A 283,701-nucleotide genomic window follows, 5' to 3' on the forward strand; every position below is an offset into this window, starting at 1 on the left:
TTGGGTGGTAATGACATGTCAATGGAGGTTCATCAACTGCAACATATGTTCCACTCCGGTGGGGGATGCTGATAAGGGAAAGGCAGTGCTTATGTGTGTGCATACGGGGTGGGTGGGAAACCGGGGGGCTTATGGGAAATCTCTGTACTTCCAACTTAATGTTGCTGTGAACTTCAACTGCTCTAAAAAAATAAAATCTATTAAAAAAGGTTTAGCTGTGGCTATTTGTATCAATGACCCTTTCTAACTTCAGATTCTGATGGTATATGTAGCCAATACGTATTTGTTGAATGAAGCAAATGTTTACCCAGCATTTGTGTTATCCTGGCCTCTGGTGGTGAATTTGCAGAGATGTCATAACTCTCACTATTGCATTTAACATTTCCATAGCACTTTTCCCAGATTTTGGTTTTCCCTGAGCTGTTACAATTATTACGCCTTTCCCATCCCCCACCCCCCACAATTGCTTTGTGTGCAGCTGATTACTATTATTATCCTGAATTTCCAAAGAAGGAAACAGGCACAATGAGTCCTTATCTAGGAGGTGTTATTTGGGCATAAATAACACTTCGGTGAAACAGGTGAGGCACAATTTGCATCTTGGCATTAAATTAGAAATAGACCCCAGGAATATTTTGTTCCTGAAATAACAACCACCAAGTGGAAAAGCCAGGGTGATTAAATAATGTTCCTTGGATTTTATAATAACTTGGTAATACATCCAGAGTTCAGGGCACCTGCTCATAGATTGGACAGCTCTGGACCCGCTAGGATCCCGAGCCTCTTTTGCTGGGTGAACGGAATGTCAAGGCAGCTCAGGGGACTGAGCATCAGGACTAGATGCTCTAACTCTTTACTGTTGTAGCCATTTAAAGCAAGTCTTTGAGCCTTCATCAGGGTTTTTTTTTCCCCCCAGGGGGGATGAGGTTGTTTTTTTAATTTGAGGAGTAGTCTGATTTTTCTACCTCCCAGGGATAAGGAGAAAAAAAGATACATGTGGCACATGTAGATAAAAAAGACAACTCTTAAGATGGTGACTGGATCAGCTCTTCTTTCTTTGTCATGCATAGAGTTTATAAATGGATAATCCTTCAGCCTTAATGTTAGAGCCTAGGCAAAGTGGGGTCAGGGGTTGACTCACCGATAGCTACAAACAGCCACAGTGCTACCAGAGACGCATTTAGACCTGTATACATCAAGGTGATCGCAACTCATAGGACAAGAAAATTAAAAATGCAAGCCCTATCAAGGATTTGGGGCATTGAATTCTTGCTCAGGGCACATATATACCGCTCAACTACACCTACTAAATTGTTAACGGAAGGCTAGCTAGGTTCCTTTGCCAACTCGGGCCCTGGTCACAAAAAATGGAAGAAGTTATATGTCATTGACTTAGCAGACCTCACTTGAATTAAGGTCACCCTCACTGGTAATGGGACAGATTAATATCCTGTGTTTCGTAATGCTCTGAGGAGGGTACATCATCTCTGCAGTATTCTTTCCGAAAATCTATAGCTCCGATCTGTCAAAACATCAGACAAAACCAAAATGAGAGACACCTGACGAGGTGCCTAACAGGTACTCTCCAAAAGTGCCAAGGTCATGAAAGACAAGGAAAAACTGAGGAAAGGTCACAGACTGGAGGAAGCTAAGGAGACAGTGTGACCAAATTCAACTAGGAGTCCTAGTTCAGACCCAGGACAGAAAAAGGCTGGCAGAGGGAAGACAGAGGGAAGACTGGCAAATTCCAAAAAAGGTACATAGTTTTAGTGTTCTCATACCAAGGTTGACTTCTTAAAAGTTGTACTGTGGTTTCATGAGATATTAACATTAGAGGAAGGAGATGAGAGCATGTGGGGGAGGTCTCTATCTTCCCAATTGCTCCGTAAGTTTAAATTTATTTCCAATGGAAACTTTTTTTTTTTAAAGCATGGTACTTGATTGTCCAGCCCCCATGCATAATTCCTGGGAGGTGCCCAAGCCAGGACTGAATGTAGTGAGGGAGAGAAATGACAGTTAAACTGTTTAAATTGATGCAAGGGGTCAAGACGAACATGGCTGTTATTTCTAAAAAAAGTATGCCCGTAATTGATTTATACTAGACTGTGAATGAATAACAGAATTAGTTTGATGAGATCCTACTAGCAACTCTCTGATCCCTAACCCACCACTCGTCCTCCAACCTTCAAAGCGTCCCGTGTTCCAATTTGGGTGTCAACCACTGCAAAGGCACCAGCCTTTCTTACATTGTTCTCGCGAAGTACGCTGTTAGGGGCTCAGAATAATAAAGACCGCTGTCATAATTAAGCTCTGGGATGTATTTCAAAGACTCACAGACATTCAAAAGGAGAAGGACCCAGCAGGTCATCCAAGCCCATCTTCCTGCCAGTGCAGGATGGCTGTGTGCAATTTGGCAGATCTATTATCAGGCTATACAAATTCTAAACTATTCAAAAAATTCCCACGTTGTATAAATTATGATAAAAAGTTTACCTTATTCCTGGGTGATTCTTGAGGGTAGGAGGAAAAAAAGTAAGTCATGAATAGCTTCCTAAAAACAATTACTGTTCTATTTAGAAAATACTTTCCAAGGTGAAAATGTGGTTATTTTCTGTTCAATGTGACAGTCTATGCTTATTGTTATGCAAGAGTAGCCTCTCTGCATCTGATAATTCAGAATTAAGCACTGACCCCAGCTGTCCCTCAAATGATGATATAAATGTGGTTTGCAATAGTTCCAACTTCTTCGGGCTTATATTTAAGTGCTGGACTTGAACACAGTTGTATACAATCCTGTCTTTAGTTCTGACCTCCTTGTCCCAGTGCCTACATTCCTTGAGAATGAATTATAGAAAGAAACCCTCTAAAGACCTTCTACACCTCATCAAGTTGGGGGAGGCCTTTTCCAATCAGAGTCATGAATTGACTGTGATAGATATTCTGACTTATAAATCCAGTAGAAAAAAGGTAACAACAACAATAAAAGAGGGAAGTATTTTCAATGCGGAGACTTGTAAGATTGAAGAGAATCAATGAGATGGAAGTGTTAATTCATAGCTCATTAATACAGCCTCAAAATATGTTTTGATTATGTACAAAGTGGAAACCTGGCAAAATAAAGGGTGTAGGTAGATACAGTCTGGTGAGAAATGTGACCACTGTGTCCATCAAGAATACATGTTTGTCTGCCATTCTTCCATGCTGAGCATAGGGAAGTTGGTGCATACCAACATGAAGTGTGCCAATATTTTCCATTTTTCTCAAGCTTTCTCTACTTAGTATATACAATTTACTTTTGTATATTTTAAGAAAATGTAGGTCTGTGTTCTATGAAATAAAAGGAGCATTGTATCAAAAACTATTCCTAGTCCTTCTTTACAAGCGCCATTTTGGCTGGGCACATCATGTCTATAAGTCATGGCAGAAATGCATGTTTAGAAGCATATCCAAAAAACCAGAAGTTCTACATTTGAAACCCTTCTTCACTCTTCTTTTAACATGACTGCATGGAAAATGTATACAGATAGGATAAGTGGTTTGTGTTGATAAGAGGTTTGTGTTCCAAAAATTCATCTGTTGATTGGTTAAAACTTAGAATGTACTTTCCCAAAGATCCAGTGTTATAAACAATAGCTTACTTCCCAGGGAAGCTCACAAAAGATCTTGATCTCATTATTAGAACTAGTATCCTGGCCTTGACCACCTGTATATCCAGAAATGCTCAAAACCTAAGTGCTGAACACGCCATTATTTCACACACCATTGGGGCTTAATGGCAGCACTCCAGGGCTTTTGAATCTGGAGTTCCTAGGCTATAGGGCATGATTGGTCATTTGTATGAGATGGTGTTAAAAAATTGATTGTTCATTAAGTCTGAGGATTGTGATGTTGAAACTAATGGGTAGAGCATCCGACACATGAAATTAGCAAGAGCTGTAAGACACCTACATCATAATACAACGAAGGGGGGGTGCAGATTAGAAATCAAATATTCTGTGAGATATAAACGCTTATATGGAACTGGGTGACTAGCAAATCCTCAGCTGCTATAGCTTTCTTGAGTCCCTCAATGGTAGACCAGCAATATGAACTCACCTTCTATGACCCGTCAGCTGTTACTCATGCAAGTAAAATGGACATTGACCTACTAGACAAGAAAACTGCCTCTAAGTTTTCCTTTCCTATTCTAGTTGGCTCTCTGGGTCACCAGAATAGGGACACTCTCAGTCTAGCTTAAGTGGAGAAGGGGTGTGTTCAAGCAAAATGCATGGTGCAAGGAGGGAAAGTCTTACCAAAAAAGCCAAGAACAGGACACGTAACAAGCTAGGCTGCCTGGAGTCTGGAGCCTGGAGCAGGATGGCAGGAGGCTCAGAGGGTCACAGCAGTAAAAGCCTCTGGAACTCATGGAAACCAACTGGTAATTTTTTTTTTTAAGATTTTATTTAATCATTTGAGAGAGAGACTGAGCATATGCAGAGGGAAGGGAGAAGCAGACACCCCACTGAGCAAGGAGCCAGAGATCATGACCAGAGCCGAAGGCAGACGCTTAACCATCGGAGCCACCCAGGCACCCCAGAAACCCTCTGGTATTAATGAAACTCCTCTATGCTCTCCAGGTGGATGGCTTTCTGACCTGCTGGCAAAAATCTTCATGTGCTTTCTGATGGTCTCTGTCCCCCTAAGCCTTCTGACTAAGCATGGCCCATCACTGTCTCTACTGTTCCCATTAACAACTGTTCAGTGGAGCCTAGGTGGCTCAGTCAGTTAAGTGTCTGCCTTTGGCTCAGGTCGTGATCCCAGGGTCTTGGGATTGAGTCCTGCATCGGGCTCCCTGCTCAGTGGGGGGTCTGCTTCTCCCACTACCCTTCCTGCCTGCTTGTGATCTCTTTCTCTCTCAAATTAAAAATAAAAAATCTCAAACAAAACAACTGTTCATGTATCCTCCAGGCCACTCCCTCGACTTCTTCCAGACACTTTTTCATATGTCCCAGTATAAATTACTGGGAAGGCAGCAGCTGCAACATTAGAGAAAAAGAAAGAGGGAGGGGAGAGAAAGAAGAACCCAACTGGTGGACTTTTCTGAGGAGGGCGACAAGTCATGCATCCTGAGCAGCTGGAGAGGCTCTGGACTGGCTGTCCTAGGACCAGGAGCCCCTCCTTGGCACAATTAGCTGTTCTGGTCCTGCGGCATAAACCAGGGACCTGCTTCCTAGAAAGTATAAGAGGAGCCAGGTCTGTGACATTATTAGCACCTTTTTTATGAAGTGTATTTCAACAAAGTACTCCAAGTAAATAAGAAATTCTCAATCCAGTGATGCTCGGTGTAGGTGAAGGAACTAGCACGACCTGGTGAGAAACTTCAGCTACCCCACAACCTCAGCCCTGCCCTTCAACTTCTCCTGCTGGGAACTGAAGGAATAACCTGCTAATTAGTATACATTAAAAGAGAAGGAATCCAGTGTATCTGTTCAATTCTGCTCTGTCTTAACTCTTTAAAGGAATGACTTTTATTTTTCTAAATGACCATAAATGGGCCACAAAATATTTATTTAATTTAAGTAGTTACATGCTGCCTTAGTTTCTCCTAAGTGATCAGTAAAAGTGACCTTGTTCTAGGCCAATATTTCACAACAGCTTTATCCATTCACTCATTCAGCCATTCAGCCGTTGTTTATTGTTTATTGAGTACTGTGGACACTGTGTCAGGGAGGAGTTAGCAACACTCCCCACCTTGGTGATCACTCGCAGAATTAACAACCATGACCAACAGGTCACCTTGAGCCAGAACCAGGAGGGATGTCAAAATCATGACATTTTCCTAATGGTTTTTTATTGCAAAGATAACATGTGACAATCTGAGAAATGAGTCTACTGCCTTGTTTTTCCAGCTCTCTCAATGACTGTGTATATTTCACAGGTAGAAAAAAGAAGTAACGCCATTCCTAATATGTCAGCCATGAGTAGAAACAGCGTCCTCATCCCCAAATTCCCATAAAAACTAGCAATCCTATGGGTCTGCTCCACCAAGGATAACTCTATTCCATGTGACCTTAGGCTAATGTGACCCTCTCTGATCATTCTTAGGGTAGGCATTTTGATTTCTCTGGTTAACAGCTGCGTAAAGCCTTATCTCTTAACCAAGTCACATCCAAAACATACTTTTTCTCTAATCCTAAAACCACAAGTCACTGTTATCCAGTGTACGTACTAGTCAAGTCTTTTTGGAAGTTGCTTGTTTGTCTTTCTTGAATATTATGTGAAATATAAATGTTGTATAATAACGAAGGTGAGGCTTGAATCTGCTCTTCTAATACTGAACACTCAGCCGCACTTCCAAATCTTATCTGACGCTGCTTAGGCAGGGGCAAAATGGTTTCTTTTCAAGAAACAATCTTCCAGGATCAATGATGCACAAAGTACTCCGGTTCGAAAAGAAGACACGAGAGGAAAGCGAAGAAAAAAGCAGCTCAGGCTGGCGGGCCTTGAAGCTGGGGAATTTTTTGAAGTTGTTCACAAATGCGGTATCTACCCTTGACAGGTCATTTCATTCCATTTAGCACTTTTTATTCTCCATGTTTAGAAGCTCTTAGGCAAATGTAGAAGGGAGGAAAAGCTCACCTATCTGATAATACTGTGTATCAGACTGACAACCTAACTGAATTTCCCCCGTGGTGCAAGCAAGACAGTGTTCCAAGAAGAGGTAACACAAAAGAAAGAAAAAAGGATCGTGGAGATCACGCCTTCACTTTTAATTTCAGAGAAGAAGACCTGAAGTTGATTTCTGTTTAGATCAGTTGTGTACCAGTTGGAACTCGGGTGCCTAGCCCTGCAGTGCGGTAATATGATCTGTGCTTTAAATAGCTGCCAGAGAGCCATGTGGTGGCTGGCAGCATGCTACGTACGTGTTGCAAGGACAGCGATCTGTTTCAAAGTGAAGCCACATAACAAGGCGACGAGTAAACCCGATGTGCAGGAGGGCCGTTTTTCATTATCTTGCTGTGTTTTCCTTTTATAGATACTTAAATGTATTCTCCATTTTAAAAGGGCACTAATTCAATTTGGACTTTTTTGGAGGGGTGGGGGTGGGGAGGGGTTGGCCAGCCACATATAGAAACCCACCCGAGTGATTTCTGAGCTCACTTCTCTTCTTTGGTGGTCTGTTTTCTCTGAAGGGAACATAATATTACAACGGTCCCCCCTTCCCCCACGTTTTTCTGGCTCTCATCACACTCCCGGGAAATCTTATACAAGGAGAGGCAGTGACACGGAAGATGCTCATAAGGAGAATATATAGGAAAAAGAGGAGGAAGGGGTCCTGGAAAAATTGCATCCACTGACCTTTGAAAAGTGAAGTTAAGAAATCCGGGATCAAAAATCAGAGTAATTCAAAACGATAATAACAACAATAACAAGAGTAGATAATATTCATGCATTCATTCATTCATTTATAGATAACATTTATTAAGCACCCACTCTGTGTCAGGTATTGTTCTAAACACCTTGCATAAACATTTTGCTGTCCTTACGTTGTGGGTAAGGAGATTGAGGCATAGAGAAATCTATAATGCTCAAGATTGTGCTGCTCGTAGTAGAACTTGGATTCCAACCCCGGCCATCTTTCTCGGTCTCTCTTACTTATCTGGAAGGTCTCCGTCCCTACTACCCCAATTGGCCTTAAGTGGGAACTGTGCCATAAGTCCAGCTACAGACTGTACATTGCACTGGGGGCTTTGCCCAGTTACACTGTTTAGAGAAAAGTAAAGAGGCTCAGTGATTTGCCTGAGGATACACAGATAGGTTTTAGACTCAGATTTCCACTGTCTATCCTCTGTCACATACCTAGGTGTTTTTTCCAACACTGCGAGTGACAGCTTTCAATAATAAAACCAGGAAGTCATTTCTTCAAGGCAATATCTGCTTTCCACGTAGCAGGATTTCTATTTTGCCCCCGCAGTGGCATAAGCCATTAAAGTGGTTTCAGACCCCTATTGCCTCACACCGGATCCTAGGTCACTTAGATAGGTCACTGAGCATGTCACAGGGACCCCGACGTACAGTAACCATCCCATTAATGCTTGAAGCCCAAAGACAACATCAAAGGGAGTGGTCAGTGCAGAATTTTAAAATAGCTCACTGTGTGTGATTTGGTTTTTCATTCATGCAACTAATCCAACACATACCCATTCACAGAAATCTTTCTGTTTTTATTCAAATATGTTCAAAACCACTTTCCAACTGTTATTAGGGGGAAGCCAATTGGTATTACAGAAAGAACATGGAGATTCAAAGACCTTCAAAACAAATTTTCAACCCTCGCTAGCTAAGGAGCATTGGGCAACTTACATGCCCCTTCTCTCGCACTTCCTGCAACTCCCCAGGGGAATGACACCACAGACAACGTATGAAAAGCTACAGGCATACAGGAAGTGCTCAAAAATCATTGCTACTCTTGTCTTGATTTTCGTTCAGTGGAAATTTAGAGAGCACCCTTTATTTTCCTAATGTGATCTTCAATTGCCCACAATTACTTAACTCTTGATAACCCAGGTGGACGGTCCTTACTATTCCTCCTTTTTAAACTATGCCCACATAGACAGCAGCAAAGTGACTCCCAAAACACAGACTGGGTTGGCATGCTTTTGAGCTGTGCCGGCTTGGCTGTAATTGAAAGAGTGGAGTAATCTTTGAAATATTTAAAGACACAATGTTCAAGCTATAATATTAAATTAAGTAAAAGACAAAACTTTATTCTGTAGGACCCTCTTCTGGCTACCTATTATAACTATATATACCACTTGACTCTAGTAGTGGAATTATGGGTGAAATTTGTGTTTTTCTTTCAGCTTATTTATACTTTCTGAATTATCTAATGAATATGTATTACTTTTGTAAAGGAAAACAGCTTGGAGAATTAAAAGATTTCTTTAATGACTTTTTTTTGTCCTATTGTGTCTGTGAATAGGCAGTAACAGACCTTGGAAACTATTTTTCTGAAAGCTTGATAAGTAGTGAAACTGTGGGCTTTGGGGTTCACCATTTTATGATTAAGACAACATTATAGAACAACCAGGTTAATTTAGAAAATCCTGCTATCTATAAAAAGTAATGTGCACAGATAAAAGTATTGGAAATCATGAACCAGAATGATAATACTGTTGGTCAATCAAAAACAACAGTATCTTCTAGTGTAAGATGTAGTCCCTCTTCCTGGGCACTTGAGATGTTTTACTTCTTGTGCTAGTGGTGGGTCGGGCCAATTACAAAAGAGTAGAAACTCTTCTATACTCCCCTTAAAAAATAAACTCCTCTAATTTTACTACTGATAAATTAAGAAACAGAAGAATTTCTTAGAATCCAAACAGAGTCAATTTTAAAGATCTTCTGATCATTTTTATCAACATTCCTTCATATAGTATACTTTTCCTTTTTATCGTAGGGTATTTTCCCAGATCAGAAATGGACAACCTAAAGCAAATAATGTGTAATCTAGATCCAGGTTTCCAATGCAATATCCAGGATGTGTGTTGATTATTCTTAAAATAGGAAGCCAGAGGATTCCCATCATGCCGGTGGACGGTTTTCTGACAGTCAGAGGGATTCTTCTGGATTGGAATAAAACTAAGGCCATCATATATAAACAAGAAATCTCCTTCTCTTGGGGCGCCTGGGTGGCTCAGTGGGTGAAGCCTCTGCCTTTGGCTTAGGTCATGATCCCAGGGTCCTGGGATCAAGCCCCGCATCAGGCTCTCTGCCTCCTTCCCTCCACCTCCTCTGCCTGCCTCTCTGCCTATTTGTGATCTCTCTCTCTCTCTGTCAAATAAATAAATAAAATATTTAAAAAAAAAAAAAAGAAAAGAAAAATCTCCTTCTCAAATACTTATCTAGAGAAGCAAGTCAGGGAGCATCTAACTTCACTAGCGTGATAGAAACTTCCAGATAGGCAGCAACATCCTGACATACTGATTCTGCTGTCATTTTCTATTCCTACTTAAAATATTAACGGATTATCTTTCAACTGTGTTGACTCCCTGGGGTCTTATTCATATGCTTCACTGATAAGCAATAAAGAGTATTACATTTGACCTATACAAGGTGATTTGTTCAACTTTCCGTAACCCTGACACCTAACGTTGGAACTAGTATGTGGTAAATGTACAATAGGATTTTTGTTTGTGTTTGTGGTGTTTGTTTTTGTTGTTGTTGTTGTTTGCCAAGTGTAATATAGTGAGTGTTTTCTCCATCCTGGGTGTCTTTAAGTACATCACCTCCTTTAAGGGATGGCAGGTACACTGTCCGTCCACACATAAATCAGCATGCCTCATGACCCCGCTCTCGTCATGGTCCTTTCCCACATCATAACCCTCTCCTCTGGACAGAATGACCTGCAAAATAAGCAAACGGACTCTCTTTTTCCCAGATCTTAAGAATGCTTCTCTCAGGCCTCACATTCCCTTCTTCTCAAGTCCATGACCCTTCGCTCTCCTTGAAGACAGTCTTCTAGAAGCTACCCAACTTGTGTTCTTCACATTCTCGCCTCTCATCAGCTCCTCACAACAATGACATCCAACTTCTGTCCCCAACACTATGCCAAGACTTCTGTCAGTATATCACAAACAACCTCCAAGCTTCCACAGCCAGAGGTCCCTTTCTTTCCTTGTCTCAGCCATCTTCTCAGCAGCGTTGGTAACTATCCTGTCTCAGAACATCCCCTCAACCCCAGCCTTTCCCCTCCACATTTCCTATCAATGCTTCTATGTGTCTTTCTGGTCTCTCTTCAGGCTCTACTTCGCTTCACTCTAGAAATGTTGTGTTCTCCAGTGCAGGGAGTTCTTTCTCTTGCTAGCCATCCTCCCTCATCGTCTCATCTTTCCCATGACTTTAAATGTGGTGACTCCCAAATGTGAGTCTCTAGCTCAGACTGTTCCTCTGAGCTTCTGACTCTCACCCACGAGTCTTTCAGCTTGGATATTTCACAGACACCAATCATTACGTCATCAAAATGGACCACAGATTCCATATCTTTCTCACTCACACCTGTTCCCCCCCGACTCTTCTGTTCTAGACTTCTGCATCTACCCATTTGCTTAGGTTAGAAATCTGAGAGTGAGTTCTGACTTGTCCCTCTCCTTATCCCTTATCCAATCCACCAGCAAGTTCTTTCAATTTTCTGCTTCAAAATATGCTCTAACATCCACAAGGGGTCTAAAAGGTTGGGCCTTTCTTCTCCAACTTCATCATGGAACCCTGCCCTTCAATGCCCAGCCACACAAACCACCTTGCTGTTCTTAGAACATGTCAAGCTCTTGCCACACTCAGACCCTCTGTCACTAGTCCCCTGCCCTGAGCACCATTCACCCTTCCTAACTTTTATGCACCTGAATACTTGGTGTCCTAATTCAGAATTCTCTTTGTAAGGAGAACCTCTATGACTACAATTGTGGTTTTATGTCATTATGTCTTAAGTATTTTTCCTTAGAAGACTTACCACAATTTCTAAATCGTTGTGTTTTTTTTTTTAACTCATTTGCTTGTTGTCTATATTATTTCTCCAAGTCCTAGCTTAAAGAATGAAAATACCATGTCTATCTACTTTAGTGATATCACCCAACATGCTGCACCATTTGTGACATGTAGTATGTACACAATTACTATTTGCTGAGTAAACTAGAAAGGAATTCTTTTATCTGGCAAAATTTATTACTATTGAATAAATATTAATTAACGGTTAGATATCAGTTGTTATAAGATGTTCAAGGGCAGGGTCATTGCCATTAGGCATGCATAGGGTCAGACATAACCCATCCACATGCATCATCACATGAGTCCTGGATCTAAAGAAGAGAGGTGCTGATAGCATTCACTGAGTCTCCCCTGTATTCCTCACTCATCGCTGGGCTAGGCTTGCAATAGCATAAAGATAAAACACACCCTCCCCTTCAGCAAGCCTTAAGAGCTCAGAAACGCCCAAGACAAACAGATATTTGCAATATGCACATACGATATACATTTAGGCATTTATTATATACAAACATATATACCTTATATGTACAAAATATTTTCATAAACACACATGGATTATGTATATATGTGCATATATATTCAGAGCTGTCTATTGAAAAATATATATGTATTGTTATCCAAAACCATATATATACATGCATAAATTGCAACACATACATAACTATAAGCACATATAGGTATGTGGGTATATGTTCACAACACACAAACACACACACACATACACAGAGGTTAATCCAAATTTCTGTTTTTACATTTCTCTAGGCATTTACATATACCCATAAAATTCTTGAGAAAAACAAAGGTCTTGCATTTGGGGGGAGTGAAGACAATATATCAATACTACGTATAGTGTCTATATAAGCCACACCAAAATATGAGTCAACAAGCATTCTTCTTTATATAATACTCTTTTTAAAGCTGTATTAATCAAATACCTATTTGTTTAACTTGTTTTCAATGACAATCCAATCTGTAAGCACTGGTAAATTTTTTAACAGTGGCAGTCTCTGTCTAGAATAAATGGAAAAAGAAATGCTAAGAAAAATAAAAACAACTGCCATGTAAAGGGGGGGCTATTTACGTTTTTACTGAATTACGTCACCATAACTCCTGGACTCCCAAAAGAATGGGAATATTAAAATTTTTGCGGCCTGTGTACTTATTTTATCCCAGTTGAGCCTCCACTCCCCTAGACTATCCACACAATACTCAGAGTCAGTACAGGATGCCAATTACTCCAACCACACTTATTTCATAAAGCCAATTTTGACTATCACTCTCATTTGTATAAACCAGAAAAATCCTTCCTTGAATTCAAAATCATTCTAATTTATTTGCTTATAGATGCCTTACAAATAGAACAGAATGGTTAGACATGCCATATGATTCTCTACATCCAAAGACATATCATTTTATAAAGATCTATCAGCCAATTGCCTCTACAATTGTTCCCCATTACAGTGACGCACTAGTGGGAAACATGACCCTTCGGAAGCCAAAGTAGGACTCTTCTTAGTACTCCACTGTCATTTCAGACTTGTTGTCTCCAATACTTCCCACGCCTGCAAACAGGTCCAGGCTGATCTTAATCTTCATGGAGACAGAGGTCCTAGCACTTGCCTTGGTTAGCTAGCTCAGAAACCCTAACCCCAAGTTGGCGGTTTGTTCGTTTTTTCCTCCGACCCTGCTAACCAGGTTAAATGTTCCTGTACATGCTTTATGTTCATTATAATATACATGGTGTTTAATATTTACCCACCGTCCTTGGCTTTTAACATCAAATATACTGTCTTCTTAAGTTTTTGTTGCAATTTCTGTACCTACACTCGGTCATCATGGAGGAAATGTCTCTATGTATTTAATGTTCTCAGACAATCAACAAAAATCTAGTTTCTATTTCTTCTCTGCTGTATGAGCCCCCTCATTCCTGGTGGCATCCCACCAAAATCAAACTGGGGACTCATCCTCTTAATATATTTCTTTCCATATAACCCCAGCACTATGGGTCTTTCCCCATAATGCTACCCGCCAGAAGATGTATGTACAGCTTACTTTTACTAGCATCCCCTATCTGTCTAATCTTTAATGACATTCTAAGCCTCTTCACAAGCCTAATTTGGTTTCTTTCATGAAAATGTAAGTCGAATTATGTGTTTACCTGAACTGACCATCATCAGATGAGGAAAACCAGTAAAGTAGTACTCAGGGACATAAACTCTATGACTGTCCCCCAACACTGATTTTTAAATTTTTGCTTATCTCAATTATATTTATTTCTATCATTCACTTTATCTCTTTTATCCAAGTCTATAATTCTGGGTAGACACATACACACCCACACACGCATGTGCTGATGATAAACAGATTAAGAATCAAATACTATCCAAATACTATCACCCCACCCATCATATGACTTTATAAGTGGATTTAATATTCAAATTCAATAAATACATTTCATACATTAGTCATAAAAGTGACTGGCCAGTAATAGCATACTAGTGGTATTTTTTTTTTTTTTAAGTCCTGCCGGCAGCCCCTATATTGAACATCATCATTTAGCTTCTCTCTATGGTTTTTCCAGTTAGTCCCAGTGCATAGGCTAAACCCTAACAAATACAATATGGGAAGATCACAGCTTTCCCCAAAATGTAAGGGCATAACTCACTGCCCTCTTACTTCATTCTTTCCAGAATGTCACCAGAAAGATAATCTTATTTGTTACACTGAAATTTCATGATGCAAAATCAACTCTCTTAAAAAAGGTTTTAACACAGGATTTGGAAGCTTCTGAGAATTAGTCAATACACCAAACAGAGACACACATACTATCCTACATCAGACATAAGGCTGTTACAAGAATCTACTGCATATTTCTGCTATTTTCAAGTATATTTACTTATTGACACAGCACGCACAACTCACCTTCCCTCCTTCCACGGATTGCTGGTAAGTGGATCAGGAAATGCATCTGAATTAAGGTGACTGATGCATTACAACTATGAAATACTTCCAAAGTATGTATCTGTGTAAAAGTGTCACACACATGAGATTGTCAGCCAATTGCCTTATGGTAAATATATGGTAGCCGCATAAGTGTATTAGAAAATGAGGATAACCATCTGAAATTTATAAATATTCAAACCTTTACTGAAAGCAGCTTGTATGTGAAATTTAAATGACATATAATACACCAGAAAAAAGGCTCCATTCCAAAGTTCTACAAAAAGGAATTGTATTTACAGATGACATGAACTAATCAAATACATCTAGCATCGTCTGGAAAACTCAATGGCATGCCATAACTTAATATCACAGTAAATATGCATAACAGAACCCATAATTATTTTTCTAATAATCAAGCCAAAAGCAAAGAAGTAAGTGGAGCAATATAAAAATGAAAACAGAAAAAGACAAAGGAGAGTACCACAAAAAACGTTTATAACTCAGATGGCTTGAGAAACCAGTGAAACCCCTGAAGCTTTTGTTTTTTGTCTTATATTTTTGTGTTTTGTTTTTATCACATGCTCATCCTCTCTGTCCCTAAACACTAAAATGCCCTCAAGATTCTGCAGATAGCTCAGAGCGTGGCTATTCGAAATCCCTCCCGCGGAAACAGGTTAATGGAAGGTACAGATGTGTCCAGAAGACAGGCAATCTCTCCATCAGGGGAACGGCTGGAAGGAAAGCAATAGCCCCTCTTCCCCTAGCGTCTTCTAGGTGGTCACTGTTAATTTTCCTCTGAGTCCTGCCTTAGGTATTCACGACAGCTGCAAAGTAAAATGCTGTGCCCAGAACAAAGCTCGCATACCATGCAGGTTCTCTGTTCCCTCATCAACACCAAACTGCTCCTCCGGGGAGGTTTCCAAAATGCAAATGCAGTGTGGGCTTCTCAGATGGATTTGATTTCAATCAAAATTAGTGCCAAACAAACATCTTTGATATGCAAAATGTCTGCATGTCTACACTAGCAAATAAGAAAGAATTATCCACCAACCAGCACCAAGTTTTCTTCCAAGAGATTAAAGGAAGAAACTAGTGTATCTGTAAATGTTAAAATACCTGTTGTAAAGATGAAGAAACTGAGAGACAATAATAAAGGGAATCAAATTATCAAAAGAACTACCATAAAATCTTGGGAAAAGTTAATATTTCATAGTCTTTAATAAAGCAAGGCTATTATCATTTCATATGGAAATATTTTGAAAGTTTATAGCTAGTGCATATTAAAAGCACATTTCATCAATAAATTTTCACATGCTGAACATATTAGCATATAATTTTAAGGGGGGATTTTAAAATATGAAACAGAATGAAGTACTAAGCTAAGGTGCCTTATTTTTACGTATTTTCAATTAATCCACTGAGCTCCTAACAATCCATTCTACATTAAATGTAATTTGGTGTACAGATGAGTCACTTTTAAACACAGTTTAAGGTTTATATAAGGACGCACAATTAAGGGAGTACGATTAGGTGACCAAAGTCCTGTTGGCTGGAGAGTGGAATAAGGTACGCGTCCTCAGTCTGGTTGTGGCCCACTTGAACCGATGGGTCTGCCTGGTTCTTGCCACAAGCACACTGCTATCTATTTTTAAGTTAGAAATAATTGGTTTACAGGACTCAGTAATGCATATGTGGAGATGCATGTGTGTGGAGAGGAAATGGAGGAAGTTCTCTGACAACACTTGTTTTCCATTTTAATTATTCTCCAACGTTTTTTGTTTTTTTGTTTGTTTTGTTTTGTTTTGTTTTTGTTTTTGTTTTGTTTTTATCAGCGGAAGTGAGTGCCAAGAAGGAAGTTTTAAGTCAAAGCTTCACTGGCCCAGGGGGTGATATTATGCTATTATCAGGCCTTTGTAACCTGCATGAGCTCTAACAGGTGCAGTGAGAGGGAGGCCCATCTTACCTGCTCCTAAGAGAACTAGGTTCTTGATAGCACCTACAGAGGATAGAAACATGTGGATGTCCAGAAATATTCTAGGACCTTCCTATCAGAGGAAATCACAAGCAAAATGTAAAAGCAAAATTCAAATACCAGCTCAACTAGTCTAATTCTATGCTGGGGTCACCAAAACGAAATGAAAAAGAAATTCTCGGTTTTAAAATCTCTCAAGAAAAGGCTGGTGGCAACGATTTGATTAGTGATGTATCTGTATATGCCGCCCAATAACTAGAAACAGTAATCCAGCTAGCAAAGAAAAAAATATCCCTGCCGGGGCCAGGAAAAATGACCAGCCATAGACAACAGAAGGGGCGAACTCCAAGCAGTCTCTCATTTTCATGTTTTTGTAGTCTTCCATGTCAGCCACTGCCTGGATCCAGATGACATACAGCATCACCACCAGGGAAAACAGGATGCCTGAGAAGGACAAAACAAAAGACCTTTAGTCTTTCTGAAGATGTTTGCCCAAGAACGCTAACCAACCATCTGATGATATGTCTCTAAAAATACCATTCTAGCCAAATCACCTACTTTGTACCATATCCTTTAGTATGTGCTTTATATGCACCCTGCTTATCTTTAATTTTCAAAGCATTAAGATGAGAGTTATGACAATATAAGTAAAACGGCAACAGCTGACATGCATTTATTAAGTACTTACTGTATGCCAGGCACTGTATTAGGTGCTTATGACCATAAGAGTCAAAGATCCTGCCTAGTGGAATTTCTCCTAACATTTCCCTTTGTACTATATGTCTGATTTGGGGTGAGCACTGTAATACATTATTTATTTCGAGATGTACAATGAGTTGATAAAATAGGTACTATTGACCCTCGGTTTTAAGTATGTGCCAACACAACTAGTAGTTTTCAGAGCTGATTTTCAGCTCAGGTCTTTCCAACTATTATTATATGATTATACCATAGCTAACTAGTGCTGCAGGTAATTGTGCCAATGAAAACAGAAGCCAAAGTAAGTATCAGACAAGAACAGAGATGAGAGCACTGAACTCCTATAAAAGAATAGATGTGATTCTTTTTAATTGAAATATAGATGCTGAAGACTGTATAGCATAAAGGCAACATTGCCTGGAAAGAGTGAGGAAAAAAAAATTAATGAAAGAATTCTGTGGAATGTAAAACCATAGGTTTAAGAGCAAAAGCCTTATTGGGCAAGAGAAAGGAACGGAAGAAGAAGGGAGGCATTCAGGGAGGGAGCAAGATGACAGAAGTGTTGGGGCGCCTGGGTGGCTCAGTGGGTTAAAGTCTCTGCCTTCAGCTCGGGTCATGATCTCAGGGTCCTGGGATCGAGCCCGGCCAGGGAGCCTGCTTCCCTTCCTCTCTCTCTGCCTGCCTCTCTGCCTACTTGTGATCTCTGTCTGTCAAATAAATAAATAAAAATCTTTATTAAAAAAAAAAAAGGTGACAGAAGAGCTTCACGAATGCTAACATTTGAGAATACTGCAAAGCATACACTTTTCCACATGGCTGTCCCTGAAATAACAGAAGGGAGGAGCACCACTGTCTGAGCTGCAAACCCCGGACAGTCGGCTCAGCTGATGCACTGGTGAGTGAGTGACAGGTCCCACACACAAACCACGCAGCCTGAGGGATTCAAATTTGTTGCTGAGCAAAATATACTTGAGGTCATTTGCTAGCTGTCCGAAAGTTCAATCCAAATAAGTCAAGGACCTACTATAGTCTTTGAATTAATGAACAAAACCATCAGTCATAAAATCTCCATATTCTAATTGCGAGTCAGTCTGAAAGGTAAACATAACCCTATGACTGGGAGCAGAGATGAAGGCATATTGGCAGGACAGAGTAGCTTTTAAGAGCCTAGCTATTAATCGGCCTTCTCCGGTTAATTGTGATCCTCCAGTATTTAGGATGTCCTCTCTCTCTTGGGCCATCCATTGTGTAAAGAATCCTGAGAAGTACACAGAAAAGAAGAAGGGCTCATAAACATGCCAAGGTGAGTCTTAAACTTTCTCGTAATCGGGATACAAACCACAAAGCAATGGGGAATCAACATAGATGCTTTGCTAATAAGAAACATCCTTCACACTGTGGTCTGTAATGTAAATGCAAATACTGGAGCACAGAAGAGTGCAATTTTGCCACTGAACAACAGCTATGTCAGAGAGAAATAGTAAAGTCATAGCCGGCGAGCAAACTCCCTGCAAAGCCGTACCTCAGATGCTGACAACAATATGGCAAGGCCATGTGTTGTCGAGCAACTCTGTGCATTCCAATACATTTTTCTGCAAATATATAGACACTACTCTCCCCTAATGTAAAGGTTTGGCTTAGTTATTTGCATACTATTTGCCTTATGCAAACAGACTGCAAACCTTTGTTATTATTTGTTGATATGTTTCTTAACTCTCTCGCATCATGTGAGTCTCCTGTGCTTTCAGATAGTTTTACAAAAACAGAAAATTGCCTTTGTGAAGAACCAGTAGCCTTATGCATATTTTCTTCCAAAAGTTGCAAAACCCCTTACTGAGATTAGAGTATTAAAAAAAAAAAAATGTATTCCAAGTAACCATGTAGATGATTCTTAATAAGGAAGAATTAACTTACACTTTATTTATTTTTTATTTTTTTAAAGATTTTATTTATTTATTTGACAGACAGAGATCACAAGTAGGCAGAGAAGCAGGCAGAGAGAGAGAGAGAGAGGAGGAAGCAGGCTCCCCGTTGAGCAGAGAGCCCGATGCAGGGTTCGATCCCAGGACCCTGGGACCTGAGTCGAAAGCAGAGGCTTTTACCCACTGAGCCACCCAGGTGCCCCTTAACTTACATTTTAAAACTGATGTTATTTGAAGAGCATTTACATCCTGAAATCAATGAAAATAGGTGTTTCTATCACTACATCTTTAACTTGTTCACTAATTGAAGATACTGTCATTTAATTCATATTATATCCATTTATAATTACATCTTCCCATGGGGTAAAAGAGTGTTTCCCTACCTATTAAATTGTCAGTGTTTTATGCCTATTAAATTGCCAGTGTTTCCCTACCTATTAAATTACCGGTGTGTATGTGTGCATGTGCACACTCAAATGCAGAGGGACAAACAGAAAGTGAATGGACTAACAGATAATGGAAAGTATTTACACCAAAGCCAATGGTTTATTTAGCTGACACGGTAGCAAGAATTTATGATGAGGGGTTTATGCAATGCATCCGGCCAACAGAAGAGTCAGGAGACTATTACATAGGGGTAGACTGATCAAACCAATAAATATATTGAGGTTAATTGGAATCATGTTCTTCTTCACTGCCTGAAAAGAGAGTTACAAATTTGAAAAGGGGGAAAGCTAGAATAAAGTCTATGATGTTGTTTAGAATTAAATGTATCAAGGTGAATTTATGGTTCTAGACAGATAGATAAACAGATATAGAAGTAAAAGTATGTGTGTGTTAAGATACATCCATGTGTATACACCTACATATATTTCCTGGCTCTATGTCCTGGGAGGATCTGACCACCATAACACCCCTGTAGCATGGAGCACACCAAGAGTCTAGATCTTGGCTTCTAAATATCAGGGACCAGGCATCTCAAAGAAATAGGTGAATCCAGGTTGGACAGAAAGTACAAGATAAGTCTGGAATGTCAGGTGTGGTCTCAGAATGGTGGGAGAAAAGCTAAAGCTAGCTCTAAAGCTAGCTCTAAAGCTAAAGCTCTAAAGCTAGCTTTAGAGGCTCCCAGGCCAGTTCTGATGCAATCAGACTATCCAACCAATAATGATAATGGCACATGATACCTCACTGAATAAAAGAGAAATCCATGAGCCCACAGTGATAGAAATACATGAATACATTAGATAGGGAGAAGGGAAAGCTTTTCCTCAGAGAATGCTAACTTATAAATGTAGAAGGAATAGCTCAATTAGAAATCACCATTTGACAATCATTTAAGTAATAATGCAGGCAAGAAACAAAAAAGGATGCTAAAACTAGTAAAATGAAATTTAGATGAGAAATAAATATTTACAGAGGCTCAAAGTCACTTCCTACAAAATACTTATCAATTATAAAGAGGAAAACAGTAATTTCATGCTGAAGAAACCTGACAAATATCACCTTACTCAAATGATCAGCATGAACATCACCGGTGGCATGGCATATTGATGTCACTAACCACCTTGTAAGATACAATGAGAATAAAATAGCATCACTGCTCCGATACAGCCAAAAATGGAAAGCCTAAATCCAATCAGAAGGAAACATCAGACACACCAATTCAGGAACATTCTAGAAAATCATGGGCCTGTACTCTTGTAGAGTCAAGGTCATGAAGGTCTAAGTAGGACTTATTCTGGTCTGATGGAGATGACATGACTGCTAAATGCAAAGCACGTTCCAGGACTGGAGCCTTTTGCTATAAAACACATTGAGAGTGAAACATGAATGGAGTCTCTGGGTGAAGGGATTTTCAACTCCTATGTAAATCTGAAAATATTTCAAAACAAAAGACAAAATGAATGAATTAAAAAAAAAAAAAAAAAGCATGGTGGGAACCTGTGGTTGTGTGTTAGAAAGGGCATATGATGGTGGGAATGGGAGAGAGTACATGTGTTTGCGCACCCAGAAAGACACATCTTCTTTTGGTGGGCTATTGTGATGATTAATGAACATTGCTGCTGATGTGGTTCACCTACCAAGTGGAGAGTCTTATCTGGGGGAACACTAATGGAAAAATACTATGTTAAAATCTTATTTATTATCCTTTGATATCTTAAAGGACTCTCCTTCATGAAACACAAGTAATAATTGTCCTTGAGTAACAAGTGGGTTACATGTCAAACCCACTTGATTCTGTGATTTTAGCAGGAATAGAAATATTGTTAATATTTAGGTAATTATTTATTTATTTATTTTTAGAAGTTGTTTTTTGTTTTGTTTTGTTTTTTTTGGTTTTTTTTTTTGACAGACAGAGTTCACAAGTAGGCAGAGAGGCAGGCAGAGACAGAGAGAGAGGAAGGGAAGCAGGCTCCCTGCTGAGCAGAGAACCCGATGCGGGGCTCGATCCCAGGACCCTGGGATCATGACCTGAGCTGAAGGCAGAAGCTTTAACCCACTGAGCCACCCAGGTGCCCCAATAATTTGTTTTTAATTTGTTATATTTAAATCTGGTTCTATTTTGAAAGCATAGCTTATTTCCAATTAAATTTAAAAATACCTAATTGTTTGAAGACCAAAAAAATGCCTTAAACAGCTCACTGGAGGCATAATAAAAGTAAGGTCCCAAATCCCAAGAAGATTTGTGATAAAAAAAAAACATGGACAAATACTTAAGTTACAAGAAGAATGTGTTGGTTCTCTTACTAACATGCAGTGTGGGGAAGAGCCACTCAGGGTTTTACAACTCTCACAAAGTTGAAAATTTTTCCCTCAAAATATCATGAATTCAATCTGGAAAGCCTTTTCTCTGAAACAAAGGTCACAAAGTCAGAATGGGCCATTAGGAATACAATTGTTGATGACAAACAATATGGAAATGTTCACAATGTAGGAAAAAATACAAAAGAATTTCACCAACACCAAGTCACAGACTGAAAATAAAACTGCACGTCCTCAATATTTCATGGAAACAAGGATGGAAAAATAAAGATTTTGTATACAACATTATAAAAACCAGATTTAAAAGTTAGCCACAGAAATGGAAACTCTTCAAAAAGACAGGCAAATGTCAAACCCCTATATTCTTGCCTAGAAATACATATACCTGTATTAAAAAACAAAAGCCTTTTGGAGTTGCTGAAAAAAAAACCAATAAACTTGATCTTTAACTGCTTAGATATAAGAGCCTTTGAAATATGTCTTAGTAACTTCAATCATGAGCTGCTATTGGGTACTTGGGAAAGAATCATGAATTCAAGATGATTCCACTGGCCTCTTTTAGTCACGCTTGCACATAAATTCAGTGGCAACTCATTTCAGCTTTCTATGGGCACAGGAAAGGCCAAAGAATTCCACAGTCAAAAAAAAATGCATTATGAAGAAAATTAAAGTGAACAGTAAATTAGAATCAGAAAAATAGTGCGTTTTTTTCTAACAGGAGGGCTGCATGTACTTTAAAGACAGGACAGTATTCAGCAAGAGCATCTAGAAAAACATAAGTAGAAAGTCAGCTTCATAAAATTTTAGGGATGACAGCATCGGCTCACTCCTTATCTATTTTCAGAGGATGAAATGAGGTCTATAGTCACAAGGTCAAAGTAGCCTGTGGCATAACTCAAACAGACACCCTAATAGCAGGTATAATACAGTAGGATGAAGACACTCACAGACACCCTACAGTGGGGGAAATTTCCAAGGAGGTGGTGAGCAATGAGGGTACTTTTCCACGTGGGGCTCCCGGGAAGGTACAGAGTGGGTTCCTGCTAACTACAGAAATGAAGAAAAAATCTGGGGTGTGGGTAAGCGTACAAAAGATAGCAGTGTTAATGGAATGGTGAACCTGGGTCTGCTATGCCCAGGAGAAAGAACAAAAAGGAAACTTGATAAGCTATGTATTTACTATCATTCTCCAAAAGGAAACATAGCAATGTATCAAGAAATACATAATGAATGCCTTCTCAGATCTGCAGAGGAGCACCAAGCAGCATAAAGGACCATGTCCCCACAAGAGGCTTTTGCAGAAGATCCATAAATGGTCTTCCTATCAACATTTCTGAAATTGGTCCATACTAATCATTGAAGGTATTATATTAAACCCCTATAGTTCAAAGGTTGTTTTAACAGGTGAAAAGAATCCCAGTTTCATTGTTTCTCTTTCTCATTTATTTTTAAACTGAGGTGTAATTTACATAGAGCAAAATGTACAAGTTTTAAGTGTATGACTTGATGAACTTTGATAAATGGAAACATCAGTGTACCCACAATCCATTAAAAATAGAACACATCACTGTCACTCCAGGGAGGTTTTTCAGGCCTCCTCACCCCCGTTCCCCAAAACACCTACCACTATAGCAGAGCTTTGCTCTTAGAACCTTGTAGAAATGAAATCATGACAGTGTGTGGTCTTTCGTCTCCGGCTGTTCATATTCAACATGATGACAGAGAATCCACCCAGGCTGTGCATGTCTTAGTAGTTCCCTCCTTTTTACAGCTGAGCACTATTCCCATTGTATGAATAGACCATGGTTTGTTTATCCATTTATCTCCTGATGATCATTTGGATTCTTTCTAGATTTGGGCTATAATAAATTAAACCACTATGAGTATTTTGGTCCATGATGTTCTAACTCAAACACAGAGTCCTGAAATGACATATACAATTCCTTAGACAAATGGTTTTAAAAAAAGAAATGGGCAACAGTATCTGTTTATGAAACAGGATCTTGTGCCATATACAATGACGCTGGGCTTACAGATGCTATGGCAGTGACCTGCAGTGCACCTGCTTTGACTTTCCCCCACGCCCGTTAAGAATACAGTCTTCTCTTCCTCAAGCATCAGTTTTGTCAACAAAAATTTGACAGCTGTTCAATAGTGCTCACTGGGCAATTAAACTCTCCAAGGGCTTGGAGCACAGGGATGACTTTTTTAAGTTACAGTTTTTTGTTTTTGTTTTTGCTTTTTTTTTTTTAGTGCATTTATGTATAATGCAATAAAAATGTAATATTTTGAAATATACAAAATATGACATATAAATGAATGTTATGAAATTTCATTATCAAATGAACCCCTGCAAATGGGTCCCCAAATTAGGAACCAGAAGGCTACCCTACATCTTTGTTTTCTGGGACTTCTTTGGAAAGACAGTTGCCCCTCAGATATGTAGAGATCATCTCTAGCCTTTAATTTAGAGGATATAGAAGCACAACCAAGGAGAAAGAGCTAGACCCTTTCTGAGAATGGGCAAGGGTTTAACCTCTTGGGATGGAATAATAGTGCTCCTTCATGATACAGACGAGACTGGAGTCCATAAGTGATATGTGTTTGGGACCCAAATTCATAAAAGATTTTGGATAATGTCTGCAAATGACCTTATATTAGGGTCACTATATTTATGTATGTGTTTTAAAAACATAGAGTATTAACTTTTGAAATGTAAACACTAAGTGCCACAGTATTTTCAAACCTTTTTAACATGTGTTAACTTTTAATACAGTAGAAATCTCAAAAATCGCAATGTTTGAGACCTTTCTCAACTTTTTAGAAATCCTATGTGTCAGGCTCAAGGAGTAAACATGGCCATTAGTGCAGGCTATTCTCACAGATCCATTCCATAATCTAAAATGCATAATTATATTTCTAAACATTACATGATGGGGAAAGGAAAATTTTCCAATTCTGTATTTTCTCAAGAGTAACATACTTTCAAAGTAGTTATGTATCTGTTAGTTCATTCACTAAAAAGTTCACTTTTCCAGAAAATGCACTAGAAGTTCTTAAAAAATAATTTAAATTGTACTTTTGTAATAGTATTCTTTACATTAACATGCTATTCCTTTCTCTTTTAATTAAATTATGCTCATTTTTACATATCAGACTTCAGAAATTTTAAAACTACTAATGCATAATAGTCAACCATAAACAATTTTCACTCTTCATTTTCTCAGACTCACTTTCCACTGATTTTTCTCCAATTTCCTGAGATAGCTTGAATACCTTATATAATTTCATGCCTGTATATTTTCATTACATCTATCTGATTTCCAAGTATTCATAACTACTTACACTTCACCACACTACTGTCCGAATATATTAACTGCCCCTTCCCTTTCATTTTCTGGCCTCATGGTTTTATTTAGTCCACCAAACTTATATAATGTCTATTGGATTTCTCAGATATGTATTACTTTCTTAGATTGGCGTATTCATTGTAGGCATTAAACATCCTGTCTATCCAATATTCTGTACTCTCTTGAAAAACAGTTATTGATAAAGAATGATCATGAGGGTTTATCTAATCTGTACAAGTCATTAGGGACTGCATCTGGAAAGCAGATTTTCATTTAACCCCAAAGAAGTGTTTACCCACAAGAGATGAGTTTCATGAAGCAGGAGGTAGTTGAAGGGCACAAGCCTGGCTTCTGACTGCCCTGGTTTAAATCTTACCTCACAGTGTACAAGCTGGGAAGATTTACACTTGACTAGCTGAGTAACCTTGAACAAGTTCTGTACTTCTCTGTCTCAGCGTCTTTGTTGGTAAAATAGAGATCACGCAGGTGCCTACTGCAGAGAATAGTCATAAGGAATTAATGGACATAACACACTTAGCAGGGTGCCTGGAACAGGGCAAGCATGTAATAAACATTGGCTAGTTATGTTATTATCATTATTTCTATTGAGCTTCGGCATGAACTCATGCTAATGGCTAGCAAATATTATTCTCTGAAATATTTTAAAGCATCAGAGCTTCTCATATGACTGGGCTATTTCAGGACTAGTCAAGAGGCAAGGGGATAAACTGCCCCAGTGCCTTCCAGTTCTGAGATTTCATGAGAAGTGAGGGAGGTTGTCTGCCCATGTCTTACTAGAATCTTCCACCAGGTGGCACCAGTCACCCCACAGGCCCATCACTGAACATTTCAGAAAGGGTAACAGGTGAATCCAAACTTGTGCTCACATATGTGTTAAGGACCATTTTCTGTCTTAAGGGTCCAGTGAGAAAACTTCCTGTACTTCCCCAACAACCTTTTAGTTACAGGAAGTAAAAATTATTTCTAGGACAGACTTAGTATATGTCAATCTGGTCATTCAGGGAGTCTATTACTAATGTATTTCTCTTTTGTACAAGTAAGTATAATGGGTTGGGGGAAAGGCCTCAGAAATTTTTCAGTTAAAAAATCGATATGCCTTATTCATTTGCTACTAGTTATTTCTGAGCAAAGTGACTCTTTGGGGGGAGGGTATGGAATAAAACAGAATATTTGCAAAGAAATTAAATCTTTCCCAGAACTAAATGAATGGTAGATGTTAGTGATACACATACTTTAAAAAAGGAGAGTGAAGCAGACGGAAATTAATTCTGCCTTTCCACCATACCAACACCTAACCCCAAACTAAACATGCTATTTATAAAGTGGAAAGAATCTCATGACCCTACACATCTGAAAACTCCCTTTCAGTGAGGAGGTTAATTACATCCCATAATAAAATGTCATGTGAGTAAAAGCATCCATTTGCCAAGCCTACAGCTCTAGTCCTCAGAAGACCCACACAGATACATTTTTAAAAGAGGGTGGGGGCCATTTATTCACACTTGCGGTTCAAGGTTTTCCAGAAAGTCCCACTAAAGCCACTACTGATGGCTTTCAAACCCTAGATTCATCTGGGCAGGGGCTGGACCATCACCCAGAATGTTTCCAGTGAGGACACATATGCACACCAAGCCCGGGTAGGGATAGAGATTCGGGAGCACAACAGAAACCACTCTGTCTCTCTACTTCATATTCCTCATCCCTTCCCCAGGCTTCACCTGGCTGGGGTGTTGGATGCTCACAGGACTGGGTCTCGCTCACCCCTTCTGAATCCTTCCTCTGGGGACCTGCCTCTTCACTGGAGCATCATGCATCTATCATACTGGTGCCCCATTCAAAGCTGAGTGGGGACAAGTCTGATCCTAACAGCCTGTTATGCACATTCCAACTAATAGGCAATGTGGGGGGAAATACTTCAAAGAAATGAGAAAGAATAATTGTAGGCTTTAAAACATTTTTGTAAATAAAAATTCTTCAGAGCTCTTTCCTCTTTAATATTGACCAATGTTGACTCATTCTAGCATTTGACATTTCTGTGAAATGACATATTGAAGACATTAAAATTCCATATCAAAATTTGAAGAGAGGCCTTCCCATGTTATTATAGTATCAATATACAAAATAATAACTTTGACTGATCCAGTTCCCAAATATGACAACTGAAGGCACAAAGCCAGGGTACAAAGCAAGTGTTTTTAGAAACATAAGGGTGACTGGCTCTTCTGGAACTACTCAGAAAGCAGATCTAGTATGGGAGCTTTGGACTGACCAAAAGAGAAATCCAAACTGCTGTTTCGTGTTTCATAAAAATTGAAGACAAGAATTCTACTACAATGAGCACATCTGCTAAGGTATCAGTAACCTACAGTTCTCATGAGTCACCCTTTTGTCTCCATGCATACGTCTGACAGAACAGACTTATGAATAAAATGTGAAGTCTTAGACTTTGGTCAAATAGTCTGTTCCCCACTAGGAGATCATGCTTGTCATTTTGTCCTTCTGGTACACTAAGAAAGACAGAGAAAGACAGAATTTCCACTAAGAAATTCTGGCAAGCATTCACTGCCCTTCCACGCCTGTTCTGCTAACACAGAGGCCCCTTTGCTTTCCAGGGTAAGCGGCTGTTTATAGCCTGGATCTCTCATGATATAGACATGGAGACAGCAGGTGCAAGCAGGGAGATGCGTGTGCCGGTAAGTTTAGAAGCCTGCATCTGGGCTGTCAGCAATTCCTCCCTAATCCCTTCCTGCTCATGGTCTTCTGTTTCCTCCACATATTCTTCTCCTGCTCTGCTTTATCTGGAGGAAGACGTGAGCAGCAAGGTATGACACGGAGCGCTTCCCGGAAGCCAACTGATCATTCTCAGCCCCCCAAAAAGGAACATCTGAAATATGTCCGTTGGCTTCTGTGACCTATTTTTTTTTCTAGAATTAAGGCGAAACAACACTTTGTAGTTTGCATCCATCCCATCTATCTTATTTCCTATAGAAGTAAATGTGGTTTACTGATGAGCCACTACAAATTCTATTGATCTTTGAGAGAAAAAAGAAAACAAACCACAAGTCCAGTTTAATTTTGATTCAGTAGTTTATAAATTTTGTACTCAGAATTTTATATTCTGTTTTTGTCCACTCACCTTTCCTGTGCTACTTTTCTAAGAGGGTTCACATCACTACACTTTTAGAAAGCACTGTCCTCCAGATCCAAAGGAAACAGATATGAGCTGTGGAAGGATGTGTGCCCAGCAATTTGTTCCACATGGCAGAGGATTTATAAAAATTCATCCCAACTCACTCAGCTGGTATCCCTTGGTGACCAGTAATGGCTTGAGCAGCAGCTGTCTGGGCCAGGAGCACCTTCTGTGGTCACAGAATGGGGCAGGAGTCAAACCACTACTTTGCCTCTAAAGGACTAATTGTTCCAAAGAACCAGTTACGTGCAGAGGTACCCTTTGCTTCCATTAATACCTCCTGGGTCTAGAATGAAGGCTTCTGTATTCCCCTAGCTTACAAAAGGTCCATGTAGTCTCACCAACATGAGGTCCCACAAGGGATTTAGACATGATCCAGAAGCTTTTCAGGTACCTTTACCCTGGAGGGACTCTGTCTGGCTCTACATTCAGCAGAAAAATGCAGTCACACTTTGTCACTCAGGAAAAGGTGATTCCAATTACAAAAGAAAAATCTTTGTACCCTCATATGTTGGTAAAATACTGATTTCAAGTTTTTATGGCCCATTACCCAGTGATGTCAGTACCCCAGAACTTCCAGATCACATCTTAAAAGTTTTATAATGCTATGCCTACTCATTCTAAGCTCTTCTGCATCTTTCCTATCACCTACAGTATCACAAGGTTAGGAGAAGACAGGTGTGAACCCCTTTGGGTCTGACAGTTCTCTGGGACACCACATGAAAACAAATTTCAGCACTTGTTTAGGCTTTGTAGAGTGCAGAATGAGACTCACTGAAACAGGCTCAGCATTATAACGTTCTGACAATTACCGTGCACTTGTTCCAGAACTGAACCTCCTTGGGGACCCATGGCCTAGCCTGCCTGAAGAGGAATTTGTCCAGCTGCAAGGAGCGGCAACATATGCCCTCCAAGGTTTGCTCTGAGCCTTTTGACAGAGCAAAGAACAACATGGACCCCGCCCCTTACTCACACAGACAACTGTGACATCAGGATGACTCAGCCACACATGGAATGCCCAAAACCAATCTTCCTGCTAATGCCAAAGAGTCTTTATGCATGCACACACCCAGCACTGGCTATTTGGAATTTGGCTATTCTCCCTTCTAAAGCCATCTGCCCAAATAAAGAGAGAGTGTGTAGTCTTATTTGTGGCACTGATAAAGCTGCCACAGCAACCCAAGGCCCAAACTGCAGCTGTTGCCAACTGCCCAGCAGAGCACAGAGCAATGGCACAGGGCAGCACCGGAGACTGGGGCAGGGAATGACGAGGTAAGCCGTAAAGAACAAAGAGACTCTAGAATAGCAGGCACATAGAATAAGACCACTTCATTTTGAATATGTAAAATCTAGCCAAAGAAAGCATTATAAATTTAATTCAGTTTAACTCAGTAGATATGCATGATTCTGTATTAAAAGTGGCATATAAAAATTTGGCTGGCCGAAAAACCTAGTGTTTGTTACATATCTGCCAAGAGTTCATATAGCACATGTAAGTTTCCACCTTTGACTTTGAAAGACTAAATTACCTGAAAAAATGTTCATCATCACTAGCCATCAGGGAGATTCAAATTAAAACCACAATGAGATATCAACTTATGTCAGTTAGAATGCACAAAATTAGCAAGACAGGAAACAATGTGTGTTGGAAGGATGTGGAGAAAGGGGAACCCTCTTACACTGTTGGTGGGAATGCAAGTTGGTGCAGCCAATTTGGAGAACAGTGTGGAGATTCCTTAAGAAATTAAAAATAGAGCTTCCCTATGACCCCGCAATTGCACTACTGGGTATTTAACCCAAAGATACAGATGGGCCATGTGTACCCCAATGTTCATAGCAGCAATGGCCACAGTCACCAAACTGTGGAAAGAACCAAGATGCCCTTCAACGGACAAATGGATAAGGAAGATGTGGTCTATATACACTATGGAGTATTATGTCTCCATCAGAAAGGACGAATACCCAACTTTTGTAGCAACATGGATGGGATTGGAAAAGATTATGCTGAGTGAAATAAGTCAAGCAGAGAGAGTCAGTTATCATATGGTTTCACTTATTTGTGGAGCATAACACATATCATGGAGGACAAGGGGAGATGGAGAGGAGAAGGGAGTTGAGGGAAATTGGAAGGGGAGGTGAACCATGAGAGACTATGGACTCTGAAAAACAATCTGAGGGTTTTGAAGGGGCCGGGGGGTGGGAGGTTGGGGGAGCCTGGTGGTGGGTATTATGGAGGGCACGTATTGCATGGAGCACGGGGTGTGGTGCATAAACAATGAATTATGTTACACTGAAAAGAAATTAAATTTAAAAAATTACTTGAGAATGTTAAAAATAAAAATGAAAATATTTTTAAAATTTTTCTACCAAGAAGTATGGAAGCTCAAGGATGACTTATTGGCCCCATAAGTGCCTTACAGAACTGTGTTTCACAGTGGAAATTGACACTAGACTGCAAACTTCAGTTATTCCTGAGAACATCACTTTTTTCTGCCCAAGATAATTTTGTCTCATCCAACAGAATCTGTCTCTGTGTTCTGCGGAAACAAATCGTCCTACACAAACAATAAAGAATTCCGCCATGAAGGAAGTTAAAAGTCAAGTTTGAAAGGAATTATTCAGTTTGGTTGTTTGCAGAATGGGTCCCAGAATACCATGGGCACCTCTCAGTTCCCAGGGTACTCCATAAGAAGATCTGAGGAAAGGGAACCGCAGCCCCGTTCCCACACACAGCAAAGATTCCTCACAAAAAGAAAACACACTGGTCAATGGCATATGAATACATACCAAATGATTTTCCTTCCTACAGAGTTTTCAGCCAAACGAAATTCTTTGGATATACTACCTTCTTGCACAATTTAAAAATGACCAACACTTTTTTTTTTTTCCAAAAGCACTAAACACACACACAGACATACAATTCTTTGATGAGACTAAACCAAGGATCAGAGAATTCCTGAGTTTAAAACAACATGCTTACATAATGTGTACTAAACTCATGCTTTTACACTTGATCCTTGAATATTTTGGGGTTAGGAGCACCAACCCTTGTGCAGTTGAAAAACTGCCCATACAGCAATGTCCATAATAGTCAAACCACAGAAAGAGTCAAGATGCCCTTCAACTGATGAATGGATAAAGAAGATATGGTCCATATACACAATGGACTATTACTCAGCCATCAGAAAGGATGAATACCCAACTTTTGTATCAACATGGACGGGACTGGAAGAGATTATGCTGAGTGAAATAAGTCAAGCAGAGAGAGTCAATTATCATATGGTTTCACTCATTTGTGGAACATAAGGAATAGCATGGAGGACATTAGGAGAAAGAAGGGAAAAATGAAGGGGGGGAATCAGCAGGGGATACTTTGGACTCCAGGAAACAAACTGAGGGTTTTAGAGGGGAAAGGGGTAGGGGAAAGGGTGAGCCTGGTGATGGGTACTAAGGAGGACATGTATTGCATGGAGCACTGGATGTTCCATGCAAACAATGAATCATGGAACACTACATCAAAAACTCATGATATACTGTACAGTGATTAACATAACATAATTAAAAAAAGAAAAGAACATTTCAACTTCCTCAAATCTTAACCGCAGTTAAAAATTTGCCTATAACTTTTTTTTTTTTTTTTGCCTATAACTTTTGGCACCACGAAAACTTAACTGTAGTTAAAAATCTTCCTGTAACTTTTGACTTCCCTAAGATTTCATGACTAATAGCCTACTGTTGACCAGAGAAGTCTTACTGATAACATAATCAACTAACACATACTTTGTGTACGTATTATATACTGTATTCTTATAATAAATTAAGCCAAGAAAAGAAACATAAGAAAAATATAAAGAAAAAAGATGTACAGGACTGTACTATAAATTTACTGGACTGAACTGTAAAAACATAAGAAAGAAAAAACAGATTTACAGGACTGTACTATATATATATATGTACTTATATACATATACATATATATACATATATATGTACTTATATACATATATATGTACTTATATATATATATATAGTACAGTCCTGTAAATCTGTTTTTGTATATGTATACACACACACACACACATAAAATCCATGTATAAGTGGACCCAGAGTTTCAAACCCAAACTGTTCAAGGGTCAACTATACATACTTCATTTATTGGAAAAGATTTAAAAAGAAGTGTAAGGAGTGAGAAGAAACAAATATTTACACATTCTAGCAGACAGCTGTTATTTCTGGGAAGATCATGGAAAAATATGCATCTTCACAAGACCTTGGAACGAACCAAAGTTAGAAAGTGGTTTGGAGAAGGAAAAAATATTTGGCTCAGAAAATGCTCAGTTTTATGGCTTATGAGGGATTTGGTTTTAGGGAATTATGAATTAAAGAAGAGAGATTATAAATTGAGTTTATTCTTCCTAGTCCCTCCACAGAATTAAGCACAATGTTACGTAATAAGAGTGCTTGAACTGTTGACTGGTCATCGATTAAATGGTGATGGACATCAGGAGCTGTCTCTGCAATGATTTAGAGATGACAATGTTATCCATTCTGTTTCTTTACTATTACTACCATTTCATACAGAAACTCTGTGTCCCGATTTGGTGTTACAATATAGCAATAGCCATGTATGATTTGGTTTTGGCAATAGTGATGTTTGTCTCATTTTCTAGAACTCTTATCTTTACAAATCATCTATGCTTATATGTTTTCAGATTAACATTCTTGTTTTTATTTCCCAATTAAATGAAAAACACTTGATATTTGCAAGACACATCTAGTCAATTATTTTCCTATCTTACTAAGATCTCTGTAACAGGCATTAAAAAGACTAGTTGGAAAGCTGACTAAAAAAAATGCAGGTTTTTCCAAGGAAAGAATGTATTTCTATAACACACATGAACCACAATTAAGAAAAGTGAGTGGTGACACCGTAGAAAGAGATGTTTTTTGCCTGTGATAAGTAAATCATGCCAGTTTGTAATATCATCATGCAGCTATCTCTTTAAGAGTACATGGAAAACTTCACCCATATCCTGATGTTACAGAGAGACATGCTCTGGACCCATTTTACAGATAGAAAATAAACAGGTTAAGTGAGGCTAAAGAACAGAGCATTTCCTTCTAGTGGCTTCTTTATACCATGTGGATACAGTAAGCAAATGCTGTGAAGAACATGGAAAACACAAGTCTCTAGAGAAGGGACTGCAAGTTGTGGGCACTCAAGCAAAACTGTGTACGAATTCATTGTATTATTAAAGCCATGGCTGGAAACCACACCCTTTGCCTCGCACATACCTGCAGCAAGGTAACCACCTCCACCGGCTTTATAGAGAACGTGGCTTGCAAAGGGAGCTGCACAGATGATCAGAAAGCTTGCAGTCACCACGGTGACGACTCCCAGAAGCATCAGGACTGCCCAGAAACCACGGTAAACTGGAGACCCCAGAGGGGAAAGGAGAAAAGAAAACTCATTTAGATTGTGAATCCCACTTGGATTGTACCACGCAGTCAGTTTCTTTCCTCTTTATTGTTCTGATTTCGGTACCAGCAGAGTGAGGCGGAATCCCAAGCCATGACGATCCAAAGGAAATCGTACTAGAGAACTTTGTACTCAGTGATGTCAACCTTAACTAGCTCGTGTTTGGTATTTGCACCACACCATGCTCAGTACACTCTCAGAGCTCATTTTCTTGACCTTGCTTTCCACTTTAGAAGTGGGAATGTCCTAAAGTTCTGGAACAAGCTCTCTTAAGTAAATACCTAGTGTTAGGGTGTTTCATACCAAATGTACAAAGACATGAAAAGTCATTCACATTTACAGACCTCCTTTCTTACTACCATTGTCACCCCCTAGAAGCTAATAATCACCCCCAATCCCCTAACAAAAAAGTATACTTCTATTTAGACTGTGACTCAACTGGAAAATAGTCTTCAGTAAGAAAAATGGCAAACAAAACCAAAATTAAAAGTTTGTACAGACTGAGATTTTAAATCAAATATATTTAAGGCATACTACTTTCTAGCAATATTTTTCTCAGAAAGGCTCAAAATGAAAAGTTAGAGTAGTCTCTTATACATGGACCAGCAAAGCTGGATTAATGGATGCAGCTGGTGATAAATGGATTGTGGGTTTGGTGATACATAGTAATCAAATTAAGAGGAATTCTAATGATCATTTTTGAGTGGGATAATTACTGATCTATTAAACAAATTCATCATTTCCCAAGGCTTAAAACACTAACATAAGTTCTTTTTGGTATAAATGAGGGAAAGCTCCATAAAACACATTAGTCAAATTACATTTTTTAATGAAAACATAGAACTTTGTATAAGAAAGCGAAATAAATGATTTTCTTCCACAAGCCCACCTGGTAAAGGGAAATCTGTGCCCATCAGCTAGAATCTTAGAGTAAAGAGTATAGGAAGATGGAAATTTTGGGGAGAAGTCCCTGCATTTAAATTGGAAACAAAAGCTGAAAATTGTGTGTGGACACGTGTGAAAAACAGGAGTGAAAGACCAGCTTGTACCCCACATCCCATGCTTTTCAGTTGCCAGTGGTTTCCGGGTTTGGGGTGCTAGGAATATTCTTTGGCTGCATTCAGGCTCTGCAGGGTGCCAAGCAAAGGAGAAGTACTGAACATCTTTGAGCGTGGGAAGAGTGGTAGACAGTGAGCCAAACACGTTCTGTCCGGGTCATACCAGAATTTACTGGAGAATTGGCAAGCTTCACTTTTTATATTTTCATTCACATACACACACAAAGATTTCCTTCACATTGGTGAGCCTCACGTTTTATGCTTGTATTACCTTCAATTACTTAATTGTCTATCATGTGGTAGGTTCTGTGGCAAGTATTAGGGGTGAAAACATGATTAAGAGGCAGTCCCCAGAATAAGGAGCCTATTCTGTGGCTCCCCTGGCCACAACTTAAATGTGGACACATTTGGCAAACAGCTATCTGAGGAGTCAGGAAAGGAAACAGCAAGTGGCTTAAGGAGAGAAGTCAAAACTTAAGAAAAGATAAAATTGGCTACAAAGAGTTTTCTGAGTTTATCCTTTTTTTTCTCCTTCTGGATTTGTCCTGAAAGCAAGCCAAATTGGGAACTTTATAAAAGGTGCAAACATCAAAGGCGCCTGGGTGGCTGAGTGGGTTAAGCCTCTGACTTCGGCTTGGGTCATGGTCTCAGGGTCCCGGGATCCAGCCTTGCATGGGGCTCCCTGTTCAGCTGGGAGCCTGCTTCCTCCTCTCTCTCTGCCAACTTGTGATCTCTGTCTGTCAAATAAATAAATAAAATCTTTAAAAAAAAAAAAGATGCAAACAGCAAAAAAATAAACAAAAACAAAAACAATACAGAGTTAAGATCATTCTGGCTACATCAGCAGGAAAAGCTTCCTGTAAACCAGAGTACAGGGAAAGTCTCCGTGTTGAATTTTCTCTTTTTATTCAACCAGTCCTGCCTCAAGACCTCAAAAGTAAATCTGTACTGCTACCCCCAGGGGAGACATGGACACCTAAGATCCCAAATGATGATTCAACCTTTTGGCTACAAGAAGCAGAAAAATGGTGTGCCTGGGAGGTTTAGTGGATTGAGTGACCAACTCCTGGTTTTGGCTCAGGTCATATCTCATTGGTCCTGGGATAAAGCCCCATATCCAGCTGCCCCCTGCATTAGGCTCTGTGCTTAGCAGGGAATCTGCTTGAAGATTCTCTTCCTCTACCTCTCCCACCCACTCACATTCTCTATCTTTTTCAAATTAAAAAAAAAAAAAAAAGAAGAAGCAGCAGCAGAAAAAAGGACACCCAGTTTGCAAAGAGCAAAGGAACCACTGCTATGGGTTTTCCTCTTCTTTCACTGCTTTGCACTATGGTACAACTGCATGAAAGTAGGCCATGGCCCAGGAGGCCAACTCTGAGAAACATCTTTCCAGCGAGAAAAACTGGAAAAGTGGATCCTGGGAGCCTGAGAATATGGAAGAAACCCCACAGATGAGAGAGAACCAGAGAAGAAAATCTCTAATCCTGTGTTTGAACCCACACAAGTGCTGAGCTCACCTTCAAGTTGTACATGTACCAAAAATGTCCAAAGAAGTACAAGGAAGACTTTGAGAAGTGAATTACAGCACAACATCACCCAAGAACCAGAGCAAGCCCTGAGGGATATTTATGCCCCAGCAGACCCAAACAGCATCTCAAAGGCTTTGAAAACTTAACCAACCTTGACATGACCACCACAAAAGCAAAGAACATATCATGCAAGTAGATTGCTTGTTCAAACAACAAACAAATATTCTCCAGAGAAGTTTCACAGTGTACAAGGTCTAACGATATAATATTCAAAATGTCCAGGCTATAATCCAAATACTAACAACCAAATCCGACCAATTCTCAAAGGAGTGAGCGATCAGCAGATGCCAACCCAAAGACGGTTCAAATGTGTTAATTATCACACAGACTTTAAAGCAGCTGCTAGAACCATTTTCTATGAACTAAGGTGACACTCTTGAAATGAGAGAGAGGAATTCTTAAAAGAAATAGAGTCTATAAAAAAAGAACTAAATCGCAGTGAAAAATATAATATCTGAAGCTTAGAATCCATGAAATGAGCTCAATAGAAGAATGGAGATGAGAAAGAACAAGTGAACTTGAGGAGTGAGCAGTAGAAATTACGTAGTTTAGGGGCGCCTGGGTGGCTCAGTGGGTTAAAGCCTCTGCCTTCGGCTCAGGTAATGATCCCAGGGTCCTGGGATCAAGCTCCACATTGGGTTCTCTGCTCAGCAGGGATCCTGCTTCCTCCTCTCTCTCTCTCTGCCTGCCTCTCTGCCTACTTGTGATCTCTCTCTGTCAAATTAATAATTTAAAAAAATATATTAAAAAATTTTAAAAAAAGAAATTATCTAGTCTGAACAGAAAGAAAAGAAATTGAAATAAAAAATCACTAGAGTCAGGGGTGTGTGGGTGGCTCAGTCAGTTAAGCATCTGCCTTTGGCTCAGGTCATGATCCCAGGGTCCTGGGATCAAGTCCCACATTGGGCTCTCTGCTCAGGGGGAGTCTGTTTCTCCCTCTGCCTCTCCCCTTGCTCATGCACTCTCTCATTCTCTATCTCCCAAATAAATTAAAACAAAAAAACAACTTTTTAAAAATGGTTAGAGAGTCTCAGTGACTTGAGAGAGAAAATCAAAAGATGTCACATTTGTGCCACTGGAGTCCCTAAGGCAGAGGCAGACCATATTGGTGCAGAACGAACCTTCATAGAAATAATGCCTGAAAAATTCCCAGATTTGGTGAAAGATAAATTTATAGATACAAGAAACTCAACAAACTCCAAAGAACAAACACTGAAGAAAAAAAAAAAAAATAAGCCCAGACACATAGCAATAAAATTACTGAAAACCATAGATAAAGAAAAAATTTTAAAAGTCATCACAGGTAGGTAGGGGGGAAGACAGATTGAATACAGGGGACAACAATCCAAGGACCACATTTTCTGATCATATATGTTGGAGGCCAGGAAAGAGTAGAACAACATCTTTAAGGCAAAAAAAGAAAAGAATTATCAACCTCAAACTCTCCTTCTAATGAAAATATCTTCCAGGGATGAAGATGAAAAAAAGTCATTTCTCAAGGAAGAAGACAGAATTTATCTAAGCAGACCTGTCCTCTAAGGACATAGGAGAAGGAATTTCTTTAGGTTGAAAGAAAGGACACCAGGGTTCACTTGAAACTTGAGGAATAAAGGAAGAAAAACAGCAAAGGTGAGTATCTGCATAAATGTGACATAGTATTTTTCTCATCTTCATTTCTTCTGTTGAAATACAAAAATACATTGTCTGGGACACCTGGGTGGCTCAGTTGGTTAAGCAGCTGCCTTCAGCTCAGGTCATCATACCAGTGTCATGGGATCCAGTCCCACATCGGGCTCCTTGCCTGCCACTCTGTCTGCCTGTGCCCGCTCTCGCTCGCTCTCTCTCTGACAAATAAATAAATAAATAAAATCTTTAAATATATATATATATATATATATATATATATATATATATATATTGTCAGCACAATACAGTAAAGACATGAAGGTTTTACAATCAGGGTGACCTCAGTATTTACCACTTACATGTGATGTTATCTTGGACTAGTCACTTAAGCTTCCCAAACATCTATCTCTTCTGTAAAATGCAGATGTTTCCATCCATCCTTTAGAGTTTTGGAAGAATTATTAATAATGTATGTGAAGTGTGTGACATAAAATAAGGAATCAATGAATAACATTTATTTTGTGGTTGCTTTTATTTACACTATTATTTAAATTGCATGAACACTACACAGCAGGTGGTACTGTGTTCCGTAATAGGAAAGTGAATTACTTTCCTCAGAGAGCTTGCGTGCTGCTTTTATGTACCATCGACGTTTGGAAATCCCTTTAGATTCCAGCCCACTGTGTAGAAGAGAAGCTGTGTTTGACATACTGTCTTCCATGGGATGTTTCCTTGTCCACTAACCTCTAAGAAGGCCCGGTCCTTCTATAGAACATGGGACTCTACTCCTAAATACCCAAAATACAAACAAATGAGGTCAGACACCTAACACAAAGACAGCTCAAACACAGTGACCTCTGACCCGTGTCTTATGACCTATGTTTTGTAAAGATGAATTGGGCTAATCCTTGTGATCCCTGGAGAATGAGAAAACTGGAAAGATGAGGTGATCTACTAATCAAGGCTGATGTTAAAAGGAAGCACTGATCGCTGCTGGGTCTAGAAGAGCCATATGCAAGCAAGAGGGCAGGCATTATGAAGCGGACCACAGAGAGGACAGAAGTAGCAGGACATACCTCTCCAGGAGAAAAGCAGCGGGACTAAAGGAGAGAAGCACCTGTGGAGGGAGAGAGGGAAAGAGAGCAAACCAGGGCTATGGATGGATGCTGTTCCTGACAGGGGCCAGTTCCCGTCCTGTCCTTTGCTCTAACAAAATAGCCTGATTTGATTTTGATTCTGAGTCGTTAGAGAAGGCGGAGCAATAGGTCTGCATTTAAGGCAAGGGGGAACCTCGTGCCTGAGTCGTGACCACACAGAAATGGCTTCCAAGAGAGACTCCTTACTGCAGTCACAGTGGGCTTTATTTTTCTCCTTGTACTTCAGCATTCAAAAGTGCGTAACTTCAAGCTTATTTCAGAATTTTTTGGAACTTCCTGTTCCCTAGCTAATTATATTACCTAGTTTGCATATGTGGCACACGTTGATTCCAGATCTAAAATGTTCACTCGTAACTCAGAATTGTCTTGTGGAATAGTTAGAGCTTTTTCACTGTCTGAAGTAAAACTGAGGCAATCAGAGAATCTTTAACATAAAATGAAGAAAGTCTATGTGTTTTCGGAGTCAAACGTGACCCTGGGGTCTTTCCACTAATTGTGTGACTCTCACAGACCATAGTTTTCTAAGAAAACAATATCCTTCACAGAAGCTTACAGAAAGAACTGAGAAAATACGAGGAAAGGAGCTACATGCAGTGAGTATTCACATACATTTGCTATTACTGTTATTAATTTTTACCCACTTTGTAATAAAATGTCCTTGTCAACGATGTAATTGACACATAAAAGATATCTACTAACTTCATGGATCTAGGATGGGGACAAGCTTTCAGTTCTAATATATCCACACCTTCGGAACTTTGGCAGGGAGAATGCTTGTATTTGCTAAGTGGTTTGTATTATTTAGGACCCCTAGATCATGACTGTATCTCAGAGAATACTTCATTCATTTTCTTACTCCTTATAGGAGCTATAAAAACTGAAGTTTTGTCTTTGCAACCTTTGGACTGCGCCAAGTAAAAACAACTCTAAAAATCCATTTGTACCACTAAGTACAATTCAATTAACTTAAACAATATTGGATTTCTATTAATTCCTACCAGAACATGAAGCAAGATTTATAATGTAAATAGATTTACATGTAATCTATATAATCACAATTCGGATTAATTAAAAGAAAGCATCATCTGAATCTGCAGAAGGCCAGAATTAACGACTCCTTTCAAAGCAATGAAGTTCTGTTGATTCTAAATAAATTGGTGAATTGACCTAACAAAGGGCTCGTTGCTCGGGTGTTGTAATGAGGATGAGTAGTAATTACTCTAACAACAGATGTTGTAGAAATGCTTCTTTTAGAGTATCCAGTTTATATTCCTAAATAGATTAAGCTTTTACCCTTACAGTATTAACTTTCACTACCAATTTACTTAGTAACTTCATCCTTGTAGATCTAGATTAAAAATCATCAGCCCTGGGGCATCTGGGTGGCTCAGTGGGTTAAAGCCTCTGCCTTCAGCTCAGGTCATGATCCCAGGGTCCTGGGAGCGAGCCCCACATCGGACTCTCTGCTCAACAGGGAGCCTGCTTCCTCCTCTCTCTCTGTCTGCCTCTCTGCCTACTTGTGATTTCTGTCTGTCAAATAAATAAATAAAATCTTTAAAAAAAAAAATCATCAGCCCTGAGTATCCTGAAATGTCCTCTCAGTATATCCTGTGTACGTCCCTTCATATTTTCATACTTTCACTAACATACAGTATTTTTCTGATTTTCATTTGAGGACTATCCTTTTGCTTTTTCATGAAGAAAAGACATATCAAGTCATTACAGATTGTCTAGTTTGTTAAATAAGAGCATATATGGAATGCAAAACTCTGTTCCCAATGTGTTTTACTCATAGAAAGTACCTAACATAAAGAATATTAACTGCACTGCAAATTCAAATTTCAGACTGAAACATACACCAAAAAGAGTTCATACCTTGGATATACCTAAAAGATCAAATTCCAAAGTGACATAATTAGGAAGTGTAGGGAGATATGTATTAAGCATCCTTCAGGGAAGAAACATAAAAATCACCCCAAACACAGGACAATGAAGGTCATGAATAAAGTAGACTATTAATTGTGTACATCAATATTGTGCATAGGTATGAGTGTGTGTGTGTGTGTGTGCGCGCATGCACGCACATGTTTGCATATGTGCAGATTACCGCAGATCTCAGATGGGAAACTAATGGCAGAACTGTCATCTGCTTTGAATTCCATCTCCAAGGTTAGAAGAGTAAAACCCTACAGTATCTTTTTCCACAAAGAATGTAATAAACGTGCCCTAAAACTCATTAATTTTGATGATGCTTAGAAGCACCCTGAAGTTTTAACTCTGGATTATTTTATAAAACGCTCCATTCCCAGCCATTCACACCCATCCCGCTGGATGTAATTCAAGCCAGTGTCTCCCAAGGGATCGCAAAGAGAGACCCTGCCAGGCTTGCTTGGTGAATCAGTGTGTGGTTGACAACCATACGCTACTTAACTTAGCAAACATACTTCCATGGCTGTCTGGGCACCAAAGACCACTAGAGTAAGACATAATCCTTGTCCTCACAAGTTCAGTCTAGGGAGGGAAAAACAAGTCAGTTTAAGACTGGGTGATAGGCGCCCCAGCAAAGGTATGCACAGCATAGCCCGGAGCCGGATGGACAACTGCCCTGAGAAGCCACTATTTCAGGGTTGGAGGGTCATGAGTAACGCCCTGCAATTCTGATTATAGTTGAAATGGCAGAAGGCAGGAGGAAGGTCATTCTAATTGGAGTTTCCCATGCATTGGGAAATAAAACCAGCTCTCTGCAGCTGCCTCCCCTGTGGACAAAGGCGCCAAGACACGAGGGACAGCCTCATGTGCCACTCAGAAAGTGTTGGTCCTTATCATACTGGTCCGAGGGAGCCCCCGAAGGTCAGTTATCAGCAATTATAGCCACATTTGTATCCGAATACCACTCCTGTCACTGTCCAGAGAATAAACTGGTAAGAAAAAGAATAGAACATGGGAAACTGGTGAGGTGGTTATTCCAACTGGGGCCCAAAGCTGGGAAGTCAAGATAGAAATGAAATCAGCTTTAGTGATAAGCTGTTGTTACAGGAGGTGAGAAACCAGCAAGAAATAAAGCCTGTTTTCATGTGTATGCCAGAACAGTTTGTTCTCTTAAGATATTAACAAATCTCCTCTTGATTTTGTAATATTATAATGTATACAACCAACCTTCCGTATGGAGTATAGAGGGAAAAAGTCAACCCAAATGATCATAATTCCAAATTCGTAGTGTTTTGATAAATTATTTTATTGTGTATATAAAAATGTAAATATTGTATTTGCAGTTTAAAGATAAACTTAAGTGTTATTCATTTTTCAAAACTTGCTATCTTGCCTCAGACACCTCACAAAGCTAGTTCATAAAGCTAATCCTATGTTTCGACACATCCTCAAGCACACAGTGTGAAGTGCTATAAAATGTTTTATGAGAAGCCAAAACAAAACACGCTACCCCCTCCACCATCCTCAGCAGCAAATGAGAACCTCCAGCATATGTTGCCGTAGCTTTAGGCAAGACGCTTCTGTTACACAGGCCAGCAAGCCTGTCCTGCATCTCCATACACTACTTGTCTTGGCAGCGTTGGGCAGGTCTAAAAATACAGTCATGCCTTCACCAAAGCAGAAGGACAGGCTGTACAGCGTGTCCGCGTCTGAGCTCCGCAACTGTGGACGTGCCAAGCCAAGTCACGTGCTCTCCATGGTCCATTGATTTTTTTTTTTTTCAGAACAAAAAGAACATTGAAAGGCCTGATGGAATTTATTTACCTCCCTACTGCAAACAGAGGCAGCGAAGGGGAAGAAGGAGTGTCTTAGGTAGGTGGGGCAGAGAGGCCTCACCTCCTGTGCTGGCTGTGACCTTGGCAACGTCCCGACAGCAGGAGAAACATGGGTTTCTTTACATAGTTTCAAGAGCTTTCCAGGCTTGAGAGTGCATCCATGGTCACTATCTTGTTTCTCCTCCTAACGATCTCTGGGGGTAGGTGGGGGTCTTCTGGATTTTGCAGTACTAGAAGCAGAAGGGGTGGTGGTCGTGGGCAACAGGGGTACTAGTACAGTGCAGCTTGATTGCAGGAGCAGCCGGGAATGCTCAAGGTCACAGGAGCAAGAAGCTAAAGGGGATCGGAATGTGTCACCTCAAAATATGTCACTTTGGGTAAGATTATTTTGAGCTGGAAGCCAATGAGAATCAGTGAATGTGGAAAGAAATCTGCGGGGAATCTTCCTTTTCTGACTAAAAGCAGAAACTTTTGAGAAATGGGGACTGCCACAAGTCCACTCTTACCGGGGGAGTCTGATGGCCCCGAAGCAGACAGCAAGTCAGCACTACGGTGGGTCTGTGAACAAATCTACCCAAGTACTCTTATTGCCCCCTACTCCCTCTACATATTTCCTAGTCACTTTCTCAGTTTGCCGCCACGAGCCCAAAACCCTTTCTCCTCTGTCTTGTCACATCACCACATCCATTGTCCTTTGTTAAAAAGGCATATAAGCTCTAGGCCTATCTGCTCCTTTGGCTCCTCATTTTCCTATGAAGGTCTCTGTATACATTCATACCAATAAACCTTTTCTCATCTTCCTCTCTTTTTATAGTCTAATTTGCAGGGTTACAGTCACTAAACCTAAGGGGGTAGAATAAAGTGTTTTCCTTCCGTACAGAGGTATTGTGTACAAAGACACTGAGATCCTAATACAGGGGGCCAGATTAACCTCCAGCTCCGAGGTCTGCCTCAGAGAGCCTAGACGGGCAGCCTGCGTCCCTGCCTGAGCAGCAGAGCCGCCTGAAGGATTTTAATGTCATACCACGCCAGGATTCCATCCCAGTCCATTTAGGTGAGAATCTCTCAGGGTGGGCACACAGGATTGCATTTTTTTTAAAGCCCCCTGGGAGGAAGGAATGTGCAGCCAGGTTGGGGACCACAGGACTCTCAGGTCTCTCGGGAGCTGCCAACTTGACTGCACAGGTGCTGTGTGCCAGTGGCCAAGCCTTTCCACGGTTTCATCCCTACTCTGTAGTTTACCCATAAGGCTGGAGAGGCTAAAGACAGTTCCAAAAATTAAACAGCCAGTAAATGACAAGGTCAAGATTGGAACACAGGGCTGTCTGAGTTCAGTCTCAGATACCAGTACTTTCTGTGTTCATTGTGGCTGTGTGTGTGTGTGTGTGTGTGTGTGTGTGTGTTTCTCAAATAAACTGCTACGGCTGCATCACAGTCTTCCAGGTTCAAATCCCTCCCAGTCTGGCTCCTCTTACCTGATCCTCCAGAAATGCTGGAATTTTACCGAAGTATCCTGGTGGGAAATGCTGTTATGCTTCTAGGCTTTTGCAGTACTCTTTCCCCTCACTAGAATGAATTAGGCTTCCTACATGTACTTGAGATCTAGTCAAACTCCTTCCCTCCTTGAAGGGACATCGTGGAGTTACCTCCTCATCTCCACCAAAAGACGGGAGAGCGTAGAACCACGAGGAGTATAGCTAGACTCAAGAGATGTAATACCCCATCCCAGCTGTGTGACCTTGAGCAAGTTATTTAGCCTCTCTGTGCCTTCATTTCCTTCCCCAGCATGTGATAATAATGATACCTACCTTACGGTATTATAAGAGGACTCAAAGAATTAACACAGAGAAACAATGAGCAGAGTACCTGGCCTGCTCCTCAGTCTGTGTTCCTGACACATGCCAGTCTCGAGATTCAGTGCCCTCTGGGCTGTCCTGCTCCCTTTACATAACCACCTCCACTTCTTGACTGTGAGTTCCTTCGGGGCAACTGAAATCTCAAGTTGTGCAGCCAAGGCTGGTGGAATATTTGGCCATGGGACAGAATGAAGCAAACTAATTCAAAACAGAAAGGAGTCCATGGTCTCAGCCCTATTACCACAATGACTAGGGAGACTTTATTACCTAAAACCCTACTTTAGGTACTTGGAAGAGAAGATCTGAAGGTCCAAGCAATGAGACATTAACACCTGGGAGCTAAGGGTACTGAGGTAACTGCCCTTTCCATGCTCCTGAATACCCAGAACACAGAAAGGAATCAAGAATATCATGGAGTTATGCCAGTCTTCCCACCCAACTCTAAAATTGCCAGAAAAGAGATGCATTTCCTCATTGACTAAGTCCCTTAAAAAAAAAATCTGATCTTTACCTGGGAAGCCTTATTATACTTTATATTAAGGCATAAAAAGAACATTTTAAGGGCTACTTTATTCATGTAATTTTTGTAACATTAAATTTGAAACTGCTTGCCCAAAGTTTTTGTATAGACAATAGAAAATAATTATTGCCAAGACTTGCTTACTTAGTTTCAAGTGTTCTAGGATTCCCAAGTCAGATGATTTGCATCTATGAATTGCTAACACCCTAGAAAACACATTTCTCCAGGGGATTGTATGATCTTTTATCATACTGCAATTATATGTCCAAAACCTTTCCTAAGAGATGTAACTCAAGAGAAGTTTCTACTATTTCTGCATCAAAAAGTTACTTTAGGAATCTCATAGAAATGAAATTATTTGATATGTTCCCTCTATTTTTATCATAAAACACCCAACAATAGAAGTGATTAACAACTAAATTAATTCCAGTCTTTCATCTATCTACACTTAGATACTGATTGGAAAAATCTCCCTTGGATCAGGCACTGTGCTAGGTAAGCACTTACTGGTGATATGACATGAATAAAAGTAAAATATATGTTATCTAGCAGTCTAATAAGAGAAAGTTACACAATCAGATGGCTATGTAAAGTATGTCAAGTAAAGAGAGAACTCAATGGCATATTACATAAGAATATACCAAGGTATTCAAGTAAGGGTACTTAACCCGATCTTGGCATATGACAGAAGGCTTCCTGGAGGAGGTGACTCTTAGAAGGGAGAGTAGGAATGCAGGAAATGGAGGCAGAGAGCAGAAAGCACAAAGGATCCCAAGGAAGAAAGCAGGGTGCAAGGAACTTAATGCCAAGGCACAGAGGGAAGCTTCGGTGGCAGGCGAAATGTTAGAGGAAGAAAATAAGAGGCAGATCACAATGGTCCATGTAAGATAGAATCATTTTCCAGTGGAAGATTTTTGGCCCATGTTATATGAAACTTTCCCTACAAATGATAAGAAAAATCACCAATTAACTTAAATCAAAATAGGCTGTTTGCACACATGAAGCTTCTATCTATCAATAAGCCAACCACTGGCAGGAGATTTGCAGTCTGGTTTGTGGGGGGAAGTGTTTTCAGTGAGAAAGACAGACAAAGATAAAAAGAGAAAAACACTCTCTTTTCTTTCTTATAGAAATTTGTATTTTCCTGTTTTGTTTCATTCTGTTTTGTTTTCCCTGAAGGAATAAAATACTATGATAAAGCCACCAAAAAAATCTCATAATACTTCATGGAAACCACCCTGCCCTGTGGAGAAAATGAAATGGATAAGGAAACCTCATGGAAGAAATAGAATAAAAAAGAAATGAAGCAACAAAGTTTCTAGGAAGAAAATAAAGGTATTGAGATGAGGGTAATCACAAGCTGCTGGGGTGAAAGAGATTTGCTGGCAAGTAGTGGCCTGTCCCTGCCAGCAAATGCCTTGGAAAAATACATAGCCAGCTGAGGAGAAGGACCTGCGTAGTCTGGGCTGGGAACCACGCATGCAGGGAGTGCTAGTACAGCCAGTGAAGATGGGAGTCGCGTGGGGACAGACGAGATAGCTGGCACACAGCTGGCATCTCCAGCAGGGCAATGCCTCAGTTTACTCCAGAACAAACGTTCACACTTAGCTTGTTCATGAACAGACTGACCGTCGTGTTTTGTCCACTTAGCAGGAAACGTGACCTTTGGTGTTCAAAGTCACTATTTAACAACTACCGTACATAAACCCTTCCTGGGCATCTTTCACTGACTTGGCCTCTTTGAGCAGCCAGTCTGAAGGAATGTGGCAGAAATGCCTACTGGCAGCTTTGGGTTCTCACTAACCTACCAACTATTTGCTGTGTGTTCCTTAGATGAGAGTCACTTAACAAGCCTCCCTAATTTTCTGTTTGATTCTTGATAAAAAAGACAGCAGTCTCAGAAGTCACTTCCAGCTCTTCTGGTTAGAGTCCCAGCAAGTGGATGGTCAGTATTTCCCTTTGATAATGAACTGCACGGACTGAACTTCCAAATCTCTGCTTGAAAGGACCAGTTTCCCAAAACTGCTCATTTTAAGCAGAAAATCATTGAAAAGATCAAATATAGCATCGCCATAGCTACTCTATACATGATGTAGTGGGGGATTTGGTTTTATTTATTTATTTGCAGTGACAGGATCCATCTTTGGAAAACTTCCCTCTCTAGCTACTCAACATAGCAAACTGTTACAGCAAACACCCTCCATATTGCATAACAACAGCTGTTGCTCTGGAAACAAGTTAACACTTTGCTTTCCATAAAACGTATCACTTCCCTTAAGGATACTAACTAAGACAATGCTCTCTGGATGTGAAGAATAGCCTTGGCCACTCACAGACCTGACATAATCAATTTGTGTACTAGGGGAGGCACTCCAAAGATCAATCTATTTTTTTTAAATAATCACATTTAAAAGTCACTTTAATTTTACTTCCATACTCCTAAGCTTGTTTGTAAAATAAATAGTAAAAGAACACCTGACATTGACCATACCAAAACTCTAAAGGGAAATGATAGGACTTACAAATTCTTCTCTAATTAACCAATGGATTTTGCTTTAAAGTGTATATTGAAACATAATTTGCCCTACAATGTTATCAAGAAGGTGATTATGCAAATAAAGGCAGCTCACTGCAGAGCATATCTTTGGGTTGAGAATTCTAAACACTCTCCGTTTCCTTGGCTTTGAAATTACAGCAATAAAACCTATCTCCTAATGCTGTCACCAGATCTAAGAGAATAGATATGTATGACATATGTAATGTCAAGTATGTGGGCACAAAGATGGCACATAGTAGGGGTTCCACATATGCTCCCCTCAATCTATTTAACTTGTAATAAGAAATGAAGAAAGCCATTCTGTTGTGGTATCAGTGATTTCTAATAAGATAAATAAAATGGGGCACCTGTTTGGCTCAGTCAGTTAAGAATCTGACTCTTGATTTCTGCTCAGGTCATGATCTCAGGATTCTGAGATCCAGCCTGGCACTGGGATCTACCCAGCATGGTTCCAGCTTAAGAATCTCTCTCTCCCTCTCCCTGTGCTCCTCCCACTTTTCTCTCCCTCTCCAAAATAAATAAAATAAAATAAAATAAAATATTTTTTTTTAGACATCTGTTAATAGATTAGTAGGTTTAAATAAGCAGAAAAAAGAAATAAGGATAGAAACAAGTAACGCTGAAGAAATTGTTAGGGTATCCCTGAGAAATTTATGGCTCCAGCTACTAAAAAACTCACTCGTTCTTATTCCTTATGCCAGAAGTGAAATTTATCAAACTATATTTGTGTTTATCATTTATTTATTATTATTTACAGAAAGAAGAAGAAGAAGAAAAAAAAGAAGAGTGCAAAAAATGTTAAAAGGGAAATAAGAGTCGTGAGTCTTCGAAAAAGAAAACCCAGCTTGGGAAATGGGAAATAAAGTTGCTGCTGGCAGAATGTTCAGCCCAAGGGTCAGACAATGTGCCATACCTTACCGTACCTCTTGGTATCACTTGACCAAATTTATCACTCTCTCCTCTGAGAAGAATTTAACCATGAAGCATCCTTGGCCTCAGTCCTTGGGCTGACCTCCTCACTCCCCAAATGGTCCCATCTTGTCCCATGGCTTTAAATATATCTCCACACGATGACTCTCAAAGATGTAATGCCTGCCCAGACCTCCACGTTTAACACTAGATTCTGTGATCCAGGAGCCTACAAAACATCTCCACTGTGCAGCCTCAACTTGACTCTTCTAAAACCCACCAAAGCTTCCACTTAACAACCAGCTAGCCCTACCTCAGCTTTCTGCTTCTCTAATAATAGCAGCAACATCCCTCCAGTTGGTAAAGACAAGAAAAAGGTCACCACTGACTCTGCTCTTTCTCTCATACCCCACACCAAATCCATTAGCAAATCTGGTCAGCTGTTCCTTCCATATATAGTCAGATACAGTGAACTTCTGCTTTCTTCAATCACAACTGAAATCCCTGGAGATTATCCATGAAACAAACAGAGGAAGCTTCTGAAAGATAAATAGAAGAGGCAGACCAGCTAGGGAGCTTGGAGCCCAAGCAATGGCACAGAGGTGAGTTCCCTGAGTTTTCTTTTTGCTTCATTCTTCTTATACTTAGCACTACAGATTAATAACCAGAAAATGGTAACAAACAGAGGTCAACCTAGACAAAGTGCCAGCAAAGGGACAATCCATCATGACAGAAAACATTCAGACAAACACCACAGAAGATTTCAACAAAGTCTGAGTGAGGAGCCTAGATTCCCCTTCACTAGACTCCATGGACCACTCCAACACCCATGCTGGGTGGTGTCAGGGAAGAAAGGGAGATGAGACTTTCATCACCACTAGGTGGTACCATTTAACCCCTATCCTGTGGTGTCCATGGAGAGGGAAAAGCCAGTAACCTGGAAATAACAACAATCACAGAAAGAAGAGCCCCCAACAACAACAGTTTATCTGAAGGACAAGGTGAGGGGCTGTCTAGTAAGGCAAGGAACTTTTAGGAGATATGCACTACTATGCTAATAAAACACCACAGAGTAAAACTTTGGCTCCCAACTCTACTCTCATCAGCAAGGACCAAGAATGGAGCCTAGACTTTGATCCTTGACAGGCTATAACAAGGTGCCCCAAACACTCCCCCTTAAACACACACACATACAAGGATAAAGGATGTGTTGGAAAAGGCTAAATAAGCAATCAGAACCTTCATCTTTGCAAGGATAATGAGGTGACCAATCACAGTGACAGGAGAGATCGTGTGTGGAGCCTGGACTTCCACCCCTTTTAGGTGAAAATTAGACATTCCTTCCAGCTAGGTGCTATCAGAGGAGGCCTCGCAGAGAGCAAGACCTAAACGAACACCCAGTAGTAAAGAGAACACACCTTGTATACTCCCCAGGTCAATGGAAGCAATGAAAGAAGCTATAATTATTCAATCCTACCACTTCTGGCCAGGATGATATCAATGGAAGCATAGTGGAAAGTCAGAACTCTCACTGCTGCCCAGAAAGACCATAGCCTCTCCTCACGTTAACACATACTAAGTGGGGAACATGGAATTCCACACCCACTTGATTTTTATTGAGGCAGTACCCACCTCTTCTCCAACAGAAGCAGTATCAAAAAGCCAACCAAAAGAGAATATCCAAAGTTTCATAATACAATACACCCAAATTCCAGGTTTTAATTAGAAAAAAAAAGATTAACCAGGAATATCTCAACTTCGGTAAAGATCACTCAGTAGACCCAGCAATGGCACCATTAGATATTTATCCAAAGGTTAAAACAGTGATTTGAAAGGGCACCGGTACCCCAGTGTTTATAGCAGCAATGTCCACAACAGCCAAAATATGGAAAGAGCCCAGAGTTCCACCGACAGATGAATAGAGAATATGTGGTATATATATACAATGAAATATTACTCAGCCATCAAAAAAATGAAATCTTACCATTTGCACTGATGTGGATGGAGCTAGAGGGTATTATGCTAAGTGAAATAAGTCAATGAGAAAAAGACAATTATCATATGATTTCACTTACATATGGAATTAAAGAAACAGAACAGATGAACATAGGGAAAGGGAGGAAAAAAGTATAAGATGAAATCAGAGAGCGAGACAAACCATAAGAGACTCTTACCTATAGGGAACAAACTGAGGATTGCTGGAGGGGTGGTGGGTAGGGGGATGGGGTAACTGGGTGACAGGCATTAAGGAGGGCATTTGATGTAACGAGCTCTGGTGATATATGCAACTGATGAATCAAACTCTACCTCTGAAACTAACAATACACTATATGTTAATTAATTGATTTTATATAAAATAAAAATTTTTAAAAAGATCACTCAGTAGATACTAACAGACAGAGTTAGTATTAGCTAATAAAGCTTTTGAATGAGCCATGATAAAATGTCCCAAAAAGAAATATGGATGTGCTTGAATTAAATTGAAGAGAAAAAAAAAATCTTGGCAAAGAAATAGAAGGTATAAAGAGCTAAAAGAAAATTTTAAGAATGAATAAAATATAATAGCCAAAAAAAAAAAAAACCTCAATGGATGGTCTGGAAAGTGGAATGAAGTAGAAAAATGAGATATAGTAAAAAAACACTAAAGACAGATCAAAATGCATGGAATTCTAAGAAAACTCAAGTGGTCCATAGTAAGGCAAGAAAAAGAAAACAGAGAAATAAAAAACAGAACAAAGAGAAAATAAACATTTAAATGGCAGGGTTAAACCCTAACATATCAAAAATGGCATTAAATATAAATAATATAAATACACTAACTAAAGGACAGCTTTGCCTTAGTGTATATGTACCTAACAAGAGAGTGTCAAACTACTTGAGGCAGAAACTGATAGAAGCAAAAAAAGAAAAGAATCCACTATTATAGTTGAAGACTTCAACTCCTCCCTGTAAGAAATGGACAGGTCCAGCAGGGAGAAAATCAGCAAGGTCCTATCTGGGCTCAGCAACACCATCAATTAACTGGATATAATTGATATCTATCTATAGACCACTTCAACAAACAATGGCAGAATAACATGGTTTTCCAACTCATATGGAACACTCACTAAGACCACATTCAGGACCATAAAGCATAACTTTATAAATTTAAAGTAGAGCTCAAACAATGTCTGCTTTCAGACCACAGCAGAGTTAAATTAGAAATTAATAACAAAAAGATAACTGGAAAAATCCCAAAATATGTGGAGATTTAAAAACACACTTCCAAATAACACAGAGGTCAAAGAAGAAATTTCAGAAATTTAAAATATTTTCAACTAAATGAAATGAAAATACAACCTATCAAAATATGTGGAATTCAGGAAAAGCAGTGCCTAATGGGAAATTTACAGTACTAAATGCATATATTAGAAAAGAAGAAATATCTACTATCAATTACCTGAGTTTAAACCTTAAGAAACTAAAAAAAAGTTGAGTGAATTAAATCCAAAGTAAGCAGAAGCAAAGAAATAATATGAATTAGAAAAATATCAGTGAATTTGAAAAGAGAAAATCAACAAAACCAAAAGATTGTCTTTGCAATGATCAACAAAATTGATAAGCCTCTAGCCAAGCTACTTAATGGGGAGGGTGGGGAAAAAGAGGACACAAATTACTAATGTCAGAAATGAAAGAAGGAACATCACTGCATTTTTTGCATGGATTTTAAAGATTTATTTATTTATTTATTTGACGGTGGGGAGAGAGAGAGAGCACACATAGGCAGAGTGTCAGGCAGAGGGAGAGAGAGAAGCAGGCTCTCTGCTGAGCAGAGAGCCCGATTGTGGGGCTCGATCCCAGGACACTGGGATCATGACTTAAACCAAAGGCAGCTACTTAATCGACTGAGCCACCCAAGTGCTCCTTTTGCATGGATTTTTAAAGGGCAATAAAAGATAGCTATATTTATCATGGTGAACACTTCATAATGTTGAATCACTAAGTTGTACACCTGAAATTAATATAATACTGTATGTCAAGTATATTGCAATAAAAAATTAATAAGCAGCCAATAAATGGGATAATAAAGAAATACTATGAAATATTCTATGCCTACGAATTTGATAATGTTGATGAAATGGACCAATTACTTTAAAGATGCAATCAGCCAAAACTCAAGTAATAAATCCCAATATCTATTAAAGAATTAACAATTAATAATCTTCTTAAGCAGAAACCAGGCCCAGATGGATTAATTGGTGAATTCTACCAAATATTTAAAGAAAAATTCTATCAGTTCTCTACGATATCTCAGATGATAGAACAGAGATAATACCTCCAAAATCATTCTAGGAGGCCAACATTATTCTAACACCAAAATCAGACATTATAAGAAAACTAAAGACCAACAGTTCTCATGAACACAGATGTAAAAATCATCAACAAAATCTTAGCTAATTGAATACAAAAATGTGTATAAAGAATTATGCACCATGATCCAGCAGGATTTATCCTAGATATGTAAGCCTGATTCAACATTTCAAAAATCAATTAATAAAATCTATCATATTAACAAACTAATAAAGGAAAAAAATCACATGATCATATCAATAGATGTAGAAAAAGCATCTGACAAAATCCAATACCAATTCATAATTAAAAAAAAAAAAGACACTCTCAAGCAACTAGGAATAGGGCACCTGGGTGGCTCAATCAGTTAAACATCTGCCTTCGGCTCAAGTCATGATCCCTGTGTCCTGGGATTGAGTCCCACATCTGGCTCCCTGCTCAGCAAGGATTCTGCTTCTCTCTCTGGCCCTCCCCCTGCTTGTGCTCTCTCTCTTTTTCTCTCTCAAAAATAAATAAAATCTTAAAAAAAAAAACAAGAATAGAGGGGACATTCCTCAAATTGATAATGCATATGTACAAAAATCCTACAGCTAATATTATGCATAGTAGTGAGAAACTTGAAACTATTCCACTAATTCTCAAGGATGTCCCCTCTCACCACTCCTTTCCAACATCACACTGGAAGTCCTTGCTAATGTAATGAGATGAGAAAATAAAATGAAAGGTATATAGATTGGGAAGGAAGAAAGAAAACTGTCTTTGTTAATTGATGACATGATCATCTATATAGAAAATCTAAAATAATCTTAAAAAATACCTGTAGTACTAATAATAGCAAGGCTGTAGTAACACTGGTACACAAAATCAATTGATTTCTTATATACCAGCAATTAACAAATAAAATTTGAAATTAAAACCAAAATACCACTTATGTTAACACCCCTAAAATTAGTTAGGTATAAATTGAACAAAATATGTACAAGATCTATATGAGGAAAACCAAAAAATCCTGATGAACCAAAATCAAAGTTCTAAACAAATGGAGAGATGCTCCATGTTCATTGGTAAGAAGACTCAGTATATCCTAAATTTGATTATAGATTCTATGTAATCCCAATAAAAATCCTAGAAGATTATTCAGTAGATACCAACAAACTGATTCTAAAGTTTATATACAGAGGTAAAAGACCCAGAATAGCCAGAACAATATTGAAGCAGAGGAACAAGCCTGGAGAACTGACACTATTTGACTTCAAGATTTACTATGAATCTGTCATAACCAAGACAGTGTGGTACTGACAAAAGAAATGACATCTATAGATCAATGGAACATAATATATAGCCCAGAAACAAATGCATATAAACATAGTCAACTGACCTTTGACAAAGGAGCAAAGACTGTAAAACGGAGCAAGGAAAATGATACTGGAACAACTGGACATCTGCATGCAATAAATTGAATATAGATACAGAACCTACACTCTTCAAGAAAATTAACTCAAAATGGATCATAAACCTAAAAGTAAAACACTCAACCTATAAAACCCTCATAAGATAATATAGGAGAAAACCTAGATGTCCTTGATGACTTTTTAGATACAACAAAAAGGCACAAACCAAATAATTGAGTTTGAAGTTGAGTTTTCAACTTCATTAAATTTAAAAATTCTTTCACAAAAGACAATGTTAAAATAATGAGAAGACAAGTCACAGAGTGGGAGGAAATATTTGCAAAAGACACATCCAATAAAAGACTGTAATTCAAAATATACAAAGAACTCTTAAAAATAAGAGGACAAAAAATCCAATTAAAAAGTAGACAAATAGCCAAACTATGGAAAGAACCTAGATGTCCATTAACAGATGAATGGATAAAGAAGATGTGGTATATATACACAATGGAATACTATGCAGCCATCAAAAGAAATGAAATCTTGCTATTTGCGATGACGTGGATGGAACTAGAGGGTATCATGCTTAATGAAATAAGTCAAGCAGAGAAAGACAACTATCATATGATCTCCCTGATATGAGGAAGTGGAGATGCAACGTGGGGGGTTTAAGGGGGTAGGAGAAGAATAAATGAAACAAGGTGGGATTGGGAGGGAGACAAACCATAAGTGACCCTTAATCTCACAAAACAAACTGAGGGTTGCTGGGGAGAGGGGGGTTGCGAGAAGGGGGGTGGGGTTATGGGCACTGGGGAGGGTATGTGAGTGAGTGCTGGGAAGTGTGTAAACCTGGCGATTCACAGACCTGTACCCCTGGGGATAAAAATATATTATATATTTATAAAAAATTTAAAAATGGTCAAAAAAAAGTAGACAAAGACTGTAACAGAAACAAAGATATAAAGAGGGCAAATAAACTTATGAAAAGATGCAACACATTATATGGGCTCAGGAAAATGCAAACTGAAGCAATGAGATACCACTACACGCCTATTAAAATGGCCAAAGTCCAGAGCATTGACAAGATTAAATTCTAGAGGATTACAGCAATAAGAAATCTCAACTCTAGTGAGAATGCAAAATGGTTCAGCTACTGCGCAGAAGGGTTTAGCAGTATTTTATAAAATGAAAGAAACCCTTGCCATTCTATCCAGCAATCATCCTCCTTGTATTCACCCAAAAGATTTGAAAAGTTGTGTCCACATAAAAACTTGCATGTGGATGACTATAGCAGCTTTATTCACAATGACCCAAACTTGGAAGCAACTCAATTGTCCCTCAATAGGTACATGGATAAATAAAATGTGACACAACCACCCAATGGAATATTATTCAGGGATGACAAGAAATGAGCTACCAGGCCATGAAAAGAAATGGAAAAAAATTAAACACCTATCACTAAGTGAAGAAAAAACAATCTGAAAAGGCAGCATGCTGTATGATTAAACACAATATGACATTCTAGAAAACGTAAAAATATGAAGACCGTAAAAAGATCGGTGGTTGCTGGATGTCGGGGTGGAGCGGAGGTGAGCAGGCAGAGCACTAAGGATTTTTAAAAAGATTTTATTTATTTATTTGAGACAGAGAACAAGGATGTGGGGGGCAAGAGACAGAGGGAGAAGCAGGCTCCCTGCTGAGCAGGGAGGTCGATGTGGGGCCTGTTCCAAGGACCCTGAGATCATGACCTGAACCAAAGACAGATATTTAACTGACTGAGCCACCCAGGTACCTCAGAACAGAGGATTTTTAGGGCAGTGAAATGATGTCATATGATAACGTAATAATGGACACAATATGTATCATTATACATTTGTCTAAACCCATAGAATATACAACATCAGTTACAGACTTTGGTAATTATGAGGTCTCAATGTAGTTTCATCAGTTGCAACAAATGTACCACTCTGGCAGGGGATGTTGATAATAGGAACGGCCTGCATGTGTTGGAACAGTGGGTATATGAAAAGTCTCTATATCTTCTCTCAATTTTGCTGTGAATCTAAAATTGCTCTAAAAATTGTCTTCAAATAGAAAAGAGATAGCTTAGCAGACTTGATTAAAAAAAATCTTCTAACCAAATGTTGTCTGTAACACACTTCAAATATAATAATTTAGAAATATTGAAAATAAAAAAGTGAAAAAATATATACCACATAAATATCAATTCAAAGAATGAAGGAGTGGGTTATTCTTAGATAAAATAGATTTTAGAATAAAGAAAATTACTGGCAACATTAAATAATGATAAAAGGATGATTCTACCAAAAAGACATAGGAACACTAAATGTGCACGCATCTGACAAAAAGCAGAAAAATATGTGAAGCAAAAACTGATAGAAATGAAAAGAGAAGCTGATAAACCCACAATTATAGCTGGGGACTTCTGTATCGCCTCTCACCAATTACCATAATAGCTAGACAGGAAACCAGCCAGAATACAGAAGAACTCAACAACGCCATCAACAGATAGCCTCTAACTGACATTCAGAGCACATTCCATCCAACCGTACCTTTTTTCAAATGTCAGAAAAATAGACCATATCCTAGGTCACAAAACAAACCTTATTAAATTTAAAAGAATTTAAATTGTATGCAGTATGGTCTTTGGTCACAAGGGAATCAAACTAAATATTAATAACAGAAAGATTGAAAGAAAATCTTCAAACTCTCAGAAACTAAACAATACACTTCTAAATAATCTATGAGTCAAACAATCAGTCACAAGGGAAATTAAACAACACACTGAGTTGAATGAAAATAAAAATAAATAGTATCAAAAGTGTGGGAAGCCGGGGGGCCTGGGTGGTACAGTCTGTTGAGCATCCAGCTCGTGGTTTCTGCTCAGATCACGGTTTCAGAATGGTGAGATCCAGCCCCACATGAGGTTCCATGCTCAGTACAGACTGTGCCTGTTTCTCTCTCCTTCTCCCTCTGTCCCACCCCACTCTCTAAAATGAATAGATAAATCTTAAACAAAAACTGTGTGGAACAGCAAAAGCAGTGCTGAGAGTGAAATCTCTACCTGTAAATGCTTATATTAGAAAAGAGGATAAAATATCAATAATCCAATCTTTCACCTCAAGAAAGTATAAAAAGGAGAGCTAGACAAATCTAAAGCAATCAGAAAGAAGGAAATAAGAAAAGGCATAGGTCAATGAAATTTAAAACAGAAAACCAATAGAAAAAAAGGAAAAAAAAGCAGCATCTTTGAAAAGTTCAACAAAATTAACAATCTTCTAATAATACTGACAAAATAAAAATAAGACACAAACTGCCAATATCTGGAATGAAAACATGGGATATCACCATAGATACTGCATTCATAAAAAATAATAAGGGAATATTTTGAACTCTATACATACAAATTTTACCACTGAGATGAAATGAACCAATTCCTAGAAAAACACAAACTGTCACAAATCACATGTTAAATACATAATCTGAATAGCCGTGTAATTATTGAGGAAACTAGATTTATAATTTTAAATTCCCCGAAAGTCAAATCTCCTGACCCAGATGATTTCACTAGTAAATTATATCAGATATATACATTTAAAGAGAATTAGTACCAATTCTCCACAATCTCTTCCTGAATACGGAAGAAGAGAAGACACTTCCCAGTTTACTTAATGAAATCATTACTACAGATACTTAAACTAGATGAGCAGTAAAAAAAAAAAGAAAACTACAGATCAATATCCTTCATAAATACAGATGCAAAAATCCTTAATAAAATACTAACATAGAATTAAGCAATGTGTAAAAAGAAATATTTATCATGAACATATGTGGTTTATTCCTATTAAAGAGGCTGGCTCAGTATCTGAAAATCAAGAAATGTAATACACAATATTAATATGATAAAGAACAATAGTATTGTGACCATATCAACTGATGCAGAAAAAAATTTAACAAAATTCAACATCCATTTGTGACAAAAATGCTCAGGAAATAAGGAGTAGAGGACAACATCCTAGAGTTAATAAAGAGCATCTCAAATAAATAAATAAATAAATAAATAAATAAATAAATAAAATCTATAGCAACATCATACTTAAGGAAGTCTTCTCCTGAAGACTAGAAATGAGGCAAGACTGTCTGCTCTCACTGTTGTTATTCACCATAATACTGGAAGCTATAGTGCATGCAATAACGCAAGAATAGGAAATAAAAAGCATATGTTTATATGCAAGCAAGGAAGAAATAAAACTGTCCCTATATGCCAATGACATGACTCTTTCTACAGAAAATCCCAAATAATGTACAAAAAATTAAAAAATAAAACAAACAAAACCTCCTAAAGCTACTAAGTAAATTTAGCAAGGTCTTAGAATACAATGTAAACATTAAAAAATCAATTATAATTCTATTATCAATAAACACATAGAAACCACAATTTAAAATATATTAACAGTTGTAATTTCTCAAAAGTTGAAATACTTAGATGTAAATCTAGTAGTGCACATTCAGGATTTGTAAGCTGAAAACTATAAAATGCTGATGTAAGAAATTTAAAAGGATCTTAATAAATGGAAAAATATATTGCATTCACAGATTGGAAGACAACATAATAAAGACTCAACAAAATAAAATTAATTCTTCCCAAATTGATAGAGGCAATTCTATCATCCAAGAAAGATTTTTTTTATAGATATAGGAAAGAGTATCCTAAATTTCATATTGAAATGCAAACAATCTAGAATAGCTAAAATAATTTTGAAAAAGAACCTAATAGGAGGAATCATTCACTCCAACTTCAAGATATAGCTAAACTCATGAGAATGATGTGGCACTGGCAGACAGACCAACATATAGATCAGCACAACAGGATACATAATCCAGAAATAGTCCCACACAAGTATAACTAATTATATTTTAACAGGTGTACAAAGGCAATTCAATGGGGGAAAAGACAGCCTTTCCAACAAATGGTGCTAAAGCAATGGAACACACATTTGAAAAATTGTAAATCATACACTTTACACAAAAGTAACTCAAACTGGATCATAAATTTAAATGTAAAACATAAAACTTAAAAACTTCTGGGAGAAAATCTTCAGAACCCGAGGCTTCGTAGACAGTTCTCAGACATGACACCAGAAGTATGATCCATAAAAGAAAAACGCCATAAATTAAACTTCATCAAAATTTGCAACTCTTACTCTGTGAAAGATCTTGTTAAGTTTATGAAAAGACAAGCTACAGATTGGGAAGAAGTGTTTGGAAAACACATACTCAATAAAAGACTCATATCTAGAAAATATTAAAAAATCTCAAAATTCACAATAATAATCATTTGATTAGAAAATATGTTGATAATTATTGTGTCCACTTTGGCAGTACATATACTAGAAAATACGCTGATAACTATTGTAAAGGTTTGGAAATTTCTGTAATGAAAATTTTTTAAAACTACAAAAAGGGAAAACTGGTATTTAAGGTACATAGCAATCTGGACATAAGGGTTGTATTTTATTGTTCTGTGTTACAGGTATTGTCTACTCGATAGATTTCCTTACTGGTTGTTAAGTAATTTTAAAAGGACCGTGCTAGATTCAGACAAATTTTTACTTCCTAATGTCTTTGTGTTAGCCATCTGGAATATAGCAAACTTCCTCATTTGTCGGCCTGAATCCACATTTGACTTTCCACAGTCTGTTAACAATGCAATAACTGGAGAAATTCTTTTACAACACAAATTAGCTCAAAACCGCCCATTAACCCCCTTCTCCTCTCATTCAGAGAACATGAGCCAAGGTCCTTACACTGGCCCAACCTCCCCCATACCATCCACTTCCCTCACCATCTCCTCTACTCTCTACTCACTCTATCCCTTCCTGCGGTCCTGGCTACTTTTGTGTTCTTTGCACCCATCAGGCATGTTCTACCCTCTACAGCTCATGTTCCCTCTACCTGGAACACTCTTCTGGACATCATATGGTTCACTTCCTCACTTTCTACAAGTGTCCACTCTATCATTTTCTCAGAGCCAAACTCCCCTCTAACCACAGTACAGAGTTCTTATCACCCTCACATCTGTCAGTCCCTTGTCTCCAGCCTCTTTCCATGTTTTGTTTTTTTCAAGGCACTGTCATCTTCCAACATGCTCTAAATTGACTTATTTTATCTTGCCTTATGTGTCTCCCCTCTCCAGAATGTCAGCCCAATGGGGACAGAGATTTCCTTCTGTTTTGTGCCCTGTTGCTCCCCAGAACCTAGAACAGTGCCTAGCACATAGTACAGGTTCAATAAATATTTGTTGAATGAATTTTAATCAAAATTACTAGATAAAAAGTGGCAAAGCTTGGCCAATACAGATGGTAGTATTAACTATCTTGTACCAGGATTATGGTGATCTGCTAAGGATAATGATAATGAGCACTAGCTTTGAAATCCTTATTCTTTGCCAGAAACTCTACCAAGTGCTTGATGTGACTGCACACACACACACTTCAAAGAGCAGGAAGCATTTCACTGGGGAAGTTGTGATGAATTTACCTGCCCTCATGAGAACTTATTTCCAGTGCTCTAAATTGGTATATTGCCATAAAAGTAGTTGACATTTATTGAATACCAACGACATGGCAACTACTCTGCTAAGCACTTGTATTATTATCTCTTCTCATTTTAACAACTGTGTGGATTAAGACTATACTAATCTTCCCTTTATCAACAAGTACAGTGAGCTTTGTGGAGATAAAAAAGCCAGAGGCAGGAAACACTGGCTTCAGGTAGTGAACACAGACACACCGGCTGGAAGTTCAGCTTGTAACTCCCACAGAACTCTTACCACAAATGCCAGCCCCTATGCTAAGTACTCTCTGTATAGCATCCACCTAGTCTTCAAAAGAGGGGTCAAGGAACCACGACAGGTTAGCTAGATGACAGAGCCCCGTTCCATCAGGGCTGGCCAACTCAAAACAGACATCACCTCTCTGGTCACCTTATTTAATACTGAGATTGCCTCCACACATACACTATCACCTTTTATTCCCCTCCAAGTACCTAACTTACTGATTTTGTCTACCATCTGCCTCCCCCCTATAATGAAAGCTTCACAAGGGCAAGAATTTAGGACTGACAATAAAGCACCCAGAACAGTGCCCAGGATACAGTAATTCTTTGACATTTTTTTCCATTGGATTAAGTAAATCTCTTTCCTAAGAAAAGATCCACAGCTTGAAGCAGAAGCAGTAAAATTTAAAGGTAAGAGAGACCCACAGAAGCTCGTTGCTCCCTTTTTTGTCTGCATATTCTGCATGGAAGAAGGAAACTAACCATCATTTATGTGCTTTTGAGCCATGGAGCCTTGAAGGTGGGCACAGGAATTACACAGTGTGAGTATAATCTGAAGAAGAGCTTGGGTCCTCAGAAGTGTTAGCAATGAATATCTACAGGGCCCCAGTAGTTTTAGTCAGAGGTGATTTTGTGCCCATCCACTCTAGAAGACTTGGCTACGTTAAGAGACATTTTTGACTGGCACAACTGAGAGGTACTACTGGCATTGAGTGGGTAGAGGCTAGGGGTGTCACTAAACATCCTCCAATGCACGGGATAGTTCCATAGCAAAAAATTATCTGGCCCAAAATCTCAATACTTCTAAGGCTGAGATAGCCTGGCACCAAGAGCTTCTCTATGACTGGAGGAGATTTCTACTTCCGAGTATGGCTGACATTTTAATAGATATCACCAGAAGCCTCCATAGAGGCTGGAGCCTGTCCTCCATGAGGGGAAGCCAAGCCATATACACAGTCTTGTTTACAGAAGGTAATCTTCCCATGAGTGCAGGGATGTTATATAAGCTGTCAATCAATCCTTAGATGCACATGAATCAATTGCAGGGAACACAAAATAACACCCTCTGAAAGAGTGATTTTTAATTTCAGCCTTGATATTGGGCCCTGGAACTGGAAAGCCAATTAACTGTATCTTCATGAGCTGCAGCTGTGGAAGGCTTAGTGAGCTGCCCTGTGGGTGCCTCCAACTTGAATGCAGGGGAGCCTTCCCTGGGTCACAGATTAAAAAGTCCGCCAGAAATCGGGAACTGCAGGCACCCTGTAATATCGCACTGTTTCTGTGGCCATGGCTGTGTAATCCCCAATGACTGAATGAACAGTAGGACATGGAGTGGATGTTAACGTATCTCTCAATATTTAGGTACTTGACATTTATGATTTTAAAAAAAGGACCTGTAATTTCCATCATATTTTGCAGTGTAGTTTTTTTTCCTATATAACTAAAGCAGAAAAGAAGGAAGTTTGGTAAATTTAAGAGAATGTCCAGATTTACCATATTTGAACATGAGAAAATTAGGAAATAAGACCCAGCTACACCAGCATTATTGATCAGGAAGCTGGAAGTCATCCCAATGAAATTAGGTACCTAGGACATGCTGATATATCTTCTTAGTTATGTAGTTTTCATTAACTTTAGACTCAAATCTTAATTCATTTCTGTGCTGTTTAAAATTGTCAAATATAAGGGTATTTATGTTTGATTTTACCTTGCACAAGGCAAAATGTGTGTGATTTTTTAAAAATTTTGTTTATTTATTTGACAAAGAGAGAGAGAGATCACAAGTAGGCAGAGAGGGAGGCAGAGAGAGAGGGAGAAGCAGGCTCCCTGCTGAGCAGAGAGTCTGATGTGGGACTTGATCCCAGGGTCCTGGGATCATGACCTGAGCTGAAGGCAGAGGCTTAACCCACTGAGCTACCCAGGTGCCCTGTGTAAATCCTGTGCGCTTGTGGACTCCAAGTCCAAGTCCAAGCTGCCGGCTAATCACAAAGGTCTCAACTTCCTTGCTGCCCATTCCTTAAACATCCTGTATGAGGGTTCGCGCCCCCATCATTCTGATGCTCTGCCCCCTTTATGAGCATCTCTGCTTTCTGACCTCTCCTCTTGGAAAAGGAGAAGGAAACCTGAGGTAGGGCTACTGTCCGGCGACAGAGCAAGTGCAGGAAAATGGAACGGTTCCCTGGGGGAGGAAGGGCACTACCAGGAAGGAAGGCAGGGCCGTAAGGTCCGATCCAAGGGAACCGGAAGTAAGCAGGAGTGAGATACAGAGCAGCAGGCCTATAAGTCTCAGGCCAAACCAGCAGAGCAGGCGGGATTCGGTTTAGAAAGAGATGCCTCCGTAGCTGAGTCTTCAGTGTAGACAGCTATCAGTGGTCATGAAAACTCTTGCATTATCCCATCTTATCCAATTCCTTCATGCCCCTCTCATTCCCAGTCACTCTGCATTTGTCACTGAGGGCTACCAACTCCTTCCCAAGAATCTCACCACCACCAAACCCTCTGGCAGGGCTGACAGCCTCCTCATCAGCCGGCTTCTCAAGGCTTCTTTTTCTTTCTCCTTTGTGGGTGGTTCTAGGCTGCTTTCTTTCTCCCCCTAAGTATAATGGAAATTTTACCATCTCTTTTTCTATGACTTTTTTCTTAAAGATTATACCTTATATCAAAAACTACCTCTGTGGGTATTATGCTTAGTGAAATTAGTCAATCGGAGAAAGAAAACTATCATATGATCTCCCTAATATGAAGAAGTTGTAAGGTAAAGAGTGGGGTTTGGGGGGTAGGAAAAGAATAAATGAAACAAGATGGGATCAGGAGGGAGACAAACTATAGGAGACTCTTAATGTCACAAAACAAACTGAGGGTTGAGGGGGAGGGGGGGTTATGGCGTTGGGGAGGGTATTGCTATGGTGAGTGCTGTGAAGTGTGTAAACCTGGAGATTCACAGACCTGTACTCCTGGGGCTAATAATACATTATGTGTTTATAAAAAAATTAAAAAATTTTTAAAAACCACCTCTGTAATTCCTCATCAGTATCTGCTGTTCTAATTAAGGTCTTTCGAGGAAGTCAGTTCTACACAGCAAGCTTTGGGCTGAATTATTTTGCAATGGCGTTTTACCATCAAACCAACTTTAAAATGTTGAAATCCAAACTAAATCCCCATCCTCCGCTTTCAGATGTGACTCCCTCCTCCTACTGCTCATATTTCTGCCCTCCTTACCAAATGTTCTTAGCTGAAGTCATGCACAGTTCAGGGCTTGCTGGCAAGCAATGACGTACCGTGGCCTGACACAACAACAAAGAAAACCTATCCCTACCTTCTGATTCACCATTCACACTTCTGTAAATATAATCCAAAGAATTAACACAAATTATGACATGGTACAGGCATAAAATTATTTTTATTTGAAATGTTTTTCCCTGTTTTTTTTTTATTACATTAGTTTTAATGTGGACGTAGTAACTAACATATTTAAAATTTTAAAAATCATTGGGTAAAAATGTGGACAAGTGCTTGCTAATTTAGAAAGGATACGTGTTTATAATAATTAAAACTATGTAAAATATGCATATAAAAGGATTGGCAAGAAATACTCTAAAATAGTATTTATCAATGGGACAGAGGTGACTATCTTACCCTTTATTGCACATTGTTTAAATTGTTTAAGTGTTTATGCCTTCTTCAAAAGGGAATTTCTTCATCATCCTAGATTCCTCCAGCTTTGTTTTGTTTAGCTACCTAATTTTACACATTAAATCTTTTTTTTAAATTAAGAAAAATTTTTTTAAAATATTTTATTTATTTATTTGACAAGGAGAAAGAGTACAAGCAGAAAGAGCAGCAGGCAGGGAAAGAAGGAGAAGCTGAGCAGAGAGTCCCCAGTGGGGCTCCATCCTAGGACCCGAGATCATAATCTGAGCCGAAGGATGACACTTAACCCAGGCATCCCTACACATTAACTATTTAAATAAATCTATAACCATTATTCCCTTTTTATCCTTGCTGCCCTGCCCTCATTGGCCTTGAGGACATGTTGACCCTTTAAGGGATCAGCACTTGCTCCTAGCCCTTCTCCCTTCTCCTCCTCTGACTAGAGAGCTGGCAACTCTAGGTCCCAGCCCACCGAAGCCACATGACACTGCTCTGATGACTACAGCATTGGCAGAAGTCTAGTGGAGAATTCTAGGGACAGCCTGCTCTTCTGAAGATGGAAGAGCATAGCTTCAACTGTGCATTTTTTAGCTTGTTAGTTTCCTGTCACTTGCAACCTAACACATGGCTGACTAATATCTTGCCTACCTGCCTCCTTGCTGTTCTAGTCTTCTATAATCTGCTTTGCCTTACAATTTTGTGTAAGGGTGAAGAAAGAGAAGACCAGAAAAGAATACAAAATAAATAAACATTGACAATAAATGCAAAGGACAGCTGACATGTGAAAGCAGTGTTGAAGACTGAAAAATTATTTTAAAAAGTATGAAAAACAATTTAAGAGTAATCTAAGTCCACTTAGTAAAGGCTTGAAAAATTCCTACACACACCAACAGTTCCTTAGGGCACCAGGATGAATACCACAGTATAGGGTAGCAACAAGGCTCTCCCAAAGTTTTCATTTAGCATTCAGTCTCTGGTAGGTACACCAGTGAGCCAAACACACAAGATGTCACTGCCAAGGAGCTTAGAGTTGAACTGGGAAGCAAATACATGAACAAAATAATTACACAAGCAAGCAAAATCTGTGCTATGGATAGTCAAATTCAAGTATGGCTCAGTCAGTAGAGCATGCAACTCTTCATCTCAGATTTGTGAGTTCAAGACCCACATTGAGCATAGAGCCTCCCCCCTGCAAAAAAAAAGAATGGTCTTGATAAAGGAGAACCTGGTCTATTCACTAACGGAGCAGAGGGCTGGCAAGGAAAACTTCCTTAAGGAAACTGACCTATGAGCTAGCTTGGAGGATGAGCCTGCTTGTTAGAGAAACAAAGGGAGGAGGGGCTGGGAAGAAAGGAAGAGCTTTTGGAGAGGAGGGACACTAAATCCAAAGCTCCCACAGAATGAGGGCTAACACTGATTCTGAGAAACACAAGGAAGGTCATGGCGTGTGTGTGTTTCCAAGAAAAGGAAAAATTACTTTCATATATTCTGCTTAAGAAGAAAACCAAGGAGCTTTTGCACTAAGTCATTCCATAGAGATACAGAAGCATTTACTAAGTACCATGCACTATACTAGGTTCTGGGATATAAATATGAGTAGGATATATTCTGTGCCTTTAGGGAGTTCCAACAAATAATAAACTAAAGTAAACAATTGTAGTTGTTTATAATGAGCACTTTGATGTAGGTGTGGCCAAAGGCTGTGGGGACAACAACAAAATGATTAATTCATTCAGAGGCTCAATTACCTAGAAAATTAATCTATGTTCTGTACATCATTACCAAATGATACCGAATAAAAGAAATATGACTGAGTCTAATCATGAAACAAACCACAAAATCTAAATTCTGACAGATATCAAAAGGTAATAGAATTGTTTAAAAGACTTTGAAGTACACAACCCTACTTTAACAACCTCTCTAGGCTTGGGCAACCATTCAAATAACCAGAATTGCGCATAAAGAAATTTTAGGATACATGTCTGAGGCAAAGAAAAATAAAGGAAACACTGAATTAGACCTTATCAGGATCAGATACAGAAGTAGAAAAGGCCAACATAACATTAAAATTCTTCTTTTGTTGAGATCCAGTGAAAAGACTTGTACTTAAGAAGAGTTAATGGCAAACATTAAAATCTGTCTTTTCATTCACTTAGTTTATATGATTATCCATAAACAAAATCCAGAGACTTGGGCCTTTGCAATAGTTCTGCCAATAATCAGCTGTGTGAAAACAGACTCACGTGGTTTCTCTGAATCTCAGTCTCCGTATTATGAAATAGAATAATTTCATCATTTGCATCTGATGGTTACAAAACAGTCTTCCAGAAAAATTAGATACTACTCTTTTATTTTCACTGATTTCAATACTGGCTAACTACAAGTACAAGAGCTCAGGAGAATACAGAGCCATTTTACCAATTATTTGCCAGGCTGGAAAGCACAGATTTTACAAATAATACTTTGAATTTAGCCAAGATAAATTAGCAAATATATAATGCCTGATCATCATAAGGCTACATGAAGCCAAAGAGTGGCTATGGAGTCTAGTAAAGGCTAGATGGCCTCACTAACTAGGAAACATGCACATTCAATCAGGTAAAACCCTTCTAATGATATCTATGGCGTTTCTCTTGGATAAAGGAAATCATAAGAAAAAAAATCACCCAAATGTAATGTCAGATATCATTGTACATTATTATGAAGGTAAATGAAATATGTGTATGCTATTTCTATTGTAGGACATACTTTTTCCCATCTCAGTCATTTTTGCTAAAGTGTTTGATAAAGTTGCTTAAAGTGAATAGGGAGTTACAATAAGTGAGCCAAAGAGGAATCTGCTAATTTAAAACAAAACAAAACAAAAAATTGGAATATGGTTTTGTCATCAGATCCAAAAAATGACACAGTAATTATATGCAGTGCTACACAATAATTCTAAGCATAATTGCAGTATAATTTTTGTGACATGCACTTTCTATCCATCTCTATCATAATTATTATGTTTAGATCATGTCACCTTGTTTTTAAAGTTCTCTTCTATTTCCTTAAGGTGAAGGCTTTTCAAATATGTAGAGTCATTTAAAATATATGTACCCCACAATACCTATCTCATCACAGGACCTGAACATATGAGTATCAACAAAAATCCTAATATTTATGCAAATACCTAATGTTGTGGAAAGTCAACCCTGTACAGCTTCTTAGTCCATTTTAGAAAAATAAGAATGTCAGGGGAATACTTCTTTTGCAACTTTTTATAATACAAAATTGTTTCTCCACTCTTTGCTATGCCATCTTTCTCTTATCAATGAGAAGGTCCATGTCACACAGGATGCAAAGGGCTTTGAGAAATGGGAACTGCCTTGTGCAGTTTTCAATGGGAAAGAGCATCCACACTGCAAGTTCTCAAGGCCAAAAGCCACAGGCATTTTAAGCACAAGCAACTTTGATGGATAAGCATGGCTGTGTGTCAGTGCACCTCTTTTCCTATCCAGACCCCACATCCACTACATAAAATGTCATGTCAATCATGTGATCTAAGCAGATGGTATATACTTTGAAGAACTTAAAATTATAAGGTATAAAAATACATATTTTTATAGATAATTTTAAAAAATGATGTATGCTGTAAAGATTTGTTAAGATTTATGATGGTTAATCTTATGTGTTAATTTGGTTAAACTACTCATAATGGGGGTGGGCCTTGTCCAATCAGCTGAAGGCATTAAGAATAAAGATTGAAGTTTCCTTTAAGACATTCTACCAGAGTTTCCACCCTTTAGAGTCAAGACTGTAATGGCAACTCCTATCTAGACTACAGGCTTGCCTTACAGATTGTAGACTTGCCAGCCTCCACAATGGCATAAGACAATTCCTTAAAATCTCTCCATCAATCCCTTAATCCATGTCCATCAATCAATCAATCATCCTCACTCCCCAACCTTCACCCCCACCTGTTTACCTGCTACTGGTTCTCTGGAGAGTACTGACTAAACAAGTCAATCCAGCATATTCAATATATTACTTATTATCTTTTATAAAACAAATCTATTTTTTTAAGGTTTTATTTATTTATTTGACAGACAGAGATCACAAGTAGGCAGAGAGGCAGTCAGAGAGAGAGGAAGGGAAGCAGGCCTCCTGCTGAGCAGAGAGCCTGATGCGGGGCTCAATCCCAGGACTTTGAGATCATGACCCGAGCCAAAGACAGAGGCTTTAACCCACTGAGCCACCCAGGCGCCCCTATAAAACAAATATTTTTGTTCCTGTTTATGACACTGGTAAATTCTGAACCAACTCTTAGTTTTAAGATTATGATAAACACCTTTTATTAAAATCTTCATGAAACCAGCTAAGAATAAAGCTGACATATTGAGCTTAAGTACTTTCTCTAAAACTAGATTTAAGTATATATCATGTGTTTTCTGTACAAACTAAGTTTGTGTACTTTCTATAGAACAAATAGTATGATAAGACAAAAGAAACTAGGTAATTATGACTCTCAGTTAATGATATTTGACTGTTCTTCTCTGAGTTATCACATATAACAAAGTTCAGTCATTTTATAGGAAAATAGTAACATAATCATATTTGTATGTGCAACAGCTGCAAAAACAATGTTGTAAAAGTAGGGTATATATTATGATTACTTGTTGTTGTAAAACTAGTTTCAGGTCAGTTCTTCCTAGTATCATTATTTCCACATCATAAAACACACTTAAAAATATCTTTATAAGTAGCAAGTAAATTACAATGGCTTTACTTCTATTTATATATTTTTAAAGATTTTTATTCATTTATTTGGCAGAGAAAGAGAGAGAGCATAAGCAGCAGAAGTGGCCAGCAGAATGAGAGGGAGAAGCAGGCTCCCCATTAAGCAAAGAGTCTGTTGGGGGGTTTGATTCCAGGACCCTGGGGTCATGACCTGAGTTGAATGCAGATGCTTAACCGACTGAGCCACCCAGGTGCTCTACAATGGTTTTACTTTAAAACCTAAATTATATTCAATTAGAGTTATAAATGGTATATTATAAAGGCCTCCTATTATTTTATATATAACAGATTGATACCAGAGAAAATATTGAAATGATACATGTTAATTTTTTTTTTTTTTTCAAAAAAACAAGTCCATCTCAGAGGCATTCAGTGGACCGAGGTACTTACTAATAGCAGAATCATAGGAGGTTGAGTTGTGCTCTCCCCTCATAAAGGGATATGGTGACAGGTAAGCATGTGCACAGTTCTTGGATGCTGGCTGATTGGCTAGAAAGGAGACCAAACAGAGGTCGTTGTTATTGAGAAAATGAGAGAAGACCTGTTCCTAACAGAAGAGAAATGTGGGATCTGGGGCACACAAGCTAAACAAACTTCAGGTTAGATCAACAAGTTCAGAGAACAGTTGAATGAGGGGGGAAAAACTCCCATCAAGCAGCTGAGGGGACCTGGAAAGTGGATTCATCTAAAACATCTAACTCATGACATAGTTCAGTGCAGAGAATGCCCCTAATATCACCTTAAAATTAAAGGCACTACACTTCATTTATTTTCACAAACATATTCTCTAGTTCCTAATTTGATGTTCAGTGCATAGTAAGTATTCAAAAAGTAATTTTTTAAAAAATCTAATAAACTTAGATTTGATCAGTTCTGAATAACATAAAAAGTATTCTATATTCTATTTTTAGGGAAAAGATGGAAATGATAGGTCATACAAGTTAATAATCCAAATGCATTTTTAGTATTTGAAAAAAATACAAGAAAAAACTTTTATGTTGTTTGAAAACTTGAAGATTTCAGTGCGTACTCTTTAAGAAGGAGTGAAATTCTTCCTTCTTCTAAGTCCTTGGAAGAGTCTTCCTCTTGCATAGTCTGATTTACTCTATCAGTCTAAATAGTTTTCATTGGAAGACACTTTTTCTCCTCCCCAAAATGTCTGTAAGAAAGCCTGTCAACTATTTCTTGCAAAATTTTATCTCATTATTACTTGTTTCCTTTTATGCATGCCTACTTGCTGTCAGCTTACTTGTCTTCCAAGATCTCATATTTTTATTATGTATCCTTTATTATATATATAAATGCCATATTTTGATAAATCACAAGAGTATATACCATATTTTGATATATCACAGAAGTATATGGTAAGGAGACTAATAATTTCAGCCTACAATAACCTTTGGGGTAAGATAAAAGCTAGTTATTTTCAAAGAATAATAAAATATAGGAAATACAGTGAAAAGAATGTATCATATTTTTAAGAGGCTTTTCTACTTCAAAAGAGAACTTTCAAGTTTCTATGAGAGAATGCAAACATCAAAAGCCAGGCATTTCTTCATATTGCCCACAAACTTGGTTAAAGCCCAAACAGAGTGAGCTTTCATCCACTGCGGCTGGCAATTAAGTTTTATTATTTAAAAAGATTTTTTTAACTTTAAAGTCATGAATATAAAATAACATCTCTATTTTTAAATTTTTAAATTTGAGGTTTCGAGGGATAACCTATATATATTTGCAACATAGCAATAATAGACATTTGAAAAAAATAATATAGGTAATATCAATGGTTTTTGTTTTTTGTTGTTTTTATTAAAGTTAGGGTATTTTAAATCAGAACAACAAAACAGCATATAATTCAGTTTTGCCATAAATATTCAGACTCTTACTTTAGGTTAGAAAATAAAATAATTATTCATATAGCCATTTCTACCTACTGAAAAAGAACCGCTTCGTGAGTCTTTTGAAGATATTCTATCAAGATTCTATAGTTAAGAATCCAATCCTGTCTTGTAAATTATCTGTACTAAATAAGAAGCTGTTCATTCTTATTTTAATGACAAGGGGGAAAATAAAGCTAAATTGCACTTACTGTACCAGAACTTCCAGATACTGGAATCATTCTCTTCCACAATCCCATTAAACCAACATCTCCAGAAGAATCCTTCATGGTGGAAAGTGATGTTCTCTATCTACACAGAAGACAAATGAAGTAACTTGCCATCAACACAAAGTACATAACTTAAGTTACCATATCCAGGAAAATGTTAAAGAAATGTATTTTATGCCAAATAGTAATGGTAATAGCTTTCTACCTATCTCTTCTGTGAAGAAATAGGCACTCCACTACTAATCTCTGATTTCAAGAGGAAGGCTATCCTCATTTCTACCAAGTACATCAGTATTTGGAAGAAGAAACGCACATTCTGTTCACCTGAACACTTCCCCACTTCAGTTGCAAGAAGCCAATAATCCGATCCAAAGGCCACCAAAAAGAGTAAAACCCCCAAAGCACCAAAGAGAGCCCCAAAGAAGATGGCAATATTTAGTCTCATTTTCAAGGCAAGTGGTTTCCCTTTAAACAAAATAAGAAATTTAAAAATGGCAAACACTTAGCTTCTCAATTAAAAAAAGAAAACAAAAGAAAAGAAGAAGAAAGATTTTTTGAGTAAGCAGGATCTTCTTGAGAAGCCTCTCCTAGCTCATGTTGTGATGGCTTCTCACTTACACCCTGTGGGTGGATTTGTGTTCCCTTTGCTCTCCCCTGGAGGGACTCCAGCCCAGCAGCTGAGAATGGCCAGCTATTTTAGGATACTGATTGAGGAGCTGTCTCTCTCCCATGGGGATCAAAAAATAGCTGACCTTCCCTTGACTGTAGAGAGGAGCATCAGGAGCTGGTTAGAATGACCATTATTGCTGTTGGGTAATCCATAGAAGTGGAAAGACGATGCAGTGGTATGAAGTCATTGGCAGTACTGGCCCACCATCTTAAGTATCTGAACAAGCCTCTCAGTCTAGAATGACCATTACAACTCCAAAGCCAAAGACACTTAAGGCTCTCTTTGAAGATAGATAAGTAACAGCTATAAGAAACCACAAAGAGTTCTCTTGAGTACAAGTGAAGTTGTAATTACTTTCTTAATTCCTTTTCGATACTTTTGGGATACAAAATAATCTGTGTAGTCTAATTGAATATGTAACACAAAGTAGAGTCTAGATTTATAAACTAGACAGATGTATACTTAGAAGATCAATAATAAAGTAACAAACTATTTAAAGTATAAAAAAGTACTTTCATGCTACATATGTTTTTACGTAAAAACAGCATTTTCTACCACAGCTCCCAGATCTTGTACAAGTTGCTTAAATAACCATCCCCAACGTGGACAAATAAAAAAAAAAAGTCTCAAAGTACATTGTTTTGTGGATTAAGATGAAAGAAGCTAGTCTACCCTTTCTTTTGTTCCCTTCGTTTTAAACAGCTGATTTCCTCATGTGTCATACTTGATTCTTATACAAACCACCTAATGAATCGATACTTTCTTCATGCTTTGTCTTCTACAGTTGTTCTCTTTTTATTTCTGAATATGTCAGACAGTATGTTTAAGTATTGGTGTAGCATTTTAAAATTTGTACTATCTCTATGGGTACTGGGTTTTTTTTTTAAATATATATTCTTAACAATAATTTGAGTTTCTGCATCTTCTGAAGAGGCATCAGCTCTACCAACTTCCTTCACCAATTCTTCTGCTGGTCTGGGACAAATCCTTAAATATGGATTTGGCGAAGGCAAGAAATGACTCTTCAGTAAGGATATAAGGCCTTGGCCAGTTCCAACTAAACACAGTGGAGGGGCCCAAAGGTCACGAATGGAATTCTAAGTCACAGAATTGGTGGCTATGAGGGTTAAATGGAATTTAACAGTCGACCTGAGCTGTCCTAATGTTCAAATCTCTTTTGTAAGACACCCATGACATCAAGTCATGACATTTCTAGTTTTCTGTATTGAAGGACATCATTAATGTTCATACAACCAAAATCTTTTTCCCTAAAGTTTCCAAGATTAACCCTATTCAGTCCTCTGAGATTTCACAGCACAAGTGTACAATCCTGTCATGACACAGAATTTTCTGATATTTTGAAGAAGTGGTCATTTCATGCCTCTGCAAACCACAACTGCCACTGGACCCCTACATGTAGATCTTGTCTTTTCTAAGCTAAACTTCCTATTCCTTTAGAATAGAAATTTATTTAGAATTTATTCCTATTCCTTAGACTGGCACAACTCCAAATCTCCTTACTGTTCTGGTCCTTTGTTACAATTTTCAAGTATTCAGTTTAAGTGAGGCATAGTAAAATATTCTGCATAGAGTTTAACACCTTATCACTATCACCTTTCTGATTTGGAGGCTATGATAAGCAGAGTAATGGTCTCCCCATTACTCTGGCCACACCCTAGTCCTAACTGTAATCACATAATCTGTGAATAGGTTACTCTTTATGGCCGTATCTTGGATGATACAGGTAGATCCAATATAACCATATCAATCTTTAAAAGAAAAGTAGAGAATCTCTTCTAACAGAATGGTCAAAGAAAGAAATGTGAAAAGAAAAAGGGTCAGAAAGTTCCCAGTTTGAAGGTGCCACAAGCCAAGTAATGTGGATGGCTTCTAGTTCCTGGAAGAGGAAAAGAACACAGATTCACTTGAAAGCCTCCCTGAGGAAAAAACATAGCATTACCAACACCTTGATTTTGGGGTTTGCTGACCTCTGGAACTGTAATGACAATAAATTTGTATTGTTACAAGCCACTAACTTTTTATCAATTTGTTACAGCAACAGTGAGAAACTAATACAGATGCTATTCCATAATTAATGTTATATCAGATCAAATTAAGGGATTTTGGGGGGGGTTGAAGAAGGAAATACTCTTGAAGAAGTGCTTATTGAGAACTTGTGAGGGTCCAGGCATTTTGCAAGATATTAAGGTTACAGTACATAGGCCCTGACCTGGAAGAGTTCATGTCCCAGTGGAAAAAATGATTCATTAGAATGAAGCACACAGACATTGTAATAATGAGCTTCTGGCCGACCTAGACACATTCTCCTGCTCCCCACCCACCCTTCTCCCAAGACTGGTGTTGGCTGTGTGGTTGTCATTGTGGTTGTAGGCACCAACACTGTTCTTTGGAGAGGAGGAGGGATTTTCTCAGGAAGGTTTTATTTTATTTAATCACAAAGGTTTATATGCATTATCACTAAATCTTTAACACACAAATTCACAAACATACAAACAATTAGATTTTTAAAATAAGCAGAAAGGAACATAGAATTTTGTTATTATTATAATTCATCTCAATTTTGGTCTTTGTCATGCACAAAAAATAATCTTTCTGACTAAGTCTGTCAATGAATAACCTTTTCTTACCATTTATGGTTTATCCAAAAATTGTACAATTATTGTTACAAAAATATGTTTATTAAGTCATTTATTAAGTAACCAATCTAATTAATTCCACCACTCGTTTGTACACGTTAATTTGATAACACAGAGTAGTTCTGACATCATGAAACTGAATTCCTTTAGCTCCATTATCCCCAGTACTTATCACAGTGCTTGACACACAACAGGCACTAAAATAAATAAGTAAGTAAGTAAGTAAGTAAATAAATAAATAAATAAATAATATCAATTTGTATTAGGACTCTTGGCTGAGATGCAAATACATGACCTCCTGAGCTATCCAACTGGCAATCCATCCCAGAAGAAATGGCCCTGGTCTGGCATGGCCCGTTCTTTGTGAAACTTGGAAGAATAGATTTGGCAGGCGGGGGGAGGGGCGTGTGTGCTTCCTCTGCAGATGCTCACACACCACCTTTTTGAGAATCCCCATCAGACTCCTGGAAATGAAATGGAATTTACCATCCAAGGGTCAAAATTGTCTCTCTTTTTTAGAAAACCAGACCCTTCGCCTGTCGTTTGCAACTCCTCTAATTTTGCATGATTCCTAAAATATTTCTAACAGCAATTCAGCATCTCTTCTTCCTCAGATTCCCTCGGCAGCCTGAACAATTACCTATGTACCAGGAAGATGGCTAAAAAGCTGCTGAGTTCTTATCATCTGTACGGATTTGAGCAGAGGGTCTCTTTATCCCTTCACACTCCTTTCTAGTGAAAGGCCATGAGATGAGGAGAGACAGACATATTGAGGCACCAACCTCAACTCATAATAATCCCATAATAAAGCATCTCCATTGCCTATCCTTTCTGTGAATATTGAATCTATTTTTATGTTGATATGATTATCACACTGAATCTGCAAGGCCACAAGCATAAGCACGTGGGAGAGCTTGACTGTCAAAAATGAGAAGCTGATATTCATGAGCATCTACCAAGTAGCAGACACAAACCTAAGCACATTAAATATCTTGACTATGAGTTAGTCTCCAATAGGCAAAATATGAAATAACCACTTTCTCTGTGGGCATTCATGCTCTTGGGCAAGGATCTTAGCATCTAAAAGTGTTCTTGATGGCAGGAAGTAAAGATGCTCTCATTCACATGAACATGGCCAGAGGCAAACCAAAAGAGATCTGCATGCAGTCTCACCACCAAAGGCAATTCACAATAATTCATGGGTGATGTTTCTATGTGTATACCCTAAACATTAGCCCATAGCTTTGTTACAACTTTCAGTTATTCTCTGTGCCCCAAAGACTAAATGAGGAGGCAAGGCAGCTGAGTGAAGATTTTGGACTTGTTCTCCAAATACAATAAACCTGGGCATAAGCACAGGACCTGCAAGTTCAGCTCTGTTCCCTGAGTTCTCCCCAACTGTCAGTCTTTTAGAATGAGAATTTCATTGAATTAAGAAGAGTAAGAATTTTCTTTCATAGATAGTGATCATGGGCAAATCATTCAAATCTCTAAGCTTCAGTTTCTTATACGGAAAATAGGAACAACACTTGAGAGGATAATTGGGGTATTAGGTAAGAGGACGAGTGTCAAATGTGTGGGTACATCCACATTAGGTTTCTCTTCTATCTTGCCTTCAGCTGAAGATCAGTTTTTGATGGAAAAAAAATTAACAATCATAATATAAAATAAAACTCCCTGTGATAGCATTCCAGATAGGACTCGGATTTATTTCAACAGACTAACCTCTCACCAATCGCCTCCAGTACTCCCCACGCCCACATACATTGTCCTTCTTAGGCCACCAGCAACATTTCCCCCAGTCCTTTCCTATTCTGCTCCCTTCTCATTAGAAGTCTCTTCTCTTCCATGATGAACTCTTCACTAACCCACTCAACAAATAGGCACCAAGTCCCTACTGTGTGCTACATGTTCTTCTAGGTGTTGAGTACCAGCAGCAATCCTCAAGGAGACTGTATTATACAACCTCTAACACTTTTCCCTATCTGTTTAATTACACTCTTGCTCTTCTATAGACACTTTTTGAAGCATGTCTTGGGAAAACTTGGATCAAGAAATGTATGCTCGATGAACAAATTAATAATATATAAACCAGGGGTGCCTGAGTGGCTCAATCATTCAGCGTCTGCCTTCTTCGGCTCAGGTCATGATCCCAGGTCCTGGGATCGAGCCCCACATCAGGCCCCCTGCTCAACGGGAAGCCTGCTTCTCCCTCTCCCTCTGCCACCCCCCTGCTTGTGTTCCCTCTCTCGCAGTGTTTCTGTCAAATAAATTTTTAAAAATCTTTTAAAAAAATCATATATAAACACTAAATGAAATCTCCATATAAAGTTTGCCACACTGTTCTTCTAAATGTTATCAAGAAGGTTGGTCCCTGCAACCACAGTGTCTTTTTATGAAGACCAAGAGGACATTTCTGAATGCTAAAAGAAGTTCTGTTTTCACAGATGAATACTGTTATTTTTTAACCTTAGAGATACTGTAAATCTTTATTCATTTAATACATATTTATCACATGCCTGTTCTAAGACATATTGCTGTGTCCCAGAATGGTGACAATGAATAAACGGTGCTCTCTAACCTCAGTGAGCTTATATTCTCATGGCACTGAGAGTGCTTCTCTTCTAACCTGGGTACTTATAAAGCTCAAAGCCAAGATGTACAAAGGTGATGCCCCAGCTTCCCACTCCTTCCCCTACCATCCTTCCTTAGTTTTCTTTCTGTGTGACCCTGATTTTCTCTCCCAAATATACTGGTTTAACCTTTTATTTTACATATGCTTATGTAAGCTGCTCCAAGTACTTTTGAAAACAACATAGACTTAACAATGAAGCAAACAAACATAGACGCGTTGTGAAATCAGGTAGTAGAAGGCATAAGGCACTAAACTAAGAAAGCTGGTCTGGTTTTGTTCCCTTCTGAAAGCTCTATGAACTCTTCTGTCATCCCTGCTGTTCTGCTCTCATCCTGATCATTTCTACTATCATCATTTCATTGGGAGATCCTCCTGACTTCCTGGAAATAACTTTGTTTTTAGAATCTTTTGTCACTTAGAGAAATTGTGACAAAAATGTTTTTAGATTTTTTTTTTAATTAAAAAAAAATTTAAAAATCAATCTTCTAAAACCTAGATTATATGAAGATCATTCGCACCATATTACCACCAAGATAGTGTGGTAAATTTCTTTCATGTTTTCTTCAAGTTAAATAAAACTTGACAACCAAAGTCTTCATGACAGTAAACAATGAAAGGCTTTGATTATTTTAATCCAGTGTCTTTATTTTTTTTTAGTTAACTGTGTTTTTTAATTGGTAAATACACTGAAACTTAGCAGAAATCCCAAGTCATGTTTAATTTGTGAGTGATAATGAGCAAAACATTCGTTTTACCAAAGTCATAATTTCCAATCCTGATACTGCAATAGTCTTAATTCTCTCAAAATACCACATTAAGCTAAACATTCTCAAAATGAAATTAATTTTAATTCATTTCAGTTTTTAAAAATTCAAGAATAACAATACCCAGGACCTAACAGTACTGAATAAATTTATAAACAAACATAGGTATATGTCAGAAATACTGTAAGTTTGGTTCCAGAGCACAGCAATGAAGCAAACAAATATCACAATAAGGCCAGTCAAGTGGACTTTTTGGTTTCCTAGTGACATAAAAGTCATGAGTTTATATTCTCACAACACTGAGAGTGCTTCTCTTTTACACTATACTGTAGTCCTGTAAGTGTACAAAAGCATCATGTCTAAAAATACAATGGGTATATCTTAATTAAAATATTTTATTACTAAAAAATGTGAACCATTATCTGAGCTTCAATGAGTGGTTATCTTTTTAGTGATTGGAGAGTCTTGCCTCCATGTTGATGGTTACACACTGATCAGGGTGGTGGTTGCTAAAGACGATTTCTTAAAATAAGACAACAATGAAGTTTGCAATCTGGGTTGATTCTTCCTCTCACAAATGATTTCTCTGCAGCAAGTGATGGTGTTTGACAGTATTTTACCCACTGTAGAACTTCTTTCAAAACTGGAGTCCATCTTCTCCACCTGTGGCTATTGCTTTATCAACTAAGTGTATGTTATATCCTAAATCCTTTGCTGTCATTTCAACAATCTTCACAGCGTCTTCACCAGGAGTGGATTCCATCTCAAAACCATTGCTTTGCTCATCCATAAGAAGTAACTCCTCATCCATCAGAGTTTTATCATGAGATTGCAGCAATTCAAGTATAATAATAATGAAAAACTTTGAAATACTGTAAGAATTACCAAAATCTGATACAAAGACATGAGTGAGCAAATACTGTTGGGAAAATGGCACCAACAGATTTGCTCAATGTCAGGCTGCCACAAAGTGCCAATTTGTAAAAAACCAACTAACCAACCAACCAACCCCTGCAATATCTGTGAAGCACAACACAGTGTCCTGCGATAAAACGAGGTCTGCCTATACAGAATCAAACTCTCACAAGCTTCTATAGACGGACAATCCATTTTCCAGAAAACTCAAATTTTTTTTTTGAGATTTTCTTGGGTTGGATTCTTTTTTGTCATGGAATAATATATTATAGATCCAAAATACTTATCTGCCATTCCAACATCTCTGAAAACCAAAAGCTGTTGGCAAAACAAACCTAATTGACGTAGGGGTGGTGTATATAAATTATAGTGTGAATTTTCTTGTATTTTATTGCATAAGTATGAATGTATTTGATTAGAAGGCTCCCCCAGATTACATTGGGGGTGTTACATAATATAAGGCATATTGCTTTTCCAAAATCCCCAAGATTCTGACTCTAAACACATCTGGCCTCGGGTTACAGGTAAGAGACTCTGCTCTCATAGTCTTAAATATAAGACAATAGACTGCATCATGACCCTAAACTTCAGTTGCTTCCCTATGATCATTATTGAAACAAGATTTTTACTGCCAATGAAACACTGTCATCTGTCTCTGTGACTCTACTGACTTCTTTTTTTGGGGGGTGGGGGGAGATATAAAGAAGGAGTAATAGGGGAAGGATAGAGGGAGAGAGAGAATCCTAGGCAAGTTCCATGCCCAGTGTGGAGCCTGATGGGCTCAATCTCAGGACACTAAGATCATGACCTGAGCAGAAATCAAGAGTTGGGGGGCACCTAGGTGGCTCAGTTTGTTAAACATCTGCCTTCAGGTCAGGTCATGATCCTGGGGTCCTGGGATCAAGCCCCACATTGGACTCCCTGCTCAGCAGGAAGTCTGCTTCTTCCTTTGCCTGATGCTCCCCTGCTTGTTGTTTTTTTTTTTCTCTCTCTCTCTGTCAAGTAAATAAATAAAATTTTTAAAAAAGAAAGAAAGAAATCAAGAGTTGGATGCTCAATGTACTGAGCTACCCAAGCACCCCTCTACTAACCTTTTTAAATTTTATTTTTTTATGCTGGTTCTTGGTTCTTGTGTGCGTTCATCCCCACTACCTTCCACATCCACCAATGTGACAACAGGACCACGTCCTGTAGTTTTAAAGGTTTAGATTTAAAGACTTTCTCTTTTTGTAGATTATTTAAAGGCTTTCTCATCTTATAGGTAGTACAGAACAACAAACTCTCTGTGGGTGATTAGTGGTTCTGTTTTTGTTTACTGCCACATCCCTAACACCTACCAGGACTTGAGGTAGGTGGGCCGGAAAATTTTAGCTGATCAAGTAAGTTATCATATGGAATTGAACTGAACTGGGTTGAACACTGCCATCTGCTGGCCACAGGTAAAATTTGCATACTATGGTACACCATGGTGGGTGGTTAAGATTTTTACATAACACAAATATTGGAGTACAAAGATTTGCTATTTTCACAGTATTTGATACAGAAAATCAAGATGACACCACCAAAGTATCAAGACCCTGATAAGTAGCTCACACTGAACACAACTTCAGGAAGATCCACCGGCTCATTCACCTCATTAATTTAGACAGTTTATCCTCCATTAAATTGATGGCTCCTTACACAAGTAAGTCACACAAAGCTTACATTAACATCCTTTACTTTGAAAAAGAGTTCACTCTCTAGCTCCAGATTAAATTCCATAAAGAGCTCAATTAGTGAACTTAAGTACATCAACTCCTGAAAGAGGTGAAAAATTAGAATTTATTTGTCAAAAAAAACCCACCTTTATTTGTAATCAAAACACAATAAGACATTTCGGAGGCAAAACTGGGGACCAAAGGGGAATTTTTTTTGATACATAAAACTAGAAATCAAACAGATGTAACTTAGCAGAAGCTATCTATCATATAAATACACATCTTAAAGGATTGCTATTTTGATTTAATTCATTCACCACTTTGTTTAGTTGCAATTCTCTCTTGAAGGTACATGCTACACTCCATGTGCCAGAAACCTGTGAATGAAAACATTCCCCTCTCCTGTCCCTTGGTTGTGAAAGTGCTTTTCATGAATCTTGTGTGTCATAACCTGAATTTTAACAGAGAGAAAGATATTTTAACTCTTGGCTCTGGGATGTGTTGCCTTTTCTTTACATACCTTTGCCACTGGGTCTTCTTTATCAGTAAAGATAAAGATGGACTTTTAATTCCCACCTCAGATGACTTTCCCAAAGCAAGACGCTTAATAGGTTCAGTGTCTGCGAGCCAGTTCTGGTTATGTACCCCAAAGGAAAGACAATCCGATCCACAGGTTGGAGTGCAATGCACAGAGACACATCCATGTGACCTTCATGCTACCACGTCTCCAAGAGGAGAAAATAGTTGGTATTGCGCTGGTGTGAAAAATCCAGTCAGAAGCTGTCCAGAGTGGCCACTGTCTGCAGAACTGTTGAATATGCTGGTAGTTTCTACAGAGAGGGCTGCACAACTTCTCTTCATGTTTTCCCTCAGCCAAGTCTTTTAAGTTCTAAGTTCTGTTAATTTAATTACATATACAGTATGGAGTAAGCACTTGAAAATCAGGACATATCAGGATACTCAAATAACACAACAGCTAAATAACAAAAATGACAAAGAAACGAAATAGTAACACCCAGCAGTACATAGCACTCACTTTGCTCTAAGCACTCCTCTAAGTGCTTTGCTTCACAATAACCCACTACAATAAGTCTATGATTTCCCCTATTTTATCAGTAAGTAAACTAAGGTAATTCTGTATCTCTCTCTCTGTGGCATGGTTTCTTATTATGCTGATTTGTGTGCCCCACCTCCACCAAATTCATACATTGAATCTCTAACCCCCACTGTGGCTATATTTGGACACAGGGCCTATTAGGACTTAATTAAGATAAAATAAGGTCATAAGCTTAGGTGGGACCCTAATGTTTTACTCCAGAACATAGAACTTAAGCCAGGAATTAGATGCTCTGTGAAGATTTCAGTTCAACATCCATTGTCAAAGAATTACAGCAATATTAAAAAAAAAAAAAGTAATAAGTTCCCTTTTCACCTTGGAAGTGTAGAGCACTGGAAAGAATTTTATCTCCACCTTTTCCTCAAATGAAAGGTTAGACAAACTTCACATGAATCATTCTTCTTGAACACATGAGAGAATTGAGGTGTAAGTTAAACAGCCAACCAGTTTGGGTCTCTGAGGAAAAACAAGTACCTGTAAGAAGAAAAAGGACCCAAGCATTTGCTAACCTATAGTGGACGAGGCTGAGTGACATACAAGGTCCTAAGAATATTCAACTAAAAATTCCTTATGAATTGCTATCGGCCAAGTGTGGCTAGGATGAATCCTACAGGTCCCACACAGAGCGATCTGCACCAACTTATTCATGTCAACAAACCCTACTAGGTTTTTACACAGACTGGTGAGAATCTTGACCACCTCTGACCTCAGTAACACCTGCGTGCATAGAAAAATAGCCACTGCCAAACTCTACTGAACTGCCTCCCCTCTGGAACAAAAGCCTTAATCTGCATGGAGAAGAAAAGCACAATGTCCACTAGGGCACTCATTGGTGAAAACCCTTTGTAGCTGACAAAGACACAAGGATTTTTTCTTTAAAAAAAAAAAAAGCAAGAAAGAAAGGGAGGGAAAAAGGAAGGAAGGAAGGAAGGAACTTTTCCCCAAGAGAAACAGGAATAAGCACACAGCATGAAGAATACGTTAGAGCAGTAAGGATATTCTGTACAATACTCTAGTGGTGGATAGATGTCATGTATTTGTCCAAACCCACCGACTGTACAACACAAAATGAAACCATGGTCTTTGTGACAGTGGTGGTTCAATTTAAGTTCACTGATTATAACAAATATACCACTATGGCACAGGATGTTGATAATCAGGGAAACTGCATGTCTGGAGGCAGGGGATATATAGGAACTCTACGCTTTCCACTTACTTTTTCCTGTGAACCTAAAAAGAATATGAAAAATATAGTCTATTCATAAAAACCTCTCTCCCAGAGCACCTGGGTGGCTCAGTCTGTCAAGTGTCCAACTCTTGATTTCAGCTCAGGTCATGGTCTCAAGGTCATGAGATCAAGCCCCACAATGGGCTCCACACTGAGCATGGAACCTGCTTAAGATTCTCTCTCTCTCTCTGTCCTTCCCATTCCTGCTCATGTGTCTTCTCTCTCTCTCTCAAAAAACAAAACAAAACAAAACAAAAATAACTCCTCCTAAGTTGGCAACCAGAACATGTGATGCCAGGCACAGTACTACAACCGGATGAGAATGTGAACACTTCTGAAAGGCCCTATCGCCAAGCCTCAGATTTACAGTACCTGGCTAAGACATACTTGGCACATACTGACAGTCTACATGTCAATGTACATGCCAGCCACCAATATACTGACGTGAGTCCAATAGAAATAACAGACTACAACTCGGACCTGCAAGAGAAAGACTGTCTCTGAGGGGCAGCACGAAGTCAGCCAAGAGAGAAGCAGATGTTATGGAAAACACTCTAGCAAACCACCTGAAACATAAAGTGTCTCTAGAGCAGTGTTTCCTAACTCGGGCACTACTGACATTATGTACTGGATAATTCTCTTATGGATGCTCTCCTGTGAGGTGCAGGATATTTAGCAGTATCTCTGTGTTCTCTACTCACCAGTGATGCTAGTAGCACACTCCCAGTTATGGCAATCAGAAGTATGCTGGGCAGTCTCAAATGTCCCCCAAGGGGCAAAATCACCTTTAGCTGAGAACCCCTGCACTCTAGAAACATCAAGCCTATGGCGCACTGAGAATAACCATCACGGTAATTGCTGAGGGTAGCTGGGCAACAACAAATTTCAAGCTCAGTCCAACTCCTGACTAGATTAGCACATACCCTCGTGCTAAAGGATCAGCAGAAGGAAATTTATGCTTACCTCTAAATATATAAGCAAAGTGTAAGTATATATTTTTATTTATCTGACTAACTAGTGTTCTATAGAATATGCCGAGTTTTCGACAAACTATTACAGAACATGAGAGAAGCAAGAAAAAAAAATAGAGCCTGACTTGTGATCTCTGTCAAATAAATAAATAAAATATTTTAAAAAAATAGAACCTGAGTTTTACTTCAGGAATGGCAGCTTGCAGAGCTTCATGGACATGTTCCCTAATAACACAAGCATAACTGGTAAAATCTATTATTTACTTTTAAAAAATATTTAAATTATTTATTTGACAGAGAGATAGAGAGCACAAGTAGGCAGAGTAGCAGGTAGAGGGAGAGGGAGAAGCCGGCTCTCTGCTGAGCCGGGAGCCTGATGCGGGGCCCTGATCCCAGGATGCTGGGATTGTCACCTGAGCTGAAGGCAGAGGCCTAACCAACTGAGCCACCCAGGTGCCCCCCCACTTTTTTTTTTTTAAGATTTCATTTATTTATTTGATAGAGAGATAGAGAGCATAAAGGTAAAAGCTATTTCAAACACCCAACCATTTAAAGTCTAAGGAAATTGTCCTAAAGGCATACACAAAATGTAGAAACATTGAACCAAAAAGTCTACTAAAAATTTGATAAAAAACAGCAAGCGTTTTTGACATTTAAGCCATGGCCCACTCTCTCTCCACCCCTTTCTCACGAAATATAGAAAAAATTAATTCACTATGGATCAAAGACCAAAATTTAAGAGCTAAATTATAAAATTTTTAGAAAAAAACATGGGCATATGACTATGGATTAGGCAATGTGTTTTTGGATATCACAACAAAAACACAAGCAAACAAGAGAAAAAAAATCAGACTGGACATCCTCAAAGTTAAAACTATTGTTCATCAAAGAATACTATCAGAAAGTGAAAAGATAACCTGCGGAATGGGAGAGATATTAGTAATTCACATATCTGCTTAGAGATTTGCATCTAGAATATATAAAGAATTTTTATAACTTGATAACAAAAAGACAACTCAATTCAAAAATGGGCAAAGTATCTGAACAGACATTTCTCCAAAGAATACAAGCATTGCAAATGGCAAATATGCACATAAAAGATGCTCAATAGTATTAGCCATCAGCAGAAGTAAATCCACACAACTACCATTAGATAATAAGTATTGATGAGGATATGGAAACATTAGAACACACATACCCTGCTGGTGGGAATATAAAATTGTATAGCTACTTTTGAAAAAGTTTGATCATGATCTGAGCCGAAGGCGGACACTTAACCAACTGAGCCACGCAGACACCCCAGAAACCATCTGGTATTAATGAACTCCTCTATGGTCACCAGGTGGATGACTTTCTGACCTGCTGGCAAAAATCTTTATGTGCTTTCTGATGGCCTCTGTCCCCCTAAGCCTTCTGACTGAGCATGGCCCACCACTGTCTCTACTGTTCCCATTAACAACTATTCAGAGGCACCTAGGTGGCTCAGTCGGTTAAAGTGTCTGCCTTGGGCTCAGGTCATAGCCCAGGGTCTCGGCATCTAGCCCCACATTGGGCTCCCTGCTCAGTGGGGAGCCTGCTTCTCCCTTCCCCCCCGCTTGTCGTCTCTCTCTTGCTATTTTGCTCTCTTTCAAATAAACAAATGAAATCTTTAAAAAAAGAATAACAAAAAATGTATCTACACAAAAATTTGTATACAAATGTTCATAGCAGTATTATATCCACAATATCCCCAAACTGGAAATAACCCAAATGATATTAACCAATGAATGAATAGATAAATAAAATATGAAATATCCTCACAATGAATGTTATTAGCACCCATGTTACAATAGGTTGAACCTTGACATCAATATGGCAATAAAAATTTGTCATAAAGGAACACATGTTGCACAATTCCATTTATTATGAAATGTCCAGAATAGGCAAATATAGAGACAGAAAAAAGATTACTGACTTCCTAGGGCTTAGGAAGGTTGGGGGGCTGCTGGGTGATAGCTAAATGTTCAGGTTATCTTTTTCAAGTGACTAAAATACTCTAAAATTGATTGTGGTGATGGCTGCACAACCTCATGAGTATTCAAAAAACTTATGAATTGTACATGTTAAATAGGTGAATGGTATAATATAAATCACACCTCAACAATGTTGTTTTTTAAAAAAAGAGGGGTGCCTGGCTGGCTCAGTTGGAAGAGAATGTTATTCTTGATCTTGGGATTGCAAGTTTGAGTCCCACATTAGGAACAGAGATTACCTAATTGAATAAAACTTGAAAAAATAAAAAGAAAGAAAAAGCAGAGTCTAAAGAGACTGTATTGAAGCTATCATAATACGGAGTTAAAACAACTAATAAATGTTAAAGACCGTAATGGAAAAGGTAGACAACATTTAGGACTTGATATGTATCTTTAGCAGAGATATGTAAACAATAAGAATCAAATGCAAATTCTGGACACAAAAACACAGTAACAGCTATGAAGACAGCCTTTATCAAATTCATCAGCAAACTAAACAAAGCCAAGGAAAGAATCAGTGAACTTGAAGATAGATCAATAGAGATTACCCAAGGTGAAATGAAAAAAAAAAAAAAAAAAAAAGAGGGGGAAAATAATAAAGAGAACACACCATTCAAAATCGGATGGGCCCTAATAAATGGGGTAAAGTATGTATCACTGGAGTTCCTACAGAAGACAGAAAATGGGGCAGAAGAAATACTTTAAGAAATATGACTATGGAATACACCAAACAGAACCAAGTAACTCAGGAAATATTAAGTAATACTAATACCAAAATAGGAAGAAAAAAACGTAGGTCTATCATATGCAAACTGCTGAACACCAAAGACAAAGATAAAAATCTTAAAGGCAGCTAAGGAAAAAAACTCAAATTACCCATAGAGGAAAAAGAGTTATAGCAAGACTTTTCATTAGATAACATGACAGAAGATGATGGAGTGAAATGTTTTAAGTGCTGGAAAAAGTAAAACCCACATGCCATTCCAGAATTCTATACCCTTTAAAATGAAGGAAAATCAAGGCTAGTCATACAATAAAAAGAGAGAATTCACCGCCAGCAGATCTACACTTTAAGAATTGTTAAAGGAAGTTCTTTGGGAAGAAGGACCGTGATACATATTAGAAAACTTAGTCCCAAAGAAAGAAATTAAAATTGTTCTTCCTTTAGTTTCCTCATAGGTTTAGATTAATGATTTCAGATCTTTATTCTTTCAGATATGTGCACTCAATGTAATAAATTTCCCTCAGAGTGCCGCAACTGTTGCATTTCACAATTCATTTAGTTGAAAAAAAAATTTTTTTATATGAGAGAGAGACCACAAGCAGAAGGGTCAGAGGGAGAGGATAATCTTCAAGCAGACTCCCCAGTGAGTGGGGAGCCCATCACCAGACTCAGCCAATCTGAGAGATCATGATCTGAGCCAAAATCAAGAGTCAGGCTGCTTTACTGCTTGAGCCACCCAGGTAGCCCAAAAATATTTTTTAAATTTCTTGTAAGACTTCATCTTTGAGCCATGTGTTATTTCAAAGTTTGTTGTTAATCTTCAAGGGTGTTGAAAATCTGATAATTTTCTGTTATCAATTTCTAGTTTTTCCATTATGTCTACTTTTTCTATTTTTCTAAATTTGTTAAGGTCTATTTTAAGGCCCAGAATGTGGCCTCTCTTGGTGAATGTCAAAGTGAATTTGAGATGAAGGCTGATGCTAGATGAGGTATTTCATAAATGTCAATTAGATCCAGTTGAATATTGGTGCTGTTCTTTGGTTTTCTGTATTTTGAATATACAGGTCATTGTAGAGTTTTTGGTATTTATCCTGCTTGGTATTCTCTGAGCTTCCTATGGTATAGTTTCTGTCATTAATTTTGGGAAATTCTAGATCATTGTTACTTCAAATAATTCTCTTTCTGCTTCTGGTATTTCAATTATGTATATCACATACTTTTGGAAACTGTCCACAGATCTTTAATATCTTGACATTAAAAAAAAACATTCATAAAGATTTTTTTTTTTTATCAGAGAGAGAGAAGGGGAGAGAGCAAGCACAGGCAGACAGAATGGCAGGCAGAGGCAGAGGGAGAAGCAGGCTCCCTGCCGAAAAAAAAAAAAAAAAAAAAACATTCATTATAGTTTATCTTTGCTTTTCACTTTGGGAATTTTCTTCTGACCTATCTTCAAACTCAATGATTCTTTTCTGCGCTGAGTCCAGTTTACTGATAAGCACATCAAAGGCAATCTTCATTTCTATTACAATGTTCTTGATTTCAATGATTTCCTTTTGATTCCTTCTTAGAGTTTTCATCCCTGCTTGCATTGTCTCTCTGTCCCTGCATGTTGTCTACTTTCCATAATAGCACTAGCGTACTAATCGTAGTTACTTTAAATCCTTTTATAATTACAAGACCTGTTCTGAGTCTGGTTCTGATGCTTATCTTTTCAGAATGTTCATTTTTGCCCTTTACTGGGTTGTAAAATTTTTGCTCAAAGCCAGACATGTATGTATTGGGGAACAGAAACACAAGTAATTAGGCATTTAATGTGAGGTTTTATATTAATATTGCTAGGAGTTAGGTTACATTTAACATTTTTATAGCTATAGGCTACACTTAATATTTTTATAGCTTCAGTTTCCTCCAGTTCCCTTGTTTATCCTTCCCTGCTTTCTTTAGAAAGTCCTTCTTAAATAGAGTCTATTGTTTTACATCTTTCTCAGTTGTAATGCACTGTTACTATACTGGAGCTCTGTTGATATTTTCTTCAGTTGTAGGGAAGGGGGGATATTCTATAACCTCATGATTAAATCTCATTGTTTTAGTGAGTTCGAAGTCCTTGGATTGTGACTTTTAGAAGATACGTTAGGTTTTTTTTTTTTTTTCTTTTGTGTGAAATAAAAGGATTAGAGGGTGCTGGAATTAATTGTCTTTTTTCAGGTCAAATAAGACTCTGGTAGTTTTTCTTCAAGAGTAAACCTTTGTCATAGAAAATGAAGTTGGTGTATCTCAAAACTGTTAATTTTCACTTTTAAATGTTTACTTTTCTCAAATCTTCACCATGAGAATCTGGTGTGAAGCTTCTGTTGGCAAATACCATGAGTATGGGGATCCCTAAGACTAAACTCTAAGAATCCTTAGATTCTTAAAGTTTAGTCCACTCTCAGCCTCCAGCAATGCATTAAAATTACCATGGAAGTGTTCCTACTGGTTGCCAGTACCAGCAATTTCTGTTCCCATTAAGTTGACCTTCACAGTAATCGTATTAGGTGCTCTCCAGACCTCAATTTTCAGATGTATCTATTAAAAGTTGTTGGTTTCCAGTTTCTCCATCTTTTTTACTTAATGTAAGATTGACAGTTGCAACTTCCAAGGTTTTTATATATTGGAGATGAGAACAGAGTTCTGTGAAATCTTCACGTACATGGAATCCTACAACATGTATTTAATTTTATCTGATTTCTTCAGTCAGCTTAATTATTTTGAGATTCATCCATGTTGTAGCATGAATTCACAGACTTTATTGCTTAGTAGTACTCCATTGTATGGATTTACTACAATTTGTTTAGCAAGTCACCTTCTGATGGATAGTTTCTAGTCTGGGGCTACTACAAATAAAGCTTCTATGGACATCTCTGTACAAACCTTTTTTGGATATATGTTCTCATATACATTGGGAAAATATCTCAGATTGTAACTGCTGAGGTTTATGCAGTAGATGTATGTTTAGCTGATCAACTTTTTAAAGAAATTTCCAATCTCTTTTCCAAAATGGATGTGGCATTTCACATTCCCACTAAAATTATTATTCCATATCCCACCAACACTTTGTATAGTCTTTTCATCTGTAGTCATTCTAATGACAAATGAGAATAATATATTAATATTCAGTCTTCTAGTTCATGATCATAGTATATCTCTCCACTTAGTTTCCCCCCCCCCCCATCTCTCAGTGTACAGGTCTTTGCTCGGTGTTTAATTTAATCTTATGCCATCTAAAAATTAAGTTAGCCTATTACACTGTTTCACAGATGCCAACAGAAGACATGGACCTCTGTATCAGAGAGAAAAGACTTTATTACTCATGACATGACAAGCAGCATAAACATCAGCATGTTTGCACCAGTTTCTCTTGCCTTCATGTTCCATGGAAGTGATGCAGCAGACCCACATGGATTCTGATTCTGTATACATAGTGGTTTTTACAGACAACTGATGAACACTGAGCTTGTTTGCAACCAGAAAGTCAGCTTTATCTTTGAGCAGTGGAAGGACATTACCTCACCTTTCAAGGTTACCAGCTGTATAATCAGGTCTGTGAAAATGACATAAATAAAATAATGGTTAGAGGTTTGCTGTGCCCAGTAAAAAGCATTGGAAATCAATAGGTCCAAAATGGATCATCTCTCTGCACGTTTTTTAATCAAATTTATCTGTATTTCATATTTAATGCTTTCCTTTTTTTAAAGATTTTATTTATTTATTTGACAGACAGAGATCACAAGTAGGCAGAGAGGCAGGCAGAGAGAGAGGAAGGGAAGCCGACTCCCTGCTGAGCAGAGAGCCCGATGCGGGGCTTGATCCCAGAACCCTGGGATCATGACCTGAGCCGAAGGCAGAGGCTTTAACCCACTGAGCCACCCAGGCGCCCCCATATTTAATGTTTTCTTAACGGTTTTCTTCTTAAACTCCAGTTTCTAACTGTTGTTAGGATATGTGACTAAATTGTTACTTGTACAATGATCTTGTATTTTGCAACCTCATTAAACTCTTGGTTCTAGTAGATTTCCTGTAGATCCCTTAGTATTTCTTATATAGATGACCATGTGGTCTACGAATATAGACAGTTTTATTTTCTTCCTATCAAATCTGGATGTCTTTGTAACTTGCCCTCAGCTGGAACACTCATGAAACTCACTGGAAAGCCACCAGCCAGGGTGTCTGTGGAAATGGCTAGGAAATTATTTGCTAGGGCACCTGGCAGGTTCACTTGGAGACCAGCTAGGATGCCAAAGGAATTTGCAGCGTGCATGGATGCCACTGAAACTTGCTGGAAGCTAAGCACCACTGGGTATTTCACACTCTTCTGGATGCCATACACCACAGGAGCAAGAAGAGAGAAAAACACATTCATCTGGAAGAAAAGCTCCTTCCTCATGAAGTGTCCCCTTAGCACCTTTTACTAAAAAAATTTAACATTATACCAGCTAGTAAAAGAGAAATTTTGATAGGGTTCTTCTCCAGTATCACAGAGCAGGGCAATTTTATGTGTATTTGGCACTGACATCAACCAATCAATACCTTTGTCTGCCTGATTATTAAAGCCCTCTGCGGTAGATATCCAATGGCAGGCATTCACACAGGAGAAAAATATCTTCTACATCCTCTGCCCCTTTAGACATCCAGCCATATAGCTCTTCTGTAGAATTCTTTGCCATTTATCTTCTAAGTCTATTCCATCTAGCCTATTAGAAATTGCCCACAAATAGTTCATTTTATTTTTGGCCATCTCTCACTCCAGACAAAGTGACCAACCAAAGTGCCACTTGAAGTTCCAACTAATGTTAAGATTTTCCTTCACCACTCTACTTCAGAGTCACTCCTGTGTAGTACTGTAGTGCTACAGCTGTCTACTTTGAGGTGGTACCAGAATATCTTTTATCAGCTTATCATTTATAAACCTGCCTGAGGACTTTTCTTCCTCCCTCAGTTGGTTGTAAGAAACTCCCAAAAGGCCATGGAGGAATGGAGGAGACAATGCAGAGTCAGGCCACCATCTCATGCAATTTGTAATTTCTGGAAGAGCCCAATATTAATTTCCATTTCATGATGTTCACATACAACCTTATGTCTAGGTGAATACAGTAGGCTTTTGTTTCCCCTGCCTAAGAAGACCTATCTAGAAAACTGTGCTAAGGTCAATGTCAAAACTACTGCCTCTGTTACAAGTATTTCATGGTTGCATCTCTCACATCTAGATCGTTAATCCATTTTGAGTTTATTTTTGTGTAAAATATAAGAATGTGGTCCTGTTTCATTCTTTTGCATGTAGCTGTCCCAAGCAAAAACATTTTAGGCAGACTTTTTCAAAGGATAATAGGCCTGTTATGTTAACTCCTTTCTGCACAGTAGCTTAGGGTAGTTACATGGTAGACAGGCACTGAGTCTCTGTCAATTTCCCCTGGTAGACAACATTTCACATGTGTCACAACTTATAGCTGGAAGAATTAATGATGTCTTGTGTGACTCCACTAGAATAGGACTCTTGGAAGCTTGTACCTATTTTTCTTCAGACTTCATTCCATGCAAGTCACTTTGCTGATTTTGCTTTGTGTCATTTTCCTGTAATAAATCTTAGCTATGACTATATGCTGAGTCATGTGAGTACTCCTAGCAAATCACTGAATCTTAGACATAGTCCTGAGAATAACCAGTTCAGCTCCATTTTCACTGGTGGGGCATAGTGCATTTTGAGCCCCTAATGATTAGCGTCACTCTGGAGCCAGCGTCTAGTAATTCTCCAAAGATCTGGCTATTTCCTTTTTCATAATGCCCACTCTGGTAATAGCTGCAGGATACATAGTGGAAAGTATAGAGGAAGATTTATGGTACATACTCATGTAAATGCATCAAGATTCATTCTAAGATTACCTAGACTCTCCTTGAGATCAAGAGGCTGTTTGTGAATTGATTTTTGCCTAGTAGTGAGTGAGAGTTTTTAATTCTCCTGTCGCAAGTCAAGTCAGGATTCTGGGTACCCAATCTAGAGGGGTTTTTTTTCTGTTATATAGCTCAAACAACATTCTAGTAAACTATTTCATTCCTACGGATATTATGGTCAATTATCCATAGTCAAAAATCCTTGAAAGCAAAGGCGTTCTGATTACTGATACATGCTACCTTTTACAATAAATGCGTCCACCTCATCTTTGATGTCAAAGTGCTACCACCTGGCCTCTAATAATCTGGAATCTTATTACCTCCATTTAAACCAGGGAGCTCACCTCAAAAGCCGTATCACCCATAGCTACACCCAGCCTAAACAGAGAGCAATCACAAGCCTTTACAAGAATGTAAGAGTTCTTCCCACTAACATAGTCCTTAATGCCTTATTAAGGTAGTGCCTTCTGGACCTTTTAATGGAATATATTCAGGGGATATGCATGCAGGTCAAACTCTGTAAATCCACTCTAACATTCTTATCTCTCAAAGCTTTGGATCCCCTTTTTCATATTATGCCAGAAAACATCTGGCATCCCAAGACTTAAATGTAAGTCACCTTGGAGTCCACGTTATCAGTCAACCAACCAAGTAAACTATGAAGAGTCACCTCTAGCTCTCCAACCTAAAGCATTACATCTGGAATCTCTAGCAAGTGCACCTTTATCAGTGAATTCTGCCTAATCTAGCGTTATATTTTTCTCTCCTTAATCTGACACATACATTTCCAAGGTATGCTGATTATACATTAGCAGAGTCTTTCAATTCTTTTGGTGTGTAAACAATTTCCTCAGAGGCCATAATGTCTACCTGCCCTCTGGAACAAGAAGAGATTTTTACCCTAGCTATTTATCTGTGAACACAGTGAGTAGTTTCTTTTTCTTTCTTTTCTTTTTTTTTTTTTTTGTTTATTTATTTATTTGACAGAGAGAGACATCACAAGCAGATAGAGAGCCAGGCTGAGACAGAGAAGGAAGCAGGCTCCCTGCTGAGCAGAAGGCCTGATGTCAGGCTCCATCCCAGGACCTTGAGACCATGACCTGAGCCAACACAGTGAGTAGTTTCAATGGGTCTTGAAAAACATGAGCATTCCCCTCTTAAGGCACCTACCTCAGATGGGTTAATCACAAAAACTTTAAGCACAGGAGGGCTAATTTCCTCAGACACAAGAGGACACACTACTTCTGGTGGCAAAGGAGGTTCAGAGTGACTTGGGGAGTTCAAGATTGACAGCTTCATCTGGCTCCAACCATGTATCTCCACTCTAAATTTCAGTACCCCATTCTTTCCTAAACAGTACCCTAACTTTCACATGATAAACTCTGCAAGATCGAATCCTACAGATGTAGTTATTTAGCAACCTGCACAATTAAAATGAGATTTTCTTGAAAACCTCCGACTCTTTATACCAGAGCAAGAAAGGAATGAGTGCTGAAACAAGTTCCTGATTAAAAGAGGGGTGTCACCATAGGTAATATTAAATACTTACCATGTGTCAAGTCACTGTGCTACATGACTGATAACACACCATCTGGTGTCATGCACTGCTTACCTCCTCTCACTGCACTTAGAATTAAACCCTAAAGCTCTACCAGGACCTTTTAAGTCCTGAATGAACCTGCCTCCTGCCTGTTTCTCTGATGACTCAAGTTTGTTCAGAAAGTTTCAGCCACATATACCTCCTCAATCTTTTCAGCCTACATGTCCCCTCTTCCAAGCTACCAAAGGACACCAGCACCGCCCCCCCATCTTCCCCCAACCCCGACCCCAGAGACAGTGCTTTTCTTCTACCATTTGCCACCATATCGTTTTATTTATCGTGTTCTTCTCTTGTGTACGGCACGTGTATTATTTAACTTACCATGTTTATGTACTGTGCGTTTAGGGTTATTACTCCAGGAAACTGTAACCTCCCCTTGGGCTCCAGAAGCATTTGCAGGATTCTCACAGCTCTCTAAGGTTAGTCTACCTTATTTCTGCCTGCTTTTCCAACAGACAGAATGAAGTTGGAAGGGGTCATAGTCACCCCTCCAGGTCACGCAGAACCAAGTAGGGCCTGAGTCTGTGGGTCTCCCGAAGGCAGGGCTGGCCGCCACCCCAGGCGGCCCCATATTCTGTGGTGAAGCTCAGCACAGTTCCCTTCCGACCTCCAACATCAGAAGCAGTCTTCCCTCCAAGGAAATGGACAGCATCACCATTACCATCACAAAACTGGCCCGCGCTAACCCCTTCCCGCCTGGAGGCCGCCACGTCCCCGCGCAGCCACCGCCCCGCAGCCCGGTCGCGCTCCCCTCTGCGCAGGCGCACGCCGCTCGCTTCCGCTTGGGGCGGGGCTAGCGGGCGGGGGCCGCCCGGCAGCGGCTACGGAGGTCGGCGCCCCCGGCCCATCCCCATGGAGTCGGGGGTGCGCCGCGGCCCGGCCACCGCGGGGGGACCGGCCACCGCGGGGGGACCGGCCTCGGCGACCCCGACGCCAAGGCACGAATTGGGGGCCGGGGCTGAGGCGCGGGCTCGCGGCGCCGCTGCCGTCGGAGCCCGCCGCTTCCTGCTCTGTCTTTACCTGGTGGGCTTCTTGGTGAGTGCGGGGGCTGGGAGCGAAGGGCGACTGCGTCCTGGACCTGGAACCCGATTGGGGGTGACTCTTTTCTTGAAGCCCGAGTGGTTGAAGTCTCAGCGAGGGCTGGGAACCTGCGATCTGCCTGGTGGTGCCTCCTTATCTTTCAAGCCTCTTTTTGCCCCCAAACCTCTTTCACTCTGCGCCAGGTCACATTGCTCCCTTGCGGAGCCCAGTCCGCGGCTCCTCTGCCCCTCCTGCGATTTAATGCGCCCCCAGCACCAGCGTCTAGTGTGATTGAGCCCGGGCTCAAGGGTGACCCCAGGTGTTAGGTGCTGTGAAAGGTACAGAACACACAGAGTGGATAGCTGGGCTCCTGAGCAAGTTTGAGGGCCGTAGGTATAGTAGGAGTGAATACACGGGCCTTTTTGCCAGGCCCGGTCAGCGAAGTCACTGGTGATTACCTCACTTGGGCAGAATTAGGCACATTTTCATTAGGGCTCCTGATAGACTGAAATGTTTAAAAATGCAAACCATAGTGAATTATACCTGTTTCTGCCTTTCCACAAACTGTTTATTGGTCTAAGCAGATTTGTTCTTTTTCATGATGTGTGTGTGTGTGCCCTGGTTTAATAAAGACAATTAATTATGAATTCCCCACTTAAAATGGAAAGCTTAGAAAGATGAATGTATGATAGGAGAAGTCATCCATACATCCATCCATTTATTATTCATAGAAAACATTTTGTGTTGCCAGGGCTGTAGAGCTCCAGTCCCTGTAATACACAGTCTCTGCCAGGAAGAACTTAAAATCTTACCAGAACGCTGTGTTGGTAGCTCATAGGCCATTATCTGCAGGAACCCTAGATCCAAGTACTCACTCTTCTTCTTCCAAGTCTAGACCTGGTTCAGTTGCCCTGGTTGTGAGCTGGTCTAGGTTAGGAGAGAACTGGGACGAGGACTCAGTAGGATTTCCTCTTTGCTGAGACTTGAGACTATATCTTGAGGACAAAAGGAACTGGTCAGGTTAAGTGTCACTGGGTAAAGACTGCCTTTGGGGGCCTTGAATAGTCTGCAAAGGCCCTAGGTCATGGCAAAGAGAAATTACTATTTTCTGCCCAGATGCAGGTTAAGACCTCTACTCTCCAGTATATTAGCCTCACTAGAGTTTGGGTACTGAACCATCAGTCTGTAACCATCCTTCTCTAAAGGTTTAGTGTTGAATTAATAGTTGTTAAGACAATGATGAAAGCATTTTCCAAATCACTGTAAACACCACACCATGAGGCACTCAGGAGGGCTCCAGTTAACCTTGCTTCTCTTAGCCCCCAGGGTTAACACTTCAGGTCAGAGCCTGGCATTCCTTAATCTTAGTTCAGTCTTAGAGTGCATGCAGATGCCTCTTCCACGTTCTATTCCAGCCATCCGCAATTCAAAACTATTGATGGTGAGTCGTCCTTGACATTTCCGAAGGGAGTTGGCTGCCATCCACCCTCTGGTAGAAGCTGGGGACTGTCCATCCGCTACTGCCTCCCTCCCTCAGACAGTTCTACTATCTGGTTCTGCCAGATGAGAAGAATTTGAACCCTCACCTGGAAAGTCCAGATTGGGACTTCAGAAAAACCAACATGACCTAAAATTCGAAATAGTTTGAATGTTTTAAATGAATCCACAGGCCATTCATTATAGTTGATCTTTCAGTACAGATTAGAATATTCAGAACATCTCCTGTGTTGTGTATGAACTGTGCACACAGCAAGTATAATTTAGCAAGCCTGATGTAAAATTGTAATAATTTGTTCAAGAGAGTTCTTAGGTCTCTAATATGTTCAGGGTAAAATGTAAGATTTCCGAAAAGTTAAAAGAGAGTAGGGATTTTTTTTAAATGGAAAATGTAAGCAATTAAAGTATGTGCAGCTTTGGATATCCTTGTAGGATCTAATGGATCTTTGTTAGGTAACATCTAAGGAATATTATACATAACTTAGTTATTACTTTTATTATATATAGAGAGATGTAAAGACCCCCTAAGACTTTTGGGAAAATGGTTTCAGATTAATAAGAGAGGAAGGGAACAGGATTAAAGAAGTCATTTGCCAAAATGTTCTGTTTTTAGTTCTCATCTGGGCTTCCAGGTTTTAATTTGTTTAAGAAGGAAAATGAAGATGACCTTCTAGGCCCCTTTTGGTTAGCATTGTAAGATGGTGCTAAGACCTATGATTTCAATCCCTTCTTTCCTCCAGATACAGAGATTCATATTTTATTTCATCAGCTGTAGTGAAGTCTCATTCATTGTTACTGAGGCAGTTTGCTGATCAAGAAATATTTAGGTTCCTACGCTGAAAATCCTGAAACTTCTTAGTGTATTCATCAGTTTTTGTAGAGAGATGTAGATGTTCCATGAAAGGTTTAAGTGTCCCCTCTCGCCTGATTTCCTTATAAACGGTTACAAGCACATGACCAGTTGCCACATTCAAAATACATTCAAAGCCGGTGGTTTTGAAGAAAATGCAGATTCACAGCAAGAGAGGAGTTGCCTTTTCTGGTAAGGGGAAGACGAATTTAGAGCACAACTTCCTGAAAGACAATTCTAGAACACCAGCATCCATGGAAATAGTTAATCCTTTTCAGGCTCACAAAGCATTAAAATAATACTGATCACCATTTATTACTTATGAGCCTGTTTTCTTATTACCTACCGTAAATTGCAGCCTACTTAATTATTTCTCTCCCATCCTTTACTTGAATGTTAAATAACAAGTCATACTGGGAATTTTTTGAAAAAGAAATCTTTTTGGACAATTGAGTTTCCTTTTCTGAAAGATGCAGAAAATTCATTAGGTTGCTGATGTATTTGGGGTCTTTTAAGTGATATCGTACATCAGTAGGTGATGCAAGAAGGCTGAGAGCCCCCAAAATTTAAGTAATCTTAAAATCAAAATAAGCTGTAGTTGAGGTAGTATAAATTTATGAACTACTTGAGAACACTAGATAGTAAGTATATGGCCATTTAAAGATGTAACCATGGAAAAGAGCCACTGAAAAGTACATTTAGAGGTTCCTGTTTCTAAAATTAGGTGAATGCACAGCCACCAGGAGAAGGGACAAGCAGAAGATTAACTGTGGGCCCCAAAGAAAAAATGTTTTTCATGCATTTCTTTCTATTTAAACCAGATTGATTATAAGGAAAGGAATTCTAGTTGAATATAAAGAAACCCGTGTGTGTGCAATGTGGTTTCCTTCTTCTACTCCAGTTGTTGCAAGTATCCAAGTGAAGTAGGGATGAGAACAAAACTTAAAGGAAAAATTAACAATCCTTCTGTTAACTCAGAATACCTAGCAGAAAGGATCAGTACTTATCCCTAGGACTGAAGAAAAGTGAAAATATATTTGAACTGCTGTTGTGTGTTAGATCTGTCTCAATCATTACATCTTTTAATGGACTTCATATTTCTACCAGACAGGTGTTATTATTCCCATTTTTTTGCAGATGACAGCACTGATGCTTGGTGACATTAAGTAACTTTCCAAGCACACATGCTTAGTAAGTAATGGAACCGGAACTTAGAACTGTCTGTGTAACCCCAGTGCCTGCACTTTCATTGACTTAGCTACAGAACACTGGATTTCCCCAGTACCCCATCCTTCTCTCTCCTTCCTGCTTTGCTGAGACCTTCTTTTCAGGTATTATTTTTAAGGCTATAAGCCACAGATTAGTTGCCTTCCCTATCAGGAGGAAATTCATATTATGAAGCAAATGCTGCTTTGTCAAGAAATAGGTATTGGGGCACTTGGGTGGCTCAGTGGGTTAAAGCCTCTGCCTTCGACTCAGGTCATGATCCTAGGGTCCTGGGATCAAGCCACACATCGGGCTCCCTGCTTAGCAGGGAGCCTGCTTCCTCCGCTCTCTGCCTGCCTCTGCCTACTTGTGATCTCTCTCTGTCAAATAAGTAAATAAAATCTTAAAAAAAGAAAGAAAGAAAGAAAGAGGCATTATCCCTGCCTCCTTTCCCACTTCATTACACACAGACTTTTTTTTGTTTTTGTTTTTTATTGGAAAAACTTCTATAGCACATCCTCCTTGAGTATTAAGGATCAATCACAAGGAAGCTAAAGTCGCAATGATTCTCGGTCATGGTGGTCAGGCATTTATAGGTAGCAACTGTTAAAACATTGTATTTTGATTCTTTGATAAGTTTAATCCGATGGATATAGCATACTGTAGAATTACGATTTCTTGTTTCCTCAAAATTAGATATTGGTTTATGTTTTTAATCAGTTTGTTATTAGGATTACCACTTTAAGAACACCTAAGCATCAGTTTCTAATTTGAGTTGATCAGTGTTTTGTTGTCTAGGATTTGTTCGGTGTCAGCATGGTCGTCCCTTTACTGAGCCTTCATGTCAAGTCTCTTGGAGCAAGTCCAACAGTTGCTGGAATAGTAGGTAAGTAGTTAATATTGTACATTTCAGAGCACCGAATTTTCAGTCCTCTGGACTAAGAACCTAAAAACAAATCAGTCTTGATAGCTGAATATCATCCAAAGCTAAATTCAAAGTGGGCTAAAAGGAATTTTTAGAATACTTAGGAATGTTACCCTGGAGTGAATATAGTTCATCTTTTCCTAGACTACCTGTGTTCAGAGAGGTGTTGAGGGTTAGCATCATTTCTTTGCCCTCACCACCAGTGACATCACAGTTCCTCCCTGAGCCTCTCCAAGGAGCTGGCTGTGTGTGTCAAAGGGTAGGTACAAACTCCTGCCTGCGGGAACCAAAGAAATGTAATCTACAGAAATCAATTCACACAGCAAAGGATCTCAGGGTGAGCCTTGACCACCACCAGTGCATCTTTGGGGGTTGTAGGGTTTCTCTGCCTGTGCAGCATAGAACCTCCATCTGAAAGTCCCTGATTTACCAAAGAAACAGGGCATAGCAGGGCTTAGGACTATGCCAATTAATAAGGAATTGTTAAAAGACTAACAGCCCTTGACTATTTGCAAGCTGGATAAGCAGATGTTGGGAGACTGTGGTGGACACAGTATTTGGTAAGTCCTGCATGCCATGACTTGTATTTCCCTTGGAAAGTAGAATTATACCAGCCCCCACAGTGGCCCAAGGGTTTTTGTGAAGAGCAGAAGGGACATGTTATGTGCTATAATGGAGGTAAAGGCACTCTATAAAATTTTGTCAGTTCTTTATAAAACTAAAGCAGTTTGTAAAACCGGAATATTAGAGGCATATAAGAGGATACAGAAACTTTTAGACTTGGTAGAATTTTTGTAGAATTTGGATTTCTATTCCCCGAGTACTCTCTATTCTGTCTTCTCAGTCGGGGGTATGCATCCTTACAGAGCAGAAGCTTCTCTCAGAGACTGTGGGCAGCCCTTGCTGTAGTCTCTCTCCTACTTCCTTCAATTTTTGAGGTTTTTTTGGTTTTTTCTTTTTGTTTTTGTTTTTTTTTTTAAAGATTTATTTATTTGAGAGGGAGGAGAGAAAGAGCACAAGCAGGGGGGAGCGGCAGGCAGAGGGAGAAGCAAACTCCCCACTGAGCAAGGGGCCTGATGCGGGGCTCGATCCCAGGACCCTGAGATCATGACCTGAGCTGAAGGCAGAGGCTTAACCAACTGAGCCACGCAGGCATCCCTGAAGGTCTTTTAATAAAAATTGTATTGCTTTACCCTTCCAACTGAAAAAAAAGGGGGGGGATATCTCCTTTTTAAAAATGGTCTTCTTTTCCCCTAATGTTTTCCTGTTAATATCTGTGTAATTATTATCACATTGATCCATTTTCATGACGGGTCCAGCTGATTTTCTTGATGTTACTGATGGTTTTTTTGTAGGCTCCTCCTATGGCATTCTGCAGCTCTTTTCCAGCACACTGGTGGTAAGTTGTCTCCCATCTGGCATCACATCTCGGTCACATTTGGGGGCATCTCCATGGTGGTGGTGGTTAAAGGTGGGGGTCAGAGGACTTCCTGTGTTCCTTGCTTTCCTCAGGGCTGCTGGAGTGATGTGGTTGGAAGACGGTCTTCCTTGCTGGTGTGCATTCTGTTCAGCGCCCTCGGTTATCTGATTCTTGGAGCATCTACCAATGTGTTCCTGTTTGCCCTGGCTAGAGTCCCTGTGGGTAAGTTCCTGCCCTTGGGTGTGTTCTCATTCAAAATAAACCAATTGTCTGTAAATGTATAAAGAGAGACCATCTTACCTGTCAGTGCCTTCTTTTTCTTTCTTTCTTTCTTCCTTTTTTTTTTTTTTTCTTAAGAATTTACTTATTTATTTGAGAGAGAGTGAGTCTGTATGAGCAGCTGGAAGAGCAGAGGGAGAGGGAGATAATTTCCAGCAGACTCTGCACTGAGCCACAGAGCCCCCTGTGAGGCTGGATTCCAGGATCCTGGGATTGTGACCTGAGCTAAAACCAGGAGTTGGGTGCTTAACTGACTGAGCTGCCCAGGCTCTCCTGTTGGTCCCTTCTTGGTTACAGCTTATGTCAAGAGAGAATAATGGCAAGAGCGATTATAACTGGAACACCAGACGCTGCTGTTGAGGGAGGACTTGGTATCAGTCAGGCTCTGCTCAGATGAGCACAGCCACAGAGCTTGTCCATGACGGGGCCTGGAGCCTTCCCTGTCAGTATGAATCATTATACCACTGCACAGACCTGGCTCCTTCCCATCGCTCTCTCTACCTTCAGTCAGTAAGAATTTGCTAAATGTCTTTGGCCAGCGCTGTGGTTATTATTCTTCCCCTTGGCCAACTTCTGGTTTTAAAATTGGGCTTCCTGACTTCAGATGGAGATCTCCCACTGTAGCTCTCCGGCAGCCTCCCGTAAATCCGGGGGATTTACTGCTGGTCGGGGGAGATACTAGGATGACGATGGCGTGGCTCTTGGGTTAGTTTCTGTTTCTAAACTGATCTTGAATGTTCCTGACATTTTCGAAATGGCTTTTATTTTGTCCGTTCTTTGAGCTGCCGCTGTTGACTGCTATCCTAGTGTGGTGGGTAGGGAGGCCCTGTGGAAGCTCTTTGTTCTCTCTTTGCCTTTCTCAGTTAGAACCCTGGAGTTTCAGTTTCTTTCTCCCTTGACTCAATAGAGCACCAATAGACTCAGCTGCCCTGGTGGACAAGTTTGCAGCCCTGGACCTCTGCCCCTAGTCAGTTAAGCTGTTCCTTTTCACCCAATGCCCCAAAGGAACAGAGCATAAAATAAGTACTTTTAACATATGGTTGATGATCAGCTCATTTGGGATTTTCACACCATTTCTGTGACATACATCCTTACTCTCCAAGTCTTTTGAGTTAACCCTTGAAAATTCATGCTTTGCCTTTCTTTTAACTCAACAGCCTGAAAATACTTACAAAGGTCTTCGCTTTAAATATGAGCTATCATCCTAACTCGCCCCCCGCCCCACAAAAAATCCAACTGATGGCTGCTCTATGTGCATTCGGAGTCAAAGTTATTGTACATGCTTGGTTTGAGTTGCAGTGTGTAAATATAATACACTCCACCATTCAGCATTAAGGCTGTTTGTAATTCTAAAGAACTACAGAGTAATCGGTCCTGTATACAATAGGTTGAAATTTATAGAGAAGATTAAAATGTTTTTATTTAATATGAAATGAGCCTTCTTTGAGTAGTGATAGTTCCACTAACATATGTCTTACTCTTGGCTAACAGGAGAGCTACACATAAAATTCTCTCCTGCCATGGGAACTTCTACAGTGTTCGGTTGGCCCAGGAATATGAGGGAGCCCTGGGGGAGCCTTGCAAGGGTTATGCTGTACAATGTCATGTAGGTTCAGGTCCTTGGATCTGAAGGTGAGCCTGACAGAGTTTGAAGTACCAGAGGTAGACACATGGTTTTCCCCTCTTCTCTCTATCCCCTAGCCCAGCCTCTAGAAGGTAACAGGAAGCTAGTCTGGGTCACCTTCACCACAGTCCTCCATCCCCGGGTATGTAAGGTGAACTCAACATCGGTATCATTTCAGAAATAATTACAGGATCCCTGCTAGGCCTTTTAGGAATCATCTTCCAGCCTGGTCCTTTCTCACATTAAAGGAAATAGATCTAGAGACAATCTGTCTAATTCTAAGACAGGTTTGTAAGTTTGCTTCCCATAGAGGCTGGTTATCAGGCCAATATCCGCTCTAATGTTTACACCCAGTTGGATATAGAACCCAGGAGCAGCGTGCAAGCCAAGAGATGTACAGAGTGATGCTTCTTTCAAGGAAATCACTGGAAACCATTGTGTTGCATCAGAGTTAGGAGCACGGCAGGCCGACCCGCCAGCAACACTGACTGAACTGCTGCCATGTATTGCCAGCGTGAGGGGCAGCATACGATACCAGAACCCCTCAGTCTGTTTATTCAACATATGGGGGTATGGCTGCAGACAAGTCAAATACATCAGCAGAAGTATGAGGAATATAAAGCTGCTATATACACTTTAATCTCTTATTAAGTCGTGTCCCACCTTTCAGTTTGTTTAGTCAACCAATTCATAAACCTCTTGCTAGGGGAAAATCAGTTGGTAGTGTCTAGATGACCATGTCATCATGTTTTTATATTCTTCCTCACTCCCTGTCCTTCCCTGCTCTCTTCCTCTCTAGCAGTTATCACCTGTACCCATGTACACACATATACACACTCTATGAAGAGAGGTACATTTGTGGGGTTTTTTGCTCTCTGATCCTTGCATTATTCTCAGGGTCAGGGTCAGGATTAATGCTGAACATACAGTAGGCATGCACGAATGTTTACTCACTGAGTAAATGAATGAAGAATGATACATCTCAGTAGAGAAGTGACCACGAATTGCACTTGGCTAACAGAAAACTGGAGATACTGGGATGTCAGTGTGGACGGTGGGAAAGCAGGGGATGCAGGGTTTGACTGCCAGGAATAAGGTAGCCAACTAGGACTGTGGGGCTAGATCAGGAGTCCAGTCACAGTGGGATGAAAGTACAAACCTTAGAGGTTCAAAGAGAATGGAGACCAGAACTCCATCTGTGATAGAGATGAAATGTAAGTTCACATCCAAGATTCTTTTGGTCTGAAAAATGTTACAGAGCATGTTTCTTATCCCCTTGCAGGTATTTTTAAACATACCCTCTCCATCTCAAGGGCTCTGCTTTCTGATCTGGTTGCAGAGAAAGAACGGCCACTAGTAATTGGACAATTCAATGCGGCATCTAGTGTGGGCTTCATCTTGGGCCCCATGGTTGGTGGATATCTTACGGAACTAGAAGGTGGATTTTATCTGACAGCCTTCATCTGTTTCTCTGTCTTCATCCTCAATGCTGGTATGTTGACGTTTCATCCTAAGAAGGCTGTTTGGTTTATGCATTCATACTGACCCATCTACCTGCTTTACTTTTATCTCCTTACACTTTGTTGTTCTTAAAATAGGCAGAGTTTTTGTTGTTGTTACACTGCTATGATAGTTTCAGGTGTGCAATTTAGTGGGTCAGCAGTTCTGTACATCACTCAGGGCTCATCCTGATACGTGTACTCTTAATCCCCTTTACATTCAAATAGGCGGATTTATTTTTCAAAGTTGGTCACCTCGTCTCCTGCTGCAGACCACCTGCCCATGTCTTCCCATCATGCTTAAAGCATGTATATGTCTCATATAGCATGTGGATGGGCAAGCCCTGCCCCCCACCCTTCCATGTGCTCCAGCCACACTGGCTTCCTGGTCAGCCTCACACATGCCAGACTCATTCCCACAGGAGGGCACTGCAATTTGCTCTTTCCCCCACCTACAACATTCTTCCCACATACCTTTACTGGGTCTTTCTTTGTTTTGTTAATTTTTTTAAAATTTTATTTATTTATTTGACAGAGAGAGATCACAAGTAGGCAGAGAGGCAGGCAGAGAGAGAAGGGGAAACAGGCTTCCCATTCAGAGAGCCCAATGTCGGGCTCCATCCCAAGACTCCATCCCAAGACTCTGAGACCTGAGCTGAAGGCAGAGGCTTAACCCACTGAACCACCCTACTGGGTCTTTCTTATCATTTGAGTGTCAAATATTTGCTTCCTTGGAAAGGCTTTTCCTGATGATTCTATTACACATAACTCCGGTTTCTTCACAGCACTTCTGAAATTATATTATCCATTTGTTTTCTTGCTTATATTCTCTCCTCCCTACCTCCCCACACATTCTGTTAGAAACTAAATGCCACAGGATAGTGATTTTCTCACCGTTGTCACTCCTGCCCAGAACTGGCAGGCATAAAGCCAATGTTCAATAACACTGGATGAATAAAAGAACACTTACTGGACTATGAACTCCTTGGAAGCAGGGCCAGTTGCCTAAAGCCAAGAGGATAAATCTCTTTGCCTAGAGACTGGTACCTTCCTGAGCCTTAGATAAACAACTTCAGAAACAAGAGGATTTGTTCATGTTACTCAGTTTTCCTTAAATTTAATGATAGCCTACTCTACTGCATCTTTTTTAGTCTTTGTATTCAAGGCTCCAGGTTGCATGATGGATTCCATGTTGAGCTAGGATATCACACTCAGGAAACAGAGCTCAGGAGTTCAATGTGAATTGTCATACGAATACTTTATGATCTCCTGCCAGAAGTTTAACCTGTAACCTCGGCTGGGAAGGGAGGTCTGACGGATTAGTGCAAATCTAGATAAAATACCTGAAGCCCAGGACTGGCTGGTGTGGCCAGGTACCTTCCCACATGAAGGAATGTGATGAATGTGATCGCTCTCCAAGTCAGAAGTCAGGGTATAAACGAACACTGTGATCATGGGCTTCTGTTTTGGATTCTCCAGCGATGATGCTGTTGAATATCATGCCCTCACCTAAGCCTGTGAATGGATCTGAGTCAGTCAGGGATAGTTCAGCCACAAGTGTTCTCAACCGCAATGGCTAAAAATAGTAATAGGGATTTCTTGTGCATTCTTAAGAAATTTAGAGGTCAGCAGGCCGAGCTGATGCAGAGAATAGCAGGGGAGAGTGATAGGGGCAGGCCAATGGACAGTGTCTCACACTGGGCTTTGCCTTCCAGCGCAGTGAACAGTGTATTGCGTTTTTTCCCCTCAGTGACTTTGGCTGTTTTCTTAAACCTCTTTTACCCCTTCAGCTTCTCATATCCTCATTCTGATAGGCCACTTTGCCTGAGAAGGGCCTCTTTTATGTCTTTTGTGGCATGATTTCTGATTTCTTGGTTAAGAACTTAGACTCTGGAGTTTGACAGACTTGGATTCAGATTCTTGCTGTGCCACTTTTTAGTGTGGGCCTTGAGCGAGTTGCCTCAGTTTACTCATCCATAAAATGGGATAACAACACTCCCAGTCTTACTAGGGCGAGCCCTGGAGGTCTTGCATGCGAGCAGTTCACCCCGCTGCGTCTAGAATACTGCATGCTCAGTAAACATCAGTTGCTGTCATCATTATCATTTTTATTATTTTAATTATACTCTTGGTCTCAGTCCACCAGGGTGATAGCCCTTTCATATTTTTATCAAGATTGTGTAAAACGTCTAGGGCCCTTTCAAAGATAAGAAGTGGTAGAAAGGCCAGGCCTGCATTCTCATGTGGTTACGTTTTCTGTCATAAATTAGTCCCTGGCGAGTAGTCCCCCTCGACTATGGAGAAACCACACACACAGATGTGGTTGCTGAAAACATGACAGCATGAAGCGGTCTGAAGGGCCATGGTCCAGTTGAATTTAAGTGTGGAAGGACCGAAAACTCCACAGAATGAGTCTGGAAAAAATGTCCTAGCTGGAATTCAGTTTCAAGAAATTTGGGGGCATGGATTGGCAGTAGGTCCTTCTATTTGGATGGCATGGGATACATAAAACGACCAAGGCAGGAATGCACCAGTCATAAGGGTGGAAGTAGGATTATCTGAGTAGGAATTGGGCTTCTCTGTAAGGTCATACATCATGGTCTGTGAGAATGGTACCCCAAAAGATTTTGAGGTGTGACTTGCAAAAGCACATGGTGGGCCCTGACAGGGGGCAGAGCCAAGCAGTTGCTTCCTGACAGGTCACTGGTGTCAAGCTGCCCCTCTTCCCACAAGCCGAGGCCGGCTGCCTCTGCTCACAGAGTGAGCTTCCCCCAGCACACTACTCACCTGTAATCCAATTGCTGTGTTTTACTTGTCCAAACCCCCTTTTAGACTTAAATTCCTTGAGGGCAGGGATGTTATAGGCCTTGTCTTGTTAATATATTCCTACTGTTTAGCACAGGCCTTAGCATTTAGGAAGCGTAACTACTCAGAATGTGATGCAGTGTGGGTGGGGAGTGGATGGGAGGGTGGCTGGATGGGGAGGCAAGACGGTGGGCAGGCACGGAGTTAGAAAGGTAGTGAATTTAAATATACAGCATGAGAATTTCGGTACCCCGTGATACAGGAAACCATCATGGGCTCTTGAGCCGGCGAAAAAAGTGAACATTTTGTAGGTATAGAATTTTTCTAAGGTGAAGAGTGGATTTCTACCATCAAAATGGAGTAGAAGTAGCTGTGGCCATGGTTAAAAACTGGATTCAAAGACAGAGGTTAGTAAATGTACTAATACAAAACTACAGCATAGAAATCTCGTGCACATACGTGCTCCTCCCCCGGATTGTGGGCACCCTGCGAGTCCGGGCGTGCAGCCGACAGATCCCATGCCGTCCTACCAGGTCTGGTTTGGCTGTTTCCCTGGTGCGAAGCGAAGCTCTCCAGTGCAGAGAAAGGCCAGCCAGCGAGGAGGAACTCTGCACCCTGGGGAAGGAGAGATGGTCACGGGCAGGAAACCGCCACCCCTCCCGGGAGCACAGTCCGCACCAGACCTGCCAGGCCGCCCTGGCTGGAGTTCGCGTCCACACTGCGGGACATGAAGAGCCTGATATTTTCCGAGATGTGGGACATCTTCGCCGTGCGCTTGCTGATGGCAGTGGCGGTCATGCTCTACTACAGTAACTTCGTGCTGGCGTTGGAGGAGCGCTTCGGGGTGCGGCCGCGGGCGGCCGGCTACCTCATCAGCTATGGCAGCGCGCTGGGCGCCCTGGCCGGCCTGGCGCTGGGGCCCCTGCTGCGGCTGTACCGGCACGACGGCCACGCCCTCCTGCTGCACTCGAGCGCGCTCACCTGCCTGCTGCTGCTGCTGCACGCCTCCGCCCGCTCCGTGCCCGTGGCCGTGCTCTGCTCCTCGCTTCTGGCCGTGTCCACCGCCGTGGGCAGGACCTGCATCACCGACCTGCAGCTGGCCGCGGGCGGGGCGCAGGCCAGCGGCACGGTCATCGGCGTGGGGCAGTCCGTGACCGCCGTGGGCCGGATCATCGCCCCGCTCCTCTCCGGGCTAGCGCAGGAGGTGAGCCCATGTGGGCCCCCCAGCCTGGGGGCTGTCTTGGCCCTCGTGGCGATTTTCCTAATGTCACTCAACAGAACCCGCTATGGTGGTGCCGGTGGTGGGAGTGACAAATTAAAACGTGAGTAGAGTGGAACTGGATAGAAGAAACCAACTCTGAGGCCATGAGGAAGGGACAGCGGCCAGGAAGGGTGGTTCCCCAGCAGGTGTGCTTTGTTGGGAGACTCCCAGGTCCAGCCTGCAGGGTGATCAGAAGTCAGAGCCTTGTCAAAGGGGAAAGTATTAAATCTTATGTAGAAGTCTCCTCTTCAAACCCTGCCAGTGGGGTTCAGATTTTCCAGGGGGAAACACTACCAGCTTCAGGACGGGAAGGTGGTGGTGAGATAACAGAAGGTGATAGGCGCCCCGCTAAGTAAAAACAGGGTAACCCATTAACAAAGTGATCCGCTGGGACACAGGCTTCGTGTCACACTGTGTAAACCAAGGGTTTTTGTGCTATCAGAAGCCTAGAGATTGAATAAGCCGCTTTATTGAAATTAGCCTGTACCTTTCTCAAGTCCTAACAAGGTTCTACCTGGGAGGCTGGGGAAAGATCACACGGCTGCCTCAGCCCCCAGACACTGGTTCTGGGGGCCCAGGGGAGGCCCAGAAACCTGTATTTAATAAGCAACACTTACACTTCCTCATGGAGGTAGAAGAAGGATCATTCAGAGACATACAGGTTTGGATTCAAGTCAAAGCCAGAGACTTGGTTGTGTTTATTGATAGCTAACTCAGTTTGAAGTATTAAGATTATGTGATCCCGAAACATTACCTTCTCCCTAGATCTTGGCAGTCACGCTCTGTAATAGGAGAAGCAGATTCATGGAGCCTGTCCCCTGTGTCTATTGCTTCGGAGGCCCTGTGCTCTGCAGAGAGCTGAGGTTGTCAGTGTGGCTAGTTCTCCCTGGATATCAGGCATGAACTGCTCCCGGAAGCCAGGGCTCCCTTAGGCTGCATGGGTTGGATGATGGTAGAGCACAGTGGAGAAGACAAAGTACAGGAATGCCTTTAAGAGGAGCATCTCATGCAGGTAAGAGAGTCAGGTGCCATGCCTCATGAGACAGACTTAACTACAGTGTCTTATGTTGAAAGTCATTTCTTTTCTCTCACTTTAATATCATACCTGAGAACAAAAGAGCTACACACTGATCTACAGGGAAATGCCTTTTCCTAGGCCTAGGCTTAATGGTCATTACAAAAGTAGCATGCCAGGGTCCAACTGGTAGGCTCAGAGTGAAGGTTAGCACAAAAACACAGGGAAGCATTTGTGTGATTCTTGCTACTTGGATAATGTCACCTGTTAATAATAATTATATTGGAGCCCCCTCTCGTTTCCTCATGCAAACTCCCGAAGTTCACATTCCTCTCATTCTTTTTCATTGGTCCACTGGGAAATTACTCTTGTTTTCAACCAACACACGTGTAATTGTAAATGTATTGTATGAAAGCAGAAAAAAAAAAGTTTCTCTAGTTTTAGAAGTTGTGTATGGGTTAAACCCAAATGTTTAAGATAATTAATTGGATGTCTGAAGATTGTCCTTTCTCCTATCTAGCTACAAGGAAAATACTAACTTTTTATGAAGTGTTGTGATTGTGAAGTGCTAAGTGCTTTTGAGGAAAGCAAAATACAATACAAAATGGTGTGGCCCTTAAGGAGCACACCAAATTGGCATAGAGCTTAGACTCAAAGGACAATAAGTAATCAAGGGTTTATGCAATGAAGTTGAATTTCTCCGAAGATTATCTTTTCTGTGCACTCAGAAACAGGCAAGTTTCTTAGACATTCTTTAATGTAGTCATTATTAAATTTTTGAAATCCTAGCACTTTATTTTTGAGGTTAAATAAAGCCTATAAATTTATTAAGGCTTTACAGTTACCAGATAAATGGGAATGAAAACCAGAGTTGATCTTCATATAGAGAGTAGAGAAACATTTTTGCTATTGTCCACACTCATGTGGGGTTTTTTTTAGATAAATATTATGCAGACATACCTCATTCCATTGCATTTCATTTTATTGTGCATCGCAGATACTGCATTATTATTTTTTTTTAACCAGTTAAATTTCGTGGCAACCATGTGTTGAGAAGTTTATTGGCACCATTTTTCCACCAGCATTTGCTCACTTTGCGCCTGTGTCACATTTTGGTAATTCTCACAATATTTTAAACTTTTTCATTATATTTGCTATATTGATGTGTGATCAGTGATCTTTGATGTTACTGTTATAATTGTTTTGGGGTGCCATGAACCGCACCCTTATAAGGTGGTGAATTTAATCCATAAGTGTATGTGTTCCAAGAGCCCCACCAACTGGCTGGTCACCCATCTCTTGCCCTCTCCTTGGCCCTCTCTCTATTTCTTGAGATGCAAAAATACTGAAGTCAGGCCAGTTAACAACCCTACAGTGGCCTGGTAAGTGTTCAAGTGAAAGGAAATGTCAGCCGATGTGGCAAACTTCCTTGTTGTCTTATTTTTAAAAATTGCCACAGCCACCCCAGCCTTCACCAACCACCACCCTGCTCAACCCTGAGAAAAGACCCTCCACCAGCAAAAAGATTGACAGTTGCTGAAAGCTCAGATGGTGGTTGGCATTTTTTTAGCAATAAAGTCTTTTTAATTAAGGTATGTACATTGTTTTTTTAGACATAATGCTACTGTAAATTTAATAGACTATAGTATAGTATAAACATAATTTTTAATGTATACTAGGAAGCCAGAAAATTCATTTGACTCACTTCATTGCAATATTTAACTTTATCGCAGTGGTCGGGAACCAGGCCACAGTATCTCTGATGTATGCCTCTACCTCTCCTTAAAATGTCGATGTGTGGATATTCCGATGTGTGTTCCAGAACCAGCAGTGTCCACGTTCCCCTGGAGCTTGTTAAACATGCACTCACACCCCAGCACGGACCTGCTGGGAACCATTCTCAACAAAATCCCCAGCTGCTCTGTGTGCACAGTAAACTTTGAAAACCACTGTTCTGTAGACAGTTTTTGTATAATTTATGGACTATGATCTCAGGGAAATTAAATCTGCTCCACTAAAGTTTGTGTTGTTTTGTTTTTTAGTCCCTGAGCAACTTCCATAATAATGTCCAAGTATTTAGGTTGAGCCACATGAAATTGCTACTTTTCTAGGTCAAAATTACCTGCAATTTCACATAGTTCAACTTAATAGTATATGGAATCTTATTTTAAGGGCATTGAACTTGCCTCAAAAGTTTATAAAGAATATGGCATCCTTTCAGCATTTTACCAGCCCCAACTGCTAAGTTTTGTGAATGAGCCTCAGGGTTTTGGGTTCTAGAAGATTTTGGAGGGATGGTATACCTCTGCCCTCATGTCCAGAGAGAGGTGAGCAGAAATCAGAAAGGGAGTGGGGCATGTTTGGCCAGGGCAGTAACATTGGCAAGGCTCCAAAACCCAAGTGTGTGAGTCAAAAGTTAAGCCTGCAGCAAACAGAAGGGGCAAGAATCAATGGTTCTGGCTTCATAGTAGAGTCACCTGATGCCCAGAGCCTGCCCTAGACCTCTAGAACCAGACTCCAGAGTGCCTCAGAGGTGAGAGTCCCTGAGTTAGATCGTGAAGTAGTTCATGGACCATGCTCAGGAGTGAGCTTTTATTCCCACAGCTGAGGGGGAGCCACTGAAGAATTCATGCTGGTGAATGCTCCGTGGACTTGATGTTAAAGATCCCTAGAGGGCAGTCATCCAAGGGGGATGGGAGGGAGGAGTCACGGGCACTGAGGGAATCAGGTAGGGCACGAAATCTGAAAGGCCTAGGGACCGTCAGCTTATGACCTCCGGGGAGGCACTGGATGGCAGAGCTTAGACAAGGTTAGCTAGTAATGAGTGTTGAGACATTCTGCCCCGTCCTCTGTTAGCTGTAAGAGAACATGTGTGGGCAATTATGAGAGACTGTTCCCTGCATGTCCTGAATATTAGGAGACGTCTTTTCTGTGGGACACTTTTATAAGAAGTTTAGACACCTGTGGGGGAGCCCTGGGGGAGTCAATCCGCTTAGGGGAAATTTCCAGCTTTGGGGCACCTGCTAGAAGGGATAGCTTTTTATTTGGAATGTACAGTAAAAGCCAGCATGGTGATTTCCCATGTCCTATTCCCTCTGGAAACCTTAGCCTTCCAGAAGTCTCTGAAATAAGATTCCCACAGATCTAGCCAGGATGATGTATAATGTAGCTCTTCTCAGAACAGCGTGATGGACTGAGAAAAATTGTTTTTCTGTCCTAAAATTGTATTTTCCCAAAGAACTTTGCCATTTATGTAGTAATAATTTTCTTTAATAATACAGTCCCCTTAAAATTATAACAAAGTGTTATCATTTATTCTGAGTGTAATTTATAGGAGCTGTTGCTGCATCCTGACTGTATATGTAAAGTCAGGGTCCTGAAGCACTGGGAAATGTTAACCTCCAGTTAGGCTAAAACGCATCCTAATAATAAGAACAACAAGCATTTGGCTTTTCAAACCATATGCTAATACCAAATGTATACATAATCTGAAATTTATTGCACATCTTTGGCAAGCAAATTGTTTTAAGATGACATCTCATCAGTAGGATTTATTTTTACTTAATCAGATACACAAATACTAACTTATTTTAACACAATATTTTACGATAGATTTCTCATTTCTCCCCAACAGATCACCTAAACTCACCACTTCACAGACAGCTGTGTACGAACACAATATAGACAATTTCTGTTTTCCTGATTCAGTACATTGTAAGAGATAATGCTGATTTTAATTTGGAATTGGATACTCTCAAACAGCTTGCACTGTTCCTCAAGGGAAAAAGATAATTATAAACATTAAGGAAGGAGGTGTTAATTATTACCCATAATTACATAGCATAAACTATAACATCAAAGTGGACTAAGGACCTTGTTCGAATAAAAAAATTATATTTTGATCAGCCTTGTTGTAAACTATACTACATCCTGATAAGTAAAAATCCGTTTTGTTTTTTTTTTCCAAAGCATACACTGTGGAGGGAAAAATAGTTGCAATTTACAACATTGAATAGGAGATGACCTTTCTTTAGGCTTAAAGAATCTCTTCTATTTTGAATCACTGGGACTCAGGTGCTTACCCAGACTGAGAATTTTTTGTGTGTGTGGGATAGCTTACCCATCTAAACCTATCTGAGTTTGCCTAATGAAACTGAAACCACATGAACTCTCCGGAATGAACCTGATGTAATAAACGCGTTTGCTGCTGACTATGGGGCCTGGCCCTCAGATCTGAGTGCACATGAATGGGTACATGACCCGGGCTTGCCCTGGTCTGTCCTGTGGGCTGGGCTGGAACCTAGGTCCTGGCATCGTAAGCCAACTTCTGACAGTGCCAGGTGGTCATGACATGGAGAAGAGCGAGCATTTTCTCCTGGTCACCTTCAGAGCACCTTCACTGTGCCATCTTCTAGGAATGAACAAAACAAGAAAGTATGTCAAGTTGTAACGCTTTCAAACTCATTCTCCAGCTAAAGGTAAGGACTTGAACTGAATGCCCGACAGGGGTACATAATTATGGTAGCAAATACAGTAAACCTTGTTGAGTAGGTGCCAAAAACTATATGTTAGTGAAAACCTAAAAATTTGATGTGTTGGTACAGAATCCTGCATAATCTTGTAAATTTTACCATAAATCTGGTAAGACAGTTGATGGCATCCACCTAATTTGTCTTGCTTGAGTTGGCTTGGGAAGGCAGCATGAATATTCCAAGGCATGCATTATTTTTGAACACTTTACAAGGGTCTGTTTACGTAGAGAAAATTAATGGACCAGTTATAATCATCATTTGAGTTTCTTTAACACAGTTAACAATGTTATCCCTGTTTTGAGATATGATGCATATTTGAAGCTAAAGCAACTCAAATTTGTAATACTCTTAAATTCTTACCTTTCACAAATTCCAGGTATCATGATCCCATTTTAGCACACATGAAAATGGTTTTGATATATAAATGCAAAAATCGAAATTGGGGTGCTGTCCTGATTTCTTGTGATGCATTATTTTATCCATAGTGATTAAATATCTTTATCTTTATTCCATTAAATGTTTCCACTTCATACTGATTCAACACTTAGATTTTTGTACATTTCACAGAAACCAAGAGAAATTCTTTGTTGGTATACATACATAAAATTTCTGTTTGGCAAGCATAATTACCAAATACACAGCCCTCATTTAAATTGCAAATTTTTTTACCACTTGTAGTGATGACGGGACCCAGTGAAATTAAAAAGGAGGGAGAAGAAAAACATTTGCATATTTAATTCAGGGTGTTTTGTTGGCATTCTGTCTACTGGACAGGGCACTTCCATACCACACAGATCCCCATGAAACATCTGTAACATGAAACCCCTGAAGTCGGTTCTCAGCCATTCAAAATCATCAATATGCTATGCAGATCAAAAATTTGATAATCCATTGGCAGCAGATACATTAATTCTAGACAAAGAAACACCTATTTCTCTGATGAGACAGGTAAGAGACTGACCGGTATTTCTTGACTATTTTTAGAGGTAGTAAAATAGAATTTTCTTTGAAAAAATTGTAGGAAGTTAGAAGACAGAAGGGATCAAAAAACTATGTACCATTGCAACATTAAAGAAGATGTTCAAAACTAACCATGTGGGTGCTTAGGCCGCACATCTGCAGGGGGTGACCACGTTTGAGGGGGTCAGCCACATGTGGAGTGAATGACATTGGAAAAAATCTAAAGGAGGGTGTCTTTTCTCTTGAACAAAGTGCTATGGTCACAGCCAGGCAGCAGTTACCCCGATGGGAGTTCTCTCTGCCTTACAAGCAGATTCAAGAAAGGGCCTGGTTAAGATATTGGATATAAAGTACCAGCAAGCTACACATTTTGCTCTGAAAGTTACACACACACACACACACACACACACACACTCTCTCTCTCTCTCTCTCTCTTTCTCAGATCATCTGACAGTTGAGTCCTGAGCATTCCTCGTTCATCTTAACAAAGGGAATCAACATACAATGTTCAGGCTTGGGCAGATAATGCCAACACCTACTTCAACCAAAGAAATCTCTTTAATCACTCTTTGGAGAGGAAAGTAAGTGTGAACTTCAAACTAACAATATTACAGTTCTTACATTTTTTTATAAAATGCCAGTTTTAACATAAACATGATTTGGGCAGTACGACAAGTGGAAAACATACTGAGACATGTAATAAATAACTTCTCTATGCTCTTTATATAAATAAACACTCCCCTCTCCCATTACAAAGCTTAGTAAACGCTAAAGGGAATTTTGTTCCAGATATTCTGGGAGCTTGTACACAAAACGCACATTTTTTTAAACTTTTGAACTTTGGAGCCAATTTCTAGTTGTTCACTAACTGTCCTGTTCCCAAAAGTCAGCCCGTAGCATTACAGGTAAAGAAATAAGCCTAGACTTTGCATTTATAGGTAGTTTAAGTCAAATTTGTTACAACAAATACCAAAGTCCCATCAAAATTCTATAGTCACACTGGAACTTTGGTTGGATCAAGTATTACTTGAATTAGGGGAGTCATTTACAAAGGGTTGGGGATTTTCTGTAGTACAGGAAATTTGGACTTTTGATATTTAAAGGGTTTCATATTTTCTCCTATAATGTCTAGAACTTAATAATTTTATTAGGAAAAAAAGAAAGTATAGAGAAAAAACAAAATGAAGTCAAATTTATTTTTCACTGCTTTTGTCATCTAACAAATAAGAAAATTAAACTGATAATAAGATGACATAAGTGCTCCTTTTTTTTTTAATTCATACAGTGTCAACCAAATTCTTTATGACTTTTAATCAGTGCAAGCTGAATTTGGTCTACCTGCTTAACAAGAAGAAATTCAATAAAAACTTTCATGTTTTCTCCTTTGGTTCCAGAAAATTACAATATCTATTATAATATTATAATATTTATTGTTCTAGGATACCAGAAAAAATCAGGAAATGTATTTTTAAGGTCAATTTCCACTTTAAACTTTCTTTTCATTAAGTTCTAAAAATTTACTCTTGGCATTCTCAAAAATATATATCCCATCTCTTGATGAATCACATTCCTATAATAAAATTCTAAGTTAAAAGTCAGTTTTAATTTCTTTTCAGGAGGAAATAGATATATTACATATATTTATTTATATAAATATTTTCATTTAAAATTAAGATACTTGGCACAGAGTCCTAAGCTTACAGTTTTCAAATGGTGTCTGTCCTGCCTTCACTGATCAACATGGAAGAGTTTGGGAAGGAAATTGTGCTCTGCATACACTTGTACCTTGTATGTTTATCTTTCCCTCTTCCTCACTCCCAATGTAGCAGTATCCCAAGACTGTCGAAGATAAGAGAAAGGGTAGATTTATTTCTCCACATTGGTGAGGTTAAAGGGAGAGGATAGGAGAAACAGCCCTGGGGATTTCTGGGTATAGTCTAATTCATTAATGTTTTCCTACTAACAATACTGTGGTCGTTTGTATCCTTGGTTGCATCTCCAGTGCACAACCAGGGGACTGTATGCATGGCCTCACTTGTATTTAAACCCAGACATTTAGAGTCTTGTTCCAGTCCAGTTTTTGTTTTTGTTTTTAAGATTAAATTTATTTGACACACAGAGAGAGAGACAGCGAGAGAGGGAACAGAAGCAGGGGTAGAGGGAGAGCCAAGCAGGGAGCCCGATGTGGGGCTCGATTCCAGGACCCTGGGATCATGACATGAGCTGAAGGCGAATGCTTAATGACTGAGCCACCCAGGCATCCCTCCAGTTCAGTTTTAAAGAGGATTTTTTTCGGGTAGGAAAAAAAGGCCAATAAAATCTACAGTTTAAAATGGAAATTCAAATATTAATCTTTAATGATTATATTCCACTTCTTGTCTTTCTGCTGTACTTTTAAAAAGTACTCAGATGAGTAGCATCCATTTTTATATAAAGAATTTGAGTCACTACTTTATTGAGGGGCAAAAAGATAAATTATAGAGTAGTGCAAAAAAGAAAAAAAATACAACTCCTATATTCTCCAAAGTGCTTTCTGAATAAATTTCAAAATCTGAACGCTCACCAATTTGTTAAACGTTGGAATACTGTCTCTATAAACTGCTTGGAGCCTCTGATCTGTTTTCAAAGTTCTAGAATGTTCTACAGAAAAATTCTATAGCAGGTAGTCATAGATGGACATGAAAGGGAATCTCCTGCATCCTCCTCCCAGTATTGCACAATGTAAAACCTGCCAACAAGTTGTAAGCGGCTGCCTTGTCTCCCCACGTACACCATAAGGCCCACACTGGAACTTCATCCAAAGCTGCCACCAAGTCTGTCATACACCGTGTCATGCACACAGCCTTTCTCTTTGCACCATTCAAACACACACAAGAGATGGAATCTCTAGGTCACCCTCAAACATCCGGTAGCATGAGGAACAAATTAAATCCAGCTGACTCATTGTTTCACGGGCATCTGCATTCTGGGAGCCAGGCCTTCTCATCTGCCCAAATATTCTGACTGCCTCCCCAGTCTGAGTTCACCAAGCATCCCTTCTCCATGCTGTGCTCTTCCTTTACCACTGCTCATCAGCTCAGGATGGGAAAACACCTTGGCTCTGAGCAGATGGTCCACCGTCCTCCCGGAGCTGCCCTTTACACCTTGGAAAGGTGTAGAGTATTTTTAACGCCCTTCGCTTACAAACTGATTACAGATATACATAGGTTTTCATAAATAAAATCTGAGGCATATATGTATATATTAAAATTTTCACCAACATGGGTGTGTTAAAAACTTCAAGTTCTGTCATTCAAGTTCAATAAAGGCACACAATTTTTTTCTTTAGGCTTGCGAAGAATATAAGTGCTAGTGAGAAGTCATAAAAGGCATTTTATGGGGCTTTTTTTCTTTGATTTTCCTCTTCTTGGGTTAAGCATTCATCCCGTCGGTCAATGGTGTGACTCTACTACCCAATGAAAGTATTTAGATGCATGGAGGGTATTAAATGGATCCCACTGTTGTGTCAGGTTTCAGAGTAACGAACCCTAGCTGCACCGGGTCAGTCATCCCAGTTCTGCTTTGGCCATTTCCATTAAGGCTTCTCACTTCCAAATCGGGCTTTCCGGTTGCCAGGTTCTGATGCCCTTCGGACCAGCCTGGGTGGTGGCTTGGGTAGGACGCCTTCAGTCCCACTGTCTTCCTTCACGGGGCCAAACTGGCCTTTGGAGAGAAGGGGCTGCCGTAGCATGCCTGGGGTCTGGGTGCCCCCCTCTTTGCTGTGTGGAGTTGGGGGGGCACAAGGCTGCCCCTGTCCGGAATCAACGTCTACCTCGTTCTTCCATTCCATCTTATAGGGCTGGGGGCCTTTCTTTGAGAACTGTTCTGGCAAGAAGCGCCTTGCTCGGGGCTGCAGATTGAGGACGGTGGTCCCAACATCTGTGTCCGAGTCACTGCTGTTACCGCCTACCGCAGAACAGAAGAAGGACAACGTAGACAAGTGTGTCAGAGAGAAGGGATTGGAAGTGACTCAGCAATGCATGAGCGGGTCCAGCACCTGCTGTGCCCTCAGGCCTTGGGGGCTGGGCGGGGGGGATGGTGGATCAGAGGGCTCACTACCTCTAGCCCACAGACCTGGGCATAACACACAGTCTCTGTGGGCATTCATGTTGAATGTGCACACCCACACTGAAGGGCTTAATGTGTGCCAGGCAACTGTCATGATAAGCTCTTTTAAATGCATTTACCTATTCAGTCCTCATAATCACCCATTTGCCAGGGCAAGTAACTGGAGTTCAGGAGATTAGTAAGCAGTGGAGCTGGCTCTCAAAGTGAGACTCTCGGGTGACAACCGCTGTGCTCCCACCTGCCCCATCAGAACAACCCCAGGAGGGCTTTGCTCCGTGTCTGGCACACAGAAAGCAGACCAGCAATTAGCTGCTATTCTGAAAATTCGTCTCTTGATCTGGAATCTCAGAGACAACCTTCTTTCTCTCCTTTATGTTTGCATAAAAGAGCCGAAATACCAATGCACACTTTCCAAACAGGGGGAAGACACGTGATCAGAATTAGCTGGTTGTCAAAATTCAGGTCCTAGAGAACTGTGGGGAGGACAGCAGATGGGAGCTGAGATTCTCCGGACGAAAGAGTGTTTTGGTGGATGAGTGCTGCCTGGCCTCCCTTCTCATTTCTCATCTCACCTGTCACCACCAGGTTAGACATTAGACTTTCCTCTTCTTGGTTAATTAAATAAACAACCAAAAATAAAAGGGGGCTACCCTTATCCTACATTTTAATAACATGGTATCCTAATATACTGCTCCTGGGGTTCACAGAAAATAGCTTGGCGTCTACATAAAGATTATCATTAAATAAAGAGATATTTAGGGATGCCTGGGTGGCTCAGTTGGTTGGACGACTGCCTTCGGCTCAGGTCATGATCCCGGAGTCCCGGGATCGAGTCCCGCATCGGGCTCCCAGCTCCACGGGGAGTCTGCTTCTCTCTCTGACCTTCTCCTCACTCATGCTCTCTCTCACTGTCTCTCTCTCAAATAAATAAATAAAATCTTTTTAAAAATAAATAAATAAAAAATAAAGAGATATTTAGACTTTATATGTCAAAGCTTTAACGATTTGGGGCAGAAGTAAAATTTATGGCTCCCTTTATGAAAATTATAAAAATTTAAATATACCTTTGCAAATTTACAAATTTATAAATTATTTCTGTTTACCTGTTCACTGATCACAGGTGACAGCACTTGCTTTTGCTATATCCAACAGAATCATTATGGTACATTATGGTAAATAATGGACTCAGTTATTTATAATGTGTACAGAAGCTCCATCCAAAAAGCTCATGATGCTAATAATAAGTCACCATATTATTATTTTAGACATGCAAATCATTAAGCTCATTGTCCTTCATGAAGAAAAAGGAAGAGGAGATTCTCTATTTTATGAACATTAGTTAATAAATTTACTCATTCTGCTCCAACTAAATTCATTACCTGCATTAGAAATATTCTTTTTCTTTTGCAGCTTTTCTGGAAGCTTTGTATTTTTTGGTAAGGATAAGTATCGAGAGGTTGAAGTGGAAGCCTGTGGAAAACATGGAAAATCTTACTTAGACTCTACAGTTGCCATTTATTGTGTACCAGAAATTCAAAATCTTATATCAAACCCTGATGTTAAAAATTAAATTTGTACTTCTCTATTCCAAAATCACTTTGTGAGGGGCTGTGGGGATGGTGAATAAAGTTCCAAGTAATAATTATTTCACTTCAAACAACTAACCCTCTTCTAAAAATAAAATAGAAATCAGTGTCAAATAAATAAATAAAATCTTTAAAAAAAATGAAAGTAAAGTGGGACCATAGAAATAAGAATAATGAAATAATAAGGAAAACCATCAAGTCTTCTTAAAGAGAAGCTACAGACACACTTATTTATAAGACTATTACTAAAAAAAAATGTAGAACCTACATATATGGAAAGAAAATATATGAAAAATGTAGCATATTTAAGTTTTAATTACTTTAGTAAGTCTTGAAAATGATAGAATGAAAAGTATTACCAGAGCTGATTAGCTGACAATTCCAATGCCACAATCTCTCTTTCTTTAACTTAATCAGTGCTTCCACATTTTCACATTAAAAAAAAAAAAGATAATCTTCTTGTTCACATATTACCATTTTGGTCTCTGATGACCCAATAGTGAATATTATTAAAAATGAGATGTGATTCTAAAACTAATGCAACACTGTGTGTCAATTATACTCAAAAAAAAAATGCTAAGATGCAGTGTCTGCTTTGTGAAATCAATCAATCATAATGTCATTTAAAAATGATTTTCCTTATTTGTTGACAGTGCCCTGGGCCAAATGAAAAGGTGGACACTTGCACCCCTAGCTGCTGTGATTCTGCAGTTTCAGCACAAGCGGCTTGCAACCTCTCCCTGAGGAGATCAAATAGGACTTTCCAAATGTGGCTTGGTCCAGCCATGCTGCTTAAATTTGTAATTTGATTGACCCTTTCCTGTCCTCCCCTTCTTCCTCCTTAAGCACTCACTGCCACTAAGCTAACAGATAACACATTCCATTGCTGGGCCCACGCAAAGGTAGCCTTGTCTGTTTCATTCACCCACAAGTGCCTACAACAGTGCCTGGAACACAATAGGTGTTCTAGAAACATCTAGAAAAACTTCACACAATTAACTCCATCCCAGAATTCCTGTGAATCAACCCTCAGCAGGCCATTCTGTCAGTAGGACCTCCAGAACAGCAGTTGGTTGGTTCTACTCTTGGAAGCCTTCCTCATCCCAGACAAATGGTAACAAACAACAGTTACCCTGCGCTCCTGGTTCAAGCTGTTGTCTTTCCTGATACTCTCTCGCAAACTGTGCCTCCGTCGGATTAGAATCTCCTTGGCCTGTCGCTCGCTTGTGTCAGCCGTCAGATTGTGTCTGTTATAGGACAAAGTCTGAAATGAAAACACAGGAGACATTTTACAAGAAAAACAGATTGCTACCCCAGAGATTCCAAAACGTTACTAGGTTGCTTTGACTTTGCACCTGAGTGAGGCACTTAATGAATGTGCAGAGCAGAAAAATAAATAAATAAAAAGCACAAGAGTTAACAGACATGGGGGAAAAAAGTTAACATTTGTTCAAAATTTGAAAGCTCTTGTCCTCTAATAAAAGTTTGTAAGCTATTTTTCACTGAGAAGTGTGATTTTCATACATCAGAAGAATGATGGAATTCATCAAGTACTTCTGTCTACCTTGAACTACTTTGTATCTATGTAGCCATCATTAACAGCTGGGGAAAGAACACAATTCATTTTTATACATTCTCTATTGAATAGGAATTACTGGTATAAAGACAAACCACTTTGGGCCACTTGGTGGTGCCATGTCCTTTTGATTAACTTCCGAACCCTTCTTTTCAACCAAGTTGTCAAACTGAAAAAGCTGCTGCTAGAATTAGGAATAACCATGTGCTGGTATTTAGAGCAGTAAAATTTCTAGACCAGGGCTGTGCATGGCATGCATTTTTAGTTTTATAAGTTTCCTAAAATGAATTGCAATTAGGCATCAAGTTCAATTTCTGGTAGAATAAATATGTATTTCTTGGAAATATCCCTGTGTCCTGAACTATATTAAATCTTGAAGAAACTGTGAAAGGGACAGAAAATAAGGCTTAAAACCTGCCTTGAGAAATGTGTTCGCTAGTTGGACATCAAAGGCTAACATAATAATATAAATCCTGAAATGCTAAAACTGTGTGGCATGGGATGAGCTCCAAGTGCTATCCCATTGAAAGGGCTGGGAATAATATGGAGGTTTTGAGGAAACCTGAAAACTCGCAGGATATGGAGCAGCTGACAGGAAGCCGTGGCTGTTCCAAGTGGAGACGGAGAAGAGAGGAACAGGCCAAGGAAGGAAGACAGAACTTGGATATTTGGGGGACGGGAGGGAGATGTAAGGGTGGCCACAGCAGAACTCGGAATCAGAGATCCCAAATTCTGAAATAAGAGTTTAGCCTATAAGCCATAACTGTTGTTTGTTTCATTTTAAGTAGGAGAATGCTGCCATTAAACATGCTGTGGGGAAAAAGGCAGAGCAAGAGTAATGAGTGATGGATTGAGGACAGTCTTTGGGGAGACCAGCAAGAAAGTACAGAAATGACCCCAACATGAGTGAGGAAGTCTCCTGACAGACTATGTGGACTGTGTGACACCTAACCCCAACACTGTATCTTAATTTATTCATCTATAAAATGGAAATAAGAGTAACACCTTTGGAGGATTGAGTTAATACATGTTGCAATGGGGGATGGCCAACTGTATGTATTCTCGAAATGTTAGCTCTATTATTAGCCAATTGGTAGAATGAAGTGTTAGTAATAGAGCAGCAGGGGCACCTGGGTAGCTCAGTCAGTTAAGCAGCTGCCTTTGGCTTAGGCCATGATCTCGGGGTCCTGGATCGAGGCCCTCATAGGATTCCCTGCTCAGGGAGGGAGTCTGTCTCTCCCTCTTCCTCTGCCCCAAGCTTGTGCTCTCCCTTTATCTCTCTCTCTGTCTCTCAAATAAATAAATAAAATCTTTATAAAAAAGAAAACAATGGAACAGCAATGAAAGAAGTCACTTGAGAGATACATTAAAGGAAGAAACTATAGCACTTAATGAAAAGCAAGGAAGATTAAATACATTTTAACAAGTTTTCTTTAAGCTGTAAGCTTTCTGTAAGTTATAAAGCTATTTCATTAAAAAAAATTAAAAGAGAGCCACAATTAGTTAACTCAGATGCTTTTATCTCCAAATCCATAGAAGCAGAACTCCTGGCAGACTCTTATCCTTTCCCCCATAGTGTCTGAGAGGGAGTGGTCCCTTAACAGGCTAGGACTCTCAGAGAAGAGAAGATGCCTGGTGTGGGACATGCAAAACGGTTGGCGTCATTGTTGGGCGATCTCCGCTACAACTGAGTAGCAGACAATAGGAAGCATATTTTTTAGCCAAAGGCAAGGAGATATTTTTCTAAATAAATATTCCTGGGTGCCTGGATGGGTCAATGGGTTAAGCCTTTGCCTTTGGCTCAGGTAATGATCTCAGGGTCCTGGGATCGAGTCCCACATCGGGCTCTCTGCTCAGTAGGGAGCCTGCCACCCCTCTCTCTCTGCCTGCCTCTCTGCCTAATTGTGATCTATCTCTCTCTGTTAAATAAATAAATAAAATCTTCAAAATACATATATATATATATATATATAATAGATTATTCTTACTCGCTGACGGATTTGATAGAGATTTCTGGATAATATTTCTCGAATTTCATCCATTTCACCAGGTGTGAGCTTCCTTATTTTTTCTTCACGACAATCACTGTGAAAAGTTAGAAAAAGAATATCATTTACCATGCAACAAACATTGGAATCCTAAATTTTCCTTTTTGGAGATACGGTATCAGTATCGTTTAAGAAGAATATAATTTAAGATTAAGAATCTTAGCTAAAGAATATACTTAGGGAGTATTGAATATTTTAAAATAACTCCAAACTCTAAAACTTTTCAGTATCAAAATTATTCAAATTGAGTTTAATCATGCCCAAGTTTTCAGTCTGTTCACGCAATTATTTTTTTCTGCACAAGTATTTTTTAAGGAAGAAAAACTGTAGTAGCTTATAATGCAATCATTTTATTATTTTTAATACTCCTTAAGATGGTAATACACAATTGGGTTTTGTTCCAACAGAAACTTAATTACCTACATTTTGCTATTAAGGCCTACTCTTTTAAACACTTCATTAAAAATATCTGTGAAGACACCATTTATAAAAAGGTAGGTATATACATTCAATCATCATTATTCAAGGATTTCATATTTGCAAAGTCAAAGTCACCTACTTGCTAAAATTTATTTATAAACACAGTGCCAGTACTCATAACAAAGTGGGGGAAAATTTGAGTTCCACAACACACAGGTTCTTAGATGAACAGGCTGAACATGGTGATGTTCTGCCTTCTTGTCTCAGCTCCTGTACTGTAAACAAATGTCCTTTCCATGGTCTATTTCATGACACATTTTTCACACTGTTGTGCTTTGTTTGGTGACTTCACTGCTTAAAATGGCCCTGAAGTGTAGGCCTGAAGTGCTGTCGAACATTCCCGAGCATAAGAAAGCTATAATGTGCCTTCCAGAGAAAAGTCATGTCAGATGAGTTTTGTTCAAGCATGAGCTGTGGTGCTTTTGGCCATAAGTGGAGTGTTAATGAAACTATATATATACACACACATATATATATAGTGTGTGTATATAAATATATACACACACACACACTATGTATATGTATATATGTATACATATATGATACATATATATATACACACATATATATATAGTGTATATATAGTGTATATATACACTATATATATATGTGTGTATATATATATGTATCAGGGTATGTCTTTAATGAAAATATACATAAAACAAATTATGTATCAGCTGGTTGAGAAAATGTCTTCAGGGCCAGAGGCTCATAAGGAGCTAAACCTGCATTTCTCCTAGGAGCAAGTGTTTGGTATTTGCAAATCCTCATTCATGGCAATTTTACAGAACATAACTACTGCCAACAGTGAGAAACAACTGTATTTATACAGTTCTATTCTAACTGCTTCAAAAAGGCTTTGAGGGGACCTACAAAAATATATAGTACAATAAAATACATAGATAGGAAAAATTAAAGCTGAGAAGGTTAAATATACATTAATGCAGGTCTTAAGGAAGATGGGCTAGGGACATACCAATTGAAGAGCACAGTTCTCTTACTTTTTGTTTTAGAGCAAACTTGTTACTGAAAAACAAGTATAATATTAATTACCTACGTCCAAAGAGTAATGGAGAAACATAAAGGAATGAACACAGAAATCTCAGGCTTCAGCAGAACAGACTTGCCTAACTATAAATGATTCTTTTTTGCCTCAACCTCAATTGCACGGATGAGTTTTTAGGACGCATCTTCTTAGATGGAGGCATTGTTGTTTGGACAGCTGTCCAGGTTTCTAATAGGGTTTTTTGATCAGCTAAGTTAATTCTCAGAATTTTAGAAGGACTTAGAAGGTCAAGAGATAACCAACTTTTCGAGATCTAATATTCTGGTTTTATCCAACAAATGTTTGTATAACTCTAGCAATAAGTGCACAACTACCTCCCTTGTTTATACTTAAAATATATTTTACTGGAATATAATTCAAAAGAGAAAAGTACATGAATCTTACATGTAGGCTCAATGAACTATCACAAAGTGAATGTACTTGTATAAACGCAACCAAAGTGAAAACACAGAACATGAACTAAAACCCCAGAAACTACATCATATTCTGCCCCCCCAACCATCTCTACTTCCCTGCTCTTTGACCAAACAACCACCATCCTAACGAGCTGACAGAATAGTTGTATCTGAATTTGAACTCTATATAAATGGAGTCTTACCTAGATAAATGGAGAGTATCTACTACTACAATAGGTAGCCTCATTTCTTTATTTATTTATCTGTGTAGGTATATATTTATTTTTTAGAGTAGGTAATCATTTAAATTCAGCTTCTTTTGTTTAGCATCGTGTTAGAGATTCCTCTGTGTTATCCCATGTAGCTGTGCTTTGTTCATTTTATTCATTTATGATATCCCATTACATGACCATATAACAATTTATCCATTTTTCCATTGAGGGGTATTTGCCCTATTTCTGAATTTTGGCTACGAGAAATAATGCTTTATGAGTATTCTCATATACATATTTTGGAACACATATGATTATTGGCCATTTGGATATCCTATTTTGTAAACTGCCTAAACAAGTCTCTTGTCCATTTTCCCATGGGACTATCTTTTTTTTTTTTTTTAGACCTTTCTCAGTTTTCTGTGAGGCAAGTATCTTCTTCTATTTTATGGTTTGCCTTCTCATTCCTTTAATGAAGTATTTTCCTATCACAACAGTAACAGGATATTCTCTCATATAATTTTGTATATGAGATATATAATATATTTTATATATGAGATATATAATATATATGAAATTTTATATATGAGATATATAATATATATGAAATATATAATTTATATTTATAAATTATATTTGAGATATATAATATATATTATATATGAGATAAAATACATAATATATATATATAATATAATATAATTCTCTCATATAATAAAAGTTTTATTGTTTCCCCACTCCCATGCATACCTATGATACTCCTTGGCTTGATATAATGTGAAGTTGTGTTCAATTCCACTTAATCTCTATATGGATCTTTAACTGACCCAGGGCCATTATTTTAAGGCCATCTTTTCCCTACAGATTTGTGCTATAAACTTTGACATTAATAATTATCCATATATGTGTGGGTCTCTTCCAAACTCATACTTTGTTCCACTGGTCTATTTGTCATTTTATCTTTGTTCAGTATCCCATTGTCTCAGTCACAGGAGCTTTACAGAAAGTCTTGCTACCTAATAGTATAAATCCTCCAAATTTGTTCTTCAGCTTTGAAGACAATTTTTGTCTTGGTTAATTTGGGCCCTTTACATTTCCACAGAAATTTTAGGACCAGACTGTCTAATGACACATTGCAATTTTCAATGAAATTGCTTTGAATCCATACATCAATTTGAGAAGAATTGAAAATCTTATAATATTGAGTCTTTCTTTTTATTCATATAGTCTTTATCTGTTTTGGACTTTCTATAAAGAGGCTTTACACATATTTGCTAAATTACATTTTGATGTTTGATATTGATGTATGATATATATATATATATATTTTTTTTTAAATCAGGAATAGAGGGGCACCTGGCTGGCTCAGCTGGTTAAGGGTCCAATTTGATCTTGGCTCAAGGCATGATCTCAGTGTTGTGAGATAGAGCCCTGGGTCAGGCTCTGAGCTCAGTGCAGAGTCTGCTTGTCCCACTCCCTCTGCTCCTCCCCCTGCTTGCGCACGCACTCTCTCTCTCATAAATAAAAAAATAAAATACTTTTTTTAAAAACAAGAATAGATATCGAATTTTATTATATAATTTTTCTGCCTCGATTATAGATAAATAATGACCCTTGATTTCTCTTCTCTTATTCTGTAAAAGTGGCAAACAACTGATTGATTTTTTACTTTTAAGCCACCATTATATTCCTGGACTAAGTCAAAATTATTCTGATATATATCTTTTAACAGATCTCTGGATTGGGTTTGCTAATATTATGTTTGGAATTTTTACAGAAATATTAAGTCTATAATTTTATTTCTGTATAAGTGTCTTTATCAGGTTTAAGATCAAAATTGTGCTAGTCCCATAAGGCAATTTGGGAAGATTTCCATCTTTCCTTACTTTCTGAAGAAGTCTGTGCAAGATTTGTTTTATCTCCTCCTTAAATGTTTGGTAGAATTTACAAATAAAGCCATATGGCCTTAGGGGTTACTTTGTGGAAACAATTTCAATTATAGATTTATTAACTTAATACTTGAGTACTATTCAGATTTTCTGGCTTTTATGGGTTTAATTTATCGTTCCTTTTCCTAAGTTTAAGAATGGATTATTGATTTTCAGCCTGACTTTTTTTTTTTTTTTGACATTAAGTGTTAAAAAAAATTTTTTTTCATTAAATGTTAAAAAAAAAATCTCCCTTTAAACAATGTTTTACACATGTTTTCATATGTCATACTTTTCAAAATATTTTCTGATTTACATCATAATTTATTTGATTTAGTTTTCATTTAACTTCTAAGTAAAGGGATATTTGACTTTTTATACTGTTTTAGATTTTATTTTGTTTTTGATTCCTTTCTGGTAAGGGAAATATCATGTGTGAAACTTTTAAAGATTTGGTTGTTTATTATGTGGTGGAAATCTTCTATATCTTTACTGAAAGTTTGTCTGCTTGTACTGTCAGTTTCTAGGAGAAGAGCTATACAATTATCCACTATGATTATGAGTTTGTGTATTTCTACTTATGGCTCTGCTGAGTTTGGTTTTATATATTTTGAGGTTATGTTATTATTTGTATGCTAATTTAGACTTTTCTATCTACTTTTAGAATTGAGCCTTTTATCGTTATGAAATGAATCTCTTTATGCCTAGCAATATTTTCCTATAAAGTTTACATTTTATGAAAATAATTACACAAACTTTCTATTGTTTAGTGCTTCAACAAGATACCTTTTTATCAGCCTTTCACCTGTAAACGTTCTGTACCCTGAGATAAAAGCACTAGGTCTTATAAGCAGCATCTAGTGAGTTGTATATTTTCATCCATTCTGATCACCCATCTTTTTAAATGGGATAAATTTATATTTAATATAATTACCTTTGCATTTAAAGCTATCATCTTACTATCTGCATTCCATTTGTTCTATTCTATACTTGCTTTTTCTACTCTGTTGCCTTTTTAAATTTTATTTTATTTGGATGTTTTATTTCCCTGGTCTGTTAGCTTGTTACATTCTTTTACTGTTTTTTCAGGGGTTATGTGGGATTACAACATTAGAATACAACAACACCAGTCACCTCCCTCCAATTTATAAGCTATTTTTGTTGTTAATTTTAATTCTATTTACACTCAAAACCCCACATATATTATTATTTTATGCAATTACTATTCATTTAGGTTTTATAAATATTTATCTTTTCCATTATTTTAATCTCTTCCTTAATCTCAAAGCTTCTAGGTGATTCTTCCTTCTGTCTGAAACATTTTATCATTCAATGTAGTATGATGGCTTTTTATCTATCTAAAAATATTTTTATTCTACCTTTTTTTTAAAAGAATATTAGCAGGATATGGACCCCTAAGTCATCAGTCACTTTCTTTCAGAATTTGGAGGATGCCAATGGTTTCCATGGCTTTTGTTGAAAAATAAGTTGTCAGGTATGTTTTTTTTTTTTTTCTCTTTTGAAGAAAATAGGTCTCTTTTTTCATCTGATTATGTTTAAAATTTTATTTTTGTGTTTTTGACTTGTAGAAATTTTACTAGCTTTTGGTTTTGGTTTTCTTCTTACTTAATCTGCTTGGGGCTTGTCATAGTTCATGTCTTTTATCTGTTTGGGAAAAAGCTCAATCATTATCTCTTAAAATACTATTTCTACTAATTTATCTCTCATTTCCTTTCAGAACATTTCATAATATCCCATATATTTCTTACTTTGTCTCCCATATTTTCCATATTGTCTTTTTCACTATATGCTTCATTCTGATTATTCCTTCTGTCCCATCTTCCAATCAATCAATTCTCTCTACAGCTGTGTCAATCTTTTACACTATCAAATGAGATCCCAAATTCAGTTAATTTTTAGCTCATATATTCCATTTAGGTATTTTATTTATATCATCTCCATGACAATGTCAAAATTGTTGATGCCATTTTCCATCCCTAAACATACTTTTAATTTTAAAGTCCCTAACTCAACTATCTGAAACCCACTTGTGTGTCTGTTACTACTGTTTTTGTTGATCTTTTTCTCAAAGATTCCAATAGCATTTCCTTATCTACTTATATGTTTTTGATTGGTTGCTAGACATTATATATGAAAAATCATGGAGATAGTTTAAGACTCTTTATAATCTTATTTTCCTCCAGAGAAGATTTAAGTTTTTTTCTCTCAGTCAGCTGGGATAAAAGTAATATCGATCTCAGATGATTTAAACAATCATGGATTGAGATAATTCTAGGTCAGACTTCTTTCCTTTGAGGGTTAAGGTATAGAATCCTAAAGTAACAACCTACAGCTGAGCACAAGAGCTCTTCTTTCTTGGTAGGTCCTAAATTCCAATTTTATTCTCAAAGACCAATCAGTCTATCAAAACTTCTGTTTTAGCCTTTTAGACTCTTAGATCATTTCTCTGTGATCCAGGGGGAAAAGGGCACCAAATGCCAGTTCCATCTTCTTGGACTTCCCTTTTCTGTTGACTCTAAGCCAAGAAATTCCTCATCGTCCTGGTACTTTGCAGCTTTAAAGCAAATTTATAAAATATATATATATATATGTATTTTTTTTTAAAGATTTCATTTATTTATTTGACAGACAGAGATCACAAGTAGGCAGAGAGGCAGGCAGAGAGAGAGAAGGAAAGCAGGGTCCCCGCTGAGCAGAGAGCCCGATGTGAGGCTCAATCCCAGGACCCTGAGACCACGACCCAAGCCGAAGGCAGGTCTAACCCACTGAGCCACCTAGGTGCCCCTATAAAATATATTTTGTTCTTTTTTTCCTAGTTGTTTTCCTAGGATAGTCTGTCTAGAACACTTAGTCCATTACTGACAGAAATACAATTCTTTATTACCTCTCTTTTTGCTTCTAATTTCCCTTAAAGAAAACATTTCAGGAGATGTGGAATGGTCAATATGGTATTCATTTATCTAACTGTGCAGCTGACCATTAATTCTGCTACTCACTTCCATAAACTTTACCTTTGCTCTGCTTATTACCAGTTTCTAAATGAAGTATAAATAGGAAGTAAAACTAAGATTTTTTTTCTCCTGTGATCACAAAGACATTGACTCTCTTTTGTGAAGCTGAATAATTGAATTATCCCTTGCTACAACTGCAAACAGAATAGTGCATAAGAAAGATCGTTAACTTGTAAAGTTAGAGGGAAACAAAGATCAAGTCTAGTCCCATTTTCCACTTGGAAGAAACTCGATCTCAGGAAAACAGATGAACCAGCTTAAGGTCACAGGGTGAATTATGGCAGGGTGGGACTATAAATCAGTCACTCTGCTCACACCACTACTGTTTTTGGGCAGTATAATGCCTGTACTTCCAAGCCCTCCTGACCATGTTTCTTTTTCTTCTGGATCGTGTAAACTCCTATATTTTTAATAGGGGATTTACAGTCTTAGTAAAAAGCCTAGTTTATATGGTTGGGTGTGATTTGGAATTTCATGTCTCATTTCGGCTCTCCCACAGATCGTATTTTAATTAGGTGACATGTATTTTAAAGGTACTTCAAGCTCATCGGTGAAAGAAGAAATCAGCAGAACCAGTAATTTCTGTCATTTTATGGTAGGGAAGGATGATGTTTACATGGTAAAAAGACCTATGGTTAACTGAGCAGTTACTCTCCTGCTATAGATTTGCTCTAGAATTTTGGATAAGTCACTTTACTACCCTGAATCTTCATTTCCTCATTTTTAAAACTAGGGAGACAGAAAAAACAATGACTCCCAATCCTGACTGCATACTGGAAAAAGCTGAAGAACTTAGAAAGAAAATATACGCATACCTGGGCCTTACCCCCAGAGATTTGGGGTTTATTGCTGTGGGCAGGGCCTGGACATCTGTATTACTTAAATGCTCCTAATATATTTTTAATGTACACCCTCAGTTGGGAACCGCTGTACCAGGTGATCACGACTGTTCTTTGCAAGCCTTCAACTATGACTAAATAAATAATCTATGAGGAAACAGCTATATAATTACATGCATACTTACAATCATACACCTTAAGATATTCCATTTCAAAATGCTTGCTGAGGAGGCACTTTGCCAAAGCAATGAATTACCACAAGAAAATATAACAAAGGTATAATTGCTCTAAACATGACAAGGTATTTTCTGGCCAGCCAATTGTAAAATAACACAACATGATGGGACCTGATGTAACATAACAGAAGGTACATTTCTAGGCTTCACTTTTTAACCAGAATCTCATCCTTCTGGGAGGTCTAGGGAGTAGAGGAAATTTGTTACCGTGACTTCTTTCAAAAAACTATAAAGACGCACTTAGTAGTACTTTTATTTGCAAGACCGTACTTACTTCAAAGATGCAAAAGAAGGAACCGTACTTATCATCCCCGTCTCTGCCATCTCGATGGCGTGTTTTATTTCAAGCTTTTTATATAAAGACACAATGCTTGACTTGGGTTGGTTTTCGCGAATCAAAAGCTTCCGCAGGTATTTGTCATCGAACTTCTTAAACCTGGAAATAAAGAAAATCCAAGCTTCAATTAATTAGTACTACATTGACCAACCCTCCCCCCCCAAAAAATCCCAAACACAAGCCTGTTTTTACCATCATTTCTACCACACTCAGGAAAAAATTGAGTAGCCATGTTTTGCTTGTCTGATTAATATTTATTTTTACATGTGCATACCTGGATATATGTGTATATAAAATATATGTATATATAAATGTTACTTTTGGTACATTTTTGTATAGAGCCATGATATACATACATCTAATATCTACTAGTTATAGATTAAAATGTGTATATTTTTAACATTTGTAATTTTCCTGCTTTTCCTTTCAGCGACACTACTCAAAAGTATTAATATTTGGGGCGCCTGGGTGGCTCAGTTGTTAAGCGTCTGCCTTTGACTCAGGTCATGATCCCAGAGTCCTGGAGTTGAGCCCCACATTGGGCTCTCTGCCCAGCAGGAAACCTGTTTATTCCTCTCCCACTACCCCCTGCTTGTGTCCCCCCTTTCGCTATCTGTCAAATAAATAAATAAAATCTTAAAAAAAAAAGTGTTAATACTTCCTCCAATTCCTCTTTCTCTGTTTTTCTTTAAAACATTCACTGCTTTTGCCCCCAAAACTCTGCTGAAGCTACTCGTATTGAGGTCATCAGTGACCCCAGAATATAAATCCAATGGCCAATCATTAGTCGTCACCTTTCCTGACCTCTTCTGCTTAACACATGGTCTTCTAGAAAAAAACACACCCTTGGGTCCCCTCCTACCTCTTTCTTAACCATGGTCTTTATCTTCTTTCTGGCCTGTTGATGTAGGACCCAGGGTTCCCTCTTGGTCCTCTTTACCTCCGCTTGCTCTGAGGCCATCTTGCCCAGTCTCCTGATTTTAATGGCATTTCTATGCCACCACTCCCACATTTGTGTCTCCTGCTCCAGTCTCACCCTAAGCCCTGGAAAGGGCTATTCAACTGCCTAGTCAAGTCCTAAGCCAGTATCCACTTAGATATCTAGTTGTCAAATTTGATGTTCCCAGATTGAACGCACTTTCTCCTACAGTCTTCACCATTTCAGTTAATGACCACTCTACCAGGCCAAAACCCCTGATGTCAACTTTGATTCTTCTCCTTTTCTCACATTCCATGTTAAGGCCTGAATTGTGTCCCCCTAAAAATTCACAGATTGAAGTGATCACCCCTAAGACCTCAGAATGTTATTTGGAGACAGGGTCTTTACGTGTCAATTAAGTTAAAATGAGATCATGAGGGCGGGTCTCAATCCAATATGACTGGCGTCTCTGTGACTAAAGCAAATTTGGACACAGACAGTAAAGAGGCAGGAAGGAGGCCAGCTGCAAGCCAAAGAGAGAGGCCTGTACAGATGCTTCCCCTTGTGGCCCCCAGAAAGAGCCAAATCTGCTGACACTTTGATCTTGGACTTCTAGTCCCCAGGACTGTGAGAAAATAAATTTCTGTTGTTTAAACCACACAGTCTGCACTACTTTGTTATAGCAACTCTAGCAAACTCATAATCCATTATCTACTCTGTTGGCAATTTCTGTTGGTTCCACCATCAAAACACAAACCCAACCCAACCAGGCCTCACCACTTCTACACTCCTATCTCTTGGATCTACCCTGGTCCAAGACATCATCATCTCTCAAGCAGATTCTTGCAATAGGCACCAACTGGTCTCCCTGCTTCCACCACTGCATTCCTACAGACTACCCTTGACACAGAAGCCGAGTGATCTGGATAAAATACAAGTCAAACCATGTAAAACTCTGTGTCTCCCTTGACTAAATGCACAATGACCTAGGGGGCCCTCCATAATTTGGAGCTGCATCTCCTAGCACTGTTCTCATGTCCAGCCTCACTGGTGTCCTTTCTGTCCTGGAAACTTGCCAGCTCTGCTCCCACCCATGCGCCTTTAGACCCAGTATTCCTTCCACCATGAACACTCCCCCACACACCTGCATGGCTCAGTTGCAGACCCTCCTTTAAGTCCTTCCTCAGGAGTCATTTATCAGAAAAGCTTTTCCCTTCCAACCCATTAGAACCACATGCCATCTCTCACCCCCTGAACTTCCTATTCTACCTGCTACACATATTTTTTGCCATAGCAGTTATCATTTTCAAATATGCTATATAATTCCTCTTACTTTCTGTCCCCTACCACTAAAATGATACATATGGGCAGAGATTTGTTTTGTTTTGTTTTCCATTTTTGTCCTTTACCACCAATGCCTGGCATGCTGTAAGCACAGACAGTGGAATGGATCATTTGGTCTCAATTCCTCCCTCTATCCACACCCTCTGCCCTATTACTTGGCCATGTCCTTACACCATGGCCTAGGTGACCTGTGCTATCTTGTTTCCTGTCACTGGCCTTAATAATGTTCCCTGCTCTGGTCAGTGGGCTGTAGCAGACATAACAACTGGGTCAGCGGCTTAAAATGGGCTTGTACTAAGAATTACCTCTTTGGTTTCCACAATTACCATGAGAAGGATATGACTGGAGTGACTCAGTCCCAGGACAAAGGTGAATGCCACATGATGTAGAGTTCAATCCCTCCAGTCACACCAGAGAAGGCCAGCTGGGATCAGCTGACAAAACCAACCAACGCCCTGAAGCATAAGCCAGCCCAGTCCACAGCAGCCCAGCAAAGCCCAGAGCCTGGACTCCCAGACTCATGACTCATGTGCTTTAATAACGTGACTGTTGTTTGAGCAGCTGAGTAAAAGGGTGGTTTGTTATGTAACATTATTATGCCAATAGGTAAGCAAAATTGCATGCAATGAATATTTGTTGAGAAAGAAAGAAATGCATTACAGTGATTACCATAAGCCCAAGGAGGTTTATAGGTACACCTGTGCTACTACGATAGGAACAATGTGAACCCACATTCTTGGTACTGGCCCTTTGTTCTACACTGGAGGGCAATAAATAATTAAGGGGTCATCCTTTTCACTGGCTACTGCATGTAACAGGGACCAAGTTTTTTTTCTATGTTTATTCTAAATTTCATGTGAGGCTCATTGGGCTAGGACTCCTGGCCACAACACATCTTTTTAAACTTTGGTTACTCTTATTATTATTTTAGCTTTTCACTAGAGAGAAACAAAAGGGAGAATAAGCATTAAGGGCAAAGGCATCTGATTTAACATAGGAACTGTGTGCTTTCTTTGTTTTATTTTCACACCTTTCAGTTCTCTGCCAACCTACACCTAGGTGCGCTCTCTCGCCGTCATTAGACTCCTTTTACCAAGTCTGAGAAACTTCCCTCCTCAAAGGTTTAAAACTTGCCTTTTCTCAAAGGATCAGCTGCCTCACAAATTCTCTGGCAAGATGACTAGAAATCCACAGCCTTAAGAATTCCAGAGGAAATGGAAAGATACCCAACATACCTAAACCAGTCCACTTCTTTATATATGATCTTTAGTAACATCAACAATTAGGTACATACCAGAGATAGGATCTGAGCAGAGCTGATTTTGAGAATGATCTGCGTCAGCACCAAATTCCTCCATACCTACACACACTTCCCTGCTCTACCTGTGACATCCAGTACACTTGACAAATCCAGGGAATTATGCTGAAATTTACCTGAAGACTGTCATGCACGGAAATATACAGGGATTGAAAGAAAGACATACACTGCAGTGGAAAACTGGAGACACGGAGCTATAGTACCTTTCAGACATGAAATCAGAGTTGGCTCTGCCATCTTTAGTATTTATAGTCTAATTAGCCTGGCAGCCTGTAGATGTTGGCCTGGAACAGACTCATGTACACCAGAGACAGAGTATCTCTGCCTGAAAGAAAGGATGCAGCCAGACTTTCTCTGATATTCCTTTACCTGAGGTTCCAGACCAAATCTCCATGACCACAGCGTCCACCACTTCCTCCTAACACTGCCCCAGGGATGCTGGCCTGATTCCGGCTCACGTCTTTGTCCCCATTTGGGAGGCAGAGGCGTGGTATACATCCTTACACTAATTTCCCCTTTGGAAAAGAACCAACTGTCCTGGGTGATGACTTTCTCCTGCCCCTCCAGGGAAAGACATGGAATGCTGGAGGAGTGAGAAAAGTGATCAAGTGGTCAGGTGCAAAGGGAGGAGGCAGGTGGAAAACAGACCTGGCTGAGAAAAACAACAACAACAACAAAACAGAGGAAGAGAAGCAGAAAAGTCTGAATTGCTGGCTTGGCAAAGACAAGGATCCGTCTTTGTTAGGAAGGTCCCAGGCACATAAAGCAGGTTAGTGCGTAGAAAGTCACAGCACCGATGGGTAGGGTTCTCTCACCTACCCCCTGCCTGCAAAAATGTGACTCCTGCCCAAGACAAATGGTCATTTTCCCCCCATATTTTAACAATGGAGATTTTAGTTTGCTTTAGTACTTTGTGCCCCCTCATAGTTAACTCTCCATACAAATAAACTATTTTTTCTTTGCTTACAGAGTAAGGCTCTGTCTATGAGGCTTTTCTCCACTAGCGACCAGTGTGGTCAGGTTTGTCAAGGGTGTTTTAGCACTTAGAGTCTCTGTAACTCATCTTACTACTTAATGACAGCACTCACTCACTCACACACACACCCATTTGCTGTGTGACTGTTTTGTTGCCTTTATTATATTGCAAAATTTTAAAGTCCTGAGTTCATGGTTTATACTTCTGCTATAATCCAGTATCCTGTCAGAACATGTGAACAAACAATAAGCACTCAAAAACTCCCTGATGTTAAATTACATAAATTGGCAGCTTGGTTAACTTCATGTAAATTAGCAGGGGGTGGGGGAGGGCTTCTATTACAAGTTGGGAAAGCAAAGGAAAGAAAGAAACTACCAAAATATAGTTTAAAGCTGTTGTCTGTCTCCTTCAAAAAGCTTTCCTAACCAGTGATGTGAGGATAAATGTTCACAAATCGTTTTATGGGGGAAAAAATGGGCCCTGGTTTATAGTATTTGTCAGTTCCTCCGCATAGGACCCCCGAGCTGACTCAGGCTACCTGTGTGGATGGCACTGAATGTGAAGTCAGGAGAAGAGGGACATGGTCAGCTTCTGGTGGTCGGGTGAGCTGGTTCCTGAATTCCCAACTCTGGTTCCGTGGTCCCCAACCCTGCTGTTGGAATTAATCCTGGAAGTCTGTTTTTCAGTTTATACGAAAGCATGTACCAAATTCTGCCTGGCTAGTGTACCTTGTCCATTTCAACTACAGGATCCTTGAAGAGGGGCGTCTGGGTGGTGCAGTGGGTTAAGCATCTGACTCTTGGTTTTGGCTCAGGTCACGATCTTGTGGTCTTGGGATCAAGCTCCACATGGAGCTCTGTGCTCAGTGCAGAGTCTGCCTGACATTCTTTCTCTCTCCCTCTGCCCCTCCCCATGCTCACTCGTTTGTTCTCTCTCAAAGAAATAAAATCTTAAAAAAAAAAAAAAAAAAAGAACCTTGAAGGGAGACATCACAAAGCCTTTAAAAGTTAAAGGGACAAAAAAAAAAAAAAAACAAATAGATAGACACATTTATATAAGCACACATAATCTTTCATAGAAGTGCAGCTTTAAAAATATTTACTTCTAAAAAAAATTTGTCACTTCTATTTGTTACAATACCTGTATTTAAAGTTTGTTTGTAAAATACATGTTAGTCTAATTATATCATCAGGTGCTCCAAAGCTCTGCATTTGACAAAGCCCCTCAACATATGCAGGACCACAAACAGTAATGGAACCCTCAGTTTTCCACCAAATAGGCTGTATATCTCAGTCTCCCTTGTTGTGAGAAAGGCCTGCATGACTGAGTGCCTGCCACAGAAGGCCAGGCCATGTGTGTAACTGGAAGAATTGTGTGAAAGCTTCCGGTAACTCCAGTTAGGAGGAAACCAGTAGTACATATTCTTTGTCTCTTCATTATCTTTCTTCCTACATGCAGCCTGGAATGTGTGCATGATGGCTAATGCTGGAGCAGCCATTCTGGTCCAAGAGGCAACCTTGAAAATGGAAATTGTTTGCAGATTCACCAGGACAGAAGCATCCTGGGACCATGACAAGTCCGTGGAGCAAAGCTCACCTATTACAACTACATTGCCACAGAGGTCTGGCTTTTTACAGAAGAGCAAGATAAGCTTCTGTTTTGCTCCGGGTTTTTGTGATTGCTGAACTTTATCTCAAAGGACATACTATGGAACAACACAGGACAGACTCGCAGCTCTGAAAAATAACACAGGTCTGTAAGTCCTGCCTCCAGAGTGAGCCAGAGCTCCTTCATAATATAATGGCATAAGACCTTCTTACTTGTCTCTCCAGAAGTTGTGACCCCAGTGTCCACAAACATCTTCAATTCCAGTCTTCACATGATCAAAAAACTGAAACAGAAAAAGTAGGCTACTGATTATTACCTGAAATGAGTAATTTACATTCTACTTACATCATGCCTAAATTTCAAAGACCCTAACCATTTTTGCTTTTCTTCTATTGTTGGGTTTTGTTTGTTTGTTCCATTTTGTTTTCACGAGAAGCAATGAAACAATGATTCCTCTCCAAATATATTGATTTTACTATATCAATAATAAGCAATTCTCAGGTTATTTTTCTCATCATAATAGTCTATTCATAATTTTGGAAAATATGAAATATGGTGAAATATGGTGATAATTTTCAAATAGAAACATTTTCAGACTGAAGGAAGTAACCAGAGGGATTCCTTGTTCTCCCATTCCCAGGAGGTCTAGCAGGTTTGTTTTTTTTTTTAAGATTTTATTTATTTTATTTGACAGGCAGAGATTACAAATAGGCAGAGAGGCAGGCAGAGAGAGAGAGAGGGAGAAGCAGGCTCCCTGCTGAGCAGAGAGCCCAATGTGGGGCTCAATCCCAGGACCCTGGGATCATGACCTGAGCCGAAGGCAGAGGCTTTAACCCACTGAGCCACCCAGGCACCCGAGGTCTAGCAGGTTAATCTGGAGAAGCCACTATGGGGCTGTGCTCACACCCCCAACTCATGCCCTCTTTGGCCCTCTCCCTTTTACCCTCTGCCATTTCTCTCTCCTTCAAGAAATGAGCACCAGAATGCCAAGCTGTCGACTGAACACAACAAGTTTTTCTTTTATCATTTAAATCATGATTACTACACTAACACTTACCCTGCAATGGATTTCTTCACTGACAGCTTGTTGTTTCTTATTCGACCTCTTAACATCGAGAAATTCCACTAGTGGTCGGATAGTAATTCCCTGCACAGGGAGGGAAAAAAGTGTATCTTCTTATAAAGTTAAGTGAAAAATTTAAGAATAATTTTTATTCTTCCAAGCTTTGATAACCAACAAAAGATATCCTCCTCTCAAGATTTAATACAGTATATGTAATATTTCGTTCATTTTTCCTCCTCTCCAGTAACTGGCATATTTTCAGAGGGCCATGTCCCAACACGTGCTATTAGAAACCAAACAATGGATAGTGTTCAAGAAATTGCAAACTAATTCTAAGTAATTCTAAGAAAGAGAGAAAGAAAGAAATTCCAAGAATTAATAAAGTATTATCCAAGTCAAAGGAATCACCTACTTTCATTATCCACAGGAAACTTTTCAATAATTCTTACATTCATTAATTTATTAAAGCCATTTTCATGGTACTTTTGTGGCACACGTGTTGGGGTCTTGTATTTGGGATACAAAGATAAATAACTAAGGCCCTCAGTGGTAGGACTTTGTAGTTTTAAAGGGAGAAAGATAGGCCAAAAACAGTTACAGAGTACACTAAAGGAAGAATGAGAGATACACAGGAAGTCAGCCCAGAAAGGCCTCATAGAGAGGGAACAATGAACATGGCGGAAGCATATCATAGCAGGGATCAACCACGAGTAAAGAACCAGCAGTGAGAAAGTGTACAGAGGATTTTGGGCATATTTGTCAACTTGGAAAATGGAGAACCTTAGCTATTTAGTAACCTAAGAAGAAAAATTTCCTTCACATGATAAAAAAGACATCTGCCAGAAATCTACAGTGAACATCTGACTTAATAATTAAACATTAAAAGCCTTTCCATTAGAACTGGAAATAACACAAGGATACTCTTTATCTGTTATATGACACAGTTCTGCATGTCCTAGTCAGTTAAATAAGAGACAGAGAGGTAGAAGTGTAGATACTAAAATTGAAATAAGGAGATTTTTTTTGCTCATGGGTGATTTAGTTTTTGTACTAAAATATCTAAGATAATCCCTTTTTCATTTAAAAATACCAAGAAAGTTTAATAAAGTGATTAGATATAATGTCAACTTAATAAAAAAAAAACTTAATGTTAACTTAATTTTTAAAAATTTTAAAATTTAAAAAAATTTCAATTTTAAAAAAGAAAGAGAACAAACACCTACATGAGAGGGAAAATATATTAGTGTGTACTAATATATAATAATATATAAAATATATATACTATATACACATTAAATATATGTACTTATATACTCTATCCATGTATATATATAATATATAATCCATGTATGTATAATATATAATCCGTGTATATATAATATATATGATATACAATATATAATATACAATAAACTTATACACTCTATCCATGTATATATAATATATAATAATACACATATATATATAACACACATAATACACAATATATAATATATAATCCTATCATGAAATGCATAAAACCTTCACAAGAAGAACTATAATGGGATTCCATAACAATATTATGTTGACAATTTTATCTCAGTACATGCAATACAATTTCAATACCATATCCCAAAAGGATTTTTGTTAACAGAACTAGAAAAGTCAGCTCTATATTAGTCAGAAAAATTTAGAAAAAGAAGAATTATAGTAGAACTTAGATATCAAAGCAAACAATCACAGACCTGTGCCCCTGGGGATAAAAATATATCATATGTTTATAAAAAATAGAAAATTTTAAAAAATATAAAACAAACAATCAGCTAATATACTTAAAATTACGAGACACAAACACTAAAATAGGCCAAGGGAGGAGGGGTGAGAACATGGGGCCAAGAAGATCCCGATACTCCTGCATGGCAGGCAGATGGCCGGCCCTTCTTGGCGTGGGGAGCACAGGGCGTGGGGGTGGTAAGAGGATTGGGGGCAGTGGGGAAGGGATGGGTATACTGAGATATGTTCCCTGCCACACATTTGATTTCATCTCACTTTTATGCATGCCTTTATTTGAAAATGCTTTTGATTATATAAACTGTGACACAGTTTAAAGGTGGTCATTCACTGTTCCATCAATCCGGCTTTGGGAATTTTTTAAGCTTAACTTCAACTTTCTGGAGTGTGAACTGATTTTGACCAAATTTGGCAGAAGACACACCTTATGTCTCATTGGCCTTTTAGTCTGTCACTTTGAAATCACACAGGAGGTAATAAACAGTTTTCCAATTAACATGTATCCCGTAATTTTTAACTTATGTAAATGAAAATGGGTGTAAACATTGTTTACGGTGATGGGTGATTCCACTGAACTCCAGATTCCATGAAGCCCCAGATTTAATAAGCGCTCCAGGAAAAAAAAAAAAAAAGGCAACAAAATCAGTGCAATGTTCTAAGGACGCTAACTGTTGTTTTGCATGGGTTTTTTTCCCCTATCCGTATCCTTTAGTAAGAATAAAAGTGTGGGGGCGCCTGGGTGGCTCAGTGGGTTAAAGCCTCTGCCTTCGACTCAGGTCATGATCCCAGGGTCCTGGGATCGAGCCCCACGTCAGGCTCTCTGCTCCACGGGGAGCCTGATTCCTCCTCTGTCTCTCTCTGCCTGCCACTTGTGATTTCTCTCTCTCTGTCAAATAAATAAAATCTTAAAAAAAAAAAAAAAAGAATAAAAATGTGAGGGCCCAGCAGTTGTAAATACAGGACTTAAAATAAAGACAGGACACATGCCGTAGTACAGATGTTGAGTGCTTCCCCTGGACAGATAATCTAGAAGCTAGTGCGCTGTCATAAATAAAAACTGATCAGCTACAGAAGCAAGCATGGCCTGGTTCCTAGCGCGACTCCTGTTTCTAAAAATACCACATAGTGTAGTTTATAACTAATAAAATGTATTGGTTATATGCAACGGGTCATGGACACTGTCTTTGAACAACCTCTACTTAAACAGCTGCCTTCAGAGTCCCCTATTTGCTCTTTGAAGTATTTGCAGTTGTCATGTCATGTCAGCAGGAATGATTTGATGGGTTCCTCTCCCTCCCTTCTTCCTTCCTTCCTCAATCCATCTATTTGGAGACAGAGTACGTGGTGAATGTCATATTAAGTTCCCCAAGCTGGACGCTATCCTCTAGGAGCCCTGGGTCTTGGGTTGGGAGAAATAAAGGAAAAACACAAGCAAAACCAAAAAACAACAGCTAACCTTTGAGAAAGCACCTTATTTTAACCACATTGCAAAATTTCCAGTTTAGGTCACGTGGGAAAGCAACCTGATAAGCCTTAGAAAAATAGCTTGTTACCATCTGCATAGGTTAAAACAATAAAGAAATGCCTCGGTTTTCCAACAAACCACCGAAAACCATGTTTGCAAAGGACAAACGACAGGTTCACCCATTCACTTTGGCTTTGGCACGACACGCACAATACCTCGGGGCCAGACCTAAGGAAGGGAATGGTTTAACAGCAGGCATGGACAGGAGGACAGCCAGGCGAGCTCTGTTTTTTCCACCTTCTGCCACCTCTGTCTCCACCTGCCCTGCCTGCTTTTGCTCCCAGGAACATGAAGCACCAAAAAAACAACTGCTGTCTGACAAAGTCAGGAGCGTTCTTTTGGTTTGAGCTTTTGGAAGAAAATGATTTCTTGGTTTTTTTGTTTGTTTGTTTGTTTTTTGTTTTTAATTAAAATTTACACACACACACACACACACACACACACACGGAGAGATGGGAGGAGCTGTCTTACATTTCTCTGCTGATTAAGTAGACAATGTCCAGGAAAATGTAAAGAAACTCGCTAACAACAACAACAACAACAAAAAGTCACGCTTACTGTTCTGTTATCCCATATCCTCGGTAAGGCCTCGCTCCCGGTACAAACTTGATCACAGAGATCATGGGCCCGGCTGCCCATGCGATGTGTAGCTCTGAATGGATAAGTGGTCAAGAACCATAAAAGTGTTCTCGGCGGTGCTCACGCTCTTCATGCCACAGCCTCCTGGCTCTGAGTATCTTTCTTTCAAGACTTAACCATACTGCACAGCAACTGGCTGTCAGAGGTCCGTCTCTTCCCCTAAATCACGTCTCTCTCTTCACCGTGCTATCAGTGTTTCTCTCTACCGTCCCACCAGCATTCAGGCACGCTGCTATGGCTCCCATCTTTGAAAAACAAATAAAAACCCTCCTCTGGCACACATTTCCCTCCCACTATCACTCCTTTCCTCTCCCAGGCCTCAGCAGACTTGCGTCCTTCTCCCCAACTCCAGTCTCTATCCTTCTCCCTGGAATCCTGGTGATTAGAGTTCCCATGCCCCCTGACCCAGCCCTCTTGTGAGTAGGTCCACTCATCAGGGACTTGCTGCATCCAATAGCCTGCTCTCTGCTCCCGCCTAGCCTGACTACGCACCACATTTGTCACAGTTGCTAGAACCCTCTCCTTCCTCGATACTTTCTTCACTTGTGTGGATGAGCCCCTCTTGATGAGCCTCTCCCATTTTACTATTCATCTTTTTCATTCTCCTTGGCTGGACCTGAACACTTCTTAGACGTCTTGGTATTAGCATACCTCCTCTATACTCTCCCTGTGCTCAAATTTCTACTTTCCACTCTGGCTTCTCCCATAAATTCTAGACCCATACATACAATTGCCTAGTCAATAACTCCATGTGGATGTCTAATAGGCAATAGACCTTCCAAGATATATGTGACCAAAACCAAACACCTGATCCCCATCCTTCAAACCCAATACTCCCCTAATACTAAATTAAATATCACCTTCTTTTGCCTACTTGCTCAGTCGCAAACCCTTGCAACTAAAATATTGCTTTCTCTCAGATTCTAAATTATCCATCTACATTTTTTATCTTAAAAAATCTTAATCATCTTGCTCATTTTATTGTAGGACCAGAATGAACGTTTGCTAATTCATTTGCTTAGTAATGGTATATGTTAATTAAATATAGGAATGCATCATTGTTGCACTGTATATGTATCTTAAACATGACCATTCCTTTAACAAACTAAAGTACAATTGTCATCATTGCCCAGTTCAACAGGCTAAGTCAGCAGACGTTATTTTTTTTTTCAATTTTTATTATTTATTGGTGGGGAGGGGCAGAGAAGAGGGAGAGAGGAATCTTAAGCAGGCTCCACACCTAGCGCAGAGCCCCACATAGGGCTCGAACTCATGACCTTGAGATATGACCTGAGCTGAAATCAAGAGTCGGATTTTTCACCGACTGAGCCACCCAGATGCCCCCAGAGGAATTTGATTATTGGGAAAGGCCAATCCACCCTGAGTCCTGAGGGTCCCACACACTCTTCCAGGGGGTGCCCATGATGCAGGGCTTCAACTACCTTTACCCAGGCCATTTCCAGGGCTGCATTTGCAACAAGCAGCATCGAGAGAGGAGGCAATGCCACCCTCAAGACAAAGAGAGAGATCCTCCTGCTCAGTGCCTGTATCCTGGAATGCAACCCATTGCATGCAGGGACATCTATCCTGGGTCCTCCATGGGGGAACCTGGGGTATTTGGAATGCTGACACAAGTGAACAGGAAGCTCTGGCTACTACTTTGGCCATGAGTAATAAAGTCCTTTGTCCATGAAGCAGGGGTCAGGTATCTTCTGCAAGCATCCTTGGAAATTCTACAGCCAAGTTAAACTTGTTAACTTGCAAATAAGGTAAAATCCCAGATGCTTCCAGTTCTGGACAATAACTCACAATAGACATGACATGGATCTGCAGTAGAGGCACAAAAAGATTGTCCTGTCATGAATTCCAATTAACCTTGCTACCTGATGGGCTTCTAGATAACCACTGAATGGATTTTCAGAATTCAGAGAGTCTGCTCTATAATAAATAAATAATAACCAGATTGTTAGATTGTTCTGCAATCATTTTTCTTTTCAAAGAAAAGAAACATACAGTGAAGGGCATTGTTTTTCTTTCTTCTACTACCATTTTACTTAATGTCATAATTAAAACATAGCAAATCATCAGGTTAAATCATCAAATACTATGTTTACATACCAATTTCCTCTCTACCGCCTGGGAGGGAGGTACCATTTTCTGGATCCACAGAAGCTCTCTGAGGCTGTTCTGGGGTAATAACTATCAGAATATCAGCCAGAATCTCAGCCCAGGACAGCTTTCCTCCAGTGTCTGTGCTTTCTACTATGGTACTCTACCTTGCCTGCAATCTTGAATATAATTTTATTTTATTTTTTTAAGATTTTATTTATTTATTTGTCAGAGAGAGAGGGAGAGTACAGGCAGGCAGGGTGGCAGGCAGAGGCAGAGGGAGAAGCAGGCTCCCTCAGAGCAAGGAGCCTGATGTGGGACTCGATCCCAGGACGCACAGATCATGACCTGAGCCAAAGGCAGCCGCTTAACCTACTGAGCCACCCAGGCATCCCTTGAATATAATTTTAAAATAAGAGCTTATGTTTTATGTAACATTACCAAACTTATCTAAAAGAAAATGAATTCACATGCCCAAGGAATCAGAATCATTTACTCATTCAGTATTCCACAAGCAACACTGTAGTCTGCTAACATGTTAATATGTTTCATCAAGAGGCTACTTTCTTAATTATCAGCATGATTCAAGGAATGTTAAAATTCTCATTATAAGTCTAGGCTTCCAATGATAAACCATATGTCACAAGAATGCTATTTTAGAAGATAGTACTAACTCAAAAGTATTAGGGATAAGAGAGTTCATTGTACAAGAAATACTGAAATAAGGGGAAAAGACATTTAGACATTTAATGATAGATCCATCAACATAAAAGTTGTCACTTGAAAAAGAATGCATAGCCCTTAATCAGAAGACAAAATGTTATGCAAAGATTATGATTAATTATTTCTACTCTGTTCATAACCCATTAAGTATTTTCTTTCAGGCTTCTTTCCCTGAGTTCCTTAATTATTGATGTATTCTGGAAAAAAAATATCCTTTTCGAAGGGAGTGTGTGTGTGTGTTTGTGTGGGTGTGCACGTGTGTATTCATAACCCAGAGTCTCATAAGAGCCAGATTAGTCTCCAATCTATGCCCACAAAAGGGTGGGACAGACAACAGTGACAGGAAGATTATAGTATGAATGGAACTGCAGAAATTCTTCTTCCCCACAGGCAGCAGAGAGAGCTTTGCCAGGTTATCCTTCAACCTAATTGAAAGAGAAGACCACCTGGGGGGTATGGTTACACACTCTGAATACTGACCCCCCCAAAATCTCTGAAGGGTTAATACGATATGCTTATAATACCAAATATAGCCAATAAGTCTAAGCTATTCTGTTTGCGGCTTCTGTCTTTTTTCATTTGTGACATCAAAAATTCTGTTAAATATTGCTATATACGCTATTCTTTCCAAGTGGGTGTGCAGGCTTGAAGATGAGGAATCCAAATTTCACCTATATCTTTTGGTCACTTTACAATTCCCAAAAGCCAAGATAGGAGTATAATAAAGAGACTCTGTATTAATCACCTATGCACACATTCATTGAGTAATAGTATACCTTTCTGCAATACTTTCCTTTTTCCTATGCTATGTTTTCATCTGACTGTAGAAACGTAATTTTCTGTCTGTTGAATATTCTGACTGAAAAATTTGAGCTTGTCTTTTGTACGTCCTCTCCTGAATTACATCTTCCTATTTAGTCATTTTTACTGGGTTTTACAAATGCATGTGTCCATGAGGTTGGGGGAGGGGGTTACTTCTGCCCCGCAGATACACTTGGGTGGATAATGGCCGCTGATATATTCATCTCCAAATGACCCAGTTCCTAGTTACACTAGACCAACACAGTTCTATTTTTGTATTTGACACCTTCAGTTCTGAGAGCACGGAGGAGTCCGGGGCACTGACTAAACCTTGGCAGGGCTCGTGGGGAGTGCTAAAGGACAGGGCAGCTGGCCTAGGAGAAGCGGTTGAGTCATTCACCCCCACCTGACTTTTCCCCTCAAGCCTGATGCCCTAGGATGCTCCTGAGAGATTAAAAGGCTCGAGGCAAAATGAATTCAATGTGCCATTTTGCCTCAGGTGAAGTGTGGGTGTAGCAAATTGGATGACTTTTACAAGGATAAACACTCTAGTAAAAAGATAAAGGAAAGGGCATTCACTTCTCCTCTACACCCAGGTATCTCCCAAAGTATACGAAGTACATGGGATATTTGAACCAAAACTAGCTTTAACTGAAGCTATTACTAACCACGACCTAGTCAACAATGTCTTCTGAGTGAAGTCAACGGAGGTCAGTCGGTCTCAGCTGGTCTGTGGGTCAGAGTCCTAGGCTCAAGTTCAGCTTCTGTCACTCACTTACGTGTACCCTTGGGTCTGTCTCCTTTCTCTGTTTCAGCCTCACGGGGCTCATTCTCAAAGGTGTGTGGTGAGGATGAAATGAGATAACACATACAGAAGAGGTCTTGTCTGAGTGCCTGACACAAGATAGCCATCACTGATGAGTACCAGCAGCAGGAAGGTGCTGGTGACAAAGACAACAAAGAAGTGGCCACTTCTTGACTTAGGACAGGGGCTCCCAAGGCATTCTTCTCCTGGATTCCTCACACAGGACAACCCACTGTCCCCAGCCCTGGGAGGTGTCAATGGATGAAGGATGAACTGCTTTTTGGGGAACTTATCAGCAGAAGGAGAAGGAGCACAGTGAGTTACCATATTGAACTCTTACTATGCAACTTATTTACAGTTAACACCAAACTCGTTCCTGTTTCACTTTTTACTATCTGTGTAGACTTGAGAAAGGCACTGAAGCGCAGGCTCAGGGCCTCAGTGTCCTCATCTGTAATATGGGAATAATAACAGTGACTCCTAGAGTTCTGTGCCATAGAGTTGTTATGAGGATTAAATGAGATAATATAAAAAGAGCTTAGACCAGAGTCAGGCAACTAGAAAGCATTCTGTGATGAACTATTAAACAAATTTTTTTTTTTTAAAGTACCTCCTAAAGGGGTGTCTGGATGGCACAGTCAGTTATCACCTGCCTCTTGGTTTTGTTTGGCTCAAGCTGTGATCTCAGGATCATGGATCCCTGCATCTGGTTCTATGCTCAGTGAGGGGTCTGTCCCTCTCCTACCCTCTCTGTCCCTCCCCCAGTCCCCATCTCTCTCTCTCTCTCTCAAATAAATAAATAAATCTTTAAAACAAAGAATAAGTAAATAAAAATTACCCCCTAAAAATAAACAAAAATAAATAAATAAAAAGTACCTCCCAGTTTTCCCCCTTTGTCATCAAAACCTGCCCTCAGGCTCCCTGGCTGCCTTCCTCTTCTCCCCCGTGTCTTAAGTTTGGGCTGCCCTAGATACCAATTCCTGGTCCTGTGTACTGGCTTCTTGGATGTATATTCACTCCCTTGACCATCCTGTCCAGTTTCAGCACCTCAAACGCCAGCTCTCGACTTCCTCCTGAACTTCAGACCCACTACCTTGCCTCCCACTCATCCCTTTGCTTGTAGGTCAAATCGGCACCCCTCACCGGCCATGCGAGTAAACCAAGTCCCATCCTCTCCATCCACACACACACACTTCCCATCTCATGTGAGAGGAAGTCTGTCCTCCCAGCAGCTTGGACCAGAAGCTCTGGAGTCCTCCAGGATGGCTCTTTCCCTCACACCCACGTCTACCCCATTGGGGAGCCTGAGATTTGAGAATCTCAGTCCTTCTCGGGACCCATTTTGCTTGGTGGCTACATTGGCCTCTGCACTACATTTTCCATGTCTATCCTGTCCTCTTAGCAGACTGTTCTTCAGTGTCCAAGGTGATCCTTTTACAAAGTCGGTCAAAACACATCACGCTTCTACACAGAACACAATGGCTTCCCTTCCACTTGAAGAGCCACCCCTACATGGGCCCATGTGGCCTTATCCTGTTGAGGACCCCAGAGTCTCCCTCACCGTGTTTATCCCCATCCCTCCAGCCACACTGGCCAGGAACATATTGCCTACATACCTTTGGTCCTATCAGTCTGTAATGTTCTTCGGCTTAGCTAACTCCTTCACTATCCCCCACAAGCTTTTACTCAAATGTCGTTTTTTCTCCATTGCTTTCTATGACAATTCTATTTAGAAGTGCAGCTCCCCCCACTCACTACTCTGCTTCTTGAAGCACAGCACCTTTCACCTTATATACTCTATAATTTACTCACTCCGCATGTCTAGTGTCCAGTATCTGCCATCCCCTCTGGGATGTAAGTTCACTAGCACAGGGATATTTCTGCCTTTTGTTCACTCACAGATCCCAAGCCCCTAGAGCACTGTCCAGCACATAGCCGGAGCCTAATACGTATTTACTAAATGGGTATCTGCAAAATAGAATCTCCTAAGGACTGGTTTAGTCACTTAAAGAGACTGATAGTCAAAGACCCAAACCCATGTTCCCACCACACTTCCTGCCTCGCAATACTAAGCATGTAGTCACACATCCCACCATTTCAAGGGACACACTACTATGCTGTCAACTAATGTCAAATTGCTGCTGGAAGGTCATTACACAAGTAGCATGTAATGAGTATATTTATTAGGTCAGGGAGTGACATAAATGACAAGGATTAGCGAGCTCGGTTCATTAGTTTCCACTAGTAAGCTTAGATCACTAAGCTGAGTTTCCTTAAATAAGAATTCCTGCATGTGAGCCAAGTGACTAGATTGGATTCTCTTGGGCCCTTGCACAATCAGGTGACACCAGGAAGCAGCATTTTCCCAAACATCATGACGACCAAAGCCACGACACACGTTAGCCACTTGGCCTCCTGTGAAAGGAATTTGTTGTAAGAGCCTGAAAGATCTTGTCTCCTCTCGGTAACCGGAGAGACTCTGCCGAGAGAGAGAAGCTTACTCACCAGGATGAAGACAGTAAAGAATATGACAACAATTGCAGCTGTAATGAACAGCTTTTTCCGAGGAAACACAGCAGCAGGGAGGAGAAACACGAGCGCAAAGCAGATGGCACCTCGGAGCCCGCCGTAGGCAATGATGAACTGATCCTTAAAGGTCAGGGGAATCGTCCGGAACCAATTAATGACCTGAGTCAGGACAAAGACACCTGAGAACGAAAAGCAAAACCAAAGAAAACAGAGTGTGTGAGGCCAGAATGTGAAACCAGGAAGACTCATTCTCTGCGCTTCTGTGACAGGGCGAGGTGTCTAATGAGCCCCGCAGTCTCTCCCCTTTTCCTCTGCTCACGGGCGTTTATTGTTCCAGGGTAACAGGGGGAAATGGGAACTCAGGGAGGCCAAGAGAGGTCAGTGTGACTTACAGCAAAGTCATGAAGGTACTTGGGGATGAACAGAATCCATGAGGAGTGGGGGAGAGGGGAGGGAGAGGGAGAGGAAGCAGCAGTAGCAGCAGATGAAGTAGCCAGCGGCCGAGGGGAGGGACGAGAAGCAAGCCCCGTTCTTCTAGTGAGGGTTGTCGGGTGTTCCTTCGGGAAACAAGCACCATTACCCAGCGCTCGCCAGATCAGACAGAAGGCAAGAGTGAAGCACACGAAGGCCCAGTTCCACTCATGGTTCTTCCCGACAGTGGACACGCCCATGAAGATGAAGATCAGGGTCTCGCTGACGCTGCTCAGCATCTTCATGAAATACTTGATGGTGGTGTACGACTTCTGAGATACGTTTTCTTCCACATACTTATTCATAGTCATTGCACAAGCAGTGATTCTGCAAGGAGAGATACAGTTTCTATTTAAACACGACAATGACCCTAATCCAAATAGAAGAGTCTGCGCTTAAGAGCTAAGTCATGGCTCAGCCCTTCTGCCCATCACTGTAACCTCGCTGATGGATTGGTATAAGTCATGGCTCAACCCTTCTGCCCATCACTGTAACCTCGCTGATGGATTGGTATAAGTCATGGCTCAGCCCTTCTGCCCATCACTGTAACCTTGCTGATGGATTGGTATAAGTGAATGTGATCTGCATCGTTGGAACCCCACTGTCTCTGAAAGACCTCATCAATACCTATGGCTGGAACTTCTCAGCTCTGCCCAGCTTTGTAGTCCATTGTAGGGCATCGGCACCTGCCAGCATCACAAATAGAACAGGTCCGCAATATATTCAAAACCCGCTCTCCTCCTGTAAAACCAGTTTCGTCTTCTCTATCGCTCTAGTTAGCCCCTAAAATGCTAACCTTGAAACTGTAGTCTCCTTGGCCTTTTCTCCCTGCCACACCTCCTCCGTGTCCCCCACCCCACTATCTCATTGGTCGCCAATTATTTTCTCCTCCTCATCCTGAGTATCTCTTGGACCCACTTACTCTTCCTTTATCCCAACGTCTTAGTTCCACCTCTGGAAAATTCACAACATAGTTATAGGCTCTGAGGTCACCTAGAGAACAGAAACCCTTTTTCCTATTCCCCCAGTATCTTCAAAACTCTGGGACCACAGAGCTTGATTTCCTCTCTGACGGAAATTATTTTAATAGAGTACCTGTGCACACTCTGGTAAGGGAAGGGCCCTCGAGGTCAAGTCCGTGCTCCTAGGTTGGATGTCTGAAAATCTTTACACTCTTCACTCAGTGGACAAATCCAGTTACATCTCTTACCCCATCTCTAGCCAGCATATACCATATGCCTTGTCTGTCTGTAATTTCCCTGCTCTTTCCTATCTTCTTGCCTTCCTGTGGGCATACACTCCTCTCTTTCTGAAATGTTACCTCTGCCCATCTCAAATGCCACCTACATAGGGAAAATCAGTATAATCTTGGTGACAGCTCATCCTAAGTTCCATCTAAAGAGACACCGATACTAGACACCAGCTGTAGTAACATTTTTCTAGACATGTGTCCTAAGGCAAGGGAAACACAAGCAAAAAAAAAAAAAAAAATTAAAAAAAAAAAGGCTTTGGGACTTCATCAGAATAACAAGTTCTCTGCACAATGAAGAATTCAATCAACAAAACCAAAGGACAACCTACTGATTGGGAGAAGATGACATATCCAATGACATATCTAATAAAGGGTTAGTATCCAAAATATATAAAGAACATATACAACTCAATACCCAGAAAACAAGTAATCCAATTAAAAAATGTGAGCAATTGGGTGCCTAGGTGGCTCAGTTGGTTAGGTGATTGCCTTCGGCTCGGGTCATGATCCCGGAGTCCTGGGATCGAGTCCCGCATCGGGCTCCCAGCTCTATGGGGAGTCTGCTTCTTCCCTCCAACCTTCTCCTCTCTCATGCTCTCTTTCACTCTCTCTTTATGTCAGATAAATAAAAAAATCTTTTAAAAAAATGTGAGCAAGACATGAATAGACTTTTCTCCAAAGATGACATACAGAAGGCCAATAGGCACATGAAAAGATGCTCAACATGACTGATAATCACGGAAATGCAAATCAAAACCACAAAGAGATACCACCTCACACCAGTTAAAATCAAAACCATAAGAAACAACTAGTGTTGGAGGAGATACCACCTCACACCAGTTAAAATCAAAACCATAAGAAACAACTAGCGTTGGAGAAGATGTGGAGAAAGGGGAACCCTCATGAGCTGTTGGTGGGAATGCAAATTGGTGCAGCCATTCTGGAAAATAGTATGGGGGTTCTTCAAAACTTTAAAAATAGAGCTACTCTATGACCCAGGGATTGCACTAGTGGGTATTTACCCCCAAAATACAAAAACACTATTTCAAAGGGATACATGCTCCCCTATGTTTATAGCAGCATTATTTACAATAGCCAAAATATGGAAGCAGCCCCAGTGTCCATCAATTGATGAATGAATAAGGAAAATGTGGCAGATACAAACAATAGAACATTATTCAGCCATAAAAAGAATGAAATCTTGCCATTTGCAATAACATGGACTGAGCTAGAGAGTATAATGCTAAACAAAATAAGTCAGAGAAAGACAAATAGCATATAGTTTCACTCCTGTGTGGAATTTAAGAAACACATAAGCAAAGAAGGGAAAAAGAGAGAAAAACAGAAAAACCAAGAAACAGACTCTTTTTTTTTTTTTTTTTTTTTTAAGAAACAGACTCTTAACTATAGAGGACAAACTGGTGGTTACCAGAGGGGAGGTGGGTAGGGGGATGGGGGAAATAGGGGATTAAAGAGTATACGTATCATGATGAAAAAAATTAAATAAAAAATAGAGACATGTATACTAGGAAGCAAATGACTTCATTGTCAGAAGGCATTCTAGAATGAAGGAAGACAGAATTTGAGTGAGCAGTCCACCTTCCACTGAGTGATCACTGTGCTCTAAGCCAGCCGCTGGTCACGATCGGTGAAGCTTTCCACATTCTCCTCATTTCAGAGCTACCGTGATCCTAAACGCACCCCGCCCCCAACCACTGCATGGAGTCCTCCTTACCCTGGAAAGTTTTCTGCTACTTTAGGAAAATCTTCCTACTGCGAGCAGACGGATAGGCAGAAGAACACAAACATAAGGGTCCTCTGAGTAAAGACCTAAACGGGTAATCATGAACCCATTTCCCTGCAAGAAAAATACCTGTTTCTTACACACACACAACATGTCTCTTTATCTGTGTGCCCCTATTAAAAGAAAACAAAGACCCCCGCCAGGTCGGGAACCCTGCATTTAGCCACAATGTCACTGGCCCCAGAATGGGTGGGTACTTCTTTAAGATTTATATGAGGGAGGAATGCATAATTCACGTGGTTCCCAAAAGAAAGAGTGCCTTATTAAGTCAGCTAATAAAATTCAGCAACCACAAACACATGGCAAGGCCTTTGAATAGCTGAGGGCTTCTATAATAAGTCACCCTTTATAGCTCCCCTGCTCTGCGCCAGGTTCTCTGTAAGCACTCTGTGTGGATTATGTCGGTTCACCTCATTACAAACCTCTGAAGCAAGTTCTGTTAGTGTTCCCATTTTACAGATGAGAGAACAAAGGCAGGCAGAGGCCACTAATAAAGGGTGGTGTCAGGAATTTTACTCAAGCAGTCTGACTCAAAGCCGGCGCTGTGAGCATGGTCACCTCAGCTGGGGAGGAAGTCTCACTCCTCTGCCAAGCCCTTGCTCAGCCTTTCTCAAGTACAAGCTTGTTTGTATTTGTTTCCAATTGCTGTGGTAAGAAATTAGCCAGAACTTAGTGACAATGACGCAGATTCATCATCGTATGCTTGCAGAGGTCAGCAGGCCAAAACCACTTCCACTGAGCTACAATCAAGGGGCTGATAGGGCTTTGTGCCTTCTGGAAGCTCTCAGGGAGATAGTTCCTTCCTTTTCCTCGTCTGGAGCCTGCTCACCTGCTTTGGCTCAGGAACCCGTGATCCCAAACTCTGCCTCCTTGGTCATGTCTCCTTCTGACGGCTGACCCTCCTACTGTCCTCTCTTCAGTATCCTTGTGATTTTATCCAGTGTCATCTCCCATCTCAAGACACTAACGTAATCACACTTGCAAAGTCCCTTCTGCCATGTAAGGTAATATACTTGCAAGGAGGGTCTGGGGATGAGAATCTCTGGGAGCCAGTGTTCTGTGGATCATACCATTGCTGGCATTCCCCTCCCTGGCGTGGTGCCCACAACCAAGTGCCTGTCTCCCAATGATCGGGGCCAGAGTTGCTTGAGTGTGCTTGGCGACGGAAGCTGACAGATGCTCTGTCCTGCTGGCTCAATTCATAGGCTAGAACCTCAACCAGCAGACAAGAGCAACTGAGGAGAACAGTGGTACCTCTCTGAATGAGCCTCATAGGGCATCTTGCCAGTCCCCATTGCCATAAAAACCATTTGTTCACAATGGTTCTGAACATCTTCATCTTTCATAGTTCGGTTTTTCTTTAACCAGACTTCAAAAAGTAAGAGTTGTCCGATACAAAGTAATGAAGGCAAAAGCCCAACTAAACTGATTACCAAACTAAAGCAAAATGTGTTTTATCAAAAAAGAAAAAAAAAGATGTATACAGCAACACAAACTAATGAGCCTTTCTTAAATGTTATCAGGCTAAAACATTGTAACAAAAACAAATGCTAATAGTCCTATTACTTCCTGAAATTCTCTAATGCCATGCAAAATGTGCCTCTAAATGATTTTATTATCAAGCATTTAAACTTAGAGACAAATATAGAAAATAAACAGTGAAGTACCCACTACCCAGTTCTTTCTAATCAATTTATATATATATTTTTTTAATAAAACAGGGGCACCTGGGTGGCTCAGTGGATTGAGCCTCTGCCTTCAGCTCAGGTCATGATCTCGGGGTCCTGGGATCGAGCCCCGCATCGGGCTCTCTGCTCAGCGGGGAGCCTGCTTTCTCCTCTCTCTCTCTGCTTGCCTCTCTGCCTACTTGTGATCTCTGTCTGTCAAATACATAGATGAAATCTTCAAATAAATAAATAAATAATAAAATAAAATAAAACATCAGCTACAGAGTTGAAATCCCTCCATTTTTCATACTACCCCTATATCCCTCTCTTTCTCCTGGCTTCAGATTATTTTTAATCACTCAAAAAGTGATTTTTAAAAGGCTGGAGAATATTGGTTTTGTGAATAGATAAACATCTCCCTCTTAAGATTGCGTTCCTGTCAGTCACTGGGCAAAAGGCAAACCATACAGGTGAAAAGTAATCTTAACTTCATTATATGATCAAGTCAATAAAACTTTTACTTGGAAATTATTGAAAAACATAGCTTTGGTGTAAGAATAAAAAAAAAATAAATGAATTTTGCATGAATGTCCACGGGATCAATTTCCATCGCTTTGTGTCCTTAACGTGACACCAGCAGTAATGCTCGTGTCTGCCAGACACCTCGCTGTAACTTAAAGCTATTTCCTACCAGCACAGTGAGACACTGGAGGGAGAAGAATGCCCATGGTGGGAACCAGAGGCCTCAGCGTCTGGTAGTGCCTCGTTCAAGAAGCCTGGGGATGTCCATGACATTGATGCATACTACGGGCCGGGGACAGACAGTCCAAACGTCCCTGCCCTTGTCTGTCCTCTACAAACTCATGCAAAGACCAGGAGGTGTTTTCACTGTAAGAGGTTTTTTGTCATGGTATCCTCTGACCTGAAGTCAAACCCCCTCACTGCAGTAACATCGCAAGTACACACAACGAGGGAGGCAAATGCAACACAGTCTCCCAGAAATAGAATAGAATAGAAGTCTTCTCTCCCACCTCTGCATAAACCATCATCTACAGCTGATGGTCTTGGCACCATAACTTTGCTTCTTCCTCATTTTTCTAAAGGAAGCACAAGAAACTTATGAGGTGAGAATAGTGTTGGCTGCTGTCTGACTGTCCTCAGCCTCATAGGGTCTGAAGTGCCTGGCCAGGAGTGTCCTTGGGTACAGGCTCATGTTCAAATGTTATCACAGTAGGGCTGCATTTCCAGAGAAGTGAGATTCCCTCTTCCATCAGCACGGACACCCATGAGGATTTCAGGCCTGAACACCCACATGATAGATAATATCCACATCAAATAATAACCTAAGGAGACTCATTACATTTTAGAAAATTCTACGTTTTTTTTTTCTTTTTTAAAGGTTTATTTACCTGAGTGAGAGAGAGAGAGCACATATGTAGGAGGGGCAAAAAGAAAGGGAGAGAGAATCTGAAGCAGACTCAGCACTGAGCACAGAGCCCAATGTGGGGCTGGAACTCAAGACTCTGAGATGATGACCTGAGCCAAAACCATAAGTCAGATGCTCAACCAACTGTGCCACCCTCTAGTTGGACTTCTTAACCCTGAAGAGCCTTCAAATAGAGGACTACTGGCCTTTAGGATTTGCAATATGACCTTATTTCTATGAACCTATGTCACTAAGTCTTCCCCCTCTTCCCACGCACGTCTCTTTTCTAGTCTCCATATTTGGCTAATATGATTATGAGGGACATTTAATATCAAACAACATTTTCTCACCATCTACTCGGGGGCAAGTTCTGTGCTAGGGTCTAGAAAGATAAAAGCAAATAAGACATAGCTTCTACTTTTAAGGGTTCAAGGTCTCAGAGAAAAAGGGTCACAAAGATATCATCGTGGCAAAACAGTGCAAGGGTCAGAAATGGGATTGGGATTGCAGGGAAGGAAATCATGACCTTTGCCACAGAAGGGGGTCCATTTGAGTCACATCTCCACAGCTAAGTGAAGAGCTCAGGAACCAGGAAGAAGTGAGCCAAAAAAAAAAAAAAAAAAGAAGAAGAAGAAGAAGCGGCCATGTGCAAAGGCCTGAAAGGAAGAAACAGGCTGGCATATGCGGTCAATGGGGAATGATTTTGGTAGCCAAAGAGAGGAATGATAATATTAAGATATAAGGATGAAAGGAGTTAGTGTCTAGATAATGACAAATAATGCTGTTATATGTTACCTTCAGGAGTTTCCACTTTATTCCATAGGCTAGAGGGAAAACGTGAGAGATTATATCTTTGCTCATATAATTAATGTCTATTTTCCTAATCCAACTGGTAGTTTCAGGGGAAAAAAAAAGTATCATCAATGTTTAGTGTAGTGTCCAGCAGGTGATTAGCGTGTTTTGAATCAATGACTCTATGGACGAACTGTTCATAGGGACAGTGGTGTGGTATGGCCAGATTCTGAGTTCTAGAAAGGGAACTCTGCGGGAACTATGGAGAACAGATTTGGAGGGACAAGAACCTAGAGGCTGGAGTCCACTCATTTCTTGCAGTAGCCTATCATTTTGTTGACAAAATCCATGGTAGCACCTATTTGGCCCCTACAGTATATCAAAACGTGTCTGTGCTTTTGACAGGTGCTGCTTCCATTCTGTGGGGCCACATAGAGGTAAGGTATGTATAGAATTCACTGGTGCCTTCTGCTTTGTCATTACCTTACCTCATGTTACGTTTTAACATAAACGTATGGTGATTATCACCAATTTAGAGACCGAGAAGCTAAAGCCCTATAATTAGTGGTTTTTGCAGTAAACCAGCAATTGAGGTTTTCTTCACCACTACGTCATGCTAAATACAGCATGCGAGAACTTCACGCCAGCTAATACTATCTCAGCAGAGTCTTCCAAGGGAAAAACAGACCTTGTCTTTAAAGGATCTGTCATTTGACTATTTCTGAAGAGAAAAATTCCAACAAAGACTTTTCTCTGTACTGTTCCATGATGCCATCTTGGCGGTCCATGAACCACTCTTCTGTAGACATTCAGTCCCTTCTACCAGAATGTATGCTCTGAAAGTGTGGGGCTAGCATTCAGCCATGCTTACCGCGGTTGTCTGCACATCATGGTACCAAGATGCATGGTCAAATAATACTGGCTGAAATTAGTTTAATGAAGATCCTGAACCTTTCATTTAGACGACTAGGATCTGTAGAACCAAAAAAACCAGCATCGATACTGGAGGCGGGTTGGAGACAGCAGATCTCTGGTTGTAAAGATAAAAAATATATATCCTGTCTGTGTTTATGTACATAGGGTGATGCCATGTCTCAGTGTATTCGGTTTCTAAGTACAAGTGCTTTCATTTTTTTTCAGAAGGGGTCAAATCTCTAATTTCCATTCCCAGATTAGATGACGCTTTCTGTAATCTGAACTGCTTGGAATATGAGTTAAACAGATAAGAAGAACGTTGCAAAATTCTTCTGCTCCCATTCTACCTCTTCCGTGGGAACTGAAGCAAGTACGGACCCAACTGTAGACAAACACAGTCCAAAGAATAGCTGCATATTCTCGGTAAAGACTTTGCCAGATATGAAAGCACATTCCACTAGTCAGTGTCAAGCGTTAGCAGTGACGAAGGTCAATTAAAAAGCTTTCTCTGTATTGATTAAAGTCAGGTCTTGGGGGGACTCAGGGTGAATTGGATACTCTCAGAATAAAATACTCACTCATGGGAGATAAATAAATTATTCCAAGGCATGAATTTGCCGTATCATGGATTGCCTCTTCTAGAAAACCTAACAACCAAGAGCACAGTGAGTTTAACATACGAGAAAATACAAACAAAATTTTTGTTTGTTTTGTTTTTTGAGAGAGCAGGACCATGCGAGCAGGGTGGAGGCAGGGGCAGAGGGAGAGAGGGAATCTTAAGGAGGCTCCACGTCTAGCACAGAACCTGACACGGGGCTTGATCTCACAACTTGACCCTGACATCACGACCTGAGCCAAAATCAAGAGCTGGACGCTTAACCGACTGAGTCACCCAGGGGCCCCCAGGGCTTGTTTTTAAGGGAGGATCCAAGCATAAAAACTGAACCACCTTTCTTAATATACCAAAAACATAAAAATAAACTTAAACTATTATAAATGCCTGATTATTGAGATAGTCCTGCCCATTTCACGGATTCTCCACATCTTTTCATCCCTTCTCCTTTATAGGCTTTCAACTCAATTCAATTAATGTTTATAGGAGATTCACTGACACTTAAAGCAGTCATGATTTTGTGGAAAAAACACATACAGAATCACAATTCACGGTCACTAGAGTAATGAAACTCAAAGCATCAAGGGGCCCACAGAGTCCACTGACTCTAGTGCAGAGTGTTGGCAAAGGCCTTGTGTTTCTTTTGTAAAAGTATGGCTTTTCTAGAACTACTAGAAATCCTTGTAAAATGCAAATGCCTGAGCCCCATCCCAGACCTATGGAATCAGAATCTCCGGCTGAGGCCTCGGGTTCTGTGTATGTCAACCACCTTTCCAGGTGATTCCTAAATTACCTCCAAGATAAGGAAAGCAAGAGGGGTTATAGACAGAGGGTTCAGGGGAGGAAGAATGAATGAGGGAAAAGAGGTGAAACTTGAATGATTATGTTGACAATTTTACTGAAATCTGAAAATAAGGGCCAGTGTGAGATGCAAGGACTTAATTATACTTTGCCACCGATCTTCTGCTTCCCTTCTCCCAAATTCCATGACTTGGTTCTGGGAACAGGTTCCATCTTCTCTTGCCTGGACTCGCATGTAGGACTCTGCACACGTTCTTTCCCTGGCAGGCCCTCACCTAGGCACCCTCGCCCTGTTGCCAGCAGCTCTTCTTTCTCCTCCTGCCCAGACAGCGACTGCCCCAGCCCTGGGGGCATCCAATAAGCCCGAAGCCATGACCATCAGCTGTTACCCCAGAGTGCTATGGAAACACTGTCAGTTTTCTGTGGGATGGCATAAGAAAGCTTTGGAGGCACTCCAGTCCTCGCTGTGAAACAGAAATACAGTGGTGACACCTCTTTGCTCAAAGCTTCGAGTTCCCAATTGCATATAGAACAAAATAGGGCAAGACCTGGCATCTACCCCCTTTCTCACCACCCTGAGGTTTGGTCCCCCGGAGGTAGCAGAGCTTTTCACCTTTGACCCTCCACCCTCAACGTGCAGTGTTCTTCCTCACTGAAGCTTCAACTCAGCCTATCACCCTCCAACCCTCACTCTGCTTTACTACCAAGCACTGAACGTTCCTTGTTAACTTGTAGGCAACACAGACTTCCTTCTTCCGGTACTTCTCATGCTGCAGGGCTGGTTATGTGACACGGTCTGATCCAGTCAGAGTTCTTCAAATCCCTGAATGAATACCAATCCTTCCTCTGAAATTTCTTTTGACAGGAGCTGGCAGAGTGGAACTCCCTGTACTCTTGAGGGACAAGAGTCACAGTGATGTAAGGCCCAATCTGTCTGTGATCCCTGTCTGATGTTTTAGAGATGCCTGTCCTATCAGAAGGAAGCCATCGCTCAGAAGAAGGTGAGACACGAGAGAGAAAGGTGGTTCTGGCCTGGGGTCCCACAGTCCCAAGGCCAGATCTATACCAGCCCTCATCAAGAGTTGATTCCTGTGAGCCAATGAAAGTGGTTTGATTTGGGTTTCCCTTGCTCACACAGAGCCTCCCTCTACTGACTGAGCTGGGCTCCTACTTACAAGGACCCCAGGTGACTCAACTGTGAGGATGCACGTGGGAAAAGAATCTCCGCCACTTGGCCAGGTCCGTTGGGAACATCAAAAAAGGCCTGAGATCTGACTGATGGAGAAGTGGCAGCAGGGGAAGAAGACACATTGGGAGAGCACAGTAAAGCTAGAGCATCAAGGGGAGCGACTCACGGCTTTCCTGCACCGAAGAAACCAACAGACCAAGACTCTGGGGTCCCACCAGGCTAGCTTCCTCCCCACTGCCCCAAACAGGCATTTGTTCACAAAATGGAACACTCTTTTTCTGAGAGAGAGAGAGAGAGAGAAGAAAGAAAGAGAGAGGGAGAGGGACTAGGGGAGAGGGGCTGAGGGAAAGGGAGAAAGTGAAACCCAAGCAGACTCCACACCCAGCACAGAGTCCAACAGAGGGTTCGATCTCATGACCCTGAGATCATGACCTGAACTGAAATCAAGAGTTGGATGCTTAACTGACTGAGCCACCCAGGCACCCCAAAATGAAACTCTCTTATGGTAGCATTTATTGGGTCAGCTCTTTTTCATTTTTATACTGTTTTCAGGAAATACTAAAAAATATCCCATAAGATATTTTCTGCATTCTTACCATATCTGAAAATATGTAATTACCAGCTGTGTAACTGAATTAGATACCGCTCATGTGGTTGAGAATTCATGGACTGTATGAATGGTATTCCCCATACAGGTGATTCTGATAATGTTTTTAATTTTTTTTTTTTTACTTATAAGATGAGTCATGAAAACATATTCTTTTGAACACTGAATAATTGTAATGTCAGTTTGTGAAAAATACAAACTAGCCAACCCCAGAGAATGTTTTAATGGACTGTGCTCATTCCTATAGTTACGACAACTTTTCTCAGGGAGATTCCCTCCCTGGGCCAGGTTTTGAAGAGTTTGTATTAAAACCCCTAAACGTGGATCTTGGGAAATGTTTTTCCTTTGTTCTCAGTGGCTTCTGCCCCTCCCTTCAGTTATTCCTCTCACTTTCTAACTTCCTATAGTCTCAAAGAAATGTTCTTTAAAAACAGCATGATTAACATCAATAAAGGTAATGTGTTTCTGTTCTGTTTTCTTTTCCATCTTTTCACGCTCTTATTTTTTTTTTCTTTTATTTCATCATAGGGAAGAAAACATATTTCAACAAGCCTTCGAACATCCAAATAGCAAAAACTAACCATGAGCGCTGGAGAACAATGTTGTCTAATGGAAATATAATGCAAGCTGTACTTGTATTTTTGAACTTCCTGGTAGTCATGATAAAAAGTATAAAAAGAAACTGCAGAGTTTAATTTTTATCTGTATTCATTTAAAAACTCAACAAATCTAATTTATTGTTATATCAACAGGGAGTCTCTATAGTCTTTTCCTACTAAATCTTAAAAATCTGATGTATATTTTAAACTTAGAGCACATCTCAAGACGAGCCACATTTTAAGTACTCAAAAGCTACATGTTGTGATGGTCACCACACAGGATAGCACCCAGGGAGAAAGTGACAGGCCACTGATTCTTCTCCTTGTCTCAGAAAAACCAAGCAATGCTATAGTTCATGTGTTGAACCTATTTAATTAAACAGTTTAAACCATAAAAATAAATCCAAGTAATTTCATGAATCACTTACACTACTCTGGACAAATATTGCAGGATCTCACTCATGTGGGATCTAAAATAAATAAATAAATAAATAAGATTTAAAAAAAAAAAAAGTCATGGGGTACCTGGGTGGCTCAGTCAGTTGAGTCTCTGCATTCAGCTCAGGAGCTCAGGTCATGATCCCAGGGTCCTTGGATCGAGTCCCACATCAGACTCCTTCCTCAGTGCGGAACCTGCTTCTCCCTCTCCCTCTGCCTGCTACTCCCCCTCCCTTTGCCTCCCTCTGCCTGCCGCTCCCCTTGCTTGTGTTCTCTCTCTCTCTCAAATAAATAAATAAAACCTTTAAACACACACACACACACACACACACACACACACACACACACACACCCCAGAGTCATAGGGGCACCCAGGTGGCTCTGTCAATTAACGGTCCAACTCCTGGTTTGGGCTCATGTTATGATCTCAGGGTCATGAGATCGAGCCCTACATCAGGCTCTCTGCTCAACACAGAGTCCACTTGTCCTTCTCCTTCTGTTCCTCCCCCTGCTCTTTCTCTCAAATAAAGTAAATCAAATCTTTAAAAAAAAAAAAAAAGCCATAGAAACAGAGAGTAGACTGGTAGTTATCATGGCCAGAGAGCAGGAGTGGGGGTTGTGGGAGGGGAGAAAGAGAGGGAAATGGGTAAATGTGGCCAAGTGTAAAACTTCCCCTATAAGATGAATAGTTATGGGATTTAATGTACAGTATGGTGACTATGGTTAATAATACATTATTGCATACCTGAAAGTTGCTAAGAGAATAAATCTTAAAAGTTCTACCACACACACACACACACACACACACACACACACACACAAGGGTCACTACGTGAAATGATGGATATGTTAACTAATCTAATTATGGTAATCATTTTATAGTATATACATATATTAAGCCATCATGTTGTACACCTTAAACTTACACATGTCAATTATAAAACCAGGGGGAAAAATTTTTAATTTCATATTCCCTTCAGCCTTTTCTAGTTTCACCCTGCAATTTAAGCAAGTTGTACAAAAGGAAATAAAAGACATGTGAATAGTAATAAAAAATAATAAGCTTTTCATTTGTTTGTTTTTAACTGTTCCCTGAATACGCCCAGAAAATTAAGGGAGAGAGGATTTATTTTCTCATTATTTAACTAATTTTCCTACCTCATTTTACTGTCTCCTCCCAAACCCCCACCATTTAGCATTTGTGTTTGAGGGGATCATACAAGATTTTAAAGAGGTCAGTTTTGGCCAGAGGCATAAGTGAAGGCAAACACCAAAATCAACAGTAAAGCTTTGTTTTGCCAAGGCAATAGAAGGTATAATGAGCCAATGAAGAGAGCAGAGGTCACAGAACTGGAGATCTAAGCCTACCGTCGTGGTCCCCTCTGTCCTCCCCTCTAACTCTCTACTCTCCCTGCTCTTCTTCATAATCCAAAGGGTTGACATTGAGGGCCAAGCGGCCCCGTGTATTTGGACGTGTGTTATAACCATGATGCTCCGTTTCTGAGGGCTGGAGCAGACGTGGCGCAGACTGATAGAGCAGAACAAAAGTATGGTCTGAGCTTCTTCCCACTTCATCTCCAGTCCCGCTCCATTCTCTCCGTCCCCCAGGAAAGGAGCCCCCATTACAACGCCGCAAACTGCTCTTGAGAAAACGGACCCGTCACCTGGAGCAACGAAGGATATTAGAGCTGGAGGCTGTTCCTGCTCCAGTGAAGTGTGTTCGCTAAAACTCCAAGCATCAAAGTCTGAATAATTTTCACTTGGGTAGGTTAGACAGGTAGATGTGTTTTTTTGGAATGAGGACATGGTAAATTTAACCGAGGACTGATGCTTGTTACCTGTGCTATAAAGATTGGTTCCGTAGGCCTGCTTATTCGGCTGAGAGATGGTCTGTGTAACTCTGAGGTATAGATTAGAATGCTGGGACAAGAATTAAAAGTTGTTTTCTGTTGTTGTTGTTTTATTAAGGCTCATTCACAATCAATTGTGCGTTAAACATTACTATCTGTCATGAACCTGCAATGTGTACATGTCAAATAGCTGACATCATACAAGAAACTAAGATACGCTGGGTGGTCCTGTAGGAATATGAAATTAGTGTTGAAGAAGTGTGGTGCCCAACATTACCAATGCCTCATTCTTTATGTGCAGCCAATGTCAAGTGCACCAAAGCATTCCTGGGGACAGTACTGATGGGAATGAGGCATTTTGGAGGCTCAGAGTGAAGCCTGTTGGTAGAGACCAGAGCTAGCATCTGCCTTAGAAACTGGTATAAGCTTTGTTAGTTACACTTTGGATCTTTGTAATAGTTGAGACTTTATAGAAGAGAGTACCTCTCTGTTCATTTGGCTGATGCTGCTAGAAATAAGATTATGCCTTGTTTATTTAGAATAAGCTTCTGTCCACCTCTATGCCCCCAAAGTGTTAGGACATTACAAGCTCTAAAGAGCTAGAGGAAAACAGAGCTTAGAAAGGAGACACGTATATGTGGAAGTATACGTAGATTGCGATGTGTGCGTGTTGGCAGCCACATGGCACCAGGACCTGGGCCTCTCCCTGAGAGCATCCCCTATCCATTCTTTACCTGTCATGCTTCAAGCATCCCAGCTGGCCTGCCCGGAAGCTAACGACTGACTTCAAGGCCTAGCTTCAGCATAATCCAGTTAGGAACCACACACAGTCCTTAAAGGCCATCACTTCTTTGCGTGTGTGTGGGGAAAAGTATGCATGTGGGGAAAAGTATGTGTGTTGCAGATGGGCATGCATTTGAAGTCTGAAGTTCACACTGGAAGTAAGCAGATGTGATGGGCTTGCTCTCTGTTTAGACAGGCTTTGAGACCAACTGGGTTTGCACGGAGGCCAAGCCGGAGAGTATGTAATAACCTACAGCCTGTGGGCAAATGAGTATGCATCCAGGTTGCATTATCCAGACTGATTCGTTAAAGCTCCAGGTCACGTCATGACATTAAGAAAAATATTCAGTAAACATGAGACAAGTCTGGGAAAAGAAATGAATAAAAGAAGCCCGTCCTACACATACATGCATATAAATGTACATATACCTGTACATACGTAAGATGATTTGTATGAGGATTTATGAATGTCTCGCACTGTCGTATGTTCATTTTTTTGCCATATTTGGTGAAGACCAGAACATGTGACCATTCTGCGAGGAGGAACATTCTGGCACATTTACTTGACTGTGAATTCACATGACTATATCTTACGGACGTGCTCTCCTCAGCACTACCGTTGGCAGACCCGTCAAGAGGAACCAGGACAGAAGCTTCAAAATGGCAAACAAGGGCATGCTTTCCTATTTTCTCAAAGTGTGAAATATACCGGCTCATACACAGAGAAACAAGAAAGAGAGAGAATCATGGTGTCCACATCTTCAGTGGCAACTGCCTCTGTCCCGCTAGCTTGGCCTCCTCCTAGACTTCATGCCTGAGCTTATCATTCTGAAAATTCCTGTTTAAAGTCTCACTTAAAAATTTTCATTGAAATGTGCTTGTTTTTATTTTTTAAGTGGATGCTGGGACATAAGCTGGCTAGCCTGAGAACTAGAGACCTAAGGTTCAGGCCCAACTTCCACAGACTCATCCACAGCCATATTTTTTTGCCCACCTGAGCCCCAATTTACTCATTCATAAGACAGGACTAATATTTACCATTTCCTATTTTCTTTGCCATAACACTGCTGGAATAATTGAAACAGCAAGTAGAAAACATTTTAAATACCCTCAAGAGAAGGATGACTAAGGAATTAAAAATCCATGAAAAAAAAAGAAAAGAAAAACAGTTGGGGCATCTGGGTGACTCATCCAGGTGAGCATCTGACTCCTGATTTCCGCTCAGGTCATGATCTCTGGGTTGTGGGATCGAGCCCCGTGTCAGGACCTTCACTCAGCACAGAGTCTTCTTGTCCCTCTCCCTCTGCTCTTCGCCAGCCCCCTCTCCCCACCCCTGCTCATGCTTTCTCTCTCCCTCTCTTTCAAATAAATAAATATATGAAATCTTTAAAAAAGAGAGAGAGAGAGAGAAAAGAAATATTGAGTGCCTACTCTTCTATCCAAAGGATGACTTAGCTACTTTTTGAAATTCCTGGAGCACCTGAAAGAGAAATTCTACACATCCCCAGAGGCCACAAGCTTCTATGGAGACCCAGTCTCCCTTCCTTCATGACCGTGTATTTTCGGCACCTCATTGGCTAGAGCACAGGGGAATGTGAGGGGTACGAGGTAAGGACAAGAAAAGGTGTCTGCTGTTCATAAGGAGGGAACAAAGTCCTACTATGGATCTGATTTAAGAAATTATCTTAAAAAAAAAAAAAGGAAATCTGTGTCTTTGGGTAAAGGACAGGAACAATGGGGACTTGTCAGTGTTTTATCTGTGAGCATTTTTCTGAAACAGTCAGATGCTCCACCAACTGAGCCACCCAGGCGCCCCTCTAAAAAGCTTTTATAAGACAGGAGGAGAAGGCAGATAGAACACCATCTCTCATTATTTCACTTACTTGTTGTCAGTGAAAACGACCTCACACCACAATTCCCAGACCTAAAAGGAACAGCTGCCATGGGGCTTTGTGAATGTCCAGAGTACATCGCTCCGACATCTCTCCAAAGGAACCAAGACGCTAAAGTCCTCCCAGAGCTTCTCCACCGAAAACACTGATCTGCATTTCGAACCCAGACCCAACTCTTCTGTTCTGTGGAAGGATGTTTCTTTTTAATCAGACTTTTGTGCTAACTTCCTGCTCTTGGAGTGATCTCAATCGGGGACACGCTGCCTCAGACCTTGCCCAAGACAGAGCTGAGGCACAGAGGGTTGTGGGATCTGAAAGGCAATGCAAAGGGGAAGGGAGAGGAAGGAGAGTCGGATGGAAGGAAGGAGGAGAGGGAGACAGGGAGGAGAGGCAGCTAAACTCATGCAGGACAGCATCACGTGGCTACACCATTTTACAGATTCTGGAGGGGCTTTAACCTTTCTGCTCCCTGGCTGCCTACCCTCAGTGCCTCTTCCTTTCCGTGTGGCCTCTCCCTTCTCTTAAGCAAACAAGGCAGATGACTGAGCACGCTCAGCACGTTACATGCCTTCCATTAACCTTAAAATTGGTTTTTAAATGGCAAAAGCGTGCAATTAGCATGAGGTATGACAGGAATTCCTAAACACAGTGCAAATTTAAGTGCAGGAAACAAAAACCACTAGTTCTATAAGAGAAGTGCCCTTGAATGTGCAATTTTAATTACATCATTATAGTGGACCCCCTGGACCCACATGGCCAGGTAAGGATGGCACTTGCAACGTGGGGAGCACATCGTGCTCCCGTGGGTGCACTTTCCAAATGCGGAGGGGTCATGCACATCTATAATGTACACCACACAGAAGCATCACCCACGGGCGGCTTCTGAGGAGCATACGGATCACCTCACATTAGAAAACAGGGTATCACTTACGCAAACAAACACACTCGGACATCAGCCTCCTTCACTGGCTATCAGAGGATAACGGGTGTGTGTGGTCATTCCCGATCCAAAAATGTTTAAACCTCCTGTAACATCCCATTTAACAGTGAACTTATGATTTTAGCACACTCTGTGCCGTGACAAAGTAGTTTCGATGTAATAAAGGACATTTCTGTGCGCCAAGCTGTAAAAGAAATGATCGCTTTGAAGTTGGAAACAGAGGTGATGTTTTTCTTCCACCGACAAAGCACATAGAAAATGACCTGCACTATTTACCAGTTATAGGATGTCCTAGTTGTCCCTTACTTCCTAATTCCAGAGCAAGTAAACCCATAACCCCATCTTCACAGGCGGTCAGGGCCTCCATGCAGCACCACCTTCCAGCCTCTGTGGACTCTGGCCTTCATGGATATTTCTAAGCAAGATGCACTAACAGCCCCAACCCCTTCCAACACTTTCACTATCCTCCCCACCCCCAGCTCTGGATCTTCCCATCACAGTTCCTGCCCCCGAACACCAGGCCAGCTGACAGACATATGTAGACAAATGTATGGGCGTTCCAGAACTCCTTCTTAGGCATGTGGTCAAAACAGATTCAAGGTTCTTCCACAAACTGCCATTAGCATACGGCTGGAGCACCAGACATGGAGTCCCAACCCCATCCTTCTGTAGAGACCTTGTAACTCGCTGATCACACACTTTCAATGACACAAAGCACACTGAGGAAACTGGAAGTCAGACAGATGATATGAATAGCAACCAGGAAAATACAGAACATTTCATTACTGGGTCAAAGTGGATTAATATGTTGCTTTATTTAGGTTCTCGGTGAAACAGAAAACCACACAACCTTTAACTCCTGGCTTGCATTATAATGGGTCCCACTCTCCTCACGGAGAGGCACCTGACCTCTCTTACCACAAATCTAATCTGCTTCTGATACAAAAGCAGGGACACGAGGTGAAAAACAAAAAGTCCTTAATCAAAGCAACACCTAAATCAGGCTGCACGAGAAAACCTCAAGAACCAGACCTGGGCTGACCACACCAAAACTTAACATGTCGCAGGCCCTCCTCGCATAGAACCCAGCACCTTTCGAGCTGTAAATAAATACCTGTCCAAATGAAAACTTATAAAGGCTTTCCATTACTAAAGTATTTCTCATCAAGCCTATACGGGGTGTAGCCATCATAAAATAGGCTTGTTTTTGGAAGCTCTGTTACAAAAACATCCGCACGCCACGAGGAACCTCCTTCAAAGTGACCCTCGGAAGGCTAGAATCTGATCCAACCACCACCCTTGTTGAGAAGGTCCTCCTGAATTTGTTAGTAAATGACCGGCTAACTGTAGCCATAAAAAAAATACATCTTGCTTTATACATTTCTTGCTTTATAATCACGCCTCTTTATTTGAAAGGTTAAGTTAGAATGACATGATGACATGCCTTATTCATTGGATTTTGCTTTGAATGACTTAATGCTTATTGACTTATTTCAAATCAAATCTAGCATACCAAGTGAAGGTTCCCTACCACTAAGGTCATTCTAACGAATATCCTAAGCAAGTCGAGAATCCCAGATGCAGTTTAGGTGAGAGGACCTTGCTGGAGTAAGTGTAAGTCTGCCTAAAGGGACTACCCTGAGTGGGCATCAAACCCAGAAGGTTCTTGGGGCCTGACAATCAACCCCAACTGTCTATGGTCATATTTCCCACAAGACCCTAGAGGTTAATTCTTAAGTAGTTTTCCATTCTAGCACCAGATCACTTTCGTATAAATTTGGCTGGGTGTCTCCATTTCCTTGAAACAAAGAGTAGGAAAATCCATTTTTAATTTTTCTGAAGAGGATTTAAGGAAACCTCTTCCATGAAACTTACGCGACCTCAGCATCCTAGCTTAGCATATGTAAATTAAATGAAATGTCATGACATTAAGTGCTTTTAATGAAGAGGGGAATACTTACGCCATGATACCTGAGAGGTGAAACATTTCAGCCGTTATATAGGACAAATAACTGTACAGAAAGACAAAGAGTGGCTCAATCACTCGGATGTTATGCGTGAACCGAGTAGTAAACGCCGCTATAAATCCCAGGAAGATGCCAATTAACACCCCACCAATTCCCACAACGAAGAAGTTTGCAATTCCAGCAAACACGTCAATGGTCTCAATGGTTTTCATCTGGCAGAAGGACTTGAACAAGTTGTACAGGACCTGTGGGAGAAAGAGAACGCATGGTCAAGACTCCTTCCGACGTCCCCATTTTCACTGTGGCCACAGAAAAATCCACCCATCCTCCTAAAATGGACATTTCTTCTGTGCCCCCCAAGTTGATGGCCAGTGGCAAAACTGTATTGCCCCATCTCATGTTTTAATAGGATATTGAATAACTTTGAACAGAAAGCTAGATAAATGTGTGTTGTCTGGAAAGGTAGTTCTGAAAGTGAGGTAGAGGAGACGTCACAATTACGACGCCACTCACTCCTAAAATATCATTTTTAATATACCATCTAAAAGACAATCTTGAAAGACTCAGTTGTCATCCGACAGGCCCTGCTTGTGTTAGCGATGCCGGGGAAGGAACAGGTCACAGAGAAAGACGGTCAGTGCTGCTGTGAAGTCAGTTACTTTGTGGGGCTTTCTGGTGGGGTCGTGCCACAGAAGGGGCCCCAGCCATCAGTGCAGCTAGCCCACCTGAAGCTACCTTTCTCCCAGGGCGCTGAAGTCCTCTCTCCTCACCCCACCCACATACAGCCGCTATAACATGAGACCCGAAGGAACTTTCTTAAACAAAGATGCAGCCACCTGTGTTGTGTATGTGTGTTTGTGTGTATAGGTACTGTAATTTCATATATTTTGTGTCCCTCTTCTAAAGGGATGAGCCCACACAGCTGCTTGGCTTCTGAAACAGCCACAAAGTCATTACATAGTCTTAGTTTGTAAGCTTCAAAAATGCTTGGCCCTTCATGTCTGCTGGGAATCTGCTCGCAAACGTGTTTCCAAGGACCCAACTGAGACAGGAAGTGATGGCTGGGGCCCTACCACATTTTTCGCAAAGCCAACAATGAAAATAGGACTCCAACGGGCGCCCTGTTTCTTCTCACTGGGTTACTGACAGCCAGACTATCCAGGAAAGCTGGCTGTCAGGACACCGGGGTGAAGGCCTCTGATGGTACAGGCCATGCTAAGCCCTTATTTGGTTTCTGAGAAACTAAAATTGAACCCCTTTGTCCAGGTTCACACAAAATAACAGATGTGATAGAAGAATCCTGGTCTCCTGACATTCCAGGTGCATTTTTCAAAGTTTACGTATGGGAGAACAAGTCAGGTTCTGAGCCTGCTAGCCAGAGTGGGATTTAGCAAAGTCAGTTCTGCTCTTTGCCTTCCTGAAGGTCCATCAGAGCCCACCACATTGGCAGGTTTTATGTCATTTTCCCCCTCTTTTCTGCTGGATTATAAACTCCTTGTGGTCAAGGGTCATTCCTTATTATAACTGGCTTTTTCCACACTGCCTTGAAGATGACAGCGCAGATCTGCTGCTGTTGAAGAAAGCGGTGGATTGGGATTTAGAAATGCATGAGCTTTTTTCTCATCATCATCAATATGACATTCAAAAGCAGTTAGTACTGTAGCCCCAGGAAATGACTTGACTAAGAAGGAACAAAAAGAGCAACTTCTTCCCCGGAGGATTTAAAAATGTTGAGAGGATCATCATTTGTCAGAAAAGAAAGGTATTTAAAACAGCAGCCTCTTCCCACTTCCAACCAGAGGCATGCTGCCGGCGGGATTCCGTCCACATCAACACACTGTGGTCATTTCCGGAGATGGGATCAGAGATGGGCTATATATACACCCCTTGTCTCCAAACAGCCAAGGACGAAGAGGGACGGCCACCTGCTGCCAGAAGAGAGAGGCAGGCTTCTCCACCAGCCGTCTCTGCAAAGTCAGCCTCCCTCTGCCCAGGCCACTTGGTCACCCAGGCTTCTGTCCTCTCTGACTCCGCCCACACCAGCAAATCTCAGCTCACCATTGCTCGAATGCCCCCTGCAGCCAACACAAGACTCACTTCCTTTAAATACTGCCATTCCATTTGTCACTCTCAAGTTTAAAATCCTTGACTCTGGGAAGGCTCAATATACCTGGTATTGTTGTTGTTGTTTTTTTGGGTTTTTGTTTTGCTTTGTTTGTTTTATTTTTACTGCTTTCCAATACCCTTCAGTATGGGAGAGGGTCTCACCTTGGCTCCACAAAACCTAATACCATCACTCACCACTTCCCCTGCTTTCCCTCTCACGGTTTCTCTTGGCAGGAACACAGCCCCTATGCCCTGGGAAACTCTGTTCATCTTCCAGGGCCCAGCCGAAGCCACTGTTCCTCTCAAGAGCCTTCCTGAACTCCTACAGCCCCCACAGATCACTTTCACCTCTGCCCTCCTGCAACAAAGATGATCTCCTAATCCAGTGAGGCTTCAGGGACAGGCCATCTTCCACAGTGGGCACTGCCTCTTGGGGATCTACCCCAGCAAAATTAGAGTCCTCATCCACAGGACCCAGATCACCTCCTCCTCCTCCCTCCCCACCCTACCAAGAACATTTATGAGGACTCCAAAGGTGGCTCAGGCCTGTGTCCCTATGTTCCCCTGACATGCAGTCATAGTTTTTCCAGAGGCATCTTCTGGCAACTCAGTCCATCAAACTGATCAAAGGGACATGCCAGTTTCAACAGCTCTTCAGGTTTTGCACAGAACAGAGCTGAGTCACAGGCGCTGTACCTTCAGCACACGGGGCAGGAGCTCTAGTTCAATCATTCTACTGCCTCGGAAGCCAGGGCAATGTTACGGGGCAATGTCTTAGGTAGAGATGTTGCCTTGACAACCAGAAGGCTTTCCATACCCTCCCACCTGCTTTACAGTGAACCTGATACCCAGTGATCAGCACAAGATAAAATTCTTTCAGTTACCACTGGCTATAACCCACAGTTAGCTCATTCCTCTTAAATACTTTAACTGTAATGCAAGGGAATCTATGTAGGAAAGTGCTTCTGGAGTTAGAATTTATATATGTATATGCATATGCACGTGTACTAGGCATGTTGGCTACAATTATGTCTCTAGTTGGTCTGTGCAAAGTTTTCCTCTACTTGACAACTGCATTTTTTGAAGACTGAAATACCAGTGCTGCTTGTGTTTTGTGGTGGGCTAATGTGACAGTTGAGGGAAGGGGAAAGGGAAAGCACTCTCGGGATATTTTACTCATTATTGTGATTTTTAAAATACTTATATTAACCACTCAGCTAGCTCAAGTGGTAGAGTATGAGATCCTAAAATACTAGAGTATTATAAGAATTAGAAATTCTCTATTTGGACCTTTGATTTAAAAGGTGCAAGAACTCAGTGAATTTGTGTAACACAATGATGCAAAGAATACCGGTTCTTTGTCAGAAAAGCTCTGTCCAGAAAAAAATAATTTTCAGGTCACCCTTTCTTTAAAATATGAAATACAAGAAACATTTTTGCCTAAGGAATTTAAAATATATTCTGCAATTTGCAAGAGCAAAAATGAGTACCAAGTGGTTACTGTTTACCTTCCAGCTTCCTGAAGTTAAATTCCAGTGCATAGCACATAATGCCTGGGCCATAAACCCCACCCCTTGTCTGGTTCCAAAGAACCAGCTCTCCGTAACCAAACCTATTGAAGAAATTCTTTAAGTGTTCTTGAAAAATGCATTTGATCATTCAATGTTTGCATTATTAACATGTTCTAGAAATGATGTCGGAAATTACTATATGAACAAAAGTAATTTGATTCTGGACTACTGCAGAGGGGCAGTACTGATCTTATAAGTGAGAACCTGAGCGATCTTTGCCTAATATTTAAGCTAAGGGAAAGCACAAAAATCCCATTTAAAAATCTGACCTTTGTTCCTTCAGCTGTCATTTCTCCAATCGATTCCAATCTACTGTAACCTTGGATAATGGCACTGTTGGACCATCATTTATATAATGTCAATTTATCTTTGCACGGAGACATTTTCATGGTAGGTTTTCTCCCCCGAACTCTGCTAGCTGCATATTGAATCTACCATGATTTGGGGACAGGATTTATTGCACAGACGTATAACTTTACTCATCCTCTAGACTACGTTTTTTAACACGAATCTTTTCCCTTCTAATCTTTCCCTTCTTAATCTTCACCCTTCTAGTTGTGACTCCTAGTGACTCGTCATTTTCACTGTGAGCAGCGGGGTCCACACTTTTCATGATGAATTCCTTAATCTGTGGGTTCCTTAAATCTCTCCTACAGATAAGACTAGACATCAAAGAATCATCCATAAAGCATCTCCACCTCTGTACTCTGAGGGTACCTGACAAGGGAGGCAAAATGATCAGTTTTTAAAATGTCATTGTAATTATTCCTAACACCTGATCCTTTCAGCCCACTCTTCAGCCAATTCAAGGAATGTCATACCTGGAGGTCTTTTCTTCAGTGTTAGGAAGGCAAAATCCCTCGGCTTGCCTTGCTATCTTATGGGTGTGGATTTAAGGGTCCACAGGCTCTGAGCCCAGGGTATCTAACTCGAGGAAGGCTCATTCACAGGAAACCGTTAGTCATTGACTTATAGGCTTTGGCCTTGTAACGAGAGATTCCACATCTAAAGAGCAGCCATGCCCTTTCTCTGTCCTTGTCTTCCTTCCTGCATTGGAATGGCGCCCTCAATCTGGCCCACTGCCTTCTCTGGGTCAGGCCTCCCTCTCTGTCCATAAAATCACACTCGACGGCTTGGGTCCTCTTGACAGGAAGCACCGGATGTGACCCTGGAAAGCCTGGGGCCTTCACGCAGTTTGAACAGGGATCTAGCCAGACTGTTGGCTCAGATCTGAGTCTTGACGAACTCAAAGAATGGACACTGAGGTGTCTGAATGAGAAATTCTTTAAGAGAAGAGAAAGCAGTGTAAAGGCAGTGCGTCACTCTAAAACTGAGCCGACTTGGCTGGACGGCCCTAGAAGAAGTGCGCCAGGGTGTTATTATTTCTTTATAAAGTTTCCTGAACATGAAGGAAATCCAAGAAAACCTCATGAAAATGTCCTCGATCTACCTCAACGAGGGTAACATGTATATAGCAAACATAAGTCACAATAAAATGTTGAAGCCTCTGGAAATTAGGATAAATTATAAAATGTCTTCATTGCTGTGGTACTTTCCCAGTTAAAATTTAATATTAGTAAGTTAATGACTAATCACTGTTAGTGAATAATGGAATAAATGAAGTGTATTTTGTTACTTGAGTGAGAGACCTTAGCTGCCTCAAAACAGCTATCTTAGCAGCTATTCTAAAAAATGGGATTTCCTTATCAATAAACTACTTTCTACATAATAACGTCCACATGGAGCTAAGGGACAACCTTCAAAATGATATTTTATTTTGTTTATAAGCTAACAGGGAGTGATGTTGGTTTCTACGCTGATGTTTAAATGAATCAGGAATCATATTTTAATGGGAGGAACAAACGAAGTAATATAAATTAGTTAAGTTACTTAATTTTTCTCTGCCTCAACTTTCTTACCTACCAAATGGGAAAAACAATGACCACATAGGTGGTCACAAAGACCCAAGCACACAGGAGGCCCTCACAAGAGGTTAATGGCAGCTAACACAATAAAACAGCATCACTGGGGCCCCCTCATGGGTTTAGCTATACGGGGTCACCGGAGTGTCTTTCACTGGGAGAGGACCATTTTGTAGGCTTGTGTGGGGGTGGCAGGCTTCCTCACCACTTCCCTACGCTTTGCCTGAGCTCAGAAAGTGGGCTGGAGGTAAATTCTGCTCACATGAAGATCACAACAGCCTCTGACTCTAATTATGTGTTAATTAGTGAGAATTAAAAATAAATTAGCATTTTCTGAATAAATATCCACTCACAGGAAAGTGGTGGGGATCAGAAATAAGCTGGCTGAGCAGAGACAGAAAGTGAGAGTGTAATGAAAAACTGGCCTGAAATCATAAAGGAATTAATAAACCATCCCCGGGCCCAGAAAGGCACGTGGCAGGCATCGTCATTTCGCTTCCGTTTTGCATGTTCACTCACAACAGCATCACATCTCACCAAGAACTCTGAATGACCCGAAGTCCTTGAATTTTGATCAAAGACTGTCATTTTCAAAATGCCAACTGAGAAATCCTCAGATAGGAAAGGTCACCCTCACTTTCATGGTCCTCTGACACCAGCAGGACCTTGCAAGCAGGGACCAGCTACACAGTCTGTGCAACCCCGTGCAACATGAAAGTGAGGGGCCCATTGTATAATAATCAATCAAAAATAATCATTAAAAAAAATTTTACAAAGCACTTCAAGACAGCAGTGACAGAGCCTTAAACCAAGTGAGGGGCCCATCTAAGTGCAGGACTGCATGACTGTGCAAGTGTGGTTGGTGCTTGTGGTTCTCCACTCTGCTGTCACCTTCAGAAAGCTGATGCAGACTTGGGGAGGCTGGTGGTGTTGGGGAGACACAGCATGAACCTGTTACTCACCACTGTCACTGCATCATTCAGCAGGGACTCTCCAAAGACCAGGATGTAGAGCTGCTCATTGACGTGAATGTTCTCGAAGACGGCGAGCACAGCCACTGGGTCCACGGCTGAGATCAAGCTGCCAAAAAGTAGATTCTGGAGCAGAGTGATGTCACTCAGGCCAAAGGCTTCAATTTGGCAGATACCATACAAAGACACCCCGATGCCAATGGAATTCCAGAGGGTCCCTACCACAGCATACCAGAAAATGGTGCCAATGTTCTCAAAGAAGGGGCGAGTGGGCATGAAATAGCCTGCGTCGAGCACGATGGGGGGGAGAAGATACAAGAAAAACACATCAGTCTTCATTGCAGGGGGGGACTTTTCATCAACTCCAAAAATAATCCCTCCTAGCAGCAGGCCAACCATTATAAGGAGGCAGCTCTCAGGCACTATCGTGGGCAACTTGTGATACAGATGGAAACCTGTGAAGGAAAAAATAAAGATAAAGCGTTAGGGGTATGCAAGAATTAGGGCAAAGGTAAACTGGTTCTCTTTGCCAGAACCAATAGATTCTATTCCAAAACCTCCCAGGTCAGCATAACTGGCTATACAGTATGGCGTAAAAATCAGATGATCTTAAAACTATTCAGGAAGCACGGTCAGGCACGAATGCAACTTTACACCAGGAGCTCAATGATACGGGTACACCATACTTACACAGCACAGCTGTTGTCTACCTCCAATGAAGTTTTCTTAAATGAGACTACACGATTTTATATTTGAGGCAGTTTTGTGATCTCCAACACATTTGTGATCTCCAACACAATTTCATCCTCATAAAACCTTTAAGGAAGGCAGGAAACTTGTTTTCATCTTTTTAAATTTATTGATCTCAGTGGAAACTGAGGCTCAAGGAGATACAGGGTCTTGCCAAGGCCGGGGATCACACCCCAGCTTTCGGGTTACCACTGTCCCCTCTGGGATTGAGCAGAGTTTGCAACTTATTTAATATCTTTATTTTCAGGGGCGGCCTGGGTGGCTTGGTGGGTTAAGCTTCGAACTCTTGATCTCGGCTCAGGTCATGATCTCAGGATCATAAGACTGAGCCCCACGTCAGGCTCAGCACTCAGCAGGGGATCTGCTTGAGATTCTCTCTCTCCTCTTTTTGCTCCACCCCTCCACCCAATGCATGTGCCTGTTCTCCTCTCAAATAAATAAGTCTTTTATCAATTTCAGGCTAGTGCACTTGGAATGCTAAGTATGTTTCATTTTTCAGAGGTCCACTCCTTCAGAAATAACCAACTCAATCCTTCAAAAGCACTTCTGGTAATTACTACTTAAGAGATGTAAACCACCATGATCTCCAGTCTCAGAGTTTCTAATCAAGGTGAAGGAACTGATGTTTATGACTTACTCTAATACAAGACACTGTGTGGTGAGGTCCCTGACAAGCTCTAAGGGTTAGAGAAGGAGGAAATCAGCAAGGACATCATGGAGGAAGCAGCATCTGGCAGGGATTCCAGAAAGGACAGACATTAAATACACAGAGAAAGGGATGCCTGGGTGGCTCAGTGGGTTAAGCCACTGCCTTCAGCTCAGGTCATGATCCCAGGGTCCTGGGATCGAGTCCTGAATCGGGCTCCTTGCTCAGTAGGGAGCCTGCTTCTCTCTCTGTCTCTGCCTGCTTGTGCAGTCTCTCTCTCTCTGACAAATAAATAAATAAATAAATAAATAAATAAAATCTTTTATAAATAAATATTTAAATAAATGCATGGAGAAGGCATGAAGAGCCTCCAAGGAAGTAAAGAAATGGAGGAAAATACCCATCTCCTAATTCACGGTGGAGCTCAGTGTGGCTTTAATACAATGACCATGTTTGGGGGCGTGGGCCTGGAAGCAGGGGGAGAGGAGCAGAATGTGGGTTGTACCAGCACATGTGGTAACCTGAGGAGCAACTTCACACAAGAAGGTCACCTGATAGGGCTTACATGAGGACAGCCCTTATTTATAAGACAACAGCCAGCCATCCTGAAGGCACCTCACACAGTTCAGAATTAAAGCAGCAAACGGAAGTTATCTGAACTATAGGAACAACATACTACAATGACAGAATGAGTCTTAGAAGCTTAGTATCACAGCAAGTTTAATAAACCAACCCTTAAAACTCTAAACACTGTACTAAAGACACGGCATGGCACAGCTTGTGAAAAACAACAAAAAAGGGATCATGCTAATTTGAAGAGATTTCGAGAATTTCTAATTAATAATGTGAACACATTTACATGGGGATTCGAATCATCCCACCCACTCTGATCAAGTTTTTATTCATATTCTCGGAGGCTCCAATCACTGTTGGGGAAAAATGTATTCAGCCGGTTCAGCCACCCTTCCTCCATGACCTCTGCCCTGCTGACCTCTGTGCTGAACAGAGAAGTTGAAGAACATCCCCTGAGAACCTCATCTTTGTAACTTCTCTTCACACTGAGTCCTGCTTCTCCGGGCAACATTCCCTGAGTAATAAGGATGGGCCTGCCCCTAATAGCCCCCTTGAGTCTAAGTGAAATCAGCTCCTTTCAGGAGCATAGGGCAATAAGACCCAGCCTGAAGGCGCTGTGTGTGCCGTGGGCCTTGATGGATGCTATATGATGACTGTCCCCGGCCTCAGACCCAATGTTCCGGATGCTGCTCGTGACCATGGGGAGGTTACAACCAGGCCTGGGCCCTGTTTGCTCACTTGCAAAATGGGGACACACTGACGTATGTCAAAGACTGTAACCATGATGAGGCACCACTGTACCTAGGATGTCACGAATGCCCCCCATTCCGGTCCCCCCCCACATGAGAACACAATAGAAAAGAGTTCTTTTTTAAGATTTTATTTACCCTTTTGACAGAAAAAGACAAAGAGTACAAATAGGGGGACCAGAAGGAGAGAGAAGCAGGCTCCCCACTGAGCAGGGAGCCCTGATGTGGGGCTCGATCCCAGGACCCAGGATCATGACCCAAGTCAAAGGCAGATACTCAATCAACTGAACCACCCAGCTGCCCCAAGGAAACAGTTCTAAAGAAATGCACAGAAGCAAGGAACAGGTTCCTCTACAGACAGACTAGAGAGTGAGCAAGGCTCACTGGTGTCACTCAGGCCATGATGGTGGCTTCCATTTCTCCCTGGTGGCTCCCACTTTTCCGCATGGCCTCTCGCTTTCCTTTACTTGCCACACAGACCCAGGTACCCAGGGCTCTCACGTGGGATATGGTCTCCTGTCACTGGGCTTCAAGGAGGTTCTTATCCTAAGGACGGAGGGTTGGAAATACGGTCAATGGGAGAAAAGCAGAAACAGACATGCAGGATGGCCCGAGACAAAAGGGCCACTGGGACAGGTGCTGGGGGACAAGGAGGGGGACCTCTGGCTCCTGAAGGGACACTTCGTAACATAAACATTAGTCGGAAAAGTAACATATAAACTAACAGCAGATATCAGAAAAGAATAGCAACAAGCCAGCAGTTGCTGTTTAACAAGATCCTGTGTTTACATTTTGAAAACCCTCCTCTCCTTTCTTCTATGAAAGCTCAGGTCCCCCCTGATTGGCCCGAGTGACCTTTTGCTTGAAACTGGATGGTAGTTACTGGATCTGCCCAGTTATTCCAGGAATAAGGAGGGATTAAAGGAAGGGTGGTCAACTAAGATCTTAGTTCTGTGATTTCTGGTGAACATAAAGCAGAGACCTCAAATCTTACAACATGCTCTCTGCGGGCTGGAAGGTTTGGTGTGTAAGCGTGTAGGGTGTACGGATGACAAGAGTCAAACATAGCAGGAAAACAAAACAAAAGTCTTCTTAAATTTCTTCATTCCCAGAGTAAAACAAACGAATCAACATTTGCAGATGTGCATTCACTTACAGCTCTCCCCAACCCCGACTCTTCCTTGGGTAAATGAACTTGAATAGGCAGAATTTGCTCTCCAGGGTCATTATCTCATCAGATGTTATGGAGAAATAGATCGGTTATCAGGAAAAACAAGATGAAATTTTTCACAGTTTTTACAAGGTGGAACATGAGCTACCACAAGTACAATCTACTGCTCAGTCCGGGGATCAGCTAACTATTTTCTATCAAAAGCCCCATAGTAAATATTTCCAGTTCATAGACCAGATTTTACTCTGCTGTCATAGTACAAAAGGAGCCAGAGACAATACCTAAGTGTACGAGTGGCTATGTCCTAATAAAACTTTATGTGTGGACATGGAAATGAGAATTTCCTACTAGTTTACATGTCACAAAATACCATTCTTCTTTTGATTTTAACAGCTTAAAATTATAACAGCCATTTTTTACCCCCAGACCATAGAAAATGGGGGGGGAGGGGCATCTTTGGCCCTAGGCTGTGGGTTACCTCCCCATGTTAGTCTCTTCTTTATATTTCCTGCTAAGTTCTACTTAGTAGTATTTGGGGCATTGTCCTTGTGTCGTTCACTTTTTATTACTAGCACATAAAAGTCTGTGAGGATGGGTACTTTAAAGTTTGTTTTATTTTAGGGGTGCATGGGTGGCTCAGTCATTAAGCAATCCAGGGTCCTGGGATCAAGGCCTGCATTGGACTCGCTGCTCAGCTGGGAGCCTGCTTCTCCTTCTGCCACTCTCCCTGCTTGTGTTCCCTTTCTTGCTGTCTCCCTCTGTTGAATAAATAATGAAATCTTTTTTTAAAAAAGGTTTATTTTATTTAAATTGTTGTAGAAATCCACTTAGTGAGAAGGGGCACAGGATCAGGGTTCCATACAAAATACACCACTAAGACAACCTCTTAGACTGAATCTATTTTAATTTCTCTTTGCAAACAAGTGTTGAAACAAACTGAGCTGAAAGCTAAAGAGCTCTGTGTAGCTGAGTACAAAGCAATTGATTCACTCTAATTTTTCATTATACTTAAAATAATCTATTTGTCAAATGCTGGGAAGAGAAGACAGGAAGCTTCCAGATAGCAGGATCCACAAAAGGGCAACAATGTAAGAATCTGAATTACAGAGAACCACCACCACCACAAGAAACCACACAAAGTTTCAAAAATTATGTACAGTTCTAATGAACAAGTGACACCCCCAGGGGGAAAAGGGGAAATAGGCAAGCCCTCTGGAGAGACAGTGCAGCCTCCAGGTGCAGACAAACACAAACCATCCAATTAATGCTCCGTATTTTATGAGAGCTTAAAGAAAAAATAATGATGTTTATTAGATCCACCAATATTTTCCAAGCTCATGTTGAGTACCCTGGGAAACAAAGGCGCAGAGGCAGCCTGACTCAGAACTAGCTTCCCAGGCTGCTCCTTCTTGAAGCAACTCTGGAAAATACTGGATTTAACGTAAAGAATAGTCTAAAATGAGCCAGGTCTATTTGGCTGGGGGGAAATAAAGGTAAATATTTACAGAGTACATTAAATTTGTTTTTCAGTATTAAGAGAAATAAGCAAGTTCATTCAAAGGTAAAAATGCTGGATTCATGTATCCTAATTCACAGAGCAACCAAATACACACTTTTTAAAAACAAAATTGTAGTAAGGTAATGAGAAGCAGGAAGTAGTGAGAAACATCATTTTGATCTGAAACAGCAACAAGCTGTTAGCATTGCATGATAATGCTAAGTGGACAAAGACTGAGTGAAAGAATCCAATCCTAAAAATAAATAGAGGAGCACCTGAGTGGCTCAGCTAGTTAAACATCTGCCTCCAACACAGGTCCTGGGATTGAGCCCCCCATGGGGGCTCCCTGCCTACCTGGGAGTATGCCTCTCCCTCTGCCTCTGCCACTCTCCCTGATCTCTCTCTTTCTCAAATAAATAGATACATACATAAATAAAATCTTTTAAAAAAATAAATAGAATCAAATTGAGTAAATAAGTAAAAACAAACAATAAAAATACGGAAAGAAATAAATACATAAACAGAATGGAATTCAGTAAACAAAACAGAATTAACTGATTTATGTCAGTAACACATTCTTACAACATTTAGTCACATGCTGGGACTGAAAGATACATTTAATTTCACCCCACTCAAAAATAGTGCAACTATGAATATGGAGCCAAACCTTGTCTTACTGCAATTTGTTTTACTGTGCTTTGCAGAGACTGCATTTTTTATAAATTGAAGGTTTGTGGCAGCTCTGTGTCCTTGAGCAAATCAATTGGCACCATTCTTCCAAGAGCATGTGCTCACTTTGTGTCTCTATATCACATTTTGGTAATTCTCCCAATATTTCAAACTTCTATATTATTATTATATTTGTTATGGTGATCTGTGATCAGTGATTATAACTTGTTCAAAGTTCAGATGATGGTTAGCATTATTTTTAGCAGTCAAGTATTTTTTAATTAAGGTATACATACTATCTTACATATAATGCTATCAAACATTTAGTAGTAAACTACAGAGTGGTATGAATATGGCTTTTACATGCACTGGGAAACCAAAAAATTCATTTGACCTGTTTTACTGCATGTGCGCTTTATTGCAGAACTGAATCTGCAATCCTTCTGTAGAGATTTTAAAAAATGCTCCCCTTATGAGGTTGCAAAGGACTTATAATAATATAATAACTGGAAAAAAAGAAAATATAAATGAAACATTAAAAATCTGTGGGAATTATTCCAAAGCAGGACTTAGGTGGTATTTGATTTTTCCAAATGACATGACTGCTTGCAAAGAAAAGAGAAACACAGTGAGTACAGTCTGTCCATGAAGAATTCTGAAAAGGAGCAAAGAGTTAAACCTTTGTTCACGAAACTACTGAGTCCCTTCCCTGCACAAGGCTCTGAGGCACCTTGTATTGGATCTTAAATGGGCTGTATCTTCAGTGAGCTTCTATTTGGTACAGAAGATCAGACATGAACACAAGTCATTATCCCACAAGACAGGAAAGAAGAGATGTAACAAGTACTAGAAGGGCAGGGAAGGGAAGGAAATTCAGATGAGGAGGTTCAGGAAGGAATTAGAGGAGGTGGCATTAAGATAACTGGCTGTGCATATTTCAGTTTCAGGAGGATGAGGCACGAGGAAGGCACGGGGTAAAGGCTAGGCACCATGACAGTGGGACAGCACAACCAACCTGGCTACCAAGTGTATACAGCAAGGAAGAGATGAGCCAATCAAATAGGGAGTGACCCTACGGTAGAAGGCCTGGTAAGCCAATCTTTGAAGACCTACCTCTGTTCTATGGGCAAGGGGGAGGCACCACACCTGGAGTGAACGGAGACAAGCCCTGCCCAAGAGACTAGAGACTGGAATTTGGAAATGAAGAGATGAGAACTGTCCAATTAGAGTTTTACACCAGATGGACATGATTCACCATCACTGAAAATAAAGACGATATTGATGCAAACACGTAACTAAAAAGCTTAAGAGGAGCCCAAACTCGAAAGGGATCTATGCATCTCAAAAAGTCTAAGAGGAGTGCCATTCCACACACTTACGTAGTAAGGCAAAAGAATATGTATATACAACAGGAAAACACTATGTTGCAACACTATATATAACATGGAAAATTCAGAAGCAGTAGAAATGATCAATGTCATCCAATCGTCTTTCTCATTCAATATACCTTTGTAGGGACTCTACCATGTGCCGGGTACCATATCAGGGACTAGGAATGCAGCAATGAATGAGAGAATGCCACTGCACCAGAAGGCTGCAGTTTAATGGAGGGAAACAGGAAATGAAGACATCAACCAGTAAATTCATCATCGCAAATGGTGCTGAGCCCTACAAAGGCAGACAGAGAAGTGTGAAAGCATGCAAAGTGACAGGATGAGATGATACTGGATACCATTCTGGTCAAAGAAAGCTTCTCTGATGGGTGATGTCTGCACAAAACCCTGTATGGACAGAGTATGAGAAACATGTGGAAGAACAAGCGTCCTGAGTTGGGAGCACCCTGACCCAGGAAGCCACCATGGCTGGAGCACGGAGAGTAAAGAGAACATGGTAGGAAGTGAAGTGGAAAGGCAGCAAAATAGTAGAGTACACAGCACGTGTGATCATGAGAAAGACTTTAGGTATTTTTTTGAGTGCAATGGGACCCACTGGCAGCTTTTGATGAGAGGAACGTCAAAATCAGATTCACCATTCCATAGGGTCACTCTAGCTGCTACTGAAGAATGAAGGCAGGAACACCAGTCTGTCAATAATCCAGGAAGGAGATGATGTTATTCACTGAAGTGGTGGTATGTATGAAAGGAGGGGACATGCAAAATACATTTTGACACTTGTTCCAACAGATCATGTTGCTGGTCTGGATGAGGGAAAAGAGTGTTGATTCTCTGATACAAGAAAAATATTTACATTATTGGTCTTCATCCTCAGTTTCCTGCCCTCATCCCAAGCTCCTAAAACCTTTTTGATCTCCTAAGTGATAGAAGTGCTAGGAGCATCTTTTAGTATACCTGGCCTTTGACCCCAGTTCTTGACACAGAGCTCTTAAGTTCCTTGGAATTTCCTGGATGACAAAAGTGACTTTGGTTCTAATGAGGCAACTCATAGTGAGCTTCTGGATAACCAAAGGATAAGGACAGGTCACCAGGAAGACCAAGCCATGAGAAGAAGCTTTTAACTTTCAGCTTCATTGCCTCATCCTTTGGGGAGGGGAAAGGAGCTGGCGAGTTAATAATTGATAATACTTCTGTGATAAAGGCGCCATAGAAATCCCTCAACTATGGTGCTCAGAGAGGTTAAGGGCTGATGAACAAATCTACCTGGTGGGAGGGTGATAAAATGCAACCCCACAGGGACAAAATTTCCTGCCCCGGAGACCCTTCCAGATCTTGCTTTATATCTCTTTCCCTGGCTATTCAGCTGCATTCTTTATCATTCTTTATCATACCCTTTCTCAGGAAGCACAACTGTTCCCCTAAGTTCTGTAAGCTGTTCTAGCAAATGACTGAACCCAAGGAAGGCATCATGGGAACCTCAATCTATAGCTGGTCAGTAAGAAGCACAGGGACTTACAATTGACATCTGTAATGCGAACAGTCTTAGGAGACTGAGTCTTTCATTAATAGGCTTTGACACTAACTCCAGGTAGATAATGTTAGAATGGAATTGAATTATAGCACACCCAGTTGGTATCCTTAGAAAACTGCAGAATTGCTTGGTGTGGAAAACCCAAACATCTCATGGCCAAACTTGTTCTGTAAGTGCAGAGAGAAAAACACTGATTGTTTTTCACCAATGTTTTGCTCTCAGTGAGACAGATGAATCAAAGACAAATCCAGAAGTTTTAGAAAATTACATATAGGTCAAAGAGTATAGCACTAGAGAAAAGAAAGAAGAATCTATAAAATACACCAGGAGATCTTATACTGCAATCATCTCTCTTTGAAAGGAGTTGACATATTTCAAACAGTGACCTAAAAGTGGAGAATATTAAGACAGAACCTAGGGATGCCCAAATTAGGTACCTTTTAAAGATTGTGGGTGGGGGGAAGGTACGAAAATGAAGAGTGAAGAAAAAGAACCAACTTCTGCTTCTGGAAAGATGGAATATGCATTTTCCTCTAACCCTTCCACTAAGGAAAGAAAAAAAACTACAATAACTAGAAATAGAGGAAGGTTGTAAAAGTAGCCAGAAGAAGGAAAACCAGCTAGGGACCTTGAGATCTGAAAAACAACACAGTTTTGAGTTTCTTGGGTTTTTGTCTTCCCTCTCAGATCCAAGACTTGAAGAAGCCATCAGGCTGGAAATGCCAATGATGACAGACAACAAAAGTCCCAACAAAAGCCTCCTCCACCTATACACTGGACCAGGAAAGAATCAGCATAGAAAAAGAGAAAACTTTTAGGTAATAGCTGCTCTATTCCTGCCAGACACCAAAGAATAAACTGTGGTCTCAGTCTTAGCAAAATCTGAGTGGGGAATCTAGATTCTATGTTTACTAGACTATAAGAAAACCCTAACCCCTCTATTGGGGTGGTTTAAGAAAGAAAAAAGCACGGAGGTAGGACTTTCTTCTCAATTGGGTGGTAACTCTCTTCCATGATGCCAGTAAGACTACGTGGAGAATCTGGACTTCCAGAGCCTGCAGTAACGAGGCCTCTCACATTCTCTTCCCCGACGTCGGTCAAAGGAGGCCTAGCAGAGTCAGGACTTGCTCTTTTACCCACCTGATATGAAGCCACCGCTCCACTAGAGTGTCGGTGGAGGCCACCAGAAGAATAGCAAGGAGATACTCCTAACCCCTCTCAGCCAAATAGGTACCAGGAGAGAACCAGTAAGAATACAGAATTGCCAGCCCCCATATAGTAATGAAGAGCATCCTCCTCAGGTAGTCAATCAAGCAAAGTAAGGAACCTGAAAATCTACCCCTAACTGGCAATAATATGGCACCTCCCTCTCCCACTTAGTGTCATAAGAAGTCATCTAAAACAGAAGGCATAAATAATATCCAGAATCTGATAACTAATATTCCAAATATTCATGTTCCACTAAAAAAAAAAAAAATCACTCATTGTACCAGGAATCAAGAAGATGTCAAACTGAATGAAAAAAAATAAAGAAAATTAATAGATACCACTATCATGATGACTGAGATGTTAGATTTATCTGGCAAAAAAATCTTGAATACTGCCATGATAAAAATGTTTCATGAACAATTACAAACACACTTGAAATATATGAAAAAAAATAGGAGATCTGAGCAAAGAAATAGAAGATATAAAGAAGAACCTTATGGAAATTTTAGAACTGAAAAATATAATGATTGAAGTAAAAAATTAAATTGTGTAGGCTCAATAGCAGAATACAGTGAACAGGAAGGAATTAGTCAACCTTAAGATAGAATGATAGAAATTACTCGTTCTGAACAACAGGGAGAAAACAGACTGAGGACATACACCTATAGAATCAAGAAGCTAAATAAGCCCACATATTGATTAATCCAAAGAAACCTATAGCAAGACACCCCACAGCCAAACTTCTAAACATACAAAAAAGAAAATAAAAAAAAAAGAAAGAAAGAAAGAAAGAAAGAAAGAACTGCTGACCCAGATTATATAGCCAATGAAAATATCCTTTAGGAATAAAGGGAAAATCAAGACCTTCTCAGCTGGAGAAAAACTAAGAAAATTTGTTGCCAGCAGACCTGCCTTAAAATAATGGCTAAAGAAAATTCTCAAAAAAGGAAACAATGGAATCTTAGAACATCAGGAAGGAAGAAAAACAGAAAGAATTAAAATATGAGCAAATTCTATGCATTTTTCCTTCTCCTCTTGAATTTTCTAAATTAAGTTTGACCACTGAAGCCAAAATTAGAACACTACTTGATGTGGTTCTCAATGTATATAGAGAAAATGTTTAGAACAACTCTATGACGAGTTAGAAAAAATAAAAAGATGTAACAGGAGGTAAGGTCTATACTTCACTCAAAGTGGTAAATGACTATATCAGTAAACTATTAGTTATAATACATATCTTTATGTATAAATATATGTATATATATACACACAAAAAAATGTAAGATAATACATATATACATACATACACACACACACACATATATATATATAATAATTCCTAGAGGAACCACTAAAGAGGCTTATACAAAGAGGTACTCCCCACAACACCAGATAAATAAAACCAGAGTTCCAAAAAAATGTTCAAATAACCCACAGGAAGGCAGGAAAAGAAAACAGAGAAATAAGGAACAGAGAACAAAAAATAAAGTCACAGATTTAAAACAAACATATCAATAATTACATAAATGTAAATGTGCCAAATACATCAATTAAAGGCAGCTGTTAGTAGAATAGATTGAAAAGTATCACCCAACTGTATGCTGCCTATAAAAACTTCACTTCGAATACAGGAATATAGGCTGGGGTGAAAGTAAAATAATAAAGAAAGTTATATCAATAAACATTAATCTAAAGAAAGTAGGAGTAGTTCTATTAATACTTGATAACATAAGCTTTGGTGCAAAGAAAATTACCAGCAGGACAGGACAGGCCATCACATAATGATGAAAGGGCTAATTTACCAAGACATGGCAAGCCTAAATATACATGCACCAAACAACAGAACTACAAAATACATGAAACAAAAAGTGACAGAATCAGAAGAAAGAGACAGGCACACAATTATAAAGACTTCAATACCTCACTCTCAACTGATAAAAAAAAACTAGGCCATCAATCCTACTCCAAATGCAACAGCAGAATCTACCTTTAAGAATCCACAGACCATATACCAAGATAGAACATATCCCACGCCACAAAAACAAACCTCAGTAGACCTAAAAGAACTGAAATCTTACAGAATATATTCTCTTATCACAATGGAGTCAAACTAGAAATCAGTCACATATTTAAAAAAAAAAAATCTCGACTTGGAAACTCTTCTAAATAACTTATGGGTCTTCACACCCATTAGGATGGCTATCATCAAAAAGGCAGGTAATCACAAATGTTCATGAGGATGTGGAAAAATAGGAGTCCTTCTACATGGCTGCTTGGAATGTAAACTGTACAGCCACACTGGAAAACAGTCTGGCCATGCCTCAGAAAGATAAACACAGACTTATTGGGCCTAGAAATGTCATTCTTGGGTATATATACAAAAGAAATGAAAATCTGTCCACATAGAAACTTGCACAGAAATGTCAGAGCAGTATTACTGATAACAGCCAAAAGGTAAAAACAACTCAAATGCCCATCAACTGATAAGTGGATAAACAAAATATGGCAAAAAATGGAGTATTATTTGGTCACAAAATGGTGCAACCTATTGATACATGCTACAACATAGATAAACCTCGAAAACATTGTGCTAAGTGAAAGAAACCTGTCCCTACAGATCCTGCCAACATCAAAAAGATGGTATGGAAATACTATGAACAACTTTACACACACATTTGACATCTTCAGTGAAATGGACTGATTCCTCAAAAACACAAATAGCCATAATTTACCCAACCTGAAGGAGGTAATTTAAACAGCCACATAACAAGCAAAAACAAACAAACAAACAACAAAAAAAAAACAAACAAAATAAGCTGAATCTGTAATTTAAAATTCCTAAAAAAATAAAAAAGAAATCTTTAGTCCTAGATGGTTTTACTAGTGAATTCTACAAAATAATACCAATTCTACATAATCTCTTCCAAAAAACAGAAGCAGTAGGAATATTCCCCAGTTGATTTCCTGAAGTTAGTATTACCCTGATATCAAAATCAAACAAACAATACAAAAATAAAGCAACAGGCTGATATCCTTTATGAATACTGTGATATAGTAATTTATAAGAAGAAATACACATTTGTTCTTCCAACGCTTTTCCTGGCACAGAGCCCCTAAAACCTGTGGGAGCTGACACTACCTCCTGGTAGATGTTGTCAGAAATCCTTAGCAAAATATTAGCAAAAAATTCAGCATATATGAAAAGATTTATACATTGTGACAAAGTTTTATCTTGGGGAATACAAATGGGGCTCCATATTAAAAAACCAATCAGTGTAACCCATCATATCAAGAGACTGAAGAGGAGAAAATATGGGATTGATGCAGAAAGAGTGTTTAGCAAAAATTCAATATCCGTCCATCATACAGACTCTCTGCAAATTACTAATAGAAGGAACTTTCTGAACTTGATAAAGATCATCTATAAAATCCTGATTCAAAATGCCAAGTCATAACTACCATCAAAAAAAAAAGTGCCTGCTCACTTTTAAAACCCCATGTTGGTACTCAAGACACATAATGTTAGAGAAATTACTGAAAAGCCTGTAAATCATTAAGTGGAAGTCATGTGTATTACAGAAAAATCATTGCAAAGAAAATATTCATCCTTCCTAAAACCTGAGAAATGACTTATATGATCACTTATTCTTCCATTGATTGACCCACATGTATTTCCAAACACCCACCATTATCAAGTGTACAAGGCACTACAGACACAGCAAGAAAATGGCTCCATTTCCATGGAGTTTATACCATCCGCACGGAAAAAAAATGTCGAAGAAGTCATTACAAATGTCATGCTTGTTATGGAAAGGAAAATGTGAGTCATAGTGGAAGCACAGTAAGTCTCTACTCTGATAGGTCTCACTGGAGAGGAGTTCCTTAAGGAACTGAGGGGTAGGAACTGTCATAGCCAAGAGGTGTGGGAGGGGCTTCCAAGCAGAGGGAACAATGTGTGCAAAGTTCACTAAGGTAGACACCAAAGTGTGGCTTCTAGGAGGCACTGCAAGAAACCCAAGAGAGGGGGAGGGTACCATGACCCAGGCTTTGTCCTCCAAAATTTGGAGTTACCTCAAAGTATTGGGAAGTAGGACCACCCAACGCAGGCAACAATATGATGAAAAAGGAATGCTCCTCATCCAAGACATGAACAACATGTTTTGAGAGGACAGCAAGTGGTTCATGTGGCTCTCTGTCCTCAGTCATACCATGCTGATGCCTTTAGCAGACTACTTACTGCACTAGAGCTCCCACATCTACTTGAGGGTCTGTTGCACCTACTAGAACACTTTCCTAGGGTGGTGGCAAGGTTTACTCAATTCTGCAGTCCCACTGGCCCAGAGTTTGTAGCGGAGGGGACGAACATGGCAAGAGAGAGAGAAGTTCTGTACCTTCCCTTTGATCTGGCTATTCTCCTTTAAGGGCTTTTCTCCATGCCCGTGGATAGGCACACTGGGAAAACGCGACCCACCCCGCCCCCGTGGGTGCTGTTGCTGGGGTTTAAGCATCTGAAAGCAAAGATCATGGGCCTCACCTCTTATCACACAGCCTTGGCTCACATTCTTAGCTCCAACTTTCCTATCATCTTCTATAATCTGCAGTTTTGTTATTTTATTTACCACTAAATGCTCAGCCAACTGGTCTGTATCTGATTACCCTAAAGGCTTATGCTTTTATCACTTATGGTGACTTCTACTACCTCTGCCTCGATTTCGTTTATGTTGTAAGAGCTATGCTGTTCCTTTTTAAAATCTTTACTTCCACCAAACACAAAAGAACAACTGCTGTATGATTCCACTTACATGAAGTACCTAGAGATGAATTCGTAGAGCCAGAAAGAAGAACAGAGGTTTCCAGGGGCTGGGAGGAGCAGGCGTTACTGTCTTTTGGGCACAGTTTCTGTTTGGGAAGATGGAGAAGTTCTGGAGAAAGACGGGTGATGACCGCCCAGCACTATGAATGTACTTAAGGCCACAGAATTGTACTTCTTAGGGTGGATATGGTAAATTTTATGTATCTTTTCCCACAATAGAAGACAATCTTCACTTTTGTTTCTCACTTTCCTACTTGTTCTTATAAAATGATTATGGTACAGCAAAAGGAAATATTGATATAATTACATAAACACTGCTAAGCAAACAAGTACGAAAAGATGTGGCTCAAACTGATCTCTGCTGATAGGTGCTGCCACCATGCACATATTCCTAAATAACTAACTGATCATCTGACCCAGAGCCTCTGAACGGGGTCTTTGACAGGCAGCTCTCAGAGTGGGGATGTGAAACGTGTATCTGGGGTTTTCACCGTGGACCTCTTGGCCACAGGCATTTTCACTTCCAAACATTTCCACTGCTAAGTAAATGACCATAAGGCAATTCTGCTCTGAAACAGAAGAACCCATTGGCGCTTTGGTTTCATTACTCCACTGACAAAGTTCCCATTTTTACATTACTGATCTCGTGGCTAGAGCTTATCATGTTCTATACAGTGATGAGTGGTCATGGCGGTCTTCAATAGTGAAGGATAACTAGTATGTATCGACTCAATAGAAAAATACGGTGATAAAACCTCCTGAAAGTGTGAAATAACACAGTATAAACCTGGATTGCATACTATACTAGAAAACAATACATCGGTTACAATGGTAACAAAGCTCTGTTAAAAATGCATTACAGCATTAATATGTCTTACACATCTCCCACAGAACTCTGGAACGTCTCTTGAATGGACATGTAACAATATATCAGGAATGAATAGGAGTGTAGAAGCCTTTCATAGTACAATACAAATGCTCAGTGACAAATGTGCATCCTAGTATTTGGAAAACTGACACCTCTTCAAATGAAGGAAGACATTAACAATGAATTTTATCATTCATTTTATTCATGTTTAATTATGTCCTTTAAAACATCCTTATTTTATTTTTTACGGCTTTCGCTTTTATGGCAAATACCCTTACGGCACTTTAATTAATTTTTTCACGTATCATTATGTCTTCTTTAATGAATGTTCCTGTTATTTTTCATGATTTTCTCTTTTATGGCAAAACTGCCTTAAGGCCAATTAGACAGGTGGCAAAATGCTTGTGGTAAACGTATTTATGGTGAAATGATCAAGAATGTGCAAAGCATGGGCTGTCCAAAAAGAAAAAGAAAAAAAAAATCAGAATTTTCTGCAATGCAAAGTTTCAAATAACAAATTTCTACAAAAAATGCCTATAGAAAAATATCAAAGAACAGACACGGCTGAATGAGGTCTAACATGCCGACTTGATGCCGACATGATTTTCCAATCTGCCACAGGACGTGTGTTGATTATGCCAACACTCCTATGGGTTTATTCTAAATGGTGCTCAGTGAACAACAGCACAATAACCTGACTTGTTTTTATCCTTTTTTAAAGATTTTTATTTATTTGACACAGAGAAAGAGATCACAAGTAGACAGAGAGGCAGGCAGAGAGAGAGGGGGAAGCAGGCTCCCCGCTGAGCAGAGATCCCGATGTAGGGCTCGATCCCAGGACCCTGAAATCATGACCTGAGCCAAAGGTAGAGGCTTAACCCACTAAGCCACCCAGGCACCCCATTTTATTACCTTTAAAACTGCTAAAATCACTTATTTTATTCACAGACACATTTTTAAAGGAAAGCGCCTCTTGTATGGGACCTGGTCATCTACTGAGTCCCTGAGACCAGATTGTCTTATTGAGAATGACAAGACACGCTTTAGCGAAGGGAAGCAACACTTCCATTGTTTAACAACTGTTGGGATAACATCTGATTTCTCGGCAGTTTACCTTTCGTAGATAATGAAGTTACTGTGTGACTTCGCTAAAGGTCAGAGGCAGCGTGAGAGGGGCGTGCGCGAGGCCTGACCTCCCTCCCAGCGCTGCTTCCCGTGCCCATGCTTCTTATTCAAGGTGTAAAATGGGAATGTCTCTTCCGTGGGGATTCCAGAATGGCCTCCCTGCTTTTATCAACGGCAAGAGGATGTCCCCACTATTATTCATTTCTCTTTTTTGTAACATAAACCCATCCTGAGGACGGTATTCACTTGGACTGTTATTAACTCCACAAACTCCCAACTGATCCCGAGTGCCTACGTCAGCCCCCTGTAATGTCAGCAGGTGTGAATACTGGAAGCAGAATGTCACGTAACGTGGAAAAGTGCAGACCGGAGGCTCAAACTGGCAGGCTGTGGGCAGTCGTGGCCTACATGCCTACCTTGTTTTGCTTATTTGCTTATTTGGTGTTTTTTTGAATATTGAATAACTTTTGGAGATTGAGAGTCTGCACACATAAAATCCTGTTTAGTTTATTCAGAAAAAATGAGCAGACCGGGCCTGCTGTCCCCCAATTTGTGCAAGGCGGCAGCTGGCTGGAGCTGGGCAGGGGTTTCGTCTAAGGCAAGTGCTAGCTCCCCAGTCCACCCGCCGGATCCCCCCACCCCTGGCATCCTCCTCTACCCACCTCCCGGGCACGCATGCGCACTATGAGGCCACACTGTCTGCCGCCCGTCTAGACTGCAAATCCAAAAGCCAACCTTCAGAGGCTCCCAAACTGCAACGGAGATGAGGGCGGACACCTTTCATCGTCTTTCTCTTCAGTGTTCATTTTAGACTCCTGACTTCTGAACTGGAGCTATGAGAAGACAACTTAGTACTGAGATTCCATGCTTACGGAAATGGCTTTCCATCTCTTAAGCAAGTGTGTAGGGCTCAGCTCCTCAGGGGTACCTCCCTGTTTTGGGGCCCCACGGCAGGTTTCTGTCAATGGGTGAGCTTTCTGACAGGCTCTAAGCAGCACGCTGAGAGTTGGTGACATTTGCTTCTGCAAGCTGAGAGAACTTCTGGGGTGCACTGTGGGTCTTGGACTTTCCTTTTCAATGAAGACAGCTGAATCCTATCTGACCCCCAAGCCAGGACTGGGCCTCGGACTGGATTCATGCCCACCCTTGCCTCACTACGAAATGCATTAAGCCCTTTCTTCACGCTCAGACTCATTATTGGCATTCCTGGGCCCTTGCCAAGATAAGATCCATTTTCAGTATTATAGCTTCCTTTCTAGAAGTTGGGCCAAAAGACTTAGCCTATCACCACAAGGCTGGAAAAGTTATTTTTGCTGAAGTAGACTAGGCAAACATCCACAAACAGAAATTTCATATTTAGTTTTTAACTAGCAACTTTGTGATGGCTCATAACTGACTTAAAAAGTGTGTGTGTGAGGCGCCTGGGACGCTCAGTTGGGTTAGTCTCTGCCTTCAGCTCAGGTCATGATCTCAGGGTCCTGGGATCAAGCCCTGCATAGGGTTCTCAGCAGGGAGCCTGCTTCCTCCTCTCTCTCTGCCTGCTTCTATGCCTACTTGTGATCTCTGTCAAATAAATAAATAAATCTTTAAAAAAATAGTGTGTGTATGTGTGCGTGCATAATGGGGGCCTGTGTCACACACGTAGACATGCCCACAAGAGTCACCATAAGTCCTTCTGGCTTGCCCTGCTTCGTGGAAGACTCTGTATTCAACGCTGACTGAGAATTTCAAGTCCCACATAAGACCTACACACTGGGGCCAAAGGCAGATGCAACTGGAGGTGGGGCTCTCAGAACTCTGCTGTGGAAACAAGAGAAGACTATTCTCTCTCTGGATTTCAATGGAAGTCGCAAACTGAAAGAATGCAAGCTATCCCTTCAAATGATAATGTTTTGGTTCCACAGGAAGAGGGGTTTGAGGGGCACTATGCCCAGGGCGGGAAGGGGTGGCCAGGAAAGATGCTCCTGGCCCCAGACCCCTCCACTCTCAGGAGCTGGGAGGGTGAGCAAAAAGGTCCAGAGTCTCTCCAAGCTTCACTGCCCCAGTGCATTTGGGGCAGGCCAGTGACTAAAGAAGTTCTCCTGGCTGGGAAGGAGGCTGAGCCACAGTGGCAAGCACACGACACATGCCATAAAATAGAAAACCTCCACACAGGCGCCTCCCTGGCTTCCACCTTAACAGCCAGTCTACCGTCCGCCAGCTTATTTCTATAAAAGCGATTCGGGTGACGCGACCATCGCAGGCCCCAACAGCCTGGTGGTGACTTCTGGGACCAAAAAAAAAAAAGAGCTTATGGATTTTTCCAGCAATTTTAAGACACTGTCATGCTAGAGCTTGGCTTATTAGCATCTCTGCAAAGTAGACCTACCACAATTACTTTGCCTAATGATCTTGTAAAAAGCAGATCCCTTCTTCCTTTCCAAGATTAAGGAAGAAATTGAGCTTGGAGAGTGAGGAAAGCCGGTGAAGAAAAGAACAAATAATAAACACTGTGCTTTCCTGTAAATAATGTTTCTCGCTTCTTCTTTAGAGTTTTTCATGGTTTTCGATTTTCTATCAGCGAGCGTACCACTAACGGGCTTTCAGAGGATCAAAACCACTTGTGTACTTCATCTTCTTGGTCTTCCGGCTGGAGAAGACCCTCTTGGATTATTTCCTTGCAAAGCGTCACGTCTCCTTTCTGAAGCTACAGGTGGGATGGGCCAGGGAGGAATTCCAAAGATGGTCAGTTCTTGCCATCAGCAGGCTCCGATCATGTCCTAGGAGTTTTACAAACTTCATTTCCATAAGCACCTTGCTGCCAAGGTGAGGAGACATGCCACGCCCACACAGCCCAGAAAGGAAGCGGTCTGGGGGCGCCCTCACGGCCCACCAAGGCCGCAACCCTGGACCAGGAAATAATGATAACCCTGGAGGGTGCCCCAAGTATTTTCACATATTTTATATCTGGGTGTGAAGTAGGGGCCTCCCCGTGCCAAGTCAAGTAACCCACAGGTGCCAGGAGAATTTCTAATGTAGCCAGGTGGGAAACAAGATCCAGGCTGTTAAAATGATGAGCACGGCCCTTGGACACACAGAGAATTCTTCTTTAGAAAAGTCTTCGACTCGGGTTTCTGGAGAAGTACACAGAGAGTCATCACAGGACTCGCTCTGAATCTGTCAAGACTGTGGGTTGAGATGCTGCGGCTCTGAAGCGGACTCCCCAGGCCTCAGATTCCAAACAATCTTTAACTTCACTAAGCTTCACCAGCCCCTGCGGCTCTCCGCCCACACTTGTCCCTTTTTTTTTCCCCCCCATTTTAGCAACCCCCTTTGATGAAGGCCGTTGGTGGAGGAAGGGTTAGAGTGAAAGAGATCGTTCTGAGAGTAAAGACTTCCCTGGGTGTAGACATGCTTTAGGGGGCATGACAGAATCCCAGGGAGTCGTTAGGCTCTGTGGACTCTGTGGACTGTTTCTGCAGATCAGGAAGAGGGACAGGGAGGCGACACCAGGATCCAGGACTCTGATCTACTGTAACTGAGAGTCAAAAGTTTCCATGCAGGTCAACAGTCAAAAGCAATTTTTTTTTTTCTATCGCCCCAGGCCAGATGTTAAATCCCCAGCTTTGTCATTCTTTCAGCCCCTGTGTGAGTAAATGATTTATGCCAACTTGGGTTTTGTTGTTTGCCCACCAATCATTAAGTTGTACACGCTTATCCAGGGAGCCTACCCCACCCACGCAACCACCTTGCGTTGGAGTTTTATGTTCTGTTTGGTTTTTTATTCTTGGGAGAGCCTGCCTTCCAAGCAAATTTACCACTTGCTTAAAATAAAGAGATCAAAGTATAGTAGAGGAACCCACAATCACCAGTAATTGCTACCTAATTTCATTTTTCAATTAAGTGGTTGCTAACACTTAGCTGCCGTCCACAGTTATTTACACAGACGGGGTCTGCGTGCACCCGGGTGGCTAGAGCTAAATTAAGAAACTACCCTATTTGGTAAATTATACTATTTTCTAAACTTACCAGAATCATCCTATTTTCCTTCATTGTGCCTCCTCTCCAGCTGACTACCAACTCGGTGGTCTCTGCCCCTCCATGTGTCTTTCCATTCACTTATTGTTGCAAAGACCAAAGGGATTCCAATTCTGAAGATGTCGATATCTGAAGAATTCTATGGTCCTACCATCGTTGTATTCATTACATTTTATTAAAATAAAAATCAATGCTACTGACATATTTAGTGGAAAAATGAAAGACTGGAGTCCTGCCAATTACATGTTTGTTCAGAGATTCAGGAATAGCAGTAATTTCCCTGGTTTCAGTGTCCTCAAAACACAAAATTGAGGGGCGCCTGAGCGGCGCAGTCAGTTAGGCGTTCAACTTTTGGTCCTGGCTCAGGTTGTGATCTCAGCATCACGAGATCGAGTCGTGCACTGGGCTCTGCGCTCAGCGCACAGTCGGCTTCAGATTCTCTCTCCCCCTGCCTCTCTGCTGATGCTCTCTCTTTCCCTCTCTCTCTCAAATAAAAATAGAATCTTCTCAAAAATTAAAAAAAAAACAACCAAAAAACCAGAATTGAGACATCAAGACCAAATGAAAAGAAAGACAAAAATAAAAATCACGGCAGAAAGAGTAAAGCCATTAAATACATAAATTAGCTACCTTATCAACCAAATCGCTTTAGCAAAACCATTAGCACTCACAGCTGAACTTGGAATGTAAGCGTGCGAATGAATGATGACTGTCAGCAGTAAGGCAAAACCAAAGGAAGGCTCTTGACAGCATCAAAAGAGACTTTAAATGTGAAAGAGCTGAAATATATAGAATACAAAAGAGTACTGAGAATGTAGACATCATTAGTTTAAAGTGCATGCTTCCTCAGCTCCACAGATGTCAGACAAAAACAAAAGACCCAAGGCCCCCATCCCCAAGGCCTTGACTTGAGAAGGAGGGACAGCGAGCACACCCAGGTGACTAATGAATAAATAAATACATGTCAGATAATGATCAAGGTGCTGGCAGAAGGCTGCACAGCAGGACCCAGAGAGACTGGGGCAGGAGCTATTTCACGCAAGCACATGTACATTTCCTAGTTCCCTTAAAGATGGGAGCTCCTTGAGCCAGAGGCAGCATTTTCATATCCTTCCAAACCAGTCAGCAGAGCACGCACAAGGAATGATGCCATTCTCCTAAGAAGATCGGTTGACATGGATGGTGTACGCTTACCAATCGTGAAGACCACACATTTCAATTGGATGGAAAGGAGGGGCCACAATTTCCCATTCCTGTTTCTCCATACCGTTCAGGTCTTTTGTTTGAGAAAATGGACAGTCGGCCAGTGTGTGATTCTGCCTTAGAATACTGCTGATAGGAGGGCCAGGTGACCATTTTTAAATAGTAACAATTACTTCAGGCAGCGCTTTGTTTTAAAACTCTTTTCTGCCTCGATTCCTAAAGACATGGTTTGTAAAAAAAGTACAAAGGGACTTGAAAAAGATCCGCTGAAACGCACATTTCCACCCCGGCCTGTGTGTGAACTGACCCGGAGGACACAGAGTATACCCAGTAGCTCAGAGAGGGTTAGGGGGAGGGTCAAGAAGAGAGCTCGCTCCTACAGAGAAGGTCTCACTGGAACAAGCCTTCTGTGCGGGGTCCTCTCTTCAGCCTCCTGCCTATTACACCTGGCTGTTCCCCCTTTAGTTTCCAACACAGGAACCTGGGACCAAAGGGTGTGCACTGCCTTTCTTTTCCATTGAAAATTAACTTAGAAAAGCAGATAGATGTTTGTTGTTTTTTAACTTATGCAATAATGAGAAATGAAATGTGCGTGATTAAGAGGGAACCCCAGACATAACACCAAAGGCAGGAGACAGGACCATCCAGGTGATCAAACAACCTGCTACAGGTTAATAACTGGACAGAACAGACCTTCTTGGTGCAATGCCATTATGCTTTGGAGGAGAAAGCAAGGGCTAGCCACATATCTAAAGTCTGAGGGTGGCAAATTTTCTACCTGCATTAACTCTACCCTCACGACAACCTAATAAGGAAGCCACTATTGTTACCTTATTTTACAGATGAAATAATTGAGGTTATAGAGGCTTACCAACTCACCCAAACTCCACACCTAACAAGTGGTAGAGCTGGATAGCTCAGATTTTAGATGACAGAGCTGAGGTTATCACTCAAAGTACGTGCAAGGATAGTATAGGCATTATAAGTAGAGTGGCCAGATAAAGGATGATATAAATGAGGGTATGTGAGAGTGAAGGACACACTATTAATACCGGTGCTTGGTTGACACAGATCATGGCTATCATGGACAACCTTAACTGCCATATGATTAAGCTGAGGTGAAAGCAAACGTGTCTCTAAATGTTATTTAGTTATTTGTTTCCTCTCTACTTACTTACTCAGTACATGCTACATGCCACGCACCATTCTGGACAGTGAGTAAGAGAAAAGTCCCTTCCTCATGGAGCTTCTGTCCCAATGACTGTCATTCATGTGTACGTATATGTCTGCCGGATGCACGTGCACATGTGTGTGTGCAAGTCAACACCTGTGCATATGTGTGCAACACAAAACAGATTTAATACCTTCTCCCCTGTCAACCTGTGGAAGTTGAACTTTGGCCTATTAAAATTTACATGGTAGCCCCTGTTATGGGTTGAACACTTCACCCATGAATCTTAACAGGTTAAATCTACATTTCAAAACCACTAGAATTCTATACTCCCTAAGCTGTGCATTGTGGCAAAAGCGAGACCGAGATTCAGAAATCCTAGACTGGACTTGCAGCTCTGATACCATGCATGAGTCCCACCACCTTTCCCTCTATCGTACCAGTTCACCGAGTTGTGGTGAGCTTGGTCTAATGTTAACTGTGGAGTCAAATGTGCTTGCCATGATCCTATGAAGTAAGCAGGATGTAATTATCATTGATTTTATGGTGAAAATCTGACAGTGAAGATCAAGGTTAAGAGTGTCTAAGATAAGGCACTTTAAGGTGCTCTGGAGACCACAGACAGATATTAACATCCTCCTCCAGGGCAAAACACAGTGGAGCAATGGGGTACACTGGCCATGGATCCCACCTCTGCCCCTTAAAAGCTGTGATACCCTGGATGACTTACCTAAATTCTCTCAACCTATTTCCTCATCTATTTTTTTTTAACTGGGGATTATATTGGTGCCTACCAACCTGAGTTGTTGTGAAGATTAAATAAGACAATGGGTAAAAAACACTTAGCTCAAATACCTGGCATGGGATAATGCTTCAACCTCCTTAGCTATTGCTGTTTTATTCATGAAACCATGATAGAGGGATTACGTAGGCCCACCCATCTCCACCCTCCTGTGCCACAACAAGACTCTGCTCCACTGCATTACAGAGATCAGATTCCCCAGCCCCAGGATCCCCTAGAAAAGAAGCTTCGTAATAGGGAGCAGCAGAATCACCAGTGGAAGGGTCATAGGGATATGGCAAAAGAATTGTTCCACTGCCTCATGACTACACAAGAGACTTTCTATGGATAACAAAACTTTTGAAGCTTCTTTAGAGCACTTTCACATAGAGAGGGTGTTCACATAGAGAGGGTGTCATGTGACATCCATCTCACTTTCAGTTGAAATTTCTAAATACAGCTGTGAATTTGACTTTGAGCCTTTCTATGCCAACGCTAAGTAATAACATGAAACTCACCTTTAAAATACAATTATGTCACAGCCACATAGCCTTCAAAGGAATTCCCATTCCCTCCCCTGGATTTATTGACTAGGGAAAGAAACACATACACCTTCAAACAAGGGATGAATTTTACAAATCAAGATCAGAAAGCCCTTGGATAGTGATGAACAATGTGCATGATTGTTGTAGGAAGTACATCAATTATGATTCATTACATTTAAAAGACGTAATTGCAAGAGAGTAACCTGTAATTGTGCATGCCTCATTTGGAATGACAATACGCCCATGTCTGCACGTCACTTTAATATAATAAACACATGCTTCTCTTGGCTTAAGTTTCTTTCGCTATATAAAAGTAAAATCTTTGTCATAAACTACTTCCTCCCCTACAGAGTATCTCATATTATCCCTGTGGAAATGTTAAACAGATGGGGCAGATACAGATCCCTACTTCTACTAATTAAATGTGAGAACCAAGTAGTTGAAGACTTGGTAGGGCCATACAGTAAAGTTGATGAAAGAACTCGAATTGTAGTAGGGTCTTCCTGCTTCAAATCTGGGGGACATCTTTTCCAAAACTTAGGTCCAACACTTCTTCAACTGATCAGTTATTTCTCTCCCACCCAACTATGAAAACATAGAAGATAAAAGCAGAATAGTCATATCTTCACATCCTACACATAGAAAAACTAGGAAAGCACTTATTATATTCACCTTACATTACTAAAGAGAGTCCATTATGATATTCTAGAAGCAGAACATATCCATGGGTTTTAAACATCATATAGCAAGCATTTGTTTAAAAAGTGCCAAGTAAAATGTCACTGAGCCATCCAACAATGCAAACACAGATAAAGTCATCTCTTACTTCAAAAATGTAAGATGAGTATCAAGCCACATTCCAAATAAAGGAAAATGTCTGGAAGGCCAGAAATAAAGAGAGGAGTCAAAGCAAGAGATGACGGTAGGATTTCAAGCCACCATGAGCCAGGGGGATTCCAGACAAGTTACCTGCCCTACGTGCTAGGACCCAGTATTTGAACACCTACATGAACACAAGAAATTTGACATAAAACCAGTAAGGGAAGCATTCATGCATAAATTTCAGAGTCTCAAAGAGCTACATTGTGTCAAATAAATAAATACTAAAAGATGCCTAAAGCCAAGGAAAAATAGAAGCAAATACATCAACTCTTTAGGCCTTGAGCAGAAAGAAAATTTACCTACAAAGTATAAAATTCCAGGTTTATACCACATACAGGTATAAAGTTCACGTGAATCATATAGGAAAACCAAACTAGTACTAAAAGCCACCCACTAAAACTCTGGGTCCCAGCATGAAAACTCAAAACCATTTTTGTAAGAACCATTCATAACTTAAGGGAAACAAACTACTTCCAAGTAAACATCCCCTGCTGAAGCTAGGCTCACAACAAAAAATATAATCTATATAAGGAAACAAATATCCAAAAGGGAAAGTCAGTAAATGTGACAAATGTAAGAATTAGAAACAGCTAAAAATAACAGAAAAAAAAACTATAAAATGAATATAGTTTAAATAAATGAAAGAATAGAAGGAGAAATAAAAATTAATTAAATAGTGGAAAAGTATGCACAGAAAGGAGATCCACTTCACAAAGAGCCAAACAGCATAAATGAAAATATAATTAAAATGAAAAATCCAATGAGTAGGTTAAGCACAGATTAGAAACACTCTGAGAGTAATGGGATACTAGGAAAAACATCTGATAAAATTGCTAACAAATAGAAAAGAAAAGAGATGAAAAAAATAAAAAAGCAGTAGGAAACATAGAAGCACAAGTTCCAAGAAGCAAAAACAAAATAAATCAATACCAAGACACATTGAGAAAACAGAAGGATATTAGAAATAACCAAATGAAGAATCTTAAATACAAGTAAACAGAAAAGTCAGATTAATTCCAAAGCACAATGAGAAAAATAACTTAATTCTCCTTAGGAACAAAAGGGGTCAGAAAGTAATGAAATAATGTCTTTCAATTTTTAAGAGGTAATATTCCAACCCCTATACTCTGTTATATAATCATTCAAGAGAGTAATCAAACTAAAGACATTGTCAAAGATCAAGAGAATTTCTCAATCAAAGGCCCTCCCTAAAGTATACACCAAAGAACATATTTCAGTAGGGGGCGCCTGGGTGGCTCAGTGGGTTAAAGCCTCTGTGGGTTAAAGCCTCTGTCTTCGGCTCAGGTCATGATCCCGGGGTCAAGGGATCGAGCCCCGTATCCAGCTCTCTGCTCAGCAGGGAGCCTGCTTCCTCCTCTCTCTCTCTGCCTGCCTCTCTGCCTACTTGTGATCTCTGTCAAATAAATAAATAAAATCTTTAAAAGATGACTTTCTTAAAAAAAAAAAGAAGAACATATTTCAGTAAAAAGAAAACTATCTGGGGGAAAAGGGGAGACAGAAGAAGTAATAAAAAAAATTGGCAAGCATGTTTGCAAATGTAAACACTGCCTATAAAAATTAAAAACTAATTTGGAGGAAATTAAATAGAAATCAGGTCTAAAAAATTAAAATCTCATTTGGAAGAAGTTAAATATAGACCCAGTCTGAACTATAAGAAAAAAAAAATTAAAATTCTGCAACAGACAGCAGTCAAAAAGTTTTATAGTTTAAATATTATTCAAAAAGTGGATAAAACAATAATAAAATAGCAAATACTGTGTTCACCACATTCCAAAAAGTTATTTTAAGATTTTACACATATTAGCTAATTTAATTTTTACAACAGCCTATGACTTCGGTACTTTTATTTACCCATTTAACCTATAAAGCAACTGAACACAGAGAGTTTAAGTTATGCACACAATATTACACAACTACAAAATATGTAGGAACGTGTAACTGAGATGGAAGCCAAAGCAACCTGGTGTGACTCCTGCTATCTGGTAATCAGATTAAAATTGAAGAGTCACCACAAAAGGAAGAGAAAGAGAATGTATAATAATATAATAAAAAATAAATGAAAAAAAAAATTACTAAACCAAAAACTGACAAGAAAACTATAAAGACACCAAGTAAAAGCACAGTAAATAAAGAACAAAGTAAGCCCACATATATAACTCACAATAAATGTAACTGCACTTTTGAAATTGCAGACATCTTAAAAATTTAAAGATAAAAAAATCCAGTTATATATGGTTTGATAAAATATATAGAAAGGAAATTACCTAATTGATTTAATAGTAATGTTATAAAAAGAGATACATCTGGGAAATACAGATGTGGAAAACACATAGAGAAAAAAAGACATATGCAAAATCTAGTTTTATTTTGAATAGCAATAGTAATAAAAGAAAAATAGACTATGAGCCACAAGAATATTACTGAAAATAAGAAAGTTCATAACTTAATAATTAAAGGACAAATTCACTCAGAAGACATAACAATAAACTCATATGCACCTAATAACAGTATCAAAATATACAAAGCAAAAATGAACAAAATTATGAACCGTAATTGGTTTCACAATCTTAGGATTGATTTTAATGTACCATATAATCTAATACACAAAAACGCCAAAAAACTTGGCAATTCTATTAAAGATCTGAACAGCATAATTACACATTTAATCTAGTACGTGTGTATGTGTGTGTGTCTGTGTATGTGCACATGTGCCTGTATAAAATTCTGCACCAAATAGAGAATATATAATCTTTTTCAAGCAAGTGTGGAAAACGCAGTTTAAAAATGACCATAGAATTAGGTGATGCACCACTAAATTCTGCTCATAAAACCAATATTACACTGTATGTTAACTAAAATTTAAATAAAAATAAACAAGGAGCACCTATTAAACCACAGAGAACATCCCAATCAATATCAAAAATCAGTATCAGGCCTATCCAAACAAAATGTAATAAAATATGAATAAAATAAAAAATAACCATATATCTCTATATGTTTACTAACTATAAACTACCACTGTAAATAATTATTGGACTAGAATAATAAAAATCACAAGGTGGAGGTTGTCTGTGTGGCTCAGTGGGTTAAAGGACCAACTCTTGGTTTAGGCTCAGGTCTTGATCTCAGGTCATGAGATTAAGCCCCATATCAGGCTTCACACTGAGCTCAGAGTCCGCTTGAGAGATTCTTTCCCTCTCCCTCTTCCCCTCCTTCTGCCCCTCCCACTGCTCATATACTCTCTCTCAGAAATAAACATACAAACAAACAAATAAAATCCTTTCTAAAAATCACAAGAAAATTTAAAAATAATGAGGACTAAACAATAGTGAAAACTTAACATATCAAAACAACTAAAGTAGGACAACTAAAGTAGGACAAAGCATAGTATTTCTAGCCTTCAAGACATATATTGCTATCCTTAAAAGATATACCCATTTGGATCACAAGAAACCATCTTTAAGAAGAGTTTCTTTTAATATTCCTATTTCAGCTCATGAGGCATTTCTTTGGTTCCATGAAGACTAAATTGGATTTTATACACATCAGTGACTTAGAGCCCCTGATGAGATACATCAGTTTTCTTTCTAGCTTTATCACTGATATTGGTGGGTTAAGTTCTCTCAGAATATAATGGTTTGTCAATTGATAACAATAATGTTTTCATGCAGTTTCATAGGAAACTACAATTTCATCTGCATCTCTCCCCTGAATTCTTTAGTTTCTGTCATGCTCTTTATTGTTGCAATTTGCAATAAAGATGAATTTACATAAACTAAGAATTATCATGACTATGCATTGCACCAGTCTTAAATGTCTGTTTATCATAGCTTTGAATTTAGTGAAAACAAGGAAATAGCCGTATTTAGGAGAAACTGATGAAGAGAAATGGCTTCTTAGGAGCTATAATAACTAAAATAATAATAATAATAAATAAAGGAGTCATAATAACTAAAATAAACTATTGAAAGAGTTCTGTCCATTTTAATAAGACTGCTGTCATTTTAGTGTAAGGGTATGCCAATTTTAGAACAGAGTTCATAAAAATATTCATCATTGAAATTATTGAAAGTAATATTAAATATGTTTTCAGCTATAAGTGTTCTTTCAGGGATTAACTACACTTGTAAGGTGGGAGTCGACATATTAGAAAACAAGTAAAATCAATCACTAACGAGCTAAGCTCTAAATTCAGGAATGGGAACAAAATACACACCAATAAAGTAGGAGTAACTAAATAATAAAGAGAAGGAAGTGATAAACTAGAAACCAATCAAAATCCAATTCTTTGAAAAAGTATAAAATTGATAAACTTCTGAGAATTTGGTCAAAGTAAAAAATAAAAACAAAAATAACAGTATTAGGAATAAAAAGGCAGAATAATAAATGCAGATAAAGTAGATTATTTTAAATAGAAAATAGTTTCCTTCCCATAAATTTAAAAACTCAGATGAAATGATGATTTCCCAGAAAAATAAAAACACAAATACTAAAGTTGACTGAAGAAGAAATAGACAAGCCAAATAGAACTATGTTCTTTAAAAGCAATTGAATCACTGATGAAAATCTATCCACATACAAATGAAATTCACTTGGTTTTACAGGTGAATTTTTATAACCCTACAAAGAACAAACACATTTATACAAAAAGTTCTTTATATGATTTTAGGGCTTCATAATATGTGAAAGAATTCTGTTTAAAAAAAAAAGTATCCCATTGATGATAATTATTGTCATGGTGGAAGTTGCTACAGAGAGTAACATTTTTGGTGAAAACTTAACCTATTATTCTTTGAAAAGGTAAGAAAATATTCCTCTGTTAGAGTGATAAAATTCTAGAAGGCACCTGAAATGATCTTGTAAAGAATACCAGAAAGCTGTTGTAGTCATCTTTCACCCTTTGGTTAGCCCAAAGGGAAAAGATGGAAACTATGAGACAGAAAGGATCAAAACTCTTAGCTTAAGGACAAACACATGCCATCAGGTAGACATAGCTTCAGAAATGTTCACAAACAGGTGAAGATCATAAGCTTCACCCCCTGACCAACCAGCTGCTGCTTAAGGAGAATGGAACACAACAAAGAGAAACAGATCATGGGCAAAGGTAGGTTCTTCTAAGAGACCGAGATCTCAGGTGATACAGATAGATATTAACTGAAGAAATTACCTGGTTTCATATTTCAAATCAGGACAGACTGGAGCCCAGAGGAGAAACCCTCATGGACCAAACTGCTTTGCCTTTTCCTTACAATACTACAACTTATTTAATGTCAAGACAGCAGGGTAGAGGGAAGTGGAAAATTCTGCATCCTAACCCCAAGTTTAGGTATAAAAGAAATGAAAAGGGCAGGATTCATGCTGATACCTGGAAGAGGAAAACAGGCCAGCTCAGGACTACAAGATAAGTGAGGGGACATGTGGGAAACCACTGAGGACAAAGAAGGGAGTCCTGTTGCTTTAAACAGCAGGGACCCTGTGCTCTGTCCCTTAATTTTGAAGAGAGGTAGAACACATACCCAAGTTAACCCAGTTTAGGACAAATCCCACTGATCCACTTCATGGGCAAGGAAATCAGAGAAGACCCTCTTAGAACACTCCAAGAAATTTTTCTCTTTCTAATTCTTTGGCTACCTATTATTCTAAGCTGCAGAACTCCATCCCTGTGTATAGGATTTACCAAGCAAGGTGTGCATTTATAGCTGTAAAAAAGAATCAACAGTTACTCAAAATATAAATATTCAAAATAAGGAACAATACAGGTTCACATGTGTAAGGATCTAAGTGAAAAACAAGAGAATGTTTCTTGCCAAAATTTTAAAAACTATTCAAGGTTGTACTAAATTCTATGTTCTTTTATTTATTTAACCTACTTTACATGTGCAATCACATTATCATCATTTCTTTTAAACCAAATAATTCAGAAATTCAGAAATTTCCCTGATAATCAAGCAAAAACAATAAGAAGTTGAATCGTTCAACACTCTGCCAGAAATTCACTTGCTCACTATTTTATTTTATTTTATTTTATTTTATTTGACACACACACAGAAAGAGAGAGAGAGAGACAGTGAGAGAGGGAATACAACCAAGGGGAGAGGGAGAAGCAGGCTTCCCACTAAGCAGGGAGCCCAACACACATGGCGGCTCCATCCCAGGATCCTGGGACCATGACCTGAGCAGAAGGCAGATGCCTAATGACTGAGCCATCCAGGCGCCCTGCACTTGCTCACTTCTGACTGCAATATTTCTAAGACTATATTGTGCTGCGATCTAGCAAACGATGCTGAATTCACCATCTGGCATGATTTAAACCTCCCACGAATGTGATTCGGAGCCTCCGTTTGGGGCAACCTGTTACCTTTGTTCAGTTTAATCACTAGCAATGTGTCTCCATGTTCTCTGCGGCAGGTAAGTTCAGGTACACTTGGTTCAGGACATAAAAGTGCCCCAAATAGAAACCATGGCATTTCGCATGAGTTAACACATCTGTTATCTCATCACCTCAAGTCCCTGGCACAGCTCAGTTCATTATCCTGTCCCAAATATAAGCAAATTAAATCATATAAGTCACCCCAAAGTAAGTTTTTCCACTGCAAAAGTTAAGAATGACTAGATACTGCTGAATGGGCTGGAAAGGCAACCCTCAGTTCACAGATAGGCTTCCCCAAAGCCAACATAAAGTTTAGGGCCTGGGGGAGAAGGTGGGGAGTATCTGCAGATTTCCAGGTGCCTCTAAGGACAGATAGAGCTGCCGCAGGAGGACAGGGCTGGACTATATATAGGAAGAACCTAGGAAACACCACAAGGACCAGCTTTTGGGATTCTAAAACCATACCTTCCACTCTGGGAACTATATCCTTCAACCCACCCACGGCAGTCTCTACTCGGGTCTCTCTGCTCAAACCCTTCTGGTTTGGAGACATGAACACTATTTCCATTTCTCTGTCACATGCAGATATAGGAGAGAAAAAGGAGATGGTAGCCAGTGAAGCTGAGAATTGGCGGGGGGGGGGGGTACCTAAAAGATTGGGAGAACAGCAAGTGCCAATGAATGTAAATACATCTGGGTTAAAAAATAAAAAAAAAAAATAGCACCCATGGGCAGATCAATACACCTATAAACTCAAACAAGCCTTTTAAGAAGATACCATACAATTAACAGAGTAAGATCCAACAAGATGAATAGGTCAAGATAGAAAAAGAACAAGTATGAGAAAGAGAATAAGAGCAGTTGGAAAAAGCTGAGCCTAAAACAGAAAGAGAGAAAGGCAGGAGGTAGCCCAGCACAGTGGAAAAGGAAACACAGTGCCAGAGCACCCCATGAGGTACTGCCATTCCTCTTCCACTCCTCCTAGTGATGACACTATTCTGCACTTACCCTATACCCAGGATTTTCTAAGAATGTTAAACATAGGCAGTCTCATTTAATCCTCCTGACAAAACAAGCCTCCAGGAGAGACACGAAGATGAGACATCAGACAGACCTGGGTGGAATTCTGGCTCCCCACCCACCAGCAAGGGAACCTCCCCACTTCTGCTTCTCCGTATAGGAAACGGGGTAATCATACCTACCCAGGATGGTTGTGAAAATTAGAGATAATGAACTTAAGAGCCTACCAGCGGCTGTTATTAGTGTAATTAATTAGATTAAAATAATCAGGAGCGAAGATCAAAACAAAGAGTTGTAATTGAATAGAAATGGCAACCAAGAAGCAGTCATGGAAACAGGGCACAAACGCACCAGGCCAGTGATGGAGGCTGGGAGAGAGAGAGTCCAGGAGCCTGCATTTGGGTCCCCACTTTGTGTGTTTGTGGGCAAATCACCTCAACTCTCTGGAGCTTCAGTTTCCACCTCTACCAAGTGTGTGTGTGTTGGGGGGGGGGGGGATTAATAACTGTCCTTCCCACACGGCAGGGCTGTTGAGGGGACCATGGGAGGACACAGCACCTTAGTTTATTGTTACAGGCAATGAATTTATGCAAATGCACATACCTAATTGATAGATGGGGAAATCCATTTCCTCTGTTTCCATTTCTCAGGTGGAATTAAAACATGCAACTAGCACAACCATGTCAAAGCCAGGCAATGGCAGACTGCAAAGTCTTTAAACATTATGCGCCTTTTTTGGTCATCATTAATAGAATCTAATTAATTTAATCTGACATCAGGCTTAAGTACCCCAATTTCCACCATGATACAAACCCATCTCTTTGGACTGCTTTGTGCTTTCCCCCCTATTTATGCCTCTGTTTATTCCTCTCTAGAACATTATTCCCTTTCCTCTCCAACTGACTATATCCTGGTCATCCTTGAAAATCCCATTTAAATGCTTCCGTTGCATGAGGATGTGATTTCTGCCTCCCTACACTGCCATATTACCTTTTCAGAATTTGTCACACTACTTAGCACTTCCCTGTACTAGGGTCACTGGTGCGTATGCGGCACCCCTCCCACCAATCAATAAGCTGGAGGATGACAGGCAAGGTGTCTTCAATCTGTTACGGAGACCTGCCTCACCACACAGCACAGGATTTTCCCCAGGACATATACTGAAGACATATGCAATAATGCAAACATTCTCTCGACCTAGTAACTTCTTTGAATCTTTACAACAGTAGTGGATACATTTAAAATGAAAAAAGTAGTTAAAATATAAAGTCAAAATAATGCAAAGCCCCATGATCGCAACAAAAGTTTACTGGGGGGTGGGGTGGGAAATGAAGATGAGAAAATACCTTCTGAGCTTCTGCTTTCCAAATGAGAGTTAAAGAGATAGCTCCAAAAGTGGGTTAATGGTCTTTAAATATGCATCTCACTTCATTGGCCTCAGTGGCCTAAGAAAAAGCTTCCTGGAGAGTGACAGCCTCAGCCCAAAGGAGGGAGGAGACAGGGTGTTCCTGTCACAGCTGCAGGCTCTCAGTTGTCCCAGGTCCCCTCCAAGGCACTTCATTAGTCAGGTGCATGGCAGGGTCTGTGTCTTGGCCCAGGCGCCTCTTTCTTCTCAGAGCATCCAAGGCTTTGACTGTTAAAACCTCTGCCCTAGCCTGCGCCTCTCTCCTAATGACAGACAGGACTAAACTTCAGGCCACTGCCCTCCTCCCTCAGTAAACAGGTCTCTGCTTTGGCAGAGAGCTGTACCACTTGGCGTCTGAGGCAAAAGTAAGCAACAAGTCCCTGAGTTTGGATGGGCTCATAGTCTGGGGCTATTTCAAGGCCAATGTCCACTTCAGATTCAAAGCCTGAAAATGCTCCTTCCCAGGTCCCTTTCGACTCAGACGCCCACCCGAGCTTCCCCACCCGATCGCCCTCACCCCAGCTGGAGGGTCCAGCTCGCTCACCTATCTTAGCCAGGGAGGCCAACAGGATCCACAAGGTGATCTCGAAGGGGATCTGCACGTGGGGGTAATCCAGGGTGAACACTGGCAGTCGACTCTCCTCGAACGGCGTCGTTCCGGGAGCCACCACGCTCGCGGGGCTGGGCGGGCTGGAGCTGGCGCCCATGGCCCTCGACGCGTCCAGCAGGGTCTCAGCCAGGGTGCCCGCTGGCCCCGCCACCTGCAGGAGCAGCAGCAGCAGTAGTGGCGGCGGCGGCCGCAGGCTCCGCCCGGTGCTCCTGAGCTCCATGTGTCGACTCCCCGAGCCGCCAGCGACCCCGCGCTCGGCCCTCCGTGCGCTCAGCGCATCGCTCCCCGGGCAGCGCCGCCCGCTCGGCCGCGCACAGCGCGGAGCAGAGATCCTCTGCCCGCCGCCCGCCTCCGGCCGCGCAGCCGGGTCTCTGCAGCCGACGGCTCGGTCCCCGCTGCGAACGGCCACACCGCCGGGCCAGGCGCGCACCCCCGGCCACCCTCAGCCGCCCTCCGCCGCCGGCCGCCGACCCATGCCCGATGCGCCGCTCGCCGGCCGCAGCTGCAGGCCCTGCCCGGGGCGGCCCGGGGGCGGGGGCCGGAGCGGGGGCGGGGCGGGCGCGGCGCCCTGGCCGCGGGGCGGGAGGACGCGAGCACGGGATGGACGCGCCGCGCACCTGCCCGAGCCCGCGGGCGACGCGGGGCCGCGCTCCCCTCTGGCCGGCACCGCGCGCCCAGACCCCCCACCCCCGGAACCAGCCAGCTCTGGGCGGAATCGCGCTAGGTGGCCGGAGCTGTCCCCGCCCCGGAGGCAGCGTCGGGCGTCCCTCCAGCGAAGGGGCCGGCGCGACCCACGCGTCGCGGCCTTATCCACCCCCCCTTCCCGCAGGCACCTCCGAGGGGAGGCGGGTGCGCTGGCCACGCGGGGAGGTGGCGCAGGCTTGGGGTCTGGAAGGGAAGCCGGGCCCCGCGGGGGTGGGGGAGCTCTCGGCCCTGGAGCTGAGGAAGCCGGGACACACTGTGGAGCTGTGTGGAGGGTACAGAAAGTTGAGAAAAGCCTCATTTTGTTCCCCTTCTTAGGGTTATCAAGTCGCGGACTGTACGGGGCATTCTGTCTGCGCGCCGACTGCCTGTGCGGGCCTCCGTGTTCCCACGCTCCCACGGAACCCTTTCCTTTCTCCCTCCACCTTGCCCTGGGCTCACTCCCTGTCCCACCGTCGCTTCCCCCTTTCCCCCCCTGTCCCCGGTCACGAAAAAGAAAAAAAAAAAAAAAACCCTCTCTCTGTTTTTCAGGCTTAGAGGTGCACATGTCCGAGAGCAACAGAAATATAATTATTTCGTGAAAAGCCAGTGATTTGCCTAGTTCAGATTGACTTGCTCCGCTAATTACAGGACGGCTTGTGGTTAGGAAAGGAAAGGGAACGCGAATCGCCTTCTGGATCTGAAAGAGCTTCCAGGGCCAACCGCTCCCCCCACACCCCACCCCCGCATTCGGGGCGCAGCCTTCTTACAAGGGAGTCTTCGACTTCCCTGGTTGCAGTCCTCTAGTCCCAGCATCTTTATCAGCAGAAACTGAAACGAACGTAAAGGCAGACCGGTTGTCACTCAAATAATTGAAACATTTTTCCCTTCGATATTTAGGAAATGAAATCCTTCTCTTTTTTCAAAAATTTTTTGAATGTCAAAACACGACTGCTACTATTAAGCACTCGCATTTCAAAATTTCAAGCAGATTTCTTTTTTCAAAGTTCTGACATAGGGAATCCATGAGATGTCAGCAGAGAACACAAGAAAGAGAGAAGAAAAAAAAAAAAAAAAAAAACACTCTCCACCTGAATAGATGCGTATAAGGAAAACAGTCATCTTCAGACTTTGAAATTAATGCAGGGACGAGTTCAGAATCAAATGAGAGGATTCTAGGAGAAGACACAGAGTACCTCACTTAATATTTTATAAAGCATTAGTGTCTCAAAAGTGCAACAAAACTTAATGTACAGATGTCCTATCTTCTTAAAAAGAATCATTGAGCCAACCAAAAATCTGCCTCCTTATCTAAATTCACTGGAAATCTTCATTAAAGATATGTGTTTGGGGGAAGGCTGGGTGGCTCGTTTATTAAGGTTTGCCTTCTGATCAGGTCCTGATCCCAGTGTCCTGGAATCCAGCCCCACATGGGTCTCCTTACTCAGAGGGAAGCCTGTCTCTCCCTCTCCCACTTCCCCTGCTTGTGTTCCCTCTCTTGCTGTGTCAAAGAAATAAAATTTCTTTTAAAAAATTAAAAAAAAATTGTGTTTTGTATTCCCTGAAAGGAACAGCAAATAATAACTTTGTAAAATTGTGTAGCTGTGCATGGGAAGCAAGGCACTCTATCTGTATTTTTCGTCAATGATCACAAAGCCCCAAAGAGATAAACATTCTTATACCCATTTTGTAATTGAAGAATTGTAGATGCAGAGATGTTTAAAAACAAACAAACCAGCAAACAGATGTATCCAAATTTACAAATCAAATCAGAGTCTAGAAGGAATTTAAATCAGCCTATCCATGCCAACACTGGTTTCAGCACACCCTCTGGTTGGGGACCAGTTTCCCATAAATGGCAGGTTATTTTCTCAAGCTCTTTTAAATATAACGGTGGAAGATTATTCAGGGATCGTCCCCCAAAAAGCCATAGCAAAATAAAGTTTTATTTGCAGTAAGCAAGTCAGTCCAGTTCTACAAGTTTGGTGGAATAATAGTAGGGCAAGGGCACATTTGGGCAATAATTTCTAGGAGTTTGAGTACACATAATGCTTTCAAGAATGATTGTGCATCAGGGGTGCCTGGGTGGCACAATCAGGTACCCACCTGACTCTTGGTTTCAGCTTGGGTGGTGATCTCAGGGTCACGAAGTTGAGCCCTGTGTCAAGCTCATCGCAGAGCCAAGTCTAGATTCTATTTGCCCCTCCCCATAAGTCCACTTGTGTTCCTGCTCTCTCTCTCTCTTCTTCCCCTCTCTGAAATAAATAAATCTTTAAAAAAAATTTTTAAAAAGGAAGATTGTGTATCATAAACAAGAAGATGAATGACAAATCTACATGTCTGGGATCTTACTGCCCAGAGTAACAGTTGAAATTATAGACTCTAGTATTACTCTACTTTTATAAATCTATGTTAATGTAGTTAAAGATTAGCAACTTTTTCTTACACTTAGAAAAATGTTCTTTTAGATAAATGGAAGATGAAAGACATAGTTTTAAAAACAGTCTTTTCATTTTTCCCCTTAACCAAATAAGAATTAAGCTACCCCGCCCCCATGTTGAGGAGGACCTGATTGAGCCATTTTTCAAAGGGCCCTATATCTAGGAGCTCATCCCCTGAAAGTGATAACACCACCTATACTGCTCCCCTTAAATGAGTGAAGGCAAGATCATGCCTCTATCAGGTTAATATCCTTCAGTGACTTTTTAGTGCCATTTGGAAGGATTAAAATCCTACAGTGACTTACCTGCTTTGACCTCTGCCTTTCACTCTCACTATTTTACTCCCCCACCCCCACTACAAATGCTTTATGAACTCTGACCAAATCTCCAGGCTCTCTTTCACCTCGGGACCTTTGCACATTCTGTTCTTTCTCCTCTTTGCCCTTCAACTTGTTAATTCCTCCTAGGGCCTCTCTGCTCAAAGGTAACTGACTTGAGGGTCTTACCTGGCACCTGCCTTCTTATTTTATACCCTCTGATATCAGTCCATACTTTTCTGTCTTAGCATTTAATCATCCCACTTTACCTCCGTTAGACTGAAAGTTCGGTGAAAGTAAAGATGATCAATTTGATTCACTTGTTTACCCTTAGTTCCTAGCACAGCACCTAGAATAGAATAAATGCCACTTAGTAAGTATTGTATAGATGACAGCTCATCTGCCTTAGGGATATGAGCCACAGGCCTTTTGGGTGGGTGAATCAGTGACAGGACAGACATGAACAGTTCCACCTGAAATACTTCCCTCCAACGATCCCTGGTTCATATTTTAGGATCTCACATCTCCTTTTTCTCTTTCCACCCAAATACTTTGAAAATCCAATCACATGACAGGATTTCTAAGTATACACATTATAATTACCTGATTTGAGACTGACCTTCACATCGTAGCACAGATGTGCTTACAAGGATCTTATGAACCCTATCCGAGAAACTGGTAATCGTTTTCTCTACTGGCTGATCTGAAGCGGTCTCTTGGGATATCGGAATATCAGTGTATATAATGGAATAACTCCTTCATCATGCAGTCATCAAGCTGGACAATACCTCTGGCATCGTTAACACTCACAAAGGACTTGGGAATTAAGCTTAAGAGAAAGTGCACGGGAAAAAAAAAGGAGGGGGAAGTGCACCTTAACAAATAAAAATGGGAGCTCTGCTGGGAAGGTCAAGATCATGGCCAAGTGCAAGTCTGTTCTTCAATCTCTGCCTCCTGCCCTGGAAAGCTCTGGAGGATCTGGGATTAACTTGGTGGATTGCCACACAGACCTGGGAGCTTTGTGAGGCTGTTAAGTGGTGTGAGGGAGCAAGCTGGGATCCCCATGTCCTAGCAGACAACTCCAGCAGGCTGTGGATCACTCCTATTTGTCAGACAGAGGTCCCGAGGAAGCTGACCAAGACGGGGCAATTGTCCATAGGTTGCAGTGGCTCCCCTCCACCACAGTGTGGCGCCCGTCCTCTCCCCACACGCAGCAGCTGGGGGATCCTTGCCGTTGCGTGGGGCTTGCTCCAGAGAGGGAGCCTGGAAGGGCTCCACTGTTAGGTACTACAGAGACCCTCGTAATAGAAAAGACTTAAAACTGACGTTTCGCACTATGTATTTTTTACGTATTTTTATAATAGATTCATATTTTAACTTCTCCTTTGCAATCTGCATTGTACAACTCCTGACCCTTCCTTTTGTAGCGACATTTCAAGTCAAAATCTTTGCCTCTGAAAAGTCAGCGCTCCTAGTACCCTTGACCTGAAAGGTACCGTGTTTGGAAGTGTTCAAGTCTAAAGTAGCTTCGTTTTTGTTTTGTTTTTAAAGACAGTCCTCAGCAAAAGTCTGGAGCCCTCTTCTCAAAGATCTGTGCTAACTGGGCTCATGGAGTGCTGTGAGTGTTTGATTATGTGCGTGAGATGAAACTCTCTCTCTTTTTAGCCAGAGACGCTTATTTCGTCTCAGTGGAGAAATACTTTGCTGTCTGAAGAGCTACTTTCTGCAAAGCGAAGGTTAGTAACAGTGGTACTTTGAATGTTGGAATCTCCTGGTATATTTAAAAATAAGATTCTGTCTCTAGATAGTCAACCACGAAGCTTTTCAGAGCCCTGGCTTTCCTGTGTGAAAGAAAACACTTGGGATAATGAACTTTATGTTTCTTTCTTAAAGGCTTAAATAAAATCTAAAATGTGAATGCCACACATCTGTGTTAAAGTGACACACACCTACATCCTGTGTCATCCTCCTCAGGCTCCCTTTCCTTTAAACTCTGTTGTGTGATGTCTCAATTCTGATAGGCAGTGCACTCAGAAAGCGAAAAGACAACCTCCTGGGAACTTTCGAATAGTATCCCATTATTACATGTAAGGCACACCCATTCACCAAGTCAACAAATATTTATAAAGTGAGCCTGGGCAGTTGCTAAGCACCTGCTACAAAAAGTCTCTTTGTATCTTTGGGAGCCCAATAAATAAGAGAATTCCATGGGATTGTAGGAGAGGGAAAATCATTTTTCTTCTACCCTTCTGAGTTTTTAGCAGAGACCCCTGTAATAAAAAGTTAACAAGAGAGAAACAGAAGCTTATTAACATGGGTGCCTCATTCAAACATGGAAGCTAAGGGAGTATCTCTCCAAGGTGGTGTAGAATTCAGGATGAACTACCACCTTTGTAGGAAAGGGGAGGGGAAAGGATTAAGAAAGATGAATGGGCCCTTAGAATAATAGATGAGAGATAATAGTTCATGTCACAGTTTGTCTGGTGTCAACGTCTAGTCTCCTTTCTCAGGACAAGTCAATCTTTCCTAGTAGATGAAATTCCTGGGAATATGTACAACAGCCGACTTCCTTTTGGAGAATCTGTCTTTAGGCAGATAAAGGGAGTTTGGAGAAAGCCTCTCCCTGTACCTGCTGTTTTTCAAACACCCACAGCTCGAACTAATCAATCTGCCCAAGTGGCATACTTGAGGGTAGCACATTCATTCCCCTGTTCTTCACGATCATGGCAAAAATGCTTCTAGAAAGAGTTGGAAATGAGAATACCCTCAAAAAATTTATATTTTCTATAGTATTCTAGAATGTAATCAATAGCTTACCATACTGGAAATAAAAATGTGACCAAACTCAAACCTGGAAACAAAGGAGGTGCCGTATAAAACACCAATCTTGGGGCTCCTGGGTGGCTCAGTCAATTAAAGCGGCTGTCTTCGGCTCCAGTCATAATCCCAGGGTCCTGGGATGGAGCCCTGCATCGGGCTCCCTGCCCAGCAGAGAGCCGGCTTCTCCTTCTCCCTCTGCCTGCTGCTCTGCCTACTTGTACTCTCTCTCTCTTTTTTTTTCTCTCTCTCTGTCAAATAAATAAAAATCTTTAAAATTTTTTTAAAAAAATTAGAAAAATAAAACACCAGTCTCCACCCAACCATCTTCATCCACTTCCTACTGCTCTTTGATCTGAACTAACTCCTTAAAGCTTTTTGAGTTTAATTTATCTCTCTAAAGGTCACTGTAAAGGCATGCTTCCACAGATCTTACTTATTAAAGGTTCACTCTGAGAAAATCTCATCAGCCACATCCAATGTGAAGTCTGGCCCACACTGGCCCTCATTCAGACGGCTGTTTCTCTGGATTCTCAGTGCTTCCCCAAGGTAAAACTGAGTGTGCATACCTCTGAGTCTCCATTCTCCCTTCTACAGTTCTCTTCATCAGCCTGAAAACTTGAAAATTTCTTAAGGAGACAACATTCGTTTAAAATTGAATGTGTACTACATTATGCCCTATTTTTGACCCATTTTTTATTCATCCAACCATTAATTTATTTGTTCAACCAAACCTCAAGTATTTATTTAACTTTTTGAGACCCTACTAGTGTGCTAAGCATCCATTAGGGCAGGAAATAGAGATAGACCATATGAATCTTCCCCTTGAGAACTATATACCATGATAGAATCAATAGAATATCCACAGCTAACATTTACAGGTCACAGGCCATGAGACAGGCTGTTTCTCAAAGACTCTACCTATCATCTCATTAAAAACTTTTGACACCTTAAAATTATAGACATTATTAGTAGATCCCATTTCACAAATGAGGAAAACAATAGACAGATGAGTTATGTAACTTGTCCAAGCTCACCGAGCCAGTGAAGTTTTGAATACAGATAATTTGACCCTAGAAGCTATACTAGACAACTGCGCTATAGAACAATGACGATGGTGCTCATGGTGGTGATGATTATAATGGCGATGATGTGGTGGTCATCGTGGTGGGAATGACGGTAATGATCGTGATGGGTGGTGGTGATGATGATCATGGTGATGAGGGGATGAAGGACAGGGCTAATGATCGTGATGGTGGTTGGGAAGGTGATGTTAATTATGATGTCAACGTGAATGGAGAGGTTTTTTTTTTTTTTTTAAGATTTCATTTGTTTATTTGACAGAGATCACAAGTAGGCAGAGAGGCAGGCAGAGAGAGAGGAGGAGAAGCAGGAAGCAGACTCGCCGCTGAGCAGAGAGCCCGATGCGGGACTCAATCCCAGGACCCTGGGATCATGACCTGAGCCGAAGGCAGAGGCTTTAACCCACTGAGCCACCCAGGCACCCCGAATGGAGAGCTTTTAGTTTGTTTTCTTTATTTAGTGGTACCCAACCATCCTATGTGATGAGTATTTCCTCCCCAACCCCCCGTTTAGATAGAGGAAATGTGAGGCTCCCCAAAGTGTAAAAAAAAAAAAAAACTGATCAAAAGCTATTCAGCCTCCAAGTGACAGAGCTGAAATGAGAACAGAAATTTCTTTCCAGGCTTGTAGGCTGTGAATAAACAGCCATAAGAGTGCCTCCAATGTGATAGAAGCCCCAAACGAAATAAACATCAAAGGTTATGGAATTCAGAAGTGAGGCTCTGGGAAGAAATAGGGGCCTTAGCACCAAGGGCCCTGGAGGCCCTGACAAGGACATTGACATTTACACTGACATGGGAAATCTTTTGAAAAGTTTGAGCAGAAATAAATGAGACGATCTGACTTTTGTTTTAATGGGATTCCTCCAGTTCTTGTTGTGAGAATGAAGATTAGGAGAGCAAGGACAAAAGCAGCGATGCAAATTAGGAATCTTTCAAAATAAGCTAAATGAGAGATGATGCTAAATTGTGTCCACCTAGGGGCAGTAGAATGAACATTATTACCTGAAAGGTCAGTTTGGAGGGTGGAAGAAAAAGAAGACTCTAGGTTAACTGTATGCCATCTTCTCTGAGCCCCGGGGCGGGGGGGGGAAATGGAGTGGCTTTAAGAAAGTTCCAGGATGGGGCAGCTGGGTGGTTCAGGTCACAATCCCTGGGTCCTGGGATTGAGCCCCATGTCAGGCTCCCTGCTCAGTAAGAAGCCTGCTTTTCTCCCTCTCCCACTCCCCCTGTTTGTGATTTCCTCTCTTGTCTCTCTCTCTCTCTCTCTCTCTCTGTCAAATAAATAAATAAAATCTTTGGGGGGGGGGGAGGAAAGAAAGTTCTGGGTTCTGGGTGCCTAGGTGGCTCAGTCTGTCAAGCATCTGCCTTTGGCTCAGGTCATGATCCCAGGGTGCTGGGATGGGGGTGGTGCGGGTGCATCAGGCTCCCTGTTCAGCAGGGAGTCCGCTTCTCCTCTCCCTCTGCCCACCCCCATTCATGCTCCCTTTCTCACTCTGTGCATTCTCTCTCTCTCTCTCTCTCTCAAATAAATAAATAAAATCTTTTTGAAAAGGGAAAAAATAGAAAGTTCTTTTTTTGTTGTTCTGTTTTAACACAGACAAGGATGTTTGTGGAGAGGCTGGTTTAGAGTGTGGTTGTCAGGAACTTTGGAAATGGTAAGCTTAGGGTATCTATCAGACCTCCAAGTGGCAATGTCAAAAAGAGTTGGATATTCAGGTTTGGGATTTAGGGAAGAAGCTCCGAATAGATATGTTGATCTGTGAGTCAGCAGCTAATAGATTGGTATATTAATTAGGGCAATATTCTTGCTATTACAGAAAAACACAGCCTCTAAGTGACCAGAGCTGAAACTCAAAACCAAAACCTTACTCCCTAAATTCATAGAAATTTCTCATTCCATTAAAATCCAGTCCACACTGAGGAATAGGGAAATCTCAGGGGAAGGGTTCACACAGTCATTAAGGGACATAGGCTGATCGAGGCTTGCCAATTGGTACCGTCACCCGACGGGTGGAGAGGAAAAACAAATCATGTCCCTGGGAAATTTTTGAGGCATACAGATCCCTTCTACTCATATTCCATTGGCAAGAAATAGACCAGTGGTCATAATTAGATGTGAGAACTTGGAAATACAATCTCTGGCTGGGCAGTTTTTTTTTCCCAAGCAACAACAGTCACTAAGGAAGGGGAGCACTAGTCTTTGCCAATTAACTGGGCAATTCTTCCGGGGGTAACACTGAGACTACCCAAGGAGGGAGCATAGAGGGAGAAAAGAAGAGAGGTTCAAGGACTGAACCACGAGTTTTGCTGATGCTTAGAGGTTGTAGAGTTGAGGAATGTGCTGGGAATGCACATTGAGAAAATAAGAGGTAACTCAGCAGAGTCTATATCCTGGAAGCCAAACGAAGAGAGTATTTCAGGGACAGAAGCATGAGTACCAATATCTAATCCTGTGACCGACAGAGTAAAGATGAGGACAAAGATGGGGCTTTTGATCTAGAGACACAGAGGTCTGGGGACCTGAAGAAGAAGGCTTTTGGTAGAGCACTACCTGTTAAATCCCCACAGGCTGAAGAAGGGAATAGAGGAGAGGAATTGGAGGCAGTGAGTCCCAACATCTATCAACAAGGATTTTACTGTATGGGGAAAGAAGTAAATGGGACAATAGCCAGAGGGAAACAGGGGGTCAAAGAGAGAAACATTTGCAAAGACTGGAGAACTAATAGCATATTTGCCTAGTGATGAGCACGATCCAACATTAAGGGGGGAAAATGACTTAGAAGAGAAAAAAATCAAATCTCTGAAGGACTATCCCAGGTAGAGGAGAGGGATAGTATCCAGTGTGCAGGTGGAACGACCGGGCTCGGCTGGGAGCAAGGCCAGTCTCTCCACAGCAGCAGGAGAGAAGGGCACAGACAGGTCAGTGAGCATTTGTGATGACAGCGGCTTAATGGGTTCTGATCTCACCACTTCGAGTCTTCAGTGAGAGTGAGGTTAGGGAGAGTGGTATTGGAGATGTAGGGAAAAAATGAAAATATAAAATAGTCATTCAAGGACATTGGAAGGGTGAATGACTAGGCCTATAAATTATGAATTCCAAATACAATTAGAGCTCACTTGAAGTCTGTAACCAGGAATATACAGCCAGTTGGACTGTGTGTTTTCTGGGTCCACATTCCCTTGCACAGGTGCAAGCATGCAGTGGGCAGAGCTCAGATTAACCTATATTGAGGTTTCACCAGGCATGTAGGACAAAGTGAAGGGCTTGAAGGAATATGCAAGGGCAATGGCAATGGCATTTACAATGTACAATGACAATGGTAAAATGGCATTTAAGTCAGGTAGGACCAAGGGACCGTATCAGAAAGATCTGAAAGGGCACTGGAGAGCAAATGTCCAGTATTTGTATTTAATAAAGAATTTGTTTATTTTCATGCAGACTTTGATTTATGAAAAAGGAGCTGCCTACACTTAATATAACTCGTGAAATGTGTTCAGATATTGATTTGTTCATTCAACAAATGGTTATTCAACTGAATTCTTTTAGACTTTGTGACAGACTCTCATCACTGTACAACATGAAGTATTTTAACTAATGAAGCTCATTATCTCATGAGTTGGCCCAAATCATCCATATTAATTAATTCAAGCTTAGAGACTGTTCCAACTCTAGGAGCAAATGAACAGCCCATAAGATACTGCCCTTGTAGACTCAAATCTATATACCAATATAGACGGCAATTTATTTTTGCACAGGGACATGGCCTGGGACTTCTTCAGAATTCTGTACTTGAATGAAATGGGCTATTTTGCATTAAACGATGATTTATCCCTAGTATGAGCATATACATAAAAAATTCCCCTGATTTGCTTTAGGAACCTATTTTTATTCTGGGTCAGAGACTTTACTTAGAGGTAGTTTTGTCAATTCTGGAATTCTGAGGAATATTATACAGAGAAAAATCTTTACAGAAGACTTTATATAGCCCTTCTTTAGTTACTTACAAGATAGTCCATGGCTCTCTCTTCGATAGAGAGAGCCATGGACTATCGTAAAAGTAACGACATATGTATATTTATATTTAGTTACTTACAAGACAGTCCATGGCTCTCTTCCTTCTATTCATTCATCCTTTGTCCCCATCCCTTCATGTGTGTGTCTCCTCCAGGAACATGAGCTGTTCTAGAGCAGATGCCATAGGGTTTGGTCGGCTAGAAGGGCGTGGTAAATGCCTAGCCAGTGGTTGAATGAGTGAAAAAAAAAAAAAAAATCACTGAATGGTCTTGATGTCTGGACATGCCCTACTTAATTCTTAGAGAATTCTTTTTCATTCTGTTTATCACTCAGTCCAATATTTGCTCCTTGCACTTTCATCTAACCTCTCTCTCAGTCTTTATTACATGCTTTTAGCATTCTTGTAAATTATGCTGATAAAGAGGAAAGGAGGGTCTAGCTGGCAACTTTTCTGAGCTTTTTCTGCTCAAAAGTCCTGGGAATGTCCTCCCAAATTGTAACATTGCGGTGGTGGCTTCTTCCTTAGGTGAAAATGACGATGTGGAATGCCAAGACAACCGACTAACTTGAAAACAAATGAAAGGGTCACTTTATGTAAAAGCCTCAATGAAAAGTATAAAATTAACTAGGTACAACAAATCAGGTGAATAGCAATGCCTTTGCCTCTCTATGTCACCTTTTCCAAAGGAGTTATTACAGAGCTTCCTTCAGAAAATGAAACATTTCTTTTTAAAGATTTATTTATTTGTTTGAGAGAGCGCCTGTGAACACGAGTGGTGGGAGGGGCAGAGGGAGAAGTTGACAGTGAATCTCGAGTGGACTTCCTACTGAGCATGGAGCCCAGGCAGAGCTTCATCTCATGACCCTGAAATTATAACCTGATCTGAAACCAAGAGTCAGATGTTCAACCCACTGAGCCACCCAGGTGCCCCAGAAAATGAAACATTTTCAGTAAAAAAAAAAAAATGTAATCTTTCCACCCCTTCTAAAATAAAACTCATTGCAATCATCTCAAGTCTGCCCGGGTTCCAGAACTACTCACCGTTCATCTCTGAGGCTAGGACGGTACCAGTAGCAGGATAGGTCCACACAGACCTTTCCAGATGAGTCAAACAATTGTACTTTAAAATATAAATATACAAAAATTAGATCTCAAATTTATTATGACAGTGGGAGTTACAAAATGGGTGAACATGACAGATAGGAATGATCAGAAACCAGGACCAAGACATTCCCTACCACCTCATGTAAGGGTCCTCTGTGCTCTTTCTCAGAAAGAAAATTGGAAATTAATCAGAACCATACTCCACACCACTTTCTATTTGATTAATATACTACTTGCTTTTTGAATTTTTACATTTAACATTAAATTTAACATTTTACATAAAACGGTATATATTTCCTGTTTATGCCACAATGTCAGAGAGAAAGATTACCTTTTGCTCACTCTGGGTTTAGAGAATTGAAATAATTCTGATATGTTGTTTGCCAAGATACTTGACCTGGCTTCCACAGAAATTAAGTTTCAAATATCAAGAAAATTTTATTTCCTAAAACTAATTTTAAATGCATATTTTATGCTATGAATTTAATATGGTTAATGTTGAGGTTAGAATACAGATTAAATTTTGTGAAAAATAATGTAATAGCTTTTTTTAAATTAATATATTTATTTTCAACATAACAGTATTCATTATTTTTTCACCACACCCAGTGCTCCATGCAATCCATGCCCTCTCTAATACCCACCACCTGGTACCCCAACCTCCCACCCCCCACCACTTCAAACCCCTCAGATTGTTTTTCAGAGTCCATAGTCTCTCATGATTCACCTCCCCTTCCAATTTACCCCAACTCCCTTCTCCTCTCTGTCTCCCCATGTCCTCCATGCTATTTGTTATGCTCCACAAATAAGTGAAACCATATGGTAATTGACGCTCTCTGCTTTGAAGAGATAAGCATACCTTAAGCCAGCTAACAGGTACATATAACTAAGTACACACTAAATAGTCTCTTATGTTAGAGGGGCACCTGGCTGGCTCAATCAGTGAAGCATCTGCCTTTGGCTCAAGTCATGCCCCCAGGGTCCTGGATTGAGCTTCTGGTCGAGCTCCCTGCTCAGCAGACACTCTGCTTCTCCCTCTCCCTCTGTATCTCCCCCTCTCCTGCTTATGCTCTCTCTCTGGAATAAATAAATAAATAAAATCTTAAAAAATAAATAAATATTCTCCTCAATAAAATAGAGAGATTAAAAACACACAAAGAGAAATTCACTGATGAAGGGCAGTACGGCATCATCAACCTACACGACTCATATATGCATAATCACTCATCCTGAAAATGGAATTTCACATTGCGTTGAGGTTTCCTAAGAATTCTATTGTGGAAGAAAAATCATCCTTCTATATTTTTAGATATATATTTTTATATATTTATATATTTTTATATCAACATTTATAAGATACGTATTTATTCCCTTCTCATATCTGATCAAATACTAGACATGATTGTTTTTCAGTGCTTATTACTATTAACATTTCTTTGGTGTTTCCACATACATTTTATAACTTTACTGATCATATTTCTGCCTCGAATTGTTCTTCCATTTTATAAGTGTGGATATCTTTTCTATCGTAGAGTTAGTTGACAAAAAAGTGATATACATATACGAATACATGAGTGGTAAAAACAACAACAATAACAACAAAACCATATTAACAATGAATGTGCATGATACTTACAAGGGTGCCCATGTTGGTACATTTTTACAGCTTCACAAACATCAATTTATTTATTTTTTTCATGTATGCAACTAGAATAATGGTGTCTACTTTGCAGAGCTGCTTTCATGATTGATTGCAAAAATATAGTTAAGCACCCAGTGCAAGTCTGCTCAGAGTGCACATTAAGTAAATATTAACTGTCCTTCCCACATCATCACTGAAAGTCCCTGGCAGCCTCGAGATTCTCTGTATCACATCGTGTAATGCCTAATAACCATTGATATTGCTCCATAACTCTTGGATCTTATCTGAATCCCAAGGAATCCTAAGAATATATATTTATGCTTGACATCACTTCACTAATGTAAAGTATGCCAGTCTCAACTGGAGGAGATATAACTCCTTCACACATATGGTTAAGAAATGGAATTCTTTGCCTCTATGGACCCAAGGGACTTCAGTTTTCAATGACTCAAAATTAACTTGTGATCTTTTAATCACTTGGGCACTTATGGAAACAATCAGAAAGACATACATAATGGGGGTGAGGAGTGATTGGCTGAAGACCCAGTTTATACTACGTACTCAACCCCTCACTTTCCTTTGAATCTCCAGGTACACTGGACATCAGAATCACTAACATCATTGGATATGCAAAAAAGAAATCAGTTTCAGTTCTACTAGACTAAATTTCAGGCCTATTTAGGTTTAAATTCAAGCCTACCTAGGTTTGAGTTTTAGAGTAAATTCACTCCTACTCGGATCCATTTCCAACTGCTCAAAAACACAGGCATAGTTACCATGCTCAGGAGTTAAGTGTTCAATTACCCAGGAAGTCTGTGCTGTCCTTGAAGCCACAGGTTAGCAGGAAGGCCTTCCAACAAGAATTTAGTAGGAAAACACACACCGAAGCAGCTGCTTGTGCAAAGTTACACTGGCCTGGACACTGTTTTACCAGATGTTAGTGTTTAGTTGTTACATCACAGGTATGAGCCGATGACCCAGGCTTATAAACTGGAGCCAGATGAATCACTGAAACGCAAAGGGATCAGGTGCCTTTTGAGTAATACTTACAGTGGAGCAAGACAGCCCCCACAATGCCAAGTAGTAGACGGAAACACTGAAGGGAAATGTCCACGTGCCAGTGTTAAGGAATAGCATCTCCCAATTTCTCAATTGCGTGAGAGTGAGCATGCGCGCGCGCACGAAATCTTTTCCATTCCAATGCCTGCATTTACAGAAGAGAGTGAAGTCCTAACGAATGCGTGGACTTAGTTTAAAAAAAAAAAAAAATCAGTGCCATATTCAAGAAAAGAATCCTAACCTGACTTGTAGCTTGGTCTCTTCCCAATAGCTTAATAATACTTGAGCGTTTCCTGGTATCTTTCTGGGACCGCCTGGAAGTTTTCTTTATGAATATCTGGCCTAAATAAAGATACTACGTAAATAAAACATAATCACAGATTTGCTGAGGCGTAATGAGGCTCCATACCACCTGGTTGCCATTATGAAATATTATGTTTTTATCAAGGAGAGTGAGATTTGGGAGGAAAGAATTAGCTAAGGACAGAGAGAAAGGGAAATGATTTTTCCGATCCCAAAGAATGTAGGCACAACCTGATCTACACTCCTACCTGCAGAGAAGAAAGAATTGTGAAAAGTTACTGTTGATTTGCCATGGAAATACAGGCTCACTCAGAATTGAAATCAAATCTAGCTAAACCCAGGAAACTTTATTTTGCAACACACGCATGCGCGGGCGCGCAGCCCCCTCCCCTCCGAGCTCAGCCATGTCTGGCAAAGCCAGGCGGGCCTTTACTGAACAGGCGCCTGCCACCTTCCGCGCCTTATTCTCGACTCCCCGAAAGCCTGCCTGCCCCTCTTAGGGAGAACAGCTGTAGAAGGGAGGTTTCAGTGACCGAAGATAATGGCCTCCGTGTGGTAAAGCGTAGGAACAGAGGTCAGCTGTGATAAGAATCTTCATAGTTGTTGATAAGGAGGAAATAAAATCAGAAAAGAAATCTCAACCCAGTTTTCTTTTTTTTTTTTTCCCTGTTCTCTATTTACTCACTTAATGATGTCCTTATTATTCTCAGACTTCAGGTACGTGTCTACTGACAAGTGGAAAATGTTGTGATTATTTGGAAGAATGAAATAAGGCAGTAACACTCCCATTCCTACATGACTCTCTACTTTTATGTGATGAATTGTACTTGAGTGCAGGAAACATATTCCTAAATACAAGTCTGGATGTTTCTGTGTTTTGTCTTGCTCTTTGCATCTGCGAAAGAGAGTAAGGAAACCAGAATTATCCCTTAGTGTGGGAAGGGACTGTGCCATGTTGTTTTCATAGGTTTTTCTCATGGTACATCTCTATCTTCCTCCTCCTCCCCCTCCTCCTCTTTCCTTCTTTTCTTCCTTTGTTTCTCCTCTTCCTCCTTCCTTGTCCTTCCGCCTCTCCCCCTTCCTTCTCCCTAATAGATATTTCCTCTTACACACACAGGAACACACAGATACACACACATATGTAAACATAGACCCCTCAGTTTGAAGCCAGAGAATTCAATGATGACATGGTGACAATATAACTATCTAGCTCACTCTATCTATCTACCTTCTGTCTCCCCCCCCCACCCCCGTACCATACTTTTCTGCATCTACACAAGGAAGCAGGCTTCCTTCTCTTCATACTTCACTCCAGTTTCCTTAGATCCAGGCTTTTATTGCATTTCGGGGGGTCAAGAAGTGTTCTCAGATTACTCTCAACTTCTTCCTGTCGTAAGCATCACTTGCCATGGTCCTAGAGAGGTGATACTATAGGATTTGGGCTTATAACAGAGACAAAAAAAAAAAAAAAAAAAAAAAAAAAAAAAAAAACAACCAAAAATAAAACAAAAAACAACACCTGGAAGTTAGACATCAAAAAAAAAAAAAAAAAAAAAAAAGGATATGTTCATTTATCTAAAATTAGTGGCCAAGCTGTGTTCATAAGAACACATTATTTGGCTTATATTTAAATCATTTTTAACAACTGATGTGACTCACTGCCTGAGTCATAGTTATATTGTGAAGACAACCAAAACATATGAAATCTTTTGACTCATTCATCTTGTGTATATTCTACTCAAGGTAACAGGCAGTTTCCTCTTCAAAAATGCCTGCGGTGCGATCTAGCTTTCACTATTTAAGAACCAGTTCTTATAAACCTGTTTTTAAGACCTGTTGTTTAATACACAGACATCAAACAAAGTTGTAAAACCAGTTCCTCTATTAGGCTGCACCAAGAGCCTACTTCTTGTCATTAGATTATGTAGTTGTCTCTGTTAAGCAGACTTGCCTTCTTCCACTAGTACCCGGGTTCCACGTTTTATAACTAAATTGCTTCTGTTTCGACAACTTGAGTTGATAAAGATGCTTTATCATAATTTATTAATTTATTTTTAAAGATTTTATTTATTTATTTGAGAGAGAGAGTTAGAGAGAGCACAAGCATGGTGAAGGGCAGGGGTAGAGACAGACTTCTTGCTGAGTAGGGAGCCCAATGCAGACTCGATCCCAGGACTCTGGGATCACGACCTGAGCCAAAGGCAGATGCTTAACCAACTGAGCCACCCAGGATCTCTTATGAGTATGTCTTTAAATTAATAAATTATAACGGCACCTGGGTGGCTCAGTCAGTTAAACGTCTGCTTTTGGCTCAGATCATGATCCTGGGGTCCTGGGATCGAGCCCCAAATCAGGTTCCCTGCTAAGCAGGGAGAGTTTCTCCCTCTGCCTCTGCCTGTCCACTCACTTGTACCCTCTCTCTCCCTCTCTCTCAAATAAATAAATCTTTATAAAAATAAATAAAGTTATACTCGTGTTTTCCACCAACATCTTAGTATGCTCTGTCCTGAGGTGTGTTACTACACTCTGGGAAGTGAGAATCTGCTGCATCAGGCATGGTTGTATCTTGATTCAAAAGACTGTGGTTGAAATGAAACCTATCTAAAGGTGTGTCTTCTGCCTTAACATATAAAATGTTGACCCATGCAGATTTTTTTTCCAAAATGTTTAAAGTATCATGGTAAATTACCATACATTCAGGATATGCCCCTTAGGTATTGGGCGTAGAGAATAAAGTAAGCAGATAAACTCACTTGTCCATTGAAGTCACCTGAAAACAAACATAAGAACATCAACAAGAGATTGAGCAATGGAATGTACATCGTTGTGGAAAGCCCATTTTTATTTCTTTACTATTGACTGAAGAGTTTATTATTTCTGTGGAGCTGATCAAAATAAATAAATTCTGATTTTCTCAAATAATTCTAAGAAATTTTTAAAAAATACAAAATAACAAGTTGTTTTGCCTCCCTGGCAAGATCCCCTCACCTGTCGACCCTTTCCTTGTTGACATGTTGACTGATATTCTTCCCCATTCTGTCCTCCTATTTTGTGTATTCTCCATGAGAATCTTCACCCTCTTCCTGGCGTTCAATCCTGACTATACCTGTGACCTGTAAAGCTACTATCAGTCCTAAATTCTCTATTAAACTTCAGGTTCATATTTACTGCTAGCTGGAAGACAGTACCTCCTAGGTATCTCACAAGTGTTAAAAATAAACCAATAGGCCCCCAATAGAGTCACTTATGCTAAGCCCCATGTCACCAAGCCAAGGCTTAATTTAATTACAGTTCCAGCTCTTCCAGAAATGGCATCCTGAATCAGTTGATCAGGAATCATCTCACCAGCACTAATTAGATAATCTTCCAGAGAAGTCCCTGTTATCCCCCAAAGGAAAGTCAGCTTGCCATAACCTTGCACATGTTAATGTGCCTCTTCTCCATCTTCTTCATTCCAACTCCTTTCTGCCCATATAAGTCCTCCATTTTATTGGGTTCCTTGGAAATTCTATATGGCTTCTAGATGGGATGCTGCCTGATTTGAATTCATTTTTCCACACACACACAAAAAAAAAACCTCTTAAAATATTTAGTATGGCTCAGTTTACCTTTTAACACAGTAACTCAATATTTTAGAATAAAATTTGTCTGTTCCTCCCATCAACCCAATGTGACCCTTTCCTCTATGTCTTATTTCATTAAATGTGAAATCTATTTGATTAGTCAAGAAATTTGGGCATTATACTTGATTTCTCCCTCTCCATTCATCCTACCTAAAATCAAACTCCAACCCCTCTCACCAGGACTCCAAGATGTCACAGGAATCCATCCAATGGAATCCATCCCTCCAGTATCTTCCCTGCCTCCTGTTTCTCCACATCTTCGACCCACTCTCCTCCACTCTGTGCCCATAGTCACCTCTCCACTCAAACTCTGGGCTGCATTTACGCATTTTCTTGCACAGGCTACTACATCTCTTCTCCACCTTTGCCTTTTTAACTCGTATGTGTCAGTTAGGCTTTCGCTTAGATATAATTTTCTTTGTAAAATCTTTCTTCACACTAGGATTCGGGGTACGCTGCCCTTCCAGTGGACTCCCTTAGAATCCTACTGAATGAACTTTCCTACTCAGTTGTTCTGAACTTCATAATTTCTGCCTGTCTTGTTCACTGTTGTACTTCTAGAACCTAGCACACAGTACCTCGCATAGATGAAATATTCTGAATAATTATTAAATAAACTCATGGATTCATAAATGAATGGTTTTAGGACTAGTTGAATATGAAATGGAATGAATTGGGTGGATGGCGGGAAATCAAACATTGAGCAAGACAGTGAATGAGGACAAAATATTCTGTGAATTATTCCTGTCTTTTTTCTATCATAAATTTCGTAAAAATCGACTTATAAACTTGCAACTTTCACATGTTTGCAACAGATATCAATAATTCCCATTCTTCACTCCTCCCTGTATCTATGTCATTTGCCAAGTAATTTTGCCAAGGTTACTAATGGTGGGCAGGGCACTTTTCTCACTTTAGCTCTGGTTTCATCCATGATTGAGGCTTTGGTCCGCAGGTGGATGAGAAAGTAACACAGTGTTAGTCTGAGTCTAAGACTCAAGAGGCCTGGCATGTTTCTGCTGGTCCTTTTGTGCCTCAGCCATTGCCATGAGAAGAATATGGCTGTGCCCACGCACTGATTCCAGGAAGAGAATATGAGACCCATGGAACAGAACCACCTCAGCCAAGATGCTTCAGCTGAACCCAGCCTAGATCAGCTGACCCCAACTGACCTCATCCCTTGGTTGCTATATAAATGCTATTGTTTTAAGTCACTGTGTTTTAGGATAGTTTTTTATACCAAATATTTGTGATGGCAATAACTGCCTGGTATATTTGTTACTTGAATGTTTGGGTATATCTACTCCAGAGAATGGTTAAAAGGCGAAAGATTTATACGATCTGAAGAGAAACCAGAGCGGGTATATCTACTCCAGAGAATGGTTATGATATGTACTTGCCACTGTTCATTAAAAAATAGTAGTTTGAGAAAAAATGTTTATCTTATTAAAGAGTTGAATCCAAAATACATAAAGAACTATGGTCTCTTCAGCAACACATATACTAAAATTGGAATGATACAGAGCAGAGTAGCAGGGCCCCTGCACAAAGATGAACACAAATTTGCAAATTACATAGAGAACTCATAAGAAAAAATACAAACGGGGCTCCTATGTCTCAGTGGGTTAAAGCCTCTGCCTTCAGCTCAGGTTATGACCTCAGGGTCCTGGGATCAAGCCCCACATGTCATGATCTCAGAGTCCGGGGATCAAGCCCTATATCAGGCTCTCTGCTCAGTGGGGAGCCTGCTTTCCCCTACTCCCCCACCTCTGCCTGTCTCTCTGCCTACTTGTGATCTCTCTCTGTATGTGTCAAGTAAATAAATAAAATCTTTAAACAAATTTAAAACTAAAGCACACATTTTATGATTCAATTTATATGAATATTCATATAGGCAAAACAAGTATAGTTGTTAGAAACTAGTGTTTTGTTTTGTTTTGTTTTTCTCTCTCTCTTAGGGGAAATAGTGCAGAACTGACTAGAAAGAAGCTTGAGAGGATTTTCTGGGATTTGGGAAATGTTTACTATTTCCACAGATGGCAGTTAAATAGGTGTATATGATTAACAAAACTCTTCAGAATGAATACTTAAAATCCATGCATTATATGTAAATTGTACAGCTATATCCATGAAAGATTCTGGCCAAAGGCGATGGGGAGACTATATACACAGATGAAAAGGAAAGAGACACACATACATACACAGAGAAAGAAAGAGAAATGATCAAACCTTAAGGCTACACTTCAAGGGGGCAGTTGCAGTGTTTTGCAACCATTTGATAGGGGAAGGTGCTGTCCATACACACAATTTAATAACAAAAAGAAATAGTACTTTCTATAGGGAACATGTGGTATTTATGAATGAATGGCTGCTACAGGTGCTCCTGAATAATAATCTGACAAAATACAGATGAATGAGAGAAAACATAATGTCCTGACATGGACAGCATACATGCATGTGGGAGGAACTCAGTGACGGGTAACTCAAAGGGATGGTTCAAACTTGGACTTACGTGGCATTTGGACAAAGAATGACAAATTTGTAAGGAAGTGACAAGACAAAGGGAGAAGAGTTTCCAGACTTCTGGGGGCTGCAGACTGTGGGAGGCCACCTACATGGGAGAAACTAATGGAAAAGGAGGGCCTTTTTTTTTTTTTAAGATTTTATTTATTTATTTGACAGACAGAGATCACAAGTAGGCAAAGAGGCAGGCAGAGAGAGAGGGAGAAGCAGGCTCCCTGCTGAGCAGAGAGCCTGATGTGGGGCTCGATCCCAGGACCCTGGGATCATGACCTGAGCTGAAGTCAGAGGCTTTAACCCACTGAGCCACCCTGGCGCCCCAAGGAGGGCCTTCTTAACAAAGTTTGTCTGTGCAGGTCCATTTTGGTGCCAGCTTTCCATCTTCTGCATGGCCATAGAGCTTCCCCGGGAGAGGGCAATTGGGGCAGTTTTCCTTTCCAGAAGCTTTTGCTTTGAGTCAGGTAAGAAGCTCTGAGAAGCTTCTTTCTACATGTCTTGAATCTCCTTATATTAAAGCTGTACATTAACGGGTGGCATATTCTGATTCTCCACACTAGCTGGTAAGCAGTGATGAAAGTATTGATATTTAGGGATAAGTCCTTATTTTTACTAATCTTGTAACCCGGAAATCAACAAACTTCAATTCTCCTCACTATGCTCCATGTGCCAAACCCAAACACCGCTTTACACCATGGTGTAATCGTTTTGTTTAAAAGTGAACCAGTCCTTAATGAAACCTCGTAATTCTGCCTTCTAGATGGGTTCATGCTAATCTTTTTTTTTTTTTTTTTTTTGTAATTTGGATTTAATACTTGCATATAATACCATAGATGAATTCCTGAGGAAATTGTAGGTAAACTGTGATCAAATCATGTTCATGCACTGGAAAGGCTCAGTATTTAACAGATCCACTATAGGAAAATTAGATGGAACCTCTATGCAATAGTGCCAGTGTCCCTGATGGCAAGCAGAAGGAATACATTGATTTCTCTCAAAGAGGAAGTGGATGCATTGGAGAGAGAGCTGGGGCTCAGGGCAATAAAAGCTTAGTTCTAAACCAGACCATGGCCACAGAGCTCTGTGTGGTAAGAACTGCAGTCAAAGTCACAGCGCAGGCACAGAGCACTCACACAGCAGTTCTCACCGCGACGGCTGTGGCTTCACCCAGTGCCCTCACTCTTGGGTCATTCTCCTAATCAGCGCTCCCCTAGAAAGTCCAAATGTCCAAAGGACTGTCATGGGACCTCCTGCATGGGACCCCCTGCTTTGACCCCATAGTTTTCATAATGAGATGTGGACCCTACCGCCTACGCCAAAGACACAGCAAGGTACAATTCTCCAAAGGGTAATCCTTGGGTGCCTGGGAATGGTGAATAGGACTGACAGTAGGGGCTGGCAGTCCCACATTGACAAATGTCAACTACAATTTTGTTCATAGTTGATGAGTTTCAAGTAGAGGCAACATGGAGATACAGTTTCTTTTACATGAAGACTGGCAAAAATGAAAGCATCCAAAGTATCCTATTACTAAGAGTGCTGGAAAGCAGTCTCTCTATCCCATGGGTTGGCATGTAAACTGTTACTAGGGAGCAATTTGGCAATTTCTATCAAATTTCAGACTATGTAATCTCTTTGAACCCACAATTGACTTTCCAAGACTGAAAAGCTATCCTTTTTCTTTCTTTCTTTTTTGTCAAGTGCCTTTTTATCACTAATTAATACTTCAAAATGCATTTAGAATATTTTACTAGGTTCTCACATTCCACAGGATTGATTGGAAGCTCTACTTTAAGATAACTAATCTATGTCAGTGTGCAATCATTTTATATGGCACCTAATCCAGAAAAAAATAAACAAGCAAACTCACTGATTTTTCACAGGGGAGACTATCAGTGATATTCTGATATCCCCACAGAGGAGAAACAATCCCCTGTCCATACAGCAGACTTAGAAGCATTTTTAAGTAAAAGCTCTTCTAGTTCTTAATGACCCAGAAAATTGCTTTCCCATCTAATGTTTCTTTTTTTTCTTTTTCTTTTTTTTTTTGACAGAGAGAGCTCACAAGTAGGCAGAGAGGCAGGCAAAGAGAGAGGAGGAAGCAGGCTCCCAGCCTAGCAGAGACCCTGATGTGGGGCTCGACCCCAGGACCCTGGGATCATGACCCCAGCCAAAGGCAGAGGCCTTACCCCACTGAGCTACCCAGGCGCCCCTAATGTTCCAATTCTTAAACTGGGGTGAATATTTGTCCCCTAGATACTGAAGAGTCCTAAGCTATAGAGCACAGATCTGCCCTCGGCTGGTAGCTCAACAGGGTCCTACACTTTGGTATTATCAACACGCACAGATGTAGGGATTTGCATTTCTATCTGAGGCCTTCACCCTGAGCTGCCAGATTTTGCAAATAAATATACAGGGAGCTGAGTTAAACTTGAATCGCAGACAAACAATGAGTAATTGTTTAGTGAAAGTATGTCTGGCTTGTTTATCTGAAATTCAAATGAAACTGGGCACCCCGTCCAGAGGAGTATTTTCAGGAAAAGTCCTATGAAACTTTGTATTATGATATTATTGATGACAAACTGAGGGTTTTGGAGGGGAGAAGGGGTGGGGGGTTTGGTGAGCCTGGTGGTGGGTATTGTGGAGGGCACGTATTGCATGGAGCACTGGGTGTGGCACATAAACAATGAATTTTGGAACACAGAAAAGACATAAAATAAAATAAAATGGGGGAAAAAGATATTATTGAGGACATTGCTTATTCTATCACATAGTTTCTTTTTCACAAAGGAACAAAGCAAAGTGGGTTTTGTTGTTCTTTTTTTTTTTTTTTTGTAGGGTTTTGGGGTTTATTTTGTTTTGTTTTTCTGGGCACAGCACAGGGAAGAGTTGGTTGTCTTTTGTGAAATTCATTTGTTTTTATCTTAGAGAGTCTGTTTGGAAGTCCTTGATCAGGCCACTCTATTCACTGTGGCTGCTAGCAGGTGAAAGCCACATTTGTGGCCCATTAGCATAGAAGAGAGCACATGGATGCATATTTTTTATGCATATTTTTAGCCTCTTTTCTGGCTCCATTCTCTGGCCCTATCTTTAGTTTCCTTTATTCTGTTGCTTCTGCCTTATTATTGTTATCTTCTTGGGTTTTGTATCATTTTTAGCACTCTTTAAAAGTCTTGGGGACAGGGTGTGTGAAGAAAAATAAATAGAGTAAACCTGCAGTCTTATAAAAATAGTTTGGTATTTTGACATGGAGTTCTTTGTTGGATTCCTTCTAAAATGGTTTTATGGCAAAAGGCTTATTTATTGCTATTAGGGGGGTCTGCAGTGTAGGCCCACTGTGAAGGTGGGCCCATGATCGAAGCCCCCAGAATGTCAATGGGGTGAGGACCCAGGGTGTTTTCATTCCTCATTCACGGAAGAAAATGTTTTAATTCTTCACCTGGATGTTGTATACTCTTTCCTTTATTACCAGCTCTAAAATTATCATTTTGTTCAAAGCACATTTGTGTTAATATCCTATTTCTATTTAAACAAACACCCTACCTCCTGTTTTTTTCTTTAACCTCTAAGTTATCAGTATGCAGATAAGGAATTTTATACCTTGTTGTTAGGAGGGGAAATAGGGCCACTGTCCATATGGGATGCTTAATGGGTAGCCTCATCTGAGAGCTGGGTTAATTAGGCATAAAGTTAATTGATTCAGTCAGTGCAAAGGTTGAAACTGAACCCTGAGTTTAGAGCTAGAGTCTTCAGGTTAACTCTTAGCTGGCTGACCCTGATAGCCTAAATGTTTATGATTTGGTAGCAATATTCTCATTTGTACTTGTATCATAGGATCAAGTTTTCTTCTTTTCTTTTCTTTTTTTTTTTTTTTTAAGATTTATTGATTGATTGATTGACAGGGGTGGGTGGGGGGAAAGGAGGTAGTGGAGGGGAGGGGTGTAGGGGGAGAGGGAATCTTGAGCAGACTCCATGCTAAGCACAGAGTCCCACTCAGGTCTGGAACTCATGACCCTGATAATGACTTGAGCTGAAACCAAGGGTCTAATGCTAAACCAACTGCACCACCCAGGAGCCCCTAAGATCAAATTTTCTTGCCTTTAAATTCTTAAGGAGATATCTTCTTGATCATAGCATCAAAAGCTGTCTCTTTCATTTCTTCCTCCCTCTGAGTTTACACCAAGTGTGTATCAGTACATAAACAATAACAACAAATACAAACTAAAAGTAAGAACAGTTAAAAAAAGAAAAAAAAAAAACTACTCTAAAGCACTGTGACTTTATCTTCCAAAATACAGTATGGGGTTTTTTAATTGCTTTGATTAGAACGCCTTGTTGACTCATGAAAATTCAATCCATAGAACAAAACATTTAAAACTTTGAATGCTGAAAACCCAGGAAAATCATTTAAAAAGAGTGCATTTAGGCTTGTGCCTCTGGGATATGGATGTACAGAGAAAAGGATTCGGACAAGTTAAAAGTATGGGGCAGGCTACTCACAGAAACAGACCAACTGTGCTGTTCTGCTTCCCATTTGCCCTAAGCTCCTTTGGTATTATCTCCTCCTCAGTTTTGTCCAAGGCTGAGACTGGCTCCCATTTTAACCTCAACTTGATTGTTGTCATGAGAACTCCTTTCTAAAATGCCTTTCTGCACTTTCTGGTTTCATCAAGAGAGGTCACTGTGGCACTGCTACTAATAACAGCCTCTCTAGCTAGCAGAACAATGGAAAAATGCAGTCAGTCAACAACCACGTCTTGGACGGTATCAGGCACCACTGCCAGGCAGGGAGAACAAAGAGATGCATAAAGGAGGTGGTCTGGATGTCGCTGGAAAGCAGAAGAGTAGGAATAAAGGATGCCAGGAAATATGCTAAAACAGTGACTATGAGTCAGAGCATCATTGGCAAAGCCATTGGTGTCCCGTTTCCATTTGGTACTTGTTCCTTCAACCGCGTTTGTGTAAAGTCTTAAAACCAAAGAACTACTGGGGCACCTGGGTGGCTCAGTGGTTTAAGCCTCTGTCTTCGGCTCAGGTCATGATCTCAGGGTCTTGGGATCGAGCCCCACATTGGGCTCTCCACTCAACGGAAGCCTGCTTCCCTCTTTCTCTCTGCCTGGCTCTCTGCCTACTTCTGATTTCTCTCTGTCAGATAAATAAATAAAGTTTAAAAAAAAAAAAAAAACCAAAGAACTACTTTTTTAAAAGATCTGATTAACTTGCATCATGTTTATTCTATAGTTTAAATATATATACATAGTATTTAAATACATAGTTCAAAATACTATGGCAAAATATGTATGGCTTCAAACAAGCAAGTAAACAGACAAAAAACAAATCCTCAGGAATGTCTTCTTTTGAGAAATAAACTCACATGTGTCATCACATTTCACAAACAGAAGTCGCTACAGCAGGTAACAAAGAAACTCTATCCCTTACTTTCCCCTAAAGCAGTGATGTTGAAGCTCTTGGTTGAGGCTCTTTTAAAAAAATCCCGCTGCCTGGACTTCAGCCTAGGCAGATGACATCAGAACCTTGGGCAAGGGGCACACTAGTGTCCATTAAAGCTCCTGAAAACTCCAATGCGCAGCCACGACCGAGAGCCAGTGCCCCGGGAAGTCCTCAGACTTGGTCATCAAATTGGGTTCTTGTCCAACACTGAAAGTGACTTTTATTTATTTATTTATTTATTTTTACAGACAGCGATCACAAGTAGGCAGACATGCAGGCAGAGAGAGAGGAAGGGAAGCAGGTTCCCTGCTGAGCAGAGCCTGATGTGGGGCTCCATCCTAGGAACCTGAGCCGAAGGCAGAGGTTTAACCCACTGAGCCACCCAGGTGCCCTGAAAGTGACATTTTATAAATGATTTTTTTTTTTAAAACTATTTCATGGAAACTGCTTGGCAAATGAAGGGCCATTTGGTTCTAAAATTTTAAAAATTGCACAGACTGAATGTAGGGCTGTTGCCACAGTTCATTTTAAGGAAATGATGGAGCTGTGAGCAGGTACCCTTTTGAAGGCTGCCAGCGATTATTTGTGGGTCATGTGAAATGAGTTTTATGTCAATATAGTAGAAGCTGTTTTGTGTAGTTAAGTACTTTTGCCTGGTTAAATAAGCAAACAAAGGTGGAATAGGGAAAGGAGCAGAGTCTGATTTGCTTTGTACTCACCAGATAAGTGACCTCCCTTTCTCTTGATATGGTATAGAATAGAAACTGTCTCTCCCTTCTCTGCCCCTGGTTTGTAATTAACAGAAGCTGACTGTTAAAAAAGAGACCTGGGTACAGGACTTGATTTTTACGACTTCTCTCTTAATCCATGACTATCCTTTTCATTGAAGTGAGATTTAAGCTATGTAAATACTTACTGCATGATGAGAACTGGTATTATTGAAAAGATTGTTTTAGACATTTAGTTTATTGAAATCTGTGGTGATGATTTTTAATGCATAAAAATTGCTAAAATATTTTTTCCGCTATAGTCTGGGCTCAGTATGTTAAGAGTAAGGGAAAATAAAAATGTCTGAGTAAATTGAAAATTGTTCAACTCCATTTCTAGTGAAAGATTTCAAACGAAAACAATAATGAAGTTCATTTCCTCTATTAAATTATTTTTAAAATTATAGTGTGTATAGTACCAGTGAAAATATGAATGGAACTGGTATATCTATCCATTTCTGGAGACCACGCAATGTGGCAGAAAACGTTGAAAAATTATTTGACAATACTTACAACAGCTTTAAAAAATTCATACCCTAGGGGCATCTGGGTGGCTCAGTCGGTTAGGTGTTTGCCTCCGGCTCAGGTCATGATCCCAGGGTCCTGGGACTGAACTCTGCAAAGGGCTCCCTGCTCAGCAGGGAGTCTGCTTCTCCCTCTCCCTCTTCTTCTCTCCCTGCTTGTGTGCTCTCTCTCTGTGTCTCCCAAATAAATAAATAAAATCTTCAAAAAATTCATACCCTAAGTAATAGGAATCAAATAATATTAATATAATACACAATGCTCTTAATATTATGGTTAAATACTATAAAAGAATGATGAATTTTGTAACATATGTGATGTTCACTGACAGGAAACTCCACCTTATAAACTTAAAAACTGGGAATCAGGGAAGTTAAGTCATTGAGACATCAGAACCAGCCCAAATTATAGAACCACCATTAAATATAACAAATATAATAATATATAATATAATATATAAATATACCAAATTAAAAAGTCATTTTTAAATCCACACAAAGTAATACCTTTTCTGGTGACAAATGGTAACTATACTTCCTGTGGTGAACATTGTGTAATATATACAATTGTCGAATTACTATGTTGTGAACCATAAGGGAAAAAAAGTAATACTTCTTCTTTTTTTTTCAAAGCTTTATCTCTTTATTTGAGAGAGAGAGTGCACGCGTATGCATGTGCAAGTGGTGGGAAGGCAGAGTGAGATAATCTTCAAGCAGACTCCTGCTGAGTGGGTATCCCAGCAGGGGGCTTGATCCCACACCCCATGAGACCAGGACTTGAGCTGAAACCAAGAGTCAGTCACTTAACCAACTGAGCCACCCATGTGCCTTCAAAAGTTATACTTCTTAAAATTAAAATTAGGAAATACAGCAAGAGTACATATTTATTTAAATACCCACAAATGAAAATATTTGGAAAATAACTGAATCTAAATGCCTCACAATATATTATATAAGACGTTATATCTACATATAACCTATTGTTGAGATATGTTGATATGTTGAAGTCCTTACTTTTTTTTAATATTTTATTTATTTATTTGACAGAGAGAGATCACAAGTAGACAGAGAGGCAGGCAGAGAGAGAGAGAGAGAGAGAGAAGCAGGATCCCCGCTGAACAGAGAGCCTGATGCGGGACTAGATCCCAGGACGCTGAGATCATGACCTGAGCAGAAGGCAGCGGCTTAACCCACTGAGCCACCCAGGCGCCCAGTCCTTACTTTTATAACTTAAAAACTGTCTGTGAAGCAACATAGCAAAAACTCATACCATACATGTGATCAAGAATGAGTTGACACGAGTCAAGGAACCAAAATGGGTTACTTAAGATCAGGATCAGGGTCAGAAAAAGGCAAGCAGCCTGAAAGATTTGTTCTAATAAAGATGACAGTTATTACTCTTGATCTCACAAAACAAACTGGGGATTGCTGGGGGGAGGGGATTTGGGCGAAGGGGGTGGGATTATGGACATTGGGGAGGGTATGTGCTTTGGTGAGTGCTGTGAAGTGTGTAAACCTGGTGATTCACAGACCTGTACCCCTGGGGATAAAAATATATGTTTATAAAAAATTAAAAATTTAAAAAAAAAAGATGACGGTTATTATAGGACTTGAGTTGCAGAGACAATAATTTATATTAGGGGATTAATAAGGCTCTGAAAGAAAGATGGGGCCATCGAAAATGAAATCTGAGAGGACAATATTAGCAGGAAGGTATCTGTGTAAAGTTGGTTAACCAGCTATAGAACGCGGGTCAGTCAAAGGGAGAAACACATGAGGGCAGAAAGCATGTGGGGAAGCGTAAATAAACTATTTTCTTGAGAAAAAAAGTTCATATGCTCTTACTCAGTAATTTGTTCAATCATTCATTAAATCTACCAATATTTATTGAGAAATTATTTGGAACTTATTCTTCCAGGTGTTCTGGTTATAATGGTGAAAGAGACAGTTCCTTCATTCATGGGGTTCCTATTCCAGAGCATGAGACAGGAAAGAAGTGCTGGATTAACAAAAGTGCTCTGAGTTTATATTGGGTACACTACTAGTGGGCGACTCTGCTTCCAAATATTTATTATTACATTTAATGACAATAATAACTTTATGAAGTAGAAATTCTGTCAGGCTCCTTTTTCTTTTTCCCTGTCTTTATAACTGTGTTTAGTTTCTTTTTTTTTTTAAATTTTCTTTTCTTTTAATTTTTAAATTTATTTTCAGCGTAACAGTATTCATTGTTTTTTGCACCACACCCAATGCTTCATGCAATCCGTGCCCTCTCCAATACCCACTACCTGGTTCCCCCAACCTCCCACCCCCCGCCCTTTCAACCCCCTCAGATTGTTTTTCAGAGTCCATAGTCTCTCATGGTTCACCTCCCCTTCCAATTTCCCTCAACTCCCTTCTCCTCTCTAACTCCCCCTGTCCTCCATGCTATTTGTTATGCTCCACAAATAAGTGAAACCATATGATAACTGACTCTCTCTGCTTGACTTATTTCACTCAGCATAATCTCTTCCAGTCCTGTCCATGTTGCTACAAAAGTTGGGTATTCATCCTTTCTGATGGAGGCATAATACTCCGTAGTGTAAATGGACCACATCTTCCTTATCCATTCGTCCATTGAAGGGCATCTTGGTTCTTTCCACAGTTTGGTGACAAGGGCCATTGGTGCTATATGTCAGGTTCCTTTAAATTAGTGTGGTGGAGTAACCATCTAGATATCAATACCCAAACTAAAATTGCATCCTGTAGGTACATTTCCAACAGAAAAATATGGGTCAACAGGAGAAGGGGATTATAACTTCTTTGAAGATGCGTATAAACCAATAGTTTTTCATTCATGAGACTTTGTGCCCCTCCCATTGCTGTCCTTTAGGATTTTACCTGGACCTTGAGTACAAAGTCCTGCCTTCCTTATTTAAGAAATTCATTCTGGGGTGCCTGTGTGGCTCAGCTGGTTAAGTGTCTTCCCCTTTGGCTCAGGTCATGATCTCAGGGTCCTGGGATCCAACCCCAAGTCAGGCTGCCTGCTCAATAGGCAGTCTGCTTCTGCCTCTTCCTCTGCCCCTCCCCACTGCTTGTGCACATGCTCTCTCTCTCTCTCTCTTTCTCTCTCTCTTCCCCCTCACTCTCTCTCAAATAAATGAATAGAATCTTTAAAAAAAAGGAAATTAATTTTACCTAATGAATTATTTGCTTGGTACCGGAGATAGATTGAGTGTGCTGTTAAGCCATCAGGACACAGTCAAACAAATCCTGCTCTCTACCCTCAGACAGCATAGAATCTAGTGGAGGAGACCAAAGACTGAGAGATCAATGCTGATAGTAATGCACTCCAAAACCAAAATGAGGAATCAGGGCCAGCTTCCTGAGGGAGGTATTATTTGAGCAGGGTTTTGAGGGGTGAGTAAGAGTTAACCAGATTAAAAGAAAGTATGGCATGACAGAAAACATTCAAAAGGAAGGGCACAGTGATAATAAGGACCTGATTATTTATTAAGCTCTTACGCTGGATGGCATACATTTTACATGCATTAATTAAATCTTAGCCTTATAAAGTAACAGAGGTATTACCACTGTTACCATTGTCTCTATGGTAAAGATAAAAAAAATTGAGGCAAAAATCTGTTAAGGGTGACTCTAGATCCTGACATTTATCCCTAGGGACTAACTAGACTATTCTGCCTCTCGTAGTGCAGGGCCCTTTCCCCAACTCCAGTGCATTCCATTGGCTGTGCCATGCTTAGTTATTTTTTTTTTATGCATATGTTCTATCTTCCAACTACACTGACATTCCAGAGGGCTGCATGCCATGTTTCTTATTATACCATGCACATTACTTTACAGGTGTGCTGAGGTTTCATTTGACCTGCTGGCTGAAGAAGAAATAAATGTCTGGTTTCAGCAAACCAGTAATTAAAAAGAAAAAAAAAAAGTAAAGGAAAAAGAAATCCCTTTGGGAGAGATTGGTCTCTTTCAAATATTAGAGATTCATCAGAACATATTTAGTTTCCTTTATTTCTTCATGTATCCCACAAGCATCAATGTTTCAAGAATGTTTTTTAACTCTTACGTGATTTATTTGCTGATAATGTATTGTCTACATCTAATGCATAACTTGTTAGATAATATGTTTCTTTTATCTTGCAAAATGATCCCCTCCCCCAAGCCGTGAGAGGTATTTTTCTGTATGTGGAAAGACCACATTGTTTTGCTCTTACGTACATGTTTTCCAGTGACTTTGAACTGAGAGGCCAGCACCCCATGATGGTGCCAGCTGGTTCTGACTATGGCCCTCCTGGGGAATTTTTTTACTTCTCAGATATACAGACTGTAATTATTTCTTCTGCCTCCTATGAAACCTTCTGTACTGTTTTAATGTCTGCAGTTTCTTTTCCAGACCTGCTATGTTTTTCCTAAAGTGTAGTAACCAGTTCACACAACATACTTCTAGGTGGTCATTTCTTCAAGGACTGGAACTTATCCTGGAGAAATGAGGCCAGAGCAAGTGAGAATTTGTTCGCCACATGACCAATAGCCAATAAAGGTCTGCATGTAAGGTCAGGGGCGAAGTCACAACCGGGGACTCAAAGTGTGGTGCTCCAGGGCTTAGCTTCCCAGGGCGGGGAGGAGGCAACACAGGCAAAAGGGACAAAGAAGGACAAAGGGAGCTGAGCACAGGCAAGGCCAGGAAAGAGGGTGAGCATCCAAATCAGAATTAGCGATGCAGTCCTGCAGGTTAAATGAAACCCTGTGCTTTACCCAACATCGGATTCACTGTGAATTTCAAAATGCAGATTCTTGGGCCCCAGCACCGATTGGATTATCTGGGGAAGAACTGAAGAAGAATGTGCAGCAATCCAGGTTTGGACCATTTCCCCAGGTATTTCTCATGCACAATAAAGACTGAGAATCATTAAGACAAAATGTTCATAAAACATTTTACAGGTGATTACCTGTGCTCTTAAGAAAACATTGGGAGTGTGCAAATATCCAAAAAATAACCTTTTAAACCTTTCTACTTTGTCCAATGGCTTCTATCGAAAGACCTCCCTGAGAAAAAAGATGATTTTAAATTGCGTGGCAAAAACAAAATGGCACACTTTCACATTCCCTTCAGCTAAGCTTAAAGATACACTCCTAAGTGCTTTCTAGTTTTTACTTCAATAGATTGCTTAAAGTGTTTGCTTCAAGCCAGATCAAGTTCAGCTACAGCACTAGTCCAGACTAATTTTCCTTTTGGTCTGGAGCCTCACACAGATCTGAGCACATCACATTTCCTTTTAAGAAGGCCTCCCTTCTTAAAGTGAGTGAGAGGGAATCCTCTTTTTCCCTAAAAACCCTTTTCAACCACTTTGATGCCTGAAATTCATTTTCTTCAAATGAGGCTTTGAGGAAAGTTAGATCTGAGAGCTCTAACACACCAAAACGTAAGGTGCTTCTTCTGAACTTGCCTAAGGAGGCATTTGATAAAGTAAGGGGTGTGGGGGTAGGCCAGGGTTGGGGGCAAGGCCTTAAGGCGAGGGGAGGGCTGAGCAACAAGGAGCTGGATCCTTTAGAAGACCTTGACCCCTTCCCAGGACCAGCTCCATCCTGTCACCACTTACTTCCCCCAAGAGTCGGGAAGAGACATTTGGAGACGATGGCTGGTGCTTCCCAGAAACATAGCTATTTGCAGCTGAAGGACCCACTTGCTCAAAACCTGGCCCCTTGTCTAAAAGGAACAGAAGAAAGATTGTTTTGCTTTAGTCAGATAGTAGATCAAACCAGGGAAAGCTGATCAGCCCATAGAAGCCTTTCCGCCAGCCTATATTTGCTATACAGAAAAAAGAAAGGCTTTCTATTTTAGCTACTCTGTACCTCCTCCCTGAGCTGCCTTAATTAAGGGTCACTCCAGGATTTTCAAAGTTTTCTTTGGTGGCTTCAGAAGGGAAAGATAGGAGGTGGCTTTGAACAAACAGGAACCTCACCCATAAAGCCAATCTCAAATTTCAACCTCAGTTCTTTTGCCAGCTAAAGCATCCACATAGAGAAGGGAATGGGCCTTCATGCCAGGGAATTCACCCTTAGGGAAAGAAAAAACCCCAACAAGCGAGGATTAACAAAAGATTATCTCAGAAACAACCCTTCACATTGGCTTTCAGAGTGAAACATGCTCTAAGTCTTAATTCCTTATCATTGAAGATAACAAGTCCAAATATTGGGTCCTGGATCCCTATGGCGGAAGGGTACAGTGTGTACTTCGGCTCTAAACCTTGGTGTTCTCCAAATTGTAGCCAGGGGTCAGGTGAATTCTCTAGAATACTTTCTGATGACTCCCAAAGTCTCTCTGGTTCTCTTCGTTTACAGCCTGGCTGTGCTTAACCATCTGGTAACTCTCCGTGATCCTCGGGTGTCACCTAGTGAATCTGTCCCCAGCTCCCAGGCTGCCATCCCAAGTCTGAAGGCATTTTCTAGAAGAATTTGAAGAAGAGCCAAATGGAAAGTCAAACAGGCAGAAAGCTTAGCAAGAGATTGGCTCACAATTGATAAGTGTGTTTTGGTGCCCTGTAGGGCAGTGTTGTGCACGGAAAAGCTATTCAGAGGTTTACTTTGGTTTTAAAAAGTTAATACAGGTATCCCCTGATTTTCCAAAGGTCCCATTGCGTCACTTTGTTTTAACAAAAGACCTACATCAGTACCTGTTTTCCCTAACCCAGAGAAATCCAGGAAGGATTTTGTCTTTTGCAAAAAAAAGCCAAAAAGTAAAAATAGCATTCATTGTTGGTGTTGCTGTGAGCTCCAATAGAGAGAGTGCGTGCATGAGCCCCTTCCCCAGGAGCTAAACTCAGCATCTCAGCATCTCAGTGATGAGGGAGCAGAAGGCTGGCTGAGGACAAAGCAAAAGGTGGCACCTTGCACCCCCTCTTATTCCTCAGGCACCTCTTTTGCTGCCCTGAAAGAAAAACAAATTGTTAGCTTGCAGAGATCACAATCCTGCAAGACAGGAGTCTCCCTCGGTTTACAAATGTCCTACTGATTTACAACAAAGAAGCTATCTTATTAACAGCCCAACTTCCACAGATAAGTAACTCAGTTCTTCAAGGCCTAACATCACCCTCCCCTCCATAAAACTGAAGGAGGCTGAGGCAGAAGGAAATGGAAACAAAGTTAAATTTCTTCTAAACCTGGGGCACCTGGGTGACTCAGCAGGTTAAAGCCTCTGCCTTTGGCTTGAGTCATGATCCCAGGATCCTGGGATCAAGCCCCACATGGGGATCTGCTCAGCAGGGAGCCTGCTTCCTCCTCTCTCTCTCTGCCTGCCTCTCTGCCTACTTGTGATCCTGTCTGTCAAATAAATAAATAAAATCTTTAAAACAAAAAAATTTCTTCTAAACCTAAAACTCACTGACAAGTATGTTTGATAGGAGAAATGTAACATTCCACCAGGAAACTCCCAATTGTCTTCATGTTAGTGCCTCATTAGAGGGAAAGACAGCCTTGGCTTGATAATATCCAAATCCAATATCCAATATCCTGACAGTCTTCTTTACCCTGAAACCCCCTTTGTCCTCACCTACCCAACTTCTGTGTATATAATCAGCCACTCCTCAGGACAGCGGGGCAGCATCTCTCCTGCTCACGGGTCCTGTCCCCATGCTTTAATAAACCACCTTTTTGCACATCGAACCTCACCTAGGTTCTAGAACTTCATCATCAGCATCACACCCCCAGAGCTCTGACCTGTGTCTGTGATCTTCTGGGCTTTATGTCCATTTGTTCTGTGCATCTGTTAGCAAGATGTGTGCTACAGGTATCAGAAAAAGCCTAAGAGAGGTGATTTTTGGAGTCTGGGAATGTTCAAAACTTTTTCCATATAAGTGAACAATAATTGTGTCTTCACTTGATGCCACTTTATGCCAGTTTAGGAGAGATTTCATGGGAACACTCTGCTTTGGAGTATCAGAAGAAATCTGTAATAAATTTACTAAAGCTACAGATTTAAAATTCTAAAATTCAGCTATTTTTCTAAACTTTTAAGGTCAGTCCACATTTGATGAATCAAACTTACAATTCCATGGCTATTTGTAATCTTCCTACTTAAAAATCATGGGACTATTTCAATTACTTGAATATTCATCTTATACTGCATTAAGAAGGCTAATCTGTTGTCTGTATAGTTGAAAATCTAAAACAATACAAATACATACAGTATCAATCATGCACAGATTTCTTAATTATAAGATATCAGTACCAAAGATTAGATCTCATGGATATTTTCTAATTAGGTTTTAAGTCTTCCCATCATTGAAAGATAGGTATCCAGTAAGGGAAGAATTATGGCATTTCACACATTTGGGGATTATTTACTTATATAATTTTAGGTGATACTTTCACAACTTGGTGAGGTTTTTTTTTTCCCCCTAAGATTTATTTATTTATTTGAGAGAGAGAGAGAGAGAGAGAATAAGAGAGAGAACTTGAGCAGGGGGTATGGGGTATAAAAGGGAAAGGGAGAAGCAGACTCCCCACTGAGCAGAGAGTACGAGTCTGGTCTTGATTTCAGGACCCTGGACTTGCTTCCAAGACCCTGGGATCATGGCCTGAGCTAAAGGTAGACAACTGACCAACTGAGCCACCCAGGTGGCTCTCAGCTTGGTGAGCTTCTTAATGACCAGGGATTTTAGGCAGGACACGACTGATCCTTGTCTCTGACCCTAAGAGTTGTTATACCTGGCTGTATTTGTGGTGGCTGGATTGATGACTCCATCACTCAGAAGAAGTCAGGTAGTCCCAGAGATAGAATTACACAGGGACTAAATATTTGGGGCAAAAACCCAGATGCTGCACCATAATGCAGAGGGCTCATTAGATTGTATGTGCCTTTGGCCCTTAAGATATATAGTATTTTTCCATTAAGCTCTGAAGATCTATGGACCTGATGGAATGCTCCATTCTTTTTTCAAATACGTCCTCTCTTACTGATATTAAATGATACTTGCTTGAATATTGACTCTCCTCTTGTGATTTTGAGTACTTGGTCATAATTTTCACAGTCATTCTGTTAACACTGAGAACAACTTCAGAATGATGTCAAGAGGCTGCCTGGAGAGTTATTTGATGTTAATTCGTGGGAACATACGTGGATCGTAAACTGGGCAGCTCCTCTGCTAAGGGCTAAACAAGTTTTTCCTGCACCGTAACTGGTCATTTTTGCCCTCATTCTCCCCTCCCCCTACAATCTTTGTTCTTGCCAGAAATAGCTGTATGCAATAATGCAGGTAAAAATGAAGACCATATAATAATGGAGCTCAAAACACAGAAGAGCTCATTGTTTGGATGGGGAAGATTTGTAAAAAGTCAGGTAGATAATAGGAAGTATCTATTGGGCATCAACATTTACTGCTCATACAATCAGAAAAGTAGAGTTTGGGAGATATCCAAAGATAGGGTACACGTTGATAGTAAGATGTACTTGCAGTATAAAATGGAAAGAAACAACACTACACAACTAACCAACCAACCAACCAACCAAAATTCTAGCAAAAAATAAAAAACAAAGTAAAACACTAGTGAGCTCTGTCTCAAATGACTGAATTACCTGGGTTCTCATTCTTATTTGGCCACACACCAACTGTGCAATCTTAGGGAGGTGGTAAGTGCTCTGATCCTTAGCTTATTTATTTAAGTGGAAAAGAACCCTACCTTCCAGGCAGAGATGTACTGCCCATAAGGAAGCTTTGTTCCAGTCTTAGAGCATCAGGAGACTGTTTAAGAAAAAACAAAATTTTGATTTGTTAATGTGACATTTGATACTTTAAAAGAAAAATGATCAATGTATTATCAAGGAATCATAATTCTGCTACATTTCCTTATACACATTTTGTAATCAGTTTATTTTAATTAGAATTTAATTAGTTTATTTTAATTAATTAATTAACTTATTTATTATTAATTTTATTTAATTATTTAATTAGAATTTAATTAATTAGAATTTCTTTCTTTCTCTCTGTCTCTCTGTCTCTCTCTTCTTTTTTTTTTTGGTTCCAGAATCCATTAAAGGCCATTACCTGGCTTAGTTACCAGAGTTATTATAAGAATTATATATGTGTATAAATTAAAAGTTTGGTAAATGTAATAGGTGGCTGATAATTTTTAATGTGAGAGGGACAAAAAGTTAAAGTGAAACAAGAGTTTCATAGTTGCTTCACTTCTTCTACCTGATGGGAAAAATTTTGTCTTTGACTAATAGCATTCAGGCCTCCTTCACCTATACCAGCCTTATCCAATTAATTCCTGAGAAGAAAACCTTAAAAAGGAAAAAAGATCACTTGTTGCAGAGAAGAAAGATTCAATATGGAAAGAAAAAGAGAAAGCATGAAAAAAGAATCCAGACCTTGCATGGGTTTGACAATTTTGGGAAGTCTTGACTAAAAGGATGACTTCAGATACCAGCACACTCTGGTGGGTCCTCAGAGTAAGAGAGATGTGAAATTAATTTTTATATGGTTTAAGGCATTCATCTCAGAATGTTCTTTATATCTGGTCTTTTCACAAGAGAAAAAAGAACTAAATTGCTTTTCAGCAATTTGTTTTACTCATGGACTACACCAAGTCTCTGGTGGAATGAGTTTGAGGTCAGAAGGAACCATTTTGGTTCTGTGTTGGTTATATTGTCATTATAATCATCATCATTATTATCATTACTTTATTCGAACTGCATAGAGAAAAATAAAGGGTATCATGTAATCCGTGTAAGCAACGAAAGTGAGTTCAGGCAATGAAGAACAAGGACACCCAAATGAAAAGTATGTAAAATGTGATATAAACCAGTTCAACAAACATGCTGAGCACCTACGTTGTTCCAGACATCGTGATAGAGCTTGCAAAGTTTACAAACAAAAATCTCTTTCTATATTTTTTATTTGTTTATTTGAGAGAGAGCAAGAAAGAGAGAGAGCTAGGGCAGTGAGAGAAGAAGATGGAGAGAAGTAGACTCCCCTCGACCCCCAAGTAAACCCAATGTGGGGCTCTACGTGGGCTCAATCTTATGATCCTGACATCATGACCTGAACTGAAATCAAGTCAGAAGCTCAGGGCACCTGGGTAGCTCAGTGAGTTAAAGCCTCTGACTTCGGCTCAGGTCATGATCCCAGGGTCCTGGGATTGAGCCTCCCCCCTCCCCCGCACTCTCTCTCTCTGCCTGCCTCTCTGCCTACTTGTAATCTCTGTCTGTCAAATAAATAAATAAGATCTTAAAAAAAGAAGTCAGAAACTCAACTAACTAAGCCACCCAGGAGGCCCACAAAGTTCTCTCTTTTAAGAGGATTACTGTCTTGCAGAAGAAATATTCAAACATCATGGAGATAGTAGGTAGGAAGGGTTATCATACAGAAAAAGTGTAACAAAGATAAACTGTTATATACAGAATGGAATGATTCACTGTGAATAGAAGAATTGAGACTAAATTCATTAAAGAAATAGAATAGTTCAACTGAACCTTGAGGTGGAAATTGGATTTAAACTAGTGTTGCTGAGAGAGAAGGGGAAAGTTCATGGCTTCACCTTGAAGCAGAATATGCTTGGACTAACATTCTGTTATATATGAGTATGGTAAAATTATATACATCCTATGTCTGTGGTGAACACAGTTATAAAAATCTTAAGCAAAATATCACCAAAAAAATTATCAACATTTTAATAGATAATATGTAACAAAAAATATGTAACATATTATAGATAATAGATAATATGTAACAAATTTAGTAGTAGCACACATAGTTGGTTTAATATTAGTAAATCAACTAATATAATTCACCAGATTAAAAAGTAGAAGAGAAAAATTCCATGGGAAAGTTGAGAAAATATGAACACTAATTATAGTAAAAATTTCTCACTGATACAACAAATGGAATTTCTGTACTCTGAAAAACAAATACTGAGATAACTTATTCAAACACAGCCTAAAACCAAACCATCCACAAGCTCACTAGATGCAGAAGTAATTTAATTGCCTGGAAGAACAAAACTCAATATTATTTGGAGAAAACTAAAAAAAAAAAAAAGAATCTCTACAGCATATCATCCAAAGTGTCCAAATGTTAGATACACAAAGAGACAGAAAAATAGTCCTTAATCAGAAGAAAACACAGTAACAATAGAAGTATACATAAAGATGTAAAACTAGCAGACAAGGACTTTAACACAGCTATTATTAATATGTAAGTGATTTATGGAAAAAGAGAGGCAGATTTTTGAGCATTGATAATATCAACATAGAAAGAAAGCTATTAGAAAAAGAAGTAGAAATTACAGAAATGAAAAATACATGAACAGGGAAAAAAATAATAGTATTAGGCAATAGGACACTGTATAGGAAAGGATCACTAAGCTCTAAAATAGGGCGAAAATTATCCAAACTGAACTTTAAGAAAAAAAAGAATGACACACACATACAAAAAAGAGGCCTTCAATGACAATGGGAAAACATGAGGCAGTCTAACATTTGTGTAATTGGAACCCCAGAAGAAGAAGGGGGCTGGGGAGGTATACAGAAACTATCTGAAGGAATATGGCCAATGTTTCTTGAATTTGGGTTAAAAAATCAATGTACAAATCTAAAAATCTCCATGAAACTAAGCAGAATAAAAACAAAGAGAAACATACATAGTAGAAAATCATAATAAAACTTTAAAATCAGCAATAAAGGGAAATTCTTAAAAGGAGACAGAGGAAAAAAGATATTAAATAGACAAATAAAACAGTAAAATTATGGCTGACTTTTTATTAAAAAAAAAAAAGAGGCCAGAAAACAATTAAATAGGGTCTTTAAAGTGAGGAAAAGAAAAAAAAAATCTAGACTTCTATGTCCAGTGAAAATATCCTAACAAAAGAGAGGAAAATGAAGACTTTTTAAAGGTTTTATTTATTTATTTGACAGAGAGAGAGAGGATAAGAGCATAAGCAGGAGGAATGGTAGAGGGAGAGGGAGCAGAAGGCTCCTTGCTGACCAAGAGCCCGATGTGGGGGCTCGATCCCAGGGCCCTGGATCATGACCTGAACTGAAGGCAGACCTTTAACTGACTGAGCCACCCAGGCACCTCAAATGAAGACTTTTTTCCCAGTTACACTAAAATTAGAAAATTTGACTCCAGGACCCTGACTATAGAAAATATTAAAAGTTCTTTAAGCTGAGAGGATTGACGTCCAATGGAATCTTGGATCCATATAACGAATCAAGAGGACAGGAAATCAAGACAGTGATACTGGCAATAAGGAGAGATAATAATTCATTGCAACAGAAGGGAGGGTCCAGGTATAGACCCACACATATCTAGTCAGGGATCTGTAACTTCACTATTCAAGATCAAGTACGTGGAAGTGGAATCTGGATGTAGTTATAAATTTGAAGTTAAGGAGTTACGAAGCCCCACCTGAACTATAAGCACCGGACATTTGAAAGTGTGAAAATAAGTTTTAGTGACAAACAATGTCATTACATGGGAATGGCGGAAGGTAAGGAGCCAAGAAAAGCCCAGTTTTCAGAGTTTGCCCAACAGAAGACTCCTTCCCTACCACAGTGTACTAAATCTTTTGCTGGAAGTGGTCTTACTGTTCTCCTGGACAAAAGGAGTCCATTGCGTTACAGTTTAGACTGGAGAGTCCCTTTAAAAATGACAGTGTAGGGGTGCCTGGGTGGCTCACTGGATTAAAGCCTCTGCCTTCAGCTCAGGTCATGATCCCAGCATCTGGGATCGAACCCTGCCATTGGGCTCTCTGCTCGGCTGGGAGCCTGCTTCCCTTCCTCTCTGTTTGCCTCTCTGCCTACTTGTAGTCTCTGTCTGTCAAATAAATAAATAAAATATTTTTAAAAAAATGACAGTGTACTAGTTATCAGTATTCTTGGAAGGATAAAGGAAGTTTGAATGAGGTTCACATTTTGCTTGGAAATGATCATAGCAATTGACATGCGTTGAGCAGTTACCATTGACAAATGGTACTTTAAACACTTTCCAGGAATTCTCTTTTCATTTTCCAACAGCTCACATAGCCATTATCATCATTTTTTTGATGAGAACATGAACATGAACACCGTAAGTCTAATCAATGTGAAAGCTAATATAAAAACCCAAGTAGTCAAACTCTTAACCACTAGTCTATAACTGCCTCCCATCCACACAACAAACACTTTTGCAACTCCTTTACTTGGGACTTATTCAACGACATTTTATCATTGCAATTTTGTTACACTTCTTACTTGGTATACCATTTTCAGATAAACCCCAGCAGCCGTAATGTTTATGGATCTGAGGAAGCTTTCATAAGATTGTGTCCAAATGTATTCCACATTCCTACTCTACAAAGGGTGTGTGTAACTGGATTATTTGCAAAATCCTGAGGCACAAGTTTTCTTGACATCACATTAATATTAGAAACACCATTCTCATATTCTCCAACCTCCTTTAACAAACACTTACCCACCCTGTAACTCAACCTCTAGGCTTTCCTTGTGACCAGTCTGGGCAAGGATAGATTGCTACATTTTCTGAATACGGGTTGTCACCTCTCTCTTTCTGAGTCATGTTTATAATGATTATTTCTTGATTTCCTTATTCCCCTTTGTATGAGATATCTAAGTTTCAGAGAAACTCCTGCTCATTTCCTTATCTTATGCTAAACCAAACACTTTCTCAGAAAAACCTACAGAAATCTTATATTTAACATGGACAGAGTAAGAACTTGGTATGTGTGACTCCTTTATCTGAGCATGTTTAAATCATTTTGCTAAATGTGTTAGCTACTGCACCAGGCTTTAAAGAAATAAAGATGAATAAGACTTGGTAATTGCCCTCAAGAAGCTGCTGATTCAGTGATAGACTTGTTAATGAATCTTTGACGAACAGTGGATGGATTAAGACAAATGTCAGAGAAGAAAACCCAGCCAGAGAAGTACCCGTCTGACACCCAGACTGGGACCCTAGGGCTGCAGAAACCACATCTCTGTATCTGAGGATGGAATGAATTGGCCATTTGTAAAAAATAATATATTGTCACTGAATGTCCACCATGTGACAAACACTTAAGTGTAATTTTTAAAAATCACCACAATCTTATGGTTACTATTATTACCCTATTTCATAGATAAGGAAACTGAGGCACAGAGAAGTAGGATAACTTGCTCAGGGTCACCATGTGTCAGGAGCAGAATTTGTATTTTTAATACCAAAATCAAAGGTCTCTATTAACTGGATAGTCTTGGGCAAGTTATTTTCCTAAAAGTCAAACAACAGTATTTGGTCAACTTTAAAATAATAATACAATAAAGTGAGTAGCTACTGTATGTTCAAGCATCTAACCAAAGAGGCACAGAATCTATACTCAGAAAACTATAAAGTACTCATGAAAGAAATTGAGGAAGACACAAAGAAATGGAAAAATGTTCCATGCTCCTGGATTGGAAAAATAAATATTGTGAAAATGTCTATGCTACCTAAAGCAATCTACACATTTAATGCAATTCCTATCAAAGTACCATCCATCTTTTTCAAAGAAATGGAACAAATAATTCTAGAATTTATATGGAACCAGAATAGACCTCGAATAGCCAAAGGGATATTGAAAAAGAAAGCCAAAGTTGGTGGCATCACAATTCCGGACTTCAAGCTCTATTACAAAGCTGTCATCATCAAGACAGCATGGTACTGGCACAAAAACAGACACATAGATCAATGGAACAGAATAGAGAGCCCAGAAATAGACCCTCAACTCTATGGTCAACTAATCTTTGACAAAGCAGGAAAGAATGTCCAATGGAAAAAAGACAGCCTCTTCAATAAATGGTGCTGGGAAAATTGGACAGCCACATGCAGAAAAATGAAATTGGACCATTTCATTTTAGATTTCAAAAATAACAATAGTAAGCCTTACTTTCATTTGTGTGCAACATTCACGCCACATATCAAGAAGCCTAGCTAGATATAAATAGATGTTTATTTCTTAATCTGTTCAGTAATTATTTACTAACTTTCTGGTTTAAACTCTATCCTAGCTAAAGCCAGCCGATACATCCATGATATCCTAAAACTTTTAGGCCTCAGGAAGCTCATACTATAGACAGAAGAAGCAAACAATAAATACATAAATAAGCAGATGAATGAAGCTGACTTATTATGATATACTCTGCTTTTCTACAACTATCACCATATGGTAAATAGTTTTCCATGTTGTAAAGATATAATGGATCTTTTTATTTTATTTTTTATCAATCTTTCAAAGATTTTTTTTTTTAAGATTTTATTTATTTCACAGAGAGAGAGATCACAAGTAGGCAGAGAGGCAGGCAGAGAGAGAGAGAGGAGGAAGCAGTCTCCCTGCTGAGCAGAGAGCCCGATGCGGGGCTCGATCCCAGGACCCTGGGATCATGACCTGAGCTGAAGGCAGAGGCTTTAACCCACTGAGCCACCCAGGCGCCCCAATCTTTCAAAGATTTTATTTTAATCCTTTAATAAGGATTAAAATAATATCCTTATTTTATTTTTTCAATCAATATACATCATCCTTTGAGATGTGGTCCATATACACTATGGAGTATTATGCCTCCATCAGAAAGGATGAATACCCAACTTTTGTAGCAACATGGACGGGACTGGAAGAGATTATGCTGAATGAAATAAGTCAAGCAGAGTGAGTCAATTATCATATGATTTCACTTATTTGTAGAGCATAACAAATAGCATGGAGGACAAGGGGAGATGGAGAGGAGAAGGGAGTTGAGGGAAATTGGAAGGGGAGGTGAATCATGAGAGACTATGGACTTTGAAAAACAATCTGAGGGTTTTGAAGGGGCCGGGGGGTGGGAGGTTGGGGGAACCAGGTAGTGGGTATTAGAGAGGGCACGGATTTCATGGAACACTGGGTGTGGTGCAAAAACAATGAATACTGTTATGCGGAAAAGAAATAAAAAATTAAAAAAATAAATTTAAAAATATATATATATATACACACACATCATCCTTTGAAAAGCCGTTGTATGTTGGCATATATTCCCATGTTGCAATCAATATCTTCCTGCCTGTGTCACAGATAGAATTCAATATGCACTTCTTCTAGCTGTAACACTGTGGATGTGGGCTCCTCCAATTCGGGTGCTTTGCTATAGGATTTGAGTTGGAAGGAGAAGAGGAAGTTGGGACTACAGTGGAGTTCCTGGCATCTGGTGTCTGCTCTCCATCATGGCAGCAGCAGGAACAACAGCTTTTAAGCATTTTATGTGGACACTTAGGCCCAGACCCATGTCTCCTTCTGTCCCAATGATACTATGAGCAACTGATGCCAGTTAATACATTCCTTGTAAACTAGATAGTGGATTCTGTTGCTTGATTGACTGATCAATCAACAGTCAATCAATTGACTGATTCTTAACCTATTCAGTAATCTTCACCAGCAGTGGGTGCAGGGAACATGCCTTCCCTTAAAGGAGAAGCCTGGTTGAAACAGGAAAAAACAACAAAAAGCAAACAAAAAAAAAAAACTGATGAGAATAAGAAGATGAGATTCCAGCTGTCCATTTCACATAATGCTGGAAGAATTTCTTTAATTGTCATCAGCACTCACCCAGAGTAACATGCCCCAGTGCAGATCAGGCCTTGTAGGATGGAGTGAGTGCTGCCTTAGGCAATGGGGAAGACACGAAGAAGACAATACTATGTGAGCTCCTGCTTCCAAATGTGCTGGAGGTATAAAGGAAGGACAAGGTTAGGCTCCACATTTTAAATTCTCTGAATACAGCATGGTCAGAGAACCAGAGAAGTTTCTATGCACATTCTAGGAAGATCTTTTGGACCTGAAGACCTACAGGGTTAACAGAGCTAAAAATTGTACAGACTCCTTGACCAAGTTAGGATGCAAAATTCAACTGAGTAAATCTCAAAAATCTTACTGGCTTTATTCATTGATTCAGGAGTCAGGCAACATCCAGCCTGGCAGATGGAGAAGAACTCCAAGGACCTAGCTATACAAATGAAAATTTTACAGGCTGAAGGGAGCAAGAATGAGGAAGGTATATTAGGCCAAAAAGTAAATTGGTTATGGTAACGTTACACTTCTTTAGGGGATGGTAGGGCTCCATCAGGCAGATTACCTAATCAGTGCTGATCAGGTGATTCTTGATTGATTGGTGTAAGATTCCATTTCTGGGAGGGCTGAAACTGTAAATAAGCTAAATCTCAGTTTGGTGATGTGGGGCTTAGCATAAGTGTCTTGAAAAACACTGTAATGGCCGTTTTCATAGATGATAGATATGTTTGGGAGGTACTAACCTTGAAGTGGACTTCCAGATCTCAGTGGATGATAAACTCTTGAAAAGTAGCTGTGCTTACTAACCACAGGCAGGGTAGCTACCATTACTGTAGTCGTCAGATTGGTTTGTGTGGTTGTGAGAATGGTCTGATCTTCAGAGGTCTTTGGCAGTCACTGATTGATGACTGGTTTCCCAGGATGAAATAGGAAGGACTCTTGCTAATATCAGTCTTGATCCCTTAAATCTCTGGATTTGTCAACCAGACATCGGCTTAAATCACCACAGTAGATTCATAGACACTTGCCAATTTTCAGATTTAACTCAGTTCACAAACCCAGAGCCCCTTGAATAAAGGCAAGACCAGGTACCCTTGGACATCCTATGATAAATCAAAACCACACACATGAAATATCTTACCCAATATTTCCCAAAGTTAGTTGCAGATATTTTCCTTATCATTGTATCCAAGAGAAAGAAAGATCTAGGGAATTATTGGACATGGGTTCTTGAGGTACCTTTCATTTCTGCAAATCTAAAATTCCACAGTGGAAAACTAGTCCCAATAGAAGCTTATGAGGTAAAGCAAGACATGGAATTTTGGTATGAGTTCTGTTATCGATGGCCTGCTAGATCTATGGATCTATCTGTGGTTAATTTTCCAGATCCTGAATGCACAAATGAAACACAGTTATTCAGCAATTAGCTCCCTGATTTGTCAAATGATGGCTACCACAACATGAAGGAGCAAGTGAAACTATAGACCTTTTCCTGCTCTGCAAAATTGCCAACTGATATTAGTACCACATTCTTGGGGGAATCACAAGTATTAGTGCCATTTTCATAGCTTAAAACATGCAAGGATGGTAATTTCTATCATCTCCTCATTTCCCTTGTCTTTTCAAGACTGTGTGTGAAATTTGTGGAGATAATAGGCATTGTGTGCACCCTTCAAAACCCCCTTTAGGACTGAGGCATAGCTGTTGTCTGCTGAAGGTTTGCAGCTGGGTATTCCTTCTCTAGAAATATCCTTAGCTAAGAAAGTGCCTTGTTGGGCACCTGGATGGCTCAGTCGTTAAGCGTCTGCCTTCGGCTCAGGTCATGGTCCCAGGGTCCTGGGATTGAGCTCCACATCAGGCTCCCTGATCAGCGGAAAGCCTACTTCTCCCTCTCCCACTCCCCCTGCTTATGTTCCCTCTCTCGCTGTGTCTCTATCAAATAAATAAATAAAATCTTAAAAAAAAAAAAAAAGAGAGAGAAAGTGCCTTGTCCAAGGCTATGACCCCTTCTTGGGGCAGCCCACATCTAGTGATGGGTCCTATTAGAGGTAAAAAGGCCTGGTCCCCTTGCTTTAGTTCAGGTCATCTCTCAAGGGCCATCTCAGCTTAAGAATTTCCTATGAGTTTAGCAGAGGTCTTTGTTGCAATTCCATTAGAGTTAAATCTCTCCTTCTGCCTAATCCTTGTCAGCTCTTACTCCCTCATAGGTGTTCCTGGGAACACCATCCATTAAAATTCCTGCATGCAAATCTCCTTTTCAGAGTCTGTTTCCCAGGGAATCAGACCTAAGACAGTTGGTGCCAGGACTGGTCCCAGGAAATAGACTCAAAATGAAATTTTGGAACTGCATCACCCATCAGTTAACAATAAGGATCTCATATACGATGATATATACACACACAAACACACATACATACATACATGGTATATATATGGTCTGTGTGTGTGTTGTGTGTATATATATATATGTATATATATACACACATATATATAACCTTTGATATACTGTTATTCTGCATCCAACTTTTATTGGTCATGTACTGGGACTATATACCAGTGGAAGGAGATACACAAACAGGTACAATAGCTCACGTGTTTCAGGGACATAAGGAAGTGGAAATTATAAGGAAAATGAGATGAGATGGCTATTTCTGAATGCCATTAATGAATTAGGAAGAGGTAGTGAAATGCTGAGGGTGACAAATTACCGATTTAATACAAAATATGAAGCCAGGGGCACCTGGGTAGCTCAGTGAGTTAAGCCTCTGCTTTCAGCTCGGGTCGTAATCATGGAGTCCTGGGACTGAGCCCTGCGTTGGGCTCTCTGCTCAGCAGGGAGCCTGCTTCTTCTCTCTCTCTGCCTGCCTCTCTGCCTACTTAATGATCTCTCTCTGTCAAATAGATAAATAAAATCTTTTTTAAAAAAATATGAAGCCAGAAGCCTCCTTGGAAGCCTAGAAAGACACTCATCTCCTGAAGTTGGAGAGCAAAAAGAGATAAAGATCACACCCAGAACTTAATAATAGCGATAGCAGAGTTCCATGAAAGCTGAATTCTCAATCCCAATAATTCCCAAGATCAGGGTCCTGATTAGGAAAATTTGGTCCTGAGTCATTAGGGTTAATGAACTTAAGAATCTTGAATGGCAGATTCTGTGAATTTCTGGTCCACTATTTTCCACCAAACTCCAGCACTCCCTTCCCTTTGGCTGAAGATGGTGTTGAGGTCTCTGCTTAGGAAGACTACATGTGCTCTTCCATGACCTATGTTCCTCTCTCCTCCTGGCACTAACTAGTATTAATTCTTAACATTGTCCGGGTGCAGAAGTGCAACGCCTGTGAAGGGGAAAGTTCCTACACCCCAAGTGGGCAGCAGGGCCTAGAACTCATGTACTGGTAAAATCTGGAGGAGTATGGATGGGACCAGGTCCTAAGGGTGCTGCATCGAGGTGGTGAGGGGTGCACAAACTTTGATAAAAGAGATTTATAAATACAGGTGCCCTCTCCCATGATTCAGGATTTAACCCTCCAGCAAGACTTTGCAAGGTGGTACTAATATGCTAGGTTAGCTTTTAAAATCCATGTTCCAAATTAAGTGAAGTAAAAATGTCCAAACCTCTATGGCAAATGATTAAAAATAAAAAAACAAAGGTGGGGGGAGAGAGTCCAAAGACTTAAATAATTGGCAATATTTGAGTGGATCTATCATGGAAAGCCAGAAATCCACTACCAGCCAACTTTGATCTCTGCTGGAGTTTTGGAAGACACTGAATGTGCTATTGAGAGGACAGCAGCAGCACTGAGAAGCTCAGAGTCATTATCCTTTATAAGGAAGCCTGATGGGAGGAGACTCACTGATGGCAATGAGAAGGAAAATATCCCAAAGTAGGAAAGACAGGTGGAAGAAATGTGATAGCATGAAGATTGGAGTGGCCTGCTGTGAGTCAGACCCACGAAGACCTAAAGAGTAGGCAGTTAGAAGGGAATCTATCTTGTTTTGGGGTGTGATAGGTGGGTAATGAAGAAAGGTACTAAATATTTACAACAAAATACCAAGGGATAAATGGTTCAGGAGGCTGTCTGCATGAGATCCCTATTGCTGCTGTAACAAATTGCCATCAATTTAATGGATTGAAGGAAGGCTAATTCATTCTCCTGTAGTTCTAGAAGCCTGAAATGGGTTTCACTAGGTCAATATTAAGGTGTTAGCAGTGTTAGTTCCTATTGGAGGCTCTAAGGAAAAATTATTTCCTTGCCCTTTCCAGCTTCTAGAGGCAATCTGCATCTTTTAACTCATGGCCCCTTCTTCCATCTTCAAAGCCAGCAGCATTGCATCTTCAATCTCTCTCTGACTTTGACCCTCCAGGCTCTCATCTCTTACTCTGCATCTGACCTTCCTGCTTTCCTCTATACAGACCTTAGAGATTATATTAAGTCCCCTGCAAAGTCTCTTTAGCCACAAGTGAATGTATTCACAGATTTTGGGAATTAGGATATGAACACATTTGGGGGTCAATATTCAGTTTATCACACTATCCAAATAAACATGGCAATTACTTAACAGCTTTTAAAACTGAGCCAGATTTCAGAACTAGAACCCATGGACCCAAGTAGAGGTCAGACCCCTAAATGGAATTATTTTGTAACCCTAGAGCAAGTTTATGTGAAATGATTTCCTTGTCCTTCCCTAAAGGGACCTATAGTCATTTACTCAGGGAACCATCACAGAGAAAAGAGGGGTACCCAGGTGTTTCCAGGACTGTTGTACATAGGGTCTGATTTGACTTTAATACCGAGAGAGCTCTGAAGAGCATTATGACCTGTTAAAGTGTACATGTACAGGAACAAGATAATAAATTGATTCTTCACCCATGTTTAGCTGACTGTGAGTCCATGGTCCCCAAAGCCCCACTCAGTGGTCATTTCCCTAGTCTCCAAATGTATAATTAAAGTGGACGGTTTGGAGGTTAGAACTCCACACCTTTTCCTTGACCCATGGGGTAAGGGCTTGGAAAGCCAAGGTCAAGCCACATCCTCACTGTGGCCAAGATAAAAATTAAATTAAAAACAGTACTGTATCCCTTGGTAAATGGCAGAGATTAGTTCCACCCTGAAAGACTTAAGTGACATGGTGAGTGCAGTCCCAATAATATTTCCATTTAATCCACCAATCTGGTTCCTATAAAGAACACATAAATACTACAGGTTAATTGTGTATTATTGCAAATTCACACAAATAATTGCCCCAATTGCAACTGTTACTTAGATATGGTACTATCTGCTAGAGCTGATAATGGGGATGCAGGTATAATGTATGCAGTCATCCACTGCTGAATGCATTTATTTTCAACCGTATTTAGAAGGAGGGCCAGAAACAGCTTGTATTCATGGAATGGACATCAGTATATCTATCTGTTCTTGCCCCAGGGCTATGTTAACTCTCTATCCCCCGTCACAATCTGAAGATAGCTGCACCTTATGAATTTTATACAGAACATCCTAATGTATGAACAAGCAATGGCAAATGTTTTTGGAAGCCTTGAAAAGATCATGGACAGCAGAATTTGGAATATAAACAATATGAAGATTCAGGGATCTGCCACTTCCTGAAGATTTTATGCCCCAAAGAGCTGGGACCTACTGAGCGTCCCTTCTAATGTAAAGGACAAAATGTTGTGTTTCATACTACTCATCACTAAAAAGCATGCCCAAGACCCAGCAGACCTCCCTGGGCTTCGGAGGCAACATATTTCATACTTGGTAATGTTTCTCTAACCCAATTATCAAGTAACGCAGGAGGCTTCCAGCTTTGAGGGTGACTCAGGCCAGAAGGACTCTGCAACAGCTCCAGGCATTAGTATAAGCAGCTCTGCTTACCTGAGCCATCGGAAGTAGTAGATGCTGTAGTGTTAGAGATATCTAGCAATAAAAGTCTCCAAATGGAGTTGATGGCAAAATTGTGTAGAAGTATCACAAAATTGGCACCTGCAACTGGAGCAAGGCTATGGCATCTGCAGCACAAAATTATGCATCACCTTAAAGCAGCTTTTAAAAATTGTAGCAGGCTCCTGGGATCTCATAGCTTCTGACCACGAGACATAAAGTGACCATGTTGTCAAACTGTCTATTGTGAGCTGAGTTCTGTCTGACCCCATTGAGCCAGAAGCTTAGGTAGGCTGAGCGACAAGCGAAAGATCAGATTGGTATAATCTGGGATCAGGCATGGGAGGACCAATAGGCACTTGTAAACTGCACAAGTGGGTGGTGTGGACCCTTCACCTCTAGGAGTCTTTAGTGTAGGGATAGAAAAGACTTCCTTCCTTTGCTAGCCCAAGGGTATTCCACCATCCTCTGCTGATATTCCTAACTTTGTCTTCACCTTTCTAAATAGATTCTTCATTTAGAAATCCTTATTTACCAATATTTGAAGATTTCATGGTTTCTTGATAGAACCTTGATGAAAACAAGAAAGAAGAACCTGTTTGAGACTACTGACCTGAGAAACCTCACTGACCTGGAGGACACTTGAATTTTCATTGCGAGAGTCATCTATTCTCTTATGTAATGTATGTCTTAATGGGACGTCAATGCTCCTTGCTATTCCCTGGTCACCTAGCCTTCTCAGCATGTCATCAACGTAATCACCAACATGTCGCATTGGATGGCAAAATAACCCAAATCCTCAAAGTTTTAATTTCTGTGTTTGTCAACTCATGCCTTCAATGCTCAGGCAGTTTACAAGTCTGCCATACCCTTTATTTCCCGTTTGTGTAGGGATTTAAAGATAGCCAGAGGAAACCAGAACCCTCTCCGATCTATCCTGCACATGTGCGAGGACCTGTAAATCCCCAGGAATGTGTCATAGCTTTTTAAATTTTCTATGGATATCTCATTTCTCAGATTTTCCTTTTAAATTGTTGGGTAGTTATTGTTTGCTATAGGTGGTATCACACAGCTTTAGGCAGCTGTGATATTAAACCATTTCTGCTGATTGTTTTTGACAAACAAATCAAAGATAGAGTTTTTCCTCACTGAAAAAAACTGATTCAGATCAAATAACAGAAGCCCTATGAACTAGACTTTTCCAAGGAGCTGTCAAATAATCACAATTTGCTTGTCATGGGGCTTTTTGAGAGTAGTCAGAGTAAGTAAGTCATACAAAATACCACAAAACCTACCATCTTTACTGATATTTAGTACTTTTTCATGGATAAATAATCTTCAGATTGTTGTGAGCTTTCAGCCAATTTTCAGAGCTCTGAAGTTAATTTTAATTATTTTCCCAGTATTTTCATTGTTTTTATGAAGGAAGAGACTAATGCAGCTCCTTTATCTGCCATTCTGTAGGCAGGTATTCTGGAAAAAAAATTGCTTATCTTGCTTTACATCCTGCGGAAAGTCATACTCTTTATTTATAGTCACGATGTTTACTTATTTATACTCACAAAATTGTGACAATATATGACAAAAATCCATATTTTATAGCAAAAGAATAAATACAATATAGTGAAACCAACAGAATCCACTGGTTTTAACACATACCTCACTACCCAGAAGTAGAGTAGTAGAATAGTCAATTGAAGACTCAGTTATGGAGGCAACTGGGAGAAATTACCTTGTGAATTTGTGTAATAGTCTTAAGAAGATGTGGTATGTCAGAGCATCTGGGTGGCCCAATCAGTTAAGCGTCTGCCTTCAGCTCAGTTCATGATCTCAGGGTCCTGGGAACAAGCCCTGCATTAGGCTCACTGCTCTTCAGGGAGCTTGCTTCTCCCTCTCCCTCTGCCTACTGCTCCCCCTGCTTGTGTTCTCTCTCCCTCTCTGTCAAATAAATAAAATCTTTAAAAAAAAAAAAAAAAGATGGGATGACTGTGTGGTAACAGTAACTTGAATACACTGGTCCAGGAATCAAGGATAGAAGTGGGATTGGCTCTCAGTCTATTAAACTACATACAATTAATTAGCTCTATTAAACTAAATACAAATATTTTGCATTGGCTATTGCTATACTTGCACATAAATATACATTTTATATTCTTATGTCTTGTCTCTCTCAATATGAATTTTTATTCAAGTTTCATTTAAGGACAAAGGTGGGTCATATAAGAACTAGTAATACTGTTTAATAGGAACATTCTGTTGTGGATATTTTGTGTTATAGAAGAAGGAGTATATTGATGTTGAGTATCTGAGAGAGAAGGATAGGTACTAGTTTCCATTTTTATGGCAGCTCACTATCTTCCAAATATTTGGACATTTGGGATATGTTGTCATCATGGAGCTACTGTGCTCTCTTTCAAAAAGAACATTCTTTTTTTTTTAAAATATTTGTTTATTTGTTTTAGAAAGATAGAGTGGGTAGGCAGAGGGAGGAGAAAGAGAGAGGAAGAAAGAAACTTAAGCAGACTCCATGCTGAGCATGGAGCCTGACACGGGGCTCAATCTCACAACCCTGAGATCATGACCTGAGCCAAAACCAAGAGTTAGGCACTTAACCAAATGCATCACCCAGGCAAAGATAACTTTCTATAGGGAAGATAACTCATTGACTGCCTCCAGTTGCCATACCTTTAGATCTATCTTAATGTTGATGCCAGAACATATTTCCCTTGGGCTTCTCTTAGCCAGTGAATGAACACATCAGATATACTTGAAAAGTCATTTTTAGGGTAAGGAGCAAGATGGCAGAGGAGTAGGAGACCTAATATCATCAGATCCCAGGTGTTCAGCTAGATAGTTATCAAGCCATTCTTAACACCTACAAACTCAATAGGAGATCAAAGAGAAGAAGAGCAGCAATTCTAGGAACAGAAAATTGACCACTTTCTGGAAGGTGGGACATGTGGAGAAGTGAATCTGAGGTAACATTCGGGAAGACAACCTGTGGGGCGAGGGGCCAGCTCCTGGCAAGTGAGAGAGCAGCAGAATACAAAATCAGAACTTTTAGAAGTCTGCTCCACTGAGGGATATCACTCCAGAGGCTAAGTAGGGTTGGTGGGGGGGCAGGTAGTGGAGCCCTCCTGGGGACAGTGTGGTCTCTCCTCAGGGTTACAGAAAAGCTGGGGGTACCTGAGTGTGGCAGAGCCCTTAGGTATTGGAGCAGGGAAGCTGGCTATGGAGACAGAGCTAAGGAGTGAGCTCTCAGCTTGGGGTTACGTTAAACTGATCTGAGGCACAGTCGGGTTACTGCTCCTCAAGCAGGGACCTCATAAGTGGCAGATATGGATAGACTCACCTTCTTCCCCAGAGAGGAGTGGTGCTGGAGCATGTTGCAGGAATCTGCTAGGTTTGGAGACTTCAAACAAGGCCATGCATCAGAGACAGAAACACTCGATCACAGGCTGGGTGAGCACAGAGTGCAGCCGGAGACCAGGGAGACAGGAGGGATTGACTGCTTTTCTCTGAGGGCACACTGAGGCATGGGGCCCAAGCTCTCAGTTCCTAGGAGGCTAAAGACTGGGAGGTCACCATTTTCATTTCCATCCTCCAGAGCTCTATGGAGAGTGTTGAGGGAGCAAAACCTACAAGCATGAACCAGAGTAGATTCTGGCCCCTGGCAAGGGCAGTGCAATTCTGCCTCAGGCAAAGACATATGAGAATCACTGCAACAGGCCCCTCCTGCAGAAGATCAGCAAAAACATCCAGCCAAGACCAAGTTTACTGATCAATGAGAACTATGGAACTCCAGAGCTAGGGCAATGCAACACATAGAATTCATGGCTTTTTCCCCATGATCCTTTAGTCTTTCAAAGTTAAATATTTTTTAATTTTATTTTTTCTTATTCTATTTTTTAAAAATTTCCTCTTTCCTATTTTAATGTTCTTTAACTATTTTATCTTATCAATAATTTCTTAAATATTTTAAAATTTTCATTATTATAGTCATATTCTATACCTTAATTGTATTTAATCTTATTTTTTTGTATACTTAGAGGTTTTTCTTTCTTTAAAATTTTAGGATACAATTTCTTCTAACAGATCAAAATATACCCAAATCTAGCAAATGGTTTTCTTCTAGTTTCCAGCTTGATCACACACTTTCCTCCTTTTTTTCTCTCTTTTTTAGTTTTTTCAACCAACTTCTTATCAATTCCTTTTTTAGACTCTTTTAAAATTTTCATATTTATAGTCATATTTAATCCCCTCATCATGTTTACCCTTATTTTATTGTGTGTGTGTGTGTGTGTGTGTGTGTGTGTGTGTGTGTATGTTTTTCTTTCTTTAAAGTTTTGGGAGGCAGTTTCTTCTAAAAGACCAAAATACACCCAAAATCAACTGTGTGGGTCTGTTCCATTCACTGACCTGATTATCTTTTTTTTTTTTTTCTTTCCTTTCCCCCTGGATTTTGGTCTCTTCTGATTTGTGATTTGTTTAGTGTATATTTTTCTGGGGTCGTTGCTACTCTTTTAGTATTTTGTTCTCTCATTCATCTATTCTTATCTGGATAAAATGACAAGGTGAAAAAACTCACCTCAAAAAAAGAACAAAAGGCAGTACTGAGGGCTAGGGATCTAATCAAGATGGACATTAGTAAGATGACAGATCTAGAGTTGAGAATGATGACTATCAAGGTCCTAGTTGGGCCTGAAAAAACATGGAAGATACTAGAGAACCCCTTTCAGGAGAAATAAAACCCCTTTCTGGAAAAAATAAAAGAATTAGAATCTAACTAAGGTGGAATTTTTTTTTAAAAGTTATTAATGAGGTGCAATAAAAAATGGAGGCTCTTACTGCTAGGATAAATGAGTCAGAATAAAGAATTAGTGATAAAGAAGACCAAATGATGGAGAATAAAGAAGCTGAGAAAAAGAAAGTCAAACAACTACTAGACCATGAGGCAAGAATTTGAGACATAAGTGATACCATAATACAAAACAATATTAGAATAATTGGGATCCCAGAAGAAGAAGAAAAAGAGAGAGGGGTAGAAAGTATATTGGAACAAATTATAGCAGAGGATTTTTCTAATTTAGTGATGGGAACAAACATCAAAATCCAGGAGACACAGAGAATCCCCCTCAAAATCAATAAAAATAGATCCACACCCATTCATATAATGGTAAAACTTACAAGTCTCAATGACAAAGAGAAAATCCTGAAAGCAGCTTGGGACAATATGTCTGTAACATACAATGGCATAAATACTAGATTGGCAAAAGAACTATCCACAGAAACCTTCCAGGCCAGAAAGGACTGGTATGATATATTCAGAGCACTAAAGGAGAAAAATATGCAGCCAAGAATACTACATCCAGCCAGGCTGTCATTGAAAATGGAAGGAGAGAGAAAAAGATTCCAGGACAAACAAAAACTAAGAGAATTTGCAAACATCAAACCAGCTCTACAGGAAATATTGAAAGGAGTTCTCTAAGCAAAGAGAGAGTCTAAAAGTAACAGACCAGAAAAGAACAGAAACAATATACAGTAACAATCACCTTACAGGCAATACAATGGCACTAAATTCATATCTTTCAATAGTTATCCTGAATGTAAATGGGCTAAATGCCTCAGTCAAAAGACACAGTGTATCAGAAATGGATGCATTCCTAGAGACATATAAACTACTAAAACTGAACTAGGAAGAAATAGAAAACCTGAACAGACCATTAAGGAGATTGAAGGAGTCATCAAAGATCTCCCAACAAACAAAAGCCCGGGGCCAGACAGGGTCTCAATGGGATTCTGCCATTCATTTTATTTTATTTTTTAAGATTTTATTTATTTATTGGACAGAGAGAGAGATCACAAGTAGGCAGAGAGGCAGACAGAGAGAGATAGGGAATCAGGCTCCCCACTGAGCAGAGAGCCCAATGCAGGGCTTGATCTCAGGACCTTGAGATCATGACCTGAGCTGAAGGCAGAGGTTTAACCCACTGAGCCACCCAGGCACCCCAGCTACGAAACACTTAAAGAAGAATTAAGACCTATTCTCCTGAAACTGTTCCAAAAAAATAGAAATGGAAGGAAAATTTCCAAACTCATTTTATGAGGCCAGTATTACCTTGATCCCAAAACCAGACAAAGACCCCATCAGAAAGGAGAATTACAGATCAATATCCTTGATGAACACAGATGCAAAAATTCTCACCAAAATACTAGCCAATAAGATCCAATAGTACATTAAAAGGATTATTCACCATGACCAAGTGGGATTTATTCCTGGGCTGCAACATCTTGGGCTGCAGATGGTCCAACATCAGCAAATTAATCAATGTGATATAATACATTAACAAAATAAAGAACAAGAACCATCTGATACTCTCAATAGATGCTGAAAAAGCATTTGACAAAGTATAGCAAACTTTCTTGATCAAAACTCTTCACAGTGTAGGGATAAAGGGTACATACTTCAATATCACCAAAGCCATCTATGAAAAACCCACAGCGAAAATCATTCTTAATGGGGAAAAACTGAGAGCTTTTCCCCTAAGGTCAGGAACACAGTAGGGTGGTCCACTATCACTACTGTTATTCAACATAGTGCTAGAAGTCCTAGCCTCAGCAATCAAAAAACAAAAAGAAATAAAAGGAATTCAAATCAGCAAAGAAGAATTCAAACTCTCATTCTTTGCAGCTGATCTGATACTTTACATGGAAGACCCAAAATACTTCACTACAAAACTGCTAGAACTCATATAGGAATTCAGTAAAGTGTCAGAATATAAAATCAATGCACAAAAATCAGTTGCATTTCTACACACTAACAGCAAGACAGAAGAAAGAGAAATTAAGGAGCTGATCCCATTTATAATTGCACCCAAAACTATAAGATACCTAGGAATAAACCTAACCAAAGAGGAAAAGAATCCGTACTTCGAAAACTATAGTGTACTCATGAAAGAAATTGAGGAGGACATAAAGAAATGGAAAAATTTCCCATGCTCATGGATTGGAAGGACAAATATTGTGAAAATGTCAAAGCTACGTAAAGCAATCTACACATTTAATGCAATCCTTATCAAAATACCATCCATTTTTTCCAAGATAATGGAACAAAGAATCCTAAAATTTATATGGAACCAGAAAAGACTCTGAATAGCCAGAGGAATGTTGAAAAAGAAAACGAGAGTTGGAAGCCTCACAATTCCAGACTTCAAGTTCTGTTACAAAGCTGTCATCATCAAGACAGTATGGTACTGGCACAAAAACAGACACATAGATCAATGGAAAAGAATTGAGAGCCCAGAAATGGACCCTTAACTCTATGGTCAACTCATCTTCAACAAAGCAAGAAAGAATGTCCAATGGAAACAAGACAGTCTCTTCAACAAATGGTGTTGGGAAAATGGGACAGCCACATGAAGAAAAATGAAACTGGACCATTTCCTTACACTACACACAAAAATAGACTCAAAATGGATGAAAGACCTCAATGTGAGACAAGAATCCATCAAAATCCTTGAGTAGAACACAGGCAACAACCTCTTTGACCTCAATCACAGCAACTTCTTCCTGGAAACATCACCAAAGGCAAGGGAAGCAAGGGGAAAAATGAGCTATTGGGACTTCATCAAGATCAAAAGCTTTTTCACAGCAAAAAAACAGTTAACAAAACCAAAAGACAACTGACAGAATGGAAGAAGGTAATTGCCAATGACATATCAGATAAAAGGCTAGAATCCAAAATCTATAAAGAACTGATTGAACTCAACTCCCAAAGAACAAATAACCCAATCAAGAAATGGGCAGAAGACATGAACAGATGTTTCTGCAAAGAAGACATCCAAATAGCCAACAGACACATGAAAAAGTGCTCTACATCAGTCAGCATCAGGGAAATACAAATAAAAACCACAGAGAAATACCACCTCACACCAGTCAGAATGGCTAAAGTTAACAAGTCAGGAAATGACAGGTGTTAGCCAGGATGCTGAGAAAGGGGAACCCTCCTACACTGTTAGTGGGAAGGCAAGCTGGTGTAACTACTCTGTGAAACAGTATGGAGGTTCCTCAAAAAGTTGAAAATATAGCTACCCTATGACCTAAAAATCACACTACAGGATATTTACCCTAAAGGAAGTGATCCAAAGGGGCACATGCACCCAAATGTTTATAGCAGCAATGCTCACAATAGCCAAACTATGGAAAGAACCTAGATGTCAAACAAGAGAGGAATGGATAAAGATGTGGTATGTGTGTGTCTATACACACAGGCACATGCATACACAATGGAATACTATGCAGCCATAAAAATGAAATCTTGACATTTGCAATGACGTAGATGGAACTAGAGGGTATTACGCTAAGCGAAATAAATCAATAAGAGAAAGACAATCATCATATGATATCTCTGACATGAGGAATTTGAGAGGCAGGACAGGGTGTCATGGGGTCTAGGGAGGGAAAAAACAAAACAAGATGGGACCAGGCAAGGATATAAACCGTAAGAGACTCTTAATCCCAGGAAACAAACTGAGGGTTGCTTGGGGGTGGTAGGAGAGGGATAGGGTGGGTGGGTCATGGACATTGGGGAGGGTATGTGCTATGGTGAGTGCTGTGGATTGTGTAAGACTGATGAATCAAAGACCTGTACTCCTGAAACAAATAAGACATTATATGTAAATTAAAAAAAGAAAAGTCATTTTTATGTATCACGGAAGATGGCAATTCATTTTTTTTTCCTGATGCCCTGCCAGTTGTCTCATGATCATTTATTGATAGTATGTTTCCAAGTACATGTGAATTCATTTCTGGAGTCTTTTATCATAGTCCTATTGGTCAATGTATCCTTCACTAATACTATCCTGCCTTAATTGCTATAGATTTATAAAAAGATTTGAAATATGATTTAACCAGTTTTTCAAATCTACCTCCTCTCTCCTCCACTCTCTCCTTCTTCTTTGTTTTCTCCTTCACCTCCGCCTTCTTCTTCTGCAGTATCCATCTTAGGACTTTGCACTTTCATATAAATTTTTAAATCTTCTTTTAAATTTAAAATTTTTAAATCTTGATAAATTCTATACTGAACATGTTCAAATTTTATTTAAATTTTATTAAATATATGGATACATTCAGGGAGAATTACTATATTATGTTGAGTCTTCCTATCTGTCTTCTCACATTACTTGGGTCCTTAATATCTTCCCCCAACTCTAGTAATTTTCTCCCAAGTGGTCTGGAACACTATTTTTTAAAGAAAAAAAAATAATAATACCAAATCACGGTGTACATATGCCATAATAACACACAGACTCTTCCTGAATAAACTGAGAATAAGGGTAGTTTTTTTTTATCATTATTATAGCCTGCTAGATGCTTCCCCTGGTGTTTTACATGCATTATTTTATTTATAGCTTACATCCGTGGAAATATTATTTTTCCCATTTTGTATATCAATAAACAAGTTTCAAAGAGTTATGGTCGCTTCTCTAAGTTCCCACAGTTTGAATGTTACATGACTGTAACTTGATATCATGTTCATCACACCCCCAAACCAATGCTTTTTCCAACATATCAAATGAAACGAACACTCTGAATAAGGAAATAGGAGAAAACTTTACAATTTTAGGACAGTTTTGAAGAAGTTGGGAGTAGCTTAAAAACAAACATAGAGATAAATCATGGGGTCAGAGGCTTTTTGAAAAAAAGATTTATTTACTTACTTTAGAGAGAGAAGCTTGGTAAGAGAGGAGCAGTGGGAGAGGGAGAGAGAAACTTGAGCAGACTCGGCACTGAGCAAAGAACTCAATCTGGGGTTCAATCTCACAACCCTGAGATCACGACCTAAGCTGAAATCAAGAGTTGGATGCTGAACTGATCGTACCACCAAAGTGCCCCTCGTGGGGAAAGAGTTTTAATTGGGCAAAAAATGAACTATACCTGGGACACCTGCATGTCTTGGTTGGTTGGCCGCCTGCCTTCAGCTTGGGTCATGATCTTGGAGTCCCAGAATCAAGCCCCACATCAGGCTCTCTCTGCTCAGTGGGGAGTTTGCTTCTCCCTCTGCCCTTCACCCTGTTCATTCTCTCTCTCTCAAATCAATAAAATTTTTTTTCTTTTTTTTTTAATTTTTTATTTTTTATAAACATATATTTTTATCCCCATGGGTACAGGTCTGTGAATCACCAGGTTTACACACTTCACAGCACTCACCAAAGCACATACCCTCCCCAATGTCCATAATCCCACCCCCTTCTCCCAAACCCCCTCCCCCCAGCAACCCTCAGTTTGTTTTGTGAGATTAAGAGTCACTTATGGTTTGTCTCCCTCCCAATCCCATCTTGTTTCATTGATTCTTCTTCTACCTACTTAAGCCCCCATGTTGCATCACCACTTCCTCATATCAGGGAGATCATATGACAGTTGTCTTTCTCTGCTTGACTTATTTCGCTAAGCATGATATGCTCTAGTTCCATCCATGTTGTCGCAAATGGCAAGATTTCATTTCTTTTGATGGCTGCATAGTATTCCATTGTGTATATATACCACATCTTCTTTATCCATTCATCTGTTGATGGACATCTAGGTTCTTTCCATAGTTTGGCTATTGTGGACATTGCTGCTATAAACATTCGGGTGCACATGCCCCTTTGGATCACTACATTTGTATCTTTAGGGTAAATACCCTCCTACACTGTTGGTGGGAATGCAAGCTGGTGCAGCCACTCTGGAAAACAGCCTGGAGGTTCCTCAAAATGTTGAAAATAGAACTGCCTTATGACCCAGCAATTGCACTATTGGGTATTTACCCTAAAGATACAAACGTAGTGATCCAAAGGGGCACGTGCACCCGAATAAAATTTTTTTAAAAATGAACTATACCTTAAGATATATGCTGTCTCAGTAACAATCAAACGAAGACTACTGCTAACCCAGTCTCACGAGAATCCACTAGATCAGTATACTACGCATATCCTTTAAGTGCCAAATCTATGGACAGCACAGGACAAAGGATCCAATTTGAATTAGTTGCCGATTTGAACAGTAGACAATAATGTAGATGGAGCTTATCCCCTTTGCCAGAGAAACTGGAAATTTCAGGGTTGTAATATTTCCTATGAGTTTTTAACAAATGTTCACAACATTAAGATGTAAAAAAAAATCCTTTTCTCTGATTTTCTAGATTAACCTGCTCCAAGCACTGTGGTATTAGGCTTTTGTTGACTTTGAATTATTCTGTGGTCTCTCAGCTAATTTCAATTTTATAAATTGTAGAAAACTGATAGTAGTGCAACCAATTGTCTATAGACATGTAAATAGATTCTGTCAGAAGAGACAACTGATCTCTCTTCCCACCATGTTAAAAGCTTATTTCACATCTATTCACAATTTCATTTTAGCATTCCTGACTGCCTTTTAAATGTGTATTTATCCCTTAGTGAAGGGTATTTGAGATTCTCCTTTGAGACATTGGTTCCCTCATTAATTAATGAGTTAAACATCATTTTTACAAGTGTGAATTTTATTTTTGAGAGTTATGATGTTACCTCTTAAAAAAAGACTTGCTCTTTCATAGGATCTAGGTGATCTGACTCCAGGGCCCAAGTCTTTCACCACAAAACTATGCCAACTCCTTCACTAGGGTACTAGGTAAAGTTTATCACACACTAACCATATTGGACACTCTGCTAAGAGCTTGAAGATGGTAAATGTTGCCTAAACAAAGTTTTAAAAAGCCACAGTAAAGAATTAAGATTCAGGTCCATTTTACTCCAATACTCCCAACTCTTAACCACTGTCTTAGATTTCCTCCTTAAACCTTCTCACAGCCCCTCAAATTTCAGCTTCCTCAAGACTAATGCAGGGCTCCATACTTCAGAGTTCGCTAAACCCTTGGCCTTGTTCCAGAGTGAGGTCAGTAGAATAAACCCTTGGCCTTGTTCCTCTTCGTGAGGTCGGTAGAGTAAATGTTGATAGTCTCGATTTGGTGATGTGGAACTGACTGGGGAGGTGAAAGAGCTTGGTGGGCATCACACAAGCACTGACCAATGGAGCTAGTACTCCAACCCAAACCTTCGGATTCCGAATTCTATGCTCTGCTTTATTGGAGGAGGCGGGTCTCAGTTCACCCCCACGAAGGTGGTAATGCCCAGTGGGAAAGAATCTACTGCCAGGTGAGTCCTCTCAGGGTAATCCTGGAGAGTTCAGAAGCCCTGGGAGAACTGATCCTGTGGTGTTAAACCAACATTTGACCACTGCTCTAGGAGGTTTAGTTCTTACCATTTAATAGGGGACACATTAATGTCCCCAATATTTCCCAAGGCTTTCTCTATAGCTGGCATCAAAGAGTTTATGGTCTAGAAGCGAACAGTGTGGTGTTGAAAGCCTTGAAAATAATTTATCAAATGTAAGGTTATCTTCTGTGTATGAAGGTTTCCTGAGTCTACCCTAAAAGCAAGGAAGGGTGTAATGTGATGTAATCACAATTCTACTTTTTTTTCCTCCAACAAACTCATCCTACCTCCTCAAGCCATTATGAAACTACTAACGTGCTTGGAGACACTCTTTAAAAGCTATTTTCTTTCATCCTGCCTGGAAGAATTTACTCCAACTCACCATGGAGGTATTCACTTTTCAAATATTCATTTTCATTCTTGCAGTATTTGTCCGGATATTTTTAATGAGAGCTGCCCGAAGTTCCATGTGTCGGGGAATGAAACTGCAGAAATTCCAGCTGTATTGTCTTAAATTCAGAACTTGAAATTCAGCTCCAGGGGTGTGGGTGGAGTACAGCCACCATTGTTTGCGGAACCCCATGCTCTTAAGACTGTTGGTTTGGACTGCCCAGCTCTGTGTGCCTTTCCCGTGGGCGTATCCCTGGGCGAGGACCTGTCCTTTGTCCTCCTGTTTTAAGAGTATCTCCTTTTCGGAGGGCAGAACTTGTATCCTCTTTTCCTCTTTCTTATTGGCTTTTTAACTTCTGTGTTTAGAAGAACACCTGGAACATCCTCTCTACCCATACACACAACCCCTTTGAAAGATGGCATAGTTAGATAATAGGGCTGCCTCCTGAACCAGGTCCAGGACAAGCACAAACTCAAAACAAGGGCAGCCTTCACCAGTGAAACAGTACACCAGCGAAACCCAGAGTCCTAGTTTCACTCGCTCTTAGTTACCTAGAAAAATTCCTGTAAGGAAACAAAATAAATGAAACACTGTGGGGCCTTCCTTCCTTTTCCACTGGTCCAAGGCCAGGGTGCCAAGTGACCCCTTATTTTGAAAATTTCTATCTGAATTTATTTTTAGTATTTTCATTAGTAGAAAGATAAACTCTGATAGGAATAAAAATACTCAAATTATAAAAACCAGTTAAAGGATAATTCATGTTCTCGGTTCCCTATACTTATTCCAAGAGTCCAGAAGCAATGATTTGGTACTGTTAGCTTCAATTAGCATATGTACATCAAGCCAAACATAAAGGAAACGTGTTTGTGGCAGCAGTGTATAAATAAAACCAGAACTATGACTTGAAGTAGTGAAGAGATCTCAAAAATTCAAATGATGGTGGTAGACGGCAGATTCACTTTTTAGGTGACTCTGTATTCTTTACAACAGTGATGAAGGTGTTACTATAGCTCAGATATAATTAGTGGCTTTGGAGTCAGAGAGCTCTCCATGTGAACACACTGCCATTTGTGTGCCCTTGATGCATCCCTGAACCAGCTGTGTGTCCTTGGTGAAAGCTTTTCTGAGACTCAGTTTCTTCATCTGTAAAATGAGGATAATAATCATAACACCAACTTCATGAGATTGTTATAAATATTTAATTTTTATTTAATTTTTAATTTTTTATTAAATATTTTATTTATTTATTTGACAGAGAGAGAGAGTACAAGCAGGGGAAGTGGCAAGCAGAGGGAGAGGGAGAAACAGATTCCCCATTAAGAAGGGAGCCTGACTGGGGGGTTCGATTCCAGTCCTCCAGGATCATGACCTGAGCCAAAGGCAAACATTTAACCAACTGGACCACCCAGGCACCTGAGAATTTAATTTTTAAAAATGTGTATGAAAAGTTCTTAGGGGGCACTTGGGTGACTCAGACATTAAGTGTCTGCCTTCGGCTCAGGTCATGATCCCAGGGTCCTGGGGTCAAGCCCCGCATGGGCTCCCTGCTCAGTGGGGAGCACTGCTTCTCCCTTTCCCATTCCCCCTGCTTGTGTTCCCTCTCTGGATATCTCTCTCTATATCAAATAAATAAAATCTTTAAAAAACAACAACAATAACAACAACAAAAACAACAAAAGTGAAAAGTTCTTAGTAAAAAGCCAAGCACGTGCTGTTTCCAATTAATGGTATAATGCTTACCAGGAATATATGTATTTAAATATTAGATGAATGCTTTAAATATTAGATGAATGCTTCAGAACTCAGTCATTCTACTAACCCCTTTCCAACTTCTGTAAAAAACAGAATTTCAAAATCACATCACCTTCCACTGTATTTATTTGTCCATTTTAAGCCCAAGTTCCTTTTTAATTTTTTTAAAGATTTTATGTATTTATTTCACAGGAAAGACACAGCGAGAGAGGGAACACAAGGGGAGAGTGGGAGAGGAAGAAGCAGGCTTCCTGTTGAGCAGGGAGCCCGATGCAGGGCTCGATCCCAGGACCCTGGGATCATGCCCTGAGACAAAGGCAGATGCTTAACCACTGAGCCACCCAGTTGCCCTAGCCAAGTTCTTTTATTGTAGGATGGAAGTCCTCCATTTCTTCCCATTGGATCTTTCCCAAGTGAGAAAAAAATTAAATTCTCAATTCTCCTCAGGGAGAAAGTTTAGGTCAATGGCTATGAACTAAATAGACTCAGTTTCCAGCATCTTTGCTGGAAGCAGGGAGACCTTGAACCCCTTATTCAATCTCTCTAAAGCTGTACTCTTTCTTTTCAGATAGGGTGACATTGCATCCAACTATAGTAAAGCATTTTGAATAGTGCCCAGAGTATAGCAAGCCCTCTATAAGTGTTGGCTAATATTACTGTTTTATTCAAGACTAATCTCTTAGGACACAGAGTATCCACCTTGATTTTAGGACCACCCATTTTGATTCAAGATTTATATCACTGTGTCTGGAAACAGAGCAGTGACCATCTCCATTCAGTTTACAACATGGCTCCAATTACTTTGTTGAATAAGCCCTAACATGAAGAAGGCCAGAAAATGGAAATTTTGATTTCTGACCTGCCATACTCACTTGGAGCACCCTTGGCTTGGAAGCTTGTTAGAGTCTCAGAAAGAAAAAGAATTTATTAAATCAAATATTGTACACAGATGAAACAACATATCACTTGCTAATTACAGGAGTGACTAGCACTGATGCAGGCATCTCTTTTATTCCCTTCGGCTTATGGCCCAATTAACAATTAGCAGTGACTAATGTCCTAAAAGGAAGCTTTCTGTCTGCACTGCTGGGTTTTCTCAGGAGGAGTTAGAAATAAGATACTTGACAGAGTTTAGTCAGGGGGAAAAAAATTAAAACTACAAGAAACTACCTGTATTACTTGTCAATAAAAGTATTTTCAAAAACCCTACACAACACAAACATATGCACTGCCCTTATTTATTAAAAAATATATATATTTTCCCTAATTTTAGGAAGTTACAAAACACAATAAAAACTACCTTTTTTTCCAGGCTGAAAGTCCTTAAACACTTATTTCACTAGTTAATATTTATAAGTTAAAAATAATCATTCTTTCAGAGCGAAGGTCTCTTAGAGAAAAGATTTCAAGTCAAGGAGTTAAACCCCAACGCAGAGAAATTTTCCCTTTCTTCACTGGGTACCTGTCATGAAATGCAGGGGTAGGTCTTCTAAATTCATTGTCTTTTTGAGAGTAAGCCATGCTTAGGATCGGGTGCCATGGTGACCATCCCCCCAAGCAAGGAAATACAATAATTTTGAGGTAATGACAGAAAAATTAAATAAGCTTTGCAGGAAAGACATGAATCTGTATCCAGACCTGATTTCTGGTTTTGCTACAGATTGATGGATAGCCCCAAGTGTCCTCAATTATGTCATTCAAACTGCCTCTCAGAAAAGTCTCAGATGTCTGTTATTTATACCGCTTCATGTAATATTCCTCTGTCATGAGTACCTGCATTTTTGCCTAAATACTTATAGCTGTTAATGATCAAGCTCTTACTATAAAACAAGCAATAAGTTGAGAATTTTCCAAATATTACCTAATTTAATCCTAATGATGAGGTAGATTAAATAACTACCTTATTTTATCAATGGGTTAATTTTAGCTTGGGAAAGATAACTAGGTTGCCCAAAGTCCCACAGCTAAAATCGGCTTTCACCCTCAGAGCCTGAGCACTGAAGTAACTATGTTGATTTAAAAATCTAAATGATCTGAGTGGCAGACATCTGAGGAGGTGAGGAAGTGTTCTAGGAGCTTCCCTATAGGCTGAAACCAACAATGTAGGCCGAAGACCTGAGCAGTAGTAGTCACCTCTTCTACTCAGGCATGGTAATTTTATTACTGAATTCAAGTGGCAAGTCTAGCCCTACTTCCCATGACCCTATAACTGTTTCTCAGAAGAGAAGCATAGTATCTGGCCTTCCTGAGAGAGAAAACAATGAGGGAAGCACAATAGAGTGTCCAGAATGCCATCCACAGTCTGTCATAGCAGACTCTCTCCTGCAGCCAAGGTTTCTCTTTTAGCAGGTGATGAAAGACAGGGGAGGTCCCATAGCATCCCATCAGGTTTGGGTGGGGTGTGTACAAATATTTACCACATTCCAAACACCAGCAAACATGTGGGAAACCTTTAGGGTAGAAAGCTGCTGTATAGGATAAAGAAAAGGAAATGCTCCTTTACCCAAATTCAGAATTTACTAAAATCTAAGTCCACTAAAGGCTAACAATAAGAACAGGTTTGAGAAAGTAAAAAAACACTGGGGGGCGAGGGGCAGGGATAAGATTCTGTGGGTTGTGTGTTTGCTTTTTCAAGGTTGAAGATAGAAGGGCAAATTCAGCCCCTGGTGGAGAAGTTGCTGGGCCCAGGTGAGTGCCCTCATGGGATTCCGACCTCTCCCTGAACGCGAAGGGAAACAAGAAGCAGATATTTCTCAGCACTCAAAAGGGAACTTTCTCTGCTGCACTGCATGGTGCCTGTTGGAAAAACTCGTGATGTGAAACCCATATCCAAGAGCACTCTTGGGATATTGATCATACCCTCAACCAATCCCGAGTAGGCTGTTGCCAGTGGGATGAAGATCAGGTCACACTACCTTTGGAAACCACCCTGGATGACTAAGGAAAGAGGCCATTTCCACCATGAGCTCGCCAAGTCTACCAGCTACCAGGACCACGAGGGACCTCAATATGTCATACTTTGCAGGAAGGAACTCCAGAGCCACTTTCCTGACACAGTCAGCCAGAGCCAGACAGGATCTAGACGAACAGAGGGCCTTGGGGCTAACAACTTTATGATGTTTTCTACCAATAAAAGGGGCAAATTCCCATCTATCACTAAATCCCACTCTCAAATGGCAGCAACATCTCAGAGAAAACAGAAGAATTAGATGAAGTCCACTAATCTTTAGACTTTGCTGGCTACTCTGGGTAGCCAGACTAGCTGGGTACTCTGACTTTCATAGTTTGAATTTCTGTTATGTGGAGAATCTAGCAAGGAACCCAGCCGAATCTTAAGAATCAGCTTTGCATATGGCTTTGGAAAGGTGATTTCTGATGCTTCTACTCTGTCTCTGTATCTTCATCTACAGTTTGAAGATAATGACTCACTGACTCCCTCTCATGGGGCATCAAGTTTTTTCTGTTGCTTTGACTGCTTGTTTGTTTGAACAACAATAAACAGGAAAAAAACAACAACCCAAACCCAGAGATGCCTGGTTTTTATACATACTTCTATCTCTTTGGGTTGATTACTATTACTTGGTAACACATAACCTAACATTTTTAGGCAACCTAGAAGCAGTCTTATATTTCAGATTCAGAAGCCAAACAAAACAAAACAAAACAAAACAAAACAAAAAGTCACTGTTGCCCCAACATTAATAGATAATCCACTATGTATTGTAATAACTAAGACCAAAAAAAAAAAAAGAGAGAGAGAAAAGTTTTAAAGAATAGAAAAAGGGTAAATCCAAAACATAAAAAACACTACTGTTGAATGGATAAAATTTAAAATGAACAGACTATCCCCCTTGTCCTTCAGACCACGTCAGATGCGCACACAGGAATACATGCAATTCCTAGATAAGTTCTGTAACACACACAAAGTGATGTGGGACACCCAGGAGGAAGCAGATCACTTCATTGCTTCTGAGTAAGGGGATCAAGGCAGGTCTAGAGAGCAGGGTGCATCAGAAAGCATCCTTTAAAGATGTATATGATTAAATCATTTGGGGATGATTAGAGATACCAAATATAGCAATGATCAAGGATAGTATGCTTAATTGTTTATGATAGATCAGCCATTTCACACAACAAATAAATATGTGTTCATCTACAGGTGGCCAGCA

The 283,701-nt window shown here is 40.2% G+C and overlaps 3 protein-coding genes, 1 long non-coding RNA gene and 1 other non-coding gene across 12 annotated transcripts; 3 read left to right on the forward strand and 2 right to left on the reverse strand.

Moving 5' to 3' along the window:
* Positions 1-14,640: 14,640 nt before the first annotated feature.
* TMEM182 (transmembrane protein 182) lies at positions 14,641-72,648 on the reverse strand. 4 transcript variants are annotated; one of them, XM_032351699.1, is made up of 5 exons: positions 72,321-72,648; positions 71,990-72,089; positions 70,291-70,389; positions 33,676-33,813; positions 14,641-16,879 (listed from the first exon to the last, which is right to left on the reverse strand). In XM_032351699.1, the coding sequence occupies exons 1-5, from the start codon at positions 72,450-72,452 to the stop codon at positions 16,659-16,661; spliced, it is 690 nt and encodes a 229-aa protein (XP_032207590.1). In that variant the 5' UTR covers positions 72,453-72,648; the 3' UTR covers positions 14,641-16,658. The 4 variants fall into 4 exon arrangements, with proteins under 4 accessions (XP_032207590.1, XP_032207593.1, XP_032207594.1 ...); XM_032351702.1 differs by lacking the exons at positions 70,291-70,389; positions 71,990-72,089; positions 72,321-72,648 and adding an exon at positions 43,510-43,514; XM_032351703.1 differs by lacking the exons at positions 70,291-70,389; positions 71,990-72,089; positions 72,321-72,648 and adding an exon at positions 41,418-41,422.
* LOC116595418 lies at positions 29,428-46,749 on the forward strand. Its single transcript, XR_004287674.1, has 4 exons — positions 29,428-29,652; positions 37,976-38,135; positions 45,882-45,924; positions 46,609-46,749. It is a non-coding gene; the product is annotated as an uncharacterized LOC116595418 (long non-coding RNA).
* A 23,042-nt stretch (positions 72,649-95,690) lies between the features above and the next one.
* On the forward strand, positions 95,691-112,339 carry MFSD9 (major facilitator superfamily domain containing 9). Of its 4 annotated transcripts, XM_032351708.1 has the most exons (7): positions 95,691-95,957; positions 100,294-100,381; positions 101,776-101,819; positions 101,933-102,062; positions 105,026-105,235; positions 108,581-109,251; positions 112,057-112,339. In XM_032351708.1, the coding sequence occupies exons 1-7, from the start codon at positions 95,775-95,777 to the stop codon at positions 112,084-112,086; spliced, it is 1,356 nt and encodes a 451-aa protein (XP_032207599.1). In that variant the 5' UTR covers positions 95,691-95,774; the 3' UTR covers positions 112,087-112,339. The 4 variants fall into 4 exon arrangements, with proteins under 4 accessions (XP_032207599.1, XP_032207597.1, XP_032207598.1 ...); XM_032351706.1 differs by lacking the exon at positions 112,057-112,339 and having other exon boundaries at positions 108,581-110,981; XM_032351707.1 differs by lacking the exon at positions 112,057-112,339 and having other exon boundaries at positions 105,083-105,235; positions 108,581-110,981.
* Positions 112,340-118,090: 5,751 nt separating this feature from the next.
* Positions 118,091-213,870, reverse strand: SLC9A2 (solute carrier family 9 member A2). Of its 2 annotated transcripts, XM_032351705.1 has the most exons (13): positions 213,318-213,870; positions 178,354-178,817; positions 171,941-172,037; positions 171,787-171,796; positions 152,367-152,584; positions 151,763-151,965; positions 140,880-140,969; positions 140,035-140,105; positions 133,595-133,756; positions 125,073-125,169; positions 122,641-122,772; positions 121,302-121,392; positions 118,091-119,760 (listed from the first exon to the last, which is right to left on the reverse strand). In XM_032351705.1, exons 1-13 carry the CDS (start codon positions 213,601-213,603, stop codon positions 119,390-119,392), a joined length of 2,292 nt encoding a protein of 763 aa, XP_032207596.1. In that variant the 5' UTR covers positions 213,604-213,870; the 3' UTR covers positions 118,091-119,389. The 2 variants fall into 2 exon arrangements, with proteins under 2 accessions (XP_032207596.1, XP_032207595.1); XM_032351704.1 differs by having other exon boundaries at positions 171,787-172,037.
* A 20,083-nt stretch (positions 213,871-233,953) lies between these two features.
* Positions 233,954-234,058, forward strand: LOC116596657. The gene has a single exon (XR_004288244.1). It is a non-coding gene; the product is annotated as a U6 spliceosomal RNA (small nuclear RNA).
* Positions 234,059-283,701: the final 49,643 nt, after the last annotated feature.

This window comes from Mustela erminea, chromosome 7 (genome assembly GCF_009829155.1).
Source record: "Mustela erminea isolate mMusErm1 chromosome 7, mMusErm1.Pri, whole genome shotgun sequence".
Classification (NCBI taxonomy): domain Eukaryota; kingdom Metazoa; phylum Chordata; class Mammalia; order Carnivora; family Mustelidae; genus Mustela; species Mustela erminea.

Coding starts and splice junctions, on each gene's coding strand:
- SLC9A2 (XM_032351704.1), bottom strand. CDS start 213,603: ATGGAGCTCAGGAGCACCGGGCGGAGCCTGCGGCCGCCGCCGCCACTA. Junction 140,106..140,879: donor GTGAAGAAATCCATTGCAGG/GTAAGTGTTAGT, acceptor TTTCTGTTTCAG/TTTTTTGATCATGTGAAGAC. Junction 122,773..125,072: donor TCTATCAAATCCGTCAGCGA/GTAAGAATAATC, acceptor TTTTCATTTCAG/ACTTTGTCCTATAACAGACA.
- MFSD9 (XM_032351706.1), top strand. CDS start 95,775: ATGGAGTCGGGGGTGCGCCGCGGCCCGGCCACCGCGGGGGGACCGGCC. Junction 100,382..101,775: donor AACAGTTGCTGGAATAGTAG/GTAAGTAGTTAA, acceptor GTTTTTTTGTAG/GCTCCTCCTATGGCATTCTG. Junction 102,063..105,025: donor CCTGGCTAGAGTCCCTGTGG/GTAAGTTCCTGC, acceptor ATCCCCTTGCAG/GTATTTTTAAACATACCCTC.
- TMEM182 (XM_032351699.1), bottom strand. CDS start 72,452: ATGAGACTAAATATTGCCATCTTCTTTGGGGCTCTCTTTGGTGCTTTG. Junction 33,814..70,290: donor CTCCTATGATTCTGCTATTA/GTAAGTACCTCG, acceptor TGGGGTCTCCAG/TTTACCGTGGTTTCTGGGCA. Junction 16,880..33,675: donor AGGTGGTTACCTTGCTGCAG/GTATGTGCGAGG, acceptor TGTCCTTCTCAG/GCATCCTGTTTTCCCTGGTG.